We start from the raw sequence: 208679 nt of genomic DNA, 5'->3' as shown, positions 1-208679 counted from the left end.
TGGTACTTGTTTCGCACTGCAGGAGGACCAAGAGCGCTGTGTCAAGTTGAATCCACTGAGGAAGCAGGGGGATGAGTGAATGTGCTGGGGGTGAAAACCAGAGCAATGCTGGAGTTACACACCCCCTCGAGTGTGACAGAGCAGTGGGGGCAAACTGGAGGCACACAGACAGAACATGCTTTTTGCTCCTTGTCTGAAAGGTGGGACACATCCAGCACTGCAAATGGGAAACTGACTCAAGCCTGACTCAGAGAATAGAACTTCTCCTACTATGTCATTGTAACTTCTTTGAATGCCTGGAAGTTCATCCTCCCACAGATTACTTCACCCGGGGTTGTTTCTGTGCCCTGTGGCTATGTGCACATAAATATTCTTCAGGCATGGGGTCATGACATACCCTTGTTGGCTTCCACCAACATCATATCCAGTTTTTCAAAACCTAGGTGGAAATTACTGGTAGCAGATAAAAACCCAGTAGCACTTCTAATCTCTGTCATACAGGATAGTTGTATTGCCACTTTCCTATTAAATCATGTTTCATAAATGAGTAATAATACACAGCGAATGAAAAGTGTAATTAGGAACAAGCAACGCACCCCAGCAGCTGCCCAGAGGAAAGAACATCTCAAGCAATATCCCACACCAGCAGATGCTCTTTTATTTTCACGTGTTTTCCCAGAGAAAGAGGATGCCTAGTCCAACACAGGGTGGGTGTGACTCCCCAAGGGAATCAGCAACAGCTCTTGTGTCAGTGACAAGGAACACAGTTAGGGGAAGGTGCACAGAGCCAGCAAACACAGTGGTGACAGCCACAGCCCTGAGGTGTGAGGGTGGCACTGTCCCCAGCTTGAGGGCACCAGCCTGTACTGGTGCAGGTTGTGCTGCAGCCACTCTGAATGGAACCTGGCACAGCTCTGCTGCTCTGCATCTCAACACGGATGAGGATGAGTTCATACCTGCATTTTCCATCTATTTCAGAGCTGGAAAGAGGGAGATTATTTGCTACCCAAGACTCTCCTCAGGGCACAAGGCAGTGCTGGATGACAGACAGAGTTTAGCTCCAGCTGTGCATTGTGGGCTCTGCCTATGGGAAATGCTTTACCTTTTTTTTTAATCCTCTGGGATACATTCAATCCAAGCACAATATTGACAATCAACTCTTCTTTCTGAGATTCCCAGTCCTAATCCATGGGACTTGCAGAGGGCAGAAGCATTGTAATGAAATATTAGCAAGAGTTGCCTTGGTAACTGCCCAGATGAAGCCCTCTTATATTCACTGAAGTCCTCCCAGCGTGACTAATACCTCCTGGGCTGTAGTTACACCAGTCTGAACGTCCTGAATGCATGACCAAGTCAGCAGAGCAAACACACTCAAGCCCCATTTATACAGTTATGGCTTAATCTGATTATTTGTAGTTTGACCAATTGCAAGAGAAATTTGTGGAGCTTCACTCTGCAGCTCCTTGCTTTCATCTCACCCCTCTCGATAACACAGGCTAGGCTTTCCCATTCTGCAGTTTCTAAGAAAATCAGCAGCTTAACAGCTGAGTGCAAATTGCAGTCATCTGTTAGAATGCATTTGGTAACATTTTCTTTATCCTGTTAACCTTATCAGAGAGCGGAACATGTGGGGAATGCTGAGGGCCTTCATGCAATGCAAAGTAAGAAACACTCCATGCACACATCTCAGCTGCCCTTCTGCCACAAAATCCAGATCTGACCAAGCCTCTCCCCTCCTGTCCCTCCCAGGCTCCCTGGCACTGCAGCACACTGCTCCCCATCTGCTGCGTGCAATCTGAGGTGCTCAGGTACGTGCTGCTGACCATGTACAGCTTAAGGCTTGCACAAAATAGAAATTCTCTGAGCAGATGCCTGTGAAGAAAGCCCTGGATTACAGCCCTGCTGTCCCCAGGAAGGCTGGCACCATCTCACCCACAGGGCATTGGCAGCAGGGGCAACTTCAGCTTCAGTTCCCTTGTAAACTGCACCTGAGAGCCTGGAGTACCATCACTGCCCCAGACCTGGGCTTGCTCCTTGTGCTGGCTCCCTCCATCCCTGTTGTCCACCCCAAGCCTTAGTTTTCACTTTGTGAAGCTCCTTTCACAGCCAGGATTGAGGATTTACGGGTCGCAGAGAGAAAACTCAGTGGGTGCCCTGATCCTCCCTGCTTCTCACTCTTGCTCTTATTTCTGGGAAAACAATTAATTTCCCCGAGCAGGATCAGGGCAGAGTGCCTGCAAGAGAAGAAGGCTTGCAAGAGCAGGAGTTGTCATCATTCACCAGCACCAGCTGACTCACACACGAAATGCACACCACAGCCTGGGAGCTCTGCATAAAAGGGATATTTGTGCCTTTCTTTAGTGTTTGTTCCCCATGTGCAGCACAAGACAGATTTCACACCTGTGTCCACCATCGATAAGAACAACTCATGGTTTGGGCTTCATATCATGAAAAGATTTTATTCATTTCCATTGTCACAGCAATTAATCTGAAATCTAAATTACTTCCTATTTGGGAAAGCATCTGAGTTTTTTTTCCATGCAGATTATTCCTACAGTAGCTTAATAGGAACAGCCAGCTGTTTTGTGCTTAAAAATAATTCCCTCCTGTAGGAATAGGTAGCAAATAGGAAAATAGGTGCTTTCTCCACAATAGAAGACCTATGAGCCTGTTTCAGACATCAATTTAAGCCAAGAGCTTAAATTATTTCTCAGACTCAAGTCCCTTCACTACTGCATCCCTGCATGACCTTGGACACATCACTTAACTTTTTCTTTCCCTCTTTACATCAATTCAAAATGAAAAGGAATAGCAGTCATAGGGGAATTATAAGAATAAAAGCTGTAATAAACGCTCAACCATCCAATATAGGTGCATTTTAATTTTGTAACAAATGCGTTTAACAGCTAAGCCCTGCTTGGACCCCCTAGGTCCAATAGACTTCAGTAAAAATCCCACATATTCTGCCCAGCCTCTTCCCCTTCCAGGAGATCAAGCAGCAAGCACAAGAACTGCTGGTGTGTCAGGGTTTACACAGATCAGAAGCACAGTGAGCCCTAAACTCAGCTCCAAGGGCTGGTGAATGGAAAAGCCATGGCCAGCTCTCATCTCAGGGCAGCTGAGGGGTTCTCCAGGCTGCGAGTTCAGGAGGTTGCAGAGGGACATTTCTCTACAAACAGCCTTGATATGCTGGAGAATCTTGGATCGTCCCACAGGACGAGCTGAAGTGCAGAATGGCTGCAGGCCTGGAGGTCAGGAGCCCTTTTTCATACCAGGGGGAAGCACTCTGTGGTCCTTCAGTGCAAAACTTTGAGTGCAGTTTTGCAGACATAACACTTCAAATAAGGCAGCTGGAAACATAACAGAGAGCAGCCCTGGGTTCGTTTTTTGGCTACTGGCTTTCCCTTGCCATAAGCTCCAATTTCCTCAGCACTTTAGGGAAGGTTTATGTTGTGCATTAGCTATGTACAGCCCAAGTAACCCAAGAAATCTCAAACTCAAATGCCTGGTTGCTGCGATAGATCCTATTACTGCTTTTAAATGCTTTGCATTCATATAGAGGATGATATTTTAAATAACGAAAAAAGAAACCTCATCATCACAGCCAGGCTATTTGTGGGAGGTTTCTTCTCAGTTTTCAAAGATCCTTGAAAATCTGGCAAGGAAACCAAAAGCTATTTTGCTTTCTTTAGGAGCACTAAAGGGAAAAAGGTACTTTGCGGATTAGGAGATTAAAATTACAAATATACTGTCTGATAATTTTATAGTAATTAAAGTAATTAACTTGATTGTGTGCTACCATTTCAGCTGGCCTGGGCTTTTAGAATCTTATTTAAAGGAGCCACATCATTAAAGAACTTCAGATGTGGAATTACTGCTGAAAGGTATCCACTCTGGATTGATCCATAGCTCTGAACCCGTAAGGACTCCCAAGATGAAAGCCATTTGGAAACTCCTTATGTGATTTATGCATATAGTGCCTGACATCCTCATCTTCATGGCAGGGGATTTATTCCTTGCCTAATGAGGTGAAGGTCAGGCCTGCCACGCTGGTTGTGGAAGCAGAGAGGGTACGGGCGTGCGCCCGTTGGCATTCCTGCCTTGGGCTCTGCACTTCAAGGATGAATAAAGCAATTTAATTAGTTCTTGCCTGCTTCTACTAAACAGCTCTAGAGGGAGGGATGCAGAGACAGTGTAATAAGGAGGATATGTGATTTGCATGCTAATAAAGGCACGCACACTTTCTCTGGACAAGCCTTGACTTGACAACAAGATTGGAACTTGCACCAAACCCAACTGTGCTCCAAAGTGAGCCTGCCACACACAGCAGCAGGAGTTTCACAGGGGTTTAAAGTTAATTACACTCTATTCTGCTTCTGCTCTTTAATGTCTCTCTGGCTGTTCCCTGGCCTGCAACTCCCTGGAAAAGCACAGTAAGTGCTTTGGGGTGTTTATCAAATCCTTATTATTGCAGGCCCTCGCTGGCTTTGGGAGAGGAAGTGTCAGAGTCCCTTTTGCTGTTTGTGGATGGTGCTTGGGGCTGCAGGGAGTGCAGGGGACCTGCTCCCCACACAGGAGGGACCGAGGCTGTGGCTTCACAACATGTTGTGTTTGGCAGCAGCACTGACACAATCAGTGCTCACCCTTCTTCCCCTCCTGCTAGTGCCAACAGAGCCGTTTGTGGAACCAGGTTGTGAACTGACCCAGCTATAAAAAGGGGTGTAAACAATTCTTTTACAGTTTGTTTTTTTAAGCTCTCCTAACCCATTTAAGGAATAGCCCTCCCTGTGAGACTGCACAAGTCAGGCATGTGGAAGCACAGCTACTTCTGTGTGAGGCTATGAACACAGGTAAGCACTGCAAGCTGCTGAAAGGGACATCCAGCTCTTGCTGATTTAAGACAGGAGTTCCTAATATTAGGAGTAATGATGTATAGCCAAGTGGAGTGTCATTAGGCCAGAACTGAAAGTGATCTATCTGTTTTGCAGGAGAGAAAGACAGGTCAATGCACTTAAAGCAGAGTTTTCAATTCTTAGAGCATGCATAAGCTGTGCTGTTTCAGCCAGCCTTACAGATCTTGTCAGGGCAAAATCCCAAATGTTTTGCTGGAGTAGTCTCCAGCCAAATCCAGATTTTCAATGGGGATGGCTGAGTTTGTCATGAAAGATAAATGAGCTGCAGTAATCAGCAGCAAAAAAGAAAAAAAAAACCCAAAATATTTTAAGTGCTTATCTGGAGTCTGGATTAAGTCCTTGATTTTCATGAGTTTCCTACGTGGTCCTGGAAAGATTGCTTGCCTGCACCCCAGTTTCCCAGCTGGAAAGCAGATACAATCAGACTGCAAACATATTGAAGTAAAACACTCCTAGGAGAACAGGAAAAAGACTCACCAACAGCACATGGCACCAGCAGAGGACCCAAGGCAGCGTGTGTGTACCCACTGCAGGGACAAGACGGCAACAGAATCTCACAGGAGCTTCATAGCACTGCCGTGTTCTCAGGGAAGATTCTGGGTGGTCTCTGATGCAGCTTACATTGATAATTTGCAATAAAACACCATCTTGGCAGCATACCTCAAACACCTTCCTACTAAATGAAAGCCTGACTTTGTCCCTGGAGCTGTTCAACCTGACACAGCTGCTCTGAACGCCGTCCAAGGGCCCTGCAGAGGTGGGAGGTACGTGGGAAAACCCTGCACAAGTGTAGGTGAAACAACCTCCTCATTTCCCCCAAATCCCTCAGCTCACAGCCCAGGCATGGCTTCTGCACTGCTGGTTCAGCCACCCCACAAGTGCCTGATGGGTTTGTTCCCTGTAGATATTCCCTGTCCCACCAAACCACCTGCACCAGCTGGGCTTGGGACCTTCACCCCGCGACCCCATCCCATCCCAAAGGATGGGACCATCACTTGTTGGGTGCATTTTCCCCTTCCCCAGACTGCCTTACTGTCACCAACCAGCAGAAACTTAATTTCAAAAGCAGCAAACATTCCACATATGCAGTGGGCTAGATTCTTCAAAGGCTGCAGCTGTCACAACCCAGTTCCCAACTATCCCATTTTTGGGAAGATCCACCTTCACACTTTTTAACCCCAGAGTATTTCACAAATGTACTGAAGGACTGAGTTTGGGGTTTTTTTTGAGAGAGATGTGACTTACAATCTGCACTTGTACACTGCAAAATGGTTACATTTTAAAGTAAATGATGAACTCCTGAAAATCAGACGTGCAGCACGAGACACGAGATCAATAGCTGTGTTTGGAAGTTCTGCCTGGTGCCAAAAGATTGGGAAAAAAGGATTCCACATGAATACTCTGAAATGTATAGCATGACAGAGAGTTGCTGTGCTGCCAGAGAGCAACTGATGCTTTGGAGTCAGAACTCCTTCCCTGAGAACACCACGTCAGGACCTGAGCCAGCAGAAAAGCCCCAAATTCTTTGACAAGTACACACATCCTGTTGCCCTGCTTCACAACTGAGGAAATCGGGGTGAGCAGCAGTCATTTACACAAGGTTACACTGAATCCATGCCAGAGTTCTTTAGAAATACTTGAAAATCCTCCATGAACATCTCCAAACAGCAAATTTGAAAGGAGATGAGCTGGGGAATAGCACAAGCCCCTCCAAGGAAAAGGAATCCCTGCAGAATTCCTGAGGAATGCAGAAAAACCTTACAACTCTTCCCAATATTTTTTCTACTCTTTTGGTGATTACTAATCTTTATGGAGTTTACATTCCATCTATCATTTTTATAACCAGAGATCAGAGAGGGATTATGGCTGGGGGTTGCAAGTATTCACACAGAGACCCTGCTTATCTAAGCAGAGACCAGCTCTTCTACTTTAACCATTTATAAGGTGGCAGAAACACCATCTGGGACATGTTCAGAGCTAATTTTTTGTCCTACACCAGAAATTTAGGTGGTGCCATTTATATTTTGTCAGAAGAATCTCTAATACACAGCAGTCAAAACAAGGACATGCCCCAGCAGATTGTCATTTTTACATGCAGTTCACATCCAGCTTTTCTTTTTTTTTTTTTTTTTTTTAAATCAACATCAATAATTGCATCCCTTCTCCCACACTGGGAGTGTGCTGGGAGCTGGAAGTGCTCTGATGATGGAGAGCTGTGACCCCAGGACCTCTGGCAGTCATAATTTAGAGAAGTCACAGTGCAGATCTAAATTCGTACTAAAGGTCAGATCATCCCTTGGGGGCTCGCTGCGGCCAGAGCTCGGCTACAAGAGAACTGGGCTGCCCGAACTGACCAGAAAGGAACTGAAATCCAGCCCCCTCAGCTGGATTTGGTGTGTCTCAATCACCCATGCCTCGGATGAAAAGGTTGGTTACTTAAAATGCGGCTGCCACCTCTTAATGGTAACAATGATGTTTGAAAAGGTTCCTTTGATCTTCAGCAAACACTACAGCCCTGATACCAGAAATACTTGAGCCACCCAGATTCCACTTCCCGCGAAGCTGAGAGGTTAAAAGAAAAAAAAATAAAAAAAAATAAAAGAAAACAAACACCAACAAGCAAAACAAAATAACAACAAAAAGAGGAGCAAGATTTTTTTTAAATAAAATATCTGTAAGTATTCAGTGGCTAAGAAATGAAATTGATTCCCTGATGCACAACAGCATCCTCTTAAATATCAGGGAGAGCAGTGTCTGCTTTAATCCATAAACTCACATGTAATGAGAATAAAACAGCTGATGAAGGGAAGGAAAAGGGACCTCGGGAGACTTTTTGGAAGAGAAGGGGGTTCCAGGTTACAGCAAAAAGGGAGAGTCAGGGATTTAATGCTTGTAAGGTCACAGTGCAGACGTTCTGAGGAGTGCATTTTCCCCCAGTACTTTCTTGCAGAGGGCCCTGATACCTTTGAAGTGCTATATAAATTATCCAATAACCATGACGAGTGGGACTTACTGGCCTGATAGTAAATCCTTTAAGTAAGTACTTTACCCTAACTTAAAGACCACTCCCTCTATACAGATACTCACACGTTACTTCAAAGGAAGCTGGCACCCACTCATTTCTCCTGCCAGGGGTGGTTTTTATCTCCTGCCTAGCTGCTGTTTCTGTGGGCAGCTCAGAGCCTCAGCAGGCACAAAGCCTGCCCAGCCCACCTTCAGTGGGGTGGCATTGCAGCTTTCCTGCCTGTGCACAGCCAGGAATGGGCAGGAGGCTCTTCTGTTGTGCTCTGCTCTAAGATAAACCACGAGACTAAGCTGCTATAACCAGCATTAAATAGAAAATCTGAACATCTTGAGTTGATGGGGAGAGGAAGAGTTACTTCAAAACAGAGCATTTAGGAAGGAGATGCCTGCTTGCAGGTCTGGGAGGTGCCCTGCATCCCACAAAAGTGACCAGAAGTCTTCTGAAACAGCTCTTAACCACCCTCAGCATGAGCAAACCCAGCACTAGGGATCCCTCCCGAAAACCAGATCTTCTGTGGGTTTGGGGTGCAGTGTCAGGACTCCCAGAGCAGAGAGGAGCTGTGCTGCTGCTCCCTGGAAGGGGAGAAGTGTCCCTAGGCTACAGCACAGCCCTACAAGGGAGAGCCCAGGCTTTCCAGGGCACCCTCCACACACTCCCCACTCCCAGCCCTGCAGGTGTGAGCAGCCCCAGCCCCTCCCCACCTCCCCCACAGCCCACTGGTGCATTTGCAGCCAGCAGCAGGCCTTGGGGACAACCTCAGACAGCTCCGGAGGCAAAGGTTACAGGTGTGCCCCACGCTCCCTCCTGGTGAAGCCACGGAGCCCGGGGTGACAGCTTGATGAATGACATGCCACATGAAGGCTGGCAGCTTCCTTGCCTGGGAGGAGCAGGGAGGTTCAGGAGCATTTTTCTCCTCTGAAATCATCTCCCTGCCTGCCTGCCACTTCTAGCCCCTGCAGCTCTGGTTTTTTCCCCTTAATAAAATGTTTTCAAGACAAAATGTACCAGAAGATCCCCTCCTTGAGATGAAGACAGTCAGCATTCCAGGGATTTCCATGCTTCATGGCTGGCTGTTTTCCCAGTCACCTCCTGGCACAGCAACGCAGCTGTGGCAAAGGGGACAACTGCCACTGGTGACCTGGCACTTCTTGCACCTTTCTTTGGGGGAAATAGGAGAGAGAGGACAGAGCCTTGTCCCACAGGTCACTCCTGGTTATTCAGAGCACTATAATCTGTGCATATCTGCTTTATCTTCTTCCCTGTTTGGATACTGGCTCTTTTTAGCTCTGAAAAGGACCTAGTGATGACCCTTCAGATCCAGAACAGGTGGGAGCAGAAATCACAGCAGCACAAGCCATTAACTCCAGTCCCCTTTGTACCTCAGGCAAAGCAGAGAGATGCTGCCATATGAATACCTGAGGGTTTCACTTCAGAGTCCTTTCCTCTTAGAGAGAAGAGGCATTCTGTCAGCAAGAGACTCCCCAAGCAGCTTTGGATCAAACCCAGGGATCTGCACAGCCCCACCATGCAGCCTCAGTTCCTCACCTCAGCTCAGTAAAAAAATGTACAGAAAAGGCAAGTCCACATAGAAAAACACCATTTCTTTTTTTTAAATTGAAGATGTGAAATAAGCAAGGCTACAGAATTCTTTTTACCAATGGAAAAAAGCCAAAGCAAGAAACACCAAAAGGGAAAGCCTAGCACCTGAGGCTGCAGGCATCACTCAGACAGCTGTGTTGTAGCAGGGACACAAATGGGTGGGAAAGGACAGCCTGCAGCTCTCCAGCACATCCAGAAGGCCCAGTGCCCAGCCCCCTCTGTTTTGGCAGTTTCAAGTGACATATCCGACCATGGCTCATAAATCTCAGCTAAGCAGGGCATTTCCTTAGGCCCTGTATCTTTGTTTAATCTCTGTCTCTAGACCAGGCTGACTTCCCAGGTCTTGCATGCAATAGCTCAGCAGTTCCAGCAAGTGACAGGAATGAATGATGACCCCATGAACTACCCCAGGGCCCCATGTCCCAGTCCAGGGTCCCATGTCCCAGTCCAGTGTCCCATGTCCCAGTCCAGTGTCCCATGTACCACCCCATGAACCACCCCAGCGTCCCGTATATCACCCTATGAACCACCCCAGGACCCCACATATCACCCCATGAACCATTCCATGACACCCATATCCCGGTCCAGGGCACCGTGTACCACCCCAAGAACCACCCCATGGCCCCATGATCCTCCCCAGGGCCCCATGTACAACCCCATGACCCCATGTCCCAGTCTAGGGCCCTGTGTACCACCCCAAGAACCACCCCAGGGTCCCATATATCACCCTATGAGCCACCCCATGACGCCATGTCCCAGTCCAGAGCCCCGTGTACCACCCCATGAACCACCCCAGGGTCCCATATATCACCCTATGAGCCACCCCGTGACCCCATGTCGCAGTCCAGAGCCCTGTGTACCACCCCAAGAACCACCCCAGGGTCCCATATATCACCCTATGAGCCACCCCATGACCCCATGTCCCAGTCCAGAGCCCCGTGTACCACCCCAAGAACCACCCCAGGGTCCCATATATCACCCTATGAGCCACCCCATGACGCCATGTCCCAGTCCAGAGCCCCGTGTACCACCCCATGAACCACCCCAGGGTCCCATATATCACCCTATGAGCCCCCCCATGACCCCATGTCCCAGTCTAGGGCCCTGTGTACCACCCCATGAACCACCCCAGGGTCCCATATATCAGCCTATGAGCCACCCCGTGACCCCATGTCCCAGTCCAGAGCCCCGTGTACCACCCCAAGAACCACCCCATGGCCTCATGATCCACCCCACAGCTCGGGCTGCTGCTGCCTCTGCTCACACACAAGAACAGGCAGCTGCAGCCACCCCGTGCTCCTGGTCAGGGCTCACAGCAGTGCCCCACTGCCTGGACAAAGCTTTACTGTTCCATACATGCTCTTGTGTGGTTTTACCATGCACCATCTCCCACGATGACAAAGATTAAATGAGTCATTCTTTAGCAAGTGTTTAGCTGGCCAAACACAACCTCATGGGGCTCTCTGATTGTAGCTCAAGCTACTTAAATCTGTTCTACATTAGATTCCCCTAAGCCAAAGAGGGTTAATTTAAAACTTATGTTGGGGTGTTATCACAGCTTTCACTGCAGATTTGATAAAACCCAAAGTGCTCCAACACCCAGTGTGGTAAAAATGAGTTTTCAGGAAGGTGCCTGAGTCAGCCAAGCAGTGTGCTCTTCTGAGAGAGAGGGAATCTGACTCAAAATGCACCTCGCTTAGATCATGTCTGATACCAATCCATGGGAAAAAGTTGGTATTAGCACAAGGCCCAGTAGCAAAGAGTTCAACTTGTCCAAGTCTGGGGACTGTTCTTTGAGTTTTCAGTGAGCGCCTGCTATTAAAATCCTTGTGCTGTAAATAGTCCAAAATCAACTGTAATTTTAGCCTGTGACTCAAGCAGAATCTAAAAAAAAAAGCAAAACAAAACCACCACAAAAACATTTTAAAAGCAAAACAAAAGATGCTTCACTTTCATTTCTGAGTTACAAAGCAGCTGATACTGGACTGGGGGAGGGAACACTAATTCACCTCCAGAAGGAATGAATGAGGCAGTGGCTAATTTTTCATCAGTTTTAAACAAATTGGCCATGAAACTCCAGGGAATACAGTGTCCCTGGCATCCTGGCATTTTCCATCACTGGAAGACTCCAGCCTTACATTTAAAAATTAGAGATTGGTGTTTGCATGGGATAATAGTTTAATCTTTTTAACAATGGAACTGCCTGCCTGGCAGTGGTGGGGAGGATTAGGTATTAAGGTGCAGTTTTATGAATGGGGACAATCAGCCAGAGCTGTCAAGTTGGTTTTGTTTGGATTATCAAAGTAATATCCAGAAGTGAAGGTGTTCATAGGAAACCAGTTGCCAAATGCAGCAGGGCTTTGCCTTGCAGCAATTAGCAAACAGGCGAGGAGTCATTACAAAAGAAACTCACTGTGTGCAGACACAGACGTGAAAATATTTGCAAACAGAAATCAAACAAGGCAAAATAGACTGTCCTAATGTCACTTTCAGAAAACATCTGGTATAGATCTCCCACTTGTCCCAATCCCACTGGCTACCCTACCCCATGCTGAATATTTACCTCAATATAAAGCCATTAAAGTGGTGCCCTGTGTGCTAATGAACAACACCAGCAAGCTGAGCTGCTTCTACATGCACAGGACTCCTACTGGGGCAATGAAGTGCTCAGGCTGTTGTATCACATTTGCCTCCACACCTGCTCCTCCTTGAGTGAATTTGCTGGGAAGGAGCTGTGCAGTTTCAGCTAAGACACAGCCATAGCAGGATGAGGTGGGCTCTAATATTAATTTCTGACTTCTGTCCCCTGGAGCAGTTCCTGAAGGGGACATCTCTCCATTCAGCTCAAAGACATCACACTTGTCTGAGTACAAGGTGATCTGTCAGAACACTTGGGGGGGGAAAACCACACCACAGATGGTACAGAAAGGATATTCTCAGCTGCCTCCATTCCCAGCACTGCAGCAAAACATGAAACACATGAGCAGGTGAAGTCAGAGCACACAGGCAGACACTGTCTGTCATCAGCACAGCACAAATGGCCCCTACAATTAAAAGCACAGGCTCTGTCTGGTTCTGGCATCATTCATTTCTGATAGCTGCTGCCATGCAAGATGCTGTAGGTGAAACTAAACCTGGAAAACCATCATAATATATCACTTTTATCCCGATATCTGAAGTGAAAAGTATGCTTATGCTGGAATGTGACAATTTAAGTGCTGTTCCTGTCAATCTCCAAAAGCATTTGCAGTCACATTGAGCTGCCCAAACTTCTTTGCTCCATTTGAAAATTTATGAGTAATAAAAACGGTGTTGGGTGATGAGCAGAGGGCATAGGTGATGCTGAAATGAATTAGCATATGAAGTCTTGGGGACTTCTCTGTACCTCCTCACCCTGCAAGCACGTGTCCCTTGTATGTGGTCTTGGTTCAGAAGAACAGAGGCAAGTGGAAACAGCAGGGAAAATGTGGTGTCTGAGCATGTCTGTGCAACACTGGGGTGGAGGCAAGGAAGAGAATAGGTTTAGAGCCCTGGGGGAGTTCCCTGATGGGCAACCTGCAGAGCCTCTCCTGTGATGATGGTAACCAAACAATTCCCATTACATGGGAGAATGGCTTCTCCTTCCCTCCCCAGCGCCTCCGTCAAGAGCGCACTGTGTTCTCAGCCTGTGCACTCCCATCCCCACACACCCTTTTTCCATGTGGGAAGCCTGAGGGCAGCCAAACAAAGGGATTTTTCAGATTTCATGTACTGTAAGTGCCACAGCTACAAACAAGATGAAAAGAGGACCCAGCCTCTCTGTCCTCTCCAAACCCACTCCTGCAGAGGCACTGCCTGTGCCAGTGCAGTTGCACGTCCTTTATCTCTGCAAACAGGGTCCTCAGCTCCCCATTCAGCCTGGTACATCCAGCACAGGATTTAGTTAATCATCCACAGAAAGAACACTGCCCTCTTTGTCACAGCCCCGCGGGTGTAAAAGACTCTTCAGGGAAGGGGTGGGCATCACTTGAAATTATGACACTAACGAGGGTCAAACACTCCTTGTTTCCCTTCCATTAGTCCCACTGAGCCTGTGCACCACAGTGGAAAACCTGCATCTGCCTCTGGGCACGGAGCAGGGCCGTGCCCACAGAGGGGACCCTCCCCACGATGCCAGGGCTGGGCTCTGGACACGGACAGGCTGGAAGTGGTGGCATGTGGCCAAACGCACTGTGGCTCTGGCTCCCTTCCCCAGCAAGGGACACCTGTGCATGGCACCAGGAAACTGGGAGAGTGTTGGGGAAGATGAAATAGGAAAACCTTATAAATATGATTGCCTGGCAAAAGATTTGGAAAATACAGACATTGAGATGAGAACTAGATTTGAAATAGCAAACCTTGACTACTGAATAACTAGAAAACAATAGTATAGCCAGGCTGAAAGCAATCCCCCTTTCTGATTAAACAATGCCCTTTACCTGCAGATAGGTCCAAAGGTCAAATGGAATGCTCTGTCTCACCCCCAATGTATGGTTCATCCCACACCTGTGACCCTCCCCTGAAGTATCAGGTATCTGGGACCCCATTGGCCCAAGTCCTGCTCCAGCCCACCTTGAAGCCCCCTGATAAGGTGTGCCCGAGGGACCAGACGCTCTCTTGGACCTTCCTCTCTTGGACCTTCCCCTGGGACCCTTACCTGGAACCCTCGCTCCCTCTCTCTCCCTCTCCCCCTGGGCCTGCCACGAGTTGCGCCTGGCAACTCCAAGCAGGGCCCTTGCACCCACGCCCTTTCTAATAAACAGCACATATCAACCCGACTTCAGAGATCCTTATCTTCAACCGTCCTGGACACCACCACTCCCCACAGGAGAGGGCTACTGGCCCACCAGTCACTCCCAGAACTCTTGGAGGGAAATGCATGTCACCAATGCTACAAGACTGGCTGTCATGAAGCCACTGGTTGTCACTGGTGCCTTGGGTGTATAAAAATCTGTATCCACATGTGCATGGCAGCATCCCTCAAGGTCAGAGGGAATGGAACAATTTGGATTTTCCAAATTTTTTAAAAACTCCAGTGTTCTTTCATCCCTTGCCTTCCCACAGCATATATGGCCTCCCTTCCTTTGGGATGAAGCACAAATCCTTCATTAACAGGGTGGGGTTTGGTGCAAACCCCATCAGCCTCTTCTCAACCAACTATACCATGACAGCTCCTTAGCCCAATACCTTCTTGAAAACTTAATTATTTTGCCTGCTAAAGTGCAGCAACTCAAGCAACAGTTTTTAGAAGTGCCTCCTTTGGGACTGACCTCAGAACTGCCCAAACCACTCCACAAACGCTTCCCACTTTGCTTGTGTTCAATCACAAATCTTAAGGGGAAAGCCCAAGTCATGGTGGCCTGAGGCGAAGCCAAAGTGGGCATGGTGACACCAGAGTTGTGTACACTCCCAGAACGGTGTTTACAAACTCAGAAATGAGGACTGAGGTTGTGTTAGTTTGGGCTGGTGACTGACCACAGGCTGCCCTGTGTGGGCCAACCCACTGTCATCCCAGGACCTACAGCAGCCAGAAGAAATGTGCGTGGGCAGAATTCCTGCATCCACAACTGGCCTCAAAAATCAGATAATACCATGGGAAAATACAGGGATGACCCCTGGGGAAGCAATACTGTATCCCCAGCAGCCTTCTTGAGAATGGCTCTAAAGCTGTCACCACTGCACGTAATGCCCCTCGGTTTCTTTAGCTGCAGCAAATGCTGAATTATTTGAGAGCTGAATCCCAAACAAACTGCCTGGATCTGAGCAATTAGAGAGAAAAAGAAGTATATTCTACCAGCCAACTGCTTAATTATCGAGGGTATTAAGCACAGCATGCAGCTAATAGCAAAGCTTTGGATTTTCAGGACAGAGCCTTTTTCGCTGCTCTGTTTGTTGGAAAGAATCTGAGAAATAACAGGATCATTACTGATGGGACTCATTCCTATCAGTACCACCCCTACTGTGGGATGAGATGGAAATGGCACGGTTCTGGGTACAAGCCCTTTGCTGTGCTCCCAAGGGAAAGGGTGGACTTTTAAGAATTGGGCAAGATTCCCATTATGGAGAGAATTCCCTTGGTAGGTTTGTACTACCCTGTTACCATAGTTGGCTTTCTGTCATCTCCCTGAGCCCCGGGATGGGCAGAGCAGAGGGTTTGGTGGTGTGGAAGAGGGCAGAGCCCTGTGAGCTCTGGGGGATCTCACACTCCTGTGGCACTGGAAGCCCTCCAGGGAGATAATGCTGTCACTGAGCGATGAGCCCACTAGCACTGCTGACACAGCATTTCTTTTCAAATGGAAGCAGTTGTTCATGGTCCAAGAAAGCATTTCACACTGCCCAGCCCAAACATTTTAATAAAAACCCTCCTCTCCCTGAGTCTTGTTTAAGAACCTCAATTTAATTTCCATTAAGTTAATGAATTTTAATGTTTGTTATCTTCACTTTGCTTTCTGGACTGTCTTTGGAGTGTATCTAAGTTTTTCCCTACAGATCTCATGAGAAGAAATGCAGTTTTTTTAAAAAAATGCAAGAGGAAAAGGAAGCTAGCAGTAAAACATCTGATATTGCAAGACATGATAAAATCAGGGGAGCTGGCAGAACTGGCAGGCTGCCCTCTCCTCCTCCAGCCCTGGCCTATGTCCCTTTGTGAATTGGCCTTTGTTTGCTGCAGATTCACTCTAGCGGTTTCTCACACCAGAAATTAAGCCCTATTTTATCCAAACCTGGCCCAGAGGGCCTTTGGCTCCCAGCCAGAACATACTGAGCATTTCTTTTTATTTGCTCTTCTTTTCTCAGTCTCTCTCCCTGCAGGGTACTGTTATTATTATTTTTTTTAATCTTGCATTTTACTGATTGAAGTGTTTACATTCATGTTGATACATTTGTTTTGTGCTGCCTTTGGGGTCGTAAGGAAGCACAAATTATTCTGGATTGGAAGGGAGCTGGGAAAAGCTGAGGAGAAAACCAGGATATTATCAGGCAATCCTTTGCTACTGACACATGGGCACTGATATCAGGCTGGTGATGATTCAGGGCTGGGGAGGAGGGAAATGGCATTTGGATAAAATGAGATGGGCTGTGATGTGACTGAGGAGGGCTGAGGGAACAGGCTGTTATCAGCAGGGCCATGCAGAGGACGTGCTGTGTGCGGTGGGACAGGGGTCCTGTCACAGCCCCGGCTGGCCCTGAGCACAGCACAGCACCACTGTCCCTTCCCTCAGTGCCACACCTTCAACATTACAGCAGAACAGCACCCAGGGGGCTGGTCTCAGCACACGCCTTGCATTCCAGGAGGGAGACAATGCCTGACAGCAGGACCAGTCCCTCCAGAGCTCTGCCAGATGTGACAGCTGCCTCTGCCCCCAGGGGCAGCCAGCCAGGGCCAGAGCTCTTGTCCTGCCTGCAGGTGTCCGTGCTGCAGGCTGCTTCCCACAGGGCTGCTCCTCTCCTGCTGCACATCCTTGGCTTTTGGCTCTGCTCCCAGGGAACTTCCAGGCTGCTGCTGCACTCCAGCACCTTCCCAAGGGCAGGCAGGAGCCCTGTGCTGTTTTGCTGGTGCCCTGAGAGCGAAGGAAGCGTCAGCTGAGGAGTCTCCAAGTGGAGACTGGCTGGGCAAAGCTACACCTGCCCTCTCAGCGGGGTGTAAATATAAGTGGCTTCAAAAAGGGGTGAAAATCTGCATCTGAGAGACAGTGAATTCTGACAATGGATCTAAGCATGGAGGTTTGAGAGCAGAGACCTTTCTGGGCAGCTCACAGATGCTGCCACCTTCCTAATTCACAAGGTTTAGGGAAAGCAGTGCCCACAGGGTCAGGAGTATCTCAGAAGTCACTGACTGTCCCCTGCACGTCCTGTGCAAGCATCTGTGCCCCTCAGGGATGCCAGCACCTTGCTCTGCCTCTGGCTCTCTGGCTCTGCTTGGTCTCAGACCACAAGATGTAGGGTGAAATCTCTAATGGGGGAGAATGAACAGAATCAAATGGGGAAATACTAAAGGACTGCAAAAAAGGTTTTCTTGACATCTTATAGATTTTCCTTGCCATCCTCCTGTTATCTCAGTTCCTTCTTCATATCTAGTTTCCATTTCCACCTTCAAATTCTCTTTCCTGATCCTAGAGATCTGACTGTGTGCAGTCTGTTTCCAACAGATAACTAGCTCCCCCCCTGACACTAACTGAGCCCTTTCCCTTCCTTCTGTCCCACCTGTGAGATGAGACCTTGTGCAATTGTCTGATTTTTACCCCCCAAGGGCCGTCTGCCTTCGTCTGATAAGACCTGGACCCTGTAAACATTAGCTGAAAAGCATGGAAAAAATAACTGCATCTACAATGACCTCAAGCAGGTTAGAGAACAGTGTCTTTATCCAAATCTGGAGTCAACTGTCTTCTTAAATCAATTTAAACTGAAATAAGATCCATTCCTCCCTCATCCCTATGCAAAAGTCAGCTGTAATCACAGGACACTGAGTCTTGCACAGGCTGGAGACCAGAATGTGCCTCTGACAGGAGTACTGGGCAATTTATCACAGGAGATTACACTCGAGGGTGCTCATGTGACTGGGATTTAACAGTCAATTAAATAACACCAACACTTCTAACAAAGGAGCTGGGGTTAAGGAAGGACTCCAAAATTACTCCTTTTCCTTCCTGGCTCTGATGCCAGCCCTGGGAATCTCCCCGTTATTAACCCAGAAGTTCACTCAAAGCGGACAGGAACAAATAAAATTGTTCTGAAATGTCCCTGCAGTGGGAGGCAGACGTCAGGTCTGCCCCTGAGGCAGTTTGTAGGAAGCTGTCCCATGTCTTGGACTTTATCAAAAGGATTCCAGCCATGTGTTTAGTGCAAGTGATTAGGCTGCTGCTGCTCAGGTCGTTTCTAAGGAGCAGACAGGGAAGTACTGCTTCTTGTCAGGATTAACCAGTGCCAGACAGGGCAGATGAACACGGTGCTGCTGGTTCAAAAGGACACATCCAGCTGCCCACGCATTTACCAGGAACACGTGGCAGTGCAGTGCTTGCACAGTGAGCTCAATGTCTCGGCCCCACAGAGCACGTAAGTACACAAAACCTCTCCCTTCCCCATCTCTTCCAGCAGGCAGCAGTGCCTCCCTCCAGATCTCTTATGGCTTTCCTTGAAATTGCCCCCAAGTCATGAGCACCTCAGTCATGCCAGATGTTCACTCCTTCTTCTCCCACTGCTCCTGAATGTGCCCATTGCTCCTGCAGTTATCCTGCTTCATCCCTCCTTACAAGCAGACTCACTCCCAGTGCTCAGGTGTCTCCTGCTCTGGTGGCATCAACTCCAGTCCCACGGTTCTCTGCTCTTTATCTAACTGCCAAGCCACTCTGTGTCTCCTCACACCTCACCTCCTGTGTTCTGTTAGGGTCCACTGCCCTCCCTGCCTGGCCAGGAGAGAGGCTTGCACACAGCTGGGGAGCATCTCCTGCACCTTGTGCAGCACATTCCAAAACTGCAGCAAGACACACACAGGCTCATGGTCCCAGCATTCACGTGAGCAGCTCTTTTCAGGACAGCAAGAAAAGTTTGCTTCTGTATTCACCCTTCACTAACCACCAAACATCTGCATTTGTTCTTATATTCCAGTGGCTTTTTACAAGAGTAAAGAAAGAAATATTTGTGATGCTTTTTGCTCATTTTATCAATTTCTTCCCCTAAATGCTGCTTCCCAGGGCTGTTCTTTGGAAATCCCACTTTGCACTGGGTCACCCCTGGAGCCAGAGCTGTTGCAGCACTGGGTTTTAGCACACAACAACCCTTCTGCTTGGGCACAAACAGCATATTTAGAAGTTACCTGATAAATAGAAGGATACAGCTTTTGTGACACAGGTTTCCTCATCACACAAGTCAGGAAAGGGCTGTTACACTCTTGTGAAGCTGGCCAAGACGCTGAATTTTTTCCCATGGCAAAAGAAACAACATTCCCCATTCCATACTCTATCTCTCTCATGGGGTAAGTCCAGAGTTTTGTTTTTTAGGTTCCTCTAAAGCACCAAAGTTGTTCCCATTATCCTGTTCTGGACAATTCGTCCCAGCAGTGTATGACATGGTGTTTTCCTAAAAGACTATTTTATAAGGTCACTTCATCATCTGGTCCTTGTTCCACAAGGTCATTCAAAAGTCACAACACTGGAGTCAAAATCCCCTTAAGCTCATTTTGTTGTATTGGAAACTACCAGAATGTTTGCTGGAAGACACAAAATGTGGCTGAAATAAATCCACAGATTTTCCCCTAATAGAGATGCTAGAATAATATCAAGGTCATGACTCCCACTCACTCTTTACAATTGTTGCAGCACACCCCTAAAAATACTAATATTTTTTTTCATGTATAAGGAAGGAGTTGTTGAGAAATCTCTTGGAGCATGTGAATGTCAACCTGATATTTTACTTGGGACCATCTCTTTGACAGGATGCTCATTTTCTCACATCTACATCATTATTTAACACCACATCCACACCTTTCCATGAAGAAGCTGTGGGATTTTTTCTAAACAGTAAATGTATATTTTCTGCCTCGTTTGTATTAGGATGTAGTACCTAAAAAACCCCAAATGAATGCTTGAGGTAAAGCTAGAATTAAGAGACAAAACCATGGTGTGATCTTGTGTCCTTCTCCTCAAATAATCTTCATCTGCAGTGGCAGGGATGGCACCAGAGGGTGACAGTGACCAGAGAAGGTGGTGTTATCCATGTGTTTATGCTTCAGAAAGGGTAGGGCTATCAGGTGTCTATTTACAGTTCCCGGGAGAGACACTGACGTTGTGTCTTAACAAAGACTTCATATTCCACCCGACACTTGAAGCTCAGACCCAAAAGCCAACACTTAAACAAATTCCCTACTTCTGGCATGTTGTTTTTGCCAGTATTTGTTGCTTTAATCACAAGTGACAGCCAAACAGTAATGTGGGCTGTTTATTAGAACAGCACCATGTTCTGCTCCTCCAGAGGCCACACAGATATTCAGAATTAGCAGTCCCACAAACCTTTTCCAGGAAGTAGTGGCTTCTGGGAAGCTGAAGGATAGAATGGAAATTGCTGATCGGAACAAGAAGCTGTAGATCCCTTAGGGGACACACAAAGCAGCACGGGATGCTGCTGACACTCTGTTTAAATTGGGTGGATTTATGAGCTTTTCTGATAAGAATTGTTATCTGGGGCTGGAATCAGACCCCGCCTCCTTTGCTGGAATTTCTCTTGGTTTGTTCTGTTCCCAGCTCTTACCACTTCTGGAGAGTGTCCACGTTGTCTCTTGCAAATTCATGAAGATGGGAATCTAAGGCTAATGGTATCCTGTGAATTTGCATTAAAGGCTGCACTGACCTTAGAGATGCAGGAAGAATTTAGGCTGGGCAGGAGCAGCAGGAGCAGCTCCAGCTTTGTGCCTTGAGCTAGGCTGACAGTCCTTGGTGGGATTTGCACTCCTGGGTGCCAGCTACTGATACCAGCAAGGGGTGACTGAGAGCAGGCTCCCCATGAGCACTGCATTTTGCATTTCAGAGTCTCCAAATAGCAGAGGCATTATCTCAAGCTGCAGAGCATTGTAAATCAGAGTTAATTCTTTCCAGCAGTCAGCTTTGATATGGCCCTCCCTCTCATTACCCACTCCCTAAAGGAAGAAAGAACACTCTAAAGGTCCTACCCCCATAAATGTTCCTGGATTCAAAAAGACAAAAATGGCACTGTTTTATTTGCATGTCCAGAAAATTGGTGGTGTAAAATTCCCCTGCAGGATAGAGGATAAAACCAGGGGTTAAAATAGTAAATTAGCACACCTGCCTTTGGCTCTACTCCACTGAGTTCACTGCAGATCTTTAAAGTTCATCCTCCTTGTATAAGTTATTTAGAAAACTATGTCACCTCCTTGTATAAGTTATTTAGAGAACATTTTTGAGCACTCTTTACATTGATTTAAAGCTTCCTACTTTTTAAGATCACATTCATTTGAGAGAAGGGTAAATTCTGGTGTAGGATGTAGCAGCTGACAGGTCTTGCTCAAAACCAACATCACTGCTGGAAGCAGAAATGAGTCTCCTGAGCCTTGGTCCCAGTGCTGCAGTTTTATGGAACGCCTGGGATGCACACCAGGAACAGTTCCCTGCTCTGCAGAAACAAACAGAACTTTTTTTTTTCTTTTTAAAGGCACTGAAGGCAGTGAAGGCTGAGTAACAGAGCAGGCATGAGCCATGAGGTGCCTGATGAAATGCCATAGTTTGAGATTTTTACGTAACCACATGGAAAGCTGTGATATGTGTATGAGACTTTCCTGGATATTCAAAGTTTTCAGGGAATTATGACTTGCAGCAGTGAGTCAGCACTGTTTCAACCGAGGCAAGGATTAACCTTCCTGTCAGGACAGTCTCAAACAAGCTTGAAAAACAAAACCCACAGAGATAGGTGACAAATAATACATTTTGGGAAACAAAGGATCAGCACCTGGGGCCTTAAGACCAAAGCAGATCTGTTATCAGCCATTCAGCCAAGATCAGAATTGAGCACTGGCCACAGTGTCACTGGCAGGCAGGTACCTTCCACCTGTCCCACACCTGCAGAGCCTCCTGTTTCCTAGATAAATTCAGCATTTGGGAGAAGGTCAGAAAAACCCTGTAAAATGGTGTCCCTTTAACCTGAAAGGCGTTTATCCCTACTGTGGTCACACTTGCACCACTCTCCAAGAAGACTGCTGAGATGTTGATTCCCTGTGCAATGAAAGGACCCAGACTTTGGGTCTGTTATGTTCTGCAGGAGGATGCAGGCTCTCCAAAGGCAGAGCTGTGTCACAATGTGCTGAGTTCCCAGACAGATGAGCTCTGTGCACAGTGATCAAGCTCCCTCTCAGGTAATATACATCCCAGCCTGAAAGCTGCTTCCTCCACCTCCCTTTGTAGTCCGTGTTTTAATCAGCACCATCTGGGATTAGCTTCCTTTTATTTACTTATTTTTGGGTACAGGCAGTCTTAGATCCTCAGATTTTGGTCAGCCTGCCTGGAAACTCTTCAAAGTTTGGGATTACCAGCTCATGTGCTGGAGCCTGGGATAGGGGTTCCAGGCACTTGAGAGCAGACACAAGACAGGAACAAAAGTGACCCATCAGCAGACACTGAATTTAGCTGCAGCATCAACTTTTAAAGGTTATTTTCTCAGCACAGCTGGGTTGGGGGCTGTACTGCCACACATCCACGCTTGGCTGAGTGATCCAGCACAAATGACCCCATTTTCCCAGGAATGCAGAGGGAGTTTGCTCCGAGCATGGCTCCATTTGCCACAGCAGAAATCAGGCATGTAAATCCCTTTCTTTTAGCCTCAAACTGGTCAAAGGGAGAATTAAATCCCCAGCCTTTCTAGCCCTTGTAGGGAAAAGAACTGAATGAAGCAGGGACAAGCAGCAAGTAATGATCTCTGCCACCTCCCCTGTGCACTACCCAATTTATTTTGAAGTGCTATTTTTGCTCAGCCTCAGACATTTGAAACATTTTGCCTGGAGCACGAAAGATCACATTTCCCAGCTTGATGAGCAACCCACACAGAGTTGTGCTAAACACTTTATGAAAATGCTGTTCTGTGAAATAAAACACGTGGTATTTTAGCATTTTTGCTCAACCTGACTTACCTGACAAGCACTGCAGGTCATGAGAGGGAGACAGCCTGAGTGACTTCACATCAGGGTGCCAGTGCATTGTATTTTGGTATCGATGGATGGATGGATGGATCAAGGTGCTTGTCTGGGCTCTGGTGCCATATGAAAAATAGCAAAAGGATTATTTTGTTTAGAGCCAGATAAGCAGCACCTTAATTTTGATGGATGTGTTGTGTCCCAGCACACAGCTTACAGCTCACCAAAATGCAAGTGTGACTCTCGCTTCCATCCCTGCAGGAACCCCCGTCAGTGCCCCACAAGCCTTGGCTCCCTGCACAAGGACTGTCCTCCCACCCTCTTGGAAGAGCACCTGAATGAACAGATAATGCATGGATAGCTCTGGGGCTCCCACAATCTGCAGCCTAATCCTGGTTCTATCAATCCAGTTCTGTTTTAATAAGCAATAAAAGGATTTTCCTGTTTTGCTCATGATGGTAATTGGTAAGTGACCTCATGTTTTTCCACCCTGTTTTCTGCCCTGTTGTGGAAGAGGAGAGGGGAGCAGCTGGGTGGGCACTGGCAGCTGGCCATGGTCAGCCCAGGACTGCAAACAGCAGCCAATCCTCAGCAGAACAGGCACATACCTGCTCTTCTCCATGGTCCTAGTCCTGAAAAACAAGCCATGGGACAGGATTTGTTAACAAATTTTTAAGTTTGCTCATTTGTTAACACACTCAGGTGTGTACTTTGCAAAATACACTTGGTTCAGCCTGGTAACAGTAGTTTTACTCATTATCAGCTATCTGAAAATAGATGTTGAAATAGTATCTTTTTAATAATAATTTATTAAAAAAATAAATCCCACATTGACCTTATCAATTGTTCTTAATTCTTAAAATCTCAGTACCTGCAGTTCCTGTTGAGGATTTAGCCAAGCAGAACTCCTGTCTGATGTTAAACAATAGTGTGTTTCCTAGCAGGGAAAAAAAAAAGCCTAATTAATTTTCTTTGTTTTTTTTCCATGGTTGATTAGTCCAACATACATGCAGGGAAGCTGCCTCCCTAGGGATGCCTCAACACAAACAGCCATAAATGAATTAACTAAAATCATAAACCTCCCTTAACCTGCTCAAAGTAACATTTGCAGCAGAGATGTATTTATCTCTGTTTTACTCAGAGTGACAGCAGTTGAACAAAACAGGAGCTGGGAATAGACAGCTCTGCATAACATCCAACTGGAAAACAAAACTGCTGCCAAATCCGGTGGAACTAGATTATCTCAGTGCTCTAGGTGAGGCTTTCAGCAGCCTCCAGCACCAGCACGTGCTTTGGGAAAATAAATGACATCCCAGAGCTGTCCCAGGTTCCCTTCTGCAGGGAGCACTGCTGAGACAGCTCTGCTCCAAAAACTCTTTTGCTGCTGGGACACACATGGAGCAAAAGGACACTCTTGGCTTTTTTGACTCCTCCCCTGAGTGTCAGTCTCCTCCGTGCAGAGAACCACGAGCAGTGCCAGGGGAGCACTTTTGGCAGGGCTGTGCCTGGTTGGCACCTCGAGCAGGGCTGATGGTCTCAGAGCTGTCAGCTCTGTGCCCACGCAGACAGGAGCAGCAGTGACCTCCTAACCCGGGCTCTGATCACAACAGGCTCACAGCTGAGACCTCTGAAGCAGCTTTTTAGCACTGTGTAGTTCATTAGAAGAATGTCAAGGCTTAAAAAGAAAAATCAGTATTATGAGAGATCGACAAGCTCCAACCAAGCCCCCAGGTGTTTTCAGGAGTTTCAGGCTCTTGTCTAAGCAGCAGAATTTTGGCTGAAGACACTAAAATAGTCCTAGTTAAATCAGATGTCTTTAGGATGCCACTGCCAAGTCCTCGTAAGTAACAGGAAAGAATTTCACGACTTGTAACCATGTAAGGGCAACTCTGTCCATCTTGTACAGTAGAGTACAGTTCATTCCCTTTCATGGCCCTCGAACATCTGAACTATTCCTGTTCCAGGAAAACAAAGAACATTTTACATCACAATACTAGAAAATGCAACTGAAAGTGGATTTTTAAAGGGACATGTCCTCCCTGGATAGGATTCTGGAGGAATTTTGGTAGGACTCACAAGCAGTCTTGCTGGTGGCGATGGTGTGAACTTCAGGAAGCCTTTAGCACAGCACTAATCCATTCCCAACTGAACTGTTTCAGCATATGGCACCATTAACAACTCATATTTTGACATGAAATTAATGAGAGAATAATTTGCTTCAATTTTTTAAAATTCCGAAAACCAAATGGCAGCAATCAGTGTTACAAAGCACAGAACATTTTAAATTACAACATAATCCCTAAATACTCAAACCAGAAGTGTAAATTTGGGTCAGCTGTACACTAATGGGGTTGTACTGCTTAAAAAGACATCTGAGAGACCTCAAGTTCATCTTGAACTTTTAAGCTGTCAGTTTACTCTGCCTTATGGAGGAATTCCACTGAAATCCACATGGATGAAGAGTCTCAGGGGATTAGGAACAAGTCAACAATATTTAAACTCTTTGGTAAACCAGGCATTTATCAGCAACAAACAGTTAAGAGTTTTATTTAAAGTTCTACCCTAATGCCAAGGCAGAAGCAGCTTATTTAAGATATGTCAGAAAAAAAAAATCAAGTCCAATTAAAACTTATCTCCTCTTACTGTGTACAAAGGAAAGTAATAAGGATTGGACATAAGCCAAGCTGAAATCTCTCCAGTTTGAAAGACTGTATTCTTTCCAGAAAATGTTTTCACAGATTTATCTCCTGGAAAAGTGAATTATTTCTAGAAGAATCACAACATTGTCATCCCTCCTCCCCCCCCCTTTTTTTTTTTTTTTATGTCTTTCATGGTTAACTTAGATGTCAGAAGAAAATAGCTCAAAAATATAGATTAACTTCCCCCTTTGTTTTAGTATTTAAAAGGTTTCTCTCATGTGCTTTGTGTATTAAGTTCAACATGAACCAATTTTTCTGGCCTTTTTAGCTGAGTTCCTCCCTACTTGCAACACCCAGGAGTTCATGTTTTAAAAGTTCTATCAGCTCAGAGTAGTAGTAAATTCAAGTGTTATCAGTGAGAAGGGAGACTGTGCAGCCAAAGATGTTTCAGGTTATGGCTCTGCTAAAAAGGGCTCTCAGCCTGTTCAGTTCTGACTTGTCTGCTGCAATTGCTCCTGGAATAAAGGTTTAGTTATGGACTTCATTGTATCCATACAGTAGCTTACACTCTAAATCCTAATTCATTATTTGCAAAAAAAAAAAACCTTAATAAAATTACTAAAAAAACCCTTAAACACACACTGTAACTCCACATTAACATGGCCTGATTTGCTCTGCTAATATTCAGTAGGTATCCATGGTGCCAAAACAGGACCTTCCGAACAAATATGCTGCACTTTGTTGTGTCTGAGAAGAAAAATACAGAAAGATACCACACGTGGGTAGTCCAGAGGCAACAGCATCCCTGTTCCAGGCTGTCCTGAGAGGCCTGAGCCTCCTTTCCCATGCGCACAGGCAGCCACAGTAACTGGCAAACAAGTCAGAAACGAAGCACATGGCAACCCCTCTCAATGGTGACAGCCTGCAGCATAAACAGGAAAGCATCACCAAACAGCCTCTGGCACGGGGAAGAGCTCTGGGAGCGCCTGTGCACAGCTCTGAGGATGGACAGCTGCAGATGTTAACCCAGAGAGGACCACAAGCAGGGAAGTGTAACCTGGATTTCACCTCTGAGTAATGCCCGAGAAGGTGCAGATCAGGATATACCACAGGACAGTCTCTGTGCAGTTGTGGGCACTATGGAACTGGTAAAATGCAGCTGACAGGGGAAATTTTCCATACAAGTCACACCCTATTACCTTATTTCATAACCCAAACCCATATATGACATTTATTTAAGTGATAATCACAAAGTGACAAATAATCCTGCTGTGTGCAAACAAAATCTACCAACACAAAAGCAGCACTTGGAAGAAAGGACAGACCCTTTCTGAAATCCTAACAAGAATTCCCTTAGTTTTTCCAGTGAAAAAGCAGCAAGCTCAATTAGATTGCTACATTGCAAGTGTTCCATTACAGATGCAAAATTCATTAAATCTGGAAAAGAACAATGACAGCGAAGCCAAGAACAAAGTGGAAATCCTTGACTCTGGCATTGCTTTACAAGCTGATTTGTTTTAAGAAATTCACAGCGAGAATCTGTATATTATTAAGACACATTTCCAAGTCTTTCAAGACTAACTATAATAAACCCACTTGTGTTTATGACTTGAACAAAAGACACAGCACAATGTAGTTTTGAACTGTTTATTTCACATGTTCCATACCGGAGTTTCTTCAGTTAAAAGTTCCTAGAAGATAATGAAATAAACATTGTTACAAATGAGTTTGCTTAAACAGCTCAAGTAAATATCTTTCACCAACTGTGTAATCATCCTATAAATACAATGTACAGATTGTCATCCTAAAAGCTGGATTTGGGAATGGAAGTTCCCCCTGCAGGAGTTAGAGGATAAGATAAACATACGTACTTGGAAACAATTCCGTCATTTTTTGCCAGACGCAAAATGGAGTCATCTGATTCACCCTGTAAAAAGAGAAAAGGAAATAGTCTCAAGTGTCCAAATAATTGCTGACATATGTGGAAGAGAGGCAGCTGCAGCAGTTAGTGCAGATTAGTGTTTTCAAAATAAACTGTTGCTTTTTTGTCACCCTTAAGGGAAAGGAATTGCTTTGACTGCTTAAAAATATGTATTTGCATGAACAACATATATTTATGGATAAGTGGACTTGTGATGAATTCCTCACACCATTTTAAAGTCAAGGTGGTATCATCTCCAGTAATTATACACAACAGATAAAAGCCAGAATTAGTACCTTGATATACATTCTTAGAAGAAAATCACTTGCATACTTTACTTAAAAAAAACCAACAAATATCTCGTGAAGAAATTGATTTATTCCAAGTTAATCCAAGGCCCTGGCACAGGGTGGCCAGAGAAGCTGTGGCTGCCCCTGGATCCCTGGCTGGACAGGGCTTGGAGCAACCTGGGACAGTGGAAGGTGTCCCTGCCCATGGCAGGGGTGGAACGGGATGATCTTTAAGGTCCCTCCAAACAAAACCTTTCTGTGATTCTGTGAATTTGTTCACGTGTTTACTGTGCCCCAAAAACCACTGCGAAAACACACTTCACACAGTGTTTTCGGGGCCAAACACACAGCTAATGAATGAGCAATGATCAGAAGAAGCAGCACAGTAATGCTGCAGGTCAGGAAGGCACTCACCATTCTCCGGATGGGGCCGCAGATGGCGTAAGTCTTGAACTGGCCATTCACTCTGCCTGTCACCTTGTCCACCTGCAATCACAGCAAAGCTGCTGCCCACACAGATTCTTACCAAGCTCCACTCTCACGTCACACTTGCCAAGCACCCCAAGTTCAAAACTGCAGAAAAATACTTGCAGTGTTGAGAAAATAAGCCACAAAATCTCAAGACAAACACTGGAGTTAGAAAGTCAACTACAGTGATCTTTGCAGAGCAAATCTGTAGCTCCACAGTGCAGCCATTAAATGTGGTGGATCACAGAGATTGACAAGAAATGGTAGCTAAAACAAAAAAATTATTTGAGCTCTGGACAAATGGAAAAGCTCTGTGTAAAGTAGATTTTCCTGCCTATACACTTTTTTTGTTTCTTTTAACTAAGGTAATATAATGGAAAATTGAACTGAATGGGGAAAGGGACAGACTTGTTACATGGGTAGGAAAATGTCCAAGCTGAGAGACAAACTGTCTCACTTTCTCAAGCTGCTGAGAAATTTAACAGGAAAAAGACTAAAATATATAAATGATGGATTTAAACAGTGTAGTGAACCCTGTAACACTAGGTGGGCTCATTTCCATGTCCTGCTAATCTCTGATCCTTTGAAAGCAAAGAACAGGGATCAGTGAAGGAATGAAACATGGTGAACAAGAAAAGTACTTGCCTTAACAATTACAGGAAATCAGAATCAGGGTGTTTTTTTAAAGGTTTCTCTCTTTTTCGTGAGATAACTCAGGAAACTCAGATTTTTAAAAGATGTGGGAATGTGGTCTCCCATTCAAGAACCAAATCAAGCTCTGTAGCTCATAGGCTACAGGAACATTGTGTCCACAAAATTCCTGAAAATAAACAATTGGGAAAAAAAAAAACCCAAACCATGCTACAAGGAGCTTAAACTAACTGGAACCCACATGTATTGACTGGGAACCTGCAGGACTCAAGCTCTATTGTGACTTTCTTTGCTGAGTTACCGAAGAAACATCACAAGCTGTTTAATTCTGTAACTTTTATCAAAAGTTTAAAGCTTTAGCTCTCTCATCACATATTCTGTTGACAAACTTACCTCAGAAATGTTTATCTGAATGGAAGCATGATCCTTAGCACCAATGATTCGGTTGCTAGCAGAGCTAAGGAATAAAGCAGGACAGAGTTAAGCAAAAGGAAACAGGCAGTGACAATGACAAAGAAAGCAACTAGAGCCAATTCTACAGGCAAATTAAAACTGCACAAGAAATTTAGACAGTAACAGTTTAAGCTATCATTACTTAGAAGATTAAAGTGCAGTTTTAAGTACATTTAAAGGAAATTTTCACTTGGTAGCATCACACTTATTAGCCAATTATCCATTCACTTTGGTTTCTATGTGCCCAGTTCACCCTCATACAGTGTACAGGGCAATACAGGCCTTCAAAACACACAGAATGTTATTTTTCCTTTCCAAAATGCAAAAATACAGTCATCAAGGTAATTAACAGGATTAGCTTCTATGTTTTTTTTTTTTTTTTTTTTTTTGCTGAGAGCCACTACACTTTCAGGTTGGAAATGCTCAGGAACCACAGGCTGTAAAACACATTTGACTTAATCTAATAAAATTCATACAAGTGACTTATTTTTAGTGACTTTTTAAACTGACACAAAACTGATTTTTTCTCCCCCTGCAGGTATTCATTGCTACAAGAAGGCCCCTCTGCACAGGTGAGGGTTCCAGGGATGTTTCTGGGATGGATTTGGGGGTATTTTGGGGCCACTCCAGCCCCGCCCGGCTCCTCGGTCCCTGCTCACCATTTCCGAGGGACATAAAGGTCCACGAACTCCCCGGCGTCGTTCTGCATCTCGTCCTGGGCCCCGCTGAGGCGCTAAGCAGAAACACCTGCAGGCATCATGGAACAGCGCGATGTGGAAGGGAGCCACGAGGACCATGGAGTCCAAGTCCTGGCTCTGCACGGGCACCCCAACACCGCCACCCTGGGCATCCCTGGGAGCGCTGTCCAAACGCCCCCGGAGCTCTGGGGCCGCCCGGGCAGTGCCCAGCACCCTCCGGGGGAAGAACCTTCTCCCAATACCCACCCTCGCCGTCCCTGACTCAGCTCCAGCCTTCCCCCTGGCTCTCGTCGCTGGCTACAGTGCGCAGAGCCGTGAGGGGATGCCGGAGCCCGGGCTGGCCCACGGGCTGCGCCCTGCAGCCGAACCTCGCGGGCAGAACCGTCCCCGCCGGCCCCGGCCTCAGCATCGCTGCCGGGGCTCCGCCACCGCTCCCGGCCCCGCTGCCACGGCCCCACCGCCTTTCCCGGCCCCACCGCCTTTCCCGGCCCCGCTCCCGCCGGCCCCGCCGCCATCGCTCCCACCTCACGCGCGGCCGGGCGGAAAGGAAGGGGCGGGGCCGGACACGGAACTGCGTCACAGCCCCGAGAGCGCTTCCGGCAGGGCCGCGTGACGTCACGGGCCCGGGGCCAGGCCCGGGCCTCGGGCCCTGGGCAGGGACAGCCCCGCGCCGGGGCCCACCCCGAGCGGGCCTCGCACCGGGCACACCGGGCGCACCGGGCCCTCCCTCGGCAGGCGCTTGGAGGGATGGGCGCCGGAGGTGCCTTCCCTCCTGAACCCTTCTGGGATTCTGTGACCAGAGCAGCCCGTCCCGAGCTCCTGCAGAGGGCCCGGAGGAGGCCCCAGCGGTGATGAGGGGTCTGGGCATCGCTCTCAGGAGGAGGGACTCTGGAAGAGCTGGGCCTGAGGGATCGCCTCAATCCATACCAGTATCTCCAAGGGGTGGCAGAAAATATTGCCAGGCTCTTTTTAGTGGTGCCCAGCAACCAGACAAGGAGAAATGGCCATAAAATCCTGCCTGAAGCTGAAGAATAATTTTCCACTAAGGGTGGAAGATCACTGGAACAGCTGCCCAGGGACATCGGGGAGTCTCCATCTCTGGAGACATTTCAAACCCACCTGGACACGTTCCTGTGTCACCTGCTCCAGGTGACCTGCCTCAGCAGCAGCGTCAGACCAGAGGGCGCTTCCAGCACCACCCATCCTGTTACTCCAAAATGAAACATTTGGTTACAAACCTTGTACCAAAACAGGTTTTATTTCACAGCATCTTAACTTCACAGAAGAAAAGAACGAAAAAAAAACCAAAACAAAACAAAAACCCAAAACAGGCTACAACTCAGACTTTTAAATAATGGAATATGACAAAACTAGAAGAGTTTTTGTTTACAGGAAAATGTACAGGCTCTTCTCAAGAGTTCTCCGTGCTGAGCCACCCCAGCAGCACCTTCACAAAGCACCGGACCCCCACCTCGGTGTAAACCTGTTTCTCTTCAGAGCAAGAGGAGTTCGGCTGTGCAAACGTGAACCCGCAGGTCTGGCTCTGGCTCTGGGTCCCGCGCTGTTTGGGAACAGACAAGGTACTGATAGTCCTTTGCCACATGGTGGCAGCTTTTAGGTGAAAACACAGAGATTCCCGCACAGGGCTGGAAACCGCAAACGCGGCGGGCGCAGGCGGGGGAGGATCCCTGCACAAGGGCCGCCTGCTCTGCACACACACCAGGCACCCCATGCACGGCATCACCCCAAGCCCAAGCTCTGCCAGACAAGGCTGGCACAGCCCTCGCTGCCCTGCATCATCCTTGGCTTCCCAACTCGAGTGTGTGCCCAAGCCAAGGTTTAGAATCACTATTAGACAATATTCAGCTTTCTGTAATTTAATGCTCCTTTACCCCAGTTTGTTCTCCTGGAAGAAAACAAAAGCTTGCCGGTTTTGTGACGCAAACCCACAGATTTTGGGAGTGTAATTACAGCCCAAATGGCCACTTGAACTAGACAAACTTCCACTGAATACAGACTGTAAAGGGTTGCAAACCAAAGTGCGTTTTGTTCCCTTAGATGGCGAGAAAAGAAAGTTGATTTTGTTACAGAAAACTCTTTATACACTAAATAAAGACGTTCCCAGAGAAAGACGCATTCAGATTTCGTTCATACTAATCAAGCTGTCCTGTGAGAAATTTCTTTGCTCTGTTGTACCTCTGTCACCTCCACAAAGCCTTGGGAAGTGGTGGGCCACCTCAGCTGTCTGCACCACTGTTTGCTAATTTGCAGGCTCATTACACACTAGATGTTTAGTACACCACTATTTCTGCATGCAAGGGCAGATATATTCAGTAGAAAGTTTAACTAGTAGGCAATTTTTTTTAAAACCTTTTGGAAGATATCTGGCAAGCTAATTGTCTAAGCTATTAGCTACATCTCACTTCTGGAGACTGGAAAGTCCTTCTGTGTTAGAGAAAGCACAAGCATATTAGATTTTACACAAATAATTTGAAGCTACATACAGCTGAACACAGTTACAAAAGGTTTGATAGTCACTGTAATTATTATATATGAAAAATACACTTTGAGCCCCACTCAGAGAGGAAGGGACTCCAGAAAAGTTTGCTGCAGTTCTAATGAAGCCAAATTAGCTTCAGACAAAACACAGCTGAAGAGCAAAGATTCAGCTTTGGTTTTAGCTACGAGCAATATTTAATACAAGGAACAGGAATTTACATTACTTACATATTGGATAGCAAGTCCCTGATCTCAGCATCAGCTCTGGCAGTTTATGAGTCAAACTTATATTACAACTTTCTCAGTTGGAATAACCAAGTATCAGTTTTGTTCCTTGCAAAGGGACCCAGTAACTTGTATCATAATATTGCTTCAGAAAGTAAACCCAAGAGCCAATACCACAGAAGGTTCCACATATAATCAACAATTCATTCCCAACCTGGATACTGTAAAAACAAAGGAAGGAATAAGCCAACGGGCAGAGAAGTTATTTGAGCTCTGTGTATGCACTAGAGAGCTGCTGGGCACCAGCCAGTAGTGGCTGCTCAGATGTGCAAGAAATGCCAGTTTTATGAGGACCATCACAGTGATGCAACGCTTGGAAGAACAGAGAGTAAAAAAAGTAGCATTTTAAACACTGAGCAGGCTTTGTTTCATTGGCCTCGGTTGGCAGCAGTAACTCTACTGGCTTCATATTTGCTCAGATAAGACCATCTATAATACAGTCAATCTTAAAAAAGGTGCTTATTTCAGGCTACAGAACAGAGAAACAAATAAACCCCCTAAATTATACATTTGACAGCAAATTGCTCTTAGTCAAGTGCTCATCTTCCACTCAAGAGCGAATTAGGACAGCAATCACTTCCCAACTACCTCACTCAACGTGTGGTACTTCATGACAGGTTTTCAAACCACTTTTCCTTCTAAAATAAAATGTATATTTTAAAGTTATTTATAGTGAATAAATTGAAATGGAGTAATTTCAATCTCACTACTTATAGATCATAGAATAGATGCCCTGTATATTATTAGTGCAGATATACTGGAATTGTTTTCCTTGTATGCAAGGCCAATGCAGGTAAAGAATAAATGGCTATACAAATTCAGGATTCCCCACTAAATAACAGAACTAACTTAAAAAGCACTGGTACCAGACCAGCCAGTTTTAGGCACATCTTTAAAAAAATAAAGTATGCATTTCATTAATGTAAAAATGTGAGAAGGTTCTTAGAAACATCGGAACTTTATGGTGCACTGGAATGGAAGTGATGTTCCTTCACTTTCAAGGAATACAATAAAGGCTTAAAACAAAAGAAAAAGAACCAATACCATAGTATTCTTCATAGGGAAGAACAGTTTTAGTAAAACCAGGAAGATAAATAATGAATAATAAGCAGCCATGACAGCTGACTGGTGAATATTTGTGCTTTAAATGTCCAAAAGAAAACAAAAGTTCAATAACTCTTCTCGTACCATCCCCCAGATTTGGCATCTGTGTCCACAGACCTCGACAGTTCCCAACACCCTGCAGCCTTCCCAACGAGCTGGAGCCAGTGGCACCTCCACCAGCAGCATCCCGGGGTGGGACCCCAGCACGGCTGGATGCCGGCTGGGACGGAGCTTTGGCTAAGACTGTTGTGTGAGCCGTCTGTAATGAGGTAAAACTTGGTTTTCAGGGAGATACAGAGCCAGTTCCAAAGCTACGAGGACGGTGAATTCGAAACCGATGAGATCCCTTCTGTTGAATCTGAATCTCTCTTCTAGTTTCTATCACAGTGGTAACAAAACAAAACAAAGGAGGGGAGAAAGAATCAGTTAATCCAGGTGATTTCAAGGCATTGTTAGATTAAGTCAGTGATGCACGGCCTGAGCTGTATTTTCAGAATCAAGACCAGCTTATCAGCTCAGCTGTGACACCCACACAGCAGTTACTGCTTCTCTGGCAAACATATGCAAGTGCAAAAATAACTTTACTGGAGGATCAGTAAGACACTAGCCTGCACCAGGCAGAGAGTTCTAATGAATTAAAAAACAAAGCAAGGAAGAGCCCTAACAAGACGTAAAACTGGCTGAAAGAGCCGGTCTTCCATGCAAGCACGTGCCACTGAAAAGCTTGCATTTCATCTTTGCCTATGAGCTAGGGAGGAGGTTCTGAGAGCAGCTGGAACAAGGCTCATAGCACTTACATCTATTAGGTGTTTCACTTCATGTTTCCTGAGGTCACTGCTGATCTTGGCTGCAAGCAGAACACAAGCACCAGCGCACAGTTTGCGGTTCTGTTTGTTGAGTTTGCCTTGGAGGACGAGCTTCTCAAAGTAAACGTAAGCCATGGAGACAGTCACTGGCTCCAGACTGCACTCCTCACTCAGGTTTCTCATCTCTCTCTTTAAACTGGGAATAGCAGAAAAGACACCCCCCAGACATGACAGATTTTATTAAATGCTGTAGAAATACTGCAGCACAGCAACTCAGAGGAGCATATGGGCAAGACGCCTGTTTGGAAAACCATGACAAGTATTATCCTAGAGTGGAAAAGCCCAGCTGGCAGCAGGCTGGCGCTGATGCACAGACTGATTTCACCTGGCTGACAACATCCACTGTGGTAGAACAATTCCTCATCTGCCCATAAACACCAGAGCTTAGCTGCCTCACTGACACACAGGCTATTGCTGTAGGATTTCTTCTGGGCTCCCAAACTGGTTTGTGATTCATATCGTAAGAGTGAACCACTCTGACCTACAGAAAACCACAGCAGAGCCCTGCAGATGCCAGCAGCTGCTGCACAGAGACCTGTCTAGTAGACACCTTGTGTAAGAGCCAGGTGTGAGAGGAAGGCAGCCTGCTTTCCACACTTCCCTCCCAGCCAGCCCTTCGCCTCAGCATTTAGCAGGCTTGGAGGTGGAATGGTTCCTCTCAGGGCTGCCATCCACACTGTAGCTGCATGATCTCTGCAGGAACACACTGCTCTGAACTGCTGCAAAGAGGAGCACGCAGGACTTGGGCAGAACAGACTGCCCCAGCAAACTTTCCCCTGGATCTGAGCTACACCTGGCCCCGGTGACTCAGAAGAATTGTGTTTAAGCTGGCTATTTCAACAGGCTCTGATTGCATTAATCTCTCTGTAACACCAGCAAGATGACAGGTCTCTGAAGGTGCAACAGTGGATCTTGCTGAGGAGCAACCAGATGCATTTACTCAAAGATGAGAAATTCTGTGTGGCCACCACAAAAAGCTTTTCTTTACCAAGTCTCCCCAGATCTAACACTTTTTATCCTACAGTCTTGTCTGTGGTCATCAGTGAGTCTGGTAATTGAAAGGCAAAAATAGCCAGAGGGCCCAGAAAGCCAATCCACTTGGAGTGGGATTGCACTGCAGCCAAGCAATCAGGTTACAAGTGTTTGTTTCAAAGCTAATGCTACTCCACTGTTAATTGGCTCCTTGTGTTAGTACACCACAGTTGGTGAAACAAAACCCTTGAGGTGGAACTTTGAAAACCAACTCTTACCCTTTCTGAGCATCCTCAAGATTCCAGTACAGGGCTGTCATCCTACAGTCAGCTCAACTGACAACAGGACATTAGTGTTTAATCATATATGCTATTAATAGATTTAGTATTTGCTGCATACAAGTGCAGCCTCAGACAGTGTGGATGGTGTTCTTGTTATTCAAGGCTTATTTCTTACCTCCTAATTTTGCTCAGTGTCAACTTGATATGAGGAAACTTCTCTCTAAAGGTTTCATTCATATCCTTTTTAAGGTCTGAGGGTTTCACATACTCTATGACTGTAGTCTGAAATGCAAGAAGCAAAATTTATCATTTGTCTTGTGAAGAGGACTGACAGCCAAACAACTCTTCCAAAAACATGAATGCAAAGGCAAACTTGAGTTTTATTATTCATAATTTAACGTTTCTGAAATGTCCTAAAGTTGAATCCCAACTATAGACAAAGTCTTTAAAAAACAGTAAGCAAATGGTTACAAGAAATAAATGACAACATGAGGACAGGTGCCAGGTTGGCCTTTGACAAGCTCACTGTACAAACTCAATTGTTTGTATTTTTCCTAATCAATTATCAGAAAAAAAACACTTTCTTCCTAGAGGAATTTTTCTTCCTCAAAAAAACTCTTTATAGGAGGATCTGTCAGGGAGTCTCTCCTCTTTCAGGTATACCAGTCACTCACCATGTAAGAGGCAAAGATGAGAACACGTTTATGTTTTCCACAGGGCCACTGAGGATCATCCAGAAGATTTGGATCATACTCTGCAGCTTCTCCAGCTTCACTTCCTGAGGGAATGAGGAAAGCACATTGGGTCACCAGAAAAAGAGCTTTAAATTCCCTGTTTCCTTCTTAAGAAAGTTTTCAAATAGCAAACGCTAAGTATTGGCAGATCTCACAGAACAGTATTGGCAGATCTCACAGAACAGGCAAATTGCAGCTAAAGGCACATGCTTGCATTTCATAAATGCACCAGTCACAATTTAGAACAATTAAATAAACCACACAAACGCTTTCTCCGCCACACACACACCCTGCCTGACACACCATTTTAGACTTAGTGCAAACTGAGTTTGCATTTACAAATATACCCAGAAAACAACTGCCCAAGACTGAATTCTTTTGCCTGTAGTCTAACAGACAGCAGAGTTGTTGTCAGGTTTGCTCTTTTACACAAGAGAAGGGATTCTTGCCACAAACTCTGGCTTATGCATTGTTACTGTGCTAGAAGGCAGGGAGAACCACCTGGACCCACGTACACCAGATGTTTCTTGGTGAGCAATATAAAACTTTACATTCCCAAAGAAAAGCTTTGTGCCTCTTGAATGGCATAAACAGAACTAGGCCAGATATATGGAGGATGTAAGGAGTTAGTGGAAGCCTCAGTCCTAAGGCTCATCATTTGCACTGCACTAACAAGCTGCAGCACCTCCATCCCAACAACACACTGACCACTTGCAGTTGTCTCAGACAAATCTCTGCCTTTTCTGCTGCATGTAGCAGTGATGACAGAGCTGGCTCTGTCCTTACCAATGTCTGTCCCTGCTGGTATGGTTTTTGCTGTCACAGGTTTGTATCTTGATCCAGGAAGACTCCGGGGAGCAGTGGCTCGACAGGGTGGAACAGCACCGTAGGCGTCGGCTTTGCGAACAACCAGAGCATTGGTCGGGTACAAGAATTTTGCATAGGACACAACCTGAAAGAAGAGAAAGTTCTAGTGGTTATGGGGGGAAATTTACTGAAAGGCTTATTTCCAGATATCCAAGATTTTCCAAATCAGAGTCCCCTAGAGTCTGGATTTGGGAGTGGGGAGCTTGGAACTGTGAGACAGGAGGAAGGGAAAGGCTGGATGAGCTATGCCTTATTTCCACAACTTTAAAATGAAGAGTTGTAGAAGATTTGATGGGATGGCAAAGAAAAGGCGAGAATCACAAGTAAAATTCTGGCATTATAAATTTAACTAAAGCAGTATGAATTTCATCCATATTTCTATCAAAACTTCACTCACATGCTGCCTCAGATACCAAAGTCAACTCAATTCTCCAGAAACAGAGGCAGAAGTGATCACAAGCTTCAGCAGCCTCCTCAGAAGTAGCATTATCACAAGCCACAATTTCAAACTATGGGTCTAAAACTTCCACTGCTCTGAAAAGCCAAAGCTCTAACAGAATGGACAGCAAAGCACTGCATAAATTGATTTGTCTCAGCATCAAATGGTCCTGGGGTGAAAAGTAAATGTCCTTACCTTGCCATCAGCACCCAGCTCTACTCCTTCCAGTCCAAGCACCATCTCAGTAGATACTGAAACTCCCCCAGAGGGATGTCGCTGTTTCTGTCCTTCCATTTTCAGATCACTAAATGCAGGTAAGAAAGAGCACTGTCACAACATGCAAGCCCAGCTTCCCATGGTAAACACCAACCAACACCACCAGGTCAGAGTTCTCCTGTGTGGAAATGAGCCAACCCCTCAATGCCACCTCCAGGAGAGCATTACTCTTTTGAAAACGTGGAGATGTTCATTAACCAAAGAATCAGATTTCATTTCAGTTTAACACAAATCTACCAATGTACCTATTGAAGGTAAACTGTTTTTAACATGATCTTTCTGCACAAGACCACACCATTCCCAGCCCTCTAATGCTCAAACACATAACAGCAAGGTTGATTTACATTACTCATTTCCCAGGATTAGAAACCTGCCTTTCAAGTGCAAATTTGCAACCCCTGTGCACACAAGCTCAAGTTCAGAATGAAGCTGCAGACCTCTCTGTCAGCGATGGCACCACGTGGTTCTGTCACCAATATTCCAATACAAAATCCAGTTTTCAAGTGAAGAACTGCCTTGCCAGCTTGCAAGCAGAACAGCACAGTGCTCAGAACTGCTCTGAAATAGCTCCAGTGACCTTGCTGCCTTTCTATTATGTGGGAGAATATTTTCCCATCAACTATTTTTATGGCATGTATTTGCATACAATACAATTCCCACCACTAAGCATCCGTTTCCTTTGTCCATAAGTTACGCACAGGACAGAAGTGACAACACAATTGTTTTGCCAGAACAGAATTAGTGTTCTGTACGGTATATTTGTAGATAACAGACCTCCACAGAATGGACTTAAACTTCACAAGGGACTGAAGAAAGACACAGGGAATCCAGTTTGCAGGTTTTGTTTCTCATAAATGATCATACTGACAGTTGTAAACAAAAATGTAGTCCAAACATTAAAAGCAGTGTGAATCAGTCCAAACGGTTTCTGCTTTTCTTGGGTTGCAAATAGTGACATTTACAGCTTAAAGCTGAGAAACAGAAGGGCATCTTTAACTTATTTAGGTGTAAATTCACTATAAAACCTTGAGAATTTCCACTGAAGGCAACAGCACCCTTCCCTGAAACTCCCTGTGCTTTTTTGCTGACACCACTGTTTGTGGCTCCAAAGGCAGTTGATTCTGACCACTTTAGGAGTATAGAAAACCTACACAGCAGCCAATCACATTATCTGTTCAAAGCTGATTTCAGAGATCTCACAGGACTGGAGTGCTTTAAAATGTGAATAAACACTGGAAGAAAAGTCTGTTTTATTCCAGTATTTTTCTCTTGGAGTTTGAATGAAGACTTTGACACTGTGGCAGTGTCTGGTTTTACTGCTCTGACAACAAGCTCTTGTCCTTACACATGAATGGCAGGTTAAATAGGCTCACTTGCTTCAGAACAGGAGACCTACACCAAGCACAGTCATTTCAGGAGACCTGTTGAAACAACAGAGCAGACATTTCACAGAGCAGTTGAAGAGACTCACCTGATCCGTAACCCCTCCCCGTAAGGTAGGATAGAAAACGCCACACACAGTGTTCGTTTAGCACAGATTAACACTATCCTGCAAGCAGATGGGAAAGATCAGGATATGAATTAAGATCCAGAAGTTACAAAACAGATTTATGGGATATTAATACAAGGCTCTTCTTATCTTGCTCTGTAAGTCATAGATACTGCCATGGATTTAAGATTTTCAGAAAGCAGAAGAGCAGAGGTTTAACACTGACCCTGCAGGTCCTTGGAGCTCTCTATCAAACCTCAGTGTTTAGGACCTGCCATCACCTTGGGAGCTCCTCAAAGGAGATCATAATCCTTAAATATATATCTTTTTTACACAAACCTCGTGAAAAGATGTAGATAATATTCTACATTTAGATGAAACCTCACACTTCCATTAAGAATAAACATAAATGCAGCCTCCCTTTCTCTTCTGCTCAGCAACCATGAGCCAAGAATTTGGCTAAACCAAGCCATTCTCCTTAATGGCTTCTCCATTTCTTCTCCATTCTCAGCTCTGACCTCTGTGTGTGCCAGAGATAAGGAAAGTGAGAGAAATAAGAAAAGTGAGAGAAGTAAAGAGAATGATTTAACCTCCTCAGAGTAGGATGGCAGAATCATCAGGGTATTACTGCAAATGTAGCAGATATGAGCACCTACCACCTTTGACAGAAGTCTGGATAAAGCTAACAAGGCCCCAGGGGCATCCTCTAATTCTCACTGATATTAAATGTCTTACTGCATGGAACTGGAGGCTGCTTCCTACTGCACACAAGTACAGGGGGAACCTCGATCTCCATGTGTTACCTGCTGTTCTTGGTGTCATACTGCCTCATGTTCTTGATGAAGTGCATCTTCTTCAAACTTTTGTGTCTTGGAGACCCAGATATATGCTTGGTTCTGCAACGACAAAAAGAAAAACAAACAAAAAAGCCAAATCTGTTAAGTGCTCTGAGAAAAATTCATGCCAGTTGTATGATCAGATGGCAGCACTAGCATGCAGGACCTCAGATACTGGCGTGGAAGAGGGTGGAGGGAAGAGAGGACTGCATGCAACGAGCTGAGGTTAATGCTGCTTTTGAAAACAAGTACCTTCGTACACTGGCATATTCCACTATGTCTTCTAAAAAGTCTAGAGAGCAGCGCTGGGAGATAAAACGCCTTCTGCAAAATGTACAACACCACGAAGAGTGAACAGCATTAGTTCATGGCCTCCGAGTTTATGAACTGCAACAGATCTATGAGCTCGTAGGACGCACGGCAGGTTTTCTGGATTTTTGTTTTGTTGCAAGAGTGCTCAACTAAGAGTTTAAAATTCCTTAAAAGGCCAAGAACTTGTCTCCCCCTCTAGGACCCCTGAAATACATATTTCTACCAACTTCATCAAGACTATTCATAATCTGCCACACAGAAGTACGCCTACCGATAAGTTAAACACCTAAAAAGCTTCCAAATACTCATTTAACATCTGACAAGAATGTCACAAAAAGATCCCCCCATCAAGGCAGGGGGAATAAATCATTTTATATCAATTTAAGTTCAGGTACAGGTACATCTGTATGATGACCAAACATCTGTGTGCATTCTCCATTCAGAACAGCTGTCTCCAGCTCTGGGAGTCAGCAGACTGAGAGTCTGTGACTGCAGCTCAATAAAACTGACAGATCTCTCTGAGAAACAATAGAGAGGGTTATTAGAGGAAGCAAAAGTACTTGGCATCCATGTGAAGTCCCAGAATGGAAGATGCAAGAATAATAGTAGGGCTTACATGAGTTAGTGTAACATTAATAGGATATTATGTTCAAGCAAAAAAAAAATAGACTTTGTCAAAGTAAGATGCATTACTATTGTCCAAGTCAGGTCTTTCTTTGTTGGTAGAGATTTAAAAATGAATTGTGCAACTTTGACTGCAATTTCCATAGGAACAATGCACTCCACCAGCAAAAAGCTGACACTACAACTATTAAAGTGCACATTTTCTGCCTTTGTTTGAGCATGCATTATGCTACACTTTTAGCACAAGCCATGTGTGTTCAAGTCCAAGGTTTTCTTCCCAAGTGAGACAGGAACTCAAGTAATGGGCAGTGCTGCCATGGAAGTCAATGCAGAAGCAGCACACGAGACAAAAGTTGCAGGACTCTGGTTTGACAATACCAGCTTCTGGCAAAAAAAAATTAAAATAAAACCTCAAGCTGCAGCAGAGCAGACTCTCAGCTGCACTGTTTAGGCACTCTTAAAAGGAAGTAAAGCTCAGAACTCAAACAGGTAGGAGGATGAAAAATTAGTGTCCCTTTCTGCAAACACAAGGGTGGCAAGCACTCCCACAGGACTAACACCTTCAGTATTGCTAGAGACTACCTCCTACAAATCCACAGCCATTAAGGTGCAACTGGAGAACATTCCTGGCACAGCTTCAACACCCTCCACCAGCACTTCAGTTTTAAAATTATTACTGGTTTGCTGCTTTTCAGCAAGAATGGCACAGGAATGTTTAACACTTTCACATTTACATGGCTCTCCAGTCTAATCTGGCATCTAAAATTCAATAAAAAACCCTTCATGAAATGAGGAAGTAACTGCAAACCGCCTGTCTCTAATGCAGTTGGTAACATCCACAATCTTCCACCCCTCCCGGGGGAGACCTGGCTGGATGGAGACAGAAGGACGCCGTGTATGGCAAGCAGAGGGAAAACACAGCTAATGCCAGTGGGCATTGGTACAAAAAAAGCACACAGTTCTGTAAAAAGATGCTTGGTGAGAGGAACAGGATGGATTGGGAGAGCCATGGCTATATCCTCACTCCTAACTCCATGGTGGAGACTCAGCCAGGGTGTTACACCTTCTGAACACCTCCTTTTTTACTCAGGAACAGGGACAAGAGTGCCAAACACCTGAACCGAGAGCAGATCGGGAAGTAAAACCCTGCTGCAGTGAAGGGAAGAGCCCACCCCTTGACTCAGAACCACAGTGACTCATCCCCACTCTGCCAACAGGAAACTTCATTTTTAGCTACACTTGTAAATAATTTCTGCCCTCAGCAAAACTGTCACCTTGGAGGAATCCCTGACGCTGAGTCAGACACTCTCCCTCAAATCCCAAAACGGGGTGTATGTAAAGAATTCCCACTAATCCAGAGTACCTGGAACAGTCTGTAGGCCCAACCCAGCACTTTACAGCAACACAGCTCCCTCAACATGATCCGAGACAGTCACTAGCGCAGTACTTGGAGAATGCACCAAAATTTGACACTTTTTGAGTAGTCTGCACACACACAGAGCTTGAGTGCTCTTCTCATGCAGCCAACTCACACTTGCACAACAGGCTGCACTGGGTCACTCCAGTGACTGCTAACTTTGGTGACAGAAAAACGTCAAGTCACCTATGCTGTGCTAAGCAGCTTCACCCAGGATAACACTTCTTGCTATGGTCTGTGGAATTCAAAGGATTTTAAGTGGTTTACAGAGTGTTTGTTGCTGAAAGCAACCTAATACTAAGAATACCAACATCTCTACATATGCTGAGTTATGTTATGCAGCCTCACCCATGTGTGACCTGGCAATTTGAAATTGAAATACCTAGTATTAAAATGCTCATGGGTTCCATGGAGCAGGCTGTAATTCCAACAGAAAGTTCAAACATGCCTGTTTGCCAGTACCAGCCATTGCTGTGACAAGCTATAGAGGGTTTGGGTGCTTGCATGTCCCTGACCAGGAGCTCATTTTTGGGCAGCCTTTTGGTTCAGCAGCCATTAAAGCCAAAGCAGGACACTTCCTGACCATTAAAAACAGCAACTCTGTTTACAGAGCCAGAACCTGAGGGGACCCATCAAGAGCAAAAACACACAGAGCACATGCCCAGAGATAAGGGGCTATCAAGTAGAGGAATTCTGGATTACGCCTTGGCTCGTTATCTTCATGTGCACACATGGGCTCACACAATCCAACACTGCTGCCAAATCCCTGACGAGCTGAACACGCACTTAAACAAGCCCACAAAAAACGCCTGTGTTCAGAAAAAAACCCAACAAATCATCTTCAGAGCTACATTTTGACTCCTGCCCTAGAAAGCAGTAGACAGCCCATATATTTATTCTTTCTGATGGATCTCCCACTGAGGAAATCCAATGTTTGAGTGCTTCCAGCTTCAGAGTTGTCCTCTTCTGGTCCTGCCAGGGTTCCACTGAAACTCTCTGCAGAGGCTGGACACTGGATAAGCAGCAGTGGGATCCCCAGCCCCGAGGATGACACAGCTCTTAGTGTTCCCAGCAGGGCAGGAGACTCTTAAGAGCAATCTATGTATAGCAATGGTAATCCCTACATGTCCTGTCTTATGAATGGAAAGGAGAAAGCTTGTTAAGTCACAGCTCCAGATTAGAGAACACTGACCTTTCTGACGTCTTGCCAAGAGTTTTCTCCCTCCTGCCACCCGCGCTGGGCTACCTGCAGACACCCAGGAGGACAAAAAGGGTAAAGCTTTGGGACGTTGCTGCAGTTGGAAATGTGCAAGTTCTTTAGCAGGTACTGAATGCAAGAGATGCTGGCCCTGTGCTGTCAGCTGTGGCTTCAGGCACAGACAAGCCTTGTCCACTCCTGCTCCTGGGCCACTAACAGTCCTCTAAGGCACTCCCTTGGGCACCCATGGCCCCACTCTGCACTCACAGATTCTGAAACAAACAGCTCTCACAAATCTCATTTTAACCCCTTAAAGTTGGACCTTAACCCCCAATACTGGGCCTGACAGTGGCCAGTGGTCTTTCTTAAGCCTGTGTGCAGCTGCCATTTGGCCACTTGGAAGCTCCTCTCCATTTTGCCCTTCTGGTTCCTGCGTTTCTGCCACAGCAGGTGAACTGAGCAGCTGGCCTCCTGAAGGGTGAAACTGAAAGCTTCTAAAAGCTCACAGTGGCTCTCCTCGATCCCGATTAACCCCCATCCCTCTCAGGCACAGGGCTGCACGCAGCCCACCACACAGCCAGAGTTCAACCAACATTCAGATGTTTCCTGAGTTCATCTTATGCTGTGATCTCTTGTTCTCATCACCTCCAGGATCACCAAGCCCTGCAACAGGAGTGTTCAAAGATGCTGCCAGAGCTCCCCCTCCTCCAAGTGGCCCAGCAGTGTGGATTTGTTTCTATTGGAGCTGCATCCATGGCCCTGCAGATGCTGCATGCACACACCCCAGGCACTGGGCTAAAATTAGCAGCAGGGCTGATACCCTCGGTTGCTCTTTAGCCATCCGTACTGCCAATAGATGAGTGGAATGGGGGAGGTCAAGGATTTTTAATTACTGTGTAAAATTAGGGCCTAATAGAATTTGGTTTCCTATTTCTCACTTGAGTTTTATTTTAATATGATGTCCCTTTCTAATGTCCTTTACAGGCCTCAGTGTGATCACATTTGTCAAGAGGCTGAGTTATTAATATAACAAGGACAAAAAAATCATTTATTGGTTTTTGGAAGCACTAGCTTAAAAACAACTGTCAAAGGTAATTTGCACAAGAAATCCAGATCCCAAATCCTGTTTACAACAGGAAGACATACCTGTCAGCTTTGTTTTTCCAAGACATATTTTAAAGATTAAGCTGTATTGTTTTCATTCCTTAAGGCAGGACAACAAACAGATATGAACTGTGCTTGGGCTTCACTAGGTAAAATGCAGGCATTGGGGAATTAAGAAAGCTACTCCTTGTATTTAAGCTTACTTTTTAGCAGCTGCCATTTCTTCTGCAGCCCAGAAGATGTTCAGAGATTTCAGGCTTGCATCCCAGAGTGTGTGAGTGGGAGCATCCCTGTTCGGCTATCAGTGCCCTGTGCCTCACCACCCTCGGTGCTCACACTAATGAGTTTCCTGCTCAAAAGCAGATTGAGTACAGCTCACTGGTAGCAACAAGTTCTCAGTAATTAAAGCCAAAAGAAGCCTGAGACTGCATTTACACTGAATCACATCAAAACCATGTCTTTGGTAAAACAAATGACTTCACCAAGGATCTGTGTCATGAAGAGCCTAGCACCGAGCAGACCATTTTCATGGGTGGATGGTTTCAGCTCAGATGCTCCTTGAGAGGCAGAGAAGAAAGACACTTTGCATCACCAAGAGTAAGCGTACAGCTCAGTGCTCCTTCTTCACAAAGTCAGCTCTCTCTGTTTTATGGCACCACAAACGTGCATTTGGATTGCAGGCCCCATCCCAAGAGCTCTTTCTGACATTTAAGTACCAGCCTGCCAGAGAATAAATACAAGTCTCACAGCAGGGCTAGTTCAACTTATTCATCCAGTAATCTTCATTTTAAAGGGTAAACTGAAATCAGCCACGAGTATGAAAAAATACTTTTAGGCTACAGAGCAGTCCCCTCTGTGAGAGCCCAGGATGAAGGAGGAGGCCTAATTCCTTCAGCTTTGTGTTCCTACTCAAGGTTTGCTTGCAAAATTGAAAGGGCACCAGGGGCTTTCCTGCTGGTCCCAAACAGCCAGGAGAAAATCCTGCACTCCTCCACCACTAAAGCCACATGCAAGCGAAGAATGTGTCACACAGCCTGTGGAACAGATGAGAATGAACAGAAATGAAGTATAATTTGAATGAAGGTGGAGGCCGAGTAAGTGGGAAGCTCACTAAGCCTGGAGAGTTTTAAATACTAACAAGGAAAGAAATTAGATAATCTTCACAGCAGCTGCTACTTCATTGCTGATTCACAACCACATATGACTAAGACCTAATAGAGAATGAGCTTTATATTCATTGAGTTTCATAAATCACATTGTTTTGGTGCTCAGAGTGTTTAGACAATGCAAGGAGAAAATAATGCCTTCCAGTAAGTATTGTGAAAGCCCAGCTGTTGCGACAGAACCACCAAACCAGATGTAAAGTCTGCTGTGCCCATGGCCCTCTCCTAAATCTCACTCCTAAAAATCCCCGCTGCTTCTCACAAAGCAGGCTAGATGTGCTGGCCAGAACACCACCAACATTTCTCCAAATTTCTCCCAGTTTCTGGAGGTGTTCATAGCTCACCAACCTGGCTGCCCCCTGTGCTTTGTGCTCTGCTTACTCAGCACTGAACTGCTGACCAAAACAGGCACGTGAAATGCAAAGTGTGTCCTTGATGACACTGTGGGCATTATGCTAGAAATATTCATGCACTTCACTGAGAGATGATGCTGTCATTTCATCATGTGCCTTGCTAAATAAAAGCCTTCAGCACAACAAACTCCCAAGCTGAAAAATAAAAGGAAGAAGGAAAAAAAAAAAAAAAAAAAAAAAAAAAAAGAGAAAGTGAGAAGCTCTTAACTGGGAAGGAGAAAAGGAAAACTGATGACTTGAGGAAACCAAATCAAAGCAAGTTTAGCAAGGTCCCACAGTGCTTTTATGGGCACCTGGTTCTTCCCATTTCATTAGCCATCCCCGTCAATGCACAGTCAAGAGGCTGCAGCTTTACTAGGGCAAAATTTTAGGCTTAAATTGCAGCAGCCACAACAGAGCAAGTGCAAAGCTGTCCTTGCTGTTGAGCAACAGCCCTTACCAGCAGCAGCGCAGCCCATGCTGTGGGGACTCCAAAAGAAACCAGCTACCCAGCTCTGAAGCAGGTCTGCACTTGGGTTCCACCACCTGAGCAAGAGCTGGCACAAGAGGAGCATCCCCTGGAGAAGAGCTCCAGGATCACAGCCTCAGCAGCGGGGTCAGCTGGCAGCAAGCTTTGAGTTTTAAGGGCTTGGTATGTCTTGTGAAACAGAGGGCCAGCTGAAAGTTCTTCCTTTAAGACCTTTTCAGAGAATAGGTAAATTCCTACTACAGTAGGTTACAGCAATTCCAGGTGAATTGCAATTACAGTAGGTTAAATACACAACAGCTGTAAACCAAAGGTCAGGAGTTTGGAGCTCTGTCTGAAGAACTGGGTTGAATGACTGGCTTTAGCTGAGCACCCTCCATCTGCAGTCACCTGCTTTATCAACAATACCTTGTGCTCATTAAAAAGCCTAAATTTCAGTGTGCATTTTTAAAACTCCAACTACAGAGCCAGACACCTTCAGAACACCCTTCAAAAGAAGGCTCAAAAATATCTTGAAGCTTGCTCAGCCTGACAGCCTCACAGCTTTAACTGGCTGACAGATGGAAAACAGCAGAACACAGTATTTAATATATTACATATCTAATATATGATATATAACTAAATAATGACTTTTAATATACTATCCTGTAACACTCCTACAGGACTTGCTCACTGGAAGTCTGAATGGGTTTCCCAAAATTAAGTTATTCTGGTTTTTATATTTAATTTAGTAGCAATTTCATTCTTGGCTGATGAGTCCTTAACTTGAAGCAAGACAACATCATTCTGACCACCCTCATCACCTCCTGCAGAAAGAAGCTTTGAGCTGGAATCCCAAAACCCGCTGCCAGGCCTCCTGTATCACTCTAAAAAGCTGCAGAACCCATCCACAGGTAAAATCAGCTGCAAGTGCAGTTAATTGTGCACAAACTACTCCTGCCTGGAGAGCAAAGATACTTTAAAGCCTCTGGACTGTCTAAATTGAAGAGGTCAAATAACCTTGGTGTTGGAAGTGTCTCGGATTGCCCGACCCAGACCCATTCACAGGAGTGCACAGGATACAAGGACTTGGATGTTCTGATCTCCAAGTTTCAAGCTAGGCATACAACTTACTTCTTCTGTTTAATGTACGTGGCTGGGAATGCCTACAGGCAGCTATAAAACACTTAATACTGGACACATGTCATTCACCTGCAGTCAAAAATATGAGCGAAATCTGCTGAAGCAACCTGGGGAGAAGACTGCTGCCTTAACATTCCAGCTGACTTTTAAATGAAGCTCAGGCTTAGAATATGCTCATTTTCAGCCTCAAGCAGCACATCCCAGTCTGCTGTTCACCTCTGAAAGGTCAAAGCTTGCCATCTTTGACAGAGCTTGCTGCTTCCTGAAAAGCACCATTTGCCCAGCTTATTCCAAATTCGGTTCAAAATTTAAACTGAGACTTTTTATCTCATCCATCTCAACAATACTTGTTTATTAGCAGAGGAGTTTTTATAAAAATATTTATATTCCTTGAAGTGACAACAGCAGCTAAGCTGACAGTAGGACAAAACAACACATTAACCATGGTAAGTATAAAATCCTGATGAAGCATTTCTGCTGTTCCACCCACGGAACTAATCTGATCACACCTGTGTTAGCAATCTGGCATCCAATTAACACTCAAAAGCAGAGTAGGTCCAGAGTGTTGCTGTTATCAACTACTGTTTAAACTCCCACTTTCAAAATGACCTAAATTTGCTGATAAATCAGAAATGACTGAGCTATCATGAACACTCAGTTCAGCTCCCTGACCACTGAACTCCAAGGACATTAAAGCATCAGTCACAAATAATTTAGTCTCTGTGTTTATTCTTAGGCCCAGCAAAATGCAGCAAATTATGGCCAAACCAGCTGTTTTTTACATTACACTATAATGAAACCTCAGAAGCATAACAAGCATTGACATTCAGGGCTGTTGTTTCCATTTTTCTTGCTTTCATAACCTGGCTATTTCCAGGGCTCTCTGCTATCTGTGTTTCCCCAGAAAGCTCTGCCAGTTTCAGACCCAGCTGCAGAAATTCATTAAAAATCTGTGAATGCCGATTTGTTCCCTGTTTGCTGCCTCCCTCCACTGCTTTCTGTGAGGCTCGTTCTTTGAAAGAACAAAAGAACAGAGCAAGATGGAAAAGGAGAAGAGAAGAGGGATGGTAGCAGATCAGGCAAGCTGGTATAACACAGCATTGTAATTTAAGTTCCTGTAAACAGAAGATTTCTTAGGAAAATGAAAGTGGAAGGTTAAAGTCATTCAGTTTATAGTGCTCAGCCAGCAGCACAATGAAACTGAGCATCCAGGTTTGAATGATGCCTCCTCTGCTACGTTTCCATCCTAAAGGACCTGAGAGCTATGGAGGAACTCCAGCTTACATCAGGGGAGCAGATCCCTCCTTCCCCGGGCTGTACTGCAGATCCTGCCTGTTATCAATAACCAACCCCCAACTCGAGCAGAGGTACTGTCACACCCTGCCATGAGCCACGCTGCCTGGTCTCATCAGCTTCCTGCAACCTCTCAATCAAGTCAAACAAGGTCAAGTTTTGTAATAAAACTCTGCCCAATGATAGTATCAGTAGATAGAGATGCTGATAGTAGATAGAGATCTCCATGGATCCAAGCCCCAGCATGATGAAATTCCCAGACATGGCACAAGACTGGTCACTGAACACAGGCAGAGAGTCTGGAGACCCTGCAGTCAGTGATCCTCCTGCCTCTGAGGAAAATTCAAAGCAGCTCTTGACAGTGACTCAAAAAGGATTCTGAAGAGAACAGCTGCCTAAAGCTACCAAGGATGAAAAGTCCAGGATGGCAGTGCAGATTCCACTTCCCCCTTCCCTCCACCAACTTCACTCGCCTGTACCTCTGCATGATGCAGGCAGTTAATGATCTAGAATAGCAACATCGCTGTATGGCAAAACATTCTCAGATTCCCAAGTCCTAATAAAAGGAGAACCATTTTGTAATTGCTGACTTTGGAATCTTAGTTTGCAAACAGCTCACCCAACACAGAAGGGGATGGAGTAAAAGCACCAGTGTCCTGAAGGACATTCCTCCTGCGATTCCCTGAATCACCCCTCATGTAGTTACAAGAAGAAGAGATGCCTCTGCTCAGTGGGGATGGAGAGAGATTCTGTCACAGACCAAAGCATGAAACTGTCCAGTGAAAAATAAAGCGGTAAGTCACTCACCCTGTAAGTTGACAGTAAAACTGTCATTAGAGAGGGATGGTCCGTTTCACCCACTCTTGTGCCCAGTGTGACTGGGATGAGGTACACTGGCTCTAACACATCTCCACAGGCAGCACAAAACTGTCCTCTTGTCAGAAGATGTGTGTGTCCATGGAAAGACGTGAATCTCCTGTCTGATGGTTTCAGTGGATGCCCTTTTTCTTTCAAGATGAAAACCAGATGAACACTCACTCTAAATCACCTTCAAAAGTAGTATGCAAACCGATCAATACAATATACCCTTCCAGCCAAATCTTCCAAGCAAAAAAAATCATGGTTTGTCATTACTCAGACAGAAGCCTTCTGATTCCCTTGATTGCCTTCTTGCATTTCTCTCTACCTTTTACTTCTGATTCATTATTCTTTCCAGCCAGATTGATTAGAATTACCGTAGTGGAACAGCTCAAACCTGATGCCAAAGAAAGAGGCAGGAAGGACATCAAAAGAGAAGATCCTAAGAATACTTTTTTAGTGTCCTATTGACTTGGCACGGGAAGGGGAAGGATCATCTCTCCAGAAGTCCACATGCACAGGCACAACGAAAGCCACATCCACAAAGGGAACTGTGCTTTGAAACTCTTGATGCCGAACTTGCCCTCAAGAGCTTTGCCTACAATATTAAAGCAAAGAAATTAAATGACACAGCACCTCCTGTGCTGGCTTTTGTGGACCAGAAGTGCTAAGAAGGAACTGTTCCACAGCAACACCCTCACTCCAGGCTTTCTTGCTCAACTAGCGGCACACAACTGCACAATACAGGGCACCCAGCTGGCAGCCACAGCTTCCATTTCTCCAACAAACAAGGAGGGAAAAGTCTGTTCCATGACAAGAAAAGCAATGAGTGGTAAATAACATTTCAAGAGGAAAACACCCCAGGACGGACAACACATGAGGACCCCCCCCGCATCACTGACAAACAGTCAAAACTACTTCTCCTCAAATTCACCTGAACCCCCAAGCTGGGGATACACAGGACAACTCCACTGTGTGATGCATGCTGCAAGGGGATACCCATCAACTGCATTAGCAAACTCCCCAGCTTTAAAGCACTGACAACATCTCTATTTCAGCTCACTGACAAAGCTCTCGAAGCCACTGTAAAGACAACGGAGACTTAAAGCCTTTGATACCGCTGCCTATCTGCAGGCTCAGAGGACCAGCTCATTTTACAGAGCTGTTTATGCAAGAAACGGCCTGAAAAGAGTTCTTTCAGAGCTCAAATCCCCAAGATCTGAGCAAGAGCCTGCCTTCCAGTCGATTAGAAAAGCAACACTTTCAGCCTGACACAAGTCCCTCGGAAACGCAATGGTAATCCTGCTCTGAGCATCCTCCCCCGAGGCTGACAAGTTCCCTGTGCACAAGCATTCATTAATACACAGTTGCAGAGACAAGCAGCACAAGAGCAGGAGAACAAGAGCACGACACCAGCAGTGGAGGAAGCGTTCTGCCTAACAGTGACCCTGCCAGCTTCATCTGGAAACGGAGAAATGCAGAAACTGGGCTGGGGAAAAGCAGAAGGCAGGGTTCAGGGTACCGCAAACCTGCAAACAGAGCCTCAGAGAGAGATGCCCTCCGCAGATCCCCCTCATCCGCCGCTGCGCCGGCCGGGGCATCCTCCGCGTCCCCGGGCCCGAGCGGCGTTGCCGAGGCGGCGGCAGCGCGGGCCGGGCAGCGCTCCCCGGCCGGATCCCCGCGCACCTCCGGCCGGGCCGCCGGGATAGGTGCTCCCTCCCGGGGCTACCGCGGGGTCGGCGCCGCCTCCCACGGCCGCTCTCCCCGGGGGCGCCCGTTTCCCATGCCCCGCTGCCCGCCTCCCGGAGCCGCCGGCCGGCCGAAGGCCCTGGGAAAGTCCGGCTCTTCCCAGGCCCGCGGGGGGTCCCGGCGCTTCCCACGCCCCGCGGGGGCAGCGCGGCGGGGGCGGGGAGTGTGGGCTGGCCCGGCGAGCCCCGTCCCCTCACTCACCTCTGCCGCTGCGCCTCCAGCGCGAAGCCGCCGCCCGCCGCGCTCTGCGAGGGGCTCAGCAGCCCCGGGGCGCCCGGCTTGGGGGCCGCCAGCATCGCCGGCAGGGCGGGCGGCGCCGGGGGCGGCGGGCACAGCGGGCCGCCCAGCAGCAGCTGCGGCAGGAAGATGCCCCCGCGGGCGGGGTCCGCATCCCCCTTGGCTACGGCGGCGGCGAGCGCGGGCACGCCGGGCAGGAGCAGGGCGGGCGGCGGCTGGCATACGGGCGGCGGGGGCAGCAGGCGCGGGGCGGCTCCGGCCGGCTCTGCCGCCGCCTCCTCCCCGTCGCCCGGGTCGGCGGGCAGCGGCGGCTTCTCGGCGGGCGGGCAGGGCGGCCGCCCGTCCAGGGAGATGTTGTTGAGGAAGAAGAGGGCGGCCTGCCGCCGCCGGGAGTCGCCCCGCTTGCGCGGCGGCGGCGGCTGCTCGCGGGGCGGGCGGGGAGGCGGGGAGCCGCACGCCGCGGCCGCAGCCATTCTCCGAATGAGCCGCGGCCGCCCGGGCGGGGCGGCTGCAACGCAGCGCGGCCGGCGGCTGGCGCGCCCATTGGCTGCGGCGCGCCCATTGGCTGCGGCGCGCCCATTGGCTGCGGCGCGCCCATTGGCTGCGGCGCGCGGCCCCGCCCCCGGCCCGCGGGGCCGTGCCGGTCCCGGCGCCGCCGGCGGGGGCAGCGCCCGGAGCCCCGCCCGGAGCCCCGCGGGGACGAGGCGGCCCCGGCGCCCCCGGACCCTCCCCGGCCTCTCCCTTTCCTCCCTCGGCGACCTCCGTGCTGCAGCCACGAGCCCACCGTGCCCCCATGCAAACCTCCCCCCCGCGCCGTATCCCCGCGCGACCACCCACCGTGTCCCTTTGTGTTACTTTTAAAAAACTTCTCCTCCCCTCATGTCCCCACCCAAACCATCAGTAGCGCTGGTGGCCGCCTGTTCCCAAGAGGTCCTGGCCTTCCTGGAGGCAGGAGGGCACATCGGCGAAACCCATCGCAGGCGGTGGAGCACGTCAAAGCGCTGCTGTAGAAGCGGGTGAAGGTCGCTGATCCTCCTGCTCCATCGCAGCGGCCTCGGAGCCGAGCCTCTGGCTTGCAGGGCTGGGGTGCACCCCAGTCCGCCGACCCCGGGGGCGCAGAGCCCCGCGCACAGCCCTGACACTCACCCGCAGCCCCGAAGCCCGTGCGGAGGGATGGATCCGCACGCTTCCAGCTCCTGAAGCAAAGCCAAGGCAGTGCTGATCCTGGGGCCGTATATGGGCAAGGCAGACCCGGGGCTGGGAGGACATAAACTTAGTATTTATCTCCACAAAGTGACTGAAGGCATCTCTGCGCAATACGTTGCTTCCCGGACTGATGTGTTTATACTGCACGGGATAAACATTCCCCTCAGGCACTTGAACCCAGTCTGTCAAATCCCGGGATGATGCTCTACCCTTTCCTCAGGGGACGTTGATGTGCACGGACAGTGACCGTGCCACAGAGCCTGGAAGGGGAGGTTTGGGAGCTGTGCTGGGCGTGATGAAGCATTTGGATCTGAGAACAGCAGTGTGTGGGTGCTGGTGGCCTCTGTGTTCCTCTGAAACCGCAGTGAAGCCTTCCCATCCTTCCCACCTCTCATGTCCTGAAGCAGGTTGTGCTCCCGAGCAGGATTTTACCCACACAGTACATATTTTAAAGTACAAGATCAAATTTGCCATTTGAGATGTTTACCATTGAAAGTTGCAATTCCTGTATTTGCAACACTGGACCCTTAGAGTGGTGAATGCTTTTGCCAAATAGGCTTAAAGAAGCCACGTGGCAACTCTTAATATTACCTGCAGTCTACACCAACAATCAAACTGATGTCTGATGATATGGCCTGAAATATGGGCACTGAGTAAAAGATAGGTTTTGAAACTGTCCTATAAAACACATACAGGTTCTATGTCTTTTCATATGGCTGTTTCATAAGATCCTTTTTTGTATGCTGTTGCAGATGGGCCATAAACATGTCTTATAGTATTAGTAACATATAATAATAATAATAATAATAGGATTAAACTAGGAGATGTAAGACAATGTTTTCTTGTAGGCTTCCATTAAAAATCCTATAGTGAAATACAAACTCTGCCTTTAAAATCCCAAGAACATGCTCAGCATCTTATACTGTTCAATATAGGTCAGATTTTGAGCGTAAATTATTTGGCAGAACCATTACATATCACAGCTGTTGGAAAAAATAGTTTGGGATAAAAAGGAATTAAAATCATTCCTGCTGGCAAGCTCATCAAATAAGCCAGGGGATGAATAGGAATGGAAACCTATCTAGGCTTGCTGCAAACAATTCTTTAGAACCCAAGATTGGATTTTGAAAAATAAATGTGTGGCTTTTTTCTCATTCTTTCCCTGTAAAAATAGCTGTGGGATGTAAATCGTCCCACTGAGTCAGCGCAGAAAGGAGAAGCCTCCATGACTTAGTGGGTTGCTAACTTCAAAGCTGAATTTAGCGGTTGGAGTGTTGCTGCTGTTAATGTTGGGGAGCTTTTATCTGTGTCTGACAACTCACAGTGTTTGAGTACAGCGAGCACAGTGCTGTGTTTCAGAGAATCTGATGCTAAAACAGACGAGTGGCACATCAGCATCACTCCCACAAAAGGCAGCGCCTGGGTACAACCCCGAACAACCTTTTCTCCCTGTCTTCTGCAAGGAGGGAATCCCTGGAGCGGGGAACGAAGGGAGCCCAAGCTCATGTATGTTCTCTCCTTCATGCACAGGGATGCTGTTTTGGAGAAAGGCTGGACTCTCCACCCTTCTGCTGCACAGCAGCTTCAAGTTCTGGCTGAAGCCTTTTCCAATCTTAACCACCACGAAGTCACTGGATAAAGAGAAAGGCAGGCAGTTCTGCATTTACAATGACATTATTGCACAGATGTAAAATGTTACTCTGAATCACCAATACTCAGCTCACACTCATTTTGCTCCTGGAGCTTCTGCTCTACCTTAAAGGAAGCCCTGGGTTGTTTGGATACATGTCTGAGCAGTCAGGGGCTGCTGGAATAAGGAGCTGGTGTGAAACAGGACAAGCCTGCAAATCCTTATTCCAATGCTACTTGGGGAGAAGAGTCACCAAGGTCACAAGGATTTTTCTCCATGCAAGAACTGCAAGATCTGGTCTAAGCATCTGGTATGAGACAGCATTTTAAAATACTTATGTGGGCTGGCTGTTATATTTTTTGCAAAATCATGTCCCCGAATCAAGCAAAGATAAACAGGTCATAAGTATATTTAGGCTGGGAACCAGAAGTGCAGCTTCCAGTCAGAGGAACTACTGGTATTAAGATAAGGCACCAGAAATTGCTGTAGACATTTTTCCAGCCTAAGCAGGGTGGGAAAGGGGGGCCAAGAGACCTCACAGGGACCAGGATAATCTCTGGAAGTCTGGGAGGATGACACAGAAGTGGAATGTGCATGCAGAACTTACTGTCCCTTCTCTCCTGAACAAGCTGTAATTCTTGTCCCAAATTTCCTATCATAGTTTACCCCGTTTAAATTGTCTCCTGAAATCAGCACACCTGGGGGCACCAGCACTCTTTGGAGCTCAGCCTCGCACTCACCACATCCGTATAAAGAGCGGCCACTGAGTTTTTGGGAGTACACATTCTCCTAAGCTCACCTTTTCCCTCCTCTTGGGTCTGTGAGAAAACACCCGCAGGTGCCGTTCCCTGCTTGTGTTCCATGAGCAGGGAATGATGAAACCCTTCCTAACCACATTCACATGTTGGACCACTCCTGCTCCCTGCTGGCACATCCATCCCCGCTGCTCTCCTGCAGCATCCCAAACCCGTGAGACAGGTTTGGCTCAAGCTCTCAGTGCCTCCAGCTGTGCAGCCTTCGATGGTTTTAATCTGCCTCGGTGGGTTCCAGCTGGGGGTCCTGGTGCCTTCTGGCTGCTGCTGGAGCAGAGCAGCAGCATTTCCTGGATTGCCATGTGCTCGCCCTGGTGGGTGACACAACCCTCTGCTCTTGCTGCATGTTCACAGTTACGGCAAAATCAGCTGCTGCTCCTCAGGAGGCAAACATTGCCAGCAGCTCTGTGTGCCTTGGGGAGTGACTCAGGTTCTCCTGCATGACACAGAGCATTTAAAAGACACAGAGCTGACTGATTTAATCCTATTTCTCTGTACTCAGAAGGGCCCTGTGCTTGAGTCAGGAAAATGTTGTGTGCTGTTGACAGGAGGATTTGGGAATGAATGGATCAAACTCTCTTCCCTGAAGCACATGGTACTGCACTAAATGCTGTTATTAATAAATCAATAATTTTCATGGGAGAATCTTGGAAAATGTGCTTTCTGGAGAGGTCCCACGGGAGTTCAGCACATCCAGCAGCAAGTTTGGTATGAGCAGGGTGTGCAGTACAGCCTAGGGAACTCCTGAAGTGTTGGTGATGATATTGAAGGCAGACCAGGAAGCTGTGATACCCAAGGGATACAAGAGGAACTTGCATTTTGGCTCAAAAATTCCTACAGTAAACTTTGCTTGAGATAAAGGAGCAAAGGAGCTCCCCACATCTCTTCCTTCCAAGAACTGCTGCTGCTTGCTGGATTTGCTAAATCTATCCATAACTTCACAGCCTCCTTTCAAAAGTGTGAAGGCTTGTCCCTATGCTCTGTTCTGTACACCCAAGCTGTCCCTGTTCCCTCTGAGCTCCTGGCTGTGAGCTGCAGAGCTGCATGAGACTGACAGGGTCCTTTTTCTGCCTTTTTCACACATTCAGGGCACATCTGACCCTGGGAAGGACCTACACAAAATGCCCATCCCACTTAAATCCCCAAAACAGGATGGAAGCAAGACTTCAGTAATGCTTGGAATGAGTTTTTCTGTGGTGGACTGAGGAGTGAAGCTGTGTTTCCAAAGCCAGCACTATAAATGGGCACTGCTCACAGACCAGATCCCAGCTAAAAGCATTTCACTGCTGAGAAGGTGGTGCTCAGGCTCATGGAAAGGGCATGGATTAAATCACCTTTAAATTATCTATTGCCATGAAGGCAATGCCACAGCAGAAGGTTGCGAGAGGGGAGAATCTGATGTGCATATCTCTATTTCTGGAGCTTTTGGATCCTGCATTGCAGCCAGCTGAGTTCCCAGCACAGTTCCCTCTTGCTCTGAGCTTGTGGGACTTCCTACCTTTCCTGCCCTTACACATGCAACAGAGAAACCTTTGTGTGTGAGAGAATTTTTTTTTTCCCCCCCTGAGATGGAGATTTATACTCACAGATCAACCTGCACAAGTTTACTTCTCACAAAATTGTACAAATTAAGCCTAGAGAGAAACAGAAGATATTTTACTAGTGAGTTTGGTGGGAGGCTGATGCACAGGGAGGCCCGGAGGGTCTGAGAGGTGAGAGCAGTGCTGTGTGCTGTGAGGATGATTCAGCAAGTGCAGATCCTTAAGCATCAGGAAGCAAAGGAGTTGCAGTGGTCTGTTACCGGAATTGTTTGGTTTGACAGGCAATAAAGGAACCACTCACTGCTGTTTCTGATGGACTAAAAGTGAACAGAAATGGTGACATCCTCTCTCCCCCAGATTTCTGTGCAATTTCAAATCCAGCCTCTGACCTGGGTGAACCCAAGTTGGGCTCTGAACCCCTTCCTCTGGGCAACCACTGCACTGGCCCCCACATGCCCTACCTACATCATGGCACTGGTGACATCAGAGCTGTAATTTGTCTGAACAAAACAAGTGTGAGCTGCCAGCCTCCCAGAAGAGCTGATCTGCTCTTGGGACAGCTTCCCCTCTGCTCTATTGCTCTGTGGGATGTAACTCATGCACTCTAAGGGTAATTTCAGTGCATTTTTAAGATTATTGTGTAAAACCTCCTTCTCATACTGAACAGAAGTGTGGCAACAAAAGGGATTAACTCTGCAAAAACCAGAGACTGCTGGCTCTGGTACACAAATGCCATTTGGAGTCATTAAGTAAATTCCTGTGGAGTTATTAAAAGGCTGCTCTGCTGAACGCTGCCATATGTGTTCCTGCAAACACAGCACCTCAGGCAGGGCTGAACCTCCACATGGAAACCTCTGCGGAGCTCCAGGGCTGTTTGCAGGGCTCAGATTTCTTCCTTACAGCAGAATAATTCAAGTCTGAGGCTGCCTGCATATCACCAGATCAATACATGCACTTACCTGTCAAGAATGACTTGAACAAAAGACTGACAAGCATAATTTTGAGAGTTAATGGACCTCAGGAATTATCCATCTTTCTGTAGCATGGTGAGGAGGTAACAGCAAGCCAGGGGATAGTAGGAGCAGAGAAATTCCAGGGCTGGATCAAGTGCAGCACATAAAGTTTAATTTACTACAACAACTTGCTCACAGGAGCACTTCGCTCAGAGCTGACAAAACTATTTTTTGTTTTTTCAGATATGGGTTTGCCCTAACTATGAAATATGTGTCCCTGCCAGCCCCTCAAACACACCCAGCATGAGATACAGGTGAAAATATCTAATAGAAAAAAGACAACATAAAAGGTATTAAAAGCCCACTAATTAATTAAGGATTTTGTGGTGGCATCATGCAATGTGAGGGGGAAAAAATCTTTGTGGGAAGAAAAGGAACTGAGGACTTAATTATTTTTGGCAGGACTTTTTTACATTTTGCTTATCGAGGGACTGTCATAGGGGTGTGATTATTTCATAGTCCACAAAGGTTCCCTCCCTCCTTCATTTCTCCCGATCCCAAGCAACCTCCCTACAGTCTGAGAGGCCTCTTTATGGGACTGCATTCCAACTTCTCTTCTTTTTTTCCTTTTCCTTGCTGGGGTATTTTTAAAAGACAGATTTATCCATTCACCACTGTGGTCAGTGGGTTATTGCTCTCCCCTTCAAGCTGGTCTGAGAAGGGACAGACTTTGTGCTGTCTGCCCAGGACTGAGAGGGGAAGGCATCAGTGGTGGTCCTGATCCATTTCCCATGGCCATGATCCAATGAACGCTTCGAGCTGGGATAAATCAGCCCTGCAACCTTGGTGACCCCACCACTGCCCCGGGCAGCTTGTTCCATTGCTTCATAGCCCATTCACTGAACATTTTTTACCTAACATCCAATCCAAACCTCCCCTGGTGCAACTTGAGGCCGTTTTCCTCTTGTATTGTCACTTGTCAGCTGGGTGAGAGAAGAGACCAAGCCTCGCCTGGCTACGACCTCCTTCCAGGGAGTTGTGGAGAGGGAAGAGGTCCCCCCTGAGCCTCCTTTTCTCCAGGATGAGCTCCCCCAGTTCCCTCAGCAGATCCATCCTCCAGACCCTTCCTCATTATCCGAGGAGCTCTTCCAAACCGTGAAGACAGGAGGAAGATGACGGCTGTCCCAATACTTTTTCAGCCTGGGAAAGTTTCGCTCCCGTGAAATTCCGTGACAGCAGCGCCAGCCCCGCGGGACTCCCGCCGCTCCATCCCCGCTGCTGGAGCTGTCCCCGCTCCCCTTCCCGTGGCTCCACAGCCCTCACAGGCAGAGCTGCTGTGCCCTGGGGAGGCTGAACCGCATCCCCCGCGCTCGGGGAGCCGCCCCGGCCCTGCTGCCCAGCAGGCGGCACTGCCCGCCCGCCGCAGCGCCCGCACCGCTCCCGGTCCTGGAGCGTCCGCACCGCTCCCGGTCCTGGAGCGTCCGCACCGCTCTCGGTCCTGGAGCGTCCGCATCGCCCCTGCTCCCGCTCCCGCACCGCTCCCGGTCCTGGAGCGTCCGCATCGCCCCCACTCCCGCTCCCGGTCCTGGACAGTCCGCACCGCTCCCGGTCCTGGAGCGTCCGCACCGCCCCCGCTCCCGCTCCCGATCCTGGAGCGCCCGCACCGCTCCCGGTCCTGGACAGTCCGCACAGCTCCCGCTCCCGCTCCCGGTCCCGGTCCTGGAGCGCCCACACCGCTCCCGGTCCTGGACAGTCCGCAACGCCCCCGCTCCCGCTCCCGCACCGCTCCCGCACCGCTCCCGGTCCTGGAGCGCCCGCACCGCTCCCGGTCCTGGACAGTCCGCACCGCCCCCGCTCCCGCTCCCGCACCGCTCCCGCACCGCTCCCGGTCCTGGACAGTCCGCACCGCCCCCGCTCCCGCTCCCGCACTGCTCCTGGTCCCCGTCCCGCACCGCCCCAGATCCCGGTACTGCATCGCCCTCGCTCCTGGTCCAGGTCCCGGTCCTGCACCACCCCTGGTTCCGCTCCCGGTCCCGCATCGCCCGCACCGCCCTCGGTCCCAGTTCCGCACCGCTCCCGGTCTCTCCCTGCCCGCACCGCTCCCGCAGCTCTCCCGGTCCCGCACAGTCCGCACCGCCGACACCGCTCCCGGTGCCAGTCCCGCTCCCGCGGCGCTCCCGCCCGGCTGGGTGCATGCGAGGCTGCCCCGGGCAGTGCTGGACCCTCCCGCCCCTGCTCCCCCGCAGCCGGGGCTCTCTGAATGGGTTTTTAGGGTTGTGGAGATGGGAAGGTGCTACGAGCAAAGGGTGCTGCTCCTGACTGGCTGTGCTTTGCCTTCGTTCTTGTGAACAGACAAAAAAAAAAAAAAAAAAAAACACTTTAAATAGAAATAACTGCAGGTAAAGGAAATGGGAGTGCACCATAACAGGAGTTGGGTCTGGCACTTCTCCGCTGGTCTCTGTTTTGTCCCTGTTCTCTCCACCTGTGTGCCAGGAACAGCCCAGCCTGGCTCCCGGATCGATGTTGTGAGCAGGGATGCTCACTGCAGCTCTTCCCATCTCATCCCATCAGAAAAAGATTACTAAGAACAGTTTATCCACGTGAAAAATAGCTCCCAGCAATCCTGCCAAGGTCAGTGTGAACTGCTGAGCTGGTGCTCTGCTATGAGCTGCAGCTGGGTCTCACACACTGACCTTTTCCAGGACACAGTGGGGAGAGGGAGCACCCAAACCCTCCCTTCCCATGCTCTTCTCCCTGCCCTCTCCAGGGACACATCCCACCTGCCTGCCCATGTACTTGCTCCTCGCTTAAGTAGAAGAGAAAACCATGGACGTTCCCCAGGTCAGACAAGGCCCACGTGTGTGTGAAACCTGGGCAAGATTTAATTGAAACAGGTTTGTCCATGGGGCTCTGCAGTGTTTGGTTTGGTCACCACCCCTCAGCCAGCCACTGGGACATCCTTCATGAGGATCTGGTATCCTTTCTCCAAGCGTGAAATCCCAGGGAAGAGCATGGTTCTGATGCAGGGTGAGGGCTCCAAAGAGACATCTCCTCTTCCCAGCTCCAGTCTGAGGGTCTGCTCTGGCACAGGGCTGGGATCACTGACTGTGGGACTCCACCAGCAGTGACCTGGCTGCTCCAGGTGTCACCTGCATGGCTCGTCCTTGCCCAGCCTCTCCTGTGGCACTGATTGAGGACATTCAGGTGCTCTGCTCATTAATGAGTCCTTATGAATTCCCCACTGCCTTGCCCAGCATGACAGGAGGATTCACTCTTCCAGCGTGGGTGGGATTCTGAGGTCTCTGAGCTCTGTCCTTTGGACTGCAGTTGCTCCATCCTGCCCTGCTGTTAACTGTCCTTGGAGGGATCACTGTGGGAAGCAGAGCAATCCTCCAGCTCCTTTGTGATCCCCACTGGGCATTGCTCCACCTTGATTTTCTTTTTTCCTCTCATTGACTTCTTAGATCCTGTAAACAGCCAGATGACAGCAGGAGTTAACAACAGAGAAATAGTCTTACACTTCTGGAGTCAGCATGGCCTTACCCCAAAACAGGGACAGCTCAGGAGGAAGCAAAGCTCAGCACAGGAAAGATGAAGAGCAACCCCTCACATGTGAGATGTGTGGGTATCCAGGGGAGGCTGTTGTGATCCTTACACAAAACAACATGTGTAGCAGAAGCAGGCAGAGAACTGACCTGATGCAGACGTGTCCCTGACAGGGTACCCAGACCAGCAAGATGCATTCCATGGATTTCTCCCCGTTCCAGTGTGGTTCATGGCCCACAGCACATGGTGAGAAAGGTGCTATGCCCCTCCATCACCCCATTCCTGCCACAGCTGCACCCACCCCTCACCTGGGACATCCCCATCCAGTCCTGGAGGGTTGTATGTGCTTACCCTGGGCTACACAGCACAGCTTCCTCCCCATTGCTCCAAGTGGCTGATTTTATACAGCAAATCCTCTTGTCACCTGGCTGTGGTGGCATCTCCTGAGTGAGCAGGGCTCTCTGAAGGCCAGGCTGTTAAACAAGCTGCCCTCAAGCTTAAGCAGCAGCCCTCTCTACATTTATGGTTGGGCCAACACTTTGCTGTTTTTACCAGCAGTCCAGAGTGGGTGAGCAGCAGGGTTTTTCTGACAGAGCATTTTTTAAGGCCTGACAGACAAACTGTCTTATCCTTGCCCTTATCAGGAGCAGTTTTCTGCTTATTCACCTGCAGGAAACATGGGTACAACACATTCCTCTGTCAGCAGGGAAACCTCCACAGCCACACTGGAAGATCAACAGAACGGGCAGAAACCTTTTTCTGAATGTCAATTACTCACCCCTGGGAATTTGGCCTTCCCCAGTCACCACCTCCCTGACCAGATAAGCAAATATGAGGGACTAAGCTCTGTTAGCTTAGGTGCTTGGGGTGCTCTCCTGCCCAGGCTGTCCTGGCTAACCATTAGCTGGGGCTCCTCTGGCTGGAGATATGAGTGTTGCCAAAACGTGGCTCAGAGGAGCGTGGAGGAGAACCCTCCTCCCCTCTGTCCTTGGGCATTTCTCACAGGAGTCCCTCTGGAAGCAGCAGAAGTTGTAGCTTTGAGCTGATGTCCCAAAGAACTTCTCCTCCCTACCTTTTATCCAGGGGTCCTGTCCTCTTTTTCTCTTCCTCTGCTGCACATGAACTTTGTCTTTGGTGCAAAAGTATTTCCCGTCAGCCTCAGCTTCTTGTAGGATCTCATCTTCATACTTCTCCTACACCAACGAGAAGAACAGTCAGTCTACAAACCACCCTGGCTTTCCCAGGGAGCTGGTGGCTTTGCCAGGGACCTTTGTGACCATTGCTACAGAGTGATGACAAATGCTAGTGTTCATAAACTCTCTTGACTGGCTGGAGAGAGTGGCACATCAGCAGCAAGTTGTACAACAGGGTGGGAATGAGGTTTGGCACCTGGTGCAGGAAGAGCCATCACCTTCTGGAGGGAGCTTGGGCTGGGACAGCCTGTCTGATGCCTCTGGGACCCGGCAGCCTAAGCTGATGGCTGAGGAGAACAAACAAACTAACCTCACTGTCCGTTGTGTCTGGCTCATCGGATTCTTGCTTCCCAGACTCGGCATCATTGTCATCTAAAGAAACACAAAAAGAAGGGTTTTTGGCTGGTGGGATGCTTGACAAGCTCATGAGCAGATGCAGAGCCACTGGCCCAGGCTCACAGAGCCACTGAGGCAGAAAGCAGCTTCAGCAATAAACTGTGTTGTGAAGCAGAGGCACTGCAAGCTACATGGCCTGGAATGAATGTTTAGGAGTGATCCAACAAGACTCTATTAGGAAAACAGCTCCCAGGAAAGCTGTATCCACAGGACTTTGCTACACCAAGGTCACAAAAGCTGTCCCAACATCTGTGGCTACATACAGGTGGGAAACTGGGGGGTATTTAAGCCTCAGACTGCACCTTCCTGTTTGAGCCCCAGGTGGGGAGAAGCGTGTTGTGGTGAAGAGGCCAAAAGGGACAATCCCACGTTTGCTGCTGGTTCAGTCAGCAGCTCTTGGCAGGGAATGCGTGCTGAGGAGCAGAGGAAGGAAAGGCAGGGGAGATACTTCCCTTCCCAGCAGAAGCATTTCACTGTACACAGACCCTGGGGCTACACAGCCTCAGACATGTACCTGCACACACCCGACCTCTGCACACACTGCATCTCCAGGGCTTGGGGGCCAAGCCTTGCTGGTGGTGGCATCACCCTGTCTGCACACACAGCTGGCCATGGTGGGCACAAAGGGCTGGGCACAGGGCTGTGCCCTCTTCTGAGGGGCAGGGGCACCCCCAAAGCTCAATACTTGTTGCTCATGACACGCAGCTCTCACCAGGATGGAGCTCAGCAGGGCAGCCCCCTCTTGCTGCCCCTGCAGAGGTGGGAGAGCAGGTGATGCTGCTTCCAGGTACTCCTGGATTCCCTGTAGCCTGATCCCATCCTCACCTTATCCTTCTGCAGGTCAAGGTTCACTAGAAAGTGCAGAAGTATTTGTGTATTGTTTCCCGAGCTTTGTGTCAACCTTAAGGTGAGAACTGAAGAAAGTCCTGTATTCCCACACCCAGAATGTAATCAGCTGAAATTCTTCTGCCATGATGACATGATGATATCTCCTTAGCATGTAAATCACAGAGGACTCTTTTTTTTTTTTTTTTCCACCGTGAAAAATCCTGCTCGGGAGAGTGTTCCCAAACCACTCCGACACGCCCAGACCAACTAATCCAGGCGAGCTCAACTTTCTGGCCAAGCCAGTAAGGCTGGTACTGAGCAGCTCCCAGCAGACGTGCTTCCCACTCTGATCCCCATGGCTGCTGCCTCCCACCTGCCTGGACAAACCTGGCACCTGTGTCTCCTGGGGGTCAGGCAGGGAGAAAGCCTTGGAAGGGCTCTTGTGGGGGATGGAGCAAGGAAAGGAAGGAAACCATCCTGATCTATGTGCTGCAGGTTCCATCATCCCTGGCTCTGTGCTCAACCCTATGTGCTATGCCATCACAGGACACACTTTGGAGCAAGGGGACAGACAGGGATGGTTTTCCAGTTCTAGTCCTGCAAACCTCTTGCATTTTCCCCATCTCTGCTGGGACATTTGGAGCCGCTTCTTCCCTGAGAGGAGTGGGAAACACTGGAGCAGCAACATTGTCCTGCTGCTGCTCATTGTGGAGCGGGTTTTGCCAAGAGGTCAGAGCTACGCTGCCTCCTCAGCTCCTGGAGAATTCCATGCCCCCACTGTGGAGTGCAGGGTGCTCTGCTGAGCGTGCAAGGGCACCTCACAAGTGGTTCCTGTCTGTGCTGGACAGGGACACTGGGCTTTTCTCCAGAAGAAGCAGGATTACTTTCTCCCCATTTATACTGAGCCTGAATTTTGGACATATCTAGGGTAGAAAACGGAGCTCTCAAGGACAGAAATATGAAACCTGAAGTTCCCCCAAAGGCCCAGAAGAGTTGGGAGGCAGGAACACTTGGCCCCTGGAAAGTGGGTTTGCAGGTGTGTGCAGAGCTCAGCAGAGAACTCAGGGCTGGGAAACGCCTTCACCAAAAGGCACCTTTCACTCTTGCCTTCTCAAATGTCACATTTGCCGGGGGCTTCTTACCTGCTTCTCCCTTCTGTGCACTGACATCCCGTCTCAGCCCAGCCTCAGGAAGGGCCTCTGGGTCGCTCGGTGTGGAGTTGTTTGTCAGATATGCCCGTGAAAGAGGGAGCTGTGGGACACAGGGAGCACACAAACGCTGCTGTCACCAGGCAGGAGAGGATTGTCCCCAGCCCTTACTTGATGACAGTGACACCCACAGGGACAGGCATCACAGAGAGGGTCCTGTGCACTGTGGTGTGTTTGCAGAGAGCCCAGCACCTCCTGCAGCAGCCTGTGGGAGGGGGCACAGGCACTGCCTGCCCTTGGGCCTGGATGGAAACCCTGTGGACACTGGAGGGGAGGTGGGGAGTGAGAGCCAGGACTGAGCAACCACGGCTCTGCCATGTGCAGATTGGCTTCACACACATCAAAGCCTCCCTCCCACGGGATATTAGTGCTGGTCACAGTGGTCCCAGCAGCGCTGGGCACCTTGGGGTGGGGAAGGGGCTGCAGTCGATGCCAGCAAGAGCTGTACTTACCACAGCTGCATCCTCCTCCTCCTCCTCCTCCTCCTCCTCCTTGGCAGCACCAGGCAGTGGCCGGGTGGCACTGGGCCAGTGGAAGGGGCAGCGCGGGTCGTCCCGCTGTGCCCTGTGTCCGCCGCCGGGGCCGCGGGCTGCGGGCACAGCCGGGCTGTCGCCGGGGCTCCCCCGCGGGCTGCCGCAGCCGCGCAGCTCCCGGCGGCCGTGCCAGTCTGTCTCCCTGCCCCGGCCGGAGTCGGACAGGTCCAGCGGCGCGTCCGCATCATCGTCCCTCGCCTCCTTCACCTTCGCTCGGAGCTCGGGGCGGTCCCGGCCCAGCCAGAGCTCCTTCTCTTCCTTCCCATCCGCCGCATCCTCCAGGAACAGCCTCTCCTCCTTGCACCCTGCCGCGACGCCCAGCCACGGGGACAGGGGCCGCTCCCCGGGCGGGGGCTTTGTGTCGCCGTCTGCCCGCTGGCCCGGCTGGCGCTGCTGCAGGAGGAGATGCTGCAGCCGCTCCCGGTGCTTGAGGAGGTGCAGCTTCTCCTCCAGGTGCTGGTCCCTCACGTACACCATGGTGGCAGGAAGCTTCAGCAAGGCTGCGTGGTCTTCCCAGGTGTCCCGGGAGCGCGTCCTGCCGTCGGCAGCTTTGGTGCGGAGCAAGTGGCTGGGGAAGCTGCCGCCGTCCCGCTCGGCCGGGGCGCAGGGGCTCGCCAGCCCCAGCTGGTGCAGGGAAAGGTGCTTGTGCAGGAGGCACAGCTGCTCTCTCCGGGCACTCAGTTTTAGGTTTTCGTAGGATGGAGCAACCTTGGGGGACTCCAGTTTGCTTGCTGTTAAATAACTAAAAAAAGCGCGGAAAAAAAAGTTACATTAGAGATCATGTCAGGAAAAAACAAAAATCCACACATTAGCATCAGAGCTTTCCCTTGGTTTCCTAGTTGTGCAGGGATGTGTGTGGTCTCTCCTGCTTTTTCCATGCCCTGTTGCAGCTCTTGGTCAAGTACATCATGTTTGTCTTTGGGTTCTGTGCTGGGGAGGAGGGTCCTGGTGGCCAGGGGCATCAGGAAGTCAGCAGTAGGAAGCCATTCCCATCCCAGCATCCAGCAGCAATCCCCTGTCCCTAAGCCACGGCAGCTCAAGGCAGGGGGTTGAGTGAGTGTAAGGGTGCAGTGACCTCTCACATCAGCACTGGTGCTGAGAAATCACTTTTTGAATAATGTCTTACAGCCAGCACCATCCTTACTACCCCCCTGGGCTTTCTTAGTGCCTGAAGACCCCCAGGACAGAGGAACAGCCCACCCTCCCCTAATCTCACTCAATGGGAAACTTTTACAGCTGTCCTAGGAAGGTTGGTACAGTGCAGGAACCTGCCCTGCAAACCCAGTCCCTGCTGCCGCTGGTTTTTTGGCAGCTTCCATGAGTGCAAGCCGTTCCCAGGAATGCTCTGCAGAGCTACTCACTCCGGGAAACTCTCTGTCTACAGGTGAACTCCCTGGCCCTGCTCAGCCCTCTGTGCTCCTGAAATCAGTGGGGAGGATAAGCCTGGGAAGTGCTGAGCCCTGCAGGAAAGCCCATTAGAATAGATAAGGAGGAGCAGGAATTGCTGCCTGCCTGGGACAGTCCTTCTGCCTGGATGTGGGGACACCTGGTTCACTTTGTGGGTCTGTCTGAGGAGCTGGAATAACGAGAGCCTGATCTGGTTGGGCTGGATTCCAGTCATTTTTTACTGGTGTAAACTGGGATATCCCCCCCTTCCCAAGGCTGGGGGAGAAGTTTGGAGAGGGAGGTGGACAGGCACAGTGAATACTGGCCATCCATCCATGGAGGCACAGCTGCAATGGGCCGTGGAGCAGGCCCACACCACGACTCCCAGGTACTCACGCCTCGAGGCTGGGGCTGTGCTCGCGCTCCGGAGGCAGAGCAGCCTTCCTCGCTGGTGGAGACACTGCTGCCCCCGAAGGACTCTTTTCCAGGAGGCAGGGTCTGGAGCCAGGTCTCACCAGGGCAATGGTTCCGTGCAGCTGGTTGGAAATCCTCTGGGATGCCTGTGGCAGAGGACAGAAAGTCCAGGTGAGCCATTCTGCAGTGTGCCCCGGGCTCTGGGGAGCCTGGCTGAACTGGGACACATCTCCTCACCAGTGACAACAAGACAGACAGTTCCTGAGTGTACTGCTTGATATGATTCTGGTCAACAGCTCTATCAAAATTTTTATTCATTTTTCCAGGAAAATTTCCCTTCATGTACTCTCCATTTTCTGGCTGTACTGATTTGTAGCACAGGAAGTTTTGCATCTCCTCTTAAGTCACGATTCTGTGGCTTAACCCTGCAAATTCCTTGTCCCATAGTCAGGCCTTTTTCCTCATGCAAGACTTTATTCATGCAAGCTCCTGGCACACACTGGTTTGGTGGGTGTATTTCTGGTGGAGTACCTGGGCCAGGACATCGTTGTCTCCATCAGCTGTCATGAAAGGCTCACCACATGCTCTGACTTGACTTTCCCCTGCCCACCTGGAGATGTCACCAACCCCTCCTGCGATCCCTATTAATTATCCCCACAGCCTGCCTGCAGCCTTACCAAAACCCCTTTTCACCTGCTCTTTCAAGTTTTTTGTGGAGGTCGAGTAAGCCGAACCTGTGCCAAAACAGAAGAATCTGTGTGGGTGTGTATGTGGGCTTGAGTTCCCATGACCAGGAACAGGTCCAGGTCCTGGAGTCTCATCTCCCAGTGCCCAGTGTCACCATATCACTCAGCAGCCTGAGTGACACCCTCTCTGTGTTTGTCCTTGCAACCACTGAATGCCAGTCCCTGTGAAAATGCCAGGCTTTGGAAATGACAAACTACCCAAGTCTGGCTAATTGTTCCACCCCCCAGGCGCCTCCTACTCTTTCCCTATCCCAATCTGCTTGTTGTGATCCAGTTCAGATGACCACAGCAGTGGGGAGAAGGACTGAGGACATCAGGCTACCTCTGACAACTCACTATTTCTGCAAGGCTGACTTCTTGGAGGAGAGTGCCTGGAGAAGTCCTGCTGCTTGGAGAGCTTCTCTGGAGCTTCTCTGGGGGCTTTTCTGCAAAAAAAAGACAGAACCAGCTGCTGTGATGATCCCCCAGAGCTGCTGTAGCCCTGCCCTGCAGTGGGCTGGAGCCATGCAGCCTCCTGGGATACCACTGGCTGCTACCAACCATCTCTCAGTGAAGATTTTGAGTCAAAATTACCTTCTGGCTCAAGCCAGCACCTGACTGAACGTGCCTTTCGTTGCATGTGTGGGTGGCAGGAAGGGAATGCCATGGTCTCTGCATGAATTGTCTTTCAGTGAGGGCACCAAGCACTCTTTTGCTCTGATGCAGAGCAGGGTGTTTCTCCCTTGACCTGCATTTCCCCCCCATCACCTTTTCTGCTATCCAATGTCCATCTGAGCTGCCAACAGCTTGGTTATTGCTCTCCAGACCCTTTCCCAGAGCAGTTTTGCACCATGGCTCAGTCAGTTTTCACATCCCCAGATCCCTCGAGGGTGGCAGGAGCCAGCAACACCCACCTTCACTGAGCTCGAGGTCTGGCACGTCCTGCTGGGCTTCTCCTTCCCTGTGCTCTGCCTTCTCTGTGCTGACATTCCTGCTCACTGGGGACAGTAAAGTCAAAGGGGAGCTTGGTGTGGAGCAGCTTTCTCTGGAGGAGACTCCTGGGGTCTTTGTCCTGTCCCTGTTGGAAGGAAAGGGACATGAATGAATGAGAAGGGGCAGGAGAAGGAAGGTTTTGGAGCCGCTGTACTGAGAGCTCTGAGCCTGATATACAAATATACATATTTATGTACGTGTGGATGTGGACATTCCGGATCCTCAGGCTCACCTCCTTCCACTGCAGCTTATCAGCAGCCCAGCTGCAGTCTGGAGCATGGACAGAGCCAGCATGACAGCCTGAGGTGTGATTGCCCCACTTGGTTGTGGGTAACATCGCAGGAAGCCACGACGTTGGGTAAGCCAGGACCCAGCTGTGGCTATTGCAAAAGCTCTGTGGGAACATGTCCCTGGCTGGGCTTCCAGCCTGATGGAGGGGTGGATTCAGCACAGGGATGTGGTGTCTGCCCCCTGTCACCAAATCAAGACAGAGAGGTCGATGCTCTTGGTGCCACAAGGGAGTGCCTGAGCCTTGGAGACACGCACAGCGCCCTGGATGGACTCTGAAGCTGAGATGTGGATGTTTGGCTGGAAATCCTCCTATCCAGCATCTCAGGGGAGAGCAGAGCAGAGCAGAATCACTCAGTGCTCAGCAAGCCCAGCCCAGCCTACAGCTCTGGAGCTGCTCAGCTCTTGGGAAGCACTGGGGAGTAAAAGCCAGAGTTTCTCTTTAAGCGGATGGTGCTCCTGTGCTCCAAAGAAAACACATTTCTAAACTAATCCCTCAGTGCTAATTCCTCTGGACTTCAAACCCTTGAGGAATGAGCTGATTTGTATATATTGGCCAGCCTGGCAGGTTACTTGGCTTCCAGCACAGTGCTCTGCTGGGCTGTGAACCTGTTGGGCAGATCACTCCTCCCTCTTTAACCCCATCACAGTCCCTTGTGTGTCACTCTCCTCCCCCCAAAACCACCTGCTTCCTGCAGACCCTCTCTGGCTGCTGCAGGAGGGGAGCTGGTGGCATGGAAATTCCGTGGAATTCCAGGCTGAGGTCCATGCAAGCTGCCTAGGGCTTTGCTTCCAGGGGGTTAAGTATCTTTGTTCCCCAAAAATTAATCATTGGATGCTGTGAACAGGAAGCAAAGGTCAACAAGGATTTTGAGACTATTAGGGATTTTTCCATGTCTTACATACACAGGAACCCAGGGGAACTAGATGCTAAAATACCCCTGAGGATGCCACGGTCTGGACCTTGCCCTGCCCAGCTCTGGGGATGCCCTGGTTGTTGCCAATGCCCCTTGTAAAGAATGAAACCAGAAAAAAAGCTTACTCCAGGCTCCGGAGCCTCTTCAGTTCTTCCTTGAGAGTTTTATTCTCCTCCCTCAGGCGATTGGTCTCGTTTGCTGCAGGGACAGAGGCGGTGCTGTGAGTTCAGGTGCTGCAGGGATGCTACTCACAGCTTGCTGGGGTGCCTGGGGGAGGAGGAGGGAACGGCACCGACTTTTGGAGGGATGCCGAATTCCCTTCCTTCTTTGTAAACGTGCTGGGGCTAAGGGATAAAAGGGAGCAACTTTCTGACTCAGGTTTCATCAGGACCCTGCAGGTCACCCAGACCAGGGGAAGAGCACGACCCAGACCCAGACAAGGCAGTGCTGGGTTGGGCACAGTGAACATCCTGCCCCTGAACACCAGGGCAGGCTGGTGAGTGGGTGCTGTGTTAGGGGGAGGGCTGGGGGTCTCGGGGGGATCAGACAGAGGCCAGAGGGAGGTGTGAGCACCCAGCACTGGGTCCTGCAGTGAGGAGGCCATGGATGGGCTCCCAGGCATGGTGCCTTGCCTTGCTCCTGCTCGAAAGCAGCACTCAGGGAACAGTGGCACAGCAGGGGAGATAAAACAAGGGCTCTTGGCACCTTTCCATCCCTCCTAAATGCCTTATCTCCTTTACCCCCATGACCCTCCCTGGGCTGGTCAGATCCCTGGGGAAAAACACCCTGAGCCTCAGCAGTGCTGGGAGCTGTGCCAAAGGCTCAGGAGAAGATCCATCACACGTGTTGCTTGATTTCATTTACCCGTGCTGAGCTGCTGCTGTGACTTTCTTGTCTTTGCCAGAGTGTTGCTTCTGCCGTGCCAACTGCATCCTTTTCCCAGGCAGCTGACACAGCCTGGAATCTCTCATTTTTCTGGAGGTGTGGGGGGCTGCGACCCCCAGCTCCGATGATTTGTGTGAAGGGTTATGTCTCCTTGGGGGGACGTGAGCTGCCATCCACAGTCCCTCCCTTCTTCCCATCCCCAAACCCTTCCCAGATTCCTGCTCACATGCAAATATCTGGGAGAGGGATTAACTGAGCAAAGACTCAGCATGCCAAAGCCAAGCTCATAGTGGGTGTCAGTACGTACAGAGGATGAAGATGTGCTGCAGGCTCTGGAAATGAGAGGTCTCATACTCATTCTGCTTCTTTTTGGCCAGCTCCTGAGTGACCATGCATCTGTCACAAAGACCAGCTCGCAGTCTGGAGGAAGGAAACCCCACAGCTTGTTACCACACAGTTTCCATGGGAGAAATAAGCTCCTGCTCTCCCCACGGGGAAGCGTGAACACCCAGACCACCACTGAGAATCACCCCCACAGCCCAGCACTGGCCTTTGCACCCTTCCAGACCCAGCCCCACCACCACCAGCCTAGGAAAGCTCCTATGCATGTGGCCAGACTCCTCCAGCTCTCTCAGCAGCTGAGTATAGGAAAAATAGAGATTCATGTGTTACATCCCAGTCCTGGGAAGAAAGCAAATCCCAAACTGTCCCCTAAAACAAATCCTACCTGTTTTCTAACACCTTTACATTTTCTTTAAGGACCTTCTGTTGTTCCCTTAATTGGTGATTTTTAGCAAACAGCTCTTCAATTCTCTGAGCATCTCTAGTTGAAGAAACAGAACAAAGAAAGGAGGGTTATTGGATTTCTTCCCAAAACACGTGCCTTCATCCACAGTGCTCTTTTTCTTGTGTGGCAGGAGGGGAAAGAAATGTGTTGGAGCCTGGATGCTGCCCTTGGAGTTAGCAGTTTAATTCCTCCCACTTATTGTTTTCCAAGGGAGAAAGCACTGGATGCCACAAGCATCACCTGCCAGTGGGAAGACAAACTGGAGTTGAGCTGGGATCACCCCAAACCCTGCCTGGAGCCAAAAAGCTTGAATTTGGCAGTGCCAGAAAGGCAAATGGTGCTCTCTAATCCAGCAGTGTTGGAGAATAACTCAGGAAGTTGAAATTGCAGTGGTGTAACTATCCCTCTGCCCCAGCATCTCTCACCGGCACTTCTCGGTCGTCAGCTCCGTCACCTTGCTGTGCAGCCCTGGAATGAAGAACAGACACAGAGAGCTGGGTGTTTATTTCCAATTCCCCAGCACTCAGAAGCAAACGGCGCTGATGGGATTTCAGGAAGGTGCGTGGCTTTGCAGAAATCTCATCCATTCACAAGCCTTATCTCCGATAAGGAATAACACATTGCATGTGTCAAACACAATCACAGTGTAATGGAACTGGGAAAGTTGTACAAAGTGTGAGCTCGTTTTATATCCCCACTATTTAATGAGTCTGCATCTCCTTTGCAGACCCAAAAAGTCTGGGTTAGTTTTGTTTCTACTTATTTCTCACTACAGCCCTCATTTCCCAGGTGGGCAGTATTTTATAGCTTCAATGGTTGGAAAGCATCTTGGAGAATATTTACAGCTGAACGGCTTTCCTTGATGGATCTGCAGACATTGTATCCTGTCAAATCTATTTTATGCAAAATAGATGTAAACATGTGGTTTAAATTGCTCAACAGTTTCCTCTAACTCTCACATGGCTTGAAATTACGCAAGAGAAGAATGAATTCATAAGCCAGAATCATCCAAAAGTGCTGAAGTTTTGTTCATAATATTGATACTGGGAATTATTCTAATAGGAAAACAATTGGACTTGGCACTTGGTTGCTTAACCTAATGGGTTTTATTTTAATAATGTATGGCCTGAGAAATAATTTATTCCCTAGAGGAATAAGCTATCCAACCTGACTCAAACGTTTTCTTTAACAGAGCTTCATCTCCTGCTGCTTCTGTCTTATAGATTATTGCATCTTTCCGCTTTGCCTTTGATCCCTCAGTATCCAAATATACTCCAGTCCTCACTGCTTGGAGCAGATGCCCAGCAGGTGTGTGTGTCACCCCTGCAAACCTCCCAGCTCACCAGACCACAACAGCAGGGGCAGGAAAGGAGCCAAATCCCCCGTGGTTAATGCTGGGAGCAAGTGGGATTCCTGCAGGGACCGAGCACCTCCATGGCTTCCTTTCCAACAGCATGGAGTGCAGGAATGTCCTTTCTCTTCTGCTTCTCCTCATCACTCAAAAAGTTACTTTTTTCTCAGTATGCCAACGAGAGGTACAAATATGCCATCAGAGGGTGTTCTCCCCTGAGGGACAGGCTGTGACCCCATGTCCCAAGCCATCCCTGTGGGTGCTGCTTGCTCAGCACTAATCCCCAAATCTCCCTAATCCACACCTGCTCCTCCTCCTCCCTTCAGGTTATTTGACACCAAACGGATCAAGGTGGTATTACAAAGAAATGGATCTTGGCCAGGTGTTGATAAGAAAATCTTGTCTCCCTACCTTGGACCTCTTTCTCATGGATTTCCTTGAGTTTGTTCAGGAACTCTGCAAAACTCTCTGTGGTCATGTTCAGGGCTGAGCCACGCACCAGGCTGTGTCCTGTGCGAGGATGTCCTTTTGCTTCAAATTATTCAGGTTTCAGCCTAAAATAGAAAGAAAAAGTCCAACAAAAGAGATGTGTCTGGTGCATGTGGTGTTCTGGAAAGGACAAAGCCCAGAGCTAGGAAGAGAAATCATTTGCTAAACCATGGGATGCATTTTTGTCCACCCTGCCTCAGCACTGAGCACAGCACAGAGCATGTCTTAGATACCAGGAGAAGCCCAGCTGGAAAATCAGGCTTTTCCTCAACTTGTTGAGCTGTTTAAATTGCATTTCTCTGGGATGAGGTAGGGCAGGGCATCTTCTTGAGCATAAAGAAGGGACTGCAGAACTCGTGTTGGGACCACACGGGGTCTGATGACGGGGAAATTCACAGCAGATTTGGTGCTTGAGCCTGATGGACTCATCTCCTGCTGGGATGTTCCCTTGCATCCCTCCTCCTTCTGGCACCAAGAACAGCTTTTACAGAGGCAACGCACAGCACTGGGCCACCTCACTGTCATCACCCAGGCTTCTTGCATGGCCTTGCTGGCTGTAGCCTCTTTGAACCCTTGGGAGACACCCAACAGAGCTTTTTCACCCAATTTTACAGAGAAACCAGGAGAGGTGGTGTCCAGAGCCAAGAGTTGCAGGAAGCTGTCATGGGCACATCTATGGGGTCCTGTGGAACCACCAAAACCACACTGGGACAGAGGAACTTCCACATGAAGGTGTTTAGCATCTCCTTATGGGAACTTCTCTCCTCAAAATCATTCTGGGTTACTGAGCTATGGTGAGTAATCCTGATCCCAACAGAGCACCTGGACACAGCCTTCAACCACGAAAAGATGCCCAGGGAACAAACCTCCCCTCTGCAGCTGGAAAGTGAAGAGTGGGCTGGGGCCTGGCCCCTGTGGCCTCACGGGGAAGGTTTGTGTTGGGTTCCAGCGCTCTCCCAGCCCAGCTCCCGCCCGTGCCTTTATCTGCATGCAGAGCAGGGGTGTGCCAGATCGCCTGCATATGCAAGATGTGGGCACGCAGAGCTGGAAGGAGAAAGTTTCCCCTAAAGCATCTGATTTTCAAAAGAAATGAGGCACGCGCCAGCAAGCACGAGCAGCGAGCTCGGCACGCTCGGGTCGGCGGAGCAGCTGCCTGAACACGAAGCATCCCCGAGCCACTCTTTTGGCTTTTGAGCAAATCTGATGCAAACAGAGTAGAGATCTTATTCTCTGAGGAAACAACTAAAAATTTCATTTCTCCTGCTTCCCTGGGCATAACCCACCCAGGGCTGGGTGATGTAACCCAGCAATCAAAAGCTCGGTGTGGTTTGTCCAGCTCGGGATCTGTGAAATGGGACTGGGAGCTGATCTCAGCCCCAAGAGCCGCAGCTGAAAAACCAGCCAGGGGGAATAACGTGCAGCTCTACTGCAAAACAGAAAAAAACCCTCCTGATGTTAAAGGATGCACTTCCCAGGATCACTGAGTCCTAAATTAAGCTCTGCCCTGGGTAAAGCAAATTCGCAGGGCTGAAGGGAGCTTGTGAGATCAAGCACTGCCACCACGGGACGGGCACCCCAAGTGCCAGCTGGGAAGGCTCTGAAGCACCCAGGCTCTAATTCCCATTGCACTCTCCAGTGCTGTAATCTGGGAAGGGATTGCAACTGGGAGCAGAGGAGCTGGTGGCTGAATGTGCTCCTACTGCTCTTGCTGCTGCTGGATCAGGTCCTGCCCACCCTGTACTAGAGGGTTCAGCCCTTTCCCCAAGGCTGGTGTCTCTGCAGGCTGAGCCCAGCATTTGGAAACACAGGGATTCAGCTCAGCCATCCCGAGAAGGTGACACCCTGGCTGGGACTGGTGCCAGCCCGCTGCTCAGGGAGGTAGGGCTGGGCTGGAGGTGTGGGGGCAGCCCAGGTGCTCGGTGCTGGATCTGGATCCCTGCAGCTGTGACTCAGTGCTGCGGGCAGAGCCCAGCAAATCAGGATTTGGGGCTGGGCTGTGGGCAGCAGCTTCGCCTTCCATGCACAGCTGAGGCTGTGGTGCCACCAGGGTTGGGGTTTACTCCTGATTTTCTTTTCCTCACAGCCCTCAGGTAAGTGGGGACCTGTGACCTGCTGCAGATCCAATCAGCAGGGAGAAGCTGCCAGTTTTGGTGCTTTTTGGGATGCCAGAATCCATCTCTGCCTCCAGGTGGAACAGCCACTCTGTGGCAAACCTGGCGAGGACCTCGGCCCTCCTCTGTGCACACACATGGTAACAGAGATCCTTCATGAGCATGGCTCCTCATGTGTCTTTTCCCAGGATTCAGCCTTTTGCTGCAGCAGAACAGCCCCACTGACAGCCCAGGCTCCCTGAGGAGCTCAGCTTTGCTCCCTCTCACTGCTGTGGATGGTGAAGGCATGAAGCCACAGCTCCCTGCTCCTCTGCCCTGCTCTGGAGGATTTATTGAGGGAGATTTACTGCTGAAGCCCAGACCACAGAGTGCCTCAGTGTGGAGCTGGCTCCCCGAGACAGGGATTTCATTTAGAGCCCCGAGCTCTTTGCAGAGCTGTCACTGTGATATAGAGCCTGTGGTGCCGGATGCAGCCCCGTGGCGGGGCTGGAGCAGCCCTTTGGCATCCCAGCAGGGCTGGGAGTATTTCAAAGTGACAGGTGCCCTCTGCAAACAGAGCCCCAGTGTCAGGGATCAAAGGCAAACTCCTCATCCAACCCTAAATCTGGAGGGTTTGGGAAGCCCAGGACCTGGGGTGAGCTGCTGTTAACTGCTGTGGCTTTGCTCACCTGCTCTCTGCGTCCCTCGATGCTCAGCTCAGGGTGGGACAAGGGCTCCAGTTCGGGGCACAGGGTCCCTGGGATGTCTGCTCTCATGCACGGGGCTGGAGCAGCCCCCAGCATCTCCTGGGTACCAATGGCATCGCTCCTTGGGCAGGATGCTCCTGTTGTGGCTGGGGAAAGGAAAAGCAGCAGGGAGGTTATTTTCTGTCCCATCTCAGGGGGCTGGGGAAGGGATGGACTTGGACAGTTGGCTCTGACAGCACAGCCAACCCCCATTCCTTGGTCCTCAGGGAGTTCCTTCTCAATGCCATCCCCAGCACTGCCTGTCACACTCACAGTGAGCACATCCCCACCCTGAGCCCTGTCTCCTTTCAGGAGGATAAAGCAGCTCATTAGCTAAATGAGCTTAAGTCATTGAAAAAAAAAAAAAAAGGCAGAAAAGAAAAAGGCAGGACAGTGACATTCTGATACTGTGGGATCAGTGAAGCTTAATGGATTTACCAGCAGGTATTTCTCCAGCAGCAGTGCTGGAGCTGCTCAACTCCAGGCTGGGTATGTCACACACCTTTCTCTGGGCGATTGCCGGGCAGAGCTGCTTTGACCAGCCAAACTTTCTTTCCTTGGCTACCCCGCTATGTTCCTGGTCTAATTTTAGAATTATAAACCAAGTTTGTACTCAGAAAAACTTCCTGATCAGTCATGGAAAATCTGCAGTCCAGGAGTATTTCACAGGCCATTGTGGAGCTAAAGCTCTTTGCTGATGTACTTTGCTTGGCAGTTTGAAGAGGGGTTTTTTGGTACGTTGAGGGATTCTTTTTTTTTTTTTTTTCCCTGGGTATTGATTTATTTGTATGACTTAACATGGCACAGACTGCCCTAAAATGGAGCCCAGTGCCTGCTCTCCACCGTGCTGGGTTTGCTGTGGGTGCTGCATGTGAGCTGCCAGGTTGCAAAATTACCTCCCAACAAGTGAGACAGGAGGAGCAGCCTTGGGTCTTGCCTCTCCAGGGGGGAGGATTTGCTGCCTTCCTCTACCTCGCACAACCTGAAAATCCTCCCCAGAGCAGAGCAGCTGCTCCGTGCTGCTCCACCAGCCCAGGGGCCGGTTTGCAGCAAGCCCCAGGGCTGCCTCTGCTGGCTGCTGCATGGGGGTCCCACTGGGGTGATGTGGAGCTGCAGCACGGCTGTGACCTGTCCCAATGGCCCTTTGGGTTTGTGGGGACTGGTGCTGGTCACAGCCCCCTGAACCAGTTCAACAGGATCAGCAGCACCAGGGAGATGCTGCCCCTGCTCATGTGTGCACAGACGTGTCCCACTGCAGGGAGAGCTGAGCTGGAGCAAACCCTCCAAGATGCAGCTCCAGCCTCAAGTCCCAACCTGCACACTGATTTACTTCTACCCCAGAAAGTCTCTGTTGCCATAATACAGCACAGTCCTGGTGATCACAAACTCAGTAGCTCAATTTCTCCCCACCCTGGCCCTGTGGAGGCAGTCTCTGCTTTTCCAGTTGCTGTGGCAATCACCAATCCTCCAATTTGAGTTTTCTTCCATTACCTCATTTTCTGCTAAGAGCCCTTATTCTCCTCAAGAGTACTTGTTATTCCTTGCAATAGGGACGTCCCTCCTCTCAGCAGAGTCTTGGCTGCCTTGGGCTTGCAGGATCACTAAAACCAGAGCTGTTGGTCCTCTGCAATATCTGAACATACCCAGGAATCTGACTGGCTTTTACATAGCAGGGTGAGCAGTCTGGGGGTCTCTCCCTGTACTGGCCCCATCTGGGAGGGAGACTTTGTCCTCCCACTCCTCAGCTCCTGCTGCTTTGCTGAGGTTTAACAGTAAATATTTGTTCTGCTCCCCACTTGAGGACAAATGACATTTGGAGCCACCAGCCATGCCACGATGCTCCCCAGAGTGTGGTGGGCTTTGGGCAGATCTGTGGGCAGGCTTGTCTGTCCACAGGAGGATTCAGAAATGATTAAAAGTATTCACTTATCTGCCTGTTCATCTTGGGGTAACCACAGGTTCTATAAACATTACTCAATTTACACCTCAAAATGCTCTGGGAAGTGGTTAATGAGGCATTATCGCGTATTTTGGGTGATTTAATTGAGAAGTGGTGAGGCTCAGGAGTAGCTCAAGGCCCTGTTGGGATTGGAGGCACGTGGTCACTGCCCATCCAAAACACTTCCACTGCCACCCCCAGCTCCAGAGCCCCTGGCTGGGCAAAGTGGCAGGAAAATACCCAGGGAATCTCTGATACATGGTGGATACCACCCCACCCTCTGCTTGTGATCCTGTTACGCTGCTCATGGTGCCTGGAGAGCATCGTGGTCCCACTGTGTTCTCCTCCATGGCAGGAGACCTGCCCAGCAGCATGGCTCAGAGCCCACACTGCTCCTGACATGAGAATTCCTCATTCCTGGTCCTGCATGGGAAAGCAGGTCTTGTGTGGGAGAATCGGCACGAAGATTCCTCTCAACCACACTTGCACAAACCAGCACCTCTGCTCCTGCTGTGTGAGGGGTGCATGGGCATCCTGATCCAAGATAATGGCTGTGCAAATGGAAAAAACAGATCTCTCTCCCCTGGGTATGGAGATCTCCCTGGATATCCCCAGATGATGAAGTCTTGGGGAAGATCAGGTGTTTTTTTCTTCAGCAGCATTTGAAAAAGGAGAAATGTGCTAGGAAGACCTTGCTCTGCAAAACCCTCCTGGGTGATTAGTCCTGCTGCAGTACTAAGGATGAGTCTTAGCAACCCAGCCCCATGTTGTGCTGTCCAGCAGCTGGGACAGACACAGCTGGGCATTTTTATAGACTGAGGCATCTCTGCATGTCCCAAATGGCTGGTGACACACTGGTGTTGGGGACACATGGCTACCTAGGCTAGGTTTTGAATCAATGCATCAGTGTCCTGCATCCTCCAGGGAAGGATCTGCGGTCATCTCTTCTGAAAGCCCTCTCAGGACATTGCCCATGGTGGCACTGTCCCAGCAGAAGGGACAAGGAGCAGGCAGTGGGGACAGCTCCACCGACAGCAGCAAACCCCCGTGCAGGGAGGCAGTGTGTGTGGGCACGGTCCCTCCCCTGCAGCAATCCCTCCATCACTTCCTTCCTCCTGGATTTGAAAGAGGGAAGGAGGATGCCAGCCCTCGGTAGCACTGCACCTCCTGCCTGGGGCTGCTGGAAGCCCAGCGAGCTTCAGCCTCTCTGAATATTTGTGCTGCCTGAAGGAACATATCTGGACAACCCAGGAGGGCACAGTCAGGATGTCCCACAAGGGACACAACGGGGACAGATGGCCACCTTGCCCAGCTAGCAGGGGTCATGACAACCCAGCTCCAAGCTGCCACTGAGGGAAAAAGCAAATTTGTTCTCAGCTTTGGCAGCAGAGATGGGTTCAAGGTGTGAAATGGGGTGGGAAGGGAGACCCACCACTCCATTTAAAGTGTTTACTGCCCAGCATGTGTGTGGCTTGGTGCAGGTCAGGACTGCCAGAGATGCTGCCTGGAAGGTGGATCAGGTGTGGAAGGGGGTGACACCCCCCAGCACTAACACCCAGGTGCTGCCTGCCCAGGATGGGCACATCCTGGATCCCACACAGTCCCACAGGCCATCCCACATGGCCACAGCTCTGCTCCCCCATGGCTGTCACACTGCTGGATGTTTGCTCAGAAAACTTTTCTGTTCCTGCCTCTGGTTGCCCCTTGCCAGATGCAAACACAGCTGGGGCTCCCTGGTACCCACATAAACCCTGACACCCACAAATTGCTCTGACCCTCCACAGATATTTCACTCCATCTGAGTGGAGCTGGATGCTATTTCTCAGCTTTCAGATCGCAGGGATATCCCATTACCTTTCATGCTCAGGTGGAAAACACCAGAGGAAAAGTTTTTAAGAGGAGAGCCCCGGGGTGGTGTCTGGGCAGCGCCGCACAGCCTGGGCAGGCTCAGGTCCGCTCCCCACCGACCCCTCAGAGCTGCCACTTTGCCACAAACCATCGGCTCCCCAGCTGCTACACAAATCCAAATGTTCCCCTCGAGCTCTGAGAGGGGACAGAAAAGCAAGCAAACCCGTGACACACCAACCTCTGCCCATCAGATGGGAGCTGGACCAGGCTCTGTCTGCCGGCACCAAGTGACAGCTCTCCCGGCGCTCCGCTGAGCGAATTTCGGGCAGCTCTCCATGCGTGGCTCACGCCAGCTCCCTTCCCAGCTACACAACACTGCCCAGGATGCTGGGGGACAGATAAAAATCAGTGCGAGCACAATACTCACGTCGGAGGACTGCGCCTGTGTCCCTTCCCCGGCTCCCGGAGCTCGGTTTAGGTGGTGATCAGGAGACGGTCATCTGGGACACGGGAGACAGGAGTGAGCAGTGTGGGTGAACTTGCACAGACAATAAGCCGTAATTTTTCCTTGCAGCCTGACTGGTTCTACTGGTTTGCGTTTCTTTGCCCCAGCAGCAGAAAGGAGGCTCAGCTTGGCTAAGGCTGCCCAACAGGTTCTGCTGTAACACAAAAAGTGGCAAGACCAGTATGGTGTGAGCCCGGATAGAGATTTGATTGTTTTCCCATAATTACAGCTCAACTTGTGCTGTTGGTTGAAGTCAGTCACATTAGCAAACAGACCCTTTAAAATAATTCATCCAGCACTAAGATGGGAAGTTCTTTTTTTTATACAACTTGGCTCTTTTTGAGAAGAAGAGAAAAATAGAAAAAGAAATGTGACAGCAGCAGCAGCAGTAGCAGCAGCATCCGACTAAACTAGCGTGGCACAGCCCAGGGCACACAACAACCCCCAGCCCCAACACTCGGGGGAGGGAAAGGGATGTGCCCAAAATGACACAAATGGCTGCTTCAAGTGCAGGATGAAAGCTCATGATCGTCCCGGATTTTCTTCTGGGGGCACTTTGCAGTGGCTGGGGGCGCTTTAGGGACCAGTGAGGAAGGGTTGGGTGACTTGGGCTCTGATCCTAGCCAGCCCTAGCTTAGCCCGGGTTTCCTCCCAGCTCCAGCTGCTGACACAAGCAGCTTTCACCCTAAACCGTGGGCTGGTGAAGCCGAAGGCAAAATGGACACTTCCCGAGCCTTTGAAGTGTAGCTACTTCAGCATCCCCTGGGGAAAATGCTGGCACGGATTCCCCTGCCCAGGCTGGGTAGGGACAGCCTTCCCCCGCAGTGCTGCAGCTCCAGGAAAAAGCAGGAGATGCACTCGCTCCCCATCAGCCTGGCACTGATAAAAAGGAATAAAAGTTGTAGCCTACATATCTGGGAGCCAGGCAGCACATCCTGCTTTGCCAAACGCTGCCCTGCGAGCGGGGCCCTGCCGTGCTGGCACAGCCACCTCCGAGCGCGGCTCTGGCTCGGGAGGGACGCGTCCCTCTTGCTTAATAGGACACGTAACCTGAGCAGGGTGGTTTCCCTGCGACATCTCCAGCGGACAGGGAGAGCTCCTGTGGAAGGGGATTTGGAGCGCTGAGGCTGAGCTGCTCCTCCTCTGAGTCTCCCCATGCCGCGCATCCCCAGCGCTCGGTGCCCAGCCAGCAGCTCAGACCCTCTGCTGCTCCAAAGTCCCCTCCATCCACCAGCAGCGATGCCACCACGCTGCCTTACACCCCAGCTGCTGAGCTGGCTCCTCAGCCATCCCAGCAGAGCACTGAGCATCCCTGGCAGTGTTTCCCTGTGGCAATCACATCTCTCAAACGGTGGCTTCGAGCTTTGCTCCCGCTCACGGACAGGTCGGGCAGGTGGGGGCAGCTGGGGCTCCCAGGAATGTGGCTGCACACCCATTCCATGGAAATGGGTGGCAGGTAAACAAGCAGATGCTTGGCAAGCCGTGGTCCTGGGCAGACTTGTAGGGACTGTTTGGTGATTGCTCTACATGCATGAAATTCCTGACTCATCCCTCTGCAAGAGGGACACAGCACAAGGTTAAGGGGGGTGTGTTCCATCCAAGCCTTCTTATGAGCCACCTGCAATGGGCAGAGGGAAGCTCTTGGCCTTAATATTCCCTCTTTCCTTTTGAACCCTTTGCTTTATTGTCGGATATGACAATTAGAGATCGACTGCTTGATATGGCTTGGTACCTCAGGCTGATGCTTGCGGTGGTGGAATTAATGGCAACCACATGGAAGAGAGATCCCTGCTCAGACCAGCCTGGTGACATCATGGGAGGGGCAGTGGGGTAACTGGGAGGTGTGGGGCTTGGGGAGATCACCTGCAGCAGCCAGACCTCCGAGCAGTGACACTGGGGCCTGGGGCACTGAGCCATGGGGGCAGTGACAGCATCCCACACGTGCCTCCAGCAGTTCCGTGGCAGCTCTGTCTGGAGCATCAAGGAGAGAAACACCATAAGAAGGGTTTAGTGGGAGCAGCTGCATGTGGGTCTGGGCAGGCTTGAGGCAGAGCAGCTGCCTGGAAGTGTTGTGCTGGTGCACAAGAAGGCAGAATGGACATTTCTGGGAATCATCTTCATATTACCTCCTCTTGTCTTGCAGGTGTCTACTGATGATCACACAGATTGCTCACAGAAACCAAGGGCTGTCTGCTTCCTGGCTGAAGAGCCAGAAGATCTGGGCAGGAAGGGATTTCTTACATCTAGGGACTTGAAAAAAAAATCAAGGCTTTTTTTTCTAGAAGGAAAACAATAAAATAAGGGAAAAAATGCAAATTCACTGATGTAATGTGAAGGTATTTGGTCAAGACTGAGACAGGTGTCTGCAACTGGAAAGCCAGGGAGATGACAGAACACCTTTACTGGGCAAGACAAGAAGGACTTTCAATAGGTTCCAACCTGCTTTCTGGATATGTAGTGGGGAAACTGCTCTGATGGTGAGAGAACTCATCCCCAGAGCTGAGTCATACTGACCCCCACCCAAAAAAAAAAAGGATAAGAGCAAGTTAGGCTTTCAGGAAAAGCTGGTCAACAAAATTAACATCTGTTATGGATGCAGCTTATCCTTCACTCCACAGGATCAATAGAATGGAAAAAAAAAAAAAAAAAAAAAAAACAACACAGCCTGTTTCAGGAAAGAAAGCACATGATTTGTTCCCATTGAAGGGGACACCACAGGGCACTAAGGACACCCAGGGGAGATGTTCCCTGTGGGCTGGGCTACCTGAGCACAGAGCAGAGCTGGAGATCAGATGCTGGTACATGCAAGAGCCCGAATCACCAGGTGAATTCATGGTGACATGGCCAGAGCTGGAGACCAGCATCCTGCAGCATCCCTGCACAGGAGCCGACAGCCTCATGCTGGGCTGGAATGGGCTCCTGGGCCATGGATGTGGACGGAGGCCCCAGTGAGGATGCTGTTAAAGCCCTTTAGGGTGCTGACAAAAGCATCCCTACATCATTAGCAGTAACTCATAGGCATGAGGGATCAGGCAAACAGCTTCTCTGGGACACGTGTACCAGCACCTGTAGGATTTCTCCCTGATATTTAACCTAGCCCCGCCCTCTGCCAGTTTGGAGCCGTTCGCCCTGGTCCTGTCACTCGTCACATGTCAGCCTGAGGGCACTTCATAGCCTGATCCTCTTGGGCTTTCGTCGAATCCCATCAGGGCAAGCCCAAAAGAGCTCCTGCAGCAAGAACAAGCGCATGGGAGCAGCATCGCTGGGCAGACGCTGCTCCACAGCAGACACAGCAGCAAAGCCAGACTATAAAGAGGAGGTAGATCAACGTTACCAGCCGGGTGCTGCAGTGAGAGAAGGAAACATTCCCTCGATAAGCCGCCCCATCCCCCGGAATACCGGACACACGCGGAAGGCAGCGCGCACATAGCAGGCAGCTTCCACCAGAGGCTGCTCGATGGCTTCGAAACAGCTCTGCCTGCAGCTGCCTGCGCAGGACACAGCCCCGGGACATCGCCCGGGGCAGGGTTTGGGAGCCCACAAGCTCGGAGGACTCTCGTCACCCTGGGCACGCTGGGAGCTGGACCCGAGGGATGGAGCATCATTACCTGCAGGGCAAGGAGGCTGCTGGCTGCTTTTCTCACCTTGAAAAGGTGGAAAGGCTCTGTAAGAGTGAGACAAGGAGAGGCTTAGCTAAACCAGTAGTTTTCTGGTGTTATGAGCATTTAAATTACACTAAATAACAAAGGCAGCCTTTGTGGGCTCTGGTTGTGCCACTTTTCCCTGGATTTGCATGGGCTGGCACTGGGTGACAAAGGGTGCAGGTGAACTAGAGATGCTTTAACCCTGGAGGTCACCCACACACCTCAGAAACAGGCACAGAAAAAGCTAACCTGGAATTTCCATTACTAAAAGATACAAACCCAGATCAGCTGGGAAAAGGGCAGCCAGGTGTGAGGGTTTTCTCTGAGCTGGAAGGAGAAGCAGATGAGCCCTTTCCACTCTGGCTGAGCTTTCCTTCACCTTCTCCAGCCTACACCATCTGGGCTGCAAACGCCCTGGGTGTGCAGCTCTTGCCTTCCAAGGTGCTGGGAATGTGCAGCAGAGTACAAAGACATCATCAAACTGGTGGCAGCTGTTCTCAATGAGGTGCAAAGGGGTGGTGGGAAGGTAGCTGTCGATGCCAGGCTTTGGCACAACTTGTCTAGTCAGGAAACACGTTGTAAGTTTTTGTGATCCCACCTAAATTCACCTGTTCCTGTTGCTGTTGGTCACATTTTGCCAATAAACAAAAGTTAAAATAATTTATACCCTGAAAGAATTTGTCTGTCTGTGGATGGCTTGCAGAGCTCAGGGTGCTCTGGCTCCCTGCTGAGAATGCTGATGGCTGGGTGGGCTGTGCCAAAAGTTGAAACAAACACTTTTAAACTTTACAAAAATGTTCTTTTTTTGACTCATTCATCTTCATGCCAGCTGTCAGCCAGCAGCGGCTTAGCCCAGGCTGGGGATGCACAAATGAGTTGAACTGTTGGGGTTCTTCTCTTCACCTCTGCCTTCCCCTCCTTCTGCAAGGAGGAGATTAATGCAATTAGGGTTTTGTAACCATTTCCTCTCTCACATGAAAACATGTAGGGGGAGTTCACAGCTGGCTCCCACTGCCAGGGATGGAGGACAGCCAGGCAGCCCCTCTTCCAACTTGCATTCCCATCCAGGCTGGACTAGGATGCCAATCTTGGCAAGTTTTGCCCAAAATTCCTCTTTTTTTTCTATGGGTAGAAGGGAGCTAGGTCTTTTTTCAGCTGGCTCCCACTTGACTAAACCAAGGAGGACCCTGCTGTCCTCTGACACATCCTGTCTCTCTTTAAAGCAGTCATGACCCATAGTTTGAGAAACTGCATTTAATAGTCCTGCCTGTCTCTTACTCCTCCATCTCTGCTCTGTCTCCCGCAATATCCACTTTCCCTTGCCCCTCCCTCCTCCCCTGGCCAAAAAGAAGTAAAAAATTAAGTGTGAATTTCAGAGCAAAAGATGCTTTTGTGGTTTTTTTTTTTTTTGCAAAGACACTGAGAAGTGAAGGCAAAACCCTTCCCATAAATTATAGTCCCATGAAAATGGCTCAAATTGCACAGAGTTTGCAAATTACAGAAGATGCAAATGTCAATTGAAGAAACTCTGGCAGTAAATATTTTTCTCAACTGCTTCGTTAGCAAAGCTTTTCACTGGAAAGGCTCCTGCTCTCAAGAGCTGGGGAAGGATGACAGCTCTTAGGCTTTAAATGGTTTACCCATAACACACAACTGTGTCATTTATCCCTCTGTAATTAATTAATCAATAATATATCAGTATTAAAGACAAGAAAACTTATTTTGAACTTCATTTCTGGCACAGATCCTTGGAAAGAAAGAAGCTCCATAGCTCTCCTTGGCTCTCCCTGATGTGTTATCTCCAGTGTGGCAGCACCTGAATACCCAGCATAGGAACCCTGAATGTGCCAAAGTTGGTTTTTTTTTCTGTTTCCATCTCCTCTTTCCCATGATGGAAAACCACCAGCAAAGTGCTCATGTCACAATAAAAAGCAGGAATGCAATGATCTGCCTGAGTCCAGATGAAGTAGAAAGAGCAAATGTCAAACCAGCTCTGGAGCATCTAATCCACTGATCCATCCCTGGTTTTTCACCAATCTCTAACTAAATAATAATGTTTTTTAAGGAAAAAAAAAACAAAACAAAAAAAACCCCAGAAAATCTAATTCTTTGGTTTGCAGGGGTGGGTGGTCAACTTTCAGGCAATCTACAGTGGCTGTCCACCGAGTGTGGCACTGTCAGCATGGTGTACACGGCTGTGCCATGTCTGGGACTTATGTCCCTTCCTCCTGAGCACAGACAAAGACAACATCATCACAAGTATTTAAAAGGACCTCTGCAAAATCCTTCTCCAAGTGTGAAAACTCCGTTGTGGAATGTACTCGATTTGGGCCAACTTCTCCCCCACAAGGGCTGTGTCCAATTCAGAACCTTGCAGGATGGGTTATTGCAGGCTCCCCTTGCCTGTCCTGCTCCCTTGCCTTGCTGTGGGATGGGATGGAGCTTGGCACATGGGGGTGGCTGGAGGATGGATCCTGCAAGCCTTCCCTCCCCCCTACACCTGCCCATCCTGCCTGGAGGGCTCTGAGCACACCCACCCCAGTAGAACCTCTGCAGCCACACGCTCCTGGGTGCCCCCCAGGAGCCTGCCCCCCATACAGCTCCTTTGGGGAAGTATTTTAGCACGTTCCTCTCCATCACCTGGTAAAAAGCAACACCCACTCCGTGCTCCTTGCAGCACTGAATGTGAACCTGGGCGTGAAGGGCTTCGCTGCCTGCCCCCACGCTGGCCTGGCTGCTCCCAGCCCCATGATTTATGCTTTGGTTTGGGAATGCCGCTTCCTGCCAGGTGATCACATGGGCCCTTGCCTGCACATTATTTTTGTATTTGCTTTTGCTTCCCTTGCCTCCCTCTCCCCCCTCAAAATGGTTTTCATTTTTATTAAAGCAATTTATTCTGGAGGTTGCCAAAAGCTTATCAGGTTCGGCACATGTTCAGACAAGTTGAGCATGGTGATTTTGGAGGTGGGGGGTGCTTGGGGTGAAGAAAATGAATGAAAGCAGCTCCAAAAAGGCAGTTGAGCCAGGCTGGAGTGATCGTGGCCCAGCTCCAGCACCAAGATTTCGGCTCCAGTTGCGGGTGGAGGTCAGGAGCAAGACAGTCTGCATGGAGCTGGAGAGGACCAGAAAAGGGTCAAAGGGAATGGGGAGAGCTATTTCCACTCCCTCGAGCTGTTTGCCATGTGGCCACTGCCAACCTGGAGCTGTTGGTATTTAAAATGACACGTAGAGAGGTGTCCCTCCTCCCTCAGAGGTATGTTAATGAGCATCCTGTTAAGAAACTCCTTGGAAATTTCAAGGGAAGACAAATCCTCTTGGTTGATAAATTCATTTTCTCCCTTTGCTTGACCCGTCAGTCTGTGCTGCCAGCAACGTTCCCATTAGCTTTGGCCGAGTTTGCCAACATCTGCTGAGATCCAAGACCCATAGAAATCCACTGGAGCCTTTCCATGGATCTCAAGGAGCTTTGGGTCAAGTCCTCTGCCTGTGGGATGAGGCTTGGGGTCTGTGCATTGGCTGCCTGCACGGAGCCTGCCGGTGAGTGATGAGCTGTTGAACAATGTCTTCATCCCTGGGCAGGGCTGGGAGGAGGGATGGGGATGCTAACTGGAACCAGCCTGGAATGAAGTCATTTGTTTCGCCACGCTGTTTCCCTTCTCCTGAAGGTTCCCAGGGAGGGAAGTGGAGCTCACAGGCAGCGATGTCTGCAAAACCCCAGGGCCCTTGTTTCCTTGTTTTAAAGCTCCACAGCCTCTGAGGACGTAACCCAGCTCCAAAGATTGCCCCACACCTCAGTCCCACCACAAGAGACCTCCCACTGCTGCTTTCCTGCAAAGACCGTGGCTCTGCTGGGAATGGGCTGTGGCAAATGCCAGCAGCATGAGGCAAAGCACAGCCCCTGGGAAGGCTGCCCTGTCCTGCCCAAAGAGAGTGAAAAATCTCTGAACCGACAGTTTTCGAGCGCTCCTCGCGAGGCAGCTAAACACGGCTTTTATCAGCATATGAGAGCTTGCAAAGATAACACTTCAAAGGAAACACGTTCTAAATACACCTTTAAAAGCCTTAAAATGTAATTCCATAAATGTTTGTGTTACTTGGGCAGGAGATAAAGCCAAGTGGTATTACTGAATTGTAGTGGGGCTCAATACCTGCAATCTTCCCTCGTGTCCCTATCAGATGAATGGTTCACTTATTAATCTGTATCTGGGTGCAGAGGAGCCTTTTCCTTTCTCCATAATCTTTTTCCCCCATCTCTGTGTGCTGGCCACTTTGCTGCTCTGACAGGACCTCGATGTGGGCGTGAATCCCAGCAGGATTGTGTCTCTGGGTTGATACAGAAACCCTGACCCTGCAGCTTCACCCCACTCTGAAGATTAACAAAAACCCAAGGCTGTGGAGAAATAACAAAAAGCAATTGTCACTTAATTGGTGATGCTGGTCCCAGCGGTTTGGAAGCGTTTGATCCCTTTTTCCTCTGCTGTTGGTGGATCAGGAATGTGATGTCTCCCTGTCCCAAAGGATGGACTGCAGGGGCCATATTCACATAGGTTTGGATTAGGGATTAACAAGAAATTCTCTCCAGTGAGGGTGGTGAGTCTCAGGCTGCCCACAGAAACCATAACTGCCCCATCCCTGAAAGTGTCCAAGGCCAGGATAGATGAGGCTTGGAGCAACCTGGAATAGTGGAAGGTGTCCCTGCCCATGGCAGGGAGTTGGAATGAGATGAGCTTTAAGGTCTCTTCCAACCCAAACTATTCTGTCATTCAATGATTCTATGATATTTCGCATTATAACAATTTGAGGAGAGATTCCTGACATCCAAGGACTGTGGGGTACAAATATTCCATTTCAGGTTTTTTATTTTTATTAAAGAAATAAAATCAGAAAGATGGGACTGAAGCAGCCTGAATTTAAATCCTTCCCAACACTGACCAAATGAAAATGACTCCCACTAACACAATTTCAGAGAACCTTGGCCCTGCCTGGGGCAGGAGTGAAGGAGATCCCTGAAACCTCTGCTTTTCCACGAGAGCTCTGTGCTGCTGTCACTGCGGGCAGCTGGTGACGTTACTGTGGGTATGTGTTTACGTGGGGCTGAGAGTCTGGGGGGAACTGAGAGAGTTTTCCAATTAATTTCCCTGCAGCTTGTTTGGTCCCTGCAATGGTTATCAGGGAAGGCAGCACATCACAACAAAGCATTGCCCCAACACCTCAGAAAATGTTGAGCCCTGGAAGCATCAATCCCAAAGCTATTTTAGGAAGTGAGTCCGCCCACACTGGCACATGTGCAGCCCTCCAGCTGTCTGGGCTGGCAGCAGGATTTGGCCATTAATGGAAGATTTCGTGCCTATTCACCCAATCCATCCTTGACTTAGGCTCAGCAGTTTTCCTGCAGCTCAGAATGGGGGGGTCTGCCCGGGGTCCCAACACCCATCAGTGACCAGTGGCATGTAGGAACCAGGTAAAGGGACTTGTTTCTGAAGAGCTGAACAGCTCTGAGGGTCTTTTTCCTGTGTGAAGAGGGGAGATGAGAAGTTTTTCAGCAGAGCTTCTAGCCCCCACCCACAGGCAGGTCCCTGGCAGCACTAAAGGTCCAGGAGTGGAAACTGATGGTGGTGCAAAGGCAGAACAAATTGATCCAAACCCTTGTCTGATGGACAAAAATTTTTCAGTGTATTATTCAGTGCATTTAGTCTTAAATACTTCATTAAATTCTGAAGGTGTTTTCTTCTTTAACCCCCCACATTCACCTTTCTTTAACCTGTCAGACCACTTTTTAATTCTCTTCTTTCTCCCAAAAGAAAACCCTCTGGATTTCTTTGGATGTCAGAAAGCAAATCTTTGAATATTTGAATATTTGGGTTAGTTCCAGAAACACTTCACTCACTCAAAGCCAAAGGAAAGGCATTTGCAATGTTTTTGTTTTTTTTTTTTTTTTTGTTGGTTTTTTTTTTGTTTTTTTTTTGTTTTTTTTTTTTTTTGCACTGCACATTGCAGAAAGATGTTTAGAGAGAGCGGGGATGAAGGACAACCCAGGGTGTGCCACATACCCAGGACCTTGTCCTTGGAGCCACCACTAGGGCCCAACAAAAACCAGCTGTTTTCCCCCCTAAAACTCATCCAGTCTATGGGGAACCTTGATGAGGACATGGTTTGCAGGGAAGGCTGCTCCACCCGGCAGAAAATGTCTCTGGAAGCCCTGTGACCAAGGGATGGCAGCTGGGAGCTACCCACCCTGGGGACTGGGAGATTGCAATCAGGGGTCAGAAGAGATGAAGGATGGCAGAGGGAGAAATCCTGTGTTTTCTCTCCTTTATCTGCTGCACAAGCCATCCAGGCTGTGTGTGTGTGTGTTAACTGTCAGTGCTGGGACACTTCACATATACCCTGCTGCTCAGCATCCCATGGCAATCCCAGAAAAGGCAGTGGCTGCAGCAGCACCACTGGCAGCTCAAGAGCTTTAGCCAGGGTTGTAAGCACCCATCCTTCTCCAAAAGTGCCTTTTTGAATCCCAATTCTGTGCTTGCTCAAGGGCTCCTTTAGATCCTGGTGCTCAGGATGAGTCCCTAGCCTGTGGGGTTGACAGGTCAGTGCCACAGCTCACTAAACTCCAGCCATTAATGGTAAATAAAGGCTTAATCATTTGTGCAATCTTCCTTAATTACCAAAGAAAAGCAACTGGTCTGAGCCCACCCAGAGGCTGCAGTGTCAAACACTTCTCCCCATGGTGATTGATGCTGGGTTCCCAAAATTCAAACTGATAGGAGCATGTTGAGTGAATGCTGATGGGCAGGAGAAGGCACCTGGAGGGGACACATCGACCCAGGGCTTTATTTTCAGCCCAGAGCTCCTCAGCCCATGGCTGGGAGTGGTTTCCACCAGGGCAGTCCATCTTGCTGGATCTGTCCACTCATGAGAAGAAAACACATTAAATGCCACTCCTATTATTTTTGCTTTTCTTTCAGACCAGGATACCCAGTTTCATTGCAAAGAAGCTACTTCTAATTTCATTTTATTTATATGGTACAAGAGCCAAGTGCTACCCATGGGTACTGCCGAGGATTTCGGATCTCTGTGTCCATCAGGGCTCAGTGGAAATGAGGGACAGATTTCTTTAGTTGTGTGACATCTTTGCAGCATGAATTGCCTCATGTTTTACAGCCCTGATGTGCAGCTTGCTGCGTATGCACGCTAGAGCTGATAATTTTTGACTAACAGTGGTATTAAATCATCAGATAAAAACTAATGAAGGAGAGAGCCTGAAGATGTGATGATGATGAGGGGGAGGAATTCAGAGTAGCAGAGGGGGCCAGGCATCATCCATCCAGGGCTGCTGAATTTATGTGTGTGTTAATTAACATTTTGATTCATTAAGCTTGGCTCATGGTGGGGATTCATGGATGAGAAAGCAATTTAGGAGCTGCTGCCAAGCACAAGAAGTTTCTCTATCTCCCATTCTCCCCTTCTTGTGCTGGTGAAGGATAGAAGTGGATCTTAAACTTAAGTGGAAATAAAAATAGAGTGTAAATGGGAAGGTTTGGGGGCACAAGGCAAGAGTGGAAACACTTGAGAATGGCCACAGAAATGCACAAACAAGGCTCCTGCCCACATCCAGTTTTCTGAGATGTGGCCATGGGTAAGAGAGCTCACCAAAATCTGGCATCTGGGTCCTCCAGCCTTCATTTATACCTGTACAAAGCACCATACCTCTTCTCCTGGATGCCACTCCATGGCACAAAGAGGTTACTGCCATGGGCAGAGCCATGACCACATCACTCATGTGCAGCCAAGTGCTGGGTCACCTTGTGAGATGCCACTGATATGTGTTATATATGTATTTTACAGAAGGAATATTTCCAGGGTGTTTTATGGAGCATTAATATCCTTTATATGTGTGGCTTCTTTTATCCCTTTGCATAAAAAGCCAGGTGTATTTTTTTGCCATGAATTCTGGCCACCCAAGACTGTGAAGAGAGAAGAGTTAAAGCTCAAACATCTCAGAAATCTCTAAAATGCACCTGTAATGGTCTCCTCATCCATCACTGCACTGTTATTTTAAGCTTCAAAACCCTGGGACATGCCAAGGCTCCAAGTGAGCATTGCATGTAGTCTTTTCACACCCTCCTAGAAATTATTAACCACAATTAAGAAGGTGGACCAGCTTCTCATGGGTGTAAATCAGCCCAGCCCCACTCCAAGCCATCAAGCCTTGCTGTTGTACAGCAGCAGAAGACTTGACCCTGAGATCTAGACAAGGAAACAATTGTTTCCCAGAACCAGAGGGAAAGGAATGATTCTTCTTCAGGCACTTTGATATCTTCTCCTCTGTTCTCAGAGTGGGAATTACAAGGACTCATAAACACAGAAAATAACCTGATTAATTCTAACTCAAATTCAAGGAACAAAAGGGTCAAAATCAGAAATTGGTGGTTATTGTGGCCGTTCTGTTTTGCCCAGGGCCCATTGCCCAGGTTTTTTACTGATAATGCTTTTCCTTCAGAAAAAATGCCCAGTCAAGTTACTCTGCTGGCTCACTGTGCTTTTAAGAAACACATTTGGCCTCATGAGGATGCATCAAAATTTTGATGTTTAGCAGAAAATAAAAATATTTGCACTCAGTTCATTTATAGAGCTGCACATAATATCCTTCCCCTCAGGGCATTTCCAAGGAAAAGGCTGGAAATAAAAATATAAATTCTAAACAGCAGTAAAATGTTTATCACTTTGGGGGTTATGAGTGTTCAGCTTTTATTACTACAAAAATCAATTTACTGATCTTGGGTTTACTGCAAAATCACAAAAGTGAAAAGCTGAATTCATTTGTTGTCCAGGGCTTTGCTGCTTCTCCTTTCCAATGTCTGGGGAGAGTTGTGTCCTGCCCCTCCCTGCTCTCTTCCTCCTCCCCACCAGGCTCCTCTCCTGACACCATCAAAACTTCCCTCCCTGCTCACCTGAGTCCCTCTCACTGCACCTCTCCAAGGAGACCAAGAGTCCAACCTGAAAAAACAAAGCTGGAAAAAAAAATAGGAAATGGCCAATTTCCTCTGGCAGGGGTTTTGGTTGTCTCAGGAGCTGCAGTTTGGGATGGGGGTGCAGGATATTGCTGAGGAAAGGGGCTGCTGAAAGGATCCTGAGTGTGAAAACATTCCTGAGGACTTCATGTGTGGAATATCTGCTGGAAAGTGCAAATCTGCATGTGCACAATAATATTGTGATGTTGTGTTAGTCATTCCAATGGTCAAAATAATAAAATAATAAGAAGAAAGAAAGGAAAAGTAGATGCTTAGATGTCACTCTGCTGTGACACTTCAGTGGGTACAATTCAGGGCAACTCAATGCTCCCATGTAGCCACTCCTCTATTTTAATTTCTGGAGATTTTAAGGCAAAAAAAAAAAAACAAAACCAAAAAACCAAAAAAACCCCAAAAAATCTATGCATATTTTAACAGATTTAATGGAAAGCAGTGCAAAGAGTTTGGACAAAATCTTCAGGCTTGCTGTCCCTCAGTAGTGGCCCAGAAGGGACTCATGGCCATGCTGCTGTGATAGCAAAACTTTGCAAATCCTTCACAGTCTGACACATTCACCTCCCAGAGTCCCAGCTCTCAGTCAATCCAAGTATTTCATATAAAGAGATTTTCAGCCCTGCTGATAATTTCTGGAAAAAAATGTATCAGAAAAATAATTTTTTCTCCAAATATTGAAGGAGGGCTGGGTCAACTCTACAAACAGTCAGAGCAAATGTTTTGGGGAGCGATGAGGAGGATGAAAACCGAGTGAGTCAGCAAATAGCTGGGGATAGCAGCAAGTTCTGGGAAGGAGAGGAGCAGGAGAGTGCATTGGGGTGGGAGGGTGAAACTCCCACCTGATGTTAATAGTTTTGGCCCGCTTTCCATGCTGAAATGTGATCAGAAAGTCACGGAAACAGTGTGCTAGAGGGAAGGGTTGTACACGCTGTGCTGGCACTGGTGATGGGCAAATTTATTTAAATCCCATTTAAATGCAGGGACACCCCCAGCCTGTGGCCAGTGACAGCCACCAGCCTTTGCTCTGCACTTTTGGGAGCTGAGCACATCCTTGCTAGGAGCCCATGGGACAGCTGGATGTCTGTGAAGGGGATGGTGTCACCTCTGTGTGCTCTGACAGCACGAACCTGACCCACCCCAGGTGCAGATGGCACTCCTGCCCTTTCCCTTTCACCTCCCCACTTCCCCAGCAGTACCAGCCTAGGTGGATTTTCCAGCTCTTGCACCAAAGCAGCCTCACAAGGTTTCTCTACCTATCTTGCAAAAGATGGAAAGTGCTTTACAATTATTACAGGGGTCATCTAAAAATCCTGTCAGGATTAATTGTGCCACAAGCAAATCCCCCACCCTAGCCTGGCACAGGGTGGGATGAATCAATTGGGGGCAAGCACCACTGACAGGCCTCACCAACGTGAAAGGCATGAGCTCACAAATAATTCATTAAAAGTGTGCATGTCGGAGAGGATTGATTTTCATTTCCTTAAAAATCAAAAAAAAAAAAAAAAAAAAAAGGTGTCTTGGCTTGGAAGGCAGCAAATGAGACGTGGAAAGGCATTATACCCCCTGAGGCACACAGACATGCTCCTCCTGGCTCTGCAGTGCTCAGAACACACATATCCCAGATCCTGCACCAACAACCCTCTGCTGGCAGCTGATGAAAGAGGGGGAGCACCTTTCCATGCTGCCACCAGCACCCCAGTCCAACACAGTGTGAGCAATGTCCCCACTTCAGCTAACACCCCAGTGTTTATTCATCAGCAGATTTCACAGTAAATATCCCCCCTCACCCAGCTTTGCAAGCCAGCAAGGATTCCACAGTAAATATCCCTATTAACCAGCCTTTCAAGCTACTGATTTCCAAACAGAAAAGTGTAGATTTTATGTAGGTTATTTAACAGACTTCTCCAAATCCACCCACCCCGTGCTGCTCCCTCAAGCCATGATGAGAACCGTGATGACACCGAGCTGACACCACTGCTTCCCATACTTCCATCAGAGGTTCCAGCAGAGCCAGCTCATTTCCTCCAGGAGCAGGAGGAGCAGCTCACATTAAATATGGGAAGTGACTGCCACCTCCAGCCCTCCTCCTGCTACTGGAGCCAGCAGCTCCCAGCCCTCCTTGGGTGACTCGGGGAACCTGGAAACTTGTTTTACTGCCTGCTTGTGCTGGAGATATAAACAGTGGGGCTGGAGAGCAGAAACACGAGATGGCAATTAGCCCAGAGCTATTAGCTGTGCCTGAATATCATATACTCCAAGCTTCCTTGATCCACTGGAATTTATATGACTGTTAATGGGCACTGTAAATTGCTGTCAGCGTGGATAACTCAATCCTTGCTTTTTTGGAGAGGTGAAGCAATGGGGGAAGTAGAGGGGAAGGTGGCCTGAGATGGACACAAGGAGCTGTACAACAGCTTTAAGGCACTGCTGTCTACTGGCACATAACAGATAATAAAAATATGCTTTAATTTAGAATGTAAGGATATGGTGTCAAAATAAAATGTCTCAAGGACAACTTGGGAACATAAAAAAGTCATAGCCCATGCTGTGAGCATCAGCTGCACATCATAAAGATACATTAATGGTATATTTCTTTAAAAGAAATTTTCATACTTTGGGGTTTTATGAGAAATAAGATTTTTAAATATCAAAAGTGGAAATTTTATCGTTGGAGGGAAAAAAACCGTTCAGACTAAGGTGATGGGAACAGCAAGAGCCCAGAAATAAAACGCTGGTACCTTTGGTGGTGCTGCAGTGACCAAGGGGGGTGACCCTGCTGTGCTGAGCCTGGTGTGCCAACCCTTCCCTCCACCCACTCTGCAAGCATGGAACCAGTGGGATTTTTTATTAAATGGGAGCACAGCCAGGCCCCAGAGATAAAGACACAAAATAATGTTGGGTTGTGAAACAACAGGCAGGCAAAGCTGCTTCAACCAGATCCACTTATGTGCCAGTGGTCAAAAATAAAATCAGTGAAAGAAATGAAGTTTTGATGTAAAATTCAAATGTTAGAGATAAAATCAATACATCTGAGTATGGATTATTCTGGTTTTATTTTGAGCTCAGAGAAATAAAAGCTCACAGCATTGGAGCATCTTTGCTTCCTAGGTTCATCTAGGCTCTGGAACAAAAAAGAGTCCCACGAGTTCATTTTTACCAGGGGAAAAAGCATTTTTAACCCAGTGACTAAAATACCCATTCCCATTGTTCCACTTCTCTGTCAGCTACTGGGAAGAATAACCTGGCATTTCCTTCCTGTGTCCTGCAGCTAAATCTGAGGTTTCAAGGGAAAGCTCACGAAAATGGGGAATTTCTAAAAATTCGATCCCATGTGCAACCATCAGTGGCAAGCAGCTGTTGTTGGCCACTGCTTGTTGGTTCTAAAAAGAATTTCACTGACATGATTCTGAACAGAATCAGGGTACTGGGATGCTCCTGGGCTGGTTTGCAATCATTTGCTGTTTAATATTTGTCTTCAGAGAGTTAAACTGAAAGAGGGCAGGTTTAGATGAGATATTAGGAAGACATTTATCTCTGGGAGGGTGGGGAGGCCCTGGCACAGGCTGCCCAGAGAAGCTGTGGCTTCCCCATCCCTGGAAGTGTCCAAGGCCAGGTGGGACAGGGCTCGGAACAACCTGGGATAGTGGAAGGTGTCCCTGTCCATGGCAGGGGATAGAATGAAATGAAATTAAATCCCTTTGAACCCAAACCATTACAGGATTCTATGATCTTTTTCTGCAGCTCTTCTTATTCCTTAAAGATGAAGAGATTTTGCTGCAAAGCAGAGCAGAAGGGTCTGAAAAGGATGGGCAGTGCTTGCCCAGATTGCATTTGGGGTCTCATGCTTGGGGGATGGTGCCTGCCCTGCTCCAGCTGAACACAAAGGGCCATGTGAGGAGAACTGGGCTGCACGGTCAGGCTGCCAGCACACCCCCAGCCTGGGAATGGCAGATCTGCAGCAAGAAGGACTAAAATTCCATCCAAACCTCTTAGAAAGGCATCTTTATCCCAACTATAAAGCCAAATTTGCAATGTCTTGGAGAGTATATTGTGCTTGTGTAGTGTGACTGCTCATGGTGAATGAATATCAGTGCCCTGCATCCAAAACCTTTCTCAGGGCACTCAGTGTCCATCAGCAAACCCTCACGGCCCACAAGAAGAGATCCCTCCCTCCTGGCATTTCAAACCTGTGCTCAACCCAGCTGTGCAAAAATTGCCACTGTGAGCATTGCCCTTGTAAATATTTTAGGAGAAACATCCTTAAAATAAACCAAGCCCTGTTCTCTTGGACTCCTGATGCCACAACTGCATAGCCAAGGACCAGGAGGACTCTCCATGAGGATAAGGTGGCACCCCTCTTCCCCATGGTCCATAAAACGTGCCTACCATTCATTGTTGGGCTGCTCAGAGCCTTGTGTGGTCCATTATATTTTATGCCAGTTTCCTAAACATTCACAGTTAAATAAACTATGATAACACTTCATAAACATTTTTCTAACATGCGGAATGTTTGACATGAATTTCAGCTATTTTAAAACTAATAAACAATTGTCAATCGGATGTTGGAGACTAAGCAGAAGCCACAACTGTTCTTATGGAACATCAAAGGCATAATAAATATCTGATTTTTTTTTTTTTTAAGCGAGGCTTTTGTACTTTTGCCTATGAGCCTCTGTCAAGAGCGTGGAGGGATGAGTGCTGGGGCTGTGTGTTATTGACTGCTGTGCTTTGGGCTTTCAGCAAAAAATAGGAGAGGTTACACTTCATGGGATCAGCTTGCACTTCAGAAATCTCCTGGTGTTTTGAAAACAAGCTGAGCAGACACCAGGCTCCTGAAAGTGCAGATACACTTTCTTCTCACAGGTGAAAGGCACCTTGCAGAGCCTCGCTGGTTCTGCTCCTCCTCTGGCAGCACTCCTGGGGTGAACATGACCAATGGCACAAAGCTCACGCCCCAAAGGGCATCTCTGGAGGATTTTGCACTCCTGTCCCTCAGCATCTGGGACAGTGCCACCAGGCAGGGATGGCAGCACAGAATCAGGGCCCCGCAGCCACCCCGAGCCCTCGCAGCTCCTCCCCAGAGCAGGACCAGCCCTTTGATGGTGCCCTGATGGGTGGGAAGGGGAGACAGCTCAGAAAAATATTTGTCAAGAGAAATACAACGTCAGTGGAATATTTTTTTCTGAGGAGTGCCCTGGGTTGGGAAAAAAAAAAAAATAGAAAAAGCTGATTTCAAATAACAGCTCATTTAGCAAGAGATAGTCTGTCTCCTTTAATCTATTGTTCATGACATCCCTACTCGTTAAAGGTTTCCCTCCCAACAACAAGAGCTTGTGAGCTTCGGAGAGGAAACCAGCACAGCCTAATATTTGTCTCTGGGCACATCCATCAGGAAGGAGGCACCCCCAGCAGCAGAGCTATCAGGCCTGTGCTCGTCTGTCCTGTGCCACGAAGGATGTGCAGCTCCAGAGAGATGAAAGCTGTTCCCCTGTTTGGGATGACGGATGGTGACCAGAGCTGGGGAGGACTGCTGGGATAATTGTGCTGCTTTACAAAAACTGGAGAGTTTTGGAACCAAATCTGAGGGAAAGTTGTACAGACTAAGGAGCAGATGCACTGAAATCTCTGGTTGCTGCTATGACACAAGACAGAAGCACTGGACAGGTCCTTTAAAGCCACCCGTGAGGCTCACAGGGATTTGGGATGCTCTTGCCAAGCTGCTACAGAGCCAACAATCCCCAATTTAGGGCTGTCCTTGTGCCCGAACAGCTCTGCCTCCCTGGAGCCCCTCTGCCCTCACAAATCCTCCACTCAGTAAAACCCCAGAGGTCCATAAGATGAGAAAACAGGAAGGCATGGAGCTGTCAGCTAGCTCTCCCACCCTTCCCCAGCGCTTTCTGTGGGCTCCCAGGTGTGATGCCCAGGAAAATCACGCAGGGAGCTGCTGCAGCTTCCACTGGCTGGATGCTGCTCCGCTCCACCTGACAAAACCCTCTCTAAATTCACACCTCAGCTCATGCCTTTGGGAGCAGATGCCTCATGCTGCTGCTCAGGCTTTATTTGGTCTCTTCTGCTCTGGGATGTCACTTCTTGCTGACACATCTGTGACTCCCACATCGGCGCTGCCGCCGTCCCCCTGCGTCAGAGCCACAGGGGGTTTTTGCTGGCCCATTTTCGCCCCTCCTGCCGTGACTGGCTGGGACAGGGCCGGCACCCAGCTTTTCCCAGCAGCAGGAAAAGGCTGGTGAGCCCCACTGGAGCCAGTCTGGCTGCTCTGGGCTGAGCTGGGCGCTGGGGCAGATAAGTAAACACTTGCAGCTCTGACATAAATTACTTTAGTCCTTGACAGCAGGACACTGACCAGGGTCGCCTGATAAGGGAGGGAAAGCCTTGCATGTCTCTCAGTCCCACTCAGATATTTCACAATAAATGTCACTGGGAAAGAATAGACACTTCTGTACCCATTAGGCAGCTGCATGTTCCTGTCACCTTGAGAAGAAGGGACGCATTGTCAGAGCTGTCGGGGCAGGCAGGAACCAGCTGTTAATCTGCTCTGACATCCTTTTTCACAGAGCAAGTGTGAACGAGGCATTGCAAAAACCCAGTGGAAAGGTGATTAAAAATAGGCCCTCCATGAACATCCACAGGGTCTGCCACTGTGCTGCTGCTGGGGAGCCAGAGGACCAGGATGGAGGCACCAACTCCTCCTGTCTCAGCTCCATCACACTCTGCAGTGCTCTCTGCCCGTGCCCGTTTCCCTCAGCAGGAGTCACACTGTCCAAGGACAGGCCACTTCCCTTCCCTGCTGAGGCTGAGCTGAGTGTTTCAGGCACTGATTGCTCAAGCCCAGGTGACACAGCTGCAAAGCTGGCAGTCTAAAAATGAGCTGGATGGAGCAGCACTGCTTCATCTGGGTCCTGGCAGATGTAACAGTGACACCTGAGGATACCACCAGCTCCACCAGGACACCCTGCTCCTCTGCCAGACATCTCCCAAGGGAACCTGCCTGCAGCATGTGTGCAGCTCCCTCCACTGCTCTGGCTGAGGGGTCCAGCTCTTACAGCCCCTCATTGCAGGGACTGCTCACACTGATGACACAGATGGGGTGCAGAGGTGCTGGGAACAGGTATCCAGGGAGTCAAATGTACCTGAGGGATGGCTCTGAATCCACCTGGGAATCTCTCTGGCTTCACTGCAGGCAGACAAAAGACAAAATGTCTGGGCAAGGAGCAGTGTGTCTGCTCTTCCACAGGTGCTCTGGAGAAAGTGGGATGTGGGACTGGAGTTGTATTACATGCTCATCTTAGAGTCTGGCTTCAAACGATTTCCCAAGTCAAAGACTCACACCTCTCCTTTCATTCCTGCCTCTATACCATCTCCTTTTCTCAGGGACATTGTTGACCAAGGTACAGATTTCTGTAATGGAAATGGGTTTGGGCTTTGTCCCAGTGGGTGACATCCCTGCAGAGCTGCTCCTGAGCTTGTTGCCTACAGAGAGACTTTGCTGGCCCAGCTTTCACTCTGTGTAAGTCACCTGCACACACCCTGCCAGATCCCTCATCTATTCTTGATCACCATGTCCCGCAGATCTTCAGGGTTTGCTATGAAGTTTTTTAGATGCAAATCCCTTTTAGTACTTCGGATATTAGGAAATCTTGTATGGAAGACATCTGCTTAGTGTCTAAAGCCTTAAGGATACTCATTAAAGGGATATTTCCCCTGATATCTCACGTGTGACCATTGGAGGATGATGCTGGTCAGTCTGGCTGCAGGCTGCCACATCTCACCAGGGTCCCACCACGGCACAGGCTGTACCCCTCAAACCCCACACCCCCTTGGGGACCTGGCCTTGGCTCCTGTCCGGGAACGAAAGGTCTGGCTAATGCTGAGAGATGAAAGCTCCTTCACAATCCCATGTTCAATATTTGATTGTGCTCCCCTGCTTAGCCTTTTAATGTGGTTCTGCTTATTTTTACAGGTTTCCCAATCTGCCCCCTCCCCAGATTGTTTATATATTTGGAAAGCCTTCTGTTTAGTGCCTGTAATACCCCTGACGTTCTTTCTCTGCAGTGGTCTTCCCTCACCCGCTCCTCTGCTGAGACTTAACTGGGATTTGTTTCAATACTAATCTCTCAAATTGTTTATTAAACCACCTCCTGATTTATCTGCAACAGATTTTTCTTGAAGTTATAAAATTTCAATCAAAATTCCTCCGGGCATTTTGCATTCCCCTCTTACGATCACTAAATCCTATTTGTTCTTGGCCTGACCCCCCTTGGCTCCCAGCCCGGGCTGGGGCAGTGGGAATGCACACTGCAAGCCAGTGGCTCCAATTGCCCCCTGCCCCAGCAGCCTCCAGACAAGAAGACTTCTTGACTTGCTCTGCTGAAACCATTTCTTCCTTTTCCACCTCCAGCTGAAGGTGCAAATCTTCAGCAAATCTAGCAAAGCTTCCCTGCTAGCTAGAGGGAGTTTCCTCGTTGTTCCATCCCCTGGCACCTAGTTCCAAGCCCCTAACATGCTAAATAATTCCTCTTCCACCTTGGTGTTTACATTCTTCAGATACTTTCCGCTGCTTTTCATGTCCCGACTCATTTGGCCCTTTGCTGGGGGGTACCCGGCTCCTTTCATCTCTGCCCATGGAGCAGCCTCCCAGCCCTGGCTCCCTCCAGCCTGCCCAGGGCAGCAGCACCAGCACTGCCCAGGCTGCTTTCTCCTCCAAAAAAGACTCATCCACCCACCCCAGTCTTTCTAGGATGAGGCTGGCCCAAAGGATGAGCTTGTTCCCTGTGCCTGGATCCCCGTCATCCATCATTGTTCCTGGCTGTCTCACTTCTCTTGGCATAAATCAGGTATCAGTTGGATCAGGCAGTGTTTTATCTCCATTTCTGGCTCCACAGGGAATACAGCTGACCAAAATCCTGGTTTGAGAGGCAGTCCACGGATGCACATGGCAAAGCTTCATCCTCCCAGGCTCTACTATCACCAACACTGCAGCTTTTCCTACTTGCTCAGGACAGCTTTCAGGCAAAGATGAGGACAGAAAATATTTCCCCTATCTGGGAAAAAAAAAAGTTTGGTGGCCAGCCCTCCAAACAGCTTTTCGGATCTATTTAAAAGGAAATAAACCTTTTAATGGTCTGAATACCAAATAATGTCACATCAGGGATTCAAATCCTTCCAAGAGCTTTATCCTTGATGTAATTTAATTATATATTTACTAGACCAAAGGAAAGGTAAGTCAGTAATTGGAATAACACATCTATGCAGAGAAGAAAAGACCCACATTTTTAGTTTAATAGACAGAATTTCCCCCAAACACAGTTACTGACCAAAGTTAGCCAAACTAAACAGTTTGGCTACTATACACAGGGCACTTCAAAGGGAAAATTAAAAGAGACAAAACCGATATGAGAGGATGAGGAATCGCAGAGTGTCCTTATCAGGATCCCTTTCAGTGGATGTTCCCATGTTTTAGTGGGAAAAAAAAAAAAAAAAAGCAACAACAACAAAAAAGACACGGCAACGTGAGCCTCTGCGGCTGATAGAGGATTTTCCTCTGGCTAGACACAGAGTCTTTAAAAAAGCTGCGGCAGAGTGTGGGATCATTAAACACCTTCAGATTCCTTCCCCACTGCCAATCACGGCATCAGCAACCGCCCTCTCCGTGGCGTCTGCTGATCCCACTTTGAAAACCTCCCCATTTATCACTGCTGGGAGAGATCCTGCTGAGACCGCTGGAGCCTGCTGCTTGTCAACAGGGCACCTTATCTTCTCCAAACATTTACTTAACCCTTTGTCTGGCAGGCCGGGAACAATGGGAGCCCGGCCGCGGCCCCGGGCTGGGGATCCCAACTCCAGCCCTGCCTCCGGCCGGTCCTGCCTGGTCACGGGCACCGGGACGGGCTGGGCAAAAGGAGGATGCTGGACACCAGCAGCCTCCACCTCCATGGAAAAGGTTACTTGCATCCTGCTAGAGCGGAGAATTCTTTTTGAGTTGCTTTCTACCAGGGACAGCTAGAAGCAGATTTTCTAGCTCTAAGCAGGCAATGAAATACACCATCTGAAATTCAAATAGTCCCCCAAAATCAGCTACACCAGCACAGAGTTGCTGCAGCTCTACTGGAAATGACATGGCCTTCAGAAGATGTAGTTCTTGCTGTGTACTGCTCAAAATATAATATAATTTTACTCTAAACTCACTGCCATTTTAAGTAGAAGATTCCAGATGTGCCTTCATTTAACAACTTATTTCAAACCAGATTTTCTTATAAAAGCTGTGTTGGTTTTTTTTTTTTTTTCCTTTTGAGAACTTTCCTATGATGTAGTGAATGAACCAGACTTACAGGTTCCCAGTGGAGATGGCTCTGACACTTGCAAGAGGAAAATGAGATCTCAGCGCTTGACCTGCAGCACAACAGGAGAGAAACCCACAGGCCAGATGTGCACCAGCGCTTACAGAGTCAGCACTGATGAGAGCCCTGCTGCCAGGAAGGATGCCTGTGGGGCCACAGATGAGGAATTTTGGCATTTTGGCATGAAGGACCCCAAGGCTGCACATCCTCACTTGGTAACCAGCCTTCAGCAGCCCCGCAGCAGCGGATGGCAGGGACAGACACACTGGCCCAGCAACACAGAAGGATGAAAATCCCTCAGGAACCTGAGGACATGGAGATGAGCTCTCCCAGCTCAGCTCTCCCAGCTGTGAACAACCTGACTGGCCCAGGCTGAGGACAGTAACAAATGGCTGTGTGTTTGAAGCTGAGTTTTAAGTCTTTGTGTTGTGGCTGTAACGCTTTGTGCCGTTATCTGTGACAAGAGCCGGGAGTTCACATCTTTATCTGGGAATAAAGACTCACAGATCATGGCAGTGTTTGACAATATGACAGCCTTGGGAAATCTGGAATACAGAAGGAAACAAACAGCCCTTCCAGCAGAGCAGTGGTGGCAGACTGATGCTCCTTTCTCAATCCCAGTCTGGATTAGTAGGTTCTTTGAAGTGTTTTAATTATCTGCCTTTCATGTGCTTGGTACCAACCACTCCAGAAGAGAAGTGAGCTTAGATATCTGCAGGCCATCCCTCCAGGACAGGGGACCATGACCACCAGGTAAAAAACTGGTGACACAGGCAGAGAGCTCTGGTCACCTTCTGAAGGGCACCAGCATTTACCCTTCAAACATTGTCCATAGCAGAGCCATCAATGGAATTACTCCATGTCCTGAATTTAGGCAAGGGCCTAAATAGTACTTAAAACAGTCTAAATTTCACTAAACTGGAAAGTCTGCCGTGGACATTAGATTGGAAAACATGCACTGAATTTTTTCTAGTGAGAACTGGCCCCTCTACATAAAGAGGAGTTCTATTCAGAATTATTCAGTTACTCAGAGAGCTACACATTGATCTCAGATCCACGGGAAATTTTAGTGATATTTTGTTACTTTCTGTCCTATTTTTGGACAGTGAAAGTGCCAACTGATAACTTTTTCTTTTCTAAAGACCTGTGACAGAGAACTGGCGTTTCTTCAGTGCTTCTCCACACCCATATGCTTATTCTGCAATTTTGGACAAGGAAAACACAAGCTTTGTACTGCTAAAATAGAGAAAGGATTCCCTTGTCTTATGGACTGGTGTTTAAGTGATATTGTGAAAGAGAGAGAAGCACAGAGAAATAGGGCAAAGAAATATTATTCAGGTGTTATATTTGCCTGAGAAGCAAGCATCCACTGTTATTTATTTGCAAAAAAAAAAAAAAAAGTCAAGTCAAAAGAAATCCAGGGTGTAAGTGGCTCAGATAGCTTTGGACCTTTGATGGAGAAGGAAAGCAGACTCTGGATGTAGCTTGTACAGCCTTTAGCCTGGCAAGAGCTATAGGAATGTGACATATATTTAGCCAGCATGCCTTGAACTTTAGAGGACACTGCTGTGCAACTCATCACTCCCATTCCCTCATGTTTTTATTGAGGAAGGCTCCCAGGAACTGCCAGACATCTGATGTATTCCTCTGGGAGTGAAGACAGTCCTTCTGGCATGGAGACACCTTTTGTTTCCACAGAGCGTTGCTGGACTGACTGCTGAAGTGGCTGTCACACTGCAACGGCCTGCTGTCCCCGAGCTGAGTGGCATTCCTGTCCCCTTGGCAGCAGAAGCCGTGTTTCTCTGTGGTGGAAGCTTTTGGAGCAAAGCCCTGCGTGCCTGGGCCGTGCCAGCCGGGGCCTGGCGAGGATCGCCCGACACCGCCTGCCCTGGCTGCATCCCACAGGTGATAACGGGACTGCAGCTCCTCCCAGCCCAGCCAGGACAGGGAATGGACCCGTCTTGAGCGAAGGGGAGGACACCACTGTCCAGAGGGATGGGTTATAGTGTCCCCTGTCCGACCACAGGGGACACACCACAGCTCCACTGTCCGATGCACAACCAAGGGCACTGGTTTCAGCACAAGCAGGACTGATTGGACAAAGGCAACAGAGCTGCCATGGCACTTTGACTTATCACACAGTAGACCCATCAGTGCAATTAAGACTCTAACAGAAGCAGTTAAAGATGTTTTTCTAAATCCCACTACCGATGGGCAGGGATTTGACATTGGCATTGGGCTGCCAGCATACCTGGAAAAGAGAACTAATCTGAAAACACATCCTATGTTCCTCTTTCAAGCATTTAACTAAGTTTCTTTTACCCCTAACCAGAGCTATTTTGGTTTAGTTTAACAGAGCAGGACAACTACCGGGAGTTAAAAACATAGTATTGCTTTTTTCTGCAGGTTGCAAAAGTCAAATCTCATCATTTCAGAGCAGACATATCTGCCCACCACGACAAGAACTGGTTTTTGAGTCGCCCCTCTTCAGAGCCCTCTTTCCCCAGCCCTGCCCAGAGCAGTGTGTTGCTCTGGTGGTGGCAATGTCAGGTAATGAGCTGGCTGCTGTGCAAGGATCACAGGGCTGACAGCAACTCACTGGATCTGAGACACGAAGGAAGCTGGAAAAAGGGCATTAAGCCCATGAAACCTCAGTTAAGACAACAGGGGGCTTTGCCAAATAGTAATTAACTGGCTGCCAAAGACCAGATCAGCTGCAGTAGGCTACTACCCACTAGAGCTGACTGCCTCACTGCCACACAGACACTCAGCTTGCCACAGCTGTGACAGGAGAACCAGTGAGAGCCCTAGGATTATGTTCTACACATGAACAAAACCCCATGTTAATAATTTAATTTGATAGAAGATGGCTATAAAGCAACAGGAAACAACATGAGAGACATCCAAAACTGTCATCAAGAACCATGGGAAGGATTAGAATAAGAATAATCAGTTAAAAGTGCTCAGCTGTTATCACAACAAAACTACTAAAGCAGGCAGGACTGGCTGCATCATCCCAGTAACCCCAGGTACAGATAAATAGCCACAGGTACAGCTCAACAGGTGAGCTTCCCTGGGCCTGTCCTGCCAAAGCTGAGCCCAGGGCTGGGGGATATCCTGCTCACGTGCCCACCTCTCATTTGGGCCACACCACACTGGTGGAGCATCTTTTGCTCCCTGTAGGGAAGCACAGAATTAATATTTTATGCATAATTAGTAATTTTTCATTCATTGCCACTTCTATGGAGTGAGTCCAATCTACAGTGAATTTGTCTGCAGCGATAAAAAAGTAATTCCAAGTTCCTACACTTTCATCGATTTAACATTTTCCCAAATAATCTTCCCAGTTCTTACATTGTTTCCCTACCTGTCATGGTCTTCTTTTAGACACAATTTTGTTATCTATTACTTTGATCCCAAAATGGTGAGGGAGTGCTACATGAAAAGAAAAAAAATAATGGGAAATAGGCCCAGCAAATGGAGTTAAGGAGAGATAGGAAGGAGCCAGGATCTGTCAGCTCCCCGGGGCCCTGCAGGATGCCTGGGAATGACAGACAGCATTTTCCTCAGACGAGGCCAAACACATTTCTTGATAAACTAATTAAGCAAATGTGTTGAAACAATGTGAGTGTAACTTGCTGCTCGCTCTGTGCTGGCTGGGGCTGCTCCCAGGGCAGGAGGCAGCCCTGTGTGGAGCAGGGCACTCTTCCAGGGACATGGGACCAGGTAAAGGGCAATCTGGGAGTGGGTCACGACCACTGTGCCTGAAATGCCTGCTCCAGGGAAGCTCAGTGGGTGCCCATCTCTGGGACCATCGTGTGGAGCAAGGATCACTTTATGGGGTTTGTCTGATATAAAGTGGGGTGCTGAGGCGGGCTGTGGCATGTCACTGTCCCCATTAGCTGGGATAGCCCGTGAGAGCAACAGATGTGATATTTTGTGGGTCACACTGGCAGCAGTATCGAGGGATGTGCTGCAGGGACCTTTGGGCAATAGCTCTGGGTAAAATCAGCTGCAGGTATTATTGAATTACTGCTGCTGGAGGTACTGGCAGGAGCAAAAAGGAAGATGGTAGAGAAGAAGGAAGGCCAGTGCACCCATCAGGTGAGCTGGGAGGCAGCTGCTTTGGGGTACCCTGAGCTCATTCTGTGTGCATCACTTCAGTGCTGTGCCTACAGCCTTCCTCCTCTGCTCACATGTGTGATCTGGGCCCTGACATGGGACATTTGTACCTTTAGACCTTCTCCTCTTTGATGGCAGAAAAAGCACCACGGAGTTTAATTTGACGTCCCCAGCATTCCCTGCCTTTGTATTTTTCCTGCAGCCAAAAACAGCGAGCAGAAGAGCGGTGCCAGGGCAGCTGCTCCCTGCCTGGGCTGGGGACTCCCTTCCTCCACCCCCTTGGAGCCAGACCATCAGCAGCAGCAAAATGAAATATTCCCATCCCACATGCTCTCAGGATGAAAGATTACATCCTATCCTTCCTTCTCCTCCCTCTTGGTCCTCCACTGCCTTCCAAACATGACGTTGGGCCATGTGTATCCGCAGCAGCGTTCACTCAGACATGTCAACCTGGACTTGACCCCTGAAGTTCTGGCTCCACCAAGTCTTCCTGGCCATTTCGGGCAGCAGGAACCTCTGTCAGCACTGGTGATGGATGGGTTCAGTGGGAGAGAGGCCTTCAGACAAAAAGTCTCTCAAACACAGCGACAGAGAAAAGTAAAATAGACCCTGAACAGCAGCAGCTTGTGGCGAGCAGAGTTCATGGTTCAGAGCTGCAAAGGGCTGTCCCTCCTCAGGGACACTTGGTTGTCACCATCCTTTTTTGCAGCCTGTGGTAAGCTTGGAAAGCTTTTTCTCTTGCCCCGGTATATGTTTGCTTTCAGGCTTCTCCACTCTTCATCTTAACCACCAAGAGCTGGAAATAAATCAAACAGCAGCAAATGTTTCTCTAGTGTGTCAAGAAGCACAGATGTGCAGGGACTGCCCAGGTGGAGGAACTGCCACCACAGACACAACACCTGCCTGAGGCCACAGCTGTGGTTATTCACAAATGAGCTCCCAGGAATGAAGATGGTCCATGGGTATCTCAAACTAGTTGTGATCAGCCTGGCTTGACCAGCAGACAACTTCATTATGTCAGGCAGGGTCAGGACAACTTCTGGATGGGATCCATCTCCTCAGAGCTGTGCTATCTGCAAGATGTGACTGAACTCAGGGTGATCTGGCATCCCTGTCCACCACCCATCCCACACAGCCCTGGCTTGGGGTGGTGGCTTGCACTGCAGGAATCCTTGGAGAGAGACAGCCTGGTCTTGGAGAAATCAATCTCTTGACTCCTCTGTGGTGTTGGGGAAGCCAGTACAGCCAGAAGAGGAAATGAGGGCAGAGGAGAGAGGATCTGACCTTGTGTTTCTGCCTCCTTTTCCAGATTAAGCCATTTCCTTATAAGAGACACACACCCTGCAGTCCAAATATTAGCTGAGTTTCCGTTTCAGGCAATGCCATCAGCAGCAAACCCAACCCCAGCATGCGCCTGTACCTGCTCTCCATTGCATGACATCTTAACATTGAAACCCCATTAATTGTTCAGACAAGCCTTTCATTTGTGTATCTAGTGCAGTTGGCAAGGTCCTTCACAGCACCAGTAGCCTGAGCACTGGACTGGGAGAACATCAAACTGGAGGGACAAGTCACAGCAACCCTTTGCTGCTGCCCTGACTCCACATGGACATGAGCAGAGCAGCTCTGCTTCTGGGGACAGCTGAATTCATGTCACTCCTTACTCCACCACCCCAGCAGCAACGAGCAGCCACATTCTCCAGACTTATTTCCTTCATCCAGGGGTTCAAGGCTGAGGGCGAATCCTGTGGGAATGTTGGCTGTGACCAAGGAGTAGGGGTTGCTGCTGGATGTGACTGTGCGTGCTCCAGACCCTTGCCCTCATTGCCCGTGCCCCTCATTCACCTGGTGCTTTATGATGGGCTTTGCTAACATACATGAAATTTAATTTCCGGTTATTAACCCACAAAAAGGTATTGCTCTTTTCAGAATTACATTGCTTCCAATTAGTGTTGCCCTTTGGTTTATGGTATGTTGTTTTTCTGGAAAACCTTTGAACCAGGCTGTGCACCAGCTGAAGGGCATTCTGGGGCTGTTAATAAAGATTAACTCTTTGGAGCAAATACCTGTTCTGATTCTGATTGCACCCTCACAAGGGAAGGGATCTCAGGAAATCCTAGATGTCTCTTTGCTTTCCCTTCAATTTTCTCCATATATATTTTCATTTTTTTCAGTTCCTATTTTCCTCCCTTGCCAAAGGCAGTGTCCTTCTTTCCATTGTCACAATAGGATGGTCATGACAAAGTATTTCCTTCAGAAGCCGGGCATTCAGCCACTGCACTCCTGCTAGAGAAAGCCTCTGGGCTGGCTTTGTCCTATCCTTCTGTAAAACTTGTATAGAGAAGAAAAAACTTGTGACAGCAAGAGGAGAGAAAGTGCTTATTGTCACTTAGGAGTAGTGAAACACAAATTTATTTGATGCCTTGCTCATTGTTGACTCTCACCACTCACCTTTTCCCATGCAACCATGAAACTTTAAGCCTTAGAGTCAGTCCCTTTAGTGTTTCTGCTTTCTTTAGTGTTTCTGCTTTCTTTAGTGTTTCTAATCATTTACTCACCTCCTTACTTTCAAACTACCAAATACAAAGACAAAAGTGTCCTCAATGTATGTATTTTCACTCTGATTGGCTTTCAGCTTATGTTTGTTATTACATTACATTTCTATCGTGCTGCAAAGGCTGTAATCTCCCATGTTCATTTATTTTATTCCTTCATTGGACCTTCCCCAGGCAAAATATTTAAAACCAATGGAAAAAAAAAGAAAATTTACCTTAGGAAATTTAGCTTTCATTGCTGACTTTCAGCCAAACAGTTCTCTAGACTTCTAGCAGCTCCCCCAGGAGACAGATGGTTTGCAGTGTGGGTACTTGTGCCGTACCTCTGCAAGACAAATCCCATCTCTGAAAACCCACTGCTGAGTTCTTAGAGTGCCAATATGTGCAGAACTCCATTATCTCTAATTTCATGCAAAAAAGTGTTAATTAGAATAATTTATGAACAGGTTTGATGCTAAGAAAGATCAGATCCTCATGGATTTCATTGCAGTTCAGGAGTATCTCACTCCACAAATGCAAATCCAAGACAAGATCTATGTGCTGGACAGCCATGGATCAATATAATCCTTGGCCATGCTCTTTCCTTATGGAAATGGGTGCTTCACTCTCTGTTTGAACAGCCTTGTTTAGTCAGCTTCCCTGCACCAGCACTTCTCCTAAAATCTGGTCTATAAAGCAACGAGCCCAAGATTCCTGGGCAGGAATTCTGTGGCAGTTCCCCGTTTTCAGCATGGCTGTATATCTGCAAGGATGTGCAGCAAGCTGAATGACTCCAGCTTTGGTGGGTCTGAGGACATTTATTGTGAAAAGCAGCTGGGGAACCATCAAAGTAATTGCTCAGGGCTGATGTACGTGTTACTAATGAGTCTCACTGCAGAGGGACTTATTCAGTGTCTGCGTTATTTACACAGGACAGCACTATCAGTAAAAGGCCTTATTATCTTCTCTGTATTTGTTTCTGTATCTTTCAGTTTAGCAACTCTCAAATTCAGTGTGGCTTGTGTTTTTTTATTATTTTTATAGCTTGTTTCCTCTTTAGTGATATTATCATGGAGCCAATAAAACTGCTTTCCTTCTACATCTGGTCAAGGGAAGATTTTGCTGGGTACAAGAGTCATATTTCTGTAAATGCCTCCAAGTGAATATAAAAAGCTGTTGGAAGCAATTGAGTTTACTGTTGCCTTATGTACTGTCATTAATTAGGAAATAAAGTGAACTGCATTTTATATCACTTGTAATCAAAATGTTACAGTCTTAATGTGAAGTCTTCCAAGTGCAGAGCTTCAAAGCAGGCTCTGTTCTTGTACAAATGAGCAGTGAGAAGAAAGGATATAGAGATTCTTTAAATTTTAAAGTTCATGGCCCAGATTTTCTGAGTCCTGCCATCCAGTGAGGCAGGATGGAAGCAACTGCACCAGTGGCGTCGGCAGGCAGGATAACTGCATGGGGATAACCTTTGCCATTGTGTTTTGTTCCACCACTGCAGCATCCCAGTAACTCTGGTAACTGGGAATGGTTCCTCTATTGGGAGGAGCCCAATAACAGGACACCCATCATCAGCAACCACCCTTTACTTCAGATTAAATCGATGGTTTCACCCCCTAAGTCTGTTTTCATAGAATTCAGAGTTTTCTGGATCCCCTTTCCTGCCTCCCAGTTTAAACACCAAGCAAGATAAAATATAAATAATAAAAGAAACACAAACAAAATACTTGAAAAGAAAAGAAGGCCAAAAAAAAAAAAAACCAGCATTTCATCAGCAACCCTTTTTTCATAACCTTTAACATTAGGTGCCTTTGTCAAGTCCATTAGGACCATATCTGCACTTTCCGGAGTTTGAATGCTTTCATATATTTGGCTCCATATGAACAAACTGGTGGAGCAAACATATTAGTAGATCATTTGCCATGTACATGATTCAGATACCCAGACATGTACAAAACCCAGGCAGGGATTAAGCAAGTCTGACAGCACTGAAGTGACTCCAGTTCTGTGTATGTATAAGCGATAATGAACCAAAGGCCCTGTTTGCCTTCAAATAACACACCAAATGATTAATTAGACAGAGGGCATGAGTAATAATCACAATATTATATGCTCCACCATAATGGAACGCTGCTCTCTTCTTGCTTTGTTCCTCTAATCTCTGAGAGGCAAATATCCACTGGGTGTTACCAGCAGAGTGGGAGGCAGATTGTAGTTGCTCACAGGTTATGAGCAGCACTTCTTTCCCACTGTGATTTTATGCCCCTGGGACATAGAGAAAACCTCCTTGGAAAATACACGATTGCTAAAGAATTAAAGAGATCTGCAGTGAAAAAAAAGTAGAGTACCAGTTGCAGATTACAGACTTGAACATGTTCCCATTAAATTAAATAGCAAAGTTTTCTTTGATTCCATGCTGGATTCTGAATGCTTTATCATCAAGACATTCTTTGCTAAAAGTCATAGTTTGTCATAGACATACATAAAAAAAAAAAAAAAAAAGAACAGTTGCTCAACCCCTTATTTCCTGTTTATTCATCTCTTTCTGCTGCGAGGAAAACTGCCCTTTTGAGCATTTACCAATCAGCTCTTCAGGCAGGGGGTTCCCACCCTGGCGATGCTCGTGGTGAGCTGGGCACAGGCGCTGCTGGGTCTCAGCCCGGAGTCGGCAGACAGAGCAGCAGCCTTGGCCTGCTCCTGTCTCCTTGTCCCTCCAAGGAGCAGCATGGATGGCAATTTTCCAGCACGGACTGGAGAGCTAAAGATGATGTCAGAAGCCACCTTACGTCTTGGTCCCCTGCCCAGAGACCAGGCAGCAGCAACTGCCCGAGCGCAGTTCCAAACTGTCTCTGTGACCCAGCCCTGCCTCCCTACTTGGCTAAACAGGACCAGGGGATAAAATCTCCCACTGACACTCAGTGCCTTTATGATGTGATCCATGCTTCTCCCCACTCCCCCAGGAAGCCCACACACTGTACAACAGCCCCAGGAGAAGTGCACACAGGTACGGAGCCAAAAAATGTTGTCAGGTTTGAAATTCAACTGATGCTAAACCCAACTAGACAGACACACTCTTTGTTTTCCTCATTTAAGCAACAAAACCCATTTTTCTGTATTAGCTATATATAACTTTGCCATCCTACAAGGTTAAAAATATTATAGGCAAATTCCTGTCTTTGCCTATTTTTAGTTGCTATTGTCCCCTCTGACATTTTGGTGCACATATTGACTTGGATGCTCGTGGAGCTGGCAGAGGTTCTGCAGGGGTTTTTCAGTAGGAAGTGACCAGGGAACACAAGCTGTGATGCATTTCTGCATTTTAATTCATTAATTAAAGCTCAGCCCAAGGGAAACTGGTGCACTTCCTCAAGCACCACTTTATCTTCTCCCCCAGGGACCCTTGGGAGGAGATGATTACACTGCCTGTGTGGGAGCAGCCCTAGACAATGGATTTTACAAATGAATATTTGCTTTTTGCTACTGTATTTTCCTCCTTCAAATGACTCCTACCTCTTTTTCCTCAAACATTACCTGGTTGGGGGCACACTGTGCAAGCAGGCTGTGTTCAAGTGAAGCAGCATCAAGTTTTTCTGTCCCCATGATATTTCTGTTGCATCATCACTTTCTGGTGAAAATTTTTATCTAGGATTGCAAAAAGTGCTTTCTCATTCAGTCACTGCACTATGATGTTTCCAACATCAACTCTTGGTCCCTCTCTGCCTTTGGAACACATTTTGAAGCCACTGAAGGATGGTGTAAATGGAGATTTGAGAGACTCTCACAAGCTGTACCAAGCTCCTGCTTGTTTCAGTAGAACCTGAGAAAACAAGAGTGAAGGTGTCTACCAGACACTCCAGAAACACTGCCTGGATAAGCTTGGGAAAACTGGTAACTATTAATGATTTAACTGCCTTTGTAACATTGCAGCAACCTCTGAAACACAGAGCCAGGCAGCTCTGCCAGCATGAGTCATGAAAATCAGACTTATCCTCACCACGTCTTGATCCACGTTATCCCATTCCCAGCTGCTTCCCTTCCAACAGCTCTGAAGCACCCTGCGCCCCACAACAGTTCTCCTTGCCAGACAAATGTCTTCCTGACATTTGCACGCTCTCTCCCATGACCAGCCTCGGCAAAGTTGGAGTCTGATGCAGAAGGGAAAATATTCCCTTCACTTGACATACCTAGGTGTTAAAATGGAACAGGCTCGTACAGGGAAAAACCCTGGCCCTTATCAGTGTGACATTGTGGAGTCTCACGATCATAATCCAATATTAGTGTGTGATAGAGGTCCTGCTGGTGGTGCAGCCCAAGCTGGGGGAGAGGTGGGACCTTGTGAGTGACCTCTGTGAGGGTCACTTGCCTTAAGCCCCCAGCACCTCCCTCAGATGGGGATTTGCGACTTTGGGAGGGGAGAGGAAGGTCTAGGACACCTCCTTGCCAATCACTGCCCTTGTGCAAAGTGCTCTGCAAGAAGCACAAGCTGTGGGAATAATTAGATCTCTCCGAGTCTCCTTCATGCCCCAAAAGCTTAACAAATTTACATCAGGAAGGACTGTGGGAAATGTGGAGAACTCTATGCTGGGGAGATGCAGAGGGGCTGAAGAGGAGGTTGGATGCAAATCAGTGTCTCTGTCCATCAATCCAACCACCAAATCTGGGCCTTTCCCCAACTCTGCAGGCCACAATCTCATTTGGGTTCCTGAGCTTTATCTTACAATTTCTCAACTACTGCAGGTTTCAAGGACGTCACCTTTTTGGCGCCTGAATAATCCATTCAAGGGTAAACTCTGCACTCCGTGCCCACGGTGATGGCAGTCCTTGGCTCAAAGGTTATTGTGTGAAGCAGAGTTTGGCCCCTGGTCCTGATTCTGGATAAGGATGTTGGACATCAGGAGGCAGCTTTGCATGGTCACTCTCTGCTCTGAGCATGTCAAGGCTTTGCTGAGGAGAACAGAGCTTAAGGCCATCAAATCCCACATCCAACTGGGATCCATGAAATTCACCTAGCTCCCTCATCCTGCTATCAAATCCCAGCCAACAGGACCCAGAGGAACTCTGAATCTTTCCTCTTTTTGTAAATAAAGGGATGTATATGTCAAGGCATTGTACTTGGATGTGAACCTGGAAAAGCCCTGTGCCAAATGATGGCTTATGAGTATTAAATCTCTGCAGGGAGGGCTGCACTTTAGTCCTTCTGGCACCCTGGCATCCCCCAAGCCTCCCCCAAAACCCTGCCCGTAGCTGTCAGAGCCAAACTGGCCACATGTGCCTGTTCATATTTATCTTTCTCTAATCACTCTGGCTTAAGGAAGGACATTGAACATGTCAATCACATTCCCATTACTGTAGCACTTCATTAGTGCAGTGGAATGAGATCCTGAGAGAAATTCTCTTGAAGGAAAGGGGTGGAGAAACAGACTGGGGAGTCTGCGAGGTTAATTCCCTGGGGAATTGCTTTATTTTTTTAAATTCAGTGCAAATTCAATCATGTTTGGCAGCTATTTTAAGGAAAAAACCAATTACCTTGGGTGCTAAAACACCATGGAGACAAGGATAACTTGGGAGTGGTCTGAGTTATATCCCTAAATACAAACCAGATTAAAGTTGTTCCAAAGCAGGGGCAGGAGAAACAGGACAACAAATCTCACTGCTCACACAGGCAGCCACACACCTCCTCCCCCAATGGTGAGATCTAAACCTAATATTAAAGTTTAGTGTGACCGTGGGTAGATGATGCTGGAAATCCTTCTTGCCCTTTATTTTCCACAGTCTGTACCAGATAATTCCATCAAAACAGCAGCCCAGGCAGAAGCCTCTGCTTATTTGCACCCCACACAGATCAATGGGATGCACAAGAGCTCCTCAAAGCCCAGCATCTGTCCCTGGCCCAGACTCCAGCAGCTGCTGAGAGCATCGATTTATAGCAGAGACAGTGGAGATCCCTCTCAGCACTACAGAGAGGCTCTTTACGTCATAAATTGCATTTAAAGACTCTTTCAAGGAGACAAGCAAATTTAAGAGGGCAGTTAGCTCCTGGCACTTAGATGCATAACTTTATTTGAGTATTCAATTTCCTCCTTCATTCATAAAGTAAACAATCTGAGTTATCTGAAAGTGACTGTATACTCCTGCAGTGTTTTCTTAAAAGAGTCAATAGGAGCAAGGCGACATAAAATGCTTCAGAGAGCATGACACAGGAAAACACGAGCCTTTAAATTATACACATTCAGGAAACGGTTGAATTCAGCGTTTTAGATGGAAAGGTTAAAATGTTTGTGCTGAATTGTATTAAATCTTTCACCAGTAAATCCTGTAGGAAGCAGAACTTTTGAAGGAACCTACTTATTCCCAATGTCTAGGAAAGACTCCCAGAGTTTCAAAGGAAAATGTCCATTAATCTCATTGGACAAGTGCAATCTAATAAAAGCTGTTGTTAAGTTAAGGCAACTTGGTTAAGTGTTTTCCAAATTTAGTTTATTCCCCCACACTCCCCAAAAAATCCCTTTTTGGTCTGAAATGGAGAAGCTTGGTTGCTTTGCAGCCTGAAATGGCCTTTTTTAGGAAAACTTTGCCAGCTTTTGGGAAACTGCAGCTGGGTGCTGGCAGGGGTGGCCAGGGCTCCTCAACAGCAGCTCAACTCCACTCCAGGATTTTTGTTTGTGGATTCAGGTCCCTCAGCAGGACATACCCACTGTCCCCTAGCAGTGGTTTCACTTCTCAGACCCAATCCAAACTTTATTATATGGATTGGTTTTACCCCAATTCCACAACAAAATCCAGAGCCAAGAAACCAGGGTAATTTCTGCCACTGACCTCCTGCTGGACCTTTTCCAGGTCACTCTGCCTCATGACCTCCCAGCTCCAATCACTGATGAAATGTGGATGTGACAGATGACTTCTGACATGAAGATGACACCAGAAAGTGCCCTCATAACTACAGGGTTAAAAATGGGGAGCCAAGCTTGAAAGTCTGACAGAGTTTAAACATTTTACCTCCGTTTGACCAAAAATTTCTCTGGGGAAAGGAAGGAAATCAACTGACAACAAGGCAGCATATTCACAGCCTCTTTCCAAATTAGAACAGAATTAATGATTTCCGTGGAGAACTGAAAATGCACAGCTATAGTTTTTCAAAAGGAATTCAGCACTTCTGGAGTCTGGGGTGCCTGACGATCCAAGGCTGAAATTCGTGAGCTTCCCTATGGTCAGTTCAGCCTTGGCTGGGAAGGGAAATTCTCAGCTTTCTTACAAAACAAACTAAAAGCAAAACAAACCACTTTTCCTGGTGAGACTTTCATTCAATTCAGCAGACTCAGGAAGCTCCTGAGATAAGCCTCTACTCCAAGGATACACTCCACACTGAAGCCTAGACCTAAGCTGGCAATTAGCAGGAGCAGAACATGCTTAATGAGATACCACATTTGGGCAGCCTGACTCAGGAGGGAAAAATAACCTAAACCTTTGCCGTGTGTTTTCTGCAGACCAATTGTGCACTTCAATAAAAGGCATCAGTGACAATGAAAAGCATGTCAGTCTCCCAAGAAACCTTCTGAGGAAGTGCCCAGATTTCCTGCTTCTGAGCAAGATTGAGAAATCACAGGAATTTCTCCCTGACTTTTTTTTCTTTTTTTTTTTTTTTTTTTTACTCCTAGTTTTGGGTTTCAGTGAGCCATTCAGAAGCACTTAAATACTGAGTTTAAAAAAGCTTATAAACCTCAGATCAGATCCTGGTTTTGTTTGGATTTGTTTTCTGATTAAGAGGTAAGTAGATTTCTCTTTTATCCAAACCACTTTGCTATGAATTAGGGGCTGATCTTTAGCCAGTTGCTCTTTGAAAAATCAAAAGTAAATTTAATTACAGGAGTGGAAGCCAGCTATTTTAGAAATTGTGGATGCTATTGTGGTTTTATTTTTGGCTTTTGCCCCTTGCAAGTGGAAGAGGGTTTGGTTGCCATTTATCCAGGCTGCCTTTAAAAACCAAAAGCAACTCCATCTCCAGTGACCTCACTCCGCTTTCTCCAGATGTGTCTGATTTTGTGGTTATGTTCCAAGCCTCATTGACAACACTGTGGCCAAAATGATTGGTGGGGCACCAACCAAGACACAAAGGCAAAGCAAGCCAAGAAGAGTGAAGAGGTATCTACATTTCAGAGCAACCATAGGCTTCAAAAAGCTTAAGAAAACTTTTTGAGTGAGCAGAGATCTTCTGGAACCTGGAGCTCCTGAGGATAAGGTGTCAACATCTCAAGGCAGCTCACGGTGTCTCCAGTCTGCCCTGGCTGTCCCAAAATGGTGTAAGGCAGTGCTTTGTAAAAGTCCTGTTTGCACTTTGGTTTAGATATGTCTAAAATTTCCAAGGGTAGGAAACAAGGGCAGGTCCAGCACCCACGAGCACCCCAGGGTGCTCCTGCTCTCCCAGCTCGGCGACCTCAAGGTGATGGGGCAGGTGTGGTTCTTCTCTCCCCAAGTTTGATGCCATTAGCACCACAAAGGTGTCACTGTCCCTGAAATTGGAGTGCCCAGGGCACCCCACACAGCAGGGAAAAGGGGGGACACGAGGACACAGCTCTGCACTCTTGTCAGGAGATGAGGGCAAGCAGCAAGGTCAGAGTCAGTGATCTCAGAGCACAGACCGTCCGAGGAGGAGCACTGTTATTAAAACTGTCTGCTCAGAAATGAGCTTTCCATTATTAATATTTTAAATTGCTAAATCTTTTCTAGCCATGTGTTAATATGAGGCAAAGCTGCATGATTTAAAAGTAAAGCTCCAGCCACTGTCAATCACTCCTGGGCATGTAGCAAAGCCTGCTGCTGGAATACTGATGGGACCAACTTTCCTTCTGGGAGAGATGCTTCTGGAACAGCTCTCCTGGGTCCTCAGCCTCCTTCCAGAGAAGGTGAGGGATCTTTCATGTGTTGGGACTGTCCTGTGACCCACAGACACTGCATTCACCCTGAATGCAGAGCACAGGACTGAGCTGGCACACCAGGCTCCTGCTCACAGACCCTTTTCTCTGGATACAAGGTTGGATTTAGGAGCAGGCTCTGCAATGAACTGAGAGAGAAACACACTCAGAAATGATGTCATGTTCCTCTACTGTTTATTTGTTATCATGGGTTTTCTACAGCCTCCCATGGAGCTCCAAGGTCCCTCTGGCACCTCCGCACAGAGGAAGGGTTTCCTCTGGGGAAAAGCCTGGTATTGGGCATGAACTGAAGAAACCCAAGCTGAAGACAGGAAGTTCTGGGTTGCTGTTGGCTGGGATGAATGTAGAGATGGAAGGATGACAGCCTGCATTTATCATTTTTTCCTCCAGAAGGAAGGTGATGGCAACATGTTCAACTACACCTGGGTGCCAACTCAATCCCAAATCTTGGCTTGTTGTTATATCTGCATTATTTAATAAGAAATATACACATATTATATCCATGATGACCTAATATGTTAAAAATGCTTTGGCACAGCAGAAAAGCCAGCTTACAATGCTTCCAAAGCCATTCCCATGGAGTGAGGCTCAAACACCACCATCATTCCTGACTCACCAGTAGCTATCACCTTCCCTGTAAGTTCCCTGCTCCTGTTTGGTGCTGTGACATTATTAATCAGGGAGGAAAGATGTCAAGGTCAGGCTCAGGAGTGGCAATCACCACGCAGCCCCCATGCAGTGATGGCCTTGCCAGTGACAGAGCACCCACAGCACAGGAAGTATGCTCCCACAAAGCAAACAAAGGTGGATCTTAATCAACTGCCTCCCCAAAAGGCCACCCTGGTGCCCTTTGAGCAGCAGCAGCTTCCCTGTTGAACATTCCTGTTGCAGATCCCTACAGACACACACGGAGTGTCTGTTACAGCCTCCAGGGGTAAATGATTAACACCCATTCCACCTTGGTGCTCACCTTAGTCCTGCTCATGCAGGAGGGGTGGGGTCTCCTGCAGTGTGTCTCAACCCCCTGGCTGAGGCCACAGCACTAAAAGTAGCTTCAACACCCCCCAGTCAGGTGTCCCAGTGGGCTCCTGGGGTTAAATTCCCACAATTTCCACTCATTTCATGAGCTGGGGCTGTTCTTTACTGCAAGCAAGGAGTGAACAGATGGGAGGAATGACACCAATACCTGCAATAACAGTGACACAAGGGCCCTGCTCCACATCCTGTCTGTGCCCACTTCTCTTTTGCTGCCAAGAGTCTCTCAGGTGGTCCCACAGAAGGGTCAGTCCCATGCTTTTCCCTTGGGAAGGGAAATGTGAGCACACGTGAAACTGGAACTAGGGCTGGAAGTTTCTACCAGTGTTTGCTTGGAGCCATTTGCTTGGTTTGGAGGAAAAAAATTGTAAGAAGCATCTAACTTTGCTGTTTTCTATCCAGCTGTCCCCGCATGTGTGCTTATTTGCACTCATTCCCAATACAAGGGCTTCCAAAGCTTTCCCAGGCATGAAACAACTAGTTTTGCACCCAAAGCAAGACAGAATCTTCTACTTGAATGATAAAATTTTCCTACTTCCTCCTGCTTTCTTCTAGGTCATCAGGAAATGCAAATAGCATCCCCTTTATGAGGTTAATTGTTTCTGTGGAGAAGTAGCTGAGCAGTATTACCTTGCACCAGCTGAGAAACTGGCCCTGGAAGCAGCTCAGCCTCCAACATCTTCAAACAGCACAATGGTCAAGGTCTGCTGCTGGCCATATTTAACACTGCTGTGGAAATGCTTGCTATAAAATCTTGCTTGAAATTCCAATATTAATGCATTTCCTAACGATGTTGAGGAGAGCCTGCAACAACAGGGCAAAGGCTGGCAAACCCCAGCAGTCCCAGGGCATCAGAAAACTGTAGGTGAAGATGCTCTTTTGCCAAGTTTGACCATAAAAACTGCCCAAAACTTCTTTTCATTCTTCTTCTTAGCATCTGCTGTATCCCTGACATGTCACCTGTGATGGTGCTCTTGGGTAGAAGTTTTACTGGAACATGGGATCGCTGTTTTTCAAAGACAGCTGGATGAGGAAAAACTCCCTTTAACAAGAGCCTTTCTGGAATGTGCTGGTCAACAAGCTTCCCTTTGAGGAGGGACTTCTTTGAAATAAAATCACTTTGCAGAAGGTGTTATTGCTCCTCATTAAGAGTATTCTATGTAAATTTGATACTGAACAGAAGAAATTCTTGGGGACACCACCTCCTACCAACCCCTGGCCACAAAGCTTTCCCCAGGAAGGACCACCTGACGTGATGAAAGGACTGGTATTGTTTGTTTTCTTCTTCTATGCATACAATGGTGAGATTGAATATTCAGCTCTGCTTTAGCTGCTGCACGAGTAAATAGCCTGGATATTTAATTACTGCAGCACATTGACCTGGAAAGCAATGTGAGTTTTTTTTCCTGGCTGGCACATGACACCAACTTGGCAAAAAAAAAACCACCCCAAAACATTGGAGAGGAGCAGTGGACAGGGACTGGGAAGGAACACTGAATTTATGTCTGTGTATCACCAATTACTTCCAGAGAGATAAAAACCAGCAACAGAGCCCTACACCCCTCCATCCCCTAGAGCACTGCTGTACCTGGCTTCCACCTTCTTTCAAGGAGAAATCTCTGGGATCCACATAATGCCTCACAGACTTTTCAACCACAGGACCAAGGACAGGAAGTTTGATGCCCCCATCCCTTATAGCCATGGTGGGGGTGTTCCCCAGCTGGCACAGAGCAGCCAAACCAGAGACCTGGTGCACAGCTTCTCCTGGGAGCTGTGTGTCCCCAAGGGACACTCAAACCCCTCACCAGCTGGGTGGTATTTGCAGCTCAGGCAGAGCCCAGAGAGCAGCTGAGCTGCCACACAAGTTGTGCTGAACATTTCTGTGTGCAGCACAGGAAAAATGATGGTTCTGTGCTCCAGCATAAGTGACACCCCATTAGAGAGTCTGGGGCTTTGGGGGTCCAGCAGACATGAAACCACAACTTTCCATTTTCCATGCAGAAACCTAAAAGAAACAAACTTTTATTTTATTTTTTTTTTAAGCAACTGCTTGGGTGAGCAATGATTTTATTGTGCTATTAATATGACCATAAACAAGAACAACATGTGTTTATAGGCTCAAGTGCTTCATTACTTGCTCGCTGACATGGTAGAAATCACCGTGGCATCGGTTTAAAGTGCAAAATGGAGCAAATCATTGTAGCCATGTTGTAAAATCATCTGGGCAGGCAACCTTTGAACAAAGGCAATTGATAGCTCCGAGGCAGCTGTACAGCAGCAGTAAACAGAATAGTTGTCCACAAACCACCAGACCTGCAGGAGAGCAAATACACGCCATGCCTTGGAAGGGGAGGGAGCACCAAGGGGACTGAGAAAGGTTTGGGAAAGAGAAGTAAAGGTTGTTCTCTGAAGGTGACAGAGCTGCTGTTGGCACAGAAAGTGGGCAGGGTGGAGCTAGGAGGGGTGGGACAGTGCCCCTGGTCTGGGGGGAGCCCTCAGCTGCAGGGTCTGGTTCTCCCAACCTCAGTTTTGTGTCTGATCTCCTCCAACCCTGCCACCCCAAACATTCAAATTCCTGTGACAAGCTGTGGGCTGGGCTGAGCTGTGCAACCAGGAGGCTGTAGGAGCAGGATTGAGGATGTACCGTGAGCTGGGAAGATCCAAACTTTCCCATGGTTTTTGTTCACATCTGCTGGGGCAAATGCTCCTCTTTGCCATCTAATGAGGGGTGCAAAAGGATGTGGATCCCCTAGGAGAGGACTTCAAAGTGGCAACAGGGTGAAAATGGCTAAATATTGCATGGATCCCTCTGGATGTGGGTCTGCATAGGGGTGCTGGCTTCTCTGTGGGTGCAAAGGCCTGAAGGGAAGGAATTTCCTCTGTCCCACAGGGCTGGGCAGACACGTTGCCTGTGCCATGAGGAGACCAAGGGACACAAGTCTGCAGGAGTGGCTTCTGCCCCAGGAATGGGAGTGAAAGATTGGAAGACGCCCCCAAGAAGTGAAAAACCGACATGGTGGGTGATGTCACCCAGTGAGGGCAGGGAGTGAGCAGGAAGGAAAAATTACACATGTCCCAGTTGTTTCACTTCTTGTCCCTCTGCCTCGTTTCGTCTGTCACCAGCCCCCGGAGCATCCTGACGCTCGGTTGACGGTTACCAACAGGCAATAAATAAAACCTCTGGAGCCACTGGTGTCAACATCTTGGCATTGTTTAGGTCTCCTTGTTTGCCTTTAAAATAACTCTCCTCCTCGGGGTCATGCAGATGAAAAAGCAGGGACCCCCTGCCATCATCCATAGAAATCATCCTGCCATGACTTGTGCTGCCCTGCCTTTTTTTTCCTGCTTGCTCAGCCTGGGGTTTGGGGAGCTGCCCGGGAGCACTGCTCATTACCCAGGCTCTGCTGCCTCTTGCCAGCCTATGCCTTGACACGCCACCCCGGGCGCCGGCAGGTCGCCCGAGCTCGGGCCACATCACCCACTTCCCCGACTCCCAGAGGCACCCTCAGGGCTGGATCTGGGATGGTGCACCCTGCCAGCCCCGTGCTGCTGGCTTATCTGCTGCCTGGCTGTGCCTGGCTCTGCTGCGGATGTTGGCCGGCCAGAGAGTGGAAAAACAAACGGTGGAGATGTGGATCCGTGGTCAGAGCCCGGCCCTGCAAACATGGTGTGCCGGTGCCGGGCCTGGCGCCGGAGGGAGGCCATTCCATGACAGCCTTTGCCCTGGCACTGGAGCTTGGAATCATGCAGGATGCTAATGAGGCTCTGGAGGCACAAGAAATACTCCTCCAAAGACAATTTTCATCCATGGGCTTTGATAAAAGGGTGGCTTGAACCCTCACCATGCCTCCCTGCAAGGGACCAGTGCTCCCCAATGCCAGCAGCATCTCCTTTCCTCCAGCAAGGGTTGCATGGTGGAAAGCATCATCCTCTATCCCAGCTGAGTTGTGACTTGATGTCAGATTCACTCTCCCTGATCCTCCTTAGCCTGTTGTTTATAATAAAAATCAAGCGATCCATCTCTTCTGACAAGAGGAAGAGTTGCTCCAGGAAGCCCTGGACAGGTCAACTTCTATATAAAGGAACTATTACTTGACAGTTTCCTGGCCATAAATAGCTGTACAGCAAGGCTGGGGATTTTATTTAGAAATAACAAATAAAGTAGGCCATAAGTAACTTCATGACCTTGCTCCCCCCTCATTTCCCACCCATCTCTCCCATTCAGTTGGGTCTATTCCTCATCCCCAGGTTCCTTGGGGCTTACAGGATCCCCATTTCCCACTTCTGAGATGCTGCAGAAACATGCTGCTGCCAGTTTTTGGAAGTGTTATGCGGGTTTTGCATCACTGAAGATTTTTTGCTACAGCTCAGCTCCAAGAAATTGTTTTTACCTGGCCTTCATTAAAATAATTAAAAAGCAATCTGCTCTGCATGGCTGAAAGCTGGAAATCTTCCACTCAAAACATCCCCAAAACTGGATTCAAACCATTACACCTCCAACACGCCCCTTATTTTTCAGTCCCTCATGCCTTTTTTTTAAGTTTTGGATGACTAACTTCTGATTTTCTAATGCTCACATTTGGCAACATCAAAATCAATCAGGAAATAAAAAAAGAAAAACCCAGCGTTTTAGTATTATTTTATTATTGGGAGGTTTTGACCATTTTTGTCATGTCGTTTGCCTAAAATAATAATAAAACTCTCTTTGTTTGGAGCTGGAAAGGGAAGAGCAGCGTGTTTATTTCATGTATGACTCATCAGCTCAGTGTTGATACGCGAAACGCTTCAGAAGCTAACACTCTATAGAGATGATTGTTTTTAATATAAAACAGTAAATGTTTAAAACAACCATTCTTTTTTTTTCTCTCTCTCTTTTCTTCCTGTTGTGGCCAATAAAACATAAGGCAGGCCATGTAGCTTACATTTTAATAAAATTAAGTTATTTGGTGCCTTGTTATTACAGTCTTTTATTGGAAAGTGGAATAAATTGCACACAGTGGAGTCATAGGAGGGAGAAATCACTGCGAATAAACAGATTCTGGGATGCATTTATTTGCTGGTTTCATCTCAGAGGAGGAAGGCTTTCCCCAGGAGAACGGAGGCAGCCCCGGGGTTCCAGCCTTGAGTTTTTGGGGTCCTGGTGCCACAGTGGGGTCATCCCAGCCCCATCCAGCTGGCGTTTTCCATGGGCATCCCCCAGGAGAAACCTGTCCCGTGGCTGTGCTCGACCCGCCGCAGTCCCAGGCGCCGGGGCAGCTTGTCCTCCTGCCCATCACACAGCCAAAAGCGTTGGTCCCGAGGCTCCCTGCTGGAGGCTGGCGGTTCCTAGGCGAGCGCCAGGGCACACCAGGAGTCCTGCCGGAGGGGCACGCTCAGCCCGGGCTGCGGGGCCATGCTGCTGGGGGAGAAGCTGTAGTCCTCGGGTTCGAACTTGAACTCGCCGTGGCCGCCGGCCAGCGCCTCGTCCGACTGGCTCTGTGCCTGCCCCGGGGAGGGAAGCAGAGGGGTGTTAGCAAGCCTGCCATTAGCCACTGGCCCCTTGTCACAGGGCAGAGGCAGGACTAGGGTGCGTTGGGAAGAGAGTGGGTTATCCCTGATGCTAAAGTTCCCTTCAGAGCAGTCCAGAGCTGGGCAGGATGGTCCCTGCAAGCAAAATGACCAGGCAAAGAGGAGGCATCTGCATTTATTCATTGATTAAATATGTCCAGTTTGGAGATCTTTAGGTGTGTGTATATTTTTTCAGAGCACAGCACAAACCAGATTTCTTGGTTTCAAACAAAAACCCCCACCCTACATGGTGTAACCAGTGCTGCACCAGGCCCTTGGGTGCTGGGGATGAGTTTCCTCTCCATACACACATGTCCAGCTCAGGGAGTGCTTAGACTCAGCATAAAGACAGTGATGAGCCACAAAATTTTGATGTGTGGGTGGATTTAGAGCTTTTTCCTTCCTATATCAAGGTGAAATAGCAACCAGCCCCTAAGAAAAGCTTGGGACAGAAGTGAGGCCTCAGACAGCATCACGGCTCTGTGGTCACTGAACGCCTCAGGGCTGTGAGGTGCAGATAACACATGCCCAGGGTGCCTTTTCTTGGGAGCTACAGAGGATTCCACCCTGGGCTGATCTCATCAACTCAACAGTGTTGTGCTTTCATGGAGGGAGGTGGGAATTAACCTCAGCTCAGCACTGAGGCCACAGCAGAGCTTGGACACCCCAGTTCTCCACTGCAGGATGAAAGATCCCATGGGAAGCCAATAGGCTGAGGACCTTTCTCATCCACAGCATCTTGGCTCATGCTCCCTGCTTTTCTCAGCCTAAGGGAGTCTACCAGGCTGGTGGCCACAGTGCAATTAATTAATTGCTTCACCTCATCAAGGCCCCCAGATGCCATGGAGGCGTGTGGATCACCCACCCCAGCAGGAGATGGCTCTGGCCCTCCCCTTACCTGGGACACCGACACGATGGTTTGTCCGGGGTACTGTGAGGTTGTGCTGGGCTCTGACTTTAAAGTGACCGTGCTGTCTGAGTTGGTAATGGAAGAAGGGGAGTTAGTGGCCGAAGTTGTGGATCCTGGAAGACAATTGGTAGAGGGCAGTGAAGCAGCGTAGGTGCAAACCTGCTCTTAAGGAAATTTATATTTTAGCAGCCACCATGACATCTCACAGCATGACTCAACTGTTTTCTTTCTAACACATCTGTGTCAGAAAACACTTCGTATTAGGCTGTGAAGATGCTGATGGAGGAGGAGCAACCCTTTCACAATCTGGCAGTGTTTTGTTCCCATTACTCAATTCAGCCCAAATCTGCTCAAACATGAGCACTGGTGCACTGGAACCAGGTGCCCACAGCCCAGAGGAACCTCACAAGAATTTGAGAGCACTGAGATTTCCCACCGAGCATCTTCCTATCACACAAGGTCTATGCAGAAATACAGGTCCCAGATCTAAAGCAGTCACCAAAGAAAAATTCTCATTAATTTCTAATTATCATAATTTCCTGCAGAAGAGGAAACATTGTGAACTGTGCTCCAAGACCCCGGGATGGATCACAACAGCACTGTACCTGTTGAGGCTTTGCCTTTGGTAATGTTTTTAGGCTTCCTTTTCCTCGTCTGGATGCTTTCCTTTTTCATGGCCAGAGGTCGTGGTACCTTGACATTCATAAAGTTTGAAATCATTAATATTGTATTTTATTAAGCTCCTTCCCACATGTGTTGCTCTCCTATTTCTGTGCTGTAGCTCATGCAAAGCACCTAAAGTCCTTGTCCTTCACTAACAGCTATTTTTCTCTGCATCAGGCCTTGGCTGGAAGATATATAAGGCTAACAGCTAAGGCTTTCCCACAAATTTTGTTTTTTCCTTTATTTCCTATTTTTCTTTTCCTGATTTATTAGTGACCTTTGCGACGGGGCCCTATTAAATTACATTGACAGACTGAGAGCCTACAGGGCTCAGAGGGAATGGGCCTGGGGTAAAGAGGCTTCAGACTTTATGGAGGGTTGGAGTCTCCTCTTGGGCTGGTGGACATGTCACCAACAGCTCCCATCCTCCGTGGGTAAATGTTATCAGCCAGCCTCCATGTGGGCTCCTCAGCCTCCTTCACACATTCTTAACTAGCACATAGAGAAGAAATACGCTCCTTATCTCAGCCTGGGTTTGTGGAGTTTCAGCCTCCAGCTACTGGAGCCTGGTAAGCTTTCATTTCATGGAATCCTAGGATGGTTTGGGTTGGAAGGGATCTGAAAGATCGTGTAGTTCCAGCTCCTCTGCCACAGGCAGGGATACCTTCCACTATCCCAGGCTGCTCCAAGACCCATCCAGGCTGGCCTTGGACACTTCCAGGGATGGAGCATCCACATCTCTGGGCAAGCTGAGAGCATTCCATCATGCCCTCAGCCTCACCCTGGAGAACCCCAATAGACTGAGCTTTAAACTGTTCAAGGAGATGGTACAGCTCTGCTGGGTCCAGTCTAAAGACTGGTCCTTCCAGAGCTGATCTCCTAGACCTGCTGGGCAGCGACCCCAGATCCCAGAGGGTCCCTCTGGTGTGGACGTGCTCCTCACCCCGTGAAGCTTCATGTATAAACCGCAGGCGTTGCAGACGGGCTCGCCCTCGGCGTTCCTTCTCCACAGCGTGGTGTTGGTGGTGTGGCAGTTAGTGCAACAAAGGCCAGCACGTCTCGATGAAGACTTCAAAACAAGCAAACAAACACGTGAGTGCACACACAGGAGTGATGAGCTGGGAAGTTTCCTTTCATATCAAAATGAAATCTCCAAGTACACCATATTCCTGGAAAATGCGGAACACGCAAGAGCCAAATTCAGATCAAAGAAATTGCATTCAAATGAGATCACTTTAATTTGCAAGTGTTTGTTTGGTTTGGGTTTTTAAATTTTGTTTTGGTTTGGAGGTTTTTTTTTTTGAGATTGATAAACCTGTAAAATATCTTTGCAACTCATTTCACAAATTTCCAACAGATCTGCTGGAAGTGATCAGGACTCAGAACAAGGAGAACTTCCCTTCAGGACATCCACTCAGATGGAGAAAGAGATGGAAAATGCCAGATGGGCTTTAAATGCACAAAGAAAACTTATGCTTTAAGTGAACTCTTCTGTTTTCCTGCACTCAGAGCTACCACTAAAGTTAGAAACATCTCAATTAATCTCTGGGTCATGACAACTGAAATCAGTTGGCTAAAGTGAGCAGAACCAAACTGAACTGGTTCATGATGAGACCAGGGAGATTATCCTTCAAGTCTCACAGATAATCTGTTCTCTTACAGGCTGTAGAAACACCCTGCAGACATTAATTAACAACATATTTTGTGAGTGCAGTGATTGCTGGCTCTTAAACATCAATAATTCCAAATGGAGAAGGAAAATATTTTGGCAGAAGCAGCAAACTAATTTCTGACAACTTTCCTCCAATCCGCTGGAAAATTCACATCTCTCTTTATACAGACTTGTCAGCTCAATAGGCATTTCATTTGAGAGTTTTTGCACATCAGGTATTGAAACTATTTTAATAAAAGACCTCACTAAGTGTGAGATACCTCTGTCATAAGTAATATCTCAGGCTCTCCACATTCAGGTGTCTAAATATGTTCTTCAGCCAGCAGAAAAATTGTTTTGAATCTGCTCAAAAGCAGACAAAAGGTGATGGAGGCAATAAAGAACTCCCTGTTTGTTTATTTTTCCATTATTGCTTGATATCATGACTGAGCAATATAACAAATGAGGTGGGAAGAGGAGGATTAAAAATAAAATGTTTTTACAAGGTTAGCAGTCAAATAAAGATCAGCTTTGAATTGCAAGAGGTACAAGTGACATGCCCTAGGTTTGATTCACTCGTTGCTCAGCAAAGACATCTCAGCAGCTATTTGCAAATAATGGCACCACTTTGGGAATTATTGAGCTTGCAAGAAATAACCAGGCAAAAATAATAACACACCAAAGCGTGAGCTGACAAGCTTGGCACAGAGGATGAGACAACGACCTTTGTCCCTGACATGGTGTCACAGCAAGATCCTGGGGCAGCTACACAGTGCCCTTTAGAGCCTTTCAGCTGCCAGGACTGTGCTGCTCTTCCCTGCAACCAGGAGGGACCTCGGCTCCCATGGGAGCAGAGGGAGGTGCTGAGCACCTGAAGGATGCAAGGATTCTGAGGTCCAACTCCTGCTGTGAGCACGGAGGGGAATTTGGAGCCACTCAGCCCTGGAATAACTGCCTGCTGTTATCCGTCCTTGCCTGCAGATGGGGAAAGACTTGTGCAAAGCTCTTTGGAAAGTCTCAAGTTTTCTGGGCCACCACAGGTCCCTGTGAGGGAGTGACACACTCTCCCTGTTTCACACAATGCTTTGTCAGCAGCTTGCAGATGAGGTGACAATGAGACCTGTGGCTGTGGTGGCCCAAGGGCAATGCCAGCCCTGCCAGAGCTCTGCCCACCCTGCCAGGACTGCATCACAACCTGCCTGTGGCCTTCCTGTGGGGACAGTGACAAGTGCCTTCTGTGCATCCTGAACGTCACTCTGCAGGCTGGCTCCTCCTCACACAGCCAGGGAGAGGAGAAACCATCCTACATCACCAATATTACAATATAAACTTCAGAAACCCCATGAGAACCTGCCCCTGCACCACAACCTGCCAGCTAGCAAGAGACAGTCAAGGCTACCATTGCTCACTGAAGGACGAGGGTACAATATATTATTGCTGGTTTCCCAGCAATTCTCTTGAAAGAAAATGCATTTCTGCCTGCCTCCACCCCACTGCCTTTGTAGCATTTTGACCTTGTTAGGAAGTTGTTGACTTCAACATTGTGCTCAGAGTTTATTTATACAAATGCACCATCCACTAAAACAAAAACTCTTCACAGACCTGGCTTGACAGCCAAGTGCTGCTGATAAGCTCAAGGAATGGTGAGTTGGTGTCTATTGAATTAACTGAGTGTGAGAGCTGCTTGGAGAGCCCAGAAAATTCAAAGCCAGCAGGCAAGGTCCTTCTGAGGAGACCAAGCTGTCAGGGACTTTGCTTCACCTCCTTTTCAAACATGGAAAAGAAACCACCGGATTTCACAGGAAACAAAAAAAAAAAAAAGGCACTGAACCCTCAGATTTAATCAATGCTTCTATGCCCCCATTTCCAACAGATTCGAGGGGACCTGTGGTTTACAGCAAAGAAGCTATAGCAAAATGTGCTGAGATATCTGGGCTCAACTCCTGAAAATGGGCAACTCGGAGGCTCAGAGGCAAAGGCAGCAGCATCCTCTGAGATTTGCCTTTGTTACCCAAGGCTCTGGGCAAGCCTGCACCTTGGAGGATGAGGAAGCAGTAACAACTGAGGGGCAGAAGAAAACCAAGGCAGACACCGTGAGGTGGCTCCAGGATCCTATTAGACTGCCCCAGGGCTGTGATACATCCCATCCCCACCTTCAGCTAAAGTGTCACCAAACCTCCCTGTGCATTGCAAATTGTGAAAAAGGACAGGCTGAAAAAATTCCTCCTGGGCTGAGATGGAAAAAGTATTCTCTGAGCCAAGCTGGAAGAATTCAGCTGCAGGTTAGTCCTTCAGCTCTGGGTGGTGTGGGAGCTGCTGAGCACAGGACAGCCACTGTATCTGCCCGCCGTGCTCCACTGTGCAGAGCAGAACCTCTCCTGACAGGGGGAATTGCAGCTGCCTTCAACTTCACCAGCTGCTCCTGGTTTCAAAGGTGATCTGGATTTTCAGAATAGGTCTAAGATATCATCTTGTGAAACACACCAAGAAACTTTGGCTAGAAAAGGTGCTGCCTAAAATAAAGCGCTGCCTCCATCCTCCTCTAACACAAACCCTTTCTGCTGAGAGCCATAGCCTTTTGAATCCAGACACAGGCTGGAGCAGAATGGCTGTCCCAGCTGTGTAGAGGATGTTGCCCCTATCTCAAAAAGTAAAGGAAACAAAAAATGAAGTGGAAACTACACAACTGCTGCTCTCCCCCTCCCATGCAGGAGCAGGCTGAGCGGCAGGACATCATTCCTGCAGTGTTATCTGGGCCGTGTTGTGCTCTCTTCTGAGGGACTTTGCTTTGTGAAAGCAGAAGTCAGAATAACTCCCAGAGTGGTGTCTACATACAGAACAAAGGTCGTAACGTAAAGGATGAAAGCAATTTTTTTTTCCCTGTGTCTGTATTTCACTGCACTGTGAAAATGGATTTCACTGTTCCTACAGCCATAGATTCACTGCGTTCACTGCTCTGCTCCCAGAGCTGGCATCCTCTTGCCCATCACCTCTTCTTCCAAAAGGGCAGATCTTGTTGCAACAAGACATTTCACATCCTTGGGAAAACTCAAGGTTTCAAAATGTTTTGTTCCAAAGTCAGAATGGAAAGTCAAAATTGCAGCCCCTTTTCTAATCCATAAACCAAAATTCCCTCAAGTACTTCAACCCTAGCAAAATGCTTCCCCTGCACAAGAATCAGCTCTTTCATTTAAGCTTTATCATTGTTGCATTTATTGCCAAAATAATAAAAATTTGGAAGTACTTTGGTAGTTCCCAACTATATTTGCTCATCACTGGAGAATGGTCTTAATTCTGCAAACAGGCGTTTTCCATCAGAAAACTTTGTTGAAATGTTTGTTGAAAAATGCCTGATGGGTGCTATAGATGAGGCTCAGGCAGGCAATGCGTGGCTGTCTCTCTTCCCATGTGCTGAAATAAAATACGGAATAGCAGCGAGATGTCTCCAATTCCCCCAGGGAAAAGCTGCTTAAAAATCCCCTAGAAATTCATCCAGTGACACATTTGGATGCCAGTCTGAAATACAGAGTTGGATTTGAACTGGTTTGCACATCTCTGTATGCACGGGTCATGTTTGCTCTGAAGAAATCAGCAGCGTAACTCTGAGATCTGTGACACAGCAGCGACCGGGGGTTCAGATTTAATGTCACCACATTTAAGGAGACAGAAGGATTTTGGAGACACAGGCAAATCCTGCTGGACAATGCTGAATGTTACACAAAAGTGCCTTGATTTTAATGACATGAACAAAACAGGAGTATTTTCCATGGAGCTACTACTCATTTCATTTTGCAAATCCAGAGCTACATTTCCGAGGGATGGAATCAGAATGAAACATCTTGCTCAATCTCGACTTTTTCTTTATTCCTGACTGATTTTCATACACAGGAACTTGTCACTTTTGGGTTATTGCTAATAATTTGTTTTGCAATACCAAAAAAATAACTGCAGGAATACACCCCTAGTGAAAGCCCAAGGAGCTCCCAGCTGTTCCCCAGAAGAGTTCCAACAAACATCCTGTTTGTAATGACGGCGTCTGATGACAAGCTCGGAAACCAAAACTGTTACCACCAAGTTTAAACATCCCAAAGCGACTCCACAAAATAATAAAAAAGGATGTGCCTTTCCTCTCTCGCCATGGGATCCCAATTGGAGGAAGCCCAACATTACATTGACAGAGGGAATTAATGCTTTAACCAGCAGGGAAACTGGGAACTGCCAAACCCCAAGTTTTCCCCTAAGGCAAGAGGGTGAAGGCAGCAGGGAGCAGGGCCCCATCCTGCTCCCATTGTGAGCAGCCACAAACCCACTGGGCCAGCTCAGGACCAGCCCTGCCTCCTGTTCAACTGCTCTGCCTAGACTGTGTCTGTCTGCATGGAGAAGTAGGAAATAATAATAATAATAATAATAATAATAATAATAATAATAATAGAATACAAAGCAAAACACCCACAGCAGGAACAGAGCTAGGGGAAGCCTGCAGGATCCTGACCACAGGCAAGAGTGATTGTTCCTGCTCGGCTCTGGTGCTGCCCTGGGACCCCTCCAATGCCTCCAGCCCTGTCTCCACTGCCCACCACTCGTGCCAGGGCAGAAACCCCTCTGCCTTCATCCCATTCCCCCGACCCTGGCCAGTTCTGTGCTGTAGCGCGGGTGTCCTGGCATTTAATCTGTGGGAGGTCAAACAGAGCATCACACAAGTACAGAGACCCCAACAGCCACCGTGACAGCCCCCCAGCCTCTCCAGCCAAGCCCGGGTGGAGCAGGGGATCCCGGCGGGGTTTCCCTCTCTTACCAGCCTCTTCTGCGGCTTGAGCGGCCGGTTGATGCCGTTCATTTTGTGGTAGAGCCCGCAGGCGTTGCACAGGTAGTGCCCGGTGCCGTCCTTCCTCCAGAGCGGGGTGGACATGGCTCCGCAGTTCACGCATTCCCGGCCGTCCCCGGGGAACTCCTCCAGGTACTCTGCAATAAACACCGGCGGCGTGCGGGTCAGGAGCCATCGCAGCGCACGGGGATGTCCCCGGGGAGCCAGCGGGAGAGGGTCTCCAATCCTCTGTGCCACAATACTAGGGGCGATCCCTGTCCGGAGGGGGTTTACCTCCACCCTAAATGTGTGAGCCAAACCCTTTATTTCCTTCACACCCTAAACTTTTAATATTTTGTTCAAAGACCGCCTATTCCCCCATCCCTTCCCCAAAAGACGCCAAAGGGCTGAATACGGCTCGGGTCTCCCTGGGATGGGGAGGCTCAGGGTCATCAGCGGCACAGTGCGATGTTATCCCGGAGTGCAAAAATAAATGGGAGATGGGGCAAAATGGGGCGATTTTCCTGATTTCCATCACGAAACACACCCAGCCTCTGGCCGGGGACACGGGCCGGCCGGGGAAGGCTCTGAGCTGCCCGCCGAGAGATGCCGGGCTGGCACCCGCGGGCATCCCGGGCTCCCCAGGAGAGCATCACCGGCCGCCCGGAGCCCCAATTCCTGCTAGAGAGAAATTATCGGGGGGGAAAAATAACAAAAAAAAAAAAAAAAAAAAAAGAGTCGCAGAGCACCGTCCGCGGTCCATCCCTGCCCCGAGCACGGCTCAGCGGCAAACGGGCAGCCCGGAGCGAAATCGGGACACCTCTCCATCAAGAGTCGGTCTTTTACTTCCGACCGCTTTTCTCCCTCTTTTTAAAAAGAACTTGTTGTCCTTCTTCTTTTCTTTAGAGGAAAAATATCTTCTAAATTCTTTTTTTTTTAAATCTTCGATCGGATTAATAATGATGCAATGGAAAAGGAAAAGGAAAAAGAGCGTAACTTTAAAAGGGGGGAAATGGAAAATAGAATTAAAATGTAAAGAGAAAAGGTAAAAAATATTGCAGTAATCCACCGAATTAAAAAAAATGAAAAAAAAAAAAAAAAAAAAAGAATAGTTTAGGCTACTTGAGGGAGTTTACACTATCCAAGAGCAAAAATAAACGGCAGAGAGGACGGCAGCCGCTATCCTGGATCATAAAGCACCGAATTCAAAGTGCAGAAAAGATTTCTGAGGCATCACCTCCCTCAGCAGGACGATCCTTTCCCGCACAATGCAAAGAATTTTCACAAAGAGAAACCCTGGAAAGAAACCGCTGCCCAGCACCTCCAGCGTGGCAGGAAAAGCCAAGCCGGGGAGGCAGCTCGGTGGGGAGGGGGCTGCTTCCTTGCTCTAACTTTGTTCTTGGGGGGAAGATAAGATAATTCGGTTCACCGCAGTAAAGATGATAACGCGGCTGAGATCTTGAAGTGGCTTTTAAAGGACTTTGCAAACCACAGCCGGAGGAGGCTGGTGGAGTGCCCCCGGGGTTATAAACCCCGCGCAAGAAGAGTCCTGTTAAATCAAGCCCGAAACTTTATTTGCTCAGAGCTTGGTTTAAGGGGACCTTCGGTGTGGGTGCAAAGGAATTGAAGTTTATTGTTCAACGCCTGAGCGCCTTTCGGTGTCTCCCCAAAGGCCGCAGAGCAATGCAGCTGCGGACCTGTTTGGGCGAAGGCAAATAAGGAGACCGAGAGTCTGTTCAAATATAAACTAATTTACCACAATAAATTACTTAAAAGGGAGGGAGCTATAAATCTGCCCCGCTAATTTAAACACAAGGGTAAGTATTGAAGCACAGGCACAAAGTCGATATTGTGGCAAGGAGATATCGCGGGGGTGGTGGTGGGGTGGGGAGGGAAGGGGTTGAACGGCCTCTGCTTCTCTGTCCTCCGGGGAAATTGCTCTGCTTTGAAACGTGGTCTTTGCCCTTCTTGTCACACACGCATCCCCCTCCCTTATCCCACCTCTGTCCGGGGTCAGCCGCACACACCCCGTTCCCGGACCATCTCCCCATCCCTGGATAAAATCATCCTCTCCTCTCCCGTCGGGGATGCCAGCGGGACAGCTCATCCCGGGGCCGGGCCACCGACACACAGAGGGGATGGGGTATGGGATTGGGATGGGGTATGGGATTGGGATGGGGTACGGGATTGGGATGGGGTATGGGATTGGGGTGAGATACGGGATTGGGATGGGATACGGGATTGGGATGGGATACGGGATTGGGATGGGGATGGCTCCCACCCGGCGCCCTGAGACGTCGCTGAAGGGCGACGGCGACCTACCGAAAGTGGACCTGCGGCCGGGCAAGGCCGCCTGCCTCGTCTGCAGGCTGTGCAGCACGCTGCTCTCAAAGTGTCCGGCCGTCCAGGAAGGCGGTATCTCGGGGGTCACGTAGGCGGGGTAGGGGCTGGAGTAGGACCCGTTAACGGAGCGCACCAAGGCGTTGCCGTACTGCTCCCGGCCCCCGCCGCCCAGCAGCAGGGGCCCCTGGTAGGCGCCGTCGCGGCCCGAGGGGCTGCTGCCCGGCGGGCTGTGCGAGTACGAGAAGCCCGAGGGCGGGTGGGGGCTGCCGGCGTTGAAAGCCGCGGCCTCGCCGCCGCTCTGCCCCCAGCCCGGGGGGTTGCCGAGGTGGCTCTGGTGCGGCTCGCAGCCTTGCAGGTAGGGCAGCGTCTGGAGGACGGAGGGCACCCGGGTGGTGGGCACGTAGACGGGCGAGCCGGCCGACGAGTGGAGGAAGTTGCTGGAGTCGTGGGAATAAGCCGACTGGCCATGGTTGGGCGTGAGGGCCAGACCCTGATACATGTTCCGTCCTCGGCGGCTGCGGCTGCTCAGGGCCCGGCCGGCTGCGGCCCGGCGGTGCCGAGGGGCTCACTCAGAGGAACCTGGAGGGAGAACCGAGAGCAGCGGGCTGAGATCCCGCACACACCGGGCACCGGACAGCCTTTCCCCCGCCGAAAACGCCTGTTCCTTGCTTCAAGCAGGGGCTGAAATTTGTAATTTTTTTTTTCTTTGTTTTGTTTTCCTTTAAACTTTCCTCTGAGCCCGGAGAGGATTTGTTCTCCTTGGAACGGGCAGCGACCCCTCCGGCACCTTCACCCTTCCCGCCGTCTGCCTGGGCACCTCCAACGGGCCGGAAAAGCACTCTAACTATTATCTTTTTTTTTTTTTTTTTCCCAATAGTATTTCCCTTCCCGTCCTTTTTTTATTTTTTTTTTTTTCCAAACCCAGGGCCTGGAGCGCAGCTCGGGGCCTTGTTGGCGAGGACGCGGCCGGCTGCGGCCCCTCGGGTTCCCTGCGGGAGCGGGTTCCCGACGGATCTGGGCAGAGATCCAGGATCGGGAGCATCCCCGTTGTCCCCCAGCCACCAGCGCTGCCGTTTTCCTGTTAAAAAGTGCAGCAACCCTCGAGTAGGCCTCTCCGTGCGGACGGAGGGCTGCAGCCACCGAACCCCGCAAGAGCATCCCGCCCTGGCCCGCTCCTCCCGCACAGGTACTCACATGGCAGCGTGTCGGGAGCGGAGCCGGGCATGGCCGTGGGGGCATGGAGCTGTGCTCAGACCATCCAGGGAAATCCCAGCAAAATAAAAATGATAATTAAAAAAAAAAAATACAATGAAGTTCAAGGCAGAGGCAGGAGAAAAAAACCAAACCAGCAGGACCCCCTGGAAGAGAGGGGCTGCTCTCCCCCGCTGTCCCCCCTGTCGCCTCCCCGTCTCCCGTGGGTGCGTCCCTGGCTCTGCCCGGCGGGGAAGTGGCGGCGGCGGCTCTGGCTCTGGCTCTTTACGGCGGCCCCGGTGCGGGCCGGCCCACGTGACGGCCGGCGGGGCAGCCCCGGTCCCGGCCGGGATTGGGCGCCTCCCGCCAGGGGGGGGACGGGATAAGTCCCGGCGGCTCCGCTCCCGGCGGGGGGGACGCGCCCTCAGCCTCCCCCTGGCGCGGGGCCGGGCGGAGCGGGGGCAGGATGCGGCCCCCAGAGCGCCCCGCACCGCCCCGGGCCCGCCGGCCGCCCCCGCAGCGGGGCTGGAGGTGTCCGCCCGCCCCCGGGGAGGGCTGGGGGGGGCTCCCTCTTTTGCGGGCCCCGCTGCGTTTTTGGGGTTCGCTCCCACACCCCGTCTGGAGCTGACGCCCACCCGCCCCGGGCCGCCAGGAGATGCTGGGGCGCACACCGAAAACCTCCCGGCGGGGATCTGCTAGCGCCGACGATGAGAGCGGGTGATTTTCTGCTCCGAGAGAGCGCTCCGGTTCTGCTTCGACATAAACCCCATCCTTAAGGGGAAGGGGCGTCTCAGCCTGCCGCCGGCCCGCCCTGACTTTGTCAAGCGGCCCACGGGCCCGCCGAGGATGCGGCGATGCTCGCAGCTGGCCCGTTCCGGCCGTGCCCGGCTCCGCGCGGCTTTGCCACGTTCGGAGAGCAGCTCCGGCCCCTCACCGTCCCGTCGGGGCTGCCCCGCTTCCCGGTGCTCTGCTGTTCCCCGGGGGAAGCAGCCGAGAGAAGGGTCCTCCTGCCTGCAGCCCCCTGGCCGAGTCGCTCTGGCCTGGCGACGGGGACAAAAAAAACCCTCTCCCAGTTGATCCCCGTCGGCGCGAGCCGGGAAGAGACTTCAGAGGGGAAGGAGCTCTTAGTCCCAGCAGCCCGCTTACCCCGGGTAATTCAGCCGATTTAACTCTCCTCCGGTACCGGCCAGCGAGGAAATAATTCCATCGTTACCGGGATTTGTTCCCCGGAATTATTGCGCTTTTGCGCAAAGTCGCTGTGCCTCTATCTCCTCCCCAGAGAAACGGGGAAAAACCCTCGGCGAATCTCGCCCGCCGCTCGCTCCATCCTCGGGCAGACAGAATTTTGTCACCCGCAGGCCTCTACCGACTGGATCGGACCCCGCTCGGCCCCGGGATCTCTCCGGTCACGCAGCCGGCGCTGCCCACCCGTGCGGTCCCGGCGTCCGGGGGAGCCCGTCCAGCCTCGCCTCCGCAGGGAGCAGCGCTGCGGGAAGGGTGGGAAATTTCAGCTCCAAAATAAACTGGTGCAGGAATGCCAGCTATTTCCCTCGGAATAATGCAACGCAACTGGCTGGAGATGTATTTATTTGCTCGCGAAAGCGGCCGTTTACGGCTCGCAGGGTATCCCTGTGTCCCTGTACCCGCAGAGCAAAAGAAAACAAAACCAAAACAACTAATTCCCCCAAACAAACACAGAAAAAACAAAACAGAATCTTAAAAAGGAGAAAAATAAGGGGGGGAGGGAAGGATATTTTTAAAAAGTCAGAAAAATAATTTTTTTTTAAAATGTGAAAAAGCTATAGAAAAAGAAAATAAAAACCCGGGAAGCCGCAGCCCCGTGGCGGCAGGGATAAAACCGTACCTACAGAAAACTAGCCCCACACCCTTCGTTGCTGTGGCTGAGCTACCGCTGGGGCTTTCTTCGTTTCGTTTCGCGTGTGTTTCCAGTTTTCATAATTTCAAGGTGTTACTTAACTAATTTATTACATGTAACTTTATTTTTTTTTTTAATACATACGAACTGCTCTCTCCGATCACTTCTGGCGTTCTAATAAATGTGAAAACGTTGAAATAAACGAGGCGCTGCGGGATGTACCCGGTGAGCGTGTTCACGGCGGAGGAAACCACCGTGCGCGAAAACCTGCCCGCGGACCTGTGGCGTGTCTGTGGTCAGATCCATCCAGCTGTTGGGTTTTTCTGTTTTTTTTTTTTTTTTTTTTTTTTTTTTAAACTAGTTTTTCAACGCATTTTATCCTCCGGTGGTGTCGGGGCTGCCGAGGCCGCGGCGTGGAGCGGCGGGTCCAAGGAGCGGCTCCTCCCGCAGCCGCGCCGGCAGCGCCCGCGGGAGCGGAGCAGCTCCGGGCAGGTGCTGCTGCGACACCGAGGGTTCCAGCACCACATTCCAGCCCCCGCTGGGCGCCGGCCTGTGTTGGTGTCACCCACGCGTGAGGACTGCCTGTGGCGTCCACGGCGTGGGAGGCCCCGTGGTTTGGGGTGTTTGTAGGATTTTGGGTAAAGGGGACAGGCAGGGGGCCTGGGGGTCCTCCTCTGTGAGGAAGGCCCCGGTGGGCGATGCTTTATATGAAGTGGGAGGCAAGGTGCCAGCGTGGCAGCGGAGATGCCCTGTCCGCAGCCCTCGCACTGCGCCCGGGGAAGTCACCCCGGGGTGGGGGACACGGGGACCCCGCGGCTCTCTCGGTGCTCACCCTCTCTCTGCCAAGCTCATGGAGAGGATTAGATACAAAAATCGTAACACAGCGCGGGTGAGGGTGATGCCCGGAATCGCCGATCCCTCTCTGCCACCCCCGCTGCGAGGTGGGACAGGCGGGAAGGCCTCTCGGGAGAGGTACCCTGGCGGTACCTCCGGCAGCTCTGACCCCGGGGTCAGCCCTTGCCGGGCTCACGGTCCGTTTGACGGGCTGAGTCCGAGCCGGCTCCACTCTTCCCGGGGCATTCGACCACTTATTTTGAGGGTGTTGGAAAGGGACCGACCTCTTCCTACAGGCTCCCCGTGCTCCCTCACCGCCCCGTCCAGGCACAGCTTGACTCCGGCTGAGTTCCAGAGGGGCCGGTGCGGCTCGACACGGCCCCGAGGGAGCCCTGACCCCTCCAGGTGAGGCTCCCCCGGGCCGGGACAGACTGCCCGGCGCCCCGGCCCCTCGGCCCTAATCCTGCTCCGGCTGATTTGTGAGTCCTGCGCGGGCCGGACGCGTGGGAGCGTCCTGCGCCGTCCCGGAGGGGGCTTTTAGCTCCCCCTTCCCCCACGGAAAAGCCAAGGGGAAAAAAAAAAAAAAAAAGAAAAGAAAAGACAAGTGGAGAGAGAAGGGCAGAAACGTTCCCGCTCCTGCTGCACCGGGCAGGGCAGCAAGGCTCACCCCGAGCGTGGAAACGTCGGTTACCTTTCCCTCAGTGCACTGGGAGGTGACGATTAGTTATGTCTCCTTTCCTTGCTCTGCCTCCTCCGGGTGCAGCATCCTCCCCCGGGGCTCAGAGGCGTTCCACAGCCCCCTGCCCTCGGGGATGCCGGGCAGGGCGAGCTCTGACCTCCGAATGGAGCCCAGGCGGTGCCCGCGCCGGGCTCTGCGGATCGCCCGCCCAGCCGGCACCGGGCCCCTCCGCTCCCTCCGTCCCGAGGCACCCGGTGCAAAGGGAAACCCATCGCGTATTTCGGCCCTCCAGCCCCGATGGGCGGCATCGGGCTGCTCCCCGGCTCTGCTCCCAGCTCCCAAACGAAGGACAAACTGCTCGGGGGCACAGGGATCTCTCAGGAGCTGCTTCCCCTGCCTGTGAATGAGGGACATGAACAGGAGGGGACCGACAGGGCCTGTATCTCCTGCATCCCCTGGTCTCCATTGCTGACGCATTCCCAAGTCCACATTCCCGGGTCTGTATCCCTCCATCCTACCCCCAGTCCCTTCCTGCCCAAGGGATGGGCTGGTCCCTGCCCAGGGACCAAGCTCAGGTACCTCCTGCAGTCGAGGCCAGGCTGATTCCAAAGGCAGGGCTGTGATGGACACAGCCAGGGCTGGGGGACATCCCATCCAGCGAGAGGCTGTGGGCAAGGACTGAGCTGCCCCAGCTCAGCCAGGCAGGGACAGATGGGTTTTGTGCCTGGAAGAGAGAGAAGAGAGAGGGGATGCCAGAGGGCTGTGTCTTAAAAGGGTTAAATAAACAGCAGGGTCTGCCAAAAATATTTATCTCCTGTTATATGCATGTGGCTGTGGCTCTCAGGAAGGGGGAAAGTTTGATTTTTTGCCCCTCTTGCTCTGAGATCCTGTTTTCTTCCTTAGCCCACAAGGATTTCAGTGGCATGGGAAATAAAAGGTGTCCAGCAGAGATGATGTTGCTTGCTGTCCCCTACAGATCCTTTATACTGGGACGCTTCAGTCTCAGCCATTCCTCCTCTCACAAGCCAAAAACGGCTACACAAATGAGCCCTTTTCATTCAATATTTAAAGGGTACAAAATGCCAACTGCAGTGCGTGCCTCCCTCAGATGGGTAATTTGGCATGTGCCTCCTAAAAGTGACCTTTGCTTGTGTGATTTGGACCCAAATTGTTTAAAATTTATTTTCCTCCCAGGTGGATTTAACAGAAGCTCCAAGTTGCAGAGCAGTCAGGAAATCCTCAGGCTGACATGGCAGGCCCAGTGAGCATGGGAATACTCTGTGAGGGACAGACCACACCATTTTTTTGCAGATGGCCAAACTGGTCTCCATGTTTGCCTTATGCAGGGGACTCTGAGAGCTCTAACTTTGCCCCAAGCCCAAAGGACAAGGACTTCCAGCCCAAGGAGGATACACAGACCTAGGAGGGCTCAGCATCTTGCAAGGGGTGAGGGAGGGTCTGACTCCAGCTGGGAGGTTCTCCAGGAGTTGTGCCGTGGGCAGGAGCAGTGGGTGACTCAGGATCCAGCCATGTGGGCACGCTGGGGGACGCCCTGGGTAAACGTTTGTGGGGTTGAAGCCGGAGGGCACAGAGAGGCACCAGCCAGGCAAGGAGAGGCAAAAAAATCTTCTCTACTCTGTAATGGAAAATATTTCCCTGTACAAACTCCAGCCTGGTGGGCTGATGCTGGGCATGCCAGCCTGGTCCTGGCAGAGGTCTGATATCAAACCACTTCCAGAGCCTGTCCAGCTACGCAGGGTTTTCACCGTGCTCCCCACCGCCACTATGGGCAATAAATGGGGGAAGGAAAAAAAAAAAAAAAAGGGCTATTTTGGTATATTAACCTCTTTGTGGCCAGGTGAAAGGTTAAATTCACATGATTCATTGGCGGCTGAGAGACAGCACTTTGTTGCTAGGATTTTGGGGAATGCGGAGGGCTCCAGAGAAGGAGTCTCGCTAATCTTTAAGGGAGGGAGCCAGGCTCCTGTCTGACGGCTGCAGGCCCAGCAGCTCTGTGTTTCATTTCAGACTGTCACTCTCCTATCTCTCAGCTCACTCCCAGCTCCAGCTTGCTGCCAGATCTTGGGAACTGTTAACTCAGACAAATTTATAGATGGAAAAAGAACAGTTAGCCATTGTTCCTGGGGTGGGGGAGGGAGGAAAGCGAGGAGCTTCGGCCACCAAAGTCATGATGTAACCTGGTTGCTGCTTGGTTGGGAGAAATGTGCAAAGGATCTTCCTCTTCCCATGCCAGGGAAGGAAATTGGGCCCATTATGTTACTGCTAGATGTTTGGATGTGTGATGTTGGTGCCCAAGTCATTTGGAGATATTTGTACAGTGTTTCCATAAAGTAGAATCTCCCAGCTGGACATCTCTGGGGTATGAGCTCATTTTCTTCATCTCAAGTCGTGTGATACTGGGTGTTTTTCCTTAAAGCTTTGGGATCTGGAGTAATGAGCTCTAATATCAACAGCAATGTTCTCATAAACAGAGCCCCTCACTATGTGGGATGCTGAGAGGAAACTGGAAGAGCGAACATGTCAAGGATTAAAAAAGAAAAATCCATCTGGAAAATAGGGAAACTCTCAGATTCATTATTCCTTAGAAGTGCAATGACTTTGAAGGAAGCATTGCTGATTTCATCTACCTTGGAGAAAAGTGGGAGACTAAGAAGTTGTTGTCTGACTGGTGCTGTGGCCCTGACCTCTGGCTGGATACACTTCCAACCAGCCTTCAGGGTGGAAAGACTTTAAGTTTTCAATACAACATTAAACCCCATATCTGGAAAACACAACACTCACTCACCTTAAGGTTTGCTTTATAGATTTTAGATGGTCTGTGGCTCCTGAACACGAATCTCTTTTGGAAGTTTGCCTTCCCAAAGTACCCAAAGAACAGAGCGACAGATTTTGGTTGTGTTCACCTCCTACACAAGTGTTCCTGCAGTGAGGCTGTACCTGTATTACCTTCCTCATGGTTTCTGTAGCCCTTGCCCATCTGGAATCATTCCTGATTCTTTGAGCATTTTTGCTTGGAGGGAAGGATTGGGAAGGGTCTAGAGGGTGTCAGGTGAGTCTACCTGGCCACTTCTACATGTAGTTCAGGAGAGGAGTCCCTGCATCACTGTGGGATAAATCAGTTGTGCTTTTTATAGCTGCTTTGAATCTAGAGCTCCACTTTTTATATCCTTACTTGTGTGTACAGAGTAGAAGGAAGCAAGAGATTTTTGATTTAAAATATAAATAGTGAGAAGTTATGCACTTAGTAAATCCAACCACTTGAGAATCTGGCTAAGTAGAAGGTGGCTTCTTCTTCCAAGGTCTGAAGGTCTGCTGAAGTCTGTTGTTTTAATCCGGACACTGCATGGATTTCATTCTGAAGGCCCAGAATATGGCATGGTCCCAAAACATGACTCCCTTATTTTACTTACTGGAGTTTCATTTAACTCTGCACTAACAGGGACAGAATTTCACATCTTATAAAATTTCTGCCCTAAATAACCTATGCTATTAATGCTTGTTTTCTGCTTTATTTGATATCTTTATTTGATATCTGCTTTATTTGATTATAGAAGCACTTATTTTTCCCCATTTCAGGCTTGGTGTGAAGTTCCTGACTCAAAAGCCCAGCGTTATACAGATGTGTATTTCTAAATACAGGTCTGAATGAACCTCTGGTGGAAGTCTTCCAATGGAGTTGATACAGGTGCCCTAGGGATAAATTTAGGATACTATCTGCCTTATGGGCTACTTTTCATTTTACATCTCTCTCCTCATGTGTTTTATGGGTCTAAAAACAATTTTCAGGAGGGAGAAATGGCACTGTGACTTCTCATAATCAAGGTACTGAAAGGATACGACAAATGACTGGTGCAGCCTTTTCTACCTATTAGAACTAAATTCAATGTTCCTTGCATTGCTTTGCTGTGCTGCATTTGAATACCCCCATGCCCAATATTCTTCCTGCCCTCACTCACTGCAGGCTGTGCTGTCCTTTCACAGCTTCTCTGCCACATCTGAACTGCCTTGGTTTGGGTCAGCAAATCTCTTCTACCTCATGGAACTTCCCTTCCCACTCCTCTCTGCCTCTTTGGTTGCATCCCTGACCTCTCCCAGCCTCATTTTTCACCTTCTCAATGCAGCCCTCACCAGCTGCATTTTTCATCTGCTTTGGCATGAAAACATGGCTCCAATTAGTTGGAGAGGTGGTATGGAGAGGGAGAGGTGGAGAGGCAGCTGGTTTGGCCAGAGTGGGGAGCAAAGCACTCCTTTGTCTCTCTGGGCTGCTTAAGAGCTGCAGTGGCTTCCATGGTTGAAAGCTCTGGAGTTGGGAAGCGAGAGATGAAAGCTTTTTATTGCTTTTGCAAGTAGAAAGTCAAGCCAGAACCTGGGCTTTGCACCATGAGAGTTTTAGTCCTGGATCACAGCGGGTCCTGCCCAGCTGCTTTCTCCCAGCACGGTGGAAGCCCACCAATGCTGTGGCCAGGGAGAACATGGCAAAGGGCCACTCACAATCTCCTGATGGCTCTTGAGATTTCACAGGAACAGCCTGAGCAAAGCCATGTGTTACAAGAAACCTCTGGAACGATTTTAAGAGAGCAGAGATATGCAGAAGCAGAAGTCCTGGCAAGCTTTCATTCAGTTCCCCATGGAAGGGAAGAAAATTATGAGCATGCATATCCCATCTGACTGTACCCAGGCCAATCTCTAGGTAGAGTTTAACCATTGTCCAGCTCTTCCAAACCTTCAGCCTCACATCTGGTCAGCTGGTCCCTTCCTGCAGCCAAAAACTGGGGGTCTTCCTTTCCGGGGCCATTGGCCAATCTGCATACAATTGCTGCTGTGGGTTGAAACGGAGGTCACCATTGAAATCGTGTGTTTCCAGGAGTTGTTTGACCAAACAGAATTTACAGACCAGGACAGTTATTGACAGAGCTGACAAAAGAGATGCTCCAGTGATTTACAGTCCAGGTGTGTTGTCAGAGCAACTTATTTACCTGAGATCCCAAGAACTGTTAAAATTTAATCCCTAGAGACCTTCTCTGCAGCCCCTTGAAGGGTCACACTTCCAGGACCATTTGAAGTCACCATGCAAATAGCCAAAACTTTAGGAATTTCCAGGGGAAATAAGAGCAGATACAGTGATTTTAAATGGTTTTAATGGGTATAAAATTGGAGAGGTGAGCTGATATAGGATGCCCTTTCCCTTAACCCAAATGTACAATTTTCCACAATAAAACTCATTGAATATATACACATTAGTCAGGATTATCTCTGAATGTCTAGCAGGCTAAGAATATGGATCCTGGAGACGTCAGCAGGAGGATTCATTAGAGGAGATGGCAAGTGCTTGGAAATGGGAAATGTATTCTCTTATAAACACAGTCTGCTCTGGGGCTGACCTTAGGACTGAACAGAATTGGCTGGAGAGATGGAGAAGGCAGGGAAGGAAAACAAAGTTCATGCACAGTTGTCTCCATTTTTTTTTGAAACAAAACTACCTTATTGAGGTTCCTGTAACTTCTCTTTGTGTTCCAAGTTAGGGGAACTCTCACCATCAAAGCTGAGACCACTGAAAAGGCAATGTCAAATCAGCCCTGGTGAGACAGCTTTTGCAGGATTTGGGTGTATGTGATGTGACTTCTGGAGTGATTCTCCCTCTGCTGATGTGATGGAGCTTCCACAAGGTCAAAGCACTCCACACTTCTTGTCCCACATACCAGATAACTTGTTATTGTCTCTTAACTCTTACTTTCCATTTCAACTCTTGGATATCAGAGTTCATGTATTTGAGTGAGTTCTTGCACTCCAAGTAAAAGATGCTGAATTCAAAGCTGCTCTGCGTGTGCCTGGGCTGGTTTCCCCTTTGTTGCTGCCTCTCCTTGCTCCCTCATTTGCCTACTGAGCAAAATGAGAGGAGCTAGCACAGAGTATGAAAGGAACTCAGCGAGCCAACATTGACTCCTACCTCATATCTATTAGCTGTAAATTACTTTAACATGAGTGACATCACACTTGACTCTTGGTAAAACAGTGTTAAGTTAGTGGGTAATAAAACAGCTTGACACTAATGATGGGTTCTGTGTGATAAATTACTGTCAGTGATCAGATAAGGGTTCTTGAGACTAACCTTGAACTAAATCTATTTTGTTGCTACATCTTGTGTGCAGTGTTCCACTTCTCACTGTGGGGATTAAGGGCTCAGAGCCCAATCCTGCGCCGTGCTGGAGGGGCAGCTTGTGTGCAGGAGCATTTCCAGAAGCTGCTTCCAAGCATCAGGCTGCTCCCACGAGTGGAGCAGGGAGGGTTTGGCCTCAACCTTGAGAGCAGCATCCAGCTCCATGGGCCTCATGGTCACTGAGATGCTGGAACAGTTTCCAGCAGTGACTTCAGTATACAAATCTCTGTTATAAAAAAAAAAAAAAAAAGGCAAAAATAAAAAGCATTACACAACTAAGGGGTGGATCCCGAAAGTTTCATTTTTTGGTGAGTTTCATGTGATGGGTTTCATTATGGAATATTTTTTTTGACCAATTCATTAGGTCTGTCCTGCATACCATGGATGTGGATGACCTCAGTGAGAATGGAGAATGCTCAGCAGCTGGCTGGATCAGGTCCTCATTCAAAGAACTCGTTTTACTTGCAAAACTTTGGGAGAAAGCTTTATACCCAAGAACTGGGAGCTGGCCAAAGTCAATGTAAAACCTGGGATTTTGAATATATTTTTGCATGTATTTTCTTTGGACTCTAACCAGGGTGCTGCTTAGAAAAGGCTTCCCAAATTGTTTTACATTGTTATTGTTATTTGAGGCTCTGTTTTCATTTATCAGTCAGGTAAGACGCCTGGTTGATATTTTTTTATACTACTTCTTGTTTAAACCATTGTATTAAAACATTTACCATCATCCATTTTCATGGATAATCACTGTTGTCCTGGCCTTTTTATTACCTGGAATAATCCTGGAATATTTGGGTGTTACAAATGGCTGCAACAAAGAGAAGTTTTCACTGTGTACATCCAGATACCTCATTCATCTGTGATTATGACAGAGCTCACATTAAGATGCACTGGTTTTAATGCAAGTTGTAATTAATTTTGGAGAGGAGAGTCCTTGAGAGGGTGGCTCCAGTGCAGGAGAGAGGAGTGTGGGGAAAATGGCTGGATGTGTCTGGCTCTTCCAAGGAACAGGCTCTGCTGAAGCAGGGACCCACATCAGGGGTACTGTTAACTGCTTCTGCTCTCAGTTCTGTGCTAAAACACAACATTTGTATTGGTGCTTCCAACCCAAAAGACAAGTAATGAAGAGCCCTGAGATACCATTTCAGTCAAATTATTAATTAATCTCTAGATCAGTCTATGGGCAATGGTTGGTTGTGCACAGAAGGTGATCTCAAGGATGGAGATGAGGGCTGGGCTCTGTCTGTGCCCCTGATCCCTGCTCTCAGGGCAGGTGGCACAGGAGCAGGGGCTGGAGGGCTCATGGGCCTTCCTGCAAAACATCCCCAGTGAAGCAAAATCCATTTTGTTCCATGTATTTCTCCCACTGAATCCCATTTTTCTCAGAATTTTCTTGGCTGTTCAGCTCCATTTGAAAGGAGTGGGCCTTTTTCTGCATGATTCAATGCAAAAATAATTTCTCTTGGCTTTTTGTTTGTTTGTTCATTTCTGTTCCTTCCCATCCTGTATCTTGATTCCCTGTGGAAAGAGAAAAAACAAAAGGTAAGGAAAGAGAAGGAAAGTAACACTTCTGCTTGGAACAAAAGGGAGGAGCCTGTGTGGGAGATGTCAGATGGAGCAGAAAATGCCTGGACTTTTTCCAGAAACCCCCATCCACTTGAGTTGTGGATACAATCAGTTTATCAAAACACTCTCTGGTGCATTGCTGTGAGGGAGTGGAGATGTCCCTTCATCAGGAGAGGTTTTAAAATGGGTTTACACAGCAGAAGTGAGGTTCTCATCTCTATCACAGCCCCTGTGTGCAAAGCAGGAAAGGTGCAAGGGGAGACAGAGAGCAGCTGGCACACTCGGATGTGCCCCAATGGAGCTGGGAGGAGATTTGGGTGTGGTGGCACTGGTGACACTGGGCACACTGGCAGTGCCACTGTTTGCTGACCCTCTGTGGAGATGCAGCCCTGCTCCCTCCTGCTGTCCCTCACAAAACTACCCCCTCCAAACTCACCCATGCCCGAGCCCTCATGGTCCCTCCTGTCCCTCCTCTCCCTCCTCTCCCCTCTGCTTCCCAGCCAGCTGCTGTCCCGAGGGGAGAAGCCCAGAGCTCTCTTGGTCACTGACAATTTGCTCTCATCAGCACTGAGGAGCACCTGCAGCCCACCCTCCCACCACTCAGTGCTGACCCAGGTTCCTGCAGTGAGGGTCTGGGGGGCACTGGGGACATGAAATCCTCACTGGGACCTGGTCTGCTCCCCAGACTGCCCTGCAGCTCCACTGCTTGGAGGAGGGGAGGCATGCCAGCAACATTTGGGCAAGGTCCGCGTGTGTAGCCAGAGCTGAGGAATTCCTTCTCTCTTCCATTCCACCCTTTGATTTACTGAGCACGACTGGGGGCACAGATTTTACATCCCTACTTCTGACAGAGCAGGCCATGAATGTGTCACACACATGCTCACAAACGTGTCTGGGCTTAAACGCTTTTGTTTTCAACATTTTCCATTTTTTCCCCTTTCTTTCCCTTCTCTTCCCTCCCTTCCCAGACATAATTTAGCCCAACCAACCAGAGACACTGTGACTACCATGATGTAGGAAAGAAACCATCCCTGGATGGAGCAGCAGGCTCCAAACAGCTTATCCAGCAGATGCATGAGCAGGAAATACAGTCTCATGTCCAATTTCTCATACCTTATCCATGACTGCTGCACTCACAGAACACATGCAGCCCAGTGACAGGCAGTGCAGAACGATTTTGGTGAGAGCCTTTCCCCTTCTCTCCAAACCAGGCACTTTATCTGGGAGGGAAGAGGGCTCTGGAGAGGTGCTGGTTTGGCTGAGATGGGAAATACCCCTGGGCTTAGGTAAAACAGCCCAGGCACTGGGAATGGAGCCGTGCCCACATTTGCTTTGTTAATTAAGCTTAGCTTGGGCTCAGAGGGACTTGTTTTGGAGGGCTAAATGAGATGAGATGGAGCAGAGCCCAAATGCTCTCTCTGCTCTCTGGAGCTGCCTCTGGGGCTCAGGGAGGTATTTGTCTTATCCTTTTGGACCTGGATCTGGTCTCTCTTTCCCCAGAAGCACCCTGAGTCCATCAAGCAGTGAAAACACTCGATGTCACAATTTCCCCAAGCACAAGCAGGACCTCCTGCCCCAGACAGCCCAAGCTCTCCCCAGCCAGCCTTATCCTAAAGGCAGAGCAAGGAGCAGAGGCCAGACTTCCACAACAGCCATGCACTTCAATATTCCTGGATTTGTGAAAGGAAAATGTTTTCTATCCTCATCTCCTGCATGACGGGACCTTCAGCTTTCACCCAAACTTCATCCTACACAAGCTGTTCCCCTGCTTTGCAAGAGGAGCTTTTCAAAGAGCAGTAAAAAATATTTTGGTTTGTTGGGGACTCCAATGTGGTCTGGACAGAGCAGCTTGAGGTGGCACTCTAAGAAACAAACTGTGACCAGTTTCCATGCTGGGATCTTGGTGTTAAACACCCTTTAGTGCTGACTCCGTGTTTCCCTGACCTTTCCAACACCCAGTTTCAGCAGAAATTTTTCTTATCATCTATTTTTTTTTCCTTATTATACTGTGCCATAGAAAAAAAAGGATAGAGTGACTAGCCTAATCCAAATGAAATTCCCCTGGCAACAAGAGCAGGAGAGCAAGGATTGTGCCCTGAAACACGGCACTGTGCAAGGTTGCAATAATAAAATCATTGAGAACTGTGGGAAAGATGAGTTCAAAGTTTTAGAGAAATCCCACCTGGGTGGGTTTGTGTGGAAACACTTATTTATGCATGTCAGCACCACTTGCACAAGAAAAAATTAGCAAATCTCATCCCTGACCACTGTTTTAAAATCTTATTTCTGCAATTTAACCCACACGGTGAAGTTTTTTTTCTGAGTAGAGTTCACTGTGCTTTAAAAAGGTGCCCACAAATTTAATAACTATCATGACAAAGTTTTTACATTCTTGCCTAGATTCCAGAATTTTCCTCTAAGCTGGCTGGCCGTACTGTAAAAGTTGGTCATAAATATCTGTCTTTGGTATAATAAAAGCAATGTTTATATTCTTGACAGAATGCATTTGTGAACTTACAGTCATTAGAGATGTAAACTGAAGGCAAGAAGATAACCTCTCTCCCAAATGTTCTATTTATTTCTGTAAAGTAATTTGTATGATTTATCTTATAGACTAAGGTTTATGGTTCACTTTGAACTCCAGGTTCTTAACTCAGCAATTGCCTGTTTGGGCTGAAGCGTATAAGTGATGGCATGACCCAAAGTGCTAGATGAAAGGAAAAAGACAAAAACAAGGCAGGCTTCTGGGATTTTAACCATCATTTCTATATTCCATTGACATCGCTGGGTTAAATATTTTCCTTTGGAGGCCAATATGATCATTCCATATGTGTGCCATATCTCCTGGTGGCAAGGCAGAGCGTGGAGCACGGGCACCTTCAATGAACCGTGCCAGGATGTGTCCGGCTGGGAATGCCAGGGGGTCAAACCTGGCTTCAGTCAGAGCTCCCAGTTTACAAACATCCATAAGCATTAAGGCAGCATCTAGTTCATGATTCATAAAAGAAGAATTTGGTGTGGCCCCGTGTGCTGCTGCTGTGCTGGGCTGGAAAGCCCATACCTTCTAAAGCCCATGCTTTTTAAAGCCCATGCTTTTTTAAAGCCCATGCCTTCTAAAGCCCACAGTTTTTAAACAGGCTCCGAAGTCTTGTTTGCAGGAGATAATATTTATTACTGAATAGACACAATCTTCCTGACTTTGCAGTCTGAAATGAATCTCTAGGAGCCGTGACCTGCCCCATTCATCCAACACCAGCCAGAGAAAGCTGTTGATGTAGCAGGAAAGCTCCTACAGCACTCAGGTTTGGGGCAGATGCTCCAGAGCAGTGCTGGGGGTCTGCAAAGCTCAGCACAGAGCAGTGCTGAAAAGGTGGGGTGACCCCAAGTTTCTGTTTGGTTTTGTGTTTTTACCACCATCTTTAAAGTAATGTCTCATTCTGACACCTTGTAAGAAGGCAGTGGATGTGCTGTGCTGAAATATTTAAGGTTGGTTTAGCTGTCCCCACCCCTGAGTGTCTTTCTGTAGACAGGAGTGGCATCTTCAGGGAGAATTGCTGGAGGCAGTGTGGGACCTGCTCCCACCATGCTGTGGGTGCTGAGTGCAGTTCGGGGGAAATATTTGGTTTCTTTCAGCCCAAATTTTAGCAGATTCCTGGTAGAAGAATGTAATTAAACACAGCTCATTTCTCCACCAGTGCCATCAGAAGGGATGAAGCAATTTCTCCATCACTTAGCTTGGCAAAAATATAAGAGACTCAAGTGTGTATCATGAAATTTATCTTTTTTTTTTCTTTTTTTTTTTTTTTTTTTGAATAAGTGAGAAAATCTGGAGTAGGAGGAAAATTATCATTCCCAGACCTGGCTGGAAGGTGGAGTTTATATTCTGTAGGAAACTTGGATTATTTAAGCCATTTTTCATTCCAAATCAGTGTCAAAAAGTCACCTCTCCTCCAAGAACAGCTCATAAACTGGAAATTTTGAACATTTTCCATTGAGAAACATCTGAACAGGTCAATAACAGAATAATATATATCATATATAGATATGAGATATAGATATGAAATATATACCAAAATAAAACCACGAAAGTCAAACTATTCATTTTGTCACATTCCTCCTGCCTGTTCTCAGAGCAATGGGGTATCTTCATGTTTTCAAGATGACTAAAAACAAAAGCAGCTGACTTTCGGCTGATTATTGTGCTTTGAAAAACAGTCATGTGAATTTTTAGTTGTTCTGGGCAGCTCTAACATAGGAGAGTGAGATGGCTTTGAGAGCTATGGGTAAATTTAGGAGATATTTATAAAAGTTGCTGGCTCAGCATGCATGGAAAGTGGTCAGCCACCAAACACACCCAGGGTGCAGGGACAACCCCATCCTCTCCACAACTCTGCCATAATTTTGTTTAACACCAGCACTTGTTTAGTTGTGATTTTGTCTGGTGGCACTGGAATGTAATTCCAGTTGGGAATTGTCAAGGTGCCTGCAGAAATCCCTCCTGGATGTTGCAGGATTTGGCCCCTAGCTTTCACCAGATTAACAGGAAAAGATGCTCTTTGTACCAGATAGGCAGCAAGGCTGGAAGTTATTGAGGCCGTTTAATCTCCTAATTGTTCTCTTATGAATTACCTGCCCTGCTGGGCACTTCTGCTGTCTAAGCCAGCTGAATGTGATTTCTGAGAGCGAGGAAGAGCTGCGTGCTAAGTGCTGCCTATATTTTGGTGCATTTAGTTATCAATATGTGGAATTCTGTCCAGTCCTGGACATGAAAAATCTGTATCTTATCTGGCCTCTGCCAGGTCAACATTACTCACAATTCAGACACCATTTACTCTGCAGGGCTGAGACCTGTGTGATGCCTGGCTCTGACCAGTACTATTATTCACTTACTCTCAAGAACACCATAATTAATCAGAAATGCATGTTAACACCCTGTCTTCTCTCCCCTGCCTCCATCAAAAGTCCCCACCAGCCACCCAGCTTCTGAAAACCACCGGATTAAGCCCTTAGTGAAGTTAATGGGAAAAAGCTCAGCAGGAATTCATCATGCTGGGGGTCAGCCTTCTGCTTTTTCTCGTCTCCTAAGGTAGGCAGAAGGTCTGGAAAATGGGAGCAGGGTTAGGAGCTACCTGTGTCTGGTGTTTGCTGTGCTGGATGTGGCCAATGCTTGCTGTGCACAAGTGAAACAGAAATTTCTCTGGAGCTGGGCTAATTGGAGGCAGAGTTTGATACTGAAGCTGATGTCATGTCAATGAATTATTATATAGAACAATAAAAGTTGTGAAGGGAAGGTGGGAACACACAGTTCTCTGCAGGTGTAAAAATTACCCTTTTTTTGGTGATAGACATAATCCACTGATATCAAAAATCATAGTTCAGAATTTTCCAACTGCTGTAGCACCTAAGATGTTACTCAATGATTAATAGGGCTGACAGAAAGGTCACCTGCAGGCACCTAGGGGCTCCTGACTCAAGGACACCCATCCCTGTCCCAGGCATCACGTCCCACCCAATTTCTTCAGCTCTAGCAGGGAAACTATCCCAAAACCGGGGGTGACTGAGGTTCTCCACCCCTCAGGAACACGAGCTGTCTTGCCCACATTCCTCTGAGCACATGCATTTAACCTGAAACATGGAAAATAAGAGGCAAGACCTGGCCCCAGCAGCCGGTTGTGGGGAGCTGGTGCAGGCAGGAGCAGAGTGTACAATGGACCATCTGTTTCCCTCTGTTTTTATTCCCAGATTGGATCAGCTGGGCTAAAGGAAAAATAGAGAGAGATGGAGCACCAGCACAGCAGCTCTGACAAGGGGCACAGGCACTAGGGAAGGTGCAGAACTGAAATTGCCTCTTACAGAGGCAAATGGAATGGAGACAGTTCACCAGAACCCAGGAAAAATGAGAAATCCTGCAAAACACTGAGGGTTGCATTCATTTTGGACAGCTGCTTTACCCCAGCTCTGGATGGTACCGAGTCTTCTATAAACCCCAGGCTGCTTCTCAGAGATGGGGTTATTTCTCCCGAAACTGTGCCCACTTGTCCCAAAATGTCTCTGAGCAGGGCTGCAGAAGGGCTCTGTCTGGGTCCCAACACAGGAGGCTGTGACTTGGTGCTCCACATGGGAATAATTTCTTCAGTGTCAGGGAAACTACTGGTGGCCTCGATGTTAAGCACATGATTAAATGCTTTGTTCTTCTAAGCCTTGAATATATAAATAGTCACAGGTTGCAAGGTGCATGAGAATAAAAATGGGCAGGATTCGGAGCCTTCTATAGGGTCATCCTGTGCATCAGCAAAGCTTCACTCTCTCCTGGGTCAGGCATGAAAACAGACATAATTCTGGCTGGAAAAGCACCTTTTTTGGGTGGGGCAGGTACTTGCCGTCGCTCAGTGTATATTGGCTTTATGTCAGAGCTGTAACCATGCGGGAGCTGGGCACCGAACGGGATTGACCGGCCTGGAGCTCTCGTCGCCCCATCAGAGCTGCTGGGCGGTAACCCAGGGGTGACCCTCGGGCCACCCCCTGCTCCCACCCCACGGGTGTCCCTCCGCCCGCCCCGAGCGCTGATAAGGGCAGGCGATGGCTGTTTTCTCTCTTTGGGGCTGACCCGCAGCTGACCCTGCTCTTGACAGGTCACGCTGCGGAGCTGGCGAGCACGGCGGGTCCCGGGCTGGCCCTGGGGCTGTGCCAGGCTGGGGATGCCCCTCGGTGTGATGCCCCTCGGTGTGATGCCCCTCGGTGTGATGCCCCTCGGTGTGCTGCTCCCTGGGATGATTCGGGAGGCTGCGGCTGCTTGCTCCTGATGTGGGCACCTTCCCCATCCACTGTGCGTGTCACTGGCATCCTGCAGCCTCCCCCAGGCACTCACCCCTCTTTGAGGGGTATTTTAAGCTAGAAAAACCCCACTGGTTCACAACAGCCTGGCAGAACTCACTAATTCTGGATCTCAGTGGGGTCTCACTGCACTCAGAGGGAAAGGTTGGGGGAGAGCCAGTTTGGGGGGCACAAAGCTGGACCCTACAGCAAATTCCTGCCCAAACTGGAGGCAGGAGCCCTCAGGGTTGTAGAAGAATCCCACCTCCCCTGGGATCATGGAGAAGGGCCCCTTACTCTGCCTCAGCCCCATGAACCCTGCCTCAAGACCTCCCCTTCTCAACACCTTCGAATGCCTGAAACATCAGAGCTTGCCATTTCAAGCTCTTCTTGGCAGCCACAAGGTACAAAAAGATGATAACAAATAAAAGCTGAGATAATTGCACAATCACACAACTCCAGGAGTAGTGGAAAAGAAAAAAAAAAAAGAGAGAAACACTTGTTGCAAGATTTGGGGTTTTATCATCAGAGCTGGAATCATTATCATTAAAAGCAAATATTGCAGAGGAGAAGTATCTCTGTTATGAAGTCAGATGGGAATTTTGCCTTAAAAATACCTGGCATTTCTCTTAGCTGTGCCATAGGAGAACCTCCGGACCTAAGCTGTAAATGTGTGAGGTGTCTTATAAACAAATAATACCAATATCTCCTTTGTGGTATTTATAACCTGCATAGCACAACAGAAATTAAAGCCTTTGCAAAAGAGGGTAAGGAAGCATAAAGAGATCATAAAATGTGCAGAAGAACTGACTGGGAGAGACATGAGTGAATACAGAGTGTTCTATCACTAGTATCGTTCCTCTTAGAGGCACAGACTATTTAAATATGTATTTTGAATGCAGCCAAGAAATACAAAGGCGACAAAGCAAAGTGATTTTTAATAAACAAGTAATAAATAGCTTGAATATATCAAAAATGAAAGCACAACAAAAAGGCTCATATAAATGAAGGTATTGATGGCAGAAATGCATTTTGCACAATGGTAAATATAATAGAAATGCTAACACTTATTAGTAGCATAGAAAGATTTGCAGGAATACTGTTGGGAGGCCAGGAGGTTACTCATTTCAGAGCTTTGGATTGTCAAACTCCTTCAGAAAAATTACACACTTTCATTTCAGCTCCTGAAAACTCGCACACTTTTTTTTCATAAAAAATAATCTCATTCATGTTTTCAGATATGTTTTTTCCCTGTAAGTGCTTCAAACAAACTTTCACAAATAATCCCTCATTTTGGCTTGTGTTGCTCTGATAAATCACTGAAACAACACTCTAAATTATTAGAATCAGTTGACTCAAGGAGTTTAACATTTAGAATTGAGATGAGAACCAAAAGTCACTGAAGGCAACTTTGGATCCAGGAGTAAAACCAAGGAAAATCTGTAAAGGGAGTGTGGAATTAATGGAAGCACCACTTGAAATATTTACCTAGTCACTTAACAGTATTTTCCCTATAGTTCTTTTGCACGTCCAGATAAATACCAGCCTCTCTGGCTAACGACCTTTTCCAGAGCTAATCTCCTCCAGCAGCCCCGTGTCCTTGGATCTCTGGTCCTGCTGCCTTTAGACCCCCTGTGCACACTCCTGGGTGTGCTGTGGGAGGGCAGGGGACTGTCCTGCCTCTCCCAGGACTGCATTCATGGCCACCCCAGCTGGGTCCAGCCCTTGGAGGTGGGATGATGGGGGGCAGCTGGGCAGGGGACCATGGAGTGACCCTGGGGTCTGCCTGCTCCTTGCTCCCCTCCATCCCTGGGCTGCCTCTGCAGGGAGGAGGAGCTGTGTCAGGCAGCTGCTGGCAGCGTGGCTGCTTCTCTCCTGCTGAGCCACTCCATGTGAGCTCCAGGCGGGTGCTCAGCCCCAGATTTTGCCTGATGAGTGGTTTCTCCCAGCCATATCCTTTCATGACCCCGTTTCCAAGGCTTTCCCCTCACCCAGGAACATGTGCATCCCTGCTTGGGGCTCGGGAGAAACCCACCAACTTATTTGAACCAGATCGAGAGGGTGTGAGCGGATTAGGGGAGGATGTAAAGAGGCTCTGGCCTGGCTGCAGCTGTCCTTCGTATGGGACCCGAAGCAAAATGCAAGAGCTGCTGTCTGTTCCTGCCTTTGACCCAAAAAACAATTCAGCTGGAGGAAACCTCACAGCCCACGGGGTGGTAGGTACTCATCATACCCTCTGCACTGCTCTGACTCCAAGAAAACCTAACCTAATTTCCTGGCATCTGGGAAGTCTGAACCCATATCTATTCCTGCCCTCTGCTTTTTATAAATTAGTTCCCAGCATCAAAATATGTGTTCAGAACTTTCCAAACACTTTATTTATCCAAAGGATCATGCAGGAATAATCAATCTCCTGAGCATCTGGTTTCTTTTGATTTCTTTTTGGTGTTTCCCCCTCCCTAATCTGGAAACCTGCTGGGGAACCAGCAGGAGATGTGTATGATACTGAGCGACTTCATTTATGGGGCTTATTCAGTAAAAGCTCTTCCAAATGCATCCTGCTGGTAGAGGCCAAGCAAGGAGAAAGAGAAGGGAAGGCATTGGAGACTCCAAGGATGGGGCAGGTCCTTGGTCCACAGCAAATTTGGCTGCCAATGCTAGGTGAGCTCGTGCCATTTTTCTGCCAAAGTTGGACAAAACCATCTCTATTATGATGACAGCACCTTTTTCAAATTTAGCTGATTTTACTTCGAATATGGATTAGGATAAGCCAGGAAAATGCCATCATGAATATGGAATGAGCATGCATACAGAGCATTTGTCGTTTCAGATGATCTAAACATCAGGAGTTATGCTGGTATGATGTTAAAGAAAAGTCCCTTTTTGGGACTGTGGGCTGTGGTCTTTGCACCTTGAGGAGATGGAAATATTTCTTAAAATCATGTCCCAGCTGAGCCACTGGGTGTCTGACCCAGTGTCACCCCGGGCAATGGAGCTGCCACTCCATGTGTATCCAGCCCTGCTCCCACACGTCATCCTGCCTCATCCTGTCACATTAATCGGCTGTACTTGGGCAGGATCCATCAGCCCAACGTATTTGAAGGTTAAAAAGCAAAAGTCCCACCCACTCTCTCCAGCTCAAGGGCTTTCACTCCATTTTCTTGTAAGGCTGATCTCGGTGAAATGACTCCCATTCAGCCGTAAAATAAATACGTGTGTAAATTGACGGGGCACACTTCAGACTTTGAACCGCAGAGCCAGGGAGCCCGGATCGGTGTTTTCACAAGCTCACGATTGAGCTCTAGCCCTTTGTAAACTTTTACTGGATTGCCTTGGACGTGGCAGGAGCAAACAGTCTGCCTCAGCAATTGCAAACACACGGGGAGGCTGCGGCGGCGGACGGGGAGCCGTGCATGGCACCGCCAGACACGGGGCCGGTGACTCACGCCTTCCCCTGGCCATAAACTCAGAGGGACTTGCTAGGGATTGCATCCTGGTGGGGCTGGGACCGCCACCGGGGCCTTCGGAGCAGCTCCACCGAGAGGGCATCTGGGCGATGCTGCTGCTCCCCGCGCTGCCTTATTGACCGCTTAAATCCTCTGCAGATCAAAGCGGGGCTGAGAGTTTCTTCCTAATGCTGCTTGAACTACACTGACCTTTTCCTCTGGAACCTCTGTTAACTCCTGCCCATTACTCATTGTAAACAAAAGGGAGATCCAAAGGGTTTCCAACGGCCGAGATGGATGGGAAATGTTAGGAAGCTGGTGAAGGATGCTCAGGCAGATGACATGATTTAGGGAAAACAAGGAATTCAGACCCACACGGGTTGGCAGCCCCACTCCTCATTGTGGCACCTTTAACTCTGCCCATGTCTCATGCAGAAATGGCTTAGAAACCGTGATGAGCTAAAATGCTGGAGTGGCTCGAATATGGACTTCATAACTCAGGCGTGGGTCAGGCTGGAAGGCGATCCCCAGCCCTGCTGAGCACATGCCAGTGCCCATGGCATGGTTTGCAGCTATAGCTGACAAAATCATGCCATCAAGCGGGAGGGACCTTGAACTCTGGAGCAGCTCTGCTTGGAGCTTTGAACTTTGTGGCTTGTCTCTGCCTCCAACTCAAATGCTGTGCTGCCATATGGATACTTGGCACCGTGGTTTATCCTCTCCTTTCATATCTTATCCTCTTTGGGAAGTCCTCTGGTAATACCTCACATGCTCTTTTCATTGGGAAGACCATGTGTACAGGCTTGCAACAACATTAAACCCCATCATGGCCCATTACTCTTGTCGTAAAAATGTCTTTTTTTCACTTAATGCATAAGAAATATCTGTTTAAACTTCAGGGAAGTTTCTGCATGGGCTGCAGAGGGGAGGAACAGCAATGCACCCAACTCCCCTCACATGAGTCTGCGGTCATCCTGCAGCACGGAGGTGTCAGCTCCTGATGGACAGTAGCCACAGCCAGTCCTGGACTGGGACTCAGATTCTCCTGAGCCCTTCCTGGTGGTCAGAAAAGTGCTGCTAACAGACAGCGAGATGGGTTTTGTGTACTATGGCTTCTCAGTTTCACATTCAGGAATGTGGCTCATCTGACAGTTCAGCTCAATTCTTCACCCTCTCCAGTGAACTGATGTTGAGCTGAGCCTGACAGGCCAGGCTCCTGCCTGCTGGTCCTGCCAGTGGAAGTCTTGATGCAGGAGGGGTGCCTTCCTGGAGCAAGCAACCTTCTCCTGGCCACCTCCAGCAGCCCTGCTTCCCGGTTTGGATTTAAGCAGGCCTTGTCTTTCCCTGGCCATAGCCCCCACCCTCTGCCTGCGCCGAGACCTTTTTCTGCCCTCTCCTGGGAACAAAGGCGCGGGGTATGACCTGGTACCAGCGATGGCGAGCGATAACGTGGAGCTGCTCTCGCCACCAGCCGAGTGGCACTGGCCAGCCGGCTGCCCTGTGCCCGGGCACGCTGCCTCTGCCGTGCCCCTTGTGGACAAAGATCAATTAATCTCTAACTTTTCCCCATTCCCTCCCTATTGCATCCTGGCCCTTGGCCCAGGAATTTCCCCCTGGCTGCCCATGGAGTCTGCTGGAAACCCTCAGGAAAGTGCTTTTGAAACATCTCCACCTGGGCAGCTTCAGGGCTGTGGGGATTTTTGGCATTAATGCCTGGGGATTTAGATTATTTGAGAGCCACGGTTCCTGGTCTGGAACAGTGGGAAGGAGAGGATTCTCTGTGCAAGGCTGGGTACTTTGGTAACTCCTTCCTGTTGTGGCTTCTTTTAATAGAGCTACACACATTGGATAGGGAGGGAGAAGAGAGGGAATAACCACCCCACCGTGCTGCCCCAAAATGAGAGGGTTTGAGATCATTCAGCACTGAAACTGCCCCTGTGAGCTTCTGCGGTGCCATTTATGGGGGGAAACTAAAGTTGCGGCTGCAGTTTCACCATTCCAGGAGCAAGACGGATAAAACTCATGAACACGAAAAGCGAGAGCCTGATTTCGCTTTGGGAAGCTCGAATTTTGCAGAGAACAGGGAGAGTTCAGCTTTCTGCCGAGGATTTGGGGTTTGTCTCTGTCGGGCACACAGTGACCTCTGCTGTCCTTCCTCCCAGCAGACCCCAGCCCGACAGATGGACACGAATTTCATGGGGAATAGGAGCTGGGATTGCCGCTGGTCAGTGCTGGATTAAGCGCACGGACGCCGCCGGGGCTGTGCCGCACGCTCGCCCCGCCATTCTGTAGTGCCATCTTCAGGCAAAGCCTCCCCACTGCTGAGATCGAAGAGCCGAGCGTGGCACCAGCCCTGCCGTGCCCACCTCGGGAAGGGCTTTGGGGCCCGCTCAGGGCAGTGGTCAAGGTCAGCAGGGACTTTCCAAGGACTTGGTGATGGGCGTAATGTCTCTTGCTTGAGATTAGATGAGCTTTTCCAGGAGCCAGAGCCCCCAGCGAGCTGCAAGCTGGAGTAATGTCAGTATTAATTCTGAATAAGGGACTCAGCAGCAAAAGCTGCCTTTGGGGTCCTGTTTAGAAAGGGGATGGCAAACAAGGATTCCCACTCTGCTGAGTGGCATCCAAGGGGTGGGATGGGGGGCTGGGGAGGATGCAGCCCTACATGGGCTCCAAGGACAGCAGCCCTGGCACTTCAGTCCCTGAAACACTTTACTGCACCTCGCTTTGCTCAGACTGCTCCCAGGAACATTTGCTGGTGTGCTGCAGGTCTGGCTGCACAGCCTGGATGGCCGAGAATGATCTCTGCTCCCTCAGGGACCTCCGAGGCTCTGGAGCAGGCAGGGGCTGCATGGAGCAGCCACGCAACAACCTGGCATGCACATGCTGGGAGCAGCATCCCCGCCCTGCATGCAAGCAGCACACGGAGCTGAAGGTTCCATCTGGATCCAGAGCTTGCAGCAACTCCTGGGGGGCTCCCCAAAGTTTCCAGGGCTCTGGTATGCTCGCGTCTTAAAGCTGTGACCAGTTTTGCTGGCTTAGGGATGCAGGATGAGGAAGGCTCCAGCCTGCCCTGCCTGCTGCACACATCTGGCACGGACATGGAGCCGATCCTGCAAACTGCTGCTCGTGTTCCTCTTCCGCTTGAGGATTTTTCAAAGAGCAGGCTTCCTCCAGCTGATTTACAGCGCTTTTTAGAGCAAAGGGGCGATTCCAGAGAAGCCACCAATTATGTTGATGAAGAGCCTGACAGTAAACAGTGTCTTTTCTCCCTCTAAAAGAAAAAGACACGAGGGAATTCAGCATCTTCCCAACATCAAAGCTAATAACAGAAGTGAAGTGAGACTCTGACCTTTAACGGCCTGCCTGTTAGTGTGGATTATATCATGTCAGCAGCCATCTGCAATATAAACTATACCTGGCTTTGATGAGACCTCTTATAGACCTTTAAAGGGCTGGAAATACTGCACAGCTTTCTGCAGAGAGGAAACCACTGGAATACCAAGGCTTTAGCTCTGCAGCACATGGGATGAGAGTGTCCTGCCAGACTGCTGGATCATCAGGGCTGCTGGGATCCTCACACAAATCTGTCTGGGATGCTGGAGCCAGAGCAGGTTGTGGCTATGCCTGCCAGTCCCAAGGTTCTGATATTATGGAGTTTTTGGGCCTCTACCACCTCTTGGGCCTTTTCCTGAGAGCAGAATGAGGTTGTGTCCCTGCTCTCATATGAAGAGATTGGATATCTGGAGACTAAGGGTTTGCCAACTCTCCTGACAAATTATTCTGTTTGCCAGCCAGCAGCTTTCATCCCCATTTCTGTTTTTTAGTATTTCTTTTCTTTCCACCCAAAATGCCACCCTTCAGATGTTTTGGGGATGGACAGGCACCTGATATTCAGCATCCCTCTCCCTGTAGTGTTGTCTCTGAATCCATCAGGTGCTACAGTAAACCCCAAGTCCAAACTCAGCATTTGCCCCCACCGTTTTTTCTGGGTGCTGATTTGTGATCCTCGCAGCACAGGGCTCAGTGATGGGGCATCCTGGCACTGCTCTAGTGCAGATGTAAAAGGTCTGAATTGAAGCCTGGGGGTACATAAGGGCAGGGATTGCAGGAGATGGTGGCAGGAACCTTCCTTCCACACAGAAGCATCTCAGTGCATTGGAAGGTGATAGCCATTGCTCCCCAAAGAGGATCCAGAAATAGCAGGTCTGATGGAGCCACAGAACATCACTGAGAACATGATCTCATTTCCTAATATGTTGAAATATCTCACCAGCTTCTCAGGGGACTTATCCCTAGAAAGGAAGTTTTCTTAGCCATATCGGGAAGAAAAGAAAAATGGAGGAATGAAAAAAGTCATCATTACTCTGACACCTGGAGATAACATTCAAAGCTAAGCGTTGGGCAGGATAACTCTGCTCCTAAACAAAGCTGATTTATTGGGAAAACTCATCCGTTTACAGTCCATAAGTTAAGGGCTCAGGCTCTTTGCACAGAGGTGCTTCAAGTCATCAAGGAATATGGTAATAATGTTTTATGGGAATGTCTAAGACTTCTTCTCCACAGGACCCTGGCTGTTGCTGTTATGAAATACACAATGCTTTAGCATCTCAAAGTCCTATACACTGAGCCATAAAGACAAACATGAGTGATCTTGTATCTTCTGGGGCTTTATGGCATTATAAAATATCTTTTATGTTCCAATCAGCAGCGACAATTTATGAACAGAGAGGCTCGAAAAGATGTAACATAAGACTATGTATTTTAATATAGTTTGAGAGAACTGTAATGCCTTGAATGACATTTGCTCTCAGCACACACACGGAAAATGAATAGTAATGCAGTGGAGATTGATGGTTTATTTCATCACAAAGGGTCTTCTGTGCAAAGAGTTTTATGAACGTTATAGACAATAACTAGTTGGCTTAAGGAACAGGATTTATTGGCCGTGTGGCCACCTTCTCCTGGAGTGCTCACATTTTCTCAGTGTCTTGTTTGTGAAATTTGTTAGCATCACTTCCAGGAGGTTTTTTTTCCTCTGCCTGTAAGTATTCAAATTAGAGCCGGAGATAGACACCAACCATTTTTATTAATGTTTCATTTTATTTACACAATGTATCAGTCATAAGAAGGCATTATGGAGTAACACCAAAATGATCTATTTTATATGCAACTCCTCTGGGGAATGAAAATAAAGCTGCTCAGAAGTGGAAGCAACGCGGGTGTCAGACAAGAGTTAGAACATGCTCTTTGTGGAGTATTGGTCACATTTAAACATCCTGTTCTTAAGATTATGCTGAGAATTTATTGCTAGTACTGGATTTTTGTGAGTTCAGCATGTTTTCGTAAAAAAAACCCTCAACTCTTCCGTTGTAATTCATCTTTGGGTATGCACTGCTGCAAAGAATGATATCCAAAAGGATGTGCAGGATGGCAGTGGCCTGGGGGATTGACTCTGCCAATAGGAGGTATCTGTTGAGCCTTCAGTGACCAGGCCGTGCTTCTGCTCCTGTGCCCAAAATATGGGATTTTTTACCCAAGTGTGGGGAATTTTTTCCATCTCATGCCTGTTCATCTTTTTCTTGCCAATTACTTGTGCCCAAACCACTAGCCAACACCATTTCCAAGAGTCCTGTGACAAAAGAAATCATCCTCAGTCTCAAATTGCATCCTTTAGCAGGGAAAATTTGGAAAATTTGTTTCTTTAAAGCTTCCTTGTGAGAAACAGGGAGAAAGACAAGAGCAATGAGCTTTTGGGGATGGTCTGAAAGGACCAGCTGTGATTTGTGGAATGCTGGGCACTGCAGATATAATTTTTTAGTCTGCAGTGAAGCAGAGGAGAAGGTGACTGGTTTCCATGGAGGAGGGAGGGTTTGGATGCAGGCCGTTGAATGGGCAGGGATGAAGGGAGCAATGTGGGTTTTGTCTTCTCCTCCTGCTGTTGGAACAACAAGCTGAGGATGGCCAGGACCTGTCCCATTACACACCTGCTCTGGCTGTCACCTCTGATGCATTTATGTGAAACTTCCAGCACCAACTGCAGATTGATTCTTCCAAATCAGTGAGAAATCGTGTCAGGAATCAACGAAGAGAATCCCAGCCCTGTGGTAAGGGCAGCATTTCAGGCAGTGAGGGATTTTAGGCAACAATGGGCTGGGTCTAAAACATCTTCACAGGAGAAAGTTGTCCATGAAACACCGAAGGGCTGAGATGTCACAGTGAGAACCTGGTGTCCCCTGAAGGCAATGCCAGAGGTGAACATTTCATTCCTTAATGTCCCCCTTATTGTACCTCCTGATTTATTTTTACTCTCAGAGTTTTATTAATGCTGTTGACTCTCTTGTGCTTAGTACCTGCCCTCCACGGTAATTAAGCATTAGCTAATATCTGCTCATTGAAAACCATAAAGAGAGCTTTATTATTGGGTAGGAAAAGACTTCATTGATTTAGAAGACAGTTCAGGTGGTAATTTTCATGCCACCTTAAAAATCACTGCAAAGTGATCTCTAGAAGGTAATAAACAAGATGCAAAATCACCATGATAACATAAATCACCTTGAACTCACTTGATAAGGACTGTGCCATGGATCCATCCAAGGGAATTGCTTTGTAATGCAGTATCAATGTCCCATTATTTTAAAGTGTAACTAAAGTAAAAGCGAAAATGGGATTCTTTATAGGATGTGTGGGATTTTATTAAGCTCTTGTGTGTGGAGAGGAATGGGAGTGCATGGGTGGATGTAGCAGTGATGACATCTGCCAAGGGTGATCAATTTGTCCTTTCAAATGTCGGTCACCTGAGTCCCTCCAGACAACAGCCTGTCCTTAAAACCAGGGCAGGAGAAGCTCAACCAGAGAAAATAACCGTGGATAACAACCTTCTGGCTGCAGAGCCCAGCACTGACAGGGAGAGGCCTGTGGAAGCACCTCCTTTCCTGCTGCCTGCCTTGGGTGCTCACAGTGCAGCCCCAGCTCCCGGGATGTCACGAGGAGCTCGGAGCAGAGGAGATGGATTAGGCCCTTCTGGCTGGCATGCCATGAATTATGTGTTAGCTCTACATCCAGCCATTCATTAGAGATTTACCAGCTGCTTTTTGCCTAAATATTTGCTTAAAACCCTCGGCATATTTCATTCCATAGATTATTTTTTCCTACCAGTTATGAATCAGGGCTAAAAGCGTTTTAGAAAGAAAACACACTTTGCTGGAGTCAGATATTGCATTCAGTCAAAATCCATGAGAAACTTAAGACCAGTTGGAAATGGGGGGTGTTCCAAATTTTGACTGGGATCAGTGACTGGGACAGAGTCAGACGGGACAGATACAGACAGAGTAAAGATGTGCTCATTTCTGCAATTTTCAGGCTCTTCTACTCCAACCCAATTAGTAAGAAAAATTTTAATTATAATTTTTATTTTCACTGCGTAATTTTTCCTTTTCAGTGGTCTAAGCCAATTTTTCTGCCATTCCTCCACAAGGATTTAGTAAATTTTGCTGTCAGTCTGGGAACCCTTCTCCAGCAGCATTGGCGCTCTCAGCTGATGCCCATCTTTCCTTGAGAAGGGTCTGTTGAAGGCAGTTGTTTTGACCCAAATTATGGTTGGAATCACTGTAATTAGGGATATGGGAAGGCTGCTCCGTTTTATATATCTATTTAATCTTGTTTCTCTTATAAAGTCAAAATTACAAACTTGCACTGAAGTTCTTAATTCTGCCCAGTAGTGGCAAACAAACTTGTAAGAGGTTGAAAAACCTGTGCATCTGTCTCAAGTCTCCTTGGAAATTTCTGAACAGAGCAACGTTTGCAGCAACATTTAGCTTAATCTGATATTAAATTATTTCAGGATAATTAGATGAGTAAACAATTTTAGAAGTTTTTCTTTTCAGCACAGCCTGAATTTTTATGCCATTCCTGCAGATTGAAAAGAACTGGAGACAACTCAGAGAAACTTCAAATTCAAACAAAAATTTCCAGATCTTGCATCCAAAGTCAGGACTGGTGAGGAACCAGACTTTCCTCTCATGTAAGTCAACACAACCATCAGGCAATGAACCTGGATGAATTAATTTGTGGAGCAATGCCAATGCTCCTGCAGAAAGTGAACTGGTACCAGCATGTGCTGCAGGAGCTTTCCCAACTCAAACCAGCTGCAAATCTGCTCTAAGTGATTTTTTTCCTTACAGGTCCTTAATCCACTGGGTTAAAGCTTTACAGTGAACAGAGTACTGAGCAGGACAGGCCAGCACTTCAGATTGCAGCTGCTAAAGGCAGTCATCCCACTCATCTCAGTGTTTGAAATAAATCCTTACATGGGGATCTTAAAGAGCTGGACTAACTCCCCAAAGCATTAATGGGTGTTAAGTGGTGTGCTGAGATAAGAGTACATCCCATTGTTAGGAGTGACCGATAGAGCTCAGGGGTCAAGTGAAATTGGGCTTATCTGCTGGCAATTCAGCCTTTTTTCTTCCTGTGTTTGCTGTCTAGAATTTTCTTCAGCGGGAGGAAAAAAAAAAAAAAAGGAAAAGGAAAGTGTAAAGCAGCTCATATTTTACTCAGGAGTCAAGCAGAAGATTCTTCAGGGCAGATGAAAGACAGACACAGCACTTTCAGTGGAAAAGCCAGGAGATGCCTTCCCTGCATGGTGAAATCCTCAGGACCATCAAATATCCCAGGGAAGGCAGAGCTCTTTCATAAAGGCAACAGTGCGGGAGAAATCCTTTTTCCATTAAACACGAGAAGACAGAAGTCTCCTCATTAGTTTCTTTGGTTCTCAGGAGCGGGCACCTGAACCTGCCAACTTTCCTGGTGCCTCCTGGATGGCTGAACCTCCCAAGGACGGTGTGGTCAGTCTCTGGGTATGGCTCCAGCTCTGGAAAAGCAAGGACAGTGCAGCAATCTGGAGAAAAGCTCCACTTTTCCACACTTTGCTGGACTCGAAGCGTTTTGTAGCTGTAGCCAACGTGTTTTGGATGAACTGGGTGGGATCAAGTCCCCAGTTCTGGAATGGACTCGCTGTTCTTGGCACAACAATGTCCATTCTTGCCACCTGGGATATTCGCCCAAGATTTGATTAAAAGGTTGATGTAACCAGGGCGAGATGACATTCTTATGTACTGGGATAGCTCCCAGCACATCCATTTCATGGGGCTGGCTTTCAGAGTGAGCCGTGGGAATGGTCTGGGTCTGCCTTACCCAAGGGCAAGTTCACTGCCATTACAGGAGCACCTTATCACTGAGGTGGCATCAGAAGAAAGGCCCATTAAAAACAAGTATCTATAATTTCTGCTTTTGTGGAAAGGGACCAGCTTTTGTTTAAAATGAGGAAGTTGAAGTCACAAGAGAAACCAGCAGCTGAACTCTTTGTTGTGGTTCTCATTACAAAAGCCTGAGGGGTTTTGACCACTGTGAAATGGTTCAGACTGCTGGTCTGCACACAAACTCCTTCAAATAATCCTCCGTTTTCCCAAGCTTTGCAGTCCTTCTGAAACCCAAATCAGCATTTAGCTGGCTGGGCAAATTCCCAGTCCCACTGAGGTCAAGGGAAGCTGTCCATTCACCTGCAGCAGCACCAGGATCTCACCTCCCTGTATTCCACTCTGTTTCCCTGCTGGTCACCAAACCAGAAGGTTCCTGGATTTGTCATGACCACAGAAATGCATTTTAACATGAGTGGTCTAATTCCACACTACCAGAACTGAGTTTTGAGTTGTAAATGCAACCCTCTGAGCTCTTGACTCTGACCCACTTTCTGCCTAGAGCACAGCAGGAAGGCAACAGCTCCATCCCTTCCTGACTGGAATCAGATGGATCCCTATAACATATTATTGGAAGGTTAGAACAATTAAATGTGTTTTTCCCTGTGCATTAAAATACAATATCCATATACAGTGGCAAAGAACAGGTCTCTCCAACACAGTGTGTTAAAACAATTTGTTTATAAATCTGAAGGAGCCCAGGATCTCCCTGCATCTCTCTAATTTCAGTAGTGAGGGAACCCTGGAGTGTTGCAAAGCTGGGTAGGGAGGCCTTTACTGAGCTATCAAATCTGAGAGCAGGAATAAAAATGTATATTTTCCTTCTTTCTGATTAATAGTTCCAGTCAACATCAGCTAACTTATTCCTATTGACAGATCTATGAAATACTTGCAGAATCAACAGCCATAAAGTGGCTGGCAAAGCACTGGCACCATAAAGCCGTAACGTCCGTGTCTATTGCAATCAAGGCTTTTAAAACCTAATTACTTCTGGGTGACATCAGTCATATATTTTTGTGTGAAATTACAGTGGCATGCAAGTGCCCAGCAAAATAAAAGAAAACAAATGATGCCCTATAATAACAGAGAAGTGAACTGTCATTTTTAATCTGGCATGAAAGCTCCAGCTGATGAAGCTTAATACAACTTGTTAAAACACCTAACAAGTGAGGAAGTGATTAAGTATTGTCCTTTTGCCTCTGGGAAATGGGATCTGCTCTCAGCAAGCACGGAGTGACTGAGCTAGCCCTTTGGAGCTGATTGAGCTGCACATAAAGTAACTTCTAATGATCTCAGTCCACTTTGAGCCATAAAGATTTAGAAGGGACAATATTTTAGAAATGATCAAGTTCCACTCTTTTTATTAGTGAGGATAAAACACCTTTGTGGAGGAAATTAAACAGAATAAATTGCTGAAGGCTTCTGCAGCTTCCCTCATTTAGTGGTGTCAGAAGAGTGCAGCAGACACCAGCCTGGAGCAGGAGCTCATCCACAGCAGAGGGCACTGAGGGAAACTTAGCTTCCAGAGTTTCCAGGCTGGGTAAAATCCTTTGTGTGGTAAAATCCTTCGGAAGAGTTCCACTCATCTGATTCTTTTAGCTCCATCACTTCACTGCGTGCCTGCGTTGTCTCCATCCCTGTGGGGAAATGAGGGATTTGGGAACAGCAGTGGGGTTTGGGGCTGGGCAGGGCAGACAGAGCCTGTGGCTGCCCAGGATGCCTCTGCAGCCCTGGGGATGGAGGAGCATCCTTTGGAGCAGCACTCAGAGAGTTCCAGGGATGCTCTGCTCTGCTCTCCAAATTCCTGCCTTTCTGCCAAGTCACCTCCAGCACTAATCCCTCCTCAGGGACAAACCCAATGAAGTTCCCAGTTCCTGCAACGGACCATGGCAGAACCTGCCACAGTTTGTGCTTCTGGCTTTTATTAAGGACACGTTTTTCAGGAGACGTTTCTTTTATGGTGCTTAAATTAAGTTTTCAAGGTTAATTGTCCAATGTGATGACTTTGGTTCAATAAATAATTCAGAGACAGTTTACGTCCTCCCATGTAAAGATGCCTACTGAGGTTACAGTCGCAGCCAGGCACTTCCTCTGATGTGCTATTAGCTAATGTGCTGGAGGTTTTTCCACTTCTGTTTGGAAGCATTTATGCTCTTTGAGAGGAAATTTGAATGGAACTGAAGTTCAGTGGAAGGGATCATAGTGAAGACAGCCAAAGCCACCAAGCTATCGATAAAGCCATTGCCAATGTCCATTGTCCAGTGATTTTCCTGTTGTCATCCACCAAACAGCAATAGCACAGCAATAATTTTAGGTCTTAATAACAACTTCAGTTCAGCAGTTCAAATTGACAAGTCTTTACATGCTCTTTGGGGACTCATCCTAGAGCAGCTAACTCAGACAAACCTTTTCTCTGAGGCTCTGAATCTGTGAGACTCTGAGCTGAGAGAAGCACCATTAGAAATTTCCCTGCTAAACTGCTGTGTGGGATAGATGAAGTTGCTTCTCTTAGTCACATTTTTATAGCTCTCTTGCAAACAATCTACAAGACTGGTTTTCCTATTTGCTGTGTATAATGGGATCGTAACCCTGCTGGGAGTCCCAGGTATCAATACAAAAGAACCCCTATAAATCATAAATATTCCTGTGCTATGTTAGTGTGAGTTCCAGGGCTGGGAAGTCCCAAGGGAGGGTAGCTGGGAATGGTGTTTGCTCCTACCCCAGGGACCTAGAACTGACAAAAGAGAGGGATGCTTCTTCTGTTACCAAAATTGGAGGAATCTTGGGGGACCTATCAGTTAATGTCCCTACCATGCTACCAATAAATAAAGCAAAAGATTTGCAGTGCTTCCTAAATACCATCTTCTTCCTGTTAGTCAAATTCCACAGTGAGTTAACAGCATCAGATTTTCAGCTAAGCCACATCCCCAGTGTCTGTAGGTACTTGGCAATGTCCAAACCCATTGTCCCCCTCAAGCACCAGTGCAGGGCTGTGGCACCACACTCCCCAAGGTGTCTGTGGGTCGTGGTGGATTCAGGTGAGAGCTGGAGCTGGAGCAGCCCTGCTGCTGACACTGCAATGCAGCTCCAATGCAGAGCTCCTGGCAGAGGGACATTGATTCAATGGTACAGTTGCTGTCCTTTAAACAAAGGTCACATTGCAGGGCTGGCTCTGCCTGTGTGTACCCAGAGAGGATGGCTGGACCAGGAATCTGAGTTAGAGCGAGATGCTGTGCCCGCTGTTCGTGCCAGGGCTGGGAACCTGTGCTGGGATGGAGCCCGTGGCCCGTTCACCCTGGGCTGAGGATGCCCAGCTCGCCCAGGGTACCCAGCCAGAGGACACAGGTATGCCCTCACTCTGCAAGGGCTGGGGGCTCAGCACAGCAAAATATGGTGCCCAGAGATGCTATTTCCACAGCTGTCTTCTTACCCCACCATGTATTTTCAATCTACTCATGGAGTAAAAATATAATCTGAATTTTGCCTGCTAGAGCAAATTGTGGCTACAAATATTCTCCCTTAAAAAAAAAAAAAAAAAAAAAAAAAAAAAAAAAAAAAAAGAAGCAGTTATTGGCAACCTGGCTCAGAGCTTAGCAGGGCTTGCAGAGCAGCAGACTGTGAGGTTTGTTACCGGCAATGTATTCAGAAGGCATCTGATCAAAGCTATAAAAGGGGAAAAAAAATCATCAAGGCAACATTGTAAAAGATGATAGTTGTTAAATCTAATTTCAATACTCTGTGTGCATAACCTCTAACTCGGAGGCATCTAAGCATTCCAGACATGGCCGGTGCATTGTAATTTTTGCATCGTTTCACATTACTCACAAGGTGCATTAGATGGACACTGAAGGATGAATTATTCTTTTCAGCAAAACATTTTTGTGGAGTAAGTAAATTTATCTTGCGGGGAGAGTAAAAGGAAGAAATATGGCATTAAAATGTGCAGATCTGAGTTGAACACATCTCTCTTTTACAGGGAAACCATGATTTAAGTGCACTCTATTACTAATGTTTAATAAAAGCCATAATTCAGAATGTCAGGCTGAGGCTGTGTGCATTGAAACTATGATTTGAGGAAAAAATGACATGGCCATTTTTCAGTACAGTAGCTCTTCTTTAAGCCATTTGTCTGCAGGCCTAAATTAGCTTTGAAGTGTACTTTATCTTTTCTAAAAAAGGCATTGATACAGCGATTATGCTTTATCAATTAATTTTACACACAGCCCCAGAGAGGACAGAGGTTCTTGGGGCTTGGTGCCTGTCACCTCCCCATCCCAGTGCAGGGTCACGTCACCTGCATCCGGCATCACCCTGCTCTTCGAGGGACCTTGGGACAGTCTGTGAGTGCACAGGCTGAGCTTCCACCTTTCTGTGAGAAATTCTCCCCATATATTTGCTGTTCAGTGGGTGTCTCCTCATGTTCCCAAGGTGGAGACCCCCTGTGCTGTCTGTAGAGTTGGCAGCAGGCTGCCCATTGCTCCATCAGTGCTGGCTCTGAGGGGAATGTGGAATTGACTAATGGATGGTGTCTCTTCCTTTGACTTCACAGACCTGCAGCTGCCCACCAGCTGGCCTCCACCTGCTGTGTAGTTGATATCCATTCTTCTGAAAATGGAGAAGATTTTGGTGCAGAGCAAACCTGCAGCAGTACCCGAGAAACTGCAGAACAGCAATGCTGAGCTCAGAGCTGCATCGTGGTGCTGCAGCAGCTTGGTGGGACACCACCTTGGGAACACAGCTGGAATGTTCTATTCTCCAGCCACAACCTCTGAAAGGGCAGTTGAGCTGGTGATCTTCCTGCAGCTCCATCAGACATGTCATTGATGTCTGCGTGTCCCCCGTTGGGGTCAGGCAGGGTTATCAGGGCCTCAGGGTTCATCAGATGGCTGTCAAGTGGGAGTTTGTTGCACCCAAGCTGCAAACGGGCTGGGAAAGTCAAACCGGAGCCCCAGGGTGTTCAGGGATGAGTAGTTGTACAAAGCATTCTGGATTTTGTTCTGCTTTCTTTTACTCTGCTTCCCCTCAATGACAACTTTTTCTAGATTAAATAAAAGCAATAAACCAGCAGCTTGTCTGATCCCTGCTCTGCACCATCACGTGTGCAGCTGTCACTGAGCCTGCCCAGCTCCTGCTTCTTGATGCTTTGCTGAATCCCACTGCCTTAGCAAGGCTGGGGACAGCTCTCTCTTGCTGCCTGTGACATCCCCAAGGGCACCCCTGCTGCCCAGCACAGCCCTCCTGGGGCACTGTACCAGCTCTGCAGGCGGCCACAGATTCATCTGTGTTCTGATCTGCATGACTAAAAGTCACACCATGAGGGAAAAAAAAAAAAATAAAGCTCCCCTTCCCTCTCTTCCATTTCCCTTTTCGCAGGGTGCTGGGACCTGCCTTGGGGTGAGCAGGCAGACACTGAGGGGCTCTTGTGCATCTGCTCAGGCTGCTGTGAACCTGGAGGGACTGGCTCCTTGCAACTGCTCCATCCTTGGGAGTGTTATAAACCAGCATCAGGCTCCAAAGAACCTCCCAAAGTCATGCCCACAGGTCAGTAACACCTGGATTTAAACCAAGCCGGAGCCCGTGCGAGCAGCACACAGGGCTGCTTTACACCACTGGAAGATCTGGGCCATTAAATATCACTTTCATTTACAATCTGACCTGCACCTGGGACATTTATTAGCACAAACCAATTCCCCTCGGGGCAGGCAAAGCCTCAGAGCTCGATGCTGAGCCTGGCCCCTGCAGAGTGTCTCCCGAGGAAACACTACCTGTGCTGGGGTCTGCTCCCAGGCACCCCAGCGCCCGCAATTAAACTCTCCTTAAACTTTAAAGGCACACTTAAATGTGTGTTTATGGCCCCATTACTTTCTCTTTATAGCCCGAGGTGAAGGCTGGAATCCTGTCCGAGACATCTTAAAGGTTATATGTACAATTAGCTGGTTCTCATCACGTCCTTTAATATTTCACTTCATAAGCCAAAACACACCCCGGTAAATCAGCCGGGGGCCACACGGAGCGCGGGGGCACCGCCGGGGCGAGGGGACTGTCACCCCTCCCGGACACCCAGGGGTGACTCAGCTGCACAGAAAATGATGCTGGGTGAGAGCTGGAGCCGCCTCGTCGGAATTTCAGGCGGGATTCAGGCTCCCCTCTGCCTCTCCCTGACCTGCCTGTGATGTTGGGGCAGAGTCATTAATGACAGATGTGTAAACTTTTGCGTGGAGGGATGCCAATATTTTGCATACTTACACAGTGCTGCCATAAATATTAATGCGGTGCTAATATGGGAAGTTCCACCAGCTGTGTCCATTCTCGGGGGATACTTCAACTATTTATATTCGGGGTAATGAGCAAGCTGTTATTATATAATCAGGCTGTTGGAGAAGCCTTTGGAATAAAAGTCTCACTGAGAATTGGCCAACAACAGGAGCGTGCTTGGAGCCATGAGACATCACAGATTGAGTGATGGAAGGTTTGGCAGAGCAGAGGCAGGACAGGAGAAAAACAGGACGGGGGAGAAAGGTGCTGAGACTGAAGCTCCTGAGGAATTAATGCTGATTGAGATGAGGGTTTTTGTGCTACCAAACACCAAAAAGTTACAAACACCTGTATGAAAGATTAAGTCACCAAAGGTGGCAAAAATGAGCAATGTTTGCTCAGTGCTGAAAACCACAAGCAAGAACAAACTTTGTTATGGTCTCTTCTCCACAAGCACAAGCTGCTTGCTTTAATCAGAGCTGGAATGATGCTGCTTTCATCTGACTCGGGAATCAGCCTCTCTTCTCATACCGAAGTTGGATTTGTGTTGATTTTATTACTGTTTTGGACTCCCATAACACAAATGACTGATGAGCCAAATCTGTGCCGCATCCCTGGATGTATTAGGCTCCTATTGTCTTTTTTGCATCAAATCTATGTTTTTTATAAGGCAGACTTCTTCTTCTTAAAAAAAAAAAAAATAAATCTGGAGAACAGTTTGGAAGTGATTTAAATCCTCTCCCCCCCTTTTTTTGGGGAACGATGAATATTTAATTGAGTTGAAGGTGGATAAATGATAATTTTCTTCATCCTATATGGTAGCGAGTAGTAAATTACTTTACCGGGAAATGCAGTTATAATTGCAAAATTGATAACAGAGGTGTGAAAATTTACACTTGTGATAATAAAGGCTAGCTTCCCATCGTACATCGACATTATATCTTGTGAGTTATCTCTTGTTCATGATCTAAATATTTCATATAACCCAGCAATCAGAGCCTTCAGCACGCCAAGTAAGAAATAACCTCCTTTTATATTTCATAGGCATATATATATATATATATATATATATGTATATATATAACAAATAACAGGACGTTCTGCATGCACCTACACACCTGCACAGCAGTGCTGCAAGGGTGGGTGTTCGTGTTCCTGAAAACTGATGGAGAAACCCAACATTGTGCTGCAATGCAGGGTTTGGAGGCAGCATGGCAGGGAGGGGTGGGCAGAGCATCATAACCTTGGGCAGACCCAGATTAAAAATTGCTATTTGGCAGCCTCCAGCTCTGGGCTGGACCCTGGTGAGCTGCTGAACAAGAGGAATCTGCCTCCTCCTCCTCTCTGTCCTACCAGCTTTTCCCCAGGAAACTGCTGAGTAAAGGGAAGCACAAAACTTATGGTCAATTTTGGCAGGGGCCGTGGAGCTGGGGCAGAACGAGGATCCCTGGGTGCTCTGGGGTCCTACTCAGGGCTCAAGACCCCTCAGGGGCTGGCACGATGCCGCCACATGCTAAAGAGATGATACTCAGCTGGTAATTAAGCACTGCAATCAGTGGAGCTCTCAGCAGAGCCCGCTGAAATGAACTCGGTGCAGACTGAAATTAATACCGAGCATCCTAATGGGCAGGAGTGCACTCGCCAGGATTAACCTAAGAGGAAATCAAACCCTTCAGAGGAAGCTTTTGGCAGCAGGAATTGCCCCCTTATTATCCAGCAAAAGTCTCAGTGTTAATTCTGATTTAATCCATAATTTGGGAAGAATTTCTCAAGGTCAAGGCTTTTTTTTTTCCCCCTCGTGCTAAATCTGGTTGCATTGGATGCAGAAAGGGTTGGACGTTCCTGGGGATTCCCGTGGATTTGGGGTTTGGAACAAGGCTGTGGCTGTGGCTGGTGGCAGGCACAGTCATTAAAGCACAGGGATTAGAGCCTTCAGCCTGAATCTGAGTCTAATCCATTACCCTGTTCACAGGGAATCACTAGGAACAGGAGCTAATTCCCTCCATTTAGGCTAAAAGAGATGTTCTCTTTTAAAAAGTTTGGTCTGGTTAACGGTGTTGTATCCAAGATCTCCGTTACTGAGGTGCCAAAGCCATAAAAAACATAAATTGCCTCTTTCTCCTAATTTTAGCATGTAATTTCATAGATATAGATAGGCTTTTATATAGATATAAATTTTATTATGCTCTATGTGTCTTAAGATATCATTACTTTTATCTTGGCCAGTTTATTAAAGATAATTATATGGAAGTTCCCATGCATTGTCCAAGATTGCAGTTGGCTGAGCTGGATGAGAACATTATGCTAACAAGAACATATTTTGCTGTACATGAGACAATCTTTTCTGGGCAGGAACAAGTGAATAATTTTCCTTCTCTTTTTCTGCCTTCCAATATTTTTCTTGAAGCTCATTTCAGTAGCAAGACATCTCCAGCTTCCCCTAGACTAAAGCAAGAGACAAGATGCAAGAGCCGTTGATTCACCTTAGGGAATACTTTGGAGAGATCAAAAAGTGCTCGTGTGCAAGCTGTTTCCTGTGGGAGGAGCATGGCAGTACAATCAATCCATGAATGCATTGTGAAATCAATGCTCTGTATAATTAGGGCACTCCAAGGGTAAAAAAAAAAAAAAAAAAAAAAAAAAAAAAAAAAAAAAAGGAATAAAAGGGAAAATTAAAAAGGGAAGGTCTTCAGTGTCTACCAGGACTCTTGAAGGCTGGAGGAGTCACAAGCACCTGAACAAACAGATTTTAAGCCTGTTTCAGAGGCAGTGAGGGAAGATCTGGGGGATAGATGCAAAAACCTTTTGTCTTGGTGCTGGCTGTAAAATGCCAAGAGCTTGGGGATGATGATCAAAGGTGAGACGAACTCCTCGGTTCTCAGCTGGGACACCTGGGGCTTCAACATCCTGACCATCACTTTAGGCTGCCAGTGAGAAACCTTTTGATGGCAAATCCCTTTGGCAGCAGCCAAAAATTATCTGGGAGGAAAAAAGAGACCAGAAACCACCTTGGCTGTGGGTGGGGTGGCCAGGATCAAACCTTCCCCTGCAAATTCAGCCCTCCCCGCTGCACTGGTGGTGGTGATGGTGGAGATCCTCTCTGCCCCACCTCCACACCCAGCAGTGCAGAAAGGCTCTGACCTTGGAAGATTCCTCTGGCATTTAAATATTTTCAACCATTTCTTAGAGACCAAATGGCTGTAATTCTCAGCTAAACACAAATGTTAACTATAGATCATGAAATACAGCAGGGTGTAAATAGTTCTCTTTTATAAGGCACTAAATTATAAGCAGAGACAATTAAGTTAGAAGACAAAAATTCCTTTAAATTAGCAGTCACTTTTGCAAGCTCTTGGCGAAAGCAGTAATGTGTTTCTGCCTGAAAAATTCACTTTTTAGGGTGTGTGGAGGCTGTTACAGACTGCTGACCCTACTGGAGCCCACTGCAGCTCTTAACAAAGCTTGGCTTGATAAAGAAGGCTTTCAAATTTAAGGCCTAAGCCACCCTTCAGCTCGATTTTTAGTTATTCCACACTAAAAGATCTCTGAAGATCCAACTCACCCCCAAAGATCCTCTCCAGAAATTACACTCCCAAGCAGTGGGGCAAAAAACAAACAAACACTCTGCCTGGAATGGCCACAGCGCTGGTTAATGTTCCTCAGATGGGTCATTAGGTCTTTTATGGATTGTCAGCATGGAGAGCTGATCCTGGTTCCAGGGCAAAGAAAACTACATCATATTAAAATACATGGCTCTTGTGGGACACAGCACTTTCACAGGGCTGCCTGCGAGTTTGGCAAGAGCCTGAAGTTGAGAAAGACAGATAACCCTGCAAATCAGAAAAGGCAGGTTTTCATCAATAGAAAATTACAGATCCCTGGTGAGAACTCGCATCATTATCTATCAAGAAATAAATTGGCCTGAGTTCCTCTTAACTGGTTCATCTGCCGGGGCGTCGTGCTGGGAAGGACCTTTGTCTCCTCAGCAGCCACCGGTTCACTGGGTGCTTTAATTGCTTGTAGGAATAACTATTGATGGAACCATGGCAAAGGTGCTTATGCCCCAGCTTCAAAGAAAAGGGTTTTTTTAAGGATTCACTGTCCTGGAATGCTTTGACTGGTGACACAGGTGGGAAGGGAGAGGTTCTTACAGGGAAGAGGTGCAAAGAATAGCCCAATCCTCATCCATATGAAAACAGCTCCAGAAGCAGTGCTCCATATCAGAGCTTCGTTTTCAGGGGAGGATGAGAAACATCCTCAGGGCCATGAGAAACACCCCGCAGGGCTGCAGGCCAGCTTTGCTGCAGCGGCTTTGAGCCTTTAAATCCAATCTTTGGGAAATGCATGGAGCTATTCCAAATAAAACACCCAGGAATGTGGAATGTAGGTGTCCCTTATCCTTTAGGATACTCAAGGCGTGCTGGATGTCTGATAGCAAGGACAAAGTTTGTTGGCCATCACCCAGCTGACAGCACATGGGCAAGGACAGCCCTTCCAAAACAGCGTTTGGGCTCCGCTGGCAGGAGAAAGCTGGCACGCCAAAACGATTAATTATGTCCCAAAATAAGTGTAAAGGTACGGCTGGAGAGAAGTACCACCGGCAGGATTTCTGGCACCGAGCTCACGGGCCAGAGGGAACGGGGAGGAGGAGGAGACGGGAAACTTCACCGCTCTTAAACCTCGGCATCCTCCGTCATTGTGTCCGGGGCGGGCACGCGTGGAGAGAGCCTTTTCCAGGAGAGGGCACTCGTGGGAAACAGCAGCTCCAGCCGCTCCGGCCCGGCCAGCGGGAGCGCTTCCCCCGGCCCCGGCATCCCGCATCCCTCCGAGCCCGGCGCGGCATCCATCCCCTTCCCGCACCGCCGGAACCCTCCGGGCAGGGGGAGCCCCCGGAGCCCCGCATCCCTCTGCAGCGGGCAGCGGGAATCCCCCGCATCCATCTGCTCCAGGCTGAGAGGGATCCTCCACCCCCCGCATCCCTCTGGAGCGGGAAGGGGAATCTCCCGGTGCCCGCCTCCTTCCGGGCAGCGGGATCCCCCGGGCTCCCCGCATCCCTCTGCCACCGGCTGAGCCACCGAGGGTTTCATCAGGAGAACACGAATCCTCGCCGATCCATTTGGATCCTCTCCCATTCCCCGTCTGTGCTGGGAGGATGCCGCTGTGTGCTTCAACAGCTATCAGCCCTGAAAAAAAGGAAAAAAAAATAAAAAAGAAAAAAAATCCCGATGTACAGGAAAAAAAAAGCCCTTAGGCCAGTGGTGCACTACGTGAGAGGGAAACATCTTGTATGCTAATTGGCTTTAGGTACTTACAGCAAGATTGAGACTTGTAGCATTGCCACAGATTGTTGGAAATTCCTCCGATAAGCTGACAGATGAATGTGTCTCTCTCATGGAGAGGTGAGAGAGCAGCAAAATACTTCCAAGAGCACAGGCAGTGAAGCAGAGATATTTCTGGCATGTCAACACGCCGGGGCGGTGAGAACGCTGACCACTCGCTGCGGGAAGGATGGGGGGAGAGGGGGAAGAGAAGGGGGAAGCAGCGGGCAGGCACGAAATGCCGATCTGCTGGCCACGTCCTGCCACCTGCACTCTGAGAAGCAGCTTTTGTGCGAAGAGCTCCATCAACTTGAATTACTGCTTGTAAAGCGAGGTGGGAGCGAGCAGGAGCACCGGAGCCAGAACCCGGCCCGCAGCGTTTCGTGCGCAGGAGCGCGGCCAGCAGAGGTGTAGGCTGGGATTAATGTCCCAGCTCAGCTAATTGCTGGGACCTGTTTAACCATAAACCATGTTATTTCTTTGGCTGAGATTTTGAGTTTTGTTTCTTTTTTTTTCCCCCACAAGTTTCAGAATTAACCTTGCCCTTTAGCCATGGGCAGAGTTCATTTCTGCTGGGTCCCTAGCCCTGTTGTTTGGGTGATGCTGGGGGAGCTCTCTGGCTACTGAGGCAGAAGTGGGCAAGGCAGAGCTGTGCTGAGGTTTCCCCACAAGCACGGACCCTTCAGGCAAACCTCCATCTCCTGTTTGTGCTGTAAAAAAGGAGAAAAAAAAAAAAAAAAAAAAAAAAAAGAAAAAGCCTTGAGGCCCGGCGGCATCACGCATCTTGCACCACAGCCTTACACAGCAACACAAAAACAATCTGATCCTGAAAATGCACCAGACCCCGTGGATGACTCTGGGAATTAACCCCACAGGAGTGTGAAGTCTGTGTCACGCAGACAGGACACCCAGCTGGGCCCCCCGTGCCTCTGTCCTGCTCCAGCCACCTCCAGTTGCCCCACCAGTTCTTGGTTGTCCCTTTGCTTGCAAAGTGTGAAAAGTAATTTCCGATGGTTGAGATGGGAGCTGCTGTTCAAGGCTTTTTGCAGCATGTTTGGAGCTGTTTCTGAAGCTTTTAAATTGATTCTGGGTGTCTTTGAGTGTGGACCCTTTGCTGAAGCAGTGTCTGCTGCTGGCCATCGGCCGTGCCTGGTTCTCCCCATCTGTACCAGACTGAGCGCTGGTTGTTGCTCAGGTCAAGCAGCGTTGCTTCTTCTCTCCATCTACCTGAAAGCATTTGCACAGGTGATTTCCTGTCAGTTCTGAGTGTACAAGGAGCAGGAATAGTCCTGTGGCAATTTGCAGATCCCCCAGCTTTTAGACTTGGGATCAGTTTCACAATTTTTGAGGCAATTCTGCCTCTGACCTTGAGCAAGGTCACTTTCAACTTCCGTGCCTCAGTTCTCCCAGCAATCAAATGGGCTTAATAACATTTCCTTTCTCCAAATTTAAGTTTTCCTCACCATATCCTGCCCACAACTGCACACTGTGAATCCAGTGGGATCTCTAATTTAATAAGCACAGGGGAGCCTATTATCATAACCTTCATGCCATAGCTCTGTCTTTATCTCTGCCTGCAATTTGCTGTAGGAAATATCACTGCTTTCTCTTTTCAATTGCCATTAGCAATTGCAGCAGCTGTGGTACAGGACCCCGGGATTTTCAGCTGAAATCTAAATGCAGTTGACAACTGTATGAATCTCAGAGCCAGGGTAAGTAGCTAATGCAAATATCAACATTGTAGTAAGAAACACTCAGGAGCAGTAAGTGACTGATAGAAAAGTGATTATATGGACTTTATGTTGAAAAGTAAATATTTACTCTTCACCATTGACAGATGCTTCAAGCACCATAGATCTAAAAAAGACATTGATTTGCTCTCCTCCAGCCTCTCTTATCTCCTACTTATGAAAATATCTGGTGAATAGTACATCATCTGCTTGCTCCACAGCCGAAGTGCCTCAGAGCAGCCACTCAGGTAATTTATTTGGCACCCAACAGTGCAATAGTTAGTTGCAGTGCTTGTGGAATTGCGTGTGGGCTTTGCCATAGCCTCCTGAAATGCAGTCACCCAGCACTGCTCCTGCTTCTCTGGTTCAGAGCTTGGACACTGGACCAGCTCCTGCCCTCCTCGGCAGCCACCCAGGCATTAAAAATGAAGGAAAAAAACAAAACAAAACAAAAAACAAACAAACAAACAAACAAACAAACAAAAACAACAAGAAAAGAAAAAGGTTTCATTCTGCAAGAAATTTTATTCCTTGAAGAAGAAGAAGAAGAAGTAGAAAAGAGAATGAGCTTAGAAAATGCAGCTGTGCTCTTTAAGAACAGGCTGGCCATCGGTGGCTCCCTGTGCCGCTCTCCTCTTTGCCCTCCTGGAATTGCCTTGAAATAACTTAAATGAAGTTGAGCCACTCGGAGGCTGTCAGGTTTGCTGGACCTCCTTGGCAATCAATTTAACCTCCTGGAATAATTTTTTTCTGCCGCCTGAAGTTGCTGAGTCAGTGATGGGTGTCTGGGGGCTGCCTGCAAAGCTGGTCCTGGTTCCTCTTCCCCAGGGAGCCACCCAGGAACATGCCTGTGGGCAGATAAGGTGCTGTTCCTCTGATTTGCTATTTTTGGAAGGGACACTTATGGATGGTGTGTTTTTCAATGACCTGTGTGTGACCGTGCTTTCATCAGCGGGGGGGTGGGACCCTTTTGAGGACAGCTGTGGCCGTGCACACCCAGTGTAAACTGCCTCGGTCTTCCTGCTCCACTTAAGGGGCAGGGAAAGTCCTTTGGGATGCTTCAGCATCCCTGCCCCTTGGGTGGAGCAGGTATTTTAGCCTCCCATTGGCTCTAAAGGAGAGAAACATGCTGTGCTGCCTCACTTTTGTCCCGTTTTGGGGCTCACCTCTCTTTAGAAGAACCCTTGCAGCTGCAGGTGGCCTTGGCTGACATTGGCAGGGTACGTCCATGCGTGCATCCCTCCCGCCCCTCGGAGCTTCACTGCACTTCACACTGCAGCAGCTTTCTCTCTACAGCTGGTAATTACTCACCTCAGAAATAAATAATCACAAAGTGGAGGGTACAGAGAATTGTTCACAGAAGACGAGAAACAAAAACTTTGTCTGTTTCTCCTATGCTCCTCTGCATCGGCCGGGGGGATCTGCCCAAGCTGCTCCGTGAATGTTGTGCTCAGTAATTACTGACTGCATAAACATTTCTCTTTTATTTAATTTTGCCTGATGATAATTAGGTGTGAGAGCCTTGTTTAGCAGCCTCTCACTGCTTCCTGCTCCCACTTGTTTTCAAACCTGGAACAGAGGATGGAACCTGCCCCACAACGACGTTACCCAGTAAGATGCCATCCAGCACGAACTCTACACCCTGGGAAAAGCAACCCAGCCTGAAAAATCCTCTAGATGAATCCCAAAAGACAGCTGCAGTGTAAGGCTGCCTTCCAGAGCTGTCACCAGAAAAGTGTTCAAAAGAAGAGGAATAAGGAACACATTTGCCAAGTTCATAAAACTGTGACCTTGAGACAAAGGTCACCAAAGCATCACCGGCTTTCGGTGGGTCGTGGCATGAGGGGACAACCACAGCGACCTGCAAAGAGACCTCTGATGACATCAGACATTTCAAGGAGAGATTTACTGATAACAGGGGGTTAGAGCACTCAGAGTGTTTGCAATGCTTGGATTCTCTTTTGCTTTCCTAGAGCTTCTGAAGCCAGTGAAGCAGAGGGAGTTAAAGGTGTTCTGCACCCGTGTCGGTGCCTCAGCACACCCCAGCCCTGCAGGGACTCGGGGCTGGCTCTCCACACATCCTGCACCCACAGAATTTGCAGGCTGCCTGTCCCTTTTGCTCTCCTCCTCCAACAAGTCCCTCTGTCTGCATGCAGGAAAATCACTCCAGGGACTTTGATAAGATTGTTCCTGTGAAGGAGACAGCTGAGAAGGAACCTCCCTCTTGCAAAACCAGTCTTTTAATCCTCTTTTTTTGTGTAGGTGCTCTGGTGCCTACAATGCTGCTGGAAGTCTGTGGGCCGGCAGCAACACATGTGTAAAGTTTCATTGTCACCAGAGCAGAGCTGTGTGGATGGAGAATATTTTCTTCACACATTTAACATTCAGGTTTCTTTTATTCCTTTTTTTTCCCCCCACTCTTCGTGCTTGGAGAACTGCTGCCTGCAGCCTTAGGTGTGCATTAGCTTCCATTTGATTGCTGTACAGCAACTCTTCTTATCTTTGAAAATTAACCATTTCATAAGCAGAGAGGAGGTGTCTCACAGCGTGAGCGTAATGCACCAGGCATTGCACCAAAGACTGCAGAGTGCACCACTCTTTCAGTCAATGCTGAGGCTTTGACACCTAAAAAAAAAAGTATATTCCAATTCCAGCCCTGTCAGATGTACAGAGCAATTATGCAAAACTGTCTTTAAGAAGATACTATTCTTAGGACTTTTTTATTTTATTTTATTTTTTTGTAACAAGCAGTATTTCACAAAAGTCCTCACCTTTTCTTGCTTATATAATTCAGTGATACTTACAGAAAATTATATTTGTGTGGTTTCATTATCACATCTGTGTAAATTCTTCCAAAAAAGTATCCTCAGACTTTAAGATGCAAAACAATTTTGTTAAGATAGGGTATTAGATAAAACAAAGGAAAATAAGCAAGGTGGTTCCTTTTTCTGCATTGACTGCATGGATGTTAATGAGAGTCATCTCCATGTACAGGTCTAGCATCTGGTTGCTATATTTATTTTAATTGTGTGGGTTTTTTTTGTTTTTTTTTTTTTTTTTTTTCAGGGAGAAATCCAAATCCCATGTGTGCTGTCTTATGACATAAACCCCCAAAAATCAGAATAAATCTATAGATGTAACATCCATGTGCTCTTTAATTGCTCTGTTCTCACTAACTAAATATTGTGGGATGTTTCAGGGTGAGATATGAACTTCCCAGCTTCCTCTCTTTTCCACTCCTGTGTTGTCCTAGCTGCCTGCTGTTGACTCCTTGTAGGTCATTTCCAGCAACATAAGCAAGACAAGCAAACAGCAAAATTGCAAGATGCAAATGCCCTTCGTTTTTGGCTCTGAGTCAAAAAATAATAAGTTGACAATAACCCTGCCAGAATATGCAGCAAGGGTGACTGCATATTTCTTCCTGTTAGTGTGACAGTACAAGGGAGCTGGTCACAAGGAAGAGATGAGCTTATGTTTCCCTAGTCGCTGCAGCATGTGCCTTGTCTCAGGTTTTAAAGGTTTTTGTGGGTAAAGCATAAAGAATTCCACTCAACCAACAGCTCATTTCCACTTCTTCAGCAGAAAAAAGCATGGGAGGGAAAAAAAAAAGGAAGAGTCAAAAAAGCAGGTGATTAAAGTTATGTTGAAATAATCCTAAGTGAAGCACAGCTTGTTTTATAAAAGCTGCTGTGGGTGTAGGGAAGAAATGCTTTTCTGGGTGATGCTTGTGGTGGAGATGGGAGGGCAGGTGGGGACCCACAGGGATGGAGCTGAGAGCCTGAACCTGCACTGAGCTCTGAAAGGAGCCTGAACCTGCACTGCCAGTCCCCAGCCCTGCAGTGAGCCCTGGGATGCCACCCTGTCACCTCATGGGCTCCCTCACAACACGGAGGGGAGTCCTCTGTTTTAAAAAATTTAAGAACTTGCATCAGCATCTTTGGAGTCAAAGGGTTTAAGGTGGCTCCTGTGGTGTCCTCCCTTCCATCCAGGGAGCCTCAGCTTCCCAGCCCTGCCAGTGCCTTGGCACAGGTGTCCACAGAGCCTGTATGACCCTCGGCAATGCTGATGGGGACACCCTCATGCTGGGAATAAATTGAACAATTGCATGAACTCCTGATCCCCTTGGAGGTCAAGATTTGGAGCTCTGCAACTCTCTCAAGACCTTGAGTTGAAAGCATCAGGGTGCTGCTATGATACTGCATGCAGGAGGAAGAAGCAGTGAAGTCTGGCCATGGAGGGATGCTCAGCTTCCAGAATTCCCTTTTCTCCCAGCTAAGCCTATCTCTGTTTAGCTGAGGTTCAGCTCCAACACCAGGGGCTCTTTATCTCCAGCCAGGAGGAGACAGTGGAGGAGAATCCTGCAGTGAGCAGCACTTTGGGAGTTTGTGATAGATGCTGTCTACCTCATTACTGAACAATGAAACTTTATTGTTCCCTCTCTTCTATTGATTTTTATGTCTCCAAAGCATGCTGGTGAACTCTGAAATGAGCATCTGTCAGAGGAGGACTGCTGCTGCTGATCTGCATCTTTGAAGAGAGTGTCCATGGATCAAATCCTGGATCACATCCTGCTGCTGTGTCTGCGGTAGAGGAGGGCTTCCCCTGGGCTGGGAGTGCTGAGGGTTTGTCCTTCCAGGGCACCTGGCCTGTGAGAAGGCTGGATACCTGCATATCCAGTGCACCAGAACCTCTCTGCTGGGAAAAGGCAGCATTTTTGGCCAACATCCATGCAACTCAGCACAGACCTTCCCAAATCAGCTTGGCTTGGAGTGTGAGACTCCATCAGTGGGGACTTCACTGTGAGCTCCAGCCTGGAGAAGCGCTGAGCCTGGCAGCTGCTTCCATGGGCTGAGCACTGGAGGGGACCCCACATCTCCATGACACTCTTTGGTGTGCTGCCACCCTGCCTGCAACGCCAGAGTAGATATTTGCATTATTTGGTTTTGGTTTGTATACAGCCCTCAAGCGAGGAAGCATTTGCCCTGCAGTCCCTACACATATATCTGTGAACTTCACAAGTAGTTAATATTTTATGCATAATTCATAAAATTATACTAAATTTTCTGGGAGTAATTAGCTGACTCTGTACCTCTAATGAACTGCAGGTTCAGCTATGACAAATACATCGGGCGACTCCGAGGGATAGTAACACGCAGGCGCCTTTAAGCAAAGTTCAAGCAGCTCCTAAATTAACCAGAGTGAATCCCCAAAGATGCAGTATTTATGCACTGAAGAAGGAAGGGAGGGCTCTCATCTCACCACTCTCATCAGCCATCACAGCCCAGGAAGCAAGAGACAGAAAATAAGAGTTATTTACTTTTTGCTAATTGGGAGCTGGGCAGCTCAGGTGAGACTTTCCTCCTTTTCCTTTATTTGGTTGATTGCGTGGAGTTGTCATGGAAGTGATCCCCAGTGTGGAAATGGATGTAATTGGCACTAAGATTTTTCAGGCTTAAATTGCAAATTTTTCTTAAAATTCTACTCTCAGTTGGAGGAAAATGAAATCCATTTGAGCTGTTCTGGTTCTTAAAATAGAAACTGAGCAATTTAATCAAAATTCTTATTTCCAGAGCATCAGCTCTGCTTCTGTGGGTGCAGGGCTGCCTTTTCCCAGGGCTCAGCCCCAGCCCCTTTAGGGCTGCCCACTGAGACAAAGCCAGCTCTGCTTTGGCAGTGCCATACACCCAAAAGGTGGAAAATTCAGGTGCTGGGTGAGCAATGGCATTTGTAACACAGGACACAACCTTTTCCTCTCACCACTCAATTTCGGGCTGAATAACTGGAGCAGCAGCAGCACCCAGCCACTCCCTGCTGCCAGGCTGGGACCCCTGCTCCTCTGGCATCCCCTCATGGCATTAAACACAGCACAGTGATCCCAAAGCAGGGGAGCACCTCCTGCTGCCCTGCCCAGCCTGGCTGCTCCATCTGACCCAGCAGCAGTGCCACGACCGGCTGGCATCGCACGGGATGCCAGCAGCATCTCCAGGGCACACACTTCTCCTCCCAGCTCCCAACTGCTCCTGCTCGTGGGTGTGGGCAGGAGGAAGCAGCTCACTGAGGGTGACCCCAGAAACCTGGAGATCTAATACACTGCTACCAGTAGTCTCAAATATCAAATTTTCCCTCCAGAGCTTGCTCCCTAAATGGGAGAGCCCATCCTGCCACAGACATTCCCACTGCTGGAACACACGGATCCACTGCCAGGAATTGACTTTAAGTGCAGAGCTGCAAACTGGTAAATGTATTAACTTCAGGTGCCTCTCTGACATTTAAAAAAAAAATTAAATTTTCAGCTCTGTCATAGGTACAAAGGGAGTCACAGAGAAGAGCTTCACGTGTCAGGGGGTGAGCACATCAAGGCAGATGATGGTGACACCTGTCTGGTTGAGTTTAGGCTGACAAAATTCTGCAGAGAAACCTCTGTGGAGGGAAGAGGATGCTCAGGGGAAGCAGTGATGTGGGGCCCTCCTCAGAAGCAGACCTCATTTTTTCAAATTAGATTATAACTTAATTATGGATGCAAGGCTCTTCATTCCTGACAAGTTTTCCATAATCTGAACTTGATCTCATGTCAGAAGGGTCCCATCCTCTGATAACCAAGCCCAGCTAAGAGTTTAACTAGAATAATAGCTGATTAAAAGGGGTTAATAGATACACCTCAAACAGAAGTAAATTAACGGGAGACGCTGTCTCTCGGCTAATGGGATCAGAACAGTATTTGTTTAGTTTATGAATGATTAATCTCCCTCTCTTGGCATTCCTCGGATGCTAATTGCACTTAGGGAGCCCGTGTTTGTTTTTACAAGAGCTGGAGGTGGCAGAGGGAAGGCGATGCTTGGCCCAAAGGGGAGTTCATTCACCCGGGTAATGGGCTCTTGGCACAGCCACGGGGAATACCAGGAAAGCCACACTCTGGAACGGGGGCTGTTGTTAAAGTCGAATTAAAGACTGTAGTGAAGTCACTTTGGTGTGTTTCATGAGAAAACCTGTGAGGATCACAAAGGCGCCGAGCGCCGAGGCTCGCCTCACCCTCCCGCCTGGGGAATTTCCACCTCAAAAATGCTTGGATTTTTCCCAGTGGAAATACTCCAAACGGATCACAGCAAAGCTAAAAGAGAGGCCAAAGGAGGGAAACCACTTCTCACGGCAACTTTTGCGTTTGACAGTTCAAAGCAGGAGAGCAGCAGCATTTGTCAGGAGCGCTGGGAGGGAAGCAGTAATTGCCTGGAAGCAGCCACAGATGCAGGGCTCACTCCAGCTGCTGCTGCATTGCTAAGAGGTAACCAAATCATTTTCCTCTCTACACACTTGTCAGCATTTTAATCCTCCATTATCTTTGTACCTAACAACACAAATGTGCTACCTCAGCCGTACTGTGAATTTACTAGCAAACAAACCATTTCAAAAAAAAAAAAAAAAAAAGAAAAAAAAAAAAAAAAAAAAAAAAGAAAAGGGTTTTTTTTCATTCCGGGCTTAGCAAGTGTGAGGCGTGTGGAAGGTCTCCCTGCTCATTGCAGGGGGATTGAACTATGTGACCTCTAAAGGACCTCTCCAACCCAAAACATTCTATGGTTTTATGATTTTCTAAATAAAGCCCTTCCATATGGGGGGCCCTGATTCAGCAAGGTACCAAGGCATGTTCCACCAAAGTCAGCTGGCAGCACTCAGCACAAACTTTTAGCATGTTTGCAGAGGATTTAATGAATTTGGATGCAGGAGGAGCAGTTTTGAGAGGCAGGTGCCCACCCTGAGCACAGGATGCTTGCAGTGAACCGGTCACATTACCTTTGGTGCTCTGGCAGTTGTTTGCAAGGATCAAAATCTGGGCTGACCAAATTACTGAGTTGTGATAAAGGCCAGTTCTTCGTTCAGTTTAGTTTTCAATGTCCCAGATGATGGTGGGGTGTGACTTTTTGGATGATTAAGGCTCACAGAGGAGAAAATATGTATAGAGGAGAGTAAAATAGTTCAGTCTGTGATCATGGTCTTCCAGCCTTTACCAAGGGATGGGTGTTTGAAAGATGTGAGGAGCATTGGGAAGACCAAGAGAACAGCTCTGCACTAGACCTGGTTTTAAGTTTGGGATGAATTGAAATTAGGTGAGAGGAATCTAATTTAAATCTTGAAGTTCTGCTGTTACCAAAACTGCATGCTAAGAAAGGGGATGCTCTTTTACTGTTCTCCATAAATAATGTTACTTTGTGCTGTTCCCAGGTATTTAATTCATCACGGGATCATATAGAAAGCCTGAGCTGAATAAAACCTTCTGAAAGAAGATGAGGAGACACACTCTGCCTTGTAGATTATGTTACAGCTGCTGAAGCCATTTGTTTCCTCTGCCTGTTTTCCACAAACTTGGAAAATTGACCATGTACCAGGAGGTGTGACTTCCACTTTTTGCCAAATAGCATGGAAATAAATTCATTATTAAGGGAGACACCTAAGAATATTTGGCTTAAGAATAAATTATTGGATGATTTGCTGGAGGAGCTCCAGCAAGGCAGATTTGGGCTGAGGTCTGAGAGGGGCTCAGAGCAGGTACAAAGCTGTGAGAGCCTTTTCAAAGCTGGGGTGGGGGGATCCAGGTTTTGCCTTTTGCTGGAATTTGGAAGCATCAGAGCATTTATGAAACTCCCCCACACATCCCCTTCCTGAGCCATTCAATCCCCCAGGCTACAAGTATTTGTTATCCAAACCCTACTGCGGCTGAGGTCTCCTGAGAGCCTCTGGCAAAACTGCTGCCCGCAATGTTTGTAAACCCAAAGAGATGTTTATGGGCATGTGAAGGATGTCCAGACATGGCATCCAGCCAGCTCATCCCTGCAGCCTCCCCTCCACAGGGATCACTGCCTGCCTCTGCCCTGCCAGGTGAAGGGGACCTTGTGCACGGAGGTACAGGAGGTATGAGCAGATATGGGCAGAGATGTGGAGTGGTTGTGCAAACAGGTCGGAGACTGCGCTAAACTCTTCTTCAAAAACGATTAAACTCACCCAAAGGCAGTGTTGGAGGAGTGGGTGAGATGTGGTGACAGCTCTGTGTGCAGCGGCCGCGCTGTGGGACCCCGTGGGTGGAGGCCAGGGGGAAGCTTGGGGCAATGGGTGTTTCTTGTAAGGGACTGGTTGACACGTGGTGCCCTCCAACCCTTCTCTCCCCTGCCGAAGACCCAGGTCTGCAGCCAAAACAGCCTTTTGTACAGCCCAGGGCAGCCTCCCAGGCAGCAGTTTGAAAATACTCTGGCTTGTGCAGACACTTACAGCTGCAGGTAGGTGCCTAGTGGGATTTTCAGAGGTGCCGAGGCATGTAAAGCACCTCATTCCCAGTGCAAATGCCACCAGGTGTCTGCCTGCATCATTAGGCACCTAATGGCCTCTGAAACCTGGCTCCTGGGAGCTGGGATGCTCCTGGAGCTGGGCGGTGCCGAGCTGGCTGCTCTGCAGCACAGCTCCCATGGGAGACACAGCCCTTGGCCCCATCCCAACCCCGTGGGTCCTGGCAGCTTCTCCCTGCCTCAGTTTCCTCATGCAACAGCTGAATTATTCACACACATTGTGAAACACTTTGTGATCTCCCACAGATGAGCCACGGTGGGAGAGTGAGGTGGTACCAAAGGGCTGATTATTGCTAAAAAAATTATTAAAAACCCTTTTACCTGCAAATCTAGAATGGTACTGACTCCAGAGAAGTGGGAGCAGGATTAAAACACATCCCAGTCTATCTGTATTTCTACCTTGTCCTTGCAGAGAGGGGCTATAAGGTGGGGAAGTTTTCTCTTCTTGTGCTGTGACAAATGGTCTGGCCAGGTAACAAATTCCAGGCTGGAATATGCCTCCTCAGCAGCCCAAAGTGTGATTGCAGTGGGCATTGCATTAATTCCTGAAATGTCTTTTTCAAATTGGTTTTACAGTTCACTGGGAGTGTGAGGCTGCAGCCTCTCTAGCCAGTGCTGCTCGCACACGACTGGGGGAAACAATACTAAAAACTGATCCCTGCTGCCGACCCACATGGCTGGGCCTGGCAGCACAGGGCAGGGACCGAGCCAGGAGTGAATTAATAAATACATTTATTTGTCAGCAGAGAGCACACTGTATGCAAACATGAAAAAATACGCAAGTGCATGCAGCATGCCTGAGAAGGAGTCCTGCTAAATTCTTTGCTCTGGTTTCATGAATTCCACGTGTGTGCAATGCTGCAAGATGGGACTTTGTTCCCAAAAGTGCCAGGCAGAAACCATGGCTAGGGCAGAAACAGCGGTTAAGGGATGATGAGTTGCTCTGCCCAGCACTGGTGGGGACAGCTCCTGCTCTCAGACCAGCTCAGGGGTTCAGTGGGACCTGGGAGATGCAGGGGTTGTACAGAGCCCCAGGACCTGAAGCAAAGCCATAAAAAATCCTTCTCTTTTAGAGGAGTTGAGCATCAGCCCTGAACAACCTAATCAAAGAAGTTACCCAGACAGTCCAAACTCTGTGATACACTTGAGCACAAACCCTGAAACTCTCGTTAACCCCTCTCCTGTCCGGAGGAAAGGCTCTTTCCCTGCTGAGTAGGTACTTGTTTACTCTGGGAAAGTGTTAATGCAGGTTTGTGCCATCAGCATCTGCTGCAAATGCCCACAAAAGAGCCAGTCCCTGTCACGTCCTGCTGTCGAACCCAGTCAGGTTAAAATGTGGTTACACATCAGAAGTGCCCTCAAAACCAACAGCTTCCTACAGATCTGCGTGTTCATCCCCAGATCTGCTGACTTTAGGGATAAAATATATCACTTACTACCTTTTGCCCCTGCAAGCAGGGCATAGCCACCCAGCAGTGATTTCAGGGCAGGAGCTGCCTCCCTTCCCATCACTCTGTCCCACTGATGGGAAGAGTTATGGCTCTTCAACCCCAGAGCTGGGGTGACTTTACTGAGCTTCCAGCAAGGAAGCAACCAAGCAAAAAAAAAAAAAAAAAAAAAAAATCACAAACAAACAAAAGAAAGAAACTAACCCCCTTCATGTTTTTCATGTGGGTTTTTTATTAATGTGGAAAATTAACTAGAGCCTATAAGCCCAGAATCCCACAAGGGTAGTAATGGTAAGTCACTTTTTGGAGTGTAATCACACTGGGAGAGACAAATATCTGCCGCATGTCTGCATGGGCAGGATTCATGCTCAGGAGGCACAAGCCTCCTCCAGCTCCTTCAAACCACCCAAAGGCTTTGAGAGGCCTTGGCACTGGAGTCCTGATCCCCCTTGGCTGTGGTTTATTTTATTTTTTTCCCTCTCAATCAGACAATGCCTTTGGGAATAGTTTGCTCTCCATTCTAATATGCCTCTGACCAGGCAGGAGGCTGTGCTGATCTCCATGCGATGTGTCTATCATCTTTGTCCAGGCATTTTAATTTACACTGCAGTAAAAAATTTGGCACCCAACATTTTCTACTTCGAGCCACAATGGAGAGGCTGTTCTGACAGCTTGACTGTGCTGGTTTCCCTCCTCCATTCACGGGGTGCATGTGTGGAGGAAGGACATTGGAAAGAAAACCCCCCAAACCTGGGATGACAAGTTTTAATCCCGTCAGCCTAGGATCTCATTGCTGGAATGACTCTGCCAGATGAGGATCACTTTATCTATCCAGAGGAGCTTTGCAGCATGCAGAAATACAGATGATCCTAAATAAATACATATCTATATCCTAAAGCATCGACAGAGACTGTCTTACCCCAGGACTGGTAGAAAATATGGAATTCTTTACTCGAGGAGGTCACTTTGGTACACAGGGGCTTCTCCATGCCCTTGCACAGCCTTCAGAGCTGGGTTGGGGAAACCTCTGCTGGAGACACGGGGCTCTGGGGGCCCTGGGCCCTTTCCCTGCCCTTTCCCCCCACGTCAGAGGGAGCTGCAGGTTGGTGCAGCCCCCGCTGAGCTCCGGGAGCCGTGCAGCGAGGGGACTCCTCTGCTGCTGCAATGCAGGGCTCAGTGCAGGTTGCAGAAAATGAAGGACACACAGACACTGCAGAACCAGGTCCGGAGGCTGGAGGGGAGGATCAGAGCCCAGCCCGGTGCCGTGTTCACCTCCCCATCTGTCTGCCTTTGGCTCTGTCCATTTTGAGCCAACACCATCCATAGCCAAGCAAAGGGCACCTCGGGCACTAGCAAATTTGGAAGTGAGGGGGCACAAATGCAACCAGGAATAGGCAGGGCTGCTTTGTACGGTCCTACACTGCTTATCTAATGCTCTGGCAAGAAGCTGGAGTCAATTCATCATAGTTTATCCCCAAAACAGCTACTGCCTCTGCCAGAAAATGTCTGGGGAGAGTCATCTCTCCTCCCTCCTGGGGCCATTCTTGCTTTGCTTTTCAGGGAGGTAGCAGTAATTCTGCTGGGCATAGGGAAAATGCACCAACAGGAACACACTGAGCCAAAATTCTTACAAAAACTTCTGAAAATAGCAAAAAAAAAAAAAAAAAAAAAAAAAAGAGAGTAAAGCAGTTTTCTTTCTCTTTCTTATTTATCACCCCCACTGTTTTCAATATAAAACAAGGAGAGGACAAAAAAGAAACACTGTAAGTGAGGAAACAGCAGCCTTTCAATTTCTTTTATGCACGTGAATTGTTCTCATGAATAAGGATATTTTTGTTTTGGACAAGTTCCCCAAAATTAGGAGGGGTGAAAGATCAAAAAGAACTTCTTGGATCAAATTTCCCAAGCAGGAAGCACTTTTCCTGCCCCTTTTTCCTAACCTTATTCTGGATTCTTCCTGTTACCTGATGGCTTCATTTACTTCTGTACATTTACAGAGCAAACCTCCCTGACATTAACTAACCCCAGCTTTTTTTTCTACAGACCACCTTCAAAACCAGCATAAATGTGAATTGAAGAACGAGCGCACCTTCAGAAGACAGAGGGGAAATCAAAAGACACGGGGCGAAGCCGCGGACAACGTGTGTTTGCTGCTGCACAGAGATGGGGAAACAACCAGCCACGAGGAAGAGAGTGAAGAATTGGAGCCAGCTAGGCAGGTCACACACTGGCAATGCCTCAAGGACAGGAAACAAATGATCCACTGCTGTGTTTGTAATAGGATGGAGGGGAAAGGATGGCAGGCAGGCAACACACTCCCATGGATGGGAGGAGTAGGAGGGGAGGGAGATGCTGGTGGAGGCAGGAGAATCCACCTGCTGAGTGACCCTTTGAAGAACATTATTCCTTCTTTTTTTCCTGTCTTGTTGCTGTCCTGATGGAGTTGCCAGGGTTCTGGGCATCCACAGGGTGGGATGGAAGGTAATGGAGAAATGGGATCGGAAAATGGGAATGAAGACCCAGGGGACAAGGAGAGGAGGCTGCTGAGTTGTGGGACATGAGGTTTCTTCTCAGAGTATCTGGGAGTTTCCTGGAAAGAAGGAAGGCTGAGAATAGAAGGGACAGAAACCATCAGAAGGGGACACAATGGTTGGGTGAGAAGTGCCAGGGAACCTCAGTGTTATGGAGCACAAGGGAAGCAAGAGGGATATGGGCAAAAAATAAGCAATAATAAATATTTCAGGACCTGCACTACTCCTGACAGCTGTAACGGGTGTATATCAAGAGCTCCCACAAACCCTGGAAATTTCATTAAGAAGCCCACAATGCCTGGACACATACGGAATTATGATACTTCTCATCCTTTCCTGTGTCAAAATCCTCCAAGCCTCAGCTGCCTTAAAAAGTTGTTTATAATAAATACATCTTCTTAATGCTACCATATAGGGTATTTGCAGCTGGATAGATTTGACTGATATAGCACATTCTTTATGGCGATCATTCCTTGATTAAAAAAAATATTTTTTCTGTGTCAGGCTCTTTCTGTCACTATCGACCATAAATCAGTTTGTCACATAAATGGTAATAAAACAAGAGGTGTTTTTTCTCTCAAACACCACACGAGTGGGTTTTGCAGCATGGTTCTAGCTCTGCTCGGATGTCAGACTCGGTGGTGCTTGCCCTGATGGTCCCGGGAGGGCAGCACAGCTCCGTGGCACTGCGGGGAAGAGCCACAGACTCTTGCAAGCATCACTGGTGTCACAAGGGTCACAGCTGAGTCCTGGGCCAGTGCTCACTGCAGACCTCCCCAGACAACCCAGTTTCAAATGGAACTGTTTAAAATTCTGGGTGTCCCGTCCCAGTCAATGGTGCTGCAGAGTGTGGGTTTGTACCTGTGAGTGCCTCTGTGTGTTTCAGTAAGAATAAACCTCTTCACTCACTGCAACGACTGTCAGAGTCCCACAAAGTGACGCTGGAGCTGCTTCTCCTTTCTGTGTAAGGTTCCCAGAAATACTGCTTTGCAAAAAAACACTTTCTCCTAGTGAAGTGTTCTTATTTTTTTAAAATTTCCTAGCCTGGAAACACGGCACAAGTCGTCTGTGCTGCAGGGACCCAAGTTGCAGCCTGACTTGCCGGCCATGCATCTGCCACTCCTCGCTTTCCGAGCGTCTCCAATTTCAGCCTGGCATCTCTGATCGTAAGTCTACTTAACCATTTTAATAGCACTAAATGGAGTCTGTGCTCCTGCCCTTATCTGCTCTCTATGTCTTCCGGGTCATACATGCTTAGTTTACTGTCAGAGACAAGTTTTTACTGCTGTCAGCACTGCAGCGTGCGGTACCTGCAGAGCAGCAGGCTGCAGGCTCTGCGCTGCGTCCTCGCTGGCAAGGAAATTACCACCCGCGAGCTGATTCCCCAACATTTGTCTTGTGGTTTCTTAATTGGTACCATCAAGGAAAAATGCCGGAGGAAAAAAAAAAAACCAAAAAACAACTCACTACATGGTGCAAAAAAAAAAAAAAAAAAAAAAAAAAGGTGATGTTATCTATTTACAATCCTTTTGTGCAGCAGTAATAATAATTAACATAACAACAATGACTAATAATTAGGATTGCCTGCATTGAGTTAAGGACATGATTTTGTTTTCCTTTGTGCACATGCAAATCTGGACTCATTTTCCTCTTGTCACCAGAGGAAAAAAGTGTGAGAGGAGAATAAGTCCACAAGCAGGGAACATGCATTTATCTGGGTATGTTTAACTCTATTTGCCCCCAGACCCTAATCCACTGCTGGCAGGGTAACCCCCAGCACATACCCGTGTTCCCATGTAGGATGCATGGGGGGCTGTGCATATCCATTCCATCTGTATTTCCCACCTGGAAAACCTGGTCAGCTGTCTTTAAAATCATATCAAACAGAACAATGCAAGTGGAGATGAGAAAAGATGCAGAAAAGATGCACACGTGGCTTCATTCTCACTCCCCTTCACTCTGAGCCCTGCAGGCTGGATCTGCAGTTCCAGCAGCTCAAGAAAATCTTTGTCAAATTAATAGATTTAAAAGTAGAAAAGCCCAGCCTAGAGTCCGGGCACGCTTCTGAGATCACCTGCTCGGGTTCTGCACCAGCAGCACTGATGGAATTACTTTTGCTTTACACCAGCATAAATAAAAGCAAGATCAGTTCCACTATCTGGAAGGTAAGGATGAAGTTTTACAGCCTCCTTTTTCCTTATCACACCCAGACTTTTTAATGCCTTGGAAGTATAATGAGCAAGGTTGTGCCAATGCCTGGCTCTCTGGGCTTGTAGGCACTGCTTGTGCTTGGGCTCTCGCCCTCTTTTCCTCTAGAAATTTGGGATGCGAGCCGCAGTGGGGCTGGAAAAATGATCAGTTGTTTATGAACAGATCATTTATTAAATCCCCTTGGCTAAAGTAATCCTGCCAGTGTGAAGGTACAACAGAGTGAAAATGAATAATCTCTCCTGCAATTCTCAGGGGCGAGGGACCACTCTCCCTGTGTGCTCTGTTGCTATATTTAGCACGGATACAGTAAGTGCATTCCTGCATGGAACTGCTCTCCCCAAAGAGCACTTTTTTGGACCAGGAGTGGCTGCAGAGCAGCTGGATCTCCCTGGGTGTGTTACCAGGGTGGGTTCTGCTGCAGGATGGTGAGCCCAAAGTTACTGTAAAACAAAACCTGGGCTGCAGGGTTGGAGCCCCTGGGCTGGGATAAATCAAATGTAACAGCTGTGACTTACCCCAGCGGTCACTCCAGCTCTGGAGTTATCTAGTTACAGGCACGTTGCTCCTGCTTCATCCAGCCCTGGACCTTAATATAACTTTTAAATCATTGCGAAATGAACTTTGCATTTTATTTCCTTGGACTGGGAGAAAAATACATTGCTTTATCGTGCCCTGGGATAGGGACAGAGGCAGCTATTTATATCATTTCCAGCAAAACACCCCATGAAACATGAAGGAAACTGGAAAATCAATAATCATTATTGCAGTGTCTCTGGGTCTCGGGTGTGTGGGGCACTGCACATCCCTGCTCCAGGATCCAGCCCCTGCTCAGAGCATTTGTAGTGACGCAGTGCGGGAAGGAAAGGAACAAACAGGGAAACTGAGGCAGAGAATTGTTTCTAAAGAGTTTATGTTGCAGCAAATCTTCTCTATCCTCACTGCCCGGGGGACCTGGCAGGGAGTGTGGGTGTCCCAGCCTGTGGGAGCACCTCTGCAGCAGTGCAAGAGGCACAGGGCCAGTGCAACGTGGTGTGGGGCTGATGTTTTGGGAGATGTGTGTTTTTGGCAGGGATATAAACCTGCTCAGATGGTGAAACTGTGCTCTGGACCATTTTAGGACAGGCTTCTGTGTCATGCTCCCCCAGGGTTAGCTCCTTTAGCCCCGTCCTGCTTCCATCTTCTGTGCCTGAAGGTAAGGGAGCTGGTGTTCCTTCCAGCAGGATGTTCATCCCTTGGAGGGGCTGAAGCCCCACAGTGGTGGCTTGGGCTGGTTTCACCAAGGTGGGCTTGTGTGCCACACCTGTACAAAAAACCATCCTGACAGAGACACCACAGATGCCATCAAGGTTGGGAGGTGACAAGGACAGCAATCAGCACTGCTCTGACAGCACTAACGCTTGTCATGCTCTAAAAACACTGAGTTATGAAACTCACTCACCACCCAAGAATCTTCTGGGTGAAGGAGGTCACTGAAGTGAAATCCCAAGGGAATTTCAAAGCTGGTGGCACTCACACATCGCTTTCAGAACAATCTTCTCTCTTTTGGGGGCAGTACTGCAGGAAAAATCCCATTGCCTTTTTTCTGCTGCAACCAGGACCTATGTCCTCGCCGTGGCAGAGGGCTCAGGAGGGAGGTGAACTCAATGGTGGGGAGTCCTTGCTCTCCTCTCCCTCCTTCCCCTGCATCCCTGGTGCACCCCTGGCACCTCCACGGGTCGGGTGTGCGAGCTGCCCCTTAGCCTGGCTTTGTCTGGAGTGTGTGCACAGAAGGCAGATGATGGCAATTGATGTGCTGCTTCCTTCAGGTTTAGGTTTCCTGTCAGCTGAGCTGCAGATAAACCATAAACACAAAGAACAAACAAACAATTAGCCTCCCTCGGACCCAGCACACAGACACTCTGCTGAGGTTTATAGCCATTTTCCAGCTTTACTGCCGGGATAAATCTTTCACCACCCACTGCCCAATCAACCTCAATACAAAAAAGTTGTTTGTTCTGTTGGTTGGATTTTGTTTTGGTTGTTTTTTTTTTTTTTTTTAAATATATTTGATTTTTATATTTAGGAAACATTAAAACAAGGGTGCAGACAGAGAGGTGGGGACTGACATGTAAATTCTGTATTGATCCAGAGGATGTGCTGGCTTGATTCTTCCTGGTGTGGGACCAGATGAGAGGCAGAACAACCTTTGCTTCCTCTGAGCTGTGTTTTCCACCACTGCTGGACCTCCATGTGCAGCCCCACACATCCACCATCACCCTGGTCACACACCAGTGGGTGCATCAGGCCAGTGGATGCTGCTTTCCATAAGCCCCGTAGTCTGCTTTATTACCCAAATATATTCTTCATTTTGAAAAAAAATAGGATAAATCTGCTTGTTTTCCATCCTGCCTTGTATACAGCCCCCAGGTAGGTTTTCTTGTCACTGGGTAGAAATACCCTTCATGGTGTCACTGGTGCATCACTGGCATAAAAGGCTGAATCAGATTTGGTGGTAAATTACCCATAGCTTTTTTTTTTTTTTTCATATGACTGTGAATTTTGTCAAAACTTTGTGTGGCAGTTTCATTTTGTGTCTTTATCGTCCAGCGAGGGGGAGCTGGGAGTGCTAAATTAATTTCTGTGGTGAGACCAATAAATTCAGCTCTCCTGCTGTAAAAGATACATTAATTTTGCTACATTCCCTTTTTAAATAGGCACAAAGCCACCTGGATAAATACAGGTAGCACAGAGAGAGCAGCCATGGACCTGGGCACAGAGACTGTCAGCTACAATAAATAAGTCAGACATTAAGAAAACAGTATATGCAGACAAATTTCACTTTCTTTTTACTTTGGCTTTTAGCATTTTTTTGTGTGAGGTGAGCGAAAATGGTAGGCTCCAATAATTTCATCTACCATAAAGATGTGAAAAGAAGGTGAAGAATGTCCTCTGGGTTTAAAATATTTAGAGGTTTTAATGTTTAATGTAAAATACATTGGTTTTGATAAATACAATAAAGGAAGTATTAATCTCACATGCTGTGCACTTGGACACGGGGCTATTCCCTCATTTTAGCTTCACTGCCAGTGGACAAACCTGGGGACCATTTCTCATGGATCTTAGGGATAAGCAGGGATACTTGGGGCTGTTCTCTACAGGAGTTCAGGGGTGACTTTTTGTTGAACAGCAGAAGTTGGCTGAAGATCACCAACCTGACTGGGAGAACAGACCTCTGATACCCATCGGCAAGTCACATCCAGGGAGAGATAAAGCAGACACCCAGCCCATCCTGGGAAGGTGACTGGATTGATTATATAGGGAGAATGAGGAATTTGTGTTTGGTGTGTGACTTGGTGTGCCCATGGCACTCCCTGCCCAGGGCTGGGAGAAACGGGAGACACCAACATTGGCAGCTGAAACATTGAACCACAGGCAGAGGCTTTTGCTAAAGGTGCAGATAAGACATGATTTGGTCCTTGTCACACTTTGGGGCTGTGCAAACAGCACTGGCCAGAACTGAGAAATGATTCTGTGGAGGGAAGCATCTTTTAATGGGCTCATTGCAAAATCTCTTTTTATCCTGCAACTTGAAGGTAGCAAATAGGCTGGTGGCTGCTGAGGGAAATGCCCCTCCAAGGTCAACTAGTTCAGAGCTCTGGATTGGTAGAAGGTTCTCAGAAAATGCTGATTTTATCATTGGTTTTGTGCCCAGTTCTGGTCTAGAGGTGATCTTGTTATCACACATTCAGAAGTCAATCAAAGATACATTGAACAACGTTTTGGATGAACAGTTGGATGGCTCTTTAGTCCCTGAGTCTGAAAATCAAACCCAGAGGCCTCCAGAGGCTTGCTGAAGGGAGGACAGGCAGTGATGCCAAATGATGTCTGAAAGAGCTCCATGTCCACAAGAACCCTGCTCACGGCAACGCGTTCCCATTTCTTAGACGGATCTGTGTCCTGTGCTGTCTAGCCAGAGCATAGATTTCCTGCCAAATTCTCCTTGCTGTGCTATTACCTCATCCCTCTGACACACTGTTTGTCCAATTTCACCATTTTCCTGCCCTGTCTGGAGGGTGAACTCTCTGAGACAAGGACTTTGCATCCCTTGCAGCTCCACGTTGTCCCCAAACACTGTGGACGGGTCACGCAGAGGTTCTGCAGTGATTTCTCTGCAGGCACACAAGGGACTCTTTTCTTGAGTCAGTCTTAGCTGGTTTGGGGTAGGTACAGTGCAGCGGGGAGCACAGCCAGGGCTTGTCAAATGCAGTAGGAGAAAATCCATAGGACAGAAGGTACAGCCACGTTTCCTTGCAGCTCCTAACACAGCCCCATCACTGCCAAGATGGAAACAAAGCAGGGAAGTCGGGGGGGAGAAAAAAAACCACAGAGCCTGTAGCCTTTGTGTGGCAGAGCAAACATCGCATGTAAATCAGCATGCAAATGAGGCTGGCAAGGCTCTAACGAGAAAAAGTTACCACCAAGCTTCCCGATGCAGCCCCAAGGCTAAGAGGAGTATTTCACTGCACACCAGCATCCGGAGCTCAGGCACAAACGGCGCTCGCAAGGAGTGGAATAAAAAGGGCAATTTAAGACAAGGGTGGCTGTAAGTAGCAGATGAGAAAACACAATAAAAGGGAAGATTTCTTACTCTGCAAGTGAATCCATTTACTTCAAAGGTACTACATTTCTTTGATACAATAGCATAACGTTTTTATTGGGGACTAATTGAGCCAGTGATATAATTACGACAGTAAATTAAGGCCTGAAGTATACTTTGAATTTAGGAATAAATTCGTAAATACTTCCTTATCAGTGGCATGTAGGAAAACGGCCAGACTGATTTAGCAAGGAGGGATCCTTATGTATTGGCCACCTCAGGAAAATGATGAGCCCTCTTTCCACATAAAAATGAGTGATACATTAACTGCTTTGACTGCAGCCTTTTAGTCACTGCTTGCTATAATCAGTTTTACTAGTGGGTTAATAAAATTTAATTAATAGTTAATTAAGGCTTACAGTCAAATATACCTATTTTTGATTACTTTATCATCACAGTGTTTACATGAAGGTGCAAAGCAGAGCCCAGAATTCATCTCTCTCTGAGTGCTCCTCAGGACAAGCAAGGGAGAAAAGCTGCATTGCTTTTGTGCCTTGGGAAGGGGACAGAGGTGATCAGAAAAGCTTTTCTTGGGATGTCAGGCTGTGTCTGTGTCTTTCACTTGCAAGCCTGAAGCAGAGTTCTTTAAAACCCTGCATTCCTCCAGTCTGACTTTCCTTACTGGTTCCAGATCAGCTACTGCTCAGGAAAACAAAAAGGCAAACATCAAATAGCCAGAAGTGCTCTCAATCAGTTCATCCTTTCCCCAACACTATTCTGCCAATTAGTGTCCAGATATCCTCAAAGAGGATTAATAAATCAAACTTTAGCTCCAAAACTGGACCAAGCTTTCTACAGTTCAGTGAGTCTGGGTGTCTGACATGTTGAAGGAAGCTTCAACCACATATACACCCAGCAGAAACTGGATATTGGAAAGGAGAAAAGCCCTTGAATAATGTGTTTAATGCAGAAAAATGCCATCAAACTGTTTTTTATGGAAGTGTATCCCTCAGAAACTGCTGAGTTCTCCTTTATTATATTTAGCAATACAAATAGCTGAGAACTGTGTTTGGGCTCATTGCAGATAAAGTGCTGGAAAGATAGTGGTGGAGTGAAGGGACATTTATTTCTCTTACTGAGACCTGCACCGTGCTGCCACAGCTGGTGAATCTTATCTCTAAGGCTTTTCTTGGGAATAAAGCATTTAGCCTTTGTAGCTGGGTCTTGTTACAAGGAGCAGGAGAGAAGATTCAATTATGTGCCCTGGCACAGGGAGAGGGAGTGAGCAACACTGATGCAAAGAGAAGAAAGTCAAGCAGCAATCACCAATGCCCCAAACTGCACACAGGAGACCTGATTGACCACAACAGTGTGATCCCAGAGAGAAAAGGAAAAATGAGAGCCTAGAGTGCCCTCCAAGACAGATATGATCTTGGGAATCTGCAGATGTGCTGTTGCATGCTATCAAGATCTCTCTAGTGTTTCTCCTTGGAGGGGTTTACAGATAGAGACATATTGCTGTCCCTAGAGATCACCCTAAACAAAAGCAAGAGCTCAGTGAACCTCCCTTCCTCAAGTAAAACAGTGTAGCACAGTCCTTGGATTTATTGTTGTAATTGCTACAGGAATTACTGATATCCTTGCTGTATCCTCGCTAACCTTGCCTCAAAACCAGTCAAGTATCAACCAGGGGATGATGGTGCACGAGTGCAGCCCATTAGGCGGTTTTACACTCTTGCAGATGGGCCTGGCAATATGAAACCCTGGCCAGGTTTGGCCCAGTGTGCTGCCAAGCCCTCACTGAGCTGGAGCCCTCCTCAGAGGACGGCGTTTGCTGCGAGCTGCCAGCGCCTGCTGAGCCTCACCTCCACGTCCAGGCAGCCACCGGCACATCCAAGAGCAGGGCAACCTGCTGGGCTCCCATCAAAGGCTCATTTATCTCTTGTGAAAGTACATGACGTATCAAATGTTTTGTCTTGATTAATGATGCCAATTAAGCTAATGGATTTGAGCAATTTTACAATTGATATTTTTATGTAATTTTGTTTTTGCTCTGCGGTAGCCAGAACTTACTGCCCTGTCAGCTTCCCTCCGTCATGTTCAACATTGCGCACAGACATCATCTTTAAGGTCATATAAATAAACAAAGCAAGAAAGCTCCTCAGATTTATCCCAGCCGTCCCCCTGCCACTCTCTGCACACTCCCAGGATGTGCAACAAAGCAGATTTCAAAAGCAGGGAGCAGAGTCACAAAGTGAAATATCCCAGCAGAGGAAAAAGATTGGATTTGGGGGGTCAAGAGGTTGGATTTGGCTTCTAGAAACCCAGGTCCTCGTCTCAAGTCTCCTGTGAGTCCCTGGGGGCCATGAGGAAGCTTCTTCCTTCTCCATCAGTAAATTAGATAAACTAGAAGGATGTTGTCTTGCTGAGGATGAGGCTGCAAACACAAACACAAAATTCTGGACTTTGATGACCTTAAGGGTCTTTTCCAATTTAAATGGTCCTGTGATTCAATTCTATAGCACAGATGTGTCAGAGAGAGGGATGCTGACCTAAAGTTGGGGTCTGAAGGCGATGCTGTGACACTGACTGAACACCTGAGATACAAACCAGGTGGTGCTGCAGGGAGAAGCTGTTTGCATGGCAAACACCAGGAGCAAAGAGCAAGAACCGGGCATGCAGTTTCCTCAGTGCAGTATTGCACACACTGAGGAGGCTTTAAAAATCCTGACATTTTTATGGAGTGCCTGAATCCCCACAGGTGGAATTTGTGGGTCTTTATTTGTTTACAGGACACCATCAACCAGAGAGCCATGTAACTACTGACCATGTAATTACACTGTAAGGCAAGTTCCACATGTTGACAGGGTAAATAAAATAGCAGGTTATTTTTTCCTGTTTGCAAGGGAGAGGATTATCATGAGATCTTGCAGCTGCAAATTATGTAGTAATTATGGCTTCAATAACCAGGCAATTTCTAATATCATTACCAAGTGATTGCCAGGGAGTCACGTTCTGGGATACATGAATCATGGAAACTGGAGAATGAATGACCTGGCAGCTCCAAGCACCAATCCCACCAATTCATTTTCAACTTCTGTCCAGTGTATTTTTAAGCACCTCAAAGGAGGTTTTCCACAACCAGCCCTGGGAGATGCTGCTTCCCATCAGGACGAGAAATGCTGGCCTTCATCCCTGTGGCTGGCTATTTATGCCCCACACTCCTCACTGCTAACAACCACCCTGGCTCCTGGATCAGCCTCCTGGGAGTGCCTGGGTCTGATGGCTTTGAAGGAGCCAAGCAAGGAGCCAAGAGCAGGAAGATCTCTGTGGAGCCTTACTCAGCACCCTGCTAAAGCAATAATTACCTATGCAGAACTCCAGCTCAGCTGATAGCACTGGGCGCTATCTGTAAGCCTAAATCTTGGCCAAACTTGCAGAAATGTATAATCTCTCATGCTGAGCATGCTTGCAGGAAGAGGCACACCTGGAAAATGAAAAGGCTGTGTGTGGGTGAGAAGAAGAAATGAATAATGATTTGTAGAGTTTCATATACTTTAGGTTTTGTGCCTGAAATGAAACAGTGTTTGATTACTCGTGTGTTTAGCGAACGTAGAAACCAGGTCAATGGGTCAGCAAGGAAATAGCTAAGAGGCATTTGGGTGTGTGCCCTGCTCTGCATTAGGGCTCAGAGGAAGGAGGCAGGAGTTGAAACCTTGGCTCTGCCAGAGCTGAAGGAATATTGCACTGTGGGATGGAGTCCACATTGCTTAGACAGCCCAGTCCCCTTCCCAAGGGAGCTGCCAGTGCAGCACCTGGGGCACCCTGGGGTTTATGGGTGTCCAGATTTCACAGATTGGGTGGAGGAGGTCTCTGCCTTGCAGATGGGCCATGGCCAGGTCTCTGCTGAAGATGATGCAGCTGTACCTGAACTACTGCCCTGGGGTATCGCAGCATCAGACCTATTTCCTGAGTATGTGCCACTTTTGTACAAACAAAGCCACATATTTTTCCTTAAACTCTACAGCCCTCTAATTCATTTTTTAATTATTGTTCCTTATCATGCTCAGTGTGTTTCTGCTGCACTTAGGAAACTGTCTCTTGTGGTTAATTTAACACCTGCAAATTCCCAGAGCTGTTAACCTAAATCTAGTGGATAAAATCTTTGCCATACATTTAAAAGATCATGAGGTCAGGTCTACTTGGGGATGAACTTTTGTTACCAAGCACATAAGTGTCTATTTTACTTCCTCTATAAGACAGACCACTGTAGGCTTTATACTTATTTATCATCATTTTTGAAGACATTCTGCAGTTGACTGAAATGTTATGCAACAGGCAAAAATCTCAGAAGTGAGTGCTTTTGGGAATATTTCTTTACCATAATCTGCCTGAAAAGGATAAATATGGATTCAGAGACTTTGGGTACATCGATTATCATTTAGGGAAAGCATGATAGCATTAATAAATCTTAGAGTTTTACTCTTTGTGTTTCTGACTGTATTCTCAGCATGGTCACATGCTGAATAACTGATTGGGGTCTCTTTTATCTGTTTTGGGGTTTCCCCTTTCACAACACAGTGCCAGCTCTGTTGAAATGAAAGTGAGCCTTTTCTCTGCCATTGCATGAATTCCTCCCTTTCCCCCTAAGCACATGTACATGAGAGAAAGGGTCACTAATCAGAATTCATAAACCTTTTTCAAATCACAAGCTATTACTTCCCTGGCCTGTAAGAAGTAAGGCTTGGCTGACCTTTTTCTTAAAAACAGAGGGGAAAAGAAAAACTTTGAGGGGTAAACCAAAGCCAAGCATTTCAGATGGTTTTGGATGAAAAGAGGAAAATTTCAGTGTCCAGGGCCACCACTCACAAAAAATTTTCTTGCCATCCTCCTCTTCATTCAAACTAAAGAAGTGGTAAGTTGATTGTCTGAGAAAATCTTGTCTGCCCCAGTAATTGGCTAAGGAGACCCAACATTGCTTCAAACCTGAGAGGAGGAACTGTGAGCTGCCAGGAGGGACCAGAGGAGTGATCTGATCTTCTCCCTGTGAAATGTCAGATCAACGTGCCCTAGACCTTAGCTAGCCAAGAGATCAGCGCACTTACAAGCTCTTAGGAAAAAAACCCAGCATAATTGCTCAAAAACCTATTCCTTCCACCTTCCCTGAGGGTATGGAAAGCAGATGATGGGTCAGAAGGGTCAGGAGGAGTCTCTGATGTCCCCTGGCAACAGCCCTAAAGGAGTAGCTGTTTTTCCTCAGATGAGGAGCCAGCAGGACAACCGTCACTGTAGCAAATTACGCCGCTCTCCTCGAGCCTAAAGGAAATCTTTCAGAGGACATCTGTGACCCCAACAGATCAATGGCAGGTCAGATACCACTCAGAAACATGTATGATATTGGCACCTGCCTGGCATGGTGCTCCAAGGAAAACCACCCTTGGCCAATTCCTCCTGAAGGCAAGTCAGCTAATTTGGGCTCATAAATCACGGGTGGTGGGGAATCACATCGGAGGAATGGGCTTGCAGTTCATTCTTATCAGTGTTTCTCAGGTCTTTGCTTGCTGTCAATAGTCCTCCACTTGATGTGGCAGAAGGCATTATCATACAGCTGTAATTACAGTCCTCTCATTTTGGAGGCTCCTTAGCAGTTATAAACGTGTGTTTAAATCAAAGGAATTGCACCTATGTGCAGCCGATGAGGATCTGCCCTTCAGTTTTAGAGGCACCACTTATAATTTGCTTCTATCATTTTCCAGCAG

At 48.2% G+C, this 208679-nt stretch overlaps 4 protein-coding genes and 1 long non-coding RNA gene across 9 annotated transcripts; 1 reads left to right on the top strand and 4 right to left on the bottom strand.

Annotated features, from left to right (window-relative positions):
* Window positions 1-27457: 27457 nt before the first annotated feature.
* RPS21 (ribosomal protein S21) lies at window positions 27458-158702 on the bottom strand. Of its 4 annotated transcripts, none has more exons than XM_068207948.1 (6): window positions 158698-158702; window positions 30267-30325; window positions 29548-29611; window positions 28450-28521; window positions 27696-27751; window positions 27458-27515 (listed from the first exon to the last, which is right to left on the bottom strand). In XM_068207948.1, exons 2-6 carry the CDS (start codon window positions 30314-30316, stop codon window positions 27506-27508), a joined length of 252 nt encoding a protein of 83 aa, XP_068064049.1. In that variant the 5' UTR covers window positions 30317-30325; window positions 158698-158702; the 3' UTR covers window positions 27458-27505. The 4 variants fall into 4 exon arrangements, with proteins under 4 accessions (XP_068064049.1, XP_068064048.1, XP_068064050.1 ...); XM_068207947.1 differs by lacking the exon at window positions 158698-158702 and adding an exon at window positions 101450-101456; XM_068207949.1 differs by lacking the exon at window positions 158698-158702 and adding an exon at window positions 75420-75424.
* On the bottom strand, window positions 32358-53414 carry CABLES2 (Cdk5 and Abl enzyme substrate 2). Of its 2 annotated transcripts, XM_068207945.1 has the most exons (10): window positions 52874-53414; window positions 41206-41277; window positions 40921-41013; window positions 40100-40177; window positions 38548-38656; window positions 37833-37998; window positions 36987-37090; window positions 36488-36594; window positions 34991-35195; window positions 32358-34571 (listed from the first exon to the last, which is right to left on the bottom strand). In XM_068207945.1, exons 1-10 carry the CDS (start codon window positions 53380-53382, stop codon window positions 34431-34433), a joined length of 1584 nt encoding a protein of 527 aa, XP_068064046.1. In that variant the 5' UTR covers window positions 53383-53414; the 3' UTR covers window positions 32358-34430. The 2 variants fall into 2 exon arrangements, with proteins under 2 accessions (XP_068064046.1, XP_068064047.1); XM_068207946.1 differs by lacking the exon at window positions 41206-41277.
* On the bottom strand, window positions 61937-75251 carry RBBP8NL (RBBP8 N-terminal like). Its single transcript, XM_068207943.1, has 13 exons — window positions 74913-75251; window positions 73576-73618; window positions 73091-73186; window positions 72671-72783; window positions 71604-71676; window positions 70195-70358; window positions 69638-69726; window positions 68538-68701; window positions 66675-67497; window positions 66157-66265; window positions 64101-64162; window positions 63670-63790; window positions 61937-62518 (listed from the first exon to the last, which is right to left on the bottom strand). The coding sequence occupies exons 1-13, from the start codon at window positions 74977-74979 to the stop codon at window positions 62400-62402; spliced, it is 2043 nt and encodes a 680-aa protein (XP_068064044.1). The 5' UTR covers window positions 74980-75251; the 3' UTR covers window positions 61937-62399.
* GATA5 (GATA binding protein 5) lies at window positions 126899-140314 on the bottom strand. The gene is made up of 8 exons (XM_068207942.1): window positions 140026-140314; window positions 138883-138931; window positions 137668-138267; window positions 135337-135503; window positions 129834-129959; window positions 128833-128920; window positions 128216-128340; window positions 126899-127251 (listed from the first exon to the last, which is right to left on the bottom strand). The coding sequence occupies exons 3-8, from the start codon at window positions 138185-138187 to the stop codon at window positions 127096-127098; spliced, it is 1182 nt and encodes a 393-aa protein (XP_068064043.1). The 5' UTR covers window positions 138188-138267; window positions 138883-138931; window positions 140026-140314; the 3' UTR covers window positions 126899-127095.
* Window positions 158703-166416: 7714 nt separating the features above from the next.
* Window positions 166417-168637, top strand: LOC137484452 (uncharacterized). Its single transcript, XR_011004871.1, has 3 exons — window positions 166417-166781; window positions 168155-168291; window positions 168452-168637. It is a non-coding gene; the product is annotated as an uncharacterized lncRNA (long non-coding RNA).
* The last annotated feature ends 40042 nt before the right edge of the window (window positions 168638-208679 follow it).

This window comes from Anomalospiza imberbis, chromosome 17 (genome assembly GCF_031753505.1).
Source record: "Anomalospiza imberbis isolate Cuckoo-Finch-1a 21T00152 chromosome 17, ASM3175350v1, whole genome shotgun sequence".
NCBI lineage: Eukaryota > Metazoa > Chordata > Aves > Passeriformes > Viduidae > Anomalospiza > Anomalospiza imberbis.
Note: the sequence above shows the minus strand (reverse complement) of the source record. Positions and strands in the feature narration are given on the sequence as shown.

Coding starts and splice junctions, on each gene's coding strand:
- GATA5 (XM_068207942.1), bottom strand. CDS start 138,187: ATGTATCAGGGTCTGGCCCTCACGCCCAACCATGGCCAGTCGGCTTAT. Junction 135,504..137,667: donor CGGCCGCAGGTCCACTTTCG/GTAGGTCGCCGT, acceptor TGTTTATTGCAG/AGTACCTGGAGGAGTTCCCC. Junction 129,960..135,336: donor TCAAGCCGCAGAAGAGGCTG/GTAAGAGAGGGA, acceptor CTTGTTTTGAAG/TCTTCATCGAGACGTGCTGG.
- RPS21 (XM_068207948.1), bottom strand. CDS start 30,316: ATGCAGAACGACGCCGGGGAGTTCGTGGACCTTTATGTCCCTCGGAAA. Junction 29,612..30,266: donor CTTTATGTCCCTCGGAAATG/GTGAGCAGGGAC, acceptor TTTATTCCTTAG/CTCTGCTAGCAACCGAATCA. Junction 27,752..28,449: donor GCGGCCCCATCCGGAGAATG/GTGAGTGCCTTC, acceptor CTCTTTTTACAG/GGTGAATCAGATGACTCCAT.
- CABLES2 (XM_068207945.1), bottom strand. CDS start 53,382: ATGGCTGCGGCCGCGGCGTGCGGCTCCCCGCCTCCCCGCCCGCCCCGC. Junction 41,278..52,873: donor CTGGAGGCGCAGCGGCAGAG/GTGAGTGAGGGG, acceptor TACATTTTGCAG/AAGGCGTTTTATCTCCCAGC. Junction 41,014..41,205: donor GAATATGCCAGTGTACGAAG/GTACTTGTTTTC, acceptor TTGTCGTTGCAG/AACCAAGCATATATCTGGGT.
- RBBP8NL (XM_068207943.1), bottom strand. CDS start 74,979: ATGACCACAGAGAGTTTTGCAGAGTTCCTGAACAAACTCAAGGAAATC. Junction 66,266..66,674: donor AGGAGGAGGATGCAGCTGTG/GTAAGTACAGCT, acceptor TGTGTCCCACAG/CTCCCTCTTTCACGGGCATA. Junction 64,163..66,156: donor TGCACAGAAGGGAGAAGCAG/GTAAGAAGCCCC, acceptor GTGTTTCTTTAG/ATGACAATGATGCCGAGTCT.